Below are 262,537 nucleotides of genomic sequence, written 5' to 3' on the forward strand. Positions count from 1 at the left end.
GGATAAAAACCAGATTGACTTGCTTGACATTAAAATGCTATGGTCAAAAGGTCAGTACAGGAATAAGAATTTCCATAGTGGTGTACCAACACAGAGGTTGTATCAAATGTTTTGCAGCTATATACGGACACAAATTTAACTGTTTAAACAAAAGAAGAGAATTGTGTCTGGATTACACATAGATCATCAGGGATCGTATAGGTGCAAACATAGAATGAAGTAGCTTAGCTGGAACTGTTCTAGGAAGAGACTCTTTGAAATATGCAAGTTAAGCGTGTTGTGCAAGGAAAATGCATCCAATGCAATAAAAGATTGTGATGGCAGATCCAATTCATAGCATGTTAATATAGCACTCTAGGTGTCTAAATGTAACATGTGATTTCTACACTTCATTTTCCCTATAAAAATGACCATTTGGATTGGCATTAAGTAGAACTGCTTTCTGATGCATCTTTTATGCCATAGTCATGTTCCCCGACCAAACACCTGATCTCAAACACACAGCTGCTTTCTGAAAGCCTGCATCCATGTAAGCGTGCACGTGTGATTAAAATGTGATTTGGAGGTTAAGAAACTAGGTTTAGCACAAGCATTTCATCAACATGATCTTAAAGGTTCTTTTTCATCATTAAGGGGAATGCAAAGAAGTAGTGCAAAGAAGTTCCCATAAGGACTTAAATTTATTTTCTTTTATTCTAGGGCAAACTCCGAAAGTTTTATTATTATTATTATTTTTTAGCAAATTCTATCATGTAAATGTTAACATAAAAACATCTGTACATTTGCCATGATACACTCAAAGTGAAACAAATAAGATATAAATACAGATATGGATGTAACATGACAAAGCGCAAAAAAATGAAAAAAAATAAAACAACCAACCCAAAATCAAAATTAAATACACGCGCATGAACACTGTGCCAAGAAACTTTTTCTGATGGCTGACTGGTTTGATAAGCTTTGTCACCCTGCCCTTCCCATTTATAACATTATTATTGTTAGCAAACGTTTTCTGCATTCTACAAATATTTCTTTGTTGTCTTTTAATGTGAACCATTACACTTGATAAATAAAGGGGTGGAGAGGGTGGTAGAAAGAAGATTTATGTGACAGGTTGCATGGTACATTATGTATACGGGTTACCGAGAGCTAACAGGAGGTGATAGAAAAGCCTTGTGTTGTATTGTAATCCAGCAAGCACACATAGTGTACCTTTTCAAAGGAAAGCCACAATGCCTCGGATAATTCAGCACTACATTAAGGAATGGACAGGATTTAGATGGTGAAAGGGATTGCACGGATTTGTATACTCCTGCCCTGGATACACTGATGTGCCCTGTGAAAACAGAGGCATCCCCATCTAAGCAAACCAGTATCAGGCAGGTTGATTTGTGTGAATTTTCAGATATAATGGCCTGAAAGGGGAAGAGGAATGGGTCAATGGAGAAGACCCTGAAGGAAATCACATCAGTTTTTCTCAAAAAGTTAAAGCCCTGTCTAAGAAGGCAGCAAGAGACAAAGCAACTGAGCACACTTGGACCGTGCTGGGGAAAGAGGGAGCCCTCTCTATTCTGGCTCTTGCTTTTTGTGTGCCAGCAGCATGCAGATCTACTTCCATCAGCATGGACAGAGTAGTAGCTAAAGAATCCTTTTGCCCAGAGCACTTAAATACATCTTACATTCCCCAGTTGTACAGCTTTAAAAGAAAGCAAATTGTTGCAGATTAAGCTAGCCCTTTGAGCACTGCCAAAAAAATCAACATACGTGTATGATCATCTTAAGATGGAAATAATTTGATATGTTAGGCGCAGAAAAACCATTATAAATAATTCAGGCTGACTGGGATGAGGAAGAGGAGGCTATCCTCCTGAAGTACTCAAAGTCTGGAGGACTCCTGATCAGTGAAGGTGAAAATTAAGAGAACAACTGTCACACTAAGGAACGTTGTTGACAAATGAAAGAAGTCTTTTATTAAGGAAGGAAGGCCTGGTTATCTGAGTTGCAGCTCCGGGAAGCCAATCAGAGCTTTGGAAAGAATGTTTTCTCATGGAACATCAAAGCAGCAGAAATAGAATTTCACATATATCTCCTAGGAGACACTTTTCTCTGACAGCAACATTAGGTCTTGACCAGGATACAGGCAATTACAGTGCATCTAGTCTCAGTGCACACTAACAGAGGTCTGTTGTCACAGAAGGAATACCATAAACACTGTAACAAAACAGAGCTCTGTTAAAACAAAGAAACAAACAGTAAAGCTGTGTCAGGTAGGTTAGAACCAATGTAGTTTGCAATTTCAAACATTTTGGAAAAAAAAATATGTTGGAATACACCGAGAAGAAATTGTAAACTGAGTTGTCCATGCAGAGGCACCTCTTGAATCGGTTCTACAAAACTAACCACATTGCCCTGTATAGATTGTACTGTTGCATATTTGCTTGGGGTTTCTTGAATTTTCATAACATTTGCCACACAGGTGATTGTTATTAGTTTTTTCTAGTTAAAAAAAAACACTAATTGATGGGCTTGATTTTATAGCCTGTATAGATTACGTCTGAAAACAAATGCAAATTCATTCCAACTTTTGAGCTCAGTTTTAAAACGATGCTTGAGAAATTGGGGGAACTAGAACAGCTAGTTAAAAGTGTGACTATAATACAAATATAGTCCAATATAAATTCAAGCTCTCCATCAATATCAAAGAAATCTGTTTGATAAAATACGAACGTGTTATGCATCTCTGGGACTACTTCAGATCTTAGCAGAGACAGTATGTAACTGCAATGCATTTAACCACAGTACACTATTACCTTGTTTTTAATGAAAACTGCAATCCAGGCCTTGCTTCCCTTATATTCAATTCCAAGAATCTCCTACAATAAAAAGCTTTAAAAGGACTAAAAATACTGATTGCAATAAATATTTGCATGGCCTCCATCAGCAGATGGAGCGTGCTGATGAGGGGAGGGTTTCTGAGAGGCACAGCTGATTGTTTCTATGTCTACACATATGTCCAAAGATCTCCATTAACTGTGTGTAGAAACATCTGAGGATGAGCTGCTGTTGCTGTTGGTCGTCTGCGCTCTCTTTATATACAAATTCAAGAGCTTCATCTGAAAAAGGACAAAGAAGAGAGAGGTTCACAATTTTTTAGTTATTTCATTTCATTTCATAGCAGGCCATTGTTATTTATTTATTTTTTACTATTTGTATACTGCCACAATCGAGGGAGCACTCACTGAAGTAGCTCTCTCCAAAAAAAAGGAAATTGTGCATTGTTCATGCATGTAGAACAGTATCAGTATTATTTGGGTGGATGGAATTCCAGAGTTGATAAAAATTGTAAAATTATTTTGCAATATTTTTATTGTAGATTTTTTTTTGCCGTTACCAATAAGAAATCCATATGTTAGCTTCAACTGTTCATTTCTGAAGTTCAAAAATGGAAAGCTTGCCAGCTGATCAAATCCAGATGCCTTTCATTAGTTTTGGTTTATGATACTTCTCATATTAAGAAAAGTGTAAATGATCCATCAGATTTCCATTACAATTGTGTTCTCAGATTTCAGCGTATCTTTCCTGAGCGAGGTGTTTCTACAGAATGAATGTCGTAAGTAGATTCAGGATCAGGATCACATAATCAAATACATAAGGAACTGGGTACTTTCCTTCAAACTTTGGCACTCATAACATGATGAGTTTTAATTTAGTTTTTTAATTACTTTGAGGATCAGCAGACTTAACACTTATGAGCATCACTGCAGCCAGCTCCTTGTTTATTTGCTAACATCTATAGAAACAGGGAGGCTGTTGGAATTCTGAGACGATATGTTTTTCAAGGTGCTTAATCTCCATGCTGATTCTCAATTCTCCTTTTCACATCTCCTGGCATACCGGGTACTGTTTTTGAATGTCCTAGGGACTGCAAAGGAATTTGGTCTCTTGCTATGGCTGGCATTATTTTATAGGAAAGTAAGAATGAGTGGTCTTCAAAGTTTGAAAGAAACCTTTGAGCACTGTCTTCTTCTGCCATCAATAGAATCTTGTCAGTGCCCAAATTTCAAAATAGGTTTCACAACAAATTGTTTAAAACGAATTAAAGGTTATTTGAACACCACTAATCCTACATTCCTAATTTGTTCAGCTCTACATCTATTCAGCTTTAATGTTATTTTCAGCTGTTCTTATCACTGGATTCAAAATGAGTTTTGGCAGTAAGAAAAAAAGCAAGCATTTTTAAAGAACATACATTGCATTAGAGAGTACTAACATATGCAGAGAACATTCTTCTAATTCTAATTAAGTGTGTGGAGCAGGTTATGAAGAAACTTTGATTTCCTGTATATTTTCTCTGGGATAAAATATTATTCTAATCCTTCTGCTTGGGTAATATTTCAATGTGGAGTCATTTAAACAGCTATTATTTGGCTTCTTTAAAATCCTTACAAGTGCTTGATTATATTGGAAAACACAGGATGAAAATAGATACTCTTAATCATCTATGAACAACCTTCCAAAAAACTTTGAAAGAATACAAAAGGGAACCCAATTCATAAAAAACAGCAAAATGACAAAAATCTGGATAAAAGTTTGTTTTATAATTATTTGTATGCTTTCTGATCTTTTATTTTTTGCAAACATTTCATTCCCAAAGTAGGTAACATCTTCAGAGCACTTCAGTTTATAAATCCAAATATGATCAACACATATTTTTTTAAAATATCAAAATAAATTTGGATAATATATAAGAAATTTGGACTAGAATATCCTACATTAAATAAGTCAATGGTTTCAGGTTTTAAGAAATGCCACGTATGCTTCTTATGATTTAAAAAGGAGTTAAGTAAACTTTTTTTCCAGTTTGGTTTTCCAATTGTTCCTTGCTATTTTGGATAAGTCTCAGTCCTGTATGTGTAAATTTGTCCAAAGTGTGACAAACTGAAGTCACTTGTTTTAGCTGATTCAAAGATGTATCTGTAAAGGAGATATTTTGCCATTCATAAAACTAGCAACCCACCAAATCAGTGACTGAGATAAGCATCTCTTTCATGTCATTTGGGAGGGGAACCTCAGCTATTAATTTCAACACTTGCTCCCTTCATTCTATGAATACAGTTTGAAGCAGCGGGGCACATACCTTGCTCCCAGTCAATTGTGCAAGATGAGGCTTCAGTTCTTCGCCAATCACTGAATAGATGGCCACGAGGCAAAACACACTGGCTTTGCGAACACTGCTTTCGGTGTTGTCATAACCCTAGATGAAAGACATCAACTGTATGAGAATCAAAAACACTTTCCTTTCAGTTTTAGAAACTCAGAGGATGAATGAGATGGATACATGGCATCCCCCACCCCCCACCCCAGGAGATATATTAAATATAACCCTCCTCAAAGCTGCTGTACCACTGTCCATATATGCCTGTGCTTTTTTAAAAGAAGTGTAGAGTATTTATTGCATCACTGCAAACAGACTCTACTGCAGTTTAAAAGTGACAAGAAGTTTACTGATACATACGTAATACATCAAATACACACATATATGGTTGATATATGTTCTGGGTTTGTTTATTTGATTAGTGTTGTTTTAGTGCTGATTGATATAGATATATTATTATTCTGTATAGGATATGGGGTTGCCTATTATTTTAATAATAATAATAATAATAATAATAATAATTTTATTTGATTAGCCGCAACCCTCTCCCGAAGGACTCGGGGCGGCATACAATCAAAACAGATAAAATACAGATAAAGACAAACATATATACATAAAGAACAAAGACATATACATGTGCATGGAGGAGGTAGACTCATAAGTGAAAGACAATTAAAAAACACAATTTAAAATCCCATTAAATAAAATTACTGAATTAAAAAACCCATCAGGAGCGTTATGAAGTTATGATTGAGCCAGGCCGGCTATTTGGAATAGGTGGGTCTTGAGCTTTATACGGAAGGAGCGGAGGTCAGTAGTGGTCCTAATATCCGGGGGGAGGTCATTCCACAGGGCTGGGCCCGCCACAGAGAAGGCTCTGCTCCTAGGCGCCGCCCCATGGCACTGTCTGGTGGAAGGCACCTGGAGAAGTCCCTCTCTGTGCGAGCGGATGGGTCGTAGGGATGTATGGGGCAGAATAGTAAATAATCCTATTTACATATTTTAAGTACAGAAGCCACTCAGGGTTGGTAGTGACTGGAGTGCCATATGAGCCCAGTTAATTAAATACAGGTAATCCTCTACTTAAAACAGTCCATTTAGTCACTATTTGAAGTTACAACATCACTGAAAAAAGTGACTTAAGATCATTTTTCACACTTACTACCATTGCAGATTCCCCAAGATCATGTGATCAAAATTTGGATGCTTGGCAACTGACTCATATTTATGACAGTTAACATTTTTTAGTTGTAGACTGTTAGTTTCTAGCAGACAAACAGAAACTCATTTAGCTTTATAATGCAACATTGTGGCTAATTAATTCCAGAATACCAAATCAACCTTATGTTGTAAAGAACTCCTATGCTTGCAGTTTTCAAAACTTAAATAAAACTGTGATTCTAATTTTGCTGTAATAACGCATCTTTTAAAGCACAATATTAATAGTAGAATGGCCTGCCAAAGGTTAGAAAAATGGAGATTAAGGTAGTACTAGGACCAAATATTAAGCGCAATACTTCAGTCCAGTAACATTTCAGCCCTTTTCAAACAGATACAGTTCCATACTTTTTCTATGGGTTTTTCATTCTGTTTCTCCAAAACAAACTCAAAATCTGTGGTTATTAAATGTATTGAGGTCCCGCTGATTACGGTAAGTTTGATTACTTGTCTTTTAGGTTTCGGATTTTCATCTTCTTCCCTACCCTAGTTTTCTCAGGGGATCTATTTGAATATTCTTCTTTTTGTATTTACCAGCTCAGATCACAATTAGGAATGATCAAAATATAATGGTTGCACATTAGATTTATGTCTGAAAAAAGCTAACGATTCAAAGTAATTTATTGGTCCAGTTCAAAATGCAGACCTAATTCAGCAGTATTTGGGAAATAACTTTATCTGGAATCTTATTTGTAATTAAATGAACCATTACTATTGAAAGGCAAATGTTTCTAATTTATCATATAGGTTGTTAGCCTACTTTAATTTTATAATAAAATGTAGGAACTGTGGTATGGGAGGAGAAGAAATCACAACATGTAGGTCTATTGCTTGCTATTTGGAGAGACTTCTGTCAAATAAAATACAGCACATAAACACACACATATAAGTATATTGTCCCATTGCTTGGTTTTATGCAACCCCCTAGCCTAATTTTATATGACTTTTACAATGAATCAGTTCAGATCCCTGGAAAAGTGATCTACCTTTCCTTGACTGTGTGGAAAGAAAAGAAGGTTTGAAATAAACAGAATATGGTAACCTCTTTTTTTTTAACCAATTGCATGTGGTTTGATTCATGACAGATTTTATGTAGTATTATGACAAAAAGTAAGTTGTCCACAACTGATTTAAGTTACGAGAAAGGTTATATTCCTTCAGTTGAAGCAGAGCTTCACCAAAAAGCACCTAAGCTCTTAAATAATCATTGTAAAAATATTCTACTAAATCACTATTTGAAAATATAATAATAAAACAGAAAGAGGCATGCTGAGCTTATGTTTTGCTTATACCTTGGACTCAGAGTGACCTCTGTTGGGAGAAGGATTTTCAGCCCATACATTTAGTGGGCGTTTTTTTTCACTCTTATCAGATACTAGGACAGCCCTTGCTGGGGAACAGTATTAATAAGGCAAGATCAGATTAGGTTTCCTCTTTGCAAATGAAGCAGGAGGTTAAACACTGTAGCCATGTTTTACATTTCTAGACATCTGAATGCATAAAATATCCTATTCCAGTTTGACAAGATGATTTGCTGTCCTAACTTACACAACACCATGCTTCTTACATAGTTTTTATGGTTTCTATTAATTCCATGAACTATGACAAACCAACTGAAAAAGGAGGGGGGGATCATGCTGGTCACATAGCCAAAGTGTAACCCATTCCTCATCCTTGTGGCCTTGGTTTGACTTAGTCTCTGCTTAAGGAATTTAGTAAAAAGCATTTTTTAAAAAGTTCAGGTGCTGCTCCTCCATCCCCTCCTCCAAGCTGATTTACCCTGATGGAATGCTTTATCTTCTGATTTATTTTGCTGTTTGACAAAACTGCCATTTCAACAATATTCACCTTTCGGTGTCCTTAGAATTAAATACTGTCTCCCTAAATAACCAGGCAGTATACATTGTCAATTAGTATCTCAGTGAAAAGAAAAGAAAAGTTCAGCATTATGTGAGACCTTACAAAGGATATTCTCTCATAGGGCATACAGGAAAGATTTCATTTCTTTCTAAAGCAAATACATGTTCCTCAACAAAACCAGACAGATCAATAAGGTAACTTGTACAGTATTTTGTTAGCCACCCTTCTAAATGGATAAAATCACTACGTACCATTATGTAATATATCTAGAAGCTATTAAACTCATAGACTATTTCATGCTACTTTCATGCTGAATGATTAAAAGACATAAAATGAACTGTTTTAATACAATAATACAATAGCAGAGTTGGAAGGAACCTTGGAGGTCTTCTAGTCCAACCCCCTGCCTAGGCAGGAAACCCTATACTGTTTCAGACAAATGGCTATCCAACATCTTCTTAAAGACTTCCAGCGTTGGGGCATTCACAACTTCTGGAGGCAAGCTGTTCCACTGATTAATTGTTCTAAATGTCAGGAAATTTCTCCTCAGTTCTAAGTTGCTTCTCTCCTTGATTAGTTTCCACCCATTGCTTCTTGTTCTACCCTCAGGTGCTTTGGAGAATAGTTTGACTCCCTCTTCTTTGTGGCAACCCCTGAGACATTGGAACAATGCTATCATGTCTTTCCTAGTCCTCCTTTTAATTAAACTAGACATACCCAGTTCCTACAATCGTTCTTCATATGTTTTAGTCTCCAGTCCCCTAATCATCTTTGTTGTTCTTCTCTGCACTCTTTCTAGAGTCTCCACATCTTTCAAACATGCAACCTAAAACATGCAGTCAAAAGATCTGACACAGAGAGCAAGGAAGGGCTAATAAGAACAACTGAACAAGTAGTTCAGAGCTAAACTATATAATACAATATATCCCTATACAGTATAATACAAGCTAACCTATGTAAAAACCTACTGGTACTTCGTTTTTAAAACATGAAAATGGTCTTTGGAGTCTACAACAGAATAAAGGAACTCGGATTTTTTTTAACCAATGATCATTTTTCTGCCCCCCAAAATGACAGCTCTTCATACGTTTAATAACTTGTGCTGTATAATCTCTCCTTACATATCCTTTGGAACAAGAACTGTAAATTCTAAAAAGGCATCAATACCTGCTTATGAAATCTAAGGATTGGGCAAGAACAGCTACCATTTTTAAGTTTAAACAAACACATAGATTAATGTGTTATTAATGTGTAATAATGCTATTAATGTGTTAACCTATCATTGTAGTGTCTAAACCATGCGCAGCAATTTTGCATTATGCAAGTATCAGATCACAATGTTCAACAATCTCTGGTTAAAACTAATATTAATTCAGTCTCATTGTTATAATTAGCATATTAATATTATGTATTAGCAATATGTTAATATGAATGCTACCACTAATTATAATAACTCATTATTATAATTAGTATATTAATTCACTCTTATTGTTATCATTCATTACATCTGACCCCAAAGATGTGGAACTTATTTGGTTTTGTTTTATACATGTACTGTATGTATTCCACTTATATCCTGCCTTTCTCCAAGGAGCTTAAAACAATCTGCCCATCCAATCTCTTTGTCAACCCAATGAATATATAAGTGAACCAGCCCTCTGGGTTAGGGGACAGTAATGTTCAAAAAAATAGAAAAATAAAACATAATTTTCCCCAAAAATAGCATCCAATGTGGGTTGTACTACAACCCACAATTCACAAAAGACAGGAAAAACACTTAACACCCCGCCCCCCCAAAACATATAGTATGCACATACATACAGAGAAAATGTACAACACACACAGAGAGAGAAACCATCCTTTGAAATAATTGAGAAATCTCACATTTATATCACTTTCCTGTCCATACTCTTTATAAACACACATGGTGCTAAGCTGTTCTTTGCTAGCATACTTGATATAGACATTACAGGTAGTGCTTGACTTATGATCAAAATTGAACCCAAATTTTCTGTTGCTTAGACAGTTGTTAATTGAGTTTTGCTCCATTTTACGACTTTTCTTGCCACAGTTGTTAAGTGAATCACTGTAGTTGTTAAATTAACAACATGGTTGTTAAGGTAATCTGGCTTCCCCATTGACTCCACTTGTCAGAAGGTCTCAAAAGGTGATCACATGACCACTGGACACTGCAATTGGTTATGTGCAGTAGTAGATTTCTACTGGTTTTACTACCGGTTCGCTCATGCACAGAAGGGTCTGGTTGGGTGGGCGGAGCCTCCCGTCGCTGCCACTACTGGTTCAGTTGAACCAGGAGCAACGCACCTCTGGTTATATGTCAAGGATTACCTGTAGTTTCACAAGTAATTTGACCCATGCTATGTAAGGCTTTAAAAGAAATAAGCAGTACCTTTAGTGCTTTAAGATTGTTTTTTAAAAAGCCACTGAACACAGACATTTTATAAACAAAGATGATATCTGATTCCCAACTTTATTCCATTCTTTGCAAAGCCTTTTGAGAGACAAGAATTCCCTTTGGCCATTCTGACAAACACTACACAATCTAATATTGTCAATCCTAAGTGTCAGGGTTCCAATGGATGCCCTAATTAATTCAAGAGCCTTGAGCCAAGTTTCAAAATAAATCTTTCAAGAACTTTGATGAGAAGGATATCAGAATAAGTCTGATATTTAAAAATATTGTGAGAACATATGATGTAGGCTTCTTTAGATGACCAAGAACAACACCAAAATAGGCCTGGCTTAATTCCTTGATTACTTTGTATTATTTTTATTTCAGAATGCCTGAAAGGTACTTTCTTCCTCCAACTGCCATTTTAGAGCTACTACAGAATCTGCTCACCCCAGGAGATAGAAGACAGAAAGAAGACAGAAGAACCTGTCCTTAAGCAAACTGGTTCAGAGGAAACACTACAATAAATCAGGTGAGATATTTCGACCTTCAACTAGCTTGTAAGAGGCAAGAAAGACAATGACTGCAAATAAATGACTTCTTTGGAACCTGATCAACAATGTCTATATTCTCAGAGTTTATATTAACTTTACCATCCACTGTTTCAAGCCTTTTATTGGAGAGGTGATTCATAAGCCCTCAGTTAAAAGCAGAAAGAAACTTATCAGATGCTAAGATTTACTGTAAAAAGCCTTATGCCTCAGAGGAAGGGGGAGGAAGGGGGGAAGAGAGAGAGAGAAGCATACTCCAAGAAATCTACTTGAATACTGTCACAGGATTAGAGTTTACTTAATCTGTCTGTAACCCCTTAGCAGAAACTGACCTTTCTTCATCAAACAACTAGGGAGATTCAGAATGACTCTTCTGATTGTACTTTTGAGAGTTTCCAGAAGGAATTTCTCTAAACAAACAAAAACTTGACAGAATGAAATATTTAGTAAAGCTGGTAAAAGAAACTCAACCATTCTCTGACTGCCGTCTGTCTGAAAATAGCAAAAATAGCCTGAAAAAAGAGAGTAAGAGTTGGAGGTCTTACTGGTTGCCACATCTAAAGGCTATTAAAGCAGGAACAGGAAAGAAGCAGAGAGACTGGTTCAATAAACAGTTTTTAAATTTAGAACAGGGATGTGTGTAGGAGGATTGGATAGGAATCCTCCTCTGGCCCTGAAGCCTATGGTGATTCTCAGTCCTCCAGCTCACAGTTGTCCATGGTTGTTTTTCTCTCAAGACATTTCGCTTCTCATTCAAGAAGCGAAACGTCTTCAAAGAAAGTCCAGTTGCCTCTTGAAAAAGCACCTTTGGGACTGGTCCTTGAAGCCATCCATTTTTTTCTGCACAAAGACTTTTTCCATAAAAAAAAAAGAGCATGATTTTTCAAACCAAGAGAAATTGCGTGCGGAGCCCCAGAAAGGATACAGGTGGATCATAGCTGATTCCACTGACACCTGTTTCTACCATCTCTGTTCCCCAACTTGCTTTTCCACTCAACAAGATGCAACATGGCTGGCAATGATAGAAAGAGTGGTGTTGGCTTTGGATGGACTTAAGGTTGAAACAGGTCCTTAGCCCAAAGGTTTCTCATTTACAATGAAAATGCATTACGTTCTAATTTCCTACTATTATTTCCTTCAATTTAGTAAGTCTTATCAACATAAAATAAATACATTTAAAAAATGATATTTGCTGCTTGGAGCAACTGAGCAATTCCATACATAGACGCATACCTGCAACAATCCAGGGATGATGTCTTGTAGGAGCTGATGCAATGACTCCTTTGAGATTCTTTCAATGACTTTAGTTTGCATTTTAATAGCAGCCAGATTAATTGGATAGTCAGCTGTTTGAATGATGGGACAAAGCACTTTGATGCACTGTTCTGGATGGATGGAACTAGCCAGAGTGGAAGCAGCTTCCTCGGCAGCTCTCACAACCTATAGTGAGAAAGACAAGCATGGAAAATTGTCAAAGTTGCAGCATTACAAAAAATAGTACATTTCCATCCTTAAGAACCATGAGTAGAGGCAACTACAAACTTATTACATTATATTGATTGTCTCAGTGACTGAATATTTCTGAATAATTTTTCTATCAGAACACTATAAAATGTTGCCATTACCGTCAACAGTGGTGAGCATGGGAAACTTAGTTCTGCATTTACAAAACATGTCAGAAGAACTAATTATTGCAGATTAACATACTATTGAAGGAAACATTAAGCAGAAAATAGGCATGACCATACTTTGATTCCAATGACTTTTCTTAAACGTGTATATTCTGCATTTTAGGGTATGATGGTAACTATGAAGATCTTCCTTGTAATAGGTGGAGAGAAAATACAGTTAATGTATTTGTCAAAATTCTTTGTTTGCTCTGAATGTATTCAGATCTCCATCATAAATAAAAGGTGACTTTTCTACCCAGAATTCATTCTGGTTAGCATATTCTACATGCATATGTAAAAACTGCAGAAGGAACTGTACACCACAGGATAGATTTTTGCATAGCTGCCTATTCTAATGTTATTCAGATGTGAATCAATGTCTTCAATATTTTTATTCACTTAGTTGTTCAACATATTAAATACATTAGTATCAACACATTTTCTTTCACTGGCATTCTAAATCATCCATAACATAAATATATATGCATACAGCCTCCATATATGTATACCCATATAGATTGTGTTTGTTTATTTTTATTTCATTCATTTCACTCATAATAACTGGTACAAACATATTATGAAGAAGAAAATACAGTCTGGCTACTGTACACTCATGAGAATGAAGGCTGCTTGAGGGATAATTAAGCACAAAAATGTAGAATATACATAATGTTAACCTATTTTGATAATTCTGCATTATAAAATTATAATAAAATTATCAAATAAAAAAATTGGAAAAACCCAGTTAGATCATCAAGTCCAACTTTGTTATCAGTACATCTCTATCCAGCCTTTGCTTAAAGATCTCCAGCAAAGAGAAATTCTACTGTTTAGGTAGTCTTAGTAGGAAAGTTGTTTTTGTGTCCTAACTTACCCTTGAATGTAACTTCCTGTAATTTAATCATTATTCTATGTCCTGCACTTTGGAACAACAAAGAACAAGTTAGGATTTTCTTCTGAACTTTCAGGTACCTGAAGAATGCTATCCTTCTTCCAGTTGACTTTTTGAAAAGTTAAAGATTCTGCCCTAAAATTTAAGCTCCCAATGCCCTGATCATTCTGATCCTTTTTTTGGGGGGGGGGGGGGGTAGTTTCAGGTTGTGTGAAGTCATATTAAGTGTGGTATTCTGACCTGGAAACAGTGTTCAAGCAGGGGTGAAATGCTATGGGTCTGGACCAGTTTGCACGAACTGGTAGTAAAAAAAATGCTTTTAAAAAGTTTTTAAAAAGGTTTCGAGGATCGCCAGGCACAGTTGATCGTCAGAATCTTTTTTTTTTAAGCATTTTTTTTACTACCGGTTCGGGCGAATAGGTAGTAAAAAAATGCTTTCAAAAAGGGAAAAGGGGTTCTGATGATCAGTTGTGACACACGATTGCCTGAACCTTTTTTGAGCATTTTTTTACTACCTATTTGCCCGAACCAGTAATAAAAAAATGCTAATAAAAAGTTCCGATGATCGCGCAGCACAAGTGATTGTCACAGCTGATCATGTGAAATTGTGTGTGAGTCAGTTGTGTAGCTTTTGTTATTTTTGTGTAAATATGAGCTCTCTGTAAGGTTCCTATTTGTTGCACCAAGCTATGCCCACCCAGTCACATGACCACCAAGCCACGCCCACGGAATCGGTAGGGAAAATTTTTGAATTTCACCACTGTGTTCAAGGCAAGGTCTTGACCAATGTGGAATAAAATAGAACAGTCATCCTTCTGAATAGGATTTCTAGACATATGCTGCAGAGAAATGGTTAATTCTTAAATGAATTTCAAAATATTTGGAAGAGAATGTACTGAATTAAAATTTTAGCGTATTTCCTTTTAGCTCAATGTAAGCCGAAGTAAAAGCTCACAATCCATGAGTATTTAAATAAGAACAAGACAAAGCAAGGGAGTGGTTTTCATTTCTTTCCCAGAATAATAACCCAAATTAGAATAAACATTAAAAAAAAAAGAACCCAGCCTTTGGCCAGACAAACAATATCTATCCTGGGTCCAAGGTTATGCCTTATTTCCTTGCCTTCATTACTACAACATAATAGAATAGTAGAATGGACAGTTTATGCTAGAAAGATATTGTAGCCAAGGCTTCCTTAAGAAATGGAAATCCTTCTAAAATGAAAACAAAAAAGAATACTTCTGCTATAGAAAAGCAAGCAAATAAAAACACAAAAAGTGTTGTGTTGCTAATAATAAACAATAAAAATATTTAAATATGTCAAAAGGAGGAAAGGATAAAAGGAGGCAATTGAATGGCAATAAAAGAAAAGGAAGAATAAAAGAGAACAAGCAGAATTATAACAATTGTTTGTGTCTGTTTTCAATGCAAAAGATAAAGGACAGTACTAATGCTAATTTAGCTATTTTTAGGAAATTAGTCCAAAGACTTGAGACAAAATGTGGTAAATAAAGAAAGTTGTAGGAAAACAAGCAAATCACTGAGTCCTGATGACATCCACACAAATTATTAAAGCAAGCTTATTTAAAATGGCAGAACTTTACAACATTTTTACGATCAACTGCTTTGAGTATTGAAAAGTATATGACAATATTATAAAAAGGATGTTGGAGATCCATGAAATTACAGGCTAATTGCTTTAATTTATATATTCTGGATTAACTGTAAAAACCTTTCTTAAATTTAAAAAAATTAAGCAAACAAATGAAATTTTATTTTGAAGAAGATTTCAGCACGGCTTCCTTAAGTTAAAACATGTCTTACTACCAGTTTTCTTTGAGAATATGTAGACAGTGCTGGTTCATTAGACATTGTTCAAAATATTTTCAACAATGTTTGCCATTAAAATACAATGCAAACTTGTCAGTCATTAAAAGACAGGCCCTTTTATCAGTGGATGATTTATTTTAAAAAAGGAGGAAGAAAGTACTGTAGAAATAAATGCTAAGTTCTCACAAAGAAGTACTATGGAGTTTCTTAAATATTTTTATTAGAATCTGGCCTTTTCATTATTATAAATAAATTGCTCCAGTAAGGATATTACGTATATCTCTGAATGTAGCAAAGTCAGGCTCAGAGATATATGGAATAGGACCCACCACTTTTCCTTCCTTCCTTCCTTCCTTCCTTCCTTCCTTCCTTCCTTCCTTCCTTCCTTCCTTCCTTCCTTCCTTCCTTCCTTCCTTCCTTCCCTCCCTCCCTCCCTCCCTCCCTCCTTCCTCTACATTCAATTACATTACAAGCTACCAACTGCAAGTGCAAAATGCCCATGTACAAATTTAACCAAAATAAAAGTCGCTGGATATCGCAAGCTTTCTCAATTATTTTCACAGGTAATTCACAAAGAAAAGGACAAGGGCACAAAGTGAAGGTGAGACAATAAGAATGCACAGTAGGGAGAAGCTTGCCAACAAAGGCACTCCTTAAGAACAAAATGTTTTGTCCAAGTGCTTTATCGCAAAATCTGTTACAACTGTTGCTAATTGTGGCTACACATACACAGAAAGCTGTTGTATGAAGACTCTGATTCCAAGAAAACATAATAAAGACTTGCTGATTTATTAAAAGGATTAAATATTTCCTGGCTTTTCACAACAATACTTATGCCTTTTGTTCCCATGTTGCGTATTTAACTGGGTAAGTCATTATGTATTTAAAACACAATCCTATAAACAACTAAATGGATGCATAGTGCAGCTTATTCTGTTATTCCTATTCTAGGGCCAAAAGCTCTCTCTATTTCTTTTTGTTTCTGTATTTAAGTTTTCATTATTCTATACAGAACTGCATACCCTTAACTCAGTTGCCTTCAATTAGAAAGATTACAGTCCTGTAATGAATCTGGAGAGTCACGATGTAAACGTGAAAAAATATATACCAAGACTAAAGCTAGTTTATTTATTTTTTAAATCACCGTAAGAAAATCTGGTGTTGGTTAAACATAAAATATAAGGTATTGAAATAGGTTGAATGTTTTCATATTCTTTATTTCATTTTATTTGTCACCGGAGTTCTGGCAAGAAATGGCAACCTTTTTTTTGTGTTGGGGAAATGACAATACTGCTTGAGGAATATCTGCAAAGTAGGTGGATCTGAAATTTTTGGACTCATGGACATTTTTTTTTTATTTTTCATTTGGGAAAACTTGGGGTAAACTAAATCGAAATGGCTGCCTTAATTTTGGTTATTAAACCCTGAAACACATACCCATTAAGATGGTTTGGTAGGTCCTAGAAGCTGCAGACAGAATGCTGTAGGGCCATATATGGCTAAAAGGAGGGTCCCGAGCTTAAATCATTCACATGAGATAACTAGGGAAATTCTTTAAATCGGGGCTGTCAAATTCGCAGTGTCACGGTGGCATCACATGACGTATTGGGACTTTCCCTCCCTTCCCTAAACCGCACGGGGGTGTGCCCAGAGCATGACGCATCCGGCCCACGGGCCGCAAGCTTGACATCCCTGCATTAAATGCAGACTCACAAGAAAAGTAAACTTAGGACTATATATATGAAACTAGGTCAGAACTATAGGTTAGAAATTCCATTAAGGTATGATTTACTTTTCTCTTCATTCCATTTAAACTTACTGGATCAATCTAGTGCTATTGGAATTAATAGTAAGGCATGACCTATAGACACATTGATTCTTAAAGTATGGTTTATAGTGTGATACTCAAGACTTACCTCTTTATGAGAATCTTTATGCGCTTCTAGGGTCTTCATGATAGTTAGTTCAGCATAGTTCTTAAATCTTGCTGGTTGGTTCCTCAGAATTTCTCGCAACACTCTCAATGCCAAGGCTCGTATTGAATGCTAAATCAAAAGAAGTAGCACATCTTTATTTATTAAAATTTACATGACTCCCATCTCATTAACAAGCGACTCTGGGTGGCTTGAAGACCTCATTTCACTCTTCAAAATCATTAATAGAAGGAATGCATTGCCTGACTGGAATGGATACACATTTTATAAAATCAAATTTCTAAGAAGAAAAATTTACAATGCTCAGAAGAGAACACCAGAGGTAGCCTTGCATCACTGGCTCAAGTTCGTTAGCAAAACTGAATCACTTTCTTTGCATGAGAACTAAGTATCTGCTAATAAATATCGGGAGCTTTTATATTATGTCAATGTATAAAATAAGCCACCCATTGAACTGCGTATCAAAGAGAATAGCAAACAGATTTTTTACATAACCATTTCTAATTCAGTCTCTTTTTAAAATACATAAAAAATCCAAAAACTCAATTAAATTTCATTTCCTTGGTTCTTATTTGGTAATGAAGACTAATACTATATTATTAGTAACACAGGAAGCTAAAACAGCCCTGTTTTGCACAAATACATCTATTTTACATTTCTTTTGGAGATCAGTATTAGTTTTTTCATTCAGTCTGCTGCCATGACAGTCCTACTCCTCCCTAGTCACTGGCATCTTTATCCAAGAAGATCATTATTAGTGAGAATATTAAAATAACATCTCAGGTTATATAATTGTTGGGATAGGTTTTTGGATGAGAGCCATTTCAACCATTGACTAGCTTCAACCCAGAAGCATATGGTTTAGCTTCCTCAGACTGAACAGTTAAGTATGTCATCATGCTTTGCAATTCCCAAGCTAACATTTGATTTGTTCAGATTTTAATCTTTGAACATCGAATGACAAGAAGTACTGATAGAAACAAACGGCAAAAAATAACAGGTGCAAATTTTATTACCTGCTTTCAGCAAGTTATTCCGAAAGTACTTAACTTTCTATGAACATGGTTTTTATTCTGTTTTAATTTATTTACTTATCAAATTTAGGTACCATCCATCTCATTCTTATTTTTTAGGAACTCTGCCTTTATTAAAAAGATGGATAAGAAAATAAATTATAATCATATAATATCAATAGGGTAGATGTTATCTATCCTACAGCACAGCGGTACCCAACCTTTCAGGCTCCACGGACCAGCAATGGCTGTGGTGGCAGGGGGATGGTTTCATGTGCACAAACTAGATCACCCGCTTAAGTGGCCCATTTCTCAACAGGCTGCAGACAGGTTCCGCTCCACAGAACGGGGATTGGGGACCCCTGCTATAGCAGGAGAAGTTAATTAAATTACAATTTGTTTATTTGAATTTAAGAAGGATGAAATAATTCAGACTATATCCACAATTGCAGAAAACTTGAGTCTGGCTGAGTGGCAAATTGTTTATTGGCTCTGCTTGCTTTTGATGTGGTTTTCAGTTATCTAAAAGCCACTGAAAAGATACCACCGTGATGCTCCATGTAAGAGCTTCAGAAGTGAAAATATCTACTTCCTTACAAAAAAAAAAGAAGAAACACGGTTTCTTTTTTAAATATTTCAAATACGAAATTAAAATTTTGACACATATGTGTAATCTCATAGCCACTGCAATAACAATTCTGTTTACTCAAATGAAAAAAAAAATAGTCTAATTAAGCCACAAAAGTTTATAGCTACTCAGAATCACTGTGAGTTAGGAGGCATACACGTTTACATAAAATAACATTCATAATAATAATAATAATAACTTTCTGAAATCTCTCAGCATGGGCATCCAACTTGGGCAAGACTAATTTCTGCAATAAGAAATGTATTAGCTTTTTAAGTGTCATCTTGCTATTAAATGGCACAGCTGCAACTTTGGGAGGCTTAAGGACTACATAACCTTTATATACCAAAGGCAATGCTCTAAAAAATAGGCAGGGCTAGAACAAAAAGAAACTTTAATTTCAAGCCAATTACATTTGATTAAGCTAAATTAAAGTGAATATAACATTTTAGAGGGCCTCTGCATATAACATTTGGTTCCCAGACTATGTGTTGCTGGTAGAATTATTCTTTGGCAGCAGCATCCATCTCCAAATCCATACGGATGCCCCTATCCTGTCAGGGCCAGCTTTTGAAGGCATCTTGAATAAAGTACTATGCGATGGGCATCCTCCTCAACTGGAGATGTTTGGTAGAGGAAGTGAGTAGCACAGCGAGTGTGTTCCAACATGCACCACACATTTGAGGAATACAAATTTCAAGTGTCACAGTATCAGAGTGATGACCCTTTTGGAGAAACTGGAGGTAGGGTTAGATAACTAAGATAATTACATTGGGTGGCATTTCTGAGACTGTGGAAGCCAGATTAAACTAAAGAAAACAGAGAACACCATCTAAACATTAACCACGTAGGATTCAATGTCAGTGCGGGCGGTAAGTATCTATGAGGCACAGCAAAGCCAATGGCATTATCTTACATCTTTATCTCCAAGTGTTTCAAGTAATAAGAGCAAAATTGTCTTAAAATGTTCCTCCCAAACTCCCAGATTATCTTCTCTTGTAATTTTCAATAACTCAAGAAGGGCTCCTTTCCGTTCTTCTACCCGTTCATTATGATTGGATAATTCTTTTAAAAGATCAGCCACCAAGTCAGAATGATCAATGGGCACTGAAAAGAAAAAAAGTGGAAAAGTCATTTCACAGCAAAGAAAATTAAGCAAGCACTTTCAACAGGTGACGGCAGGACATATTCACAATATTTCTAACTAGACTATAAACATAATATGTCTTGAGTCCTTTAAGTATAAAGATTTTATCTATAATCTAAATATATTCAGTCTCTAACAATTGATTCTCAGTGTTACCACTTGTCACTATGTGCTCATAAAGCAATTCTGAGCAGGCAAGGGAGCCAAATGAAAACATAAGAAGGTTCGGTTCCCACGGCTTTTCCTTTAACCAGATATAGCTTTCAGTTCACAAAGAAATGACTTTTGGAGCTTGGCCTCTTTACTAATGTGAATGTGGAAGACCGCTTACAGAATGTCAGGGCTCAAGTCTCACTATTAGAATTGAAAGATGAGCCTGTGGCTGCTGTACCACCTAGCTGAATCTCTTGCCCAGGAGTGAGATACTTTTACTTATTCCAGCAAGGCTGATTAAGAAATGAAGTAAACTGGGTGAAGCTAGTGTCAGCATGATATCCTGCAACAGTTTAACATCAATGGGTACATGCTAAGGAAACAATAAGAGCGATACTGATTTTTTTTTTTAAATGAAAACCAACCATCCCGAATCTGATCCATATCATCATCAAATACGGCTTCCTTAAGAGCAGTTTTATCGTAGGCGCTGATAGTATCAGAGTAGGGGTAAGGGTTGTACTCTCGAGCTCGGGGTCCAGAAAAGGCACGTGGGGGCTGGGTGTTGAGCAGGGAAGTCTTGTTATCCAGAGCCATCCTTCCTCCTTCCACCACATCACTGCTTCCACGCATATCAGTGGCTGGTGAGGCTATGCCATCATCTCTGGAAACCTATAACAATTGATCAAAGACAACTTTATTGGGACCAGTTTCCATTAAGCTAGAAAGGGCAACTCTATTGTAACTCTGATAGGTTACACTGCAAACAGCAGTCTTTTTCCACTTTGATTAATAGGGCTAAATAAATTATAACTTTGTTTGCACCAAACCCTAATTTCAAACTGGCAGTTTCTAAACATAAGTTTTCTTCATCATCAACTGCAGTCATTCCAATAAGTTGTTATTCTTCCTTTCTGCGGCTGCTAAATAATATTGAACAACACTATGAACTGGATTTATTGCCAATGTTGAGGAGAGGAAGAAAACTGTAAAATTTTTGAATCCAAGATATGATAATTGGCATGGTTTCAATTAGCACTGTGGATTTCATTCACGTAGATGTTTCTGTGCACAAATCCAACTGCTTGATTTGAGTACAAGAAAATGTATGTGTGAGCAAATATTCAAAAGACGGCCTCCAATACAAACATACATACCTCCCTTTCCTTCTCCCCACCCCTTTTTCTGAGCACAGAACTACTATATATCAAGCATTTGATTATAGTGACAAGAGTTAGATCATATAATTTTACAACTCAGTACAAAAAATGTATATATTTTAGTTCATATATGGCCGTGATGGCGAACCTATGGCACGCGTGCCACAAGTGGCACGCGGAGCCATTTGTCAGCTGAGTTCACCTTTTTAAAAGCTATTTTTCGCCTTCCCCAGGCTCCAGAGGCTTTATAGGAGTCTGGGGAGGGCGAAAAGAGCCTCCCCCGCCACCCCGGAGGCTTCAGGGACGGTCCCTGAAGCCTTCGGAACGCGTAAAACCACCCTCCGAGCAACCCGGAAGTCACTTCCTGTTTGCTCGGAGGGTGGTTTTAAGCGCTCCGAAGGCTTCAGGGACCGTCCGAGGCTTCCCTGACGCCTTTGGAGCGCTTAAAACGACCCTCCGAGCAACCCGGAAGTCACTTCTGGTTTGCTCAGAGGGTGGTTTTAAGCGCTCCAAAGGCGTCAGGGAAGCCTCCGGACAGTCCCTGTAACCTCCGGAGGGCCGGGGGAGGCTCTTTTCGCCCTCCCCAGGCTCCTATAAAGCCCCTGGAGCCTAGGGAGGGCAAAAAAAATGTAAAAATGGGGGGGTGTCAGGCGTTATGCGCGCATGCGCACTGGGGGGGTGTCACGCGTTGCATTATGGGTGCGGCACGCCCGCACTCGACCCCCCCTGCGCTCCCCCCACTTGTGGCACGCGAGTCAAAAAAGGTTCGCCATCACTGATATATGGAGTGGACCCATCATGTTCTCCATTGCAGGGATGGAAATATCTGTGCGTCCTATAGAGCAAATATTGCGGCATGGAGAGAGGGATTGGTGCAGCGGCGGCATTTGCCACCGCTTGTCAGCACCACCACCCATCACCATTGCCTTTATTCGCCGCCAACAAAGAATGCTGCAGCCTTCACTACTGAGCAGCTGATTGGTGGTTGGATTGGCCTCCCGGGATTGCCACCGATCGCCACCACCGAATGGCAGTGATTGGCTTCGGCAGCAATCCCTCCCACCTAGAACAGCTGATTGGTTGTATTCCGGGAGGCTGATCCAACCAAGAATAAGCTGCTCGGCAGCGAACGGTCCAGTGTTCCCCGCTGGTGGCAGCAGCTCACCTCAGTTGACTGCAGAGTAGAGCCCTGATGAGCCATCTGCTGGGGCTGCGATGACATGCTGAAGCTTGCTGTTTACTGCAAGGACGCAAGCCTAGTGGATAGATGCTGGGAGGCAGAGGCAGATCCCCCCCCCTTTTTTTTTCCTCCTTAAAGCTAATGTGCATCTTATGGTACGATCCATCTTACAGTGCAAAAAATATGGTACTTCCAGTCAAGCTAATTTATTGCTCAAACCTATACACAAGAATCTAATCAACTATGGTCAGCACTAAATTGGTGCTAGATAGGAGTTAACAGAATTCAAGGGGAGCTGAACATGGCTCACTTTTGGGAATATAATGATTCCAGACTGATTCCTCTTTTGACTCTGCCCCCAGGGCTCTTCTTCTCCCACACAGTCCAGCAGATCTGGTTAAATTATTATATATAAAAAATGCCTAGTTGATAAACTCAACACCTATGTGTTGTTTGCTTGAAATTGAACAATGTAGGAGATGTTGAAAATAGCAAACTATTTTATCTAAATATTAATGATCACTGCTGTTAATAAATCACACAAAAATTACATATGCTTTGAATGTCTACTTACAATATCACTGTCCTTCTTTCCATCACGTTTGATTGGCTCATTTAGATCCTCTTGGCTACGAAAACTAAATTTTTCTATAGCCTCTGTGACTCCACGAAGAGAACTATAAATTTCATCAGAATTTAGGTTTTCCGTGTCATAATCCAGCATGCTGAACAACGAACATAGATAGAATGTTAAAATTAAAGAATGGTTCCTTTGAGATTGAATTAGACATTTTCTCATTTGGAAAGACAAAAAATTTGAAATCCAATTTTAAAACATGCAACTTTCAAAATGTTTTTCATCCTGAGCAGCAGGAACTCAAGATGTTAACTTCCAGGATGTACAAAAATTACTGAAACTAAACCTATAATTGGACAGCAATCGTGTTGGGCCTCATCAATTTACCAAGGGAGTAGGGATGTATATTTATTATTCAGACATGAAACAACTTGCCCTGAATTAGATATAAATGGTAACTTAGAAGTCATACCATTCCTTTGTGCTTTTGAATTGATCTCTCTAACCCTTCTTCTATCTAGTGAGATAAAAATATTAAGTAACGAGAAAACGGACTGACTGTGCTGCCACAGTTCCATGATGAACATGAACATCCCAGCATGTCTTTAACGGAATAAATACTATATTTAATGTTTCCCAAGATGTTAAATATATTCCCCTATGTAAAAATCCAAAGGCATATTAAAATGGACTATTTCCCCATGGAATAAGGAAGTTCTCATATTATTTTTCCTGAAACGTAGCTGAAAATATATGATAATAACTAAAATATTAGCAATAAAACTGATCATCAGTGATGCTAGAAATTAAACCTATGATACTGCAGACTCAAGATAAGAAGTACTTAAACTAATTTTTGGATTTAAATTTGATTCTGCAAGAAATCCAGATCAAAGAATCTACTCTATTACACCTTAATTATTTTTAAATAAAAATCTGTCAGCAATGTCTCATTTTCCTCTAATAGATTTTTTCTTGTGCTTGCTGGAAGGAGTATTTCCTCTATATCCGTGATGGCGAACCTATGGCATGCGTGCCACAAGTGGCACGCGGAGCCATTTGTCAGGGCAGTTTGCTCGGAGGGTGGTTTTAAGCGCTCCGAAGGCTTCAGGGAAGCCTCCGGACAGTCCCTGAAGCCTCCGGAGGGCCTCCGGGGGGTCGGGGGATGCTCTTTTCGCCCTCCCCAGGCTCCTATAAAGCCCCTGGAGCCTGGGGAGGGCAAAAAAAATGTAAAAATGGGGGGGTCGCGCGTTGTGCGCGCATGCGCACTGAGGGCCACACGTTGCATTATGGGTGCGCCATGCCCACACTCGACCCCCCTGCGCTCCCCCCACTTGTGGCATGCGAGCCAAAAAAGGTTCGCCATCACTGCTCTATATGATTTTTTTCCGCCCTAGGAAACTACCATAAAAGAATCTAGAATTACAAAAAATACTAATATAATTTAATTCCTTTCTTCCTCAATATAAGATGTGGTTTCTCAAATACCAGAATTAAGACTAAATTTTATTTGGTTGATCACTGGTGTTTTAACTAGATCAATCACTACTACTTCAGCAAACTAGGTGAAATATGAAACACTAAGCAAAACCTGAGGATTCTACTAAAAAAATATTGGAAGGTGGGAATGAAGGACTGTCTACTCTTTTTAGGCTAAAGTTCAAGACTATTATTTAAAAATCCAGGTAACTGATAAGCAAAAAGTTAAAACCTAAATACAGATAGTACTTGATCTGGATTTGACTAGTCTAAAGAAAAAAAGAATTAGGGGTGACATGATACAGTATTCCAGTATTTGAGGGGCTGCCACAAATAAGAGGAGGTCAAATTATTCTCCAAAGCACCAGAGGGCAGGTCAAAAAACAATAGTTGGAAACCAATCAATGAGAAAAGCCACCTGGAATTAAGCAGAAACTTCCTAACAGGGAGGACAATTAACCAGTGGAACAGCTTGCCTTCAGAAATCATGGGCGCTCCATCACTGGAGGTTTTTAAGAAGAGACTAGATGGTCACTTATTTAAAATGGTATAGGTTCTCCTGCTTGAGCAGGGGGATGGTCTAGCAGACCTCCAAGGTCCCTTCCAGCTCTATTCTATTCTGAATACAACCATTTGTTTAATGATGGTTCAACATTTTAGTGGCTCCAGAAAAAATGAATCCCGACCCGTCTTCAAAGTTGCGACCATCAGACTACTCCCAGAGTTATGGGATTGGTTGAAATTGAAATTTGGGTGCTTGGCAACCGGTTCGCATTTATAACAGTTGCAGCATCTTGCAGTCATATGATCACAATTTGCGACCTTCCCAGCCGGCTTCCAACAAGCAAAGTCAATTGGGGAAACCAGATTCACTTTAACAACTATGGGGAAATAATAATAAAACTAAATATTGCTCTCTGTTCTGTAGCTGATGAATTGCTGTATACTGTATAAAGGGTAGGTCGTCTGTGAATAACACAGAAAGCTTTCCTCTGGATCCAGAGAAACAGGCCTACAATTAAAGAGTTCCTCCTATATTACAACAGGATTAAAACTCTGCTCTGCTAAAAGTGTATTTCACAAAACGATAATCTATTTTGAATGGTGCCTCCCAAAACTAGCATTTTATTATTTAAAACTACCGTACTTGCCAAAAACAAGATTTATACCGCATGGAAACAGTTTCGGTCCCTGACTTTCTTTCAGTGTACTCTTTCAGCAGCACAGCCCAAGTAAGCCTGGCAGGACTGAATGTACATCTGATGTTTTGGCAAAGCAATAATATGACACATCCTAAAATCTCAGCATGTGACAGCGTGCTGTGCTATATACAACCCTTTCAAGTTAGAGTAGCAACTATTATTCTTTAAAAAGAAGCATTCATAGATTCTACATGATAAATCGTTTTCCGTAAAAAAAGGAAGTTTTATAATTCCTTTATAGACATTGGTTAATATTATGACAATTCTTCCTTAACAATATTTTGTGCTCTTAGTTCTCAACAATATTTTTCTACATAATAATAGTACTTTTCCCTATTGAGGGAGCAGATGAATACAGAGAGGTAGACACACACCTTATTATTAACGTTCCTTAAACTACAAGCGTGGCTCGGAGAATTTGAATCAATATATTTAAGATTCATAAAGTCAAATAATAAAAGAAGCAAAATAACCCCATTCAAATCAATCATCAATACTTTTTAGCTACGAAGTGAATTCATTTTCAACAAATCCTTTCAGCATTGCTTTCAAACCCACCATTAGTTTATTATCACTCTACCTGATGTTTAATTTTTCCACTGTTAAGTTTCTCAAAGTAAGGAACTGAACACTGTATAGTATAGAACTATGACACATTAATTGACAGCGAAATGATAGATCCACCAGAAACTCAATTTACATCAAATTGCTAAATTTGCAATTTGTTTATTAGTATGCCAAGGAGAAAAAAAGGTCATATTTTGAATGAGAGACCTTGTTTTCCACTAAAAAAAGAAAAAAAAACCCAAACTTTTCCTTACAAAGCAATCTGGAGTGGATTCAAACAGTATGCATTAAATAGTAATTGGGACTATTGTTATGCAAATATATGGATTATTCCCTATTAGTTGTTACATGGAATAGATTTCATTAAAAACCTTCAAATATCAGTGGCATCCAAAGTCTACAAGGGAAGAGCCTATTTTTTTAACCTGAGAATAAGACATTATAAAATATCTCACAAAAGAAAGAACAACAATTTTGGTGTATTATTTCTTTTTTAAAAAAACTAATTACACGAACAAGCAAATACATTTAGCCAGTTTAAGAATGGTATGAAATATTGTATAGATGTGAAATTAAAAGAAAAAAAATTAAAAATGGAAGATCAATTTACACTGAATAAATTAAATACATCCTATCAGTTATTTACAATAGAAAACAGTGATTCATGCATACAATTGGAGAAGTTACAAGAACAAAGAAGAGATGAGAAAAATGTGTGACTTTTAATTGATGTCACAATATTATTTTCCAATGCCATAGTTTCCAACAAATACAGCCTTCAGGATTCAGTATTAGCCAATGTCTGGGACTCTACATACATGCCCTACCGTGTTTCCCCAAAAATATGACATGTCCTAATAATAAGGCCATGCCACATTTTTCTGGTGAGCAAAAATATAAGCCCTCCCCTGCAAATAAGCCCCTTGGACAACCCCCCACCTCCGACCAGGCAGAGCGCCGCTCACCAACCTAGCGGTATCCTGAAGGTGCCAAGTCGCAGGAACCCGGGGGGGGGAGGTGATCATGTTGCTTGGTGCCTTCGGGATACCTCTAGGTTGGTGAGCGGTGCTCTGCCTGGTCGGAGGTGGGGGGTTGTCCAGGGGGCTGCTCTCTTGCAAGCGGGCTCCCAAAGAGCCGGGCACAGCAGCAACCCGGCAAACCTCCTTTCCAGCCAGGCACAGCACCATTCACTGACCTAGGGGTATCGCCAAGCCGCATGAGTGCCTGTTCACTGCCGCCCTGCTCTCACGGCTTGGCGCATTCTAAATGCCAGTGAATGGTGTTCTGCACGGCTGGAGAAGGTGGTTGCGCGAGTGGCTGTTCCGGTCCCTCTCGCGCACCTCCCAACCTCATGATGCCCTGGCCCAGCTCTCCCTGCAGAGCTAGGGCACCTCTGTTGCTGCCGCCGCCATCCCAGCATGGCTTTTTCGACAGCTTCCAAACTGAGTCTTCTGGCAGTGGCCACTCTGGGCGTATGCTCTATGGTTGTGGGCTGGCTGTCGGCAGAGCGTACAACCATAGAGTGTACACCCAGAGTGGCCACTGCCAGAAGACTTGGTTTGGAAGCCGCCAAAGAAGCCATGCTGGAATGGCAGTGGTGCTGGCGGCGGCAGCGGAGGTGCTCTGGCTCTGCAGGGAGACTGGGCCAGGGCATCGTGATGCTGGGAGGAGCGAGAGCGGACCAGCCGCTCGCACAACCCCCCTCTCCAGCCGTGCAGAGCGCCATTCACTGGCATTTTGAAGGTGCCAAGACGCAGGAGCCAGGCAGCGGCAAACAGGCACTCACGTGGCTTGGCAATACCCCTAGATCAGTGAATGGCGCTGTGCCCAGCAGGAAAGGTGGTTTGCCGGGTGACTGCTCATGAGCGTGGTCGCTTCATGGCTGTTGTGTTGCGCTGCTGCGACAGCGCAACACAGCCATTCGCCCATGAGGCTGTGCCCGGCTCTTTGGGAGCCCACTCGCAAGAGAGCAGCCGCCTGGCAACCCAAAACAATAAACCCTCCCCTCATAATAAGGCCCAGGCCATATTTTGTGTGTAAAAAGAAAATAAGACCCTGTCTTATTTTCGGGGAAACACGGTAAGTGTAAAACCAGAATTGGTCTATAAAACAAAGGAAATTGCTTTTAAATATCAATAAACTTCTTCACATTTGGTTGAAGGGCAAAAATCTAAATTTATATCATAAATCACTCATTTTCGTTTATTGATGTCATAATTTTATTTTCACACAGAGTAATGTAGATAGAATAACATTGTAGATTTCTATCTGTGCTATAATTAAGAATAGTTGTGTGTCCCTTTCAATGTTCTCATTGTTCTGTTCTTGCGCAGCTACTCATCACTGCAAGCAATGATATATTCACACTTTTCCAGGCACTGATGTTGTAATTACATCCTTAAGCTTTGCTAACAAATATGAAGATTAAGATCCATTGAATCTTCATATTGATAGCAGTACAAATAAGTGTTTTAATACAAACAAGAGTAATAATGGAAATATGCCAGGAAATCTCAACTTAGCCAATAACACATCTCCATAGTATGCATCTAAACACTGTTTAAAACAGATTTCTACTTTCATATGGCTATTTGCAACTTGAAATACTATTATGTAATAGGCAATCTCTTTTGTTGCAAATAGTATAATTTTGTCATAGTTGACAATTGTAATTAATGATTAAATTTCTTAACTAAAGGGTGTGGGGTTTCCTAGGTAGATCCCAGGACTTCAATGTGTCCACAGACACTTTCCTTGATATACCATCAGTTTCCTGCCCCTGTTGCCTTTTTAAAATATAATTTTCATTAGTAATGGGAAGGTGTCATACTGCAAAGATTCAACTTCAATGTCACCTTTATTTACAAGAATAGAAAAGATGGATGGCTATACTTCATTGAGAAATGTTCTTTGCTTGCTTAACATGGCAACTATAAACATGAAAATACAAAAGAAGGAAGCAGCAAGTAGTATTCTAAGAAATTGATGATAGGTTGGTTATGTTCCCAATATATCAATTTTATAAATGGGCAAGCAGTTCTATCAATAATGTTTCCAAGAGATAAAAATTCTACAATTTCCCACCAATCCCAAAGGGCTGGATCTTAAAACAGAGGCTGGGCACAAATGCAAAGACCAGTCTTATGCATGTGAAGTTCATCAAATAAAACTGGAATTTCACCACATGGCAAGTGGGGTGAGTAGGGTTGAAAGTGACAAAAAAAATGAATAAGTCTAGTTCTATATTTCTCCAAACGAGTGCTTTGACTGGGAAGTTGTATAAGGAAGGTATTCCCTACATACAGCCAATAGGTATGAATATAAAATGTCAACTAAATCCTAGTGGTTGACTATTCATCTCAGCTGCTATGACAGTTGTAGTGTTATTCTAATTGTTTGCAACCTGGTGTCTTCCTGCGTGACACTCAAATTGCTTTTTTCCAGTCGGCGTGTCCATCAATCTTGCAATTAGAGATCATGGGAATTGCAGACAAGCACATCTGGAAGGTGTAGTTTCAGTGTCTAACTAAAAGTTGAATATAACTTCTCTGGGTCCTGTTGTTATCTATCACTTGACATTGCCTGATTTCTAGGTTTTAGCTTCATACATCTAAAAGATTGGTTTGGAATACTTCATTGCATAAAGCAAGCTTCTGCTTTGCTTTGACTCTTTCCAGCAGAAGAATGGAGAGAAAGAGAGAGAGAGAAAGGAAGAGAAAGAGAGAGAAACATTCATACTCAGTTACATTTCTCTGGGTGCTTGAATAGGTGCTTTGGAAACAACGTAACTGATGGGATTCCTTCACAGGTAAAAATTACAAAGGCAGAAAATGCTGCCTCTTTCCACATCCCCTGGATCTGCCTCTTTGAAAGCACTCATCTGAGCCAAAAGGTAAATAACATTGTGACACCTCTGACAGGTTGGAATAACAGGTGGCTTGTTACCTGGGAGAGTAAGAGCGCCTGAAAGTCTTGTGAGAAGGAGCAGCGGGGATGGAGTTAGGCTGAAAAAGGGGAGGGGGGTGCTTCGACAGCCCGTCTGCACTCCAACCCCAGAAACGACTGCAGTGATCACAGGAAGAAAAAAGAGAAAAGGAGGGAAGAAACAGAAAAAGGGAAAAAGAAAACTACAATCTGAGTGCTGTGTTTTTTTTTTTTCATGCTTTCTCAACTAGAGAAGAACTTAATAGAAACAGATTGGACAGGAATACTCCATTGATTTGCTTCAGGTAAATACATGCTATTCATTAATACTTGCAATATTAATGGGAATCACTAAAGAATTTTAGGGCATATCTTGTCTAGATCCATTTGCCTATTTCACAATACAGAGTCAGAAAATGTTTTACAGCAAAAAAAAATGTTTTTCCTAATAAGTCAAGGTGAGCAGAATATGCGCTGCAGCAATTATCTCAGATTAAATGCGATTTCAAGATACAACACAAATAGACAAATGCTGATGACCAAAAGGATCTGGATAAACACATGCATAAGCTGAAAATATATCCCACAGTCTGTTTTTTAATAAATCTTTCTGTAAGAGTTCTCCTTAGCCTTATATTTTGATTTCTTGCCATATACTCAATATCAACAACAACCAAATACTCAGAAACAGCACTAAATATTAAATACTACAATTTCTTCTTGTAATCACACCTATAGGCATATGATTCCACTACTTTATACCATACTTAACCTTTAAAACCCATTCATCTTTAGCAGCCCAACTGTCAAGCAAACAAACTGATTGTACAGTTTTTAAATCTCCTGATAGGAAACTGAAAGCAGAAAAACCCAAGGCAGCTAGCATTCAGACTTGTAATTTATATCCATAGTTTAAAACAGGGTTGCTTATTTCTCTCCATTTATTAATTCATTTTTCTTAACAATCACTTTCCAGAACTCAGAAATAATCTTTCTTTTTCCTTTAGCCCACATTCTGTTGACTAGTTTTATCCAATACTACTCTAATGGCTAAATCAGATAAATAAAGATAAACCCTTACAAAAGCTCTCATACTGAATCTATTTTGGGGACATATCAAATCCAATTCCAATTCTGAGTTGCCTACTTCTGGAAATACACAAACCATTATTGAAAGATACATCCTGGAAGGAAAATTAAACAGTGCAGATCTGACTCTCCAATGTAAAACAGTTTGGGCATCCATGTTAGCTTTTTAGCCTATCTCCATGCCAGATATTCATTAGCAATTGTAAAGATTTGCCAAGACGAAAAAGGCCAGATTTGGGATTTTCATCATTGCAGTTCTATAAGATGAGCCATGTCATATATTGGGATTTATTTCTAGAACTGCTGGAGTATTCAATTGGTCGTTTTGTTTCTATTGAGCTTCCGATATTGTCATTATAGCAAAAGATCACATTGGTGTGGAAATAAATGAAAATACACTGCAAGTCATGAAATGAGACATCAGAATAATTTTGCAGTACTTTAGAGCTGTGCAAAGACCTGTGGATTCCAAGGGCAAAATTTAAAATTCAAAGTGAGCATAGGCACATATACAGCACCAGTTGAATACATTTTAAATCAATCATATGTTTCCCTGGAAGAGTTATTAAGAAGAGGGTTCCAATAGATGTTGCATAGATGCCTATATTTTTACTCTGAATCTAGGTCTCTGCAAAACCCTACCGGTATTGTTTTACAGAATGCTTCTTCAGCTGTTTCTCATGGAAGTCTTTCAGAGGAAAAAAAAAGGCTAAAAATAAGTTACTTTACATAATTTTGCATTTGGAGAGAGAAAGCTAACATTACAAATGTGATCCTGTGGGGCAAGCAACCAAAGACAGACAACCTGAATTTTTAACGAACAAAGTATAACCAATTCTCCCTTACTATCTTAGTATAGCCAAACAAATTCCAAAGTACAACATTCTGACCCCCCAAAAAAGAGACAGCATTTTAGCATTTCAAACTAAAGAAATACAATTTGCTGGTTAATTCTTTCAAAATGTTAGTTTAAACTCCAAATGCATCTCAGATGCAATGGAAGACATTTGTTTCATCACTATGTTTCATTGAGTAAAAACATTACAACTCATATTTGGAAATAGTTTAAATTCTGAAGGATAGTTTTTTTTTTGTTCCAACATTTCTGAAAAGCAGGAACAAAAAATTAGAGTGCAAAATAAAAAAGGCAGATCAAAGAAAAATGTAAAAATCACAGCGAAGCATTTCTCAAATATTATAGGCTAAAGCTTGAAAAAGAAAGTAATTTAATAAAAACAGCAAAATATGTTTGAAAACTAAAAATATTGACAATGAATAAAAATATAATAAATGAATAGCTTGGAGCAAGAAGCTTGTTCAGAAACAGAATATAAAATCAAATATATATGCAATTTTTTTCCCTTAAGGAACAGAAACCCAAGGGTATAATATATCTATGTATGTGTCTTTATGTGTATATTACAATGCATGTCCATATGTATACAAACAGATATACACATTTATTTTAAATATACTGTATATAATCATTTTTTTCTGAAAATCTCTATAGAGATTCAATTTTCTTGATTTGTGGAAAGCTGACCCTATTATTAGAACAAAACTCTCCTGATTTTGTCAAAGAATAAGTTCAGTAGAACAAAAATAACCTAAAATAGCTGAACAGAATAGGTTGTATGATATACACAGAACTGGAAAACACTATAGAGAAGAAAATGTCAAGACATTTTAAAAATCTTCAAAAAGGGGGGGGGGAATGCCACCAAGGTCATATTTGTACAGGATAAAGAATACTTTTTGCATTTTTCGTATCTGTTATGCACAGGTTGGTAAACTTAAATTAACTAAAGCATGCCTTGTATTTAAAACCTGTATCTGGATAATTATAAGATATACTTAAGGAAATTTGGACTGTACTCCCACATATATATGCCAGAAGTCTTCAACCTTTCATTTGGAATAGTGACAGTATGCAAATACTAATAATAGGGAAATTGAATGTTAAGGACATTTGTCCTTTGTTTATAAATATTGTTTATAAACAACTGCAAATAATGTTCTCAGTCAATAATATTCAGTAGAGACTTTTAGTATGGACTGCATTTCAGAACAAATGTTTAATCAACAGAATACAATAAAGCCTGATATGCTAAGTAGCAGGATAAATAGAAAACCGTTACTTCAAAATTGATAGTATGTGGACAGGATCCTAATAGTCAAATAATTTCACAATGAAATATCAGTAACATTCTTGTAATATTGCCATCAGTACAAAAATGTTACTAAACAGGGGCAGATATCTCAATTTATATTTATGAGACAAAATAGTTGAAAGGGCCACTTCCTTCTCTGGTGTATACCTCCCCCAAAGAAGTTCTGGGAACAGACATGTAGTTACTCCCTTTAGTAAGTCTATTCACACTATCTTTTGGAAGAAAATGATTCTATCTCAAATGTTATTGTCACCATCCTTTCAAAATATTTTATATTATCTGTGTAGTTAATACATCCAGACTCATCTCCTACCAGAAGCCGGAAAACAACTTGGGCATGTTAATCAACTATCTTTTTCATATTATATCACCACAACCATTATACAGTCATTTTATGTAGAACATTATTTTTCTTGATTTTCCTGGCAGCACATTTTAAGAACACTACAAATAAGTGAAATGAAAATCATATTTTCCAGTTTATCGATAAAGCATTTTCAAGTTCCTTCTCTCCTTTTTTAGATCTTGAAATACGATTGTCAAGGAAATGAGAACAAATGTAAAAGTAATTTCTTTAAATGAATAGAATACATATTCACTTGAATATATTTACATCTATATGTGTGCAGGACAAAAGGGCAGATACAAATGTCATAGCTTTTTGACATTCTCTGTAAAATTTAGTTTCTCTTCAAAGACTATTATTAAAGAAAGTGCAGGTTTTTTTCCCTTAAGCGAAGCAAAATTTTTCTTCCCCTATTTTCAGAATTGAACGTCTATTATATATGCATCTATATTGAGTTTTTAGCCATATTTTAAATAGAAAGCTTTTACACATTGGACTCATACTTTAATTATGCTACAATGTTACCTGGGTGATAATCCTCCATGAGAACAATTGGTAGGTGAAGTTAAAGGGCTGGTTCTGCTGCTAGGATGACGTGAAGGGGTCCGGCCAACAGTATTACTAGGGGAACCCTAATACACAAGAAAGAGAAGAAATGACATAATGTAACATACATTACAGGGAAAAGTAAAATGAAATATGGGACTTTTACTTCAGTTAATTTAAATTATGACTTAAGCAGTAGCTATCAACATTTTAACTCTGATGATTAACCAAGTATCAATTGCTTCCTAGCTTTAACTTTAACTTTTATTTGATTTCTAAACCGCACCCTCTCCCAGAAGGGACTCGGGCGGTGTACAGTCATATTAAAAAACACAATAAATATACATCAATATAAATATAAAAATAGATATAGGTGTGGCTAGAGGAGGTAACATATAATTTGCTGTACAGTCATAGTTAAAGTTCAAATTTAAAATTTAAGAATTTAAAAATGGATTAAAAAACTACCCCTAAAAACTATCCCGGGATAAAATGTTTGCCAGGAGGTATAAATGGGACTATAAGTGGGCCAGGCCAGCTAATTGGAACAGGTGGGTCTTAAGTTTCTGTTGGAAGGAGTGGAGGTCGGTAGTAGTTCTGATATCGGGGGGGGGGAGGTCATTCCAGAGGGTTGGGCCCATCACAGAGAAGGCTCTACTCCTGGGCGCCGCCCGTTGGCATTGCTTAGTGGACGGCACCCGGAGGAGTCCCTCCCTGTGGGAGCGAATTGGTTGCAGGGATGTATGAGGTAGGATGCGATCCCGCAGGTAACTAAGTCCTGTGCCATGGAGCGCTTTGAAGATGGTAATCAACACCTTGAAACGCACCCGAAAAACCACAGGCAGCCAGTGCAGCTCGCGCAGGAGAGGTGTTATGTGGGAGTACCTGGTACTCCCCATGATAGCCCGCGCGGCTGCATTCTGAACTAGCTGCAGTCTTCGGGTGCATCTCAAGGGGAGCCCCATGTAGAGAGCGTTGCAGTAGTTCAGGCGGGACGTCACCAGCACATGAGTGACTGTGCGTAGGGCGTCCCGGTCCAATAGGGGGAGCAATTGGCGAACCTGGTGGAACGCCCCCCTTGCCACGGCTGCCACATGGTCATCCATCGACAGCCGGGCATCTAGGAGGACACCCAAATTGCGCGCCCGTTCCACAGGGGGCAGTTGCTCGCCCCCTATGGCCAGCGATGGAGTCCACTGGTTGAACCGAGGCGCCAGTAGCCACAGCCACTCTGTCTTGGAGGGGTTGAGCCTGAGTCTGTTGTCCCCCATCCAGACCCGAACGGCTTCCAAACACTGGGACATCATTTCGACGGCCTCGTTGGGGTGGTTTGGGGTGGAAATGTACAGCTGTGTATCATCAGCGTACAGGTGGTATCCAACCCCAAAACCATGGATGATCTCACCCAGCGGCTTCACATATGTGTTGAACAGAAGGGGCGAAAGGACCAACCCCTGCGGCACCCCACAGGTGAGCGACCTCAGGGTCGACCTCTGCTCCCCTGCCAACACACATTGCGTCCGGTCGGAGGCAATGAAAACTATTCAATAAGAATTTTCTAGAGTTGGAAGTTGCCCACTATTGCCTTATTTATATTATAAGGTAAATAAGACAAGGTGCTTATCAATATTGACATTAGCTATCTGACAGAAGCAAAAGAGTTACTATAGGGAGGACTGATTTTTTTTTCTTCCTCTCTTCACATTGATGCCTCAGCAATATTCTAGAATGAAAGGCTTTGGGGCTTCTTGAAAACACATATTTCCAAGAAATGCAGCAAAGTAAGAGCTGTTGGCTGGATATGTTAGGCCTTTGTCTATGTATTAAGAGCTCTCAGGTTCAGCAGGAAGGGGAAGGGGAGATCTCCCTTCTCCTTCCATGCAGCTGGACCTACTTTCTACTGTTCTTTCCAGCTGCAGCTTCAAAAGTGTTTGGTTTTAGAATTTTCTGGTTTGGATTTCTTCTGAATATTTTGTAAATTGGTTCCCAATGGTCCCCCCTTCCTAGTTGTCCACAGGAGGGCAAAAGGTGATACATGCATCACAGTGATGGGATGCAGGCACGGGCGTACCGGAGCCTGCTCAGAGCACCGGATACCGTTCCGGTACAGTACTCCGGAGGGCCCGCCCGAGCTCCTTACCAGTCTTTTAAGTCTTCAGCGCACACAGCGCCTGCGCGATGCTCTGCTGAGCAGCTGGAGCGTCGCGGAAGTTTGCAGAGGTGCTAAGATGCATGCGCACGCCCATGTGGACGCCGCCAGGCCCGCTCCAACCGTACCAGTTGGAACGGGATCTGGAAACCACCACTGATGCATCATGACATCACATAATATCACCCTATTAAATTGCATCAGATACAAACATGAAAACTTGTAGTAATGGCATTTGCATGATGACATAATTGAGTAAGTCATCATTTTGGCATCACCATGGTGTGCGACAGACACTATTGAACCACTTCACTGGAAACAGGGTATTTTATTTTATTTATTTTCCACCTTTATTATTTTTTGAAATAAATTAAGACAGCAAGCATATCCAGCACATCTTCCTCCTCCTATTTTTAGCTCTTATCTGAGCTTAATAAACAAACGATCATATTTTCTTAACTTTAAGCCACAGGACCTCTACTTTCTGATCTTTCCTTTTCCCTCTTCTTTTGCCAAGACCCACACTTTACATCATGGCATCTTAGCTAATATGCAGATAAAGCAAACTATGCAGGGTAATGGCACAATTATTTTAAAGCATAATTTCTTGAAAGTCCTCAAAGCAGTTAAACATATTTTTTAAAAACACCTTTACAATTGCAGCAAAAAATGCCCCTAGAATTTGGCAGCATAATGAGAGTCCAAGGTGAACTTTACGTGTACAATGGGCATACAATCCACCACATTCAAGGCAATGCCAAATTTTATATGAAAGTACAGAATTCTTGAACTTAAGAGTGGAGGATAATAAAAAGACATACACCTTTTGGATCCATTCAGAACAATGGCACCTATTTTATTAAACTCTGTGTCTCTTCCGCCCTGTAAAGCCAAAACTGCAGATTTGTACGACTCTGCTGAAATTAACTGGTGATCAAGAAATGACTATCTTTAGAAATTGTTGTTTTTGCTGTTTATTTCTTACAGAAAAATAATCTTATCTTACCACACTAGTGTTGCTGGAGTTCTTGAGGTGGTTATGTAATAATCTGGTAGCACCATCCTGGAATGTTTTTGGCAAGGCACCAAGTAACATGGTAAACTCGGGAGTATTCAATTCGAACAGAGAGATCAGGACTATTTGTGCTGCCTAGGAAGTAAATGAAGAAAAAAGTCACAATCACAGCGGGGTTGTTTTTTTTAAAATTGTTAAGTGTTACTGGGACATATCACAATATCCAGATTGCAGTTATGTACATTCATTTTACCCGTAATATCACACACTCCAAATACACGACAGGCAAGTACTGCTGAAATCAATCCATTACAGTAAAAAAAGAAAAAAGAAACAAAGCAAAATACTTCTCACATCTAATGAAATGTCCCATTGCATTTTCTGTAAGCTGCAAATTAAGAATACACACCTACATATAAGAGTCCAACAAAAAGTACATATAATTCATTGTCCTGTATCAAACAACTACCAATAAGTACAAATTCAAAAAGGTTTTGTACAAATATAGACACACACTGCACTAACACAGCTTTGAAAATTAAATTACTCAGTTAACAAGCTGATTCCAGACTTCCACATCATATACTTCATACTTCAACAGAACTGGTGATACATGATTCATTAATAATGTGCATTCAACTTAAATAACTGATCTCAACTATTCAGTAAGTCAATTTATTTTTATGAATCCATTAGCTATTCCAGTTCAAGCTAGTACCTGCAGAAAATGCTCCCTCCCTTCGCGTGTATGTGTCTATCACAGTCTCCTGACTTCTAGTCTGCTAACTTAATCACTACACCAGACTGGTTCTTAATAAACACATATAGGGGTGCATTATTAACTTCTAATTTCAACTAATAAACCCGTACTTGTAAGATAGATAGATAAATAGATAAATAGATAAATAGATAGATAGATAGATAGATAGATAGATAGATAGATAGATAGATAGATAGATAGATAACATTTGCGTAATAATAAACTTTGGCAGGATAAGAAAAAGTCACTAAGAAAAAGTGCAACTAAGTTTCATTCAGTTTCTGTGTGCTTTCTTGCAATGTTTGCCTTGAAAAAAATATCTATTATGACTTGTTAGAGGTTAAAGAGGCTGCGTGAGGTTTAAGCTATCAATTATGACTGAAATTCAGTGTTTGAATTATTATCTTTCCCATTAGAATAAGCACTGTTCTTTCAAAATTAAATATTGTAAGTGAAGAACATTATATAGTTCCAGCTGGCCTCTCCTTTCTCAAATCAGTGTACTTCTAACTAGATGGGAAATCTGTTTGCGCAGAACTCAGAAAGAGAAAAATAAGCCACATATGGTCGTACTCATCCTGCCCTACAGAAATGTGGGAACATTCATTAAAAGAACATTCTTTGAACAGAAAATATTATTTCAAGTCAAGTCCAAGAAAAGAATGGATAACAAAATGAAGAAAAATAGCTATATGAACAATCAGAAAAATCATGCGAATCCAAGCATGTGAATTTTAGTTTAGTTAGGGACATCTACATGCAAGTCAATACAGCAACCAAGCAAAAGATCCAAATCTGTGTATCTAGTTCCATTTTCTATCTTCCCAATTCAGGAGGGTTCAATTTGGGCTACAGTGCAACCATAATTCCTTTATACTTTTTATACTATCCTTTGTACTTTTTCAGCTGCCTTATTAGTTCTTAAACTGATTCTGCCCGCTGTTGTTACAATTTTATTTCCCTCAGAAATTTTCCAATAACAGCTATTAAAATCCAAAAATGTATCAACAAAAGGGGTGACTGTAAATGATTCTAAATGACTTGCCAAAGGAAAAGGGCCTATAAGCACTTCAGTACAACCCAAGTTGTCATTGTGTATAAATAAGGGTCCTTTGCCTTTGTGTCCTGTAATAGGGAAGAGCTGTATTAAGCAAGAACCTAAAGCACAGGCTTGTTGCATGTTAATGGAACAGCAGGCATGCAAATATTGAATTGAAAGCTTTCAATCATTTTCCATCCACCTTAGGATGTGAACTCAAAAGAGACTGCAACTAGCTGCAGACACCTGAGATAATACTCATTTAATCTAATTCAAACCAGAGTGAAAGAAACACACGTGAGGTTATCACACGTCACTGAATTTTTAAAGAAAATCTCCCCCCCCCCAACCTTCCCCCCCCCCCAAATCTAAACTAGATTAGAATTTTGGACTGCAAACACAGACTAATATCTTATGATTAGTGTATGCTACTTTTAGTCTACCTGTTTACACTTTTCTTCCAAGTTTCCTTCACCAGGACCTGACGAGGCTGCTGCTGGTTTAGCTGGCATATCCTCACCTACCCAACTATGCATGGTCTGAGTTCAACAAATAGGAAATGGAATATTATTTATTAGAACCAAGCACAAGATTTTCACTGACTGTTGCAGAAACATTTATAATGTTTAGTTTCTTGCACAAGTTGCGCTTATAAAGCAGAGGTGCTTTTCCAACGTGGAACTAAGGTCACAAAAAATGGAAGTGGATGGCCATTACTAAGTTTTGTAACTCTTTATTTTTCCCCCCCAACCTGTACTATAATGCCTTTTACAATTTGTAGTTGTTTTTTTACAATTTCTCTGTTACTCATATAGCATTCAATAGCTGCAACGTTATTTTTAGTTATTTATTTCCTTACTCAGCCTTTTTGAAAACAGATAAAGAAAACTTACAACCTGAGGTCAGCCAGTTCTACCTCCAACACTGTACTAATGATACAGGTGCTACTGTGTCTTAGGTCAGGGGTGTCAAACTCACGGCCCGGATGCGTCACATGCTGGCCATGCCCACCCTGGGTTTAGTGAAGGGGAAATGTTGTGATACGTCATGTGACAACAATGTGACGACACAAGTTTGACACCCCTGGTCTAAGTAAACCATCATCCTTTTGCTATCACCTGCTTCTAAACATAAATGTGCATATGGTTAAAGCCTGATGCAGTCAAATAACAGCAAATCTGCAAAGCAGCAAATTAGGAAGCCTTTCACTGCAATAGCACTAACAATGATGCATTGTACGCAAGAGTATTCTTTGTCTCTTTACTGTTGAGCAACATTCAACCTATTTTTGTAAACTCTACTCTGAGAAATTAAAAATGGTTTTTAAAATGACTTGTGAACAAAGATTAAAATTCTAAGTGACATTGGCATGTTAAAATAACAAAGAGAATGTTTTAATTTTGGGGTGGTACTAGTGATGATAGTGTTTTAAAAGTGGGCTCTTAACAGTCACCAGCACAGTAGGCATTTGCTTACCTAACAATGAGGAAAACACCTAGCTGTGTGATTTAAAAGATGTTTGTATACTGTTTTTCTATGTAACAAGCAGTGGAAGTTCTTTTGACAGAATCTCTTGTTTTGGAACCTGGAATAAAGGTTTAGAGAAAAGATCTTTTCCCTTGCTAACTAAGGTTTCCCATAGTCTCTATCAATATGGTGGAAAGGGACAGAATTAGCCTCTGGTTTACTGTTTACAATAAAGGCTTTCTCTGACTACTATCACTATCATGAAAGAAACATTAGTTTAAGGATCCAATGTATACAGTAGTGGTGGAAAACGTGCAGCTCATAGATCATACTTTTGCCCTCCAGCATTAGATGAATAATGAGTAATTTCTTTTTTTATATATATATTGTTAATGCTTCTGCAAATTTCTATCATATTTTTACCATGAAAAGAAGAAACCATACAAATCCTTTTAAATGTGTCCTCTTGTTGATTGCTTGAGTTAATTCGAGTCTATCTCCAGATCTAAACTGTCTTTAAATCATAATAGGACTGTTCAAATAATCTGGCTAAGAAGTAGCTTTATAAAATATATTCACAAGACAACTATATCAGCAATATCCACTGCAAGAATATTGTATGCATCCTTCTGCATCATGGTTAGCATAAAGACAATTTGTAGAAAAGAAGAAATAAATGAAGAGCAATTAAACTCCAATATTAATTATTTCTCTTTCTTTTTGCACTAAACCCATTAGTCATATTGTTACATTGAAGAAGTATCGAACTTCTTACTGTCTAATTAATGGTGCTTTGTTTCACGGTAAACAATTGTTAAAGTTATGACTTTACTCTCAACAAATTCAATGCAGTAGCTCCCATTCCAAAATGGACATTCAGAATGCTATATAATTAATCCCCTACCATTTAATCATTATGAGTTGTTGCCCGTTGGCAAGATTCATTTCATTTCTACCTATTTTTCTGATCAGCTTCATCTTTCAATTTGAATGGGCTTCCTATGATCTGTCTTCTCCTCTTCAACATAACAAGCTCATATTTCCATCTACATACTAGTTTAACCTTACTCTAAAAATCTGTAGAGATTCTCAGTCATCCAGGTCTTAGTTGTCGCAAGGGTGTTTTTTCAGGAGGCAACTAGAGTGTCTCGTTTTTCTTTGAAGACATTTTGCTTCTCATCCAAGAAGCTTCTTCAGCTCTGACAGGACAGTGGGGAAAGGAAGGATTTATACTCCTTGCAGACAGTTGGTCATTTGCATCCTTTTAGAGCAGGGGTGTCAAACTCAATTTCATTGAGGGCCGTATCAGGGCTGTGATTAACCTTGGGGGGCCGGGCAGGTGTGGCCGACTGGGTGGGCATGACCAGCTTGACACCACTCCCCAAACTGCTGCCATGTTTCCTCTTCGCATTGGGTAGACTTGGCCAAAGCCATGCTGACTCGATGTTTCCTCTTCACACTGGGTAGAATGGGCCGAAGCCACGCTGGCCCAATGTTTCCTCTTCGCATTGAATAGACCAAGGAAGCCATGTGGGCCAGCCCCATACATTTTCCAGGATGGCCCTCTGCGACGGATCCGACTATATTGCAGGAAAGATGCAGCCCATGGGCCTTGTGTTTGACACCCCTATTTTAGAGGGTCGTTGACTTACTGTAAAAAGTTTCCAATGTTCTTTTTGACATGCATGTCAAAGATGGCACCTCATGGCATAGCTGAGAACTTCACGGACCACATTAACATGAATGTTGATGGCAAGAAAGCAAATTTGAAACTTGATACTGATATTATTAACTTTTTGTCACAGAGGAACTAGTAAGTAAGCTGAAAAACTGACTGAGGAACTCACGGGTAACTGATTTCTCTACTTCTCACTGTGTATATGTATGTATAATTGTGGAAGATTTGCTCTGACGAGATACATACTTTGCTTCACAGAGATTTATTGCACAGTCTCAGCACTGTGAATAACTTCACAGTCACTCAGTGCTCTACCTCAGAGTTGAGGCAGGTCAATTAGCAGAAACTACTGTTACCAAACAAAATAATGGCACGAGTGCTTCACTGAATAGAAGTGGAGTGGTGCAGTACTGCATGTTTTTGTGAAAGTGTTTTGAGGTGTATTTTAATATCTGCACAGGGTTACTACCGCCACATCCACAGAATTCTTACCTTGTTATATTTTAAGAATAGGAAAAGTTTTTCTTGGTCTACAAAACATTTCATTTATTTAAGCCATTAGTTGGAATTTGTGGCCAGCAAATCCTCTCCATCCTACTACTACTCATCTGAAAACTTGCTCCCTACATGTTCTAGTAAAGTGTGTGGATGGGGAAGTACATAAAGATGCATGTGAATACATACATGGGTAAACATGAAAGAAATTTCCTTTTTGTGTGTGCTTGAAATGCCCTCTCTTGAAAGAATGATATACATTTCTACTTTCATGAGAGCATCTGCGTGCACACTTGGAATACATGCAAAATTTCAGAGATTAAAATAATATCTTTCAATTGTGATTATGATAAAGGGAAGAGAAAGAGAAACAAGGTTTGCTTTGTCCAGATTTTATTTTCAGCCAAAACATAATTTGGCTCCTGATTATTTTCCTGAACAAGGCTTTGCCCACAAAAGTTATCCATCTCTAATTTCATTTCAGAGAATGAATCTTCTCTGAGTTCCACTCAAATCAACCAATTGAAAGTCTCACTGCATTCTTTAGCATGCCCTTCCACACTATGTGGAAATTTACCCAATGCTCCCCCCAAAAGGGGAAAAGAAGACTAGACTACAGAGAGGGGAATCAATGTAAGTTATTACACTAATGTAACTGAAATATTTGATTTCAAATGGCTTCTTCTATCAAAGGAAGGAATATTTTCATCCAGCAAAAGCACATTTTGAATACAACTGAATGAATTTATCGATCTGATATAATCTTAATTTTTCAATGAGTTTATAAAAGTTCCACCAATTATTGCCTCCCATTGCTTTGACTCACCTTTCTTACATCTGAGCTCTTTGGTTCTGTTGTCCAGGTAATAATCCTAGAAACAGCAAGTTTAGCCTCACTGGAGTTTACAAAATCTATAGGATCCATTTGTCTAGCCAAGGATTCAATGTATTTTAATATTGCCACTTTTACCTGAAGTAAATAGAATGCATTTTGTAAATAAAGATAACACAACAAATTCCAAAGCACAAAACCTTTTCTCAAGCCCAATCTTTTTATGAACCATTGTTTGCTGCAAAAGAGCCATCTCTAGACCTTCTGAAAACCCTTACAATATAAGCAAGGAAAAATTTATTAGCCCCAGTTATCTATACTTAAGCATTATGCTCGACTTTACTCTCAGACATAATCATTTCCCAATAGAAGTGCAAGCACCTTAACCTACCTTAAGGTTTGGTGTTTGGGTCTGATCTACGATAAACCTCATCAAAATATTAAATTGTTGGTCAAATGGAAAAGAATCTCTACAATGAAAAGGGAAAAGAGAGCATAAGAACAAAATCCAAGATTTAAATAGTAGTTTTTTCCTCAGACAGGAAAAATGAAATATATAACAGCTGCATGCCACAGTCTAAGAAATAAAAATAAACAAACACACTCCCAGTTTTCAGTTGACTTTCTGAATGATTATGTATCTTCTTAAGCCAAGAGGAGGGCAGATAAATTTTGATGTAGGGTTTAAATGAGGAAATAAATTCTTCCAATTTCCCTCAGGACAGTTGTATCAGATGAGAGGCTCATGGTTGTGGTTTAACAGATTCAATTTATGAGACAGTAAATAATAGTTATTCTATCAGGAGATGATGAACATTGCAATCCATCGTATCTGCAGGGCACTAAGTTTGAGAACGCTGGTCTTGCATTTTGAAAAAAAAAACATGTCAGCAATTTATCCCCAGTTACTTGGCAGATAGATTACCTTGTTACATCCAGAGCTTTCTGCACTTTGGCCTGCACTGATCCCAGCAGGTCAGCACCCATCTTCTTCAGTAACTGTGTCAGAAGAACAAAGAGCCAGTCCTGCAAATCATCCTTGTGAATAATGATGAAGTCTACCAAAGTTTCAAGAAACATGCTGAAAACCTTTAAGTTAAAAGAGATAAGAGAGGAAATCATGATCTACATCATGATTAACACAAAAATAATGAAAAGCAAAAGCAAAAAACCCTGCATTAATAGGGATGATTTTGACATCCATGTTAATATTGTGAAGTACAAGGATGTACTGGATGATTCATATTAAATAGATAAAAGAGGTGAGATTAAGTGGTGGGAGTGAGGAGGAAGGAAAATACACTTACTCTCTGTTGTGAATTCCACCGCAAAACAGGCCATGCAACAAAACAAACCATTCATTAGTAAACTGATATTAAAAAAAATCAAAGCAAATTGCTTTAAGGCAGTTTCCCTTGCATTCAGATCAACTGCATCACAGAAAGTTTAAGATAATTTATGAAAGAATATTTTTATAATAAGCAAGGTCAACTGTTAAGTTCTTGAGGCAATAAATATTTTTGAAATAATCTATTTTCTTACATTTCAAGGAAATGTTCTGCTCTAGATAATATCCTACTTGAATGACTTACTTATGAAATTTAAAAATATCTCAGTAATTCACCACAGATAACTGCAAAGACTCAACAACTATTTAGCACAAAAATTGAAATATTATGATTATCATTTCCATTCAATCATTTATTTATAACCCAATCCCCAACATTTAGGGATTGTTCATAAAAGGTGCATATATTTTAAATGTTACCTTGCTGTGGGGGTCTGCAAACATACGTGTGAAGATTTCACATAACCTTTTCAACTCCACACGGCTAAACCCGAACAAAAAACCCCACAAAATATTGTCGAAATTAGAAACGGGTAAAATGTAGCAACAAAAATTTACATACAAAAACCATCATTTATTTCCAAAGCAGCAAATGAGTATAGATAAGAAAACCCCATTCTAATCTCAACAGATGAGGGGACTTCAATATAAAGTCAAGAGACTATATTTTAGGTTTCTAATTTGTGATATAATATAAATCAGGCATGACCAATCCGCAGCCCGCATCTCACCCCAAACAGCTAGTAATGTGATTCCACAAGATCATAAACTTTTAACATTATTATGTGATTTATATATATTAACTGTATTGTATATTTTATGTACACTCCAAGACAATTCATCTTCACTCAATGCAGCCTAGGCAAGCCAAAAGGTTGGTTCCTCTATCTTTAAATATTTTGCTTTCTTGCCAAAATGTACTTTAATTAATGTAAAGAACTTAACTGCCTTACAGTATGTTCTCCTTATAGGTATATATCCTTTTCTTTATTTAAAGTAAAAATCTTATGTTCAATCTTTTTTTCTAGAAACACACAGCTGAAGGATTGTCCCCTTGAAGTCTTAAACAGAGAGTTCTAGAGAACTAAAATGTTATCCTACTGATTTTTGGATAGTGCACCTCTGGTGTCCAACTCACTCATATGGCATATATTCAACCGTGCTCAATGGCAATACAAAAGAACAAATGGACACAAAACAAGAAATTTCAGTTCTCTTGGACATTCTGTCTTGGACTTCAAATATACTTAACCTGAGCCAAAGAAATTATAAGTGGTAGTTCCATTAGGAATAACAGAACTGGAATTCATTGAACATTTTACATCATTTCTCATAAATCTCTTCAAACCTCTTAAACTGTTTACTTAAATGTCAAAGAGTATTTAATCAACAATTCAGCTTTTTCTAAACTGGGGGCCCACCAAGGAAGTTTGAACAGCGTCACATAATTCTCTATGCATACTGTTTCATATGTATAATCTACATATTTGTTGGGCTTTCTTTAACCCATTTTCATTTAGATATCCTGACTCTAGACACACATTTTGCTCCCTTGTTTATTTTTCATTACAGAGGGATGCTGATGACATCTCCAAAGGGAGAATGCAAAACACTCAAAATATTTTTGCTTTCTCTGGTTTTTATTTTTATTTAGTTATTCGTTTTTTAATCCCACCTTGGAGTAACTCAAGGCCGTAAACCTATTTAATACTCCTTCCTCCTCAAATTTTTTCCTGCAAGCAATAACCTTGTGAGGTGTGTTGGGCTGAACTAAGAGATGTGACTAGCCCAAAGTCAACCAATCAGCTCTCATGCCTAAGGTGGGATAAGAACTCACAATCTCCTGGTTTTTAGGTCAGAACCTTACACCAAACTCTACAGTAAAATAAATATCTTTAGTAGCATGATGCCCGTATGTCAACATCTATGTGTGATATGTTTCTGGAATAAAAATAATAATAATGGTTATGCAAGGCTGCCAACCATAGTTGCTCAATTCTGTACAGGTAGTCTTCAAAATACGTCCACAATTGACCCCCTAAGTTGCTAAGTGAGAAATTTGTTAAGGGAGTTCTGCCCCATTTTATGACTTTCCTTGCCACATTTGTTTAGTGAACCACTGCGGTTGTTAATTTAGTAACATGATTGTTAAGTGAATCTGGTTTCCCCATTGATTGTGCTGATCAGAAGATTGCAGAATGTGATCACATGATCCTGGGATGCTCCAACTGTTATAAATGTGAGTCAGTTGTCAAGCATGTGAATGTAAATCATGTGACCATGGGCATGCTGCAACGGTCATGTGAAAAATGGTTATAAATCCCTTTTTTCAGTGCTGTTGTAACTTTGAAAGGTCACTAAATGAAACTGTTGCAGATCGAGGACTATCTGTATTAAATAAAGAGGATAGAATTACAGCATTAAAAAGCATGTTCTAAGTCACTGTTCAACTTTTTCAAAATCTTAATTTATTCAATGTAAAAAGATAAGAAGACTCCTAATTATACCGTGTTTCCCCGAAAATATGACAGGGCCTTATTTTCTTTTTACTTACAAAATATGGCCTTGGGCTTATTATAGGGGAGGGCTTGGCACATTAGGGATACCCCCTAGGTCAGTGCACGGAGCTCTGCCTGGCTGGAGAAGGGGGTTGCGCGAGCGCCTGTTCCGCCCCCAGCAGGCATGCCTCCGAGCTTCAACATGTCCGGGCCCAGCTCTCTCTGCAGCAGCAGCCGCTGCGCTACGAGCATAACGTCTTCTCTGATTCCAAACTCCAAAACTTGGCTGCCGAGTCTTCCAGCAGTGGCCACTCTAGGAGTGTGCTCTATGGCTGTGGGCTGGCTGCTGGAAGACTCTCTGTCCGGAAGACTCTCTTACCTCATGGCTGCTTCACCCCTGAGGCTGTGCCTGGCTCTTCGGGAGCCAGTTCGCAAGGGAGCAGCCTCCCAGCAACTCCCCCCTCCGGCCAGGCAGAATGCCATTCCCCAACCTAGCGGTATCCCAAAGGCACCAAGCAATGTGAGCGCCTTTCCCCCCGGGCTCCTGCGGCTTGGCGCCTTCAGGATACTACTATGTCGGTGAGCGGTGCTCTGCCTGGCCGGAAGGTGGGTTGTCCAGGGGGTTTATTTTTGGGGGGTGGGCTTATATTTTTGCCCATGCAAAAAATGTGGCAAAGCTTTAGTTTCAGGACAGGTTGTATTTTCAGGGAAACACGGTATGAACAGCTTTGAATACTTACAGTACCTCTATCACTAAATAGAAAATCTATTCAGCAATGATATTGATTCCAATTGTTCATCATAATTATAAGTTGAATTCAAAAATAACAAAAACACAGTCCCATCATTAAAATACTGGTTATCTAAAATATACCTTATAAGATTATTAAACAAAACATTGATAATTTAGAAGAAGCATAAACACTTCATAATTTACAGAACTCTTTTAAAGACTTGATAAAGAACAGGTACAAAATATACGAAGTTACTAATGTAATATGCACTTACCTTAATGTCCTCTGGCTCTTCAATAGGTTTTGCAGGCCAATTAACCCCTCTTTCCTTTCAGACCAGTTGGAACTAGCACAGTGGTTTAATACCTCCGCTACATCTTCTGTCTGTCGCAGGTAGTGTGGGATGCCTCCATTGCGGGAACCATAGGACCGCTCTGAGCAAGCACTGGAGGCGTCACTGTTTGCATCATCATCAGAATACATCCCATATGGTTCATACCTTCTTCTCACTGGTTTTTTCTGATCGGAAGGGGGGGGATAAATATTGGATTTAGAAGTTTTGAATAATTGCACTAAAGTATAGGTACACCTTGCTCAATAACCATTCATTCAGTGACCAATTCGAATTATGATAGTGCTCAACAAAAGGACATACCCAAAGATGCAGCCGTTGCCCCCGCAATGAAAATGTAAGTGCTTGGCAATCTGCCCAGTCTAAGCAATAGCACTTAAGACTTATATACCGCTTCACAGTGCTTTACAGTCCTCTCTAAGCGGTTTACAATGTCAGCTTGTTGCCCCCAACAATCTGGGTCCTCATTTTACTGACCTCAGAAGGATGGAAGGCTGAGTCAACCTTGAGCCGGTGGGACTCAAACTGCTGACAGCCGGTAGTCAACAGAAGTAGCATGTAGTGCTGCATTCTAATCATTGAGCCACCACAGCTCTTGGATTAACCATACGGGTTCCCTATGTTAGCTGCCCACCAGGTCCATCAGTGTGCACAAATCTACTCCAGGCTTAAAGGCTGGGCCTGCTTGCCATCCTACTATGCGCAGGAGACCTCAATTTATTACAGGGATAGCAGCAAATGTAATTTTTCCCACTCATCTTTTAGTTTTCTGCAGTTTATGTCAAGAACATCCAGTTGATGCAACATGCAGCCTTCCCAGAGAGATAGTCTCATGATATTCTGCAAGCAGATGCCAAATTGTGTGATTTGGAGAAGCAGCCTTCTGAGCTAATGCGATAACGGCACCAGCTCTGGTGATCATTCAGAAAGCTAGAAAGAGGCTCTTTCTAGCTGTCCAAATAATCATGTTCACTAGCTTTCTAAACTAGGGTAGAAAGAGAATGGCATCACCTCATGTGATTGTGTAGAAGACTAAAAAGAACCTCTTTATAAATGCATTAGTGTAATAAATGCATTCACTAGCACAATCATTTGGGAGGCTAGAGAGAGACTCTTTCTAGCCTTCTGAATGATTGTGAGAGCTGCTGCTCACTTGCAGAATGGCATGAGGTGGCCAGAAAGGCTGCATGTCACATTGGGTGGATGCACCTATCTACTGAAGAAAAATACAAAGGTAAGTAGAGCAATTTATGTGCATTGGTGGGCCTTTTCCAGGTATACAGACAGGGGACCAGGCCTAGGCCTCCTGGGTACAGTAGGGCAGGGAGGAAGACTGTGCATTATGAGGTGTGGAGAAGGCTGAGATCTCCCAGCCTCCCACAGGTTCTGTAAACTAGTGGGTTCTCTAGCTGGCTGAGACTTCTGACCCATGCACGACCTGGGTCCCCAGGGCCTTCCCTAGCCCCTTGAAGCATCCCACATCTGCAAAAGAAACAATTCAGCTACAATTGTTCTGATCATGTTAAATTACTGTTCATTTTGAACAAAAATCCAGGTCAGTCCCAGAAAAGATGCCCACGCCCTCAAAGCATGTTTTAAGTGATGGGGAACTATGTAAATTCTTCAAAAGAGGTACTTTATAGTATGAAAGAGCAGATTTAAAAAACCCCTTTTCAAATCGGTACAATAGCCATGCTCTTTTTCAGGTTTACACAACTGTTTAATAAGTTGCTCCCAGCTATCTTAAATGTATAGCCACATTGCTTCATGTATAGCTCTCTTAAATGTATAGCCACATTGCTCCCACCACTTAGGCAGCTCCTCTCTTGAAGGCTTTGCATGGTCCTAATGAGAACTTCAGTCTTATTATCAAATATTTTTCTATGGCTACCAGAAATTATATTAGCCACCTAAGCCTATTTCCATATCTTTTCTATCCCCCTGTATATTTTCTGTATACTTTTCAGAAAGTCTGTAACAGGCATGTCCAACCTGTGGCCCTGGGCAGCTTAGTAATGCGGCACCACAAGATAATAAAAATAATTTTTTTTAAAAAAAGGAATTGTTATTTATTTATATATCAACTAAATCATATATTTTATATGTGACCAAAGCCAATTCCTTTTCATTCAATGCAGCTCAGGCAAGCCAAAAGGTTGGAATGAATATACAGATATACTAGACATGTTGAAGGCACCAAAGTTCTGCAGTTTGATAGGATGCAAGGTTTGAACATTAAGGTATCAACATAATTATAGCCCTATACAATATTTGTAACAGGGGAAGTAAAAAAAAAAGGAGAGGGAGGGAGGGAAGGAAGGAAAGAAAGAAAGAGGCAGGGAGGAAAAAAAAATGTCAGGATGGCACTAGTACCTTGCTTCTGGAGTCTCCTAAGAGCTGTATGCAGGAAAATATTGAACGGTGGGGAAAAAGCATAGAGAATTATGTCAGAAGCTTCTGCAGGCATTTTTTTTTTGCAACAAATATACAAGCAAATGAGCCCTAGCAAATTAAAAATACAAATTCAGCCAGTTTCTTTTAAGAAATATAAAATGAGTTCAGACAGAGGTATCAAATTGTGCATTCTTCTGTTCTCATCTTGCTGCAGCCAGGGACTTTAAAAAAAAATGAACACAAGTAATATGCATTTAGAATTCTGGCTTTCCAAAGGCAACACTAACACGCCAAAAATGGGCTATATTTGAAGAGGGGGGCTGGGGGAGTACTTAATATTCCTGAGGATAAAGTTCACAGTGGATAGGGTTAGGATGGAGTTATGCACTGTATATCAGTAAAAGCTAGGATTCCCTCCCCCACGAGTTTTGTGTTTTGTACGAAGCCTATTTTAGGGTTTGCACCACACCTGCATGTTTCTGGCCTCAAATCATTGACAAACTGTTTTGTTAGTTTCCAGCAACTGCTGTGTCTAAATTGATGACTTACTTTCTCAGCTATACTTTGTGTCTGTTTCATGTCATGCTGATGTCCATAAAGTACTCTCAGGGCGAAAAGAAATCTATCTTAGTTATTATTTACCTACTAGGTGCCAATTGAGGACAGTTTACTGTAATAGATAACAATTCCCAAGACTGGACATATTCCCTTTCACCTCCTGGAATTAAAATCCAAGAGCTCTTTTGTCACTAAAGATGATCAAATAGACCTGAGGGTCAAGAGTTCAGTTCTTATAGCTTACTCTCTTCTACTACTGAATAAATTCCCTTCATCTCAAAGTTTATCTGGTTTCCCTGTCAAGAGGTCTTTCTCTGCAGTGATCTAGGAATAAAAGAACTCTTCCTTGGACCAGGCTCAGTTGATCTCTTTTTACAGGCACAACAATCAGCCTTGGCCAGGGCAGAGAATTTGATCTGAATAGACTTGTTTTGCATCTTTTTTTTAAATGGAAATAAAGCTTTTACTGTGCAGCAAAGCATCTTGAATCCAAAGATGGAGAACAAAAGAGAAATATTCTTTTAAGGCTATTAGAACATTTATACAAAAAGTGAAGATGAATAGGCAAGAGAACAGCTGAAGAAAGTTAAAGGACTGTTGATGATGATCGTCAACAACACAGAGCCGCCCCAGGCGCCTGATGGAACCAGATAGGTTCCAGATGGAGCTTGGGCCACCTCCTGCAACCCTGACCCGCCCCCGGGTAGAGGACCTGGTGGTCGCATGGAATAATGCGACTACCGGGGCCTTGAACCGGGTGGCGCCTTTGCGGCCTCTCTGGCGGCAACGATCCACCCTGGCCCCTTGGTTTACCGAGGAGCTAAGGGTGATGAAACGCCGCAAGAGATGCCTAGAGAGTCGTTGGAGATCCTCCCGTTCCGAATTTGACCGAACACAGGTACGAGCCCATTTAAGGACGTACCTTGTGGCATTGAGAGCGGCCAAACGTCAATATTGTGCCGCTCTCATTGCATCCGCAGAGAACCGCCCTGCCGCCCTGTTTCGGGTGTCCCGCTCCCTCTTGTTTCAGAGGCCATGGGAGGCCCCTTTACAGGGTAGGGCAGAGGAGTTTGGGAAATACCTGCAGGATAAAATCGCTCAAATCCGGAAGGATTGGGTCCCTGTCAGTGGTCCTATGGAGACGTCCGTGGCGAGTCTTGAGACACCGATCTGGGAGGAGTTTGACTTGGTTGCCATCGAGGATTTGGACAGAATGCGTGGACGACTGCGACCCACCACATGTTTATTGGACCCGTGCCCCTCCTGGCTTGTACTGGCATCCTGGGAGGTTACACGTGACTGGCTCCTGGGCCTAGTGAACGCTTCGCTGAGTGAGGGGTCTCTCCCGGCCTCTTTGAAAGAGGCGGTGGTGAGACCCTTGCTCAAGAAGCCTTCCCTGGACCCTATGGAGCTGGACAATTATCGTCCTGTCTCCAACCTTCCCTTCTTGGCGAAGGTTGTAGAGAGTGTGGTGGCTTATCAGTTTCCACGACATCTGGAGGAAGATGATTATCTAGATCCGCGCCAGTCCGGCTTCCGTCCCGGGCACAGCACGGAGACGGCCTTGGTTGCGTTGGTAGATGATCTCTGGAGGGCTAGAGATAGGGGTTGTTCCTCTATCCTGGTCCTATTAGACCTCTCGGCGGCTTTTGATACCATCGACCATGGTATCCTGTTGCGCCGACTGGAGGAGTTGGGGGTCCGGGGCACCGTTTTGCGGTGGTTCGGCTCCTACCTTTCCGGTCGGACGCAACGTGTGTTGGCAGGAGAGCAGAGGTCGACCCTAAGCCCCCTTACGTGTAGGGTGCCACAGGGGTCGGTCCTCTCGCCACTCCTGTTCAACACATATATGAAGCCGTTGGGTGAGATCATCCGTGGTTTTGGGGTGGGATATCATCTGTACGCTGATGATACTCAGCTGTACATTTCCACCCCGAACCACCCCAACGAGGCCGTCGAAGTGATGTCCCGGTGTGTGGAAGCCGTACGGGTCTGGATGGATGACAACCGACTCAAACTCAACCCCTCCAAGACGGAGTGGCTGTGGGTACCGGCTCCCCGGTTCAGCCAATTAATTCCATCCTTGGCCATCGGGGGCGTTCAACTTGCCCCCGTGGAGCGGGCGCGCAATTTGGGCGTCCTCCTGGATGCCCGGCTGTCCATGGATGACCATGTGACAGCCGTGGCAAGGGGGGCGTTCCACCAGGTTCGCCTGGTGCGCCAATTGCGCCCCCTACTGGACCGGGACGCCTTACGCACAGTCACTCATGCACTGGTGACGTCTCGCCTGGACTACTGTAACGCTCTCTACATGGGGCTTCCCTTGAAATGCACCCGGAGGCTAAAGTTGGTCCAGAACACAGCCGCGCAGGTAATTATGGGGAGTACTAGGTACTCCCATGTGACACCTTTCCTGCGCGAGCTGCACTGGCTTCCTGTGGTCTATCGGGTGCGTTTCAAGGTTTTGATAACTATCTTTAAAGCGCTCCATGGCTCAGGACCTAGTTACTTGCGGGATCGTATTCTGCCCCATACATCCCTGCGACCAATTCGCTCGCACAGAGAGGGACTCCTCCAGGTGCCGTCCACCAGACAGTGTCGAGGGGCGGCGCCTAGGAGTAGAGCCTTCTCCCAGCCCTGTGGAATGACCTCCCTCCGGATATTAGGACTACGTCTGACCTCCGCTCCTTCCGAGTTAAGCTCAAGACCCACCTATTCCAAGTAGCTGGCCTGGCTCAACCATGATCTAACTATATCGCTCCTGGCGGGTTTTTATTAGTGTAATTTAATTGAATTTATTTATTGGGGTTTTTAAATATTGTGATTTTAATTGTTTTTAGCTATCAGCCTACCTCCTCCTTGTATACGTCTTATACACGTCTTTGTTACATGTATGTCCTGTCCAGATATGTATTTTATATGTTTTATTGTACGCCGCCCCGAGTCCTTCGGGAGAGGGTGCGGCTAAGAAATAAATATTCTATTCTATTCTATTCTATAGCAAAAGAAGCTAAGTTCTGAAAAGACAGAGATGGACATTTTTTTTACGTATCACATTTTTAAAACTTGTGCATTTTTAAGAGGGTTTCTAAAAAATGATAAAGTAACAAAATATCATTAACTCTTAACCACAGACCTGAGGTCATAGTGACCGCAACAGTTTTCCAAAATGTCCGGAACACCCCTATTTTTAGAAATGGACCAGAAATGGATTCTGGTTGCGAATAGAATTCATAAAATTTGTTAATTTGATCAATCAATGAAAATTATAACTATACAAAGTAAATTTAACAACATATCCCACCTATTATTTTCATAGATTAACAAAAATGTATGAGGGGTCATTATGACCTAATGTCTGTAATAGCGTAGCCGAAATAGTATGTCTGTGGTTAAGGATTAAGTATATCCTTTCATGAATTTCTCAACCATAGTTTGCCTCTTTGTAAGTAAAATTAACCAAATATGCTCATCACACTAGTTAAAATTTGATTAAAATAAGACAAATACTACAAATTAAAATGATCACTATCATTTCAATCAGGAGTCCCGAGCCCTCAGCCTATTACTGGGCTGTGGCCTATTTGCAACCGGGCTGGGAGAGTGGTGGACCAGTGTGCACATATGCACAGCTCGACTTAGCTCCCCAATCTACCATCTCATTCCCAAAATTCCACATGTAAATTCTATGGCAGTTTTGATGAAGAAGAAATGGAACTGGCGTTGTTTGGAATATTGCTTCACATGACTATGAATGGGATCTTCATCATTATGTAATTTATGTAAGTAACTACATTAATCATATATACCTAGACAACCTTATCTTATATTTAATAAAATCCTGGGCATCATCCTATAATTAAGAGAATTTTATCCAATAAACCTCATTTTATCAAATCAGAAACTAAACATTTATCAGTCAAGTGGCTCCAATTTTAACATTTGATTACGTTTTAGTTCTTAGTTTGCAAATCCATTACATATTACCGTATTTATCGGCGTATAACACGCACTTTCCCCCCCGAAAAATAGGGGGCAAATGATGTATGCGTGTTATACGCCGATATACGCCAGGCGATATACGCCAGGTGCACAGAAAAGGATCACGGAGCGCTTCGCCACAAAAGGAGGTGCTTTTCTGTGCGCCTGGCGTTTAAAACATCCGGCTATCTATCTAAACGCCAGGCGCACAGAAAAGGATCGCGGAGCGCTTCGCCCCAAAAGCAGCCGTTTAGATAGATAGCCGGATGTTTTAAACGCCAGGTGCACAGAAAAGCAGCTGCTGTTGGGGCGAAGTGCTCCGCGATCCTTTTCTGTGCGCCTGGCGTTTAGATAGATAGCCGGATGTTTTAAACGCCAGGCGCACAGAAAAGCAGCTGCTGTTGGGGCGAAGTGCTCCGCGATCCTTTTCTGTGCGCCTGGCGTTTAGATAGATAGCCGGATGTTTTAAACATGTAGCATATGCTTCCTAGTAATTTATAAAAGTCCAGATTCATAGAGAATTTATAGATCATCCAGTGGATGAGAATGCGGGTGTCAATTGCATTGTGTTATACATATTTAGAGAAAATATACGCTGTTCATGCATTATCTTGTAACTCATAGTTCATAGCGCTAAAAGCCTTCCAAATATTTTCTGCCACTCTGGATCTCTAGCATTTGGGAGTAACAACAAAATGTCAAAAGTAGCTTTAAGTAAATATGACCTTAACCACCTATTTCATAGAATTACTTGCAGTCAGAGATGTAGTGATGCAGTCTGTTATATTTATTCATAAAATTATTTATATATATTTGATTTTAAGTAGACTCTTAATTTCAAGAATACTAGAGAATTTGAAAATATTAAAGTACATAGATTTAATGAAGTTTAAATCCAGGGACATGTTTTAGTTCATCTTATTTATTTTTTACATAAATCTTTGTTACCTTAAACCTTCTTATATTTAATAGAATTTCTGAACTGAAAAGAGATGGCTGAAATAGTACTGCTACATAACTAAGAATCAGAAATGTGTATTATTACTGCAAATTATCCAAAGACCAACCAACAGGTGCAGGTCCATCAACCGATAATCTAATTATTATTAATTATTGTTAATGGTAATTAATAATTAAGTGACCCTGATCAGAAATCTCTAGAATTAGCCTCAGAAGCTTTGTCAAAGTAACCCGTACAAATTTTCCCTACGGTAGGACAAGGCAATTTATTCTCAACAGACATTTCAACTATAAATTTTAACTCTCAAAAATGGACAAATGAATAAAAATAAAGTACATTTGTGGAATACGAAGCAAATATATTGCACACACTAACACATTCAGTGTAAGTATTATTCACAACTTATACTAGGAAACTATTCCATTCACTTCATAAGATAAACTATAATGTCATTCAAAAGTATTTGACACAGATGGTTTCACTATTATAATGCATTTACTTGAAAGATAATGAATACCAACAGTTAAGATTTATTTCCACAAATAAAAGATTAGGATCAGACTGTGAAACTCATCTTCTACATTTCACTGCACTAATATCAACAATTTAACTCTTCACAACGCAATTATGCATTAAAAACCCCTTTCCTCACATCTTCCCAAACCCTAAAGAAAGATTTAGGCAGAGTCACATGTACACATATAGGCTCATTTAATAGGAACACACATAAAATTAAGAAGAGGAAAATGTACATACAGAAAGCAACTTCAAATAACTTTCTGGAGTTGGTAACATGTTGTGCTTTCCCTCTTACCAATGCATCTGCCACAGCAGTCTCCAGATCTGTGCTTGTACTCAGAACTCGCATTGCATTCATAGAGGCAGGCAACCTGCCTGGCTGGCCAAGCCCAAACCGTTCTAAACAAAAGACAAGAGTGAAAGTCATCATTACATAAGTTCACAGCCCTTTGGAATATTAATAAGGCGATTGGCTGCTTTAATTGCTATTGGGTCCAGGTTTTAGGAGTTACTATGAGGTATAATATAAAGTCAAACAAATTCTGTGTATACGGTTAGAAAAGAGGGACAGAAGGGAGACTGTTATTTAAACTCTTTTATAATAATGGTTAAATGTAACTACTTTTACATATTCTCAATTTTTCAAAGGAGGTAGTGTTAAGCACTATGGTGAAGTTCTTCAGCTTAGTAAGAAACTTGCAGTAATGTATAGTTAATTCCTTAACTTACTTCTAAGTCTTGCAATAGTATTTTTATGTTTATTCAAGTCTTGTTTTATGCTTATTCAAGTCTTAATCTGAATAGTTCCAATTATTCTGATTGCTGTGTATTTGTATACTTCCTGGTTGAGGTTTAGTGAAAACAGAACCAAGAATCAAAAATAAGGTTAAAGTAATTTGTACAACTGATCAACAAAAAAATAAAAATGAGGTTTTTTAAAAAATACTTCATGCCCTATTCCCATTGTATTTGGAAGATGAATAAATCTTCATAGACCATCAAATAATTTTAAGATTTCTCCACTCCAATCTCTTAATGTAGATACAGATAACTGTTATACTTTTAAAAAAATTATTTTTTTAGCCCATTAAAATTGTTTCAGACATACTAATTTGTGTTTTTGAAGATTATTTTATTTTCTTAAATCTAAAGATTAAATTGTAATTTTTTGTAAATATACTACATGAAAGCATTTCCCAACCTTGGCAACTTTAAGACACGTTGACCAACTGCCAGAATCCCCTAGCAGTCTGTGTATTCTAAAGTTACCAAGATTGGAAAATACTATTATATTGGAGAAGTAATGCAGAATTAGAATAAATGTGCATTTTTCAATATTACAACAACAGATAGATTTACCAATAATCTTTTTTTTAAAAAATTGTCCTGACCAGTGTTGCTTAAACTGTACACAACTGCCATATTTCCTTCCTCATCAATGAACTCCCAAAGGCTTAATTTTGGGAGATTTAAAATAGTCATTCCAATGAAGGCAATTAGCTGCATATAACTGACGTAAAGGGAAATATGCTTCCCATGCACTTCAAAAGAACTGTTCAATGGTGTCCAATTAATATTGTGTATATAATAAAGAATTAGATTATTCCATATATTTATTTATTTATTTATTTACCAAATCCCTTCCATTTGTAGCCCCATTAAATTGGACTTCACTCATAGTATGGCATCCAGCTATGTTAGAGGATGAATGTATAATTTATCATTTGTTGCTACCAGCAAATACACTTTTTTATGTTAAGAAAGTGAATGTAACTATTTAAAGGACACTCTAATTAAAAAATAACATTTGTTTAAGCAGTATCATTTCAACCCTAATGCATAGAAATGTCTTTCAATATCAATAGGAGAAAATGACAACAATAATCGATATAAAAACCTAGAAACAGAAAAATATCACTGGGAAATATTATTTATGAACCAATTTTAAGCCTTCACAGACAAAGTTTCCATTTATTTATTGTATTTGTTAAGTTTCCACTAAGGGGAACAAGATCAGATCAACATTGTGAACAATTACTGCTGCTAATGTGAAGAAAGCAAAATTAAACACATTTGGGCACTGTGGTAATGCCACTTAAAAGAGTTTGATATTTTTCAAATTTTACTAAGATCAGACAATTTACAACAAGCACATTTTCTAAAAAAAAAATAAAAGATACATTACATGCGAAAATTAAATGTCTTTAATGAAAACCTGTTTTGAAAAGGAATTGATGAAGTTTACTGAGAAAGAAAAACTATATGTATTACTATCTCCTTTTTTAATGCGTGTAGTTGCTGAAGCAGCACAGATGCTTGTTTCAAACATCAGCTTTGCTCCAAGCAGGAAGATTTGGTGAAATAATGATAATGAATATGAGAATCCAAATATTTTGCCATGTCATTTTGTTCATTCAGCATAGTATCTTAAGGCCCAGTAAGAATGTGTACATTATGGAAATATATTGCAGTTCTCTACGGAACAAACTGAGCAGGTTATTTCAAAGATGCAATCAATCATAGGATAACTCGATTTTTCAGTCCTTTAGTTCCAATCTCAACTGAAATTGAATTTCACTCATTTAAATCTTGCAGAATTATCACTAATAATATTTTTGAAAATAATTTATGATAGGTATGACTGGATTTCTACCATTTGGGGGGGGGGGTGTATACACCTACATATTCATCATACATGTACATATACAAACTGCAATGTTGTTCCACTAAAAACATGTGAGCATGTTAGACTAGAGGTTTTGCTCACAGACATTGCAAGTCAGTGTTATCACTGTATTAAGAACCTAGTCATACTTCCTAGGACGACATCTCATGAATATTACTTGACTAGTTTCGGGACATGAGAAATTAGTAATTTTTGGAACAATGGGAAAGGAATCTATCATGAATATGCAGTTATTGTTTTTTTAAAAAAAACAATGTTTTTTTGAAAAATCAATAAACTTGACTAGATTACATCTTGATTTGATACTGTACAGAATAATCTTTTGACAAGTCCAAATGTAAGTAAAAGTATATTTGCATCCCAGTTTGACTATTGATAGCCCCTCTCCAAAAGAATATTTTTCTGAGAAATAAATTTGGTAGCAAAAACAAAACCCCAACGTTCTTATATAAAGAGTGAAAATCTTATTCCAACTTACTCTAACTAAATTGAAATACTCAAATTTCCGGAAGAACCAGTCCTAAACCTGGCTTCATGTAAAAATAATTTTTTTAAAATAAAAATTGTCATTGCATTAGAAAAGGAAAGATAGTTTTTAAAAGACATGGATAATCAAAATGGCAAAGTAAAGTTGCAAGCCTTTAAAATATTCAATAGAAACAACTAAATTAAATCACATTAAGTATATCTGACATGCAACTTTATGTCCCAATTTTTAGCATATGAACAGCAACAAAGATGATGATGGTGGTGGAGGTGGTAGTGGGGTGATGAAGGAATGGACTTCACTGGATTTTATTCTGTATTTTTCAGTTCCTGTCTTGATTATAACGGAAATTTACCTCAGGAGCATGAGCAGAAATCCTCACTAAATCCCAGAAGGCTCTAAAGCTATTATACTGACAGAGAATGGCACATAGGTAGTCCTCGCTTAATGACCATTTGTTCAGCAACCATTTGAAGTTACGATGGTGCTGAAGGAATTGCAGACTTGCAGTGACCCTCCTGTCACAATCAAAATTCAGGCAAAAATGCTAGCACTTTACAGTTGCAGTGTGTACTTTAAATCTTCCACCTGTCTATCTTCCCTTATCTGTATCTTTTTAGCCACCCTGCACTCCGTTGTTGCTGCTCCTGCTGACCATCACTATCTTCTCCTCCCACTGCTAACAAGGCATGCCTGGCTAAGGCAGCTGCTGTCCTTTGTGAGGCTTCGGGAATCCTTCCCGAAGGCTCCATGCAATGCTCGGATGCCTTACAAAAGGGCCAGCAGATGCCTCAACCAGATGTTCCTCATCAGCAGTGAGAGGAAGATCAGCTGGGGGGAGTGGGCAGTGGAGTGTAGGGTGGCCAAAAAGAAAGACATGGGTGGGATGACAGGCAGGGGGAGTTGAAATGGAGGCAAGCATAACAAGGCAGAAGCACGAAGCCCTTGCCGAATAACCACAACCAGAACTACCAGAACAACTAAACTGTTGCTAAGGTCAAGTGATGTTTTGCTTAATGACTGTTTTACTTAGGGATGGAAATTCCAGCCTCAATTGGTGTCATTCTTGTATTCTATTCAGGTACTAAGGCAGCGGGGCTTGAGTCTTGGTGATAGCCTCTAAAATCTCAATGGAAAATTTTTAAAAAAATTTTGTGGGCACCTCTGTTACACAGAAAGATTGGTGGTACTATGTTATGTTATTTTACTTTTGTTAATAACTGATCTAACACTGAAGAAACTATTTTAAGAGAAGCTTGTGAAATGGTATTAATGGTTATTAACTAACTGCATGGAAAGAAATATTGTTCCAAGGTAATTCAACAATAGCTGAAGCACATAAGCATTATATACCGCTTTACAGGGCTTTACAGCCCACTCTAAGTGGCTTATAAATCAGCATATTGCTGCCAACAATCTGGGTCCTCATTTTACCGACCTTAGAATGATGGAAGGCTGAGTCAACAACCTTGAGCCTGGTGAGATTCGAACTGCCAAACTGTTGGCAATCAACAGTCAGCAGAAGTAGCCTGCAGTACTGCATTTCATTAACCACAGCACCACCACAGCCCTTCAGACTGTACTAATAAACATCAGTAGCATATAAAGCTAGTTATGCGCAACAATTAAATTCACATCCCCAAATTATATGTTTTATCAGTGATGGCCAGGTGTAAGACAGCATACATTTGTAGCAGGCTGCATTTTTGGAATAATAAGCCTTATCACCAACAAGCCATGCATTCAAGAAGTGGAGAGACAGAGTCAGCAGAAAAGAGAGTTGGACAAGAAAGTAGGAGAGAAAGAGCAATTGTTTCATGTGTCACTGGCCAGTATATGGGTAGTAATGGGGAGGGCTGAGTGAGCTGGAATTTAGCCATCAAAGTCTTGGCAATGGCCTCTACTCTGTGATACACTAGGACTTTTGTTATAAGCTAGCTTTGATGAAGTCACATACATGACTGGGCCTCACTTAAGTTAAAGAACAACAATCTCTTACAGCAAAAGGGACTTCTGTAAATATTTTACATATGAAGCTTTGATGTAAAAATATATTTTAAAAACACTATTTTCATTCAGTGGGGCCTTTTAATTTACATTAATATAAAGCAAGGAACATTAAGGGGCTGATTTTTGTGGTCCACATAGTGTCAAAACTATTAGGTAAATAGAGGGAGGTTTTAGATATACATCTGGAATTTACTTGATAGTAAGTGGTTTACATTATCAGTATTTAAAACTTGTATCAAACAGGTGTAGATCCTGTTTCTAGAGTTTTTTTCTTTCAATATTTATATATTCCACATCCCAGATAACATCATAATGATCTTCTTTTCAACTTTAATTTTATATAATTTTCTGTCATCAAAGAAGTAGCATAGTTTTCAAGAGACCTAAGCAATGTGTCCATTAAACTGAAATTCTATTGTACTGTTTTATTTTTGTCTCAGAACTATAAATTTTGAGGTTGATGGGCAAAGTTTTGCCACTTTGATGACCATGTACCTATAGCATTACATGAACTAGCAGTAAAGATCCTTGGTAAAACCCCAGACTTGGATGGCCATTCTTCTAAATGCCAGCCAGGAGGAGGAGAGTAAAGAAAAATTTGATTTCATTATTCCAATTTTCACTATATAGAAACCAAATATAATAATTTAAAATCAATTGAAACTAGCATTAAACTAACCATCATAAACTTAATTTAACAAACTACTTACTGGCTTATCTATAAAATCATGCCAAGGACTAGCTGATACAGTTTTCTCCAACTGGTATTGTGAAGATTTTTGTATTATGAGTCCACCAAACATGTTGAGTGGCTATAATGGTTTAGAATGGTGAGAACTATAGCCAAAACATCTGGAATTTCCTGAGGCCAGGAAATGTTTATGTAAAGTAAAATGAGATTGTGGCTTATTTCTTCTCCCAACCGCTTTTATGGAAAGGGGAAATAAAATATTTGTGTTCTTGTTGTCCATACAAGGTCTTTTTATGCATTATGTGTGATCCTAATCAGCAAGGTATTAAAAACTCAAAGCTATGGCTGAATGCTGACCCTCTTCCTTAGTTGCCTTAATCTCATTAGCTAGTTGTTGGATGTTAGAAATATTACTCACTAATGAACAATTGCTATGGTTGCTTTTCATAGATATAAAGAGGAGGAAATTGCTGTGTCCTTCCTTAGTACTTCCTGAGAGGTACATGGGAAATACATGACAATATTCTATTGGCCGGTGTAATACTGTTTGATTTCCAGAAATAACATTAAGCAAAAGAATAAAAATTAGCAAAAATAAAAAAACAACATTCAAAAATAGAAAATGACAAAAGCATGTTAAATAATGATAATCTCATGATGATCCCACATGCTAAGTGCTGAATGACATTTGTGAGAGCAAATGTTTCAAAGGTAATAAAAAAGAGACAATATTAAGAAGCAGATTCATGCAGTTAGCACTTGTTCACCTGACTGCCCAACAGAATCAGCAGTGGAGAGAGCACTAGTGGATCTGGAATGACGTCGAGAGGCTGCAAGTAAAAGGAATGGCAACACCCACAGAATTAACACACAAGTACTTCAGACAAAAACAATGCCACAATCCAAAGGAGATGCACATGATTCACTACCAACACTGGGATTACACAGGGGAAAGAAATGGCATTGTGTATGAATGGACTTGAAAACCAATTGCGAGTCCCATGGTAGGTCTGACAGAGAGTTTCTTGCATACACTCCCGCCACCCTCAACTATGGAACATATGATACATGGAAAACAAAAGGAATAACCTCTAAGCCTTCCAGCTTATATGAAGTCCAGCAGAGATCGGTAACAATAATAACCTGTTGACTACCGGTGAATCATCCTGTTAACATGAAATGACTAACTCAGCAATAATAGGATTTAGATGTAAGCAATCCAAATCCTAAGGTGAGAGGCACAATGAATACTTAGAAAGTGTGCTTGCAATTATAAAAGTTTAGGTTTTTTTCATTCAAATATGTAAAACCCCACAATCAATAAAAAGACAATTTACAGTCATGGACAAAGTAAATTAGTGCAGGAAAACAATAGTCAACAGGAGGTAACCTTCAATTAACATAGTGACAATATGAATTATACTTAAGTATTTATTATTCAAGCACTTATTAATTGGATTGCAAAGCTATTTTAGACTCAGTTCATTGATACATCTCTTCCAAATCGTATTCGGTCTAACTGTTAATGGCTTTCCCATGGTTCACAAAAAGAAAGTCTTTTTGAAAAGTTCCTATCTGGAACTATTATATGTACAGTCAGAAATTGGGACTTCCTTAATGAAAAGCTTAATCTTTCCCAAAATCTAATACAACAGGACTCCCCAAATCCACATGGCATCGTCCATGTACAAACTCAGGTACAATACTAAATATGTGAATTTTGACTAACAAACAAAACTAGAAAAATGGGATAGCTGAAATACTATTAATTAGGTTACAGGTGGATAGAACGGATTACCTGAGAAGAAAAGGTGTAATAGCAACAGTTATTTTAACCACATTTACAGTGTTAATAGCTCTAAACTGAAAAAGTTTCTGGTATATGGAACTTTAAAATCCCATCAAAACTTAATTAAAATCAGAATGTATACTCATCTATGTCTTTACATAAATAAAATTACATGCAATGTGGAACAAGGCATGTGAATAATTCCAAGACTAAACTAGACATAAGAGCTTGGAAATTGCTAATTGCTTGAATAGGTTTCTACCATGTTGCTGGAGAATAAAATCGTTCAATCTGTAGAATCACTATATGTTCCGACAGGTAGAAAATGTATTAATAGAATGTAGCATATAATTAAGGAAAAGAAAAAATAACTTGTTCAACAGAAAACCTCATGAGATGCATTCTATAATTGCATTTAGAATGTTATTTTAATTCTGGAATTGAACTAAAGAACTATAAAGAAGATATTTCCAATGACCCTAAGATATGAAGCACAAATTGCTCCTTAAAAAGACTCAATTGTATTCTTGAAGTCACACAGATTGCAACATTTGCAAGTTGAGGACAAGCAAATCATGCTGAAACTCTAGAAGGGTATTCAAACACCTATGCAACGTAGATAATTCTATACTTTATGGTTTTCTTTGGGTGAATTGGGCACAGCCAATCAATACATACACATGCAGGGAGAAGCTAATAAAAAGGCATCAGCAAAAAAAAACCTTGCTAATAAAAAAAAGCATCAGCAAAAAAGCCTGAAGATGCAGCTGAGAGATGAGAAGTTGTGTTCCAGCTCCATTATTTTTGAACCATCTCTTTGTTCAACAGATCCATGGTTCTCAAACTTTTGTTTCCTACAAATCATTTTAAAATTGCTAGTATTTTAAAAGAATTATTTAATGATTTTTTTTGTCCTGGAAATCAAAAGTATTATTTCAGTAACCATAGCCATGCTATCCCAGGGTGCAGAATACATATGCTTTGATTTGGTTTACCCTCACTATAATTTCATTTTTTCTTTATTTCTGAAAAATAAAGAAATTATTTTAATTTTTTTGAACTGGCGCTGTTCTATATATACCAGTCTTACAAGCTTAGGTGATATCATCTGACTTTGCTCATAGCAGCCTTTATCTCAATTATCAAGATAGCAAATTAGGTGCTGGGATTAGTGCGGTTATTGTTAACTAAAGCATTTAGAATTTGCCTCAATGGAGTTTGCAGACTACCACAGTTTCATGGCCACAGTTTGCATGGAACCATCCAGAGTTAAAAAGAAAAGGAGCTAGAAATTGTTTAAAAATAAAACAATCTGCAATTTATTGAATTATATAATAAAATGCTAGCTAATGACAGTGAAGCTGGAATAATGCAAATTAGCAGTGGATTCTGAGAGGTTATTGACAATTGGGAGAGTAAGTTTGTGAATCACTCTATTAATATTAGTAGTTTTGATTAATACATGTTGGCTATTTGTAATAATCAGCTATTAAAACTGAAGGAGATGGGAAACAAACTGCTGCTTCTCCTTAGGTGGTAATTTAGTCAGAGCTGTAGCTGCAGCTGACCTATTGATCAGTACATACTTTCTAACCAAAGAAGAAACATACAAAATACTTAAGATTTTTAAATATCCAGGTAAATTTGGTAAATATTCTTCAATATTTCTCAGTAATCCAATAATAGAGAACATCCCTATTGAAACTAAATTAATCTTCCTAAAATCTGGGGGGGTTTTCCCCCAAGGACTACAACATTTACAATTTTAAGTGTCCTGAAATGATTGCATTACAATTTTGAAATACAAAATCCATATTACAGATTTTCTTTGTTTCTTGGATTTATGCTCTACTACAATCAAGAAGACTCTTGACACCTTTGTTACACAAATTGTTCAGATTTTATGAGGTAGATCCAATTCATAAAATTTAGCCAAAAAAATTGAAGTCAAAATAAATAATTTACTATTATTTAATAATAAATAAAATAATAAAGCTGAAACCTCAGCCAAGTATTCCATTAGTGCCACACATTTTTAGGATGACTTAAAAACTTTAAAATTAATACTTTCAATAATCAAGTGTCAGTAAAACAGAAATAGGGAATCTGCATCTCAAGATGTTCTTGAACTATATCTTTCAGTGGTTGTAGTGAGCATGCTCAAAGGTGAAACATCTTATATTTATTTGGGCAAAGGTTCTTCATTCTAGCTTTAGTTTCTGGATCACAATAGCAGCACTTTGCTCTATGCAAATGTTTGCGATTCAGATTATTCTATTAGAAAATAGTAAGAAGCCTTTATCCTTTCTTTTACAACAGCAAGGAAAAGTGACAGATTCCTTTGCATTCTGTAACGGATTTTAAAATAATCCTCTGTAGCCCTTAGTTAACTCAAGTTTTTATAATTTTTATTTATTTATTCACATTGAAATTGTTGGCTTAGATGCAGTCCCAAATCACCTGCTTTGCAGCATCTAGAACTATCTCCATCCATTTTCAGGTAAGAAACACAAAAAAATATAGCAGAACCCCAAATTACACATAATTCAGTTAAATAAAATATGTCTGTGTATGTGTAGATGTGTGTGTGTGGGGGGGGGGAGAGGAATGCCAAATGCCAAAAAATCCTAACCCATTAACAAGTAAAACAAATCACACACTTTATATCCCATTAAAACATTAATGTCCAGGCTTGATCCCATGAACTGCCCATCTATGACTTGGGGGGGGGGGGGACACACTCCAAATATGCACTCTTTTGCTTTGTAAATTTCCAAAAATACTTCTGTGATCATGTGGCCAGCATGATTATATGCCAAGCACATAGAACACTACCTTCCCACTGAAGCAATGCCTATTTACCTATTCACATTTGCATGCTTTTGAACTGCAAGGTGGGCAGGAGCTGGAGCAAGTAACGGGAGCTCACCCCATCACTTAGAGCTCAGGTCTTTCCAGCTGACAAGCTCAGCATCTTTAACTTCTGAGTCACTGTGCCCACCTATGTAGAATTCAGTTATTTTGTTATTTTGTCCATTTTGTTCTGTCTGGTCTTCTAGCTAAATATGTGTATACCTAAAACAATTCTGTATGGGACGTTATCGGGACTCTAGCTCTCTAACAGGAAAAAATGGAAAAACAAAGAAATAAATAATCATTCAGAAGCCTCAGAGCATTTTTCTCTTCTGCTCTAGCTCTGGTTTCTCCATCTTGCAAATTAATGTCTTAATTCTTTCCCATAGAATTATTTCATCAGTAATGGCCTTAAAACTTGGTTCTGCTGATTGGCCTGGGGCCTGGACAGAGGCATGTCATCCTGGAGGGAGTTACTGGATTAGAAGAGCCCACCTTCTATTCTATTGTGTAATCCCCCCCCCATTATCTTAGCTATTTCCTCATTGATTTTAATGTATTTATCAAGTTATAATCTTTTATAATATAAATTTATTGTAAACTGCCCAGAGTCACAGGACAGCAAGATGGATGGTGAATAATTTTAATTAATTAATTAATTAATCACTAAATAATTAAATGTTAAAACTAGGCCCTATGACCTTCATGAACAGTAAGCTAAGATTCACGTCTGTAACATCTTTTTTCCTACATCTCAAGTGCGCTCTCTCGCTCTCGCTCTCTCTTTCTCTCCCTCCCCCCCTCCCCTCCCCCCTCTCTCTATAAATACAATGTGGGCAAACTAGAAATATAATTGAACTGAAGCACTCACACAGATGCATATACAATTTTCAAGATTTCAGGTTGCCCCAAATGTAAAAATATTTTCTTCAAAATATGCAACTGTTTTAACAATTATGCATAAAAAATATTATATACAGAGAAACAAGACTTCATATTTCTGATGTGAAAAGATGGGTCTCTGTGAACTACAGGACTGGATCATAAATTTAAAAACCAAGAGAGATGGTAAGTTTCTCTAGTGCAGAAATAGAAATTGAGCTCTGTGAATTAAGGAACAAGCTTTTTATGCATAAAATGAATTCTCAGTATACCTGGGGCTTAGAAAAAGTTATCCTTGATATAGCATGCACTCAGGCCCAAGAATACAGTGCCAATTGTATATGATGAGCATATTTTCTAAATTTTCTCCAAACGATGCCCATTTTGCATTGGATCAAAAAAGGCAGGTCATGCTTTCCAGTAGCATCAACTTTCCCTGCAACGATGTAGCCTTTGCAATAGCTGCATTTGTCAAGACCAATGGCGCCTAAGTGCATGTCCCAAAAAATCTGGAGATTATCAAAAGCATTTCAAACTACGGGTTTTCCTAGTAAAGAAAAGCAGGATTTAAGCATGCAGAAATAAACAGAATAAACAAGAAGATCAGAAAGGGGAAAGGTTAAGGGTTCAAAAAAATGAAGAGAATAACAAGCCCATTCCACTCAGAGGTACATCAACTAGCCAGCAAGAAAGAGGAGGGGTGGCCCTTAGAAGCTCTAGTGCCTACAGGTACTCACCAAGTGGAGGAAAGCCCCGAGCAGGGCTTGTATCTCGGCTGCTCTCACGGCTGGTATCGCGGCTGCACCCCTGACTCACGCTGGGTCGGGGGATACGGCTGCTCCGTGCTAGCATGCAGCATGGAGAGTTTCAGAGAAGGTGAACACAAGTTTAACGAAGATACAACGCTCAGACAATAAATTAACAGTTTTGGTCATTACTGACATTAGTAAATATCCCGGACAGCTGCTAATCTGATTTGTTATGTATAAACTGTGATACATGCTAAACTTGTCAAAGAACATCTCAGATGTTCTGACCCTCCTGAGAGCCTTGATCTATTTATAACAAGCCAGAAAAAACTTATTTGGGAAAACAGGGTTACAATAATATTAGATTTACTTAGAGATTCCACTTAAGGGGAGGAGAGAGGGAAGGAAGGAGGAGAGAAAAAATATGAGGAAAGAAAAGTTGACTCTGTTTTAGAGGGATAAATAAATGATTCTAATGGGGAATGAGCAATGCAAATCTAACACATTTATGTAATTTTTATATAGACTCATCATAATAATTAGATGACAAAAGGAAATAAATAGGGTATTTAACTCTGCAGAATGTCAAAGCGAACATAAATTTGTATTCAACTTATTTTATATTCTTCTTTGGTTCATCGTGTTATTATGACTGTTTTAAATTCTTCTTCTCTATTGCAGCCCTAATTGGGTTTAGCCTTAGAGGTTCTCTTTCTAAGAAAGACAGTCAAAACCAGGTTCAGGGAGTCGACTTTTAAAAATACATGTTGAATTTTCCCATAAAATTTGCTAATCCGCATGAGCACATAACAGATGTTATTTTTAAACAATTTTTATTCCCATTTGGGTTTTCTGTCTCTCCTACTCCTTCCTATATTTCTCCTGCCCACTGACAAAAATTTAGGACTGCAGACTCCTTGAGGCATGAATCCACTCTTTGTTCAATAGGTTATAATGATGGCAAATACATAAATATTAAAAATTAAAAGAATTGCATTTTAAAAGGCCATAACCCTGGAAAAGAAACATAATTTTTCAGGTAGCACTTGTTCTGAAATAGTGATGAATACCCCTAGTGTGTATTCATGTTCCTGTCTGAAAGCAATTATATACCATGGTATGAAGATTTTCAGTAAAAATAAGAAATGTGGTCTGAATAGTGTACAAACTGTTGTTTAATTCACTTTCATAAATCTGTCCCATTAATTACTTCACCCATAAATGAACCAATCATCTAAAAGCTGAATCTGCATGATAATTGGCAAATGAAAAACCAATTGACTGCACCATTAACTTCTTGGAACTCTTAACAGAGATGGGACAGCATTTGTCATATACTGCTGTCATAATGTTGAATATCAAAGTAAAAATAAAATAAGAAATACACAAAGTCCCATCTGTTTGTCCCTGGGAAAGAGTATAAGTTTGTGAATGTGGAGTAGAAAATGTTTCAATCCAGTCACGTTATTCAATGGTCTATATGCTCCCCCATGACCTGTTGGTGGGATCAGCAACATATCATTGAGATATGGCTGGGCAAGAACTGAGGAGTATATCTATTCAAAATCTACAACTAGCTTACTTGCTTTGATTCCAAGGTAGGACAAGGAAGGCAGTGTTAACATTCCATAAGTACCTGGTGGTGACCAGGTCTATTGTTCCTGATATAATGGGAAGAACAGGGAAATTGGAAACCATGGACAAACTATTTTTTTTTCTGGTATGATGCCCCCTCTTATTTCTCAGCCAATTTCCTCTCAAAGCTTTTGTCCTTTACTAGTAATTTCTTGTATACTTTTTTAACCTCCATGACGTAGGCTCAATATCATGAGCTGCCAGGTTTTGATGACTAGACCACATATACGTTATTACAATAAAAAAATAAATGTTTCCACATAGGATTTATTATGGTTAACTGTAAAAAGGCAATATGCTTGAAATATATAGCTTATTTGTTCTTGACTTGTTTCTCTCTTCATGCAGATAGAAAAAAATAACTATGGTAGGTAGGAACAATACAGCATGCTGTCTGGGTCTGAGGTCCTCCTGCCTTACTCTCTACCAAACCAACCAAGTTAGTAAAGCAGTTCCAAGTAATGTTTTCATTCACAGTTTTGATCCCCCTGGAAGCAAGAGATCACTTTCCAACCACAATAAGCTATCCTTTGTTACTTGATATTACTTGGATTACATGTACAGAGGCAAAAAAGCTGCTTGTTCACAATAGATAAAGATAAGTCTGGAATGCCAATCTATGTTACAAATGAATATACATTTATGAATTATGCATGGAAAATATGAGGAGCACAAGAGTCTCTCCAAGAGATGGCTCTAGGTTAACCATTGCAAGCAAATATAAATATAACCATTGCAAGTAAATATAAATATAAATAACCATTGCAAGTAAATATAAATGTAAATCAAAATGATTTTTAGATAAGATGGTCTACGGAATAGAATATATTTAGTTTCATTTGAGTGGTACAACTACATGAATGCATGAATGCATGAATGCATGCATGCATACATACATACATACATATATATGTGTGTGTGCGTGTGCGTGTGTTGCATTTGTGCTGATAAATGTGTGTGTGCGTGTGTGTGTGTGTGCTTATGTATGTATGTATGTATGTATGTATGTATGTATGTATGTATTCCTTTAAAGAAGTCCTTAACCTGGCTAATAAGCTCTATTCCCATACTAATTAAAGGGGAGGGGGAGAAGTCTCAGCCTGTATTTAAATATGTATACTTCCTTTTGCAAGTATTTTTCTTTCTTTCCACATAAAAATGTTTAGCTCAAAAAACAACATAACATGTTTCCGAGTCACGTTAATTAAATTTCTTCTAGTTCACTGAAAATATAGTTTTCTTGGGTCAATCATTATGTCTTAGAGTACTGTGAGAAACTTAAGAGGTTATTCAATTTTTTAAAAAATTCAGACTTGCCCCAACAAAATGAAAGCACCATCAAAACTTACTTTGGGCTTTGCTCCTTGCCAGTTGTGGGCTTGTCTAGACAAAATGGGAATAGGTTTTGACAGGGCAGGCAAAGTAGGAGAATTGTCAGCACTTGCTCCAGGTACTGCTTCTTGATTTGCTTTTGTAAACCAGGCTTGCACGTTCAAAACTAAATCTATGCTTTCTCCCACTTTGCCCACAGAAGCCAGCTTGGTTGAGATTTCATTTGAGACCTTTTGTGCTATTTAGACAAGAATTAATTATTAAAAGTAAACAATACATTAATTTCTTTCCATAGTCTTAAATCCAGTGAAATCATTAGTTATTCACAGAGTTCAGAGCATATAAAATTATTATTAAAGGGGATGTTGTGCCATAAAGGTTGAAAACTCTTTTGAAAACCACAAAGTGGTGAATGACCTCACTGGCCACAATTTGGTGCTATGTCCATTAATCCTTTTCTGAAGCATATCTATGATTTAACTGTCTTATTTTCTCCTCCATGCATTCTGCCATACCTATTTGTGCAAATGTCTGTGAGATTATTCTCTGTTTCCTTCTCTGATGCAAGCTTCAAATCCTTTTTCTTCTCACATCTCCCCTCCCCCGTCCCTTTTTTTTTTTTTGCATGCCTTTTCACACCTTTTCGTTGCAAAAACTGAGAGAACAGATTTTAAAGCTGCTACATTTAAATCTGTCTTGCTTGCTCATTGGAACGCTTCAGTTCCAAATCTGAATTGGCATATCTCAACTGCATTTCCTAATTTCAACCTCTAAAATAAGATTGGAGGTTCTGAGCCAGAGGTGGGTTCCTGCTGATTCGCACCTCTTCGGGCGTACCAGTTCCAGAAATATGCTGTACTTTTGCCTACCGGTTCCACGGAGGCATGGCCACGCCCCCATACCGATACGCTCCCCTGCCCTGCAGCCCATTTGCAAGGCGCTTCTCAAAGAGAAGGAAGCGAGGGCCTTCTTCAGAGGACTCGAGGCAAGAGCAGCATTGAAGCCCTCTCTGAAGCAGCTAGAAAAGGTACATGTGGGTCGGAGGGAGGGGAGGAATTCAAACTTCATCCTCCTGGTGCTGTGCGGGGCTTTGGGTAAAGGCTGGAGGAAAGACTTGCTTACTCATGCTCTCCCTCCCCAAGTGTAGTTTGACTGCAGGCGGAGCCACGTTGCCTTTTCAAACCTGTAATCAGTGAAGCTGAGCTGGATTTTTACATAGTGGATTGTACTGGGGCTGGGGGAAAGTGTGTGTGCTTACAGCATGGCTTTTTGCCTGGCTTCCTGCCTCCTCCTGTGGTCTCCTCAGTGCTCGCTTGTGCTCTCCCTCCCCAAGTGTAGTGACTTCCTCCCCAGGCCCCCATCCATTTCACGCACACACACACACACATAGCTGGATAATGCTATGTAAAAATCCAGCCCAGCTTCACTGATTACAAGTTTGAAAAGGCAATGTGGCTCCGCCTGCAATCAAACTACACTTGGGGAGGGAGAGCACAAGCGAGCCCCGAGACCACAGGAGAAGGCAGGAAGCCAGGCAAAGAGCCATGCTGTAGCACACACACTTTCCCACAGACCCTTTCTTTCGGAAGGCTCAGATCGGCTCCCCTCCGGCTTCTCTACCTCTCCTCTCACCCCAGCCTGGCAGCAGGAGGTGAATGGGTGGGCTTTATTGCATTCCAGGCATTTCCCACCCAGACAGCAGGCTGCATTTGCAATGGGGGGAGGTGTTTGGGGAAGGCAGGGGGGGGAATGGGGGGACGGCAGAGGAGCTGCTTTCAAGCCATTGGAAAAGATATCCAATCCAATCCAATTTGTGTGTGTGTGTGTGTGTGTGTGTGTGTGTTTGTGTGTGTGCCTACGTTTGAGAGTGAGTGAGAGAGGGAAGGGGGTAGGAGAGATAATCCAATCCAACTTCTGTGTGTGTTTATGTTTGAGAGAGGGGGGAGGGAGGGAGAGAGGGAGGAAGGAGGGGAAGGGAGAAGAAAAAGAAAAAAAGGAAACTTCTTTCACAAAGGAGAAAAACAAATGCTGTCGCTTTAAATTGGAACTGAGCATGCCTGGCTGTGAAATTCTGGGAGTTGAAGTCCACAAGTCTTAATAACTTTAAAATGAAAAGGTGCAGGAAAGAAATTGGTTATATGGTTATATGGTTGTATGTTATATGGTTTTATGTTTTTGAAGTTTTGGGGCTTGTGCAATATGAGCATTGTGTTTCTAAAAGGGTTTGGATGATTCCCGGCTTGTGAATGGAGCCAAACTTTCTCTAGGGTCATTATCTCATTATCTCTATCTGGCAGGCATCTGGAATGAGCCTCAGGCAGGTTTCTTTGTTAGCAGAAAGAAAGAAAAATAGCACAGCAATTTAGGGCTAGAAGGCTACTAGGAGGTCATCTACTCCAACCCCCTGCTGCAGCAGGAAACCTTACATTGTATGGGATATTTTGGTGCCTCTAACAGGGAGGAAAATTGCCAGAAAGGAGAAATAGTTTACTAGGACAAGGCTGCCATACAGAGGAAGGCAGAGATAGTCCTTGATTTATGACTACAACTGAGCCCAAAATTTTGGTTGCTAAGCAAGAGCGTTGTTAAGTGAACTTCACCACATTTTACCCAATCCATGCCATCTCCTGATGAGTGACATCAAGTTGGCCACTCCCACCCAGTCACATGACTGCCAAGCCACTCACATAAAACAGGCCAGAATAGCTACAGAATAGGTTCTAAAAAAAATTGAAACCCACCACTGTTCTAAGCTACCATTTTATATTAATAATGTGCAGTTGGGCAGTTGCGCACAATTAATATATCCAAAGATAGAACAGTTCTTTGGGTTCAGTCACATATCTATAGTAATACTAACAAGTTCATTAAAAAATAACCCTACATATAAAGTTTAGTATTTAACCTAAAAGCAATAGGCACACTTTTTGATCAGAGAAAACAACAACAGACTCAAAGGGAGGAGTCTCCTCCTTAAAAGGAGGAGAATCTTCCATTACACCTGTAAGACGATACATTTGGTATCATCAAATGGCACTGAACCATGCCAAGTGAAAATGGAAATAAAACATACCTGAAGAAATGTTTTCTAATTAAAACAACGTTGTTTAATCAGAAAATGATTCCTTTCTAATCAAAACAATAAGCATAAACAATTTATGCTAACCCCACTGGCAACTTCATCTGCTCTCTTGGCCTATGATGCTATTAAGAAACTCAGCAGAAAACCATTACTATGAAATCATTATAGTAAAACTGTAATTTATTTCAGATAGTCTTTTGGCCAATCAGCACGAGAGAAGAAATCAGCCTCTTGGCTCTATATTGCAGCCAAGAAAACTCTTACCTAGAGCTATCCTGCTAGGGCTGGTCTCTCGGCTGCAGCCCTGGCTTCGGGGGACTTTACTGCGTTTGTCAGTAGATGAGGATGGTGTTGCCACTGGGTGTCCTCTAGTTGTTCCACTGCTAAGCCCTCCATATGCACTTCCCAACAGCTTCCCAGGAGAGCTGGATCGACTACCAGCTACAAAAAATAAAGGTAAATGCTCTTAAGTCTTCAGAACATTTCAAACCATTAAACTTATTAAATGTATTTTAAAAATTCAGCTTAATTAATAATAAATTAAAAATAAAACAGGATACAGAAATTCTTCCAGATGAAGATATGTTTAAAAATGGAGTTAACAACATAAATTAACAATAAAAAGCATTGAGGATGATGGATGAATAGAAACACAACCTTGAATGATACTACTCACCTTGAAAATGGTCAAATAGGATCAGTCATACCAGCAAGCTATATTTTATACAGAAGCAACTGATAAACTCTATTGCACGGGTACTCTCTTACACATGCACTTGCTTACACACAATTTCTCTGTCCCATTGTTTGCTTTTTCTCATGCAACTCGCAAGGAAACTTTTTTGAAATTTTCCTTTATCTTCCAACCACAACACTGACTGAGCAATTGCCAAAAAAGAGGCATTCAAATCCAAGAAATTAGGCAAGTGATAGTGAAGTCATCCAGCGGATTTTTTTCCTTTTGTCACAAGACAATTTGTGTTATGAAAACCTATCTTTGGAATTCTATCGTTTCAAAAATAGCGTGCCCGGCTTGTCCCTGCTGGTGTTAACTTACAACATCACCATCAACATTTGAAGACATCTTCAAATCCCTTTTCAGTTCTTCAAATTTACAATCCTAACACCCTGTTACCTAGGAGTGAGTCCCACTGCTCACTGAACTTACACACAGGTACTTTGTCTAAGTACATCATACATATATCTAAACTTTTTCCTAGATAAATTTTCATTTTAAAAATAGTAGGTTTTTTTTAAAGCCTCTGGGAATACTAGACTTTCAGACGTTGAATCAGTTAAAAACAGTAGCATGAGAGACAGTACAGATATGTAAACAGAGTTGAAAACAAAAACGTGTTTCTTACCACCTGCAGGGTTAGCTGATCTGGATCCTGGATTATGACAGCAGACGAAAGGACAGGCAGAAAGTGAAGCAGAGAAAGCGAGACAATACAGAGTTCAAGAAGCATTGTTATTTGCATACAAACTCCTTTTTGACAAGCACATCACTGCTCATATTTTATTATGGATTAGTGTGTGGCAAGAAAACATTTCTGCCAAGTAGTAAATAACTATTTACAGTAGAATAAACTGTAATTCTAGCTTTATGCCTGCTATCCATGAGGCTGGCAGGGCACGGGACAAACAAGTAACATTACTATCCTGGGAATAGCAATCCTATCAATGCAATGTTACAGAATAGGCAATGATATCACAGGAAAAACAAGACAAATATTACAAGGGTTGTGCTTATAATGCAGAATGACCGGATAGTATAGAGGTTAGTAACAAAACAAAACAAAACAAAACAAAACATCTGTCACCTTAAACCTAGCATTCTATCTATTAAATAGTTCCTGTTCCTGGCTATGATTTATTACTTTATTTTTTAAAGATAAAATAAGCATCAGAAATGTTACTCAGTAGCAACCATTTCAGTTGGCACAAATAACATACCTAGCACATATGCAGAGCAATCAACGGCACGTAACATTTGGGGATTGAGAAAACAAATTCATCACTTCTAACAACAAAGTCAGCCCTACCAAGCATTTCAATCTTTTGTTACAGTGCATTGTAGAAACAAGTGAAATATTTGTTTCAATGTTAATGTACAAAGTTCAGCATTTTTATTTGTGTTTAAAGCAAGAATATGGAATGCTGAAAATGAAAGTCAGAGATGGGAAGAATCTTTGACTGGCTTCATTTCAAAATATCGTTCTTGATTTTGCAGTTTTAGCAGCATCTAAAAAGACTTTATCTGACTCAAACATTTAATATGTGAAGTGCCTCTTAGATTAAAAGCAAATGAAAAATACTAGTCTCTTGATATTTTTTTCCTTTCTCTTGCAAAGATTCAAAATTCTCAAACTAGATCTTTTTGTGCTTAGCCATCCTGATGTTCCCTAAAGTAATGGCATATTGACAGCATTTCTCTTTAAAACAAGAGAAAAAAATATTATATACTATTTTTAGGATTAGAATCACAACATGTATAATATAGTTCCTTCCTATACCTAACATGTAAGTATGTTTACAGTACTTGAAACACCAAAGACTTTAATCAATAGAGTGCCATGATTTTTTGAAGGCCTACAGCCATGATGGCGAACCTGTGGTACGTGTGCCACAAATGGCACGCAGAGCCCTCTCTGCAGGCATGCAAGCCGTCACTGCAGGTCAGCTCCACTACATATGTGCGCACAACTCCTGCTGGCCAGCTGATTGTTGAGTCTCTACTGCGCATGCGGGAGACGCGCACACATGTGTGTAGAGTAGGTACATTCACAGAAGTGTGGGGAGTGCAGCGTGCCCCCATGCCCCATTTTTGGTCCCAGGAGACTTCAGGGAGGCCTGCTACTCCCAAAATGGGCTACAGGTGGGTGCCACTGGCTAGCTGATTGTTGGGTCTCTACCGCGTATGCGTGGGGAGTGGAGAGGACACTCGCGCATTCACGGGGAAAGTGTGGGGGGGTATGGTGTGCCCCCCACGACCCATTTTTGGTCCCAGGAGGCTTCAGGGAGGCCTGCTAAGCACAAAACGGGGCTTGGGAGGGTCATGAACACATGTTCAGGGGGCAGGAGCAAGGTGGAGGGTCACACACACGTGTGCAAGGGAAGGTGTGTGTGGGCATGCACGTGCATGCTGTCAACCGTGGGCGCTGTTGCTCGTGTGCGTTTTCAGCACACGAGGACAAAAAGGTTAGCCATCACTGGCCTACAGATTACTGCTGTTTGAAAACCTAACACAGGAAAAATTCAGACATTTCTCTGTTGTGACAAAGATTGAAAATCAATTCAGTTAAATAGAATACTAACACTCTCTTTATGTGTATGTGTGTGCGCATGTGTGTGCAGGTACTACAGGTCATCCTCAGCTTACAACCATTCATTTAATGATAATTCAAAATTATGATGGCGTTGGAAAAAAAATGACTTATAACCCATCCTTGAAATTACAACCGTTCCAGCACCTCACAGTCACATGATTGCAATCTGGGTACTTGGCAACTGATTTGCAATTATGAGAGTTGCAGCAGCTTGTGTTCATGTGATCATGATTTGTGACCTCAGCTAGCTTCCAACAAAGTAAATTAGGAAAGCCAAATTTGTTTAATGACCATGTAATTTACTTAACTATCATTTGATTCACTTAATGACCATGATAAAATTGGTTGTAAAATCAGGGCCACTCACTTTAGGACTATACTAATTTATTATGAAAATTCTGGTCCCAATTGTGGTCGTAAGTCAAGGATTACCTGTATCCATAGAAGTCGGAGTACGATGGGGAAAAAATCAGGGGGGGAAATTATCCACAACCAGTGGACATGTTTATGCCATATAAATTAGCAGCCTTGCCACAGAATATACAGTTTTATACAGGCATTTACACTAAGCTGTCAAGCAGCAATTTTAGATGAATACTTTTTATGTTTACTACCCTCTACTCAATTTTTTATAGATGTGAAGAGAACATCTAACTTATTTACTTTATATTTTATGTCCTTTCCTCAGTAATTGGTGAACACATAGAGACAGACAGCCAATTCTGAAGAGCATGAAGAGGTTTTTTCCCCTCTTCTAATGGTCATTATGAATGAAAATCTTTCTGCAAATTCACTGTCTATTCACAATTCACAAACAGGGCCTTGGAACTGAGTGTGTATTCACCCCATGTTTGGGAAAATATACTGCCATGATTCAGGATAAATTAATGATCCTGGTTCTCGATAAACATTGTACAACAGGCAGTCAGAATGTATGTTTTTCCAAATAGTATGTAGTTTTGGGGGCATTACTAGTTTTTCACTGTAATTTAACATATGAAAGTCTGTTCTATATATTACCACGTGCTGAAGAAGAAAAAGAATGGGGAAAGAAAAATGTTGCCAGAGAAAGAGAGAAAAAAAGATATTGGAAAGAAAACCTCATCTTGGTTTGAGAGCAGTAACTTTCCAGCTGCTCTTATCTTGTACCACTGGATTAGTCAGAAGCTTGGGAGAAACGCAAAAATAAACCAGGAATAAACCACCTAGTCTATCAGTGGTTAGACTTACTGACTACACATAGTGAAAAGAAAAGAAAATTAATAAAGCAAGCCATAGTTTTATATTATGCTTTGTTGACCCTAAATTAGTCATATTTTACCTTAACTCAAATAAGGCACAAATTGGCATTATAATTCTTGGCTTAAGTATCCTATGTGGTATGAGCCAAGCCTCTGTATGCAGGAGTTCATGTTTACGTGAAACACTTTTATTGACATCACTAACAAGATGCTGAATGGCTCCATGTGGGGATCGAGTGCTTACAGAGATTCTGTCTACTATTTCCTGAATTCTCTGCCCCACTGATATTTTGTTTAAGTATTTTTTAATTAAAAAAAAAGAAATCAAGAAGAGGCATGTTGCAAAACATAGTGCCGATCTCTAGCGTCTTCATTCCCAGACCATCCCATCTTTGCAAATCATTCTTAGAGAAATGAATATTCCGAGGAGTTAAGTCCCAACTGAATTTTTTTTAAAAAAATCTGCATATCATACCTAATTTATCAAGACCTAACTATAGAAATTAACTTTTAAAACTGCATTTGAAGAATGTTCATAGCACTGAATGGAAACACTGGTGTATATGAAAATAAGGTAGGCAAAAAAACAAACTTGGAAAATACACTGTCTCCTCCACAATAGCACACTAAATGGTTCCTTACGCTGAGATTGCGAAACTACTTTAGCCCGACTGCGGCCTCGGGTGTCAGCAGGTGTTGAAGTGATACTACTGGTGCTTCCAGAGCTTTGCCTCCTTGTGCGAATTCGACCTGAGGAAAGAAAAAAAGAACAGAAAAGTGACGGTTAAACTTTAATGTGATTGTGGTTAATATTTTCTTTCGCTCGCACCTCAGTTAATAGTTCTGCAATCTGACTAAAATGAGAAAATTATAATAAGAGGCTGAAACTGGATTCCCCAAATTAGGAATCTGATGTTATTCCCTTATTTATATACATTAATTAGAATGGAAGCTAACTACTTAGTGCAAAATATACCAATCACTAAAGCTGAGCATGGTTCTAAAATGATTCTGAAGAAGTAGATGGGCATTCGTACAAGCTCATTAAAGCACTTCTATCTTATTCAGACTTCTGAAAAAATATGACAAAAGATATGGCTGCCTCAATGAGTAGCAGAGAGACCCTGTGTTCATATGACTTCTAAAGAATATTTTCCAAACCAGTTTAGAATCATGCTCAACCTTACAAATTATTTATCTTTTTAATGCATTCAGAACTCCAGACTCAACACACCAGGAAAGAATTATATAATAGAATTGTTTTTAAAGCATACTGCAAACAAAATTTCCACCAGAACTAACAGGAAAAGGAAAAAAAGAAGAAGTATAGTCCTGTAACTTGCATAATGCTTAAATTATCAAGGCAAATACAAAACTAGAAGACAAAGTTGGGATTAAAGAGACAGAAATAGGTGCGAATGTAAAAAGGAAAGAACCACAGTAATATATGCTAAGAAAAAATGAATGGCAGTATCTTCAAATTAATATTAAATAGGATTAAGCAACATGACTCTTATTTTCCTGACGAGAAAAAGAGCTTCCTTTCCCTCCAGATCACATACTAGTATTTATTATAATTAATTTATATGAATCTCTCTGGTGCTTCCACAGACCTAATGTCATCCATCAAATAGGTTTCCTAGTAATCACTTTTGAGGGCATCATAATAAAGAGGTCCTATATATGTAGAGACTAATCAGAGTTCCAGCTAACATGGAGAAAGACCAATGTGTATTACATTTCTACCTGCATAAGGCCACTTCATATTGATACCAATTGTGCAGCTACTAAGACCAGATTATAAGAGTTTCCCTTGTTTTTAGAAAAAAGTCTTTTATTGGCCATCACTATCAGGAAATACAGTGGTGCTTAAAAGTTTGTGAACCCTTCTGAATGTTCACATTTGCTATTATTTAAAACCACATGGAGCTTAGCCACACGATTAGATCTATTCCACAATAAAATGGACATTACTTTTATGCAGAATGCTATCCAATTCAATTCAATCCATTCATGAATATATGACAAGGCAATTAAAAACATCAGTATAGTACAGTTATTTAATTAGCTGAATTAGCTTCTTTCAGGGACTGCCACATAAATTAAAAAATTTCTAGGAAGATTACATTTCTACTTTTTTTTAGTACTTTGACAATTATCTGTCTAAAACAGTTTGGAGTTGGTATTGTGAATGATATCATATTAATGATGTAAATTGGTTTAGGAAAGGACACTTGAAGATTATAATAAAAACAAAGAACAATAAAATATACTGGCCAATTTCCCCCTTCAGAGTCAAAAAAGCAACTTCAATTATTATATTAAATATCATTAGTTAGCCTGCTTATCCAAAAGGCCTCTCTAGCATCCACTATCTTTTGCATAGAGTTCGACGCAAGCAAAAATACCATTCACAGCCTGATTCTGCAAAGTATTTATTTATTGTCAAATTTCTAAGACACTCCTCAGATTTATTAGAAGTAGGAATTCAGATACTTAAACAAGTAAAAAAGAAAAAAGAAAAACTCATTTTATACTTTGGGGGCCAAATAGCTTTAACTAAGAGCCAAATATGAAAGGTGTATAAGAATGTTTGAATTGTTAATAAAATGGTCCTTTGGAAAGTTGAAAAAAAAGATAAAGTTGATAAAGATAAGGCTGAGTTATGAATGGGCCTATGGACGATAGGAGTAAGAAAAATTTATTATCAGTCTCTTTACGTTTTCTCATCCCCAAATTATTCTGCATTATAATAGTTTAGGCAGGATCTGTAGTAAGCTTTTATTACAGTGATTTTATCTGCATACTATTATCTAAACTGGATATGAGCTTTTCATCTAAAAGAAAAGAGGAATAAAGAAGTAAAGAATACAATGTCCAATAATACTTTATCCAGTATAGTTTAATAGTGGTATGTACCTCTAACTCTGTTACTCTCTGTTAAAATAATGGGCATGCTAACACAAATATTCTCTCTAGATATACTCAGACCAGTCATCACCCATTTTTCTTTATCTGCCACAGCACGATTTCAGATAAATACTGTATAAATAAAGTTAATATCTTTCAGTAGATAGGTCCCTTCAGTTGGATGCAACTAGTATTTACCTTGAACCTAGGTTTTCCAATTAGGAAAGGAATATGAAGTCACATGTCTCTTTCCACTATCATTCTTATTGATTTCTTCTGATCATTATAACCAGATACATGCTCAGATTCTGAGCATAGGTTTTGGGAATCTATTTATAATTTATAAATATCAATCTGAGTGGAGTAAAATAACCAGTTTTATTCCAAAACAGTTTATAATAGTATCCATATATGTGTTTCAATATATTGCACACATCCTTCTTGGATGGTTAAATTCACAGCTATATGTTGGCCGACATAATACGCTGTAGATTAAGAGATTTTAGCTTGCATAGCATAATGTTAACATGCTTGGGGGAAAACTGATGCTTCATTGAACTTGTGGTACATTAATCAAAATATGCCAAAACTACCATTAGTAAGGAATGATGCATGTGACATGGGTTGAATTGATGATGATAACTCAGTCTATATATTTCTATTTTATCAAGAAGTATTATGTAAAGGTTTTGATTGACTAAAGCCAGAATAGCAATAGGGAAAACATGTGGGCTTCTTTGATGATAATTGTAATAAGGAGGGTCATATCTTAAGGAATGGGGTTGCTAAATACATGTCATAAAGTGAAAGCATACGTTTATGAACAAAAAGATTTAATTGTATGTCAGAATGTACAAAATCCAGAAAGTTGTTGGATGTGGGGGAGTGGTGTATAAAAGCAGAAATCCATAGGGAGGTTACAGCTACATATTATGTCCAATAGATGGGAATTGTGGGAGAATTAGGGATGAATTTTGTTTAAACACTGAAACCTTAAGAAGGAATGCAATCTAAGGGGAAATATGGGTCGTTGTCAACTTATAACAGCTTGTTTAGTGACCTTTCAAAGTTACAGCGCCACTGAAAAAGATTTATGACCATTTTTCACATTTACAACTACTGCAGCATCCCCTATGGCCATGTGATCAAAATTAAGATGCTTGGCATAACTTGCTTACTTATGATAGTTGCAGTGTCCTGGGGTCATGTGATCACCTTTTGCAACCTTCTGATAAGCAAAAATAGGGAAGCCAGATTCACTTAATAACTGACTTAACAACTTCAGTGATTCATTTAACAATGGTGGCAAGAAAGGTCATTAAATGGAGAAAAACTCACTTAACAAATGTCCCACTTAGCAACATACATTTGGGGCTCAGTTGTGATCCTAGGTCAAGAACTACCTGTATTGAACTAGGAGACATGAATAGGGTGGGAATGAGATGAGATAATTCAGAAAAAGAGACTGAATGAATCAGAATGGTGACTGTTTGGCAAATATTTCCTTAGAAAAGGGACTATTTGTAATATATGGTTTAAGAATACGCATCTATTAGTTTATACATACAACATAGGAATGAATAAGGAAACATCTACCATATTTTTCGGAGTATAAGACGCACCAAGATTTGGAAGAGGCAAATTTTAAAAATAGTAGGTAGGTAGATAGATAGAGGGAGATAGAGGGAAAAGAAAAACTGGACAACTTCCTCACACATCTCAACAGCCTACACCCCAAAATACAATTCACCATGGAAATAGAAGCAAACAACCAACTTCCCTTTCTGGATGTCCTAATCTACAAAAAACCTAATGGCTCCCTAGGACACACCATCTACCAGAAAAAAACACACACCAACCGCTACTTAAATGCACAATCCCATCACCACCCTGCACAGATCAACTCTGTAGCCAAGACCCTCATCTCCAGAACCAAATGCCTAGCCGACAAAGACCACCTGAAAACTGAATTACACAAACTCACAAATGTATTAATCTCCAATGGATTCCAAAGAAAAACAATCACCAACCTAATCCAAAAGGAGACCCCCCAAAAAAACCAAGACACAGAACAGGACAAGGGCATCGCCCTCCTCCCTTACATCAAAGGCACCACAGATAAAATCAGCAAAATTCTCCACAAGCACAATATCAGGACAGCCTTCACCACTGACCAAAAAATAGCCAACATCTTAAGAAACCCCAAAGACAAAATCCAGCTAGAAAACCAAGGAATCTACAAAATACCATGCAAAATCTGCCTAGCAATATACATAGGACAAACAAACAGAAGGATAAATGCACGCATCACAGAACACAAGAACGCAGTAAGAAAAAAAGAAAAAAACTTCCTCCCTTTTCCAGCACCTTAAAGCTACAGGACATGAAATCAACTTTGAAGGAGCCAAGTTAATCTCCAAAACAGAACACCTCCATAAGAGAATAATCATGGAAGCCATCGAAATAGAGAAACACCCCCACAACATGAACAAACGTGATGATACCTCCCGCCTACCAAACATCTGGAAACCAGCCCTAGCCAACAAACGAACACCACCCACCACCCAAGCCGTTACAATACAAAACAACAATGCACACACAGCCTGCACCAATCAGCACCAATCTACCAATCATGATACAACCACACAACCAATCATTCCACTTACTGAAATAAAGCCAGCACCCCATCCCCTCCCACCAAGACTTACAGAAAGACGGCAGCTCCGATCACATTTTAAGCCCACAGCTTGAAGATGGCAGGTGAGATCCTGCCGAAACGTTGCAAAGACAATCTCAACCTTACACAGGAAAAGACCCGAATACAACAAAACCAGCATACCTACACCCGTGAAAATCTACGAAAACATATATATATATATATATATATATATATGTATGTATGTATGTATGTATGTATGTATGTATGTATGTATGTATGCATGCATGCATGCGTGTTACAACCCCTGGTATGCCCAAATATGGGAGGGAGCTCACTACTCCCCCTTTCTGTCCTTCGGCTCATTACAGAAGACCATCCAGGCAGAAAACCATATTTTGATTTTTAATGTTGCCTTTGCTATGTTTGTGTTGTATTTGTGCTGATAAATAAATAAAGGGAGACTAGTATAGATCTATTTCAAGCTATTTAGCTCTCATCAGCTAGCCATACCCTTACTGGGATTTGAACCTGGGCCTTTATTTATTTATCAGTACAAATACAACACACACACACACACACACAGAGAGAGAGAGAGAGAGAGAGAGAGAGAGAGAGAGAGAGAGAGAGAGAGAGAATACGGTAGGTAGGTAGGGAGAAAAAGAGAGTAGGTAGGTAGGTAGATATTTCCAGGTGTATTTATCCTTGTGCTGGAAAAAGAAATTGCTGACAATCTGCAGCACCTAAGACTTTGTTTCTGCTGGCACAGCACTTGATCAATGTAATTCTCATCAATTAGTTAAAGAGCTTTCCGAAAGGAAAAAAAAAGTTTTCGCACTCTACAAACCTCCCCAAAACAGCCAGTTTTTCGCAAAAATGGACCCAGTTCTTTTTAAAGGCATGAATGGCCTTGGGGGGGGGGGGGGGCTTGCAGAGTGCTCCTGGGGGTTGGGGGTGGGCAAAAACAAGCAGAAAACGGGCCTGTTTTTTGTCAAAATAATTGCATGCATAGCCTTATGGAGGCTTATAGAGTGCTGCTGGGGGGGGGGGCAAAAAACAGCCCATTTTTTGCTCATTTCTGCCCTCCTCAGCCCCCAGGAGCTCTCTGAAAGCCTCCATAAGGCTATGCACAGCCATTTTGGTGAAGGGGCGGTGCTTCGGGAAGCAAAAAATGCTGTATTTGATGTATAAGACGCACCCAGATTTTCAGCCTCTTTTTGAGGAAAAAAGGTGCGTCTTATACTTCAAAAAATACAGTAATTTGATTTATGAACAAACACAGAAAAATAAGTGAGATATACAAATTGTAAGAGAATTATATGTGAGGGACAGACTATTATTTAGTAATGTCTAAAGTGGATCCTGGGGAAGAACTTTACATGAAATATATGAAAGAAGTAATGCAAAACTAGAACCATGGCCAGAAAAGGAAGTATGAGTTTTGTATGAAGAAAGTATTAGAAGATAAACACATACACAATATCTCCCAATATAATTTATAATGTAAAATATTTTACATTTAAATAATGCAAATAAGAATAATGTAGAAACTTCTTGGAATAGAGTAACATAGAAATGTGTGCAGTTACTCTAATGGGAAGTATAAAAAAGCATGCTTAAGTGGAATGATGAAATAATAAAGGCCATGGAGGAGAAAAAGATGATTGTAAGAGAATAACTGCTGCAAAAAAAATAAGGATATGAGGAACCAACTGAATTGGGTATATACAGTGAATATTCACGAATTGAAGGAAAGGTATTCGATTATGCATAGCGAGAAAAAGATAAGATGCAAAAATTATCGAAGAAACAAGGAAACATTAAGGTTATAGGAGGTAGATAAAATACAGTACAGTTTTGATGGAATCAGATTATTTTAGAAGTAGGTGAAAAAAGTTCCACCAGAGTGAATGGGATTCAATATTAAAAATCATCAAAGGATTTGTGAGTAAACCAAGGAAATTCTGGAAGAAATTCTAGCAGCAGTATTTTAGAAATCTGAATGTGAAATCATTACTGTAAATGTTGTGTCGAAGAAAAAGCAATAATGAAAAGGAAACAATAAATTATTCAATGATACTGAAAAATAGTAAAGCTGCAGGTGAAAGAGAGTGCAACTGGAAACATGGGTATGTTTTGCTTATGGCATCGTTGTGCAACTTCTTGATTCTTCTCTATTCAAAGGGAAGCATAATAAGAATAGAAACATCAGGGAATGCATTGAAGATAATTCTGATTGAAAACATACAGAAAGAAAATTTGATAAGTGCAGTGTGGCTTTATTGTTCAGCAAGGCTGTGCAGATCAGATTTTTGTTCTTTAGCAAGTCACTAGGAAAAAGGAAGGGGGGGGGACTGTGTATTAGTGGATTTAGATAAAAGTTTTATTTATTTATCCAATTTTGAGGCTGCCTGACTCCATAGCAACTCTGGGCAGCTTATAAGTAAAAAAAGATATGTGTAAAAAGAAATAATTGTCAACCGGAAGATAAAATTAATGCCAGCACTATCCTAGTGGATTACACTAAGAAACAGACACCATACAAATCTAAAACTACTTTTATTAGAGCAGCTGTAGTTACAGAATGTTGCAGATCTAAATGGGTTACAATTCCTCCTTTTATTTTCATGATAATTGGGGATGGGTGGGAAGACTGTCTGATGCATTTTCATAAACTATGCTCAAGTTTAATTTATATGATTGTTGCCTTGGTAATAGATCATCCCACTGTCTTTCAAGGCCATCCTTTTTTATTTACTATGATTAATAGCACTGAATTATGGAACGGTTTGTATGAATACACAGAGAAGGTTAATTGCTAAATGCCATAAGAGTGATATATGATGGAAGCAAAGCATGTATAAGAATAGATGGAATATTAGTTGAATGGTTCCACACTAACAAAGAGTAAGACAATGATGTGAGATACGTCCTATATTATTAATTTGTTTCCAGATTCTACTGTATAATTGAATAAATAATGTTTAGGATGACATCTGAGATATGTTGGAGACATGAAGGTGTGAACAGTAGTGGCCAAAATTGTGGAAACCTTTTGGGAAAAGTGTATTTTCTAAAACTTTTTTTGGAGTAGTACCATAAAATTAAATATCAATAGAGAGATATTTAATCAAGAATGTAATGCAATAACTTTTATGAAGGATTTCCTATTAGAATAGCAGTTGTAAAAAAGAAAAGTGAAACAAGATATACAAAAATTATCACCATAGAAACAACAAGATATACAAAAATTATCACCATGTCAGTTAATACTTAGTTAGGTAATCTTTAGCATGAATTATGGTCTTACAATGTCTTCCCATGGAGTGAACCAAGTCTTTTAGTTGTGCAGCTGTTATAATGTGAAACCAAGATTGAATTATTGCTTCTATTAAATGGATTTTATTGCTGGGTCACTTCTGACTAACAAGTTTCTTTAGTCGGCTCCATAGATTTTCAATTGGGTTAAGGTCTGGGCTATTCCCAGGCCATTCCAGCAGTGGAATATGATTATCTTGAAAGTCCAAAAGAAAGTGATGTTATTAGCCATCAAACCTCAGAAATATATTTTTCCCAAAATGTTTCCACAATTTTGGCCACTACTGTATCAGTGGTGGGTTCCTACCGGTTTGCATGAACCGATAGTAGTTTGGCAGCCTGGGTCACTGGAACTGGCAGTGACCCAGGTCTGCCACACCCCCGAATCGATCCCCCGATTGGCGGTGCCATCTTGTTTTTCAATTCTGTGCATGCACAGAACAATTTTAATTGCACTGTCCATGTGTGCACAGCACACATCAAGCGCACGTGCACAAAGTGCACACATGAGCGAACCAGCAGTAGTGCCAGGCGGAACCCACCCCTGTACTGTATGATTTTGTATGGAGACAATATTATGCTGTTGGCTGAAAATCCCATCGATCTGTAGTAAATGTTGGACTATACAATGAAACAACTATGGATCTGAAAATGAGGTACCTGTTAATTTTTGATCCTATAGTGGTGCTTGCATATCCCTTTTGGAATATGACCTAAAGATTATTTGTTCTTCACATTAAGTCCTAAAATCAGATAAAGGGAATCCAATTTAAAAAATGATACAAAAATATCTTATGTAGAGGTTATACGTTACGTACAGGCATGCACAGCATACTGCCATATCTTAGTAACCGATTACCTTAACTATCTATGAGCTCACCTAATTAGTAGAACCATGGACTACCAGGAACTATTGTGTTATGTGAGATTCAACCCTGGCTGGGGTGGTCTTAGAGATTGACAAGGGAAATAAGAGGGAATAAGCCAATGATAATGCTGTTGCTATATATCCTATTTGCTGCTTGTTAAAACTGTATAAAAGCCAAATAAACTCTGCGCAGGCAGGCAGACATTTTGGAAACCTGCTATGATGGTTTCCTGAGTCCTTCAATCTTATTTATTCATTTATTCATTGAAGAAAATAATCCAAAGCTACTTATTTGGGGGGGGGGGGGGAATTGTGAATCTTTGTCTTCAGTAATTGGGGTGCTCCTCTTGAACAGGAGATGTTGATGTTCACCAGTTGGAAAAGTTACAAAATTATTTCCAAAGAGTTTGACTCTACCAGTTCACTATCAGGTAGACTGATAATGGAGGGTATTCAACACCATTGTCAATCCCCCTGCCTCCCTCGATGAGTAGTCAATTAACTAAGATGACATTAAGAGCAAGACATGTTACTCCAGGAGGAGTATTCCTTTTGACTCTTTGTTTAATTGGGTTTTCTTTATTTACTTTTAGGACCTGTGAAGAGAATAGACCATGTTTCAGGTCATATTTATATAGAAATACTGAAAATTCCAAAAGGTGCACAAGCATTACTGTAGAGTCAAGAATAAACAGGTGCTAAGTGGATATTGATTGAATATACTAGAAATGAGAGTGATCAGTATACAGAAAAATACAATGAGGTGAAGGCAAATAAAGATTCAATTGCCAAATAAATAAATGAGTGAGAAATTTGATAAGATCCTCAAAAGAAAGAGGAAATAACTTCAAAAAGCAAAATGTGATATATAAACTAGTGTATGAACATGATGGAATAAATGTGGCTTGCAAGGATGGATAATAAAGATGAGGTGTAAAGTTTGGTGTAAATGAGATATTTATTTTTATTGTCTCATGCTTTAATTTCCTTGGCTTACTGTCTCTTATTCTCTTCTGCACTTAACATAAAGTTACTTACCCCCAAAAGGAGTAATATAATGAATGTATATGGGTAGATTCGGGCGAGTCAACGGGAATGAATCTTGTGGAGACAATCTGGGATGAGTTTGACCCTGTGACCCCCGAGGGCATAGACAGGATTATGGGGAAACTCAGTGCTGCCACTTGTGTGCTGGACCCGTGTCCCTCTTGGTTAGTTTCGGCTTCCCGGGAGGTGACACGAGGCTGGCTCCAGGCGATTACCAACGCTTCATTGAGAGAGGGGTTCTTTCCCACCGCCTTGAAGGAGGCGGTGGTGAGGCCCCTCCTCAAGAAGCCTTCCCTGGACCCAGCTTCTTTAGCCAACTATCATCCGGTCTCCAACCTTCGCTTTGTAGCAAAGGTTGTCGAAAGTGTGGTAGGACGTCAGCTTCCCCAGTACCTGGATGAAGCTGTCCACCTGGATCCGTTTCAGTCGGGTTTCAGACCCGGGTACAGCACGGAGACGGCATTGGTCGCGTTGATCGATGATCTCTGGCGGGCCCGGGACAGGGGCTGCTCCTCTATCCTGGTCCTATCAGACCTCTCGGCGGCTTTCGATACCATCGACCATGGTATCCTACTGCGACGACTCAGGGGGTTGGGAGTGGGGGTCACCGTTTTATGGTGGTTCTCCTCCTACCTGTCGGATCAGTTGCAGTTCCTGTTGACTGGAGGGCAGGGATCGATCCTGAGGCGCGTCACTTGTGGGGTGCCCCAGGGGTCAGTTCTCTCACCCCTCCTGTTCAACATATATATGAAACCGCTGGGCGAGATCATCCGTGGTTTTGGGGTACGGTCTCATCAATATGCTGATGATACCCAACTTTTTATCTCTAACCCAAACCACCCAAACGATGCCCTCGACGTGATGTCCCAATGCCTGGAGGCTGTGCAGATCTGGATGGGGAGGAACAGGCTCAAGCTCAATCCCTCCAAGACTGAGTGGCTATGGTTTCCATCATCCTGATTTGTGCATCTTGTTCCATCTTTGATGATAGGGGGAGAAATTTTAGCCCCTTCAGAGAGGGCCTGCAATCTAGGAGTCCTCCTGGACACACAGCTTAGTTTCGAAGATCACCTGACGGCCATGACCAGGGGGGCCTTTTACCAAATTCGCCTGGTACATCAGTTGCGCCCCTTCCTGGATCGGGATGCTCTATGCACAATCACTCATGCCCTCATCCTTTCTCGCCTGGACTACTGCAACACTCTCTACATGGGGCTGCCCTTGAAGAGCACCTGGAGGCTTCAGCTGGTCCAGAATGCGGCCGCACGGGTTATCATGGGGGTACCTAGGTGCTCCCATGTTACACCCCTTTTAGGCGGCCTGCACTGGTTGCCGGTTGTTTTCCGGGTGCGATTCAAGGTACTAATTATGCCCTTTAAAGCGCTCCATGGCTTAGGCTCAGGGTACCTGCGAGACCACCTACTGCCACCAGTAGCCTCCCACCGTCCAGTGCGATCCCACAGAGTTGGCCTCCTCAGGGTGCTGTCGGCCAGACAGTGTCGGCTGGCGACCCCCAGGGGGAGAGCCTTCTTTGTGGGAGCGCCTTCCCTCTGGAATGAGCTGCCCCCGGAACTTCGCATAATCCCCGACCTCCGGTCCTTTCGACGTGCCCTAAAAAGTTGGCTTTTCCAGCAAGCCGCCCTGGCCTGTTAATTTTATCTAATTTTTTAAATGTTAGTGTTATATTAATTGGGTTTGTTTTTTGGATTGTTTCTAATTTCCTTTTAACTTTTGTAATATGTGTTTTTTAATGTTGTACGCCACCCTGAGTCCTTTGGGAGAAGGGCAGCATATAAATCCAATAAAACAAACAAACAATATATGTCTATAGTGCAGCAGTGGTCTCCAACCTTTCTGGCTTGGCAGACTAGCAGAGGCGGCTGCAGTGACCCGGAGCGGGGTGGGGTGTGTGGGGGAGGGAATGGATGTAAGTGCACACAGCTTTCACAAAAGCAGCTTTCTGCACCCGTGCGAGGTTCTCAACATGCTGTAGCCTTGCACTGGGCTACGGGCTGGAGGTTAGGGACCTCTGCAGTACAGTACTGATGAAATTGGTTAGGGAGGGATGAGAATGAATCTGTGCAGGCATAAATCTGAATACCCCATTTCCAATTTCTAAACAAAAATAATAATTCAGTTTGAATAACATATTGGTTTAAAAAACCCAAATTTAATGCAGCAATGGCCAAGAACCAAAATGAAAACAAAGCCATCTATTTATGACAAAAGTTACTATTTCTGCACAACCAATAAGAGAACTGGAAAAAGTCTCTTGCCAATAAATTTAAATATCTTTTAACATTCTGCACTGAGTACTCTTCTTATAGAAATAAAAAGTCCAACATATTCATTTCTCCACTCCAGATATTCATTGTTACAATATCTGGTTTATAAATTTAAATCTAAGTAAAAATATATGTAAGATGTAAATTTCTTGTTTTATATTTAATGTTATAGTGAATGACATTCATGAATGACTTAAAAGTTACATACTGTCTAAGCCTAATAAACCTATTGGGGAGGGGGGACATATTGTATAATTGTTTTCTCGCTCTTTATCATTCTTCTTCTTAATTTGTTGTTTGTTATTATTCATACACTGTACTTTACTGTTTGTTATATTGTGAGAGCCCAGAGAGTCTGGAGTCACATGTTGCCTAAATTAATAAATTAAATTAAGTTGTGCCTAGGAGCTAGGAGAAAGAGACAATAAAGGGCATACAATAGTTCCAATATGAGGAAAGAGTCCAAACAACATGCAAGAGTCATGCAAGAGGTACCAGCAGACACGGATGAAAACCAGGGAGTACTTGGGTGATAACAGAGACCTGGTAAAGTTGGAGACAGACCTGTTATACAGACAGCTTACCCTCAGCTTTACTGGTAGTACCATCTTTAAGCAAATTAAAAGAATAAGGAGAGTGATAAGAGGGAATAGTTAGTAATATCAGCAGAAGTGGGCAGGGTGTTTTTAGTATCACAAATGAGGGGAAAATCACATAGTCAAACAAAGTAAAATAAATTAGTTAATAGAGCAGAACCACAAAAAGATTTCCTTTGCCTATTTTCTTGTTTTCACACAAGATACATTATGATGCATTTCTTCTAGAATTATATATGCTACTTAGCAGACCCTGCAAACTATAATAAGTATTCATTCTTCTACTAATTTAGCAGATATCTCTTCACCACAGACCAAATCGTAATAGCAGCTCCAATTGACTAAAAATGACCATATAATGCACTGTTAATATAAGCAGCTAACATAATCACTCCTTTTACTGTATTAATGCTGCTGCACATAGTATTTAATGCTCAAGTATGAGTAGGTCTGAACAAGAAACAAACAAGTCCTAAATTAGTTCTGCTTTTTGTTTGTTTGTGCATTTTTTCCATGTATTTTGTTACCATGAATACAAATTTATGGAAACACTGGAGGAGCTGCTTAAGAAAATGAGGTGTCGAAGTGTCCAATGCTATTGTAATATCAGAATAAAATACCACCCAGAGATCTTATATACCTGAACACTGTGAAACAAAACTAGTCATTAGAGATATCTACAGGACAGAAGGTTTTCATCAAAATGACAAAAGCAGCTTCATGTTATAAGCTCTGCCCTTTTCATGTGTGCATGCAACGCAAGTGAAGAAAAATAGCACTTGCAACATGAGAGCATTTTTGTTACCTGTCCTCCCATTTCCCCATGGATGCTTCTGCCAATCAGACACAATTTTAAGCTTTAGGGGACTATCATCTATTTTCTGTGATATCAAGGATCTATCTAAATATTTAAAAAGTATTCTAGTTATCACAAGATGGTGTAAGTAATTTCAAAATATCAAATAGGCAAAAGACAAAGAAAATGAGCACAGTCAAGACCCAGTTTAGATTCCCAGATCGGAAAATTATGAACTGTGGACCACGTCTATCAAAACTTTTGTGAAATTAGGGTATTTCACTGAAAAATCCTGACTTGCTTACATTTTTCTATTAATTAAAAAGGCTTCTTATACATTTTATTAGTAGAAGCTCTCCCTTAGGAAAGTAAATTTTTGTGAATTTTATCTGAATATCTCCGTAACCATATCTGTTCAGTTTCAGATAGGCAGTTGGGAATAGCAATAGCAATAGCACTTAAGACTTTACAGCCCTAAGTAGTTTATAGTCAGCATATTTCCGCCAACAATCTGGGTCCTCATTTTACCGATCTCGGAAGGATAGAAGGCTGAGTCAACTTTGAGCCGGTGACAATCAAACTGCTGAACTGCAGACAACCTGCAGTCAGCAGAAATTGCCTGCAGTATTGCATTCTAACACTGCGCCACCATGGCTCGTAATATATAGACAATTGGCTCCTGTAGAAGGTGATCCTTCTGTCCAGGTGACACTAAAATCAAAATGCTGGCTAAGTAGAGAAACAAAATCTGTAGATGAGCCACTGGTGTTACTAATCCCATGTGGTGCTTGAATTAACTAAAATAGAAAGATCTAATACTAAGAGGGTTGTTATCATAGCAGAATTTCAGTTTCTTTTCTAATCAGGTGATGAAAGTAAGCTTCTTCTAGAAATGCAAAGACTACCAAATACTGTATATTGTCAACAAAACTAACCTTAGTATTTCTCTTTTGTAGCATCTCTCTCCTAGGTACTCTGTGAGCAATCTCAGATCTAGTGTAACCCTTACACCTCCTTTACTTTGGGATATAAATTCCAGATGTGTGGAATTTCACACTTGTTCTGTTGCACTGATTTACAGAAGATGCTGGTAGTCTTAAGAAAATCCTGATATTTTGACACTGTTAAATGGCAATGCTTCTTCCCTATCATATAAATGAATTCTAGTAGTTAGTCAGTAGTCAGCTGATGTTTTCTTCTGACCTCTGGTTTTTTTTGGGGGGGAAGAGCAGAGAATGGATTTACCTGAGGACCTGCATTTTTAGACTATCCAGATCTGGTTACTCCTTTAAACCAGCTGAGCAGATTGGGCAAAAGAATAACATCTATATGTTTAAATTTATCCTTTCCTGAATTAGGAAACCCTTTTATTTTTTGTTTCTACTAAGACAATATCAACAGTTTTCTTAAAGAGATTTTTTAAACTATAAGCTTCCCTACCTCCAAAATTTTAGGATTAGAAGAGATTTTAAACTATTATGAAAAGCTCTGTCTAACATAGTTTCCCTCTTTAAAAACAGCACTTGTGGCATTTATTTTTCTGGCCTTTTTTCTAAGAGAAATTCTCAGGGGAGGGGAAATTCGGGAACCTGTGAGAATTGGAAAGAGGATGAATTTGGAAGGACCACAGGAAGAATTCCTTGATTTATAAACTCCTTTCATACTGTTGTTGGAATCAGAACCTCGTCTCTCCTTTCTTTTGCACTTTTTGACCAGGGATGGGATATGAACCTGCTCTTTTTTTTTTTTGGGGGGGGGGGGCTGCAGAATGTTCACAGCCTCAGAAATCTTTTAAGGTTTTAATTCACTCCCCAAACACCACCCACTTTTGTTGGGAGAATCAGGCGTTGGAGAAGATCAGTCTGAGACACAGGATAATTCTTCCCCTTAGAGTTTTTAATTGAAGATTAGACTCTGCCTGTTTTCTCCACAAGACGTTACCGCCCATAAAGGCAGAATATCACCTGGGGGGGGGGGTTTCCCCCCTCAGGAGAATTATCTATTTGTGCTGAAAATAGCTTTGTATGGTATCTCAAATTTCAGTAAACCTAGGATGTAGTTTTTCATGCTGGTACAACTGATATTTAGAAAATGCCAGTGGTGGAAGAGGCACCATTGCTACATACAGCAGTGATGTCTCATAGATCATTAGTGGTGTTCAAACACCATGTTGCCATTGATAGATTCACCAAGCTATAAGAACAGCTTCTTACAAAAATAGTTATTGTCTTTTAACTAAATTAAGACTTCGTTAATGTCAGACACTAATAGAAATTGTTATCAATAAGGTGGCCATAAACAATAAGCAATACAAATGTGTTGTTGACATATATTCAATTGAATCTATTTGCTTTTTGTAATACATATTTTTATTCTTGGATTAGACAGTGAGTTCAAATGAACTTTTTTCTGAAAATGACAGGATAGGCTATTTCTCATTTTATGCCTACTGCAGTTTTTAAACAAAAGTTTACTTCAGATTATGTTGTTCCTGAATTATTAAAGAATTCTGAAGTCTTGCTAGGGAATTCTAATAAACACCACCAATAATACCTTTCTCCTCAAAATGCATTGGTTACTTTAGAAAACTAAGTTAGTTAGTTATCCAAAAGTTATTAAACAGTGTTTACTGCATTTGTTCCACATGCTATATGCCATCTGATGTCACATAGGGAACAAAACTTTCATTTTGGATTTTTGTACTGGGGGACCCCAACCACTGAGGCTTCTAAATCCTGATTTATGGATGCAGTGCAATATGTGGGCTTAGCCCAGAATTGCTTTTCAAACCACATTCTTCTTTAAAACTACGTTCCTTAAAACAAAAGTTCCCTCCTACTCCTGATTATCTGTGTATCTTCTTTGTAAAAAAACAAAATACACCTACCAAGAGATGCATATGAGCCTGGAGGTAGGGCTGCAGCAGAACTGAAGGGGGAATCTGAACCAGAAGATGTTACTTTGGATTTGGCACTGGCTGCTGCATTCACATCAATGTCACTGCGAGAACGCTGGAGAGACCCTGATGTTGACGCAGATTTCACACTAACTCCAGAAGCTTTAAGGAGAAAAATCATAGTTATAAATAAATCTATCCCAGGAGTCTCTTATCATGATCTCTTCAGAATATTCTTTCAATTCATTCTGAACAAAGAGGAAATATTCTTAACTTATCTTTAAGCACATACATACTTAAGCCTAATAAAAATGTAATTTCAAAATAATAATTTCTGGTGAAGATTTGTAAATGCAATCAAAGGCATTTCCAAAATTCAGCATATTCCAACATCATCTTTCAACAATTTGGAAACTCATAACACCATCATAAATCCTCAGTTTATCATTGTGAAAATGTATTTTATTTGACAGACATACTATATTTGGAGCCTAAGCAGACATTTTATACTTTGCATTGCACAGTTCTCTCTCTACAGCACATTATGAATTTATGGCAGGCAAGGCACTGACCTACTTTATGTCCCATATTTTGCTTGATAGGGCTATGCTGAACAAGTACTGGGATTTTTGATCTCTATTGGTTACTATCAGATCCCCTCTGCTGTTTGTGATTGTAGTAACCAGCAAGCATTAGGTAGGGATTAGTACAATCGTGCTGGACACAACTTTTCTAATCAAATGTTGCATTTCTATCTTAAAATAATGTTCACCATACTTATAAAGAATATTTTCAGAATTCATATATACCTTCCATATCTGATCTTAGAATTTGCTTTCAGTATTCTGTCACCATTGTCTATCATTACAGACAAGAACGAAGTTTGCTTAAGAATAAAGTAATTCATGTTTCAATATTTCTTCCCAGTGGTTTAAATGTAAAGTATTCAGCCATCTTATATTTAGAACCATTCTGTTTTAGGTCCCCAGTGTTTAATTTACAAAACTAACGTGCAAAGCTAATAAAGCAATATGAGTAAAAATTACTTTATTTTGCAAGAAGGAGAGAGAGATTATTCTGCCTTACATCTGACCATTTTTTCTCCTGGCTTCTTACCTCGTGAAGTAGTGCTTCCAGTTGGGCTTCTTTTGGTAGACAATGGACGGCTAAAAAGGAATAGAATTAATGGATTTCATTCCAGAATGAATTTTATCTTAACTATTAACTCATTTTTTATCGACATTGATGAATTATTCTATATTATTTGCATTTATACTTTTCTACATTAATACACTTTGAATTTTCCTACAAAAATGCTGTACAGAAAACAAAAATAAATAAGGAAGCAAAATCAGTTTTAGATTATGTGTAAGTGTAAAATACTTAATTTTACATTCACAAAAATAACAATTCCCAAAATGCAAAGGCTCTAATTTATAGATGAGGAAGGGATAACTTGAAGGTATTAAGTTCATCAATAGCAATACATTAGTGGAAGGGAAGGCTTACTTGAGGCTCTCCTGAGAACTAGAAGAGGAGCGATCCGACTGAGGCAGAGACACTATGCTATCAGAATTCTTCAAGTGAGATTGCAGGGCTTTCTGGTATGAGGATTCCAGTGAATTAAACAAATGTTCCGCTTCTCGGCTAAAATGATTGTGGAAGCTCCAGTAACACCTGAAAATAAAAGTTCAAACTGATCATTGAACAGTATACTAGTGTGTCAGATTATAACTGTTCAGAGAGTCCTAATAAATTTTAAGAAAAAAATTGGAAAACATAGCAGAAAAAAATCAATTGTATAATAGTGACAAGCCTATTTATTTTCATATATACTATTTGGATTTCCAAACATTGTTTAAAGGAATTTAACATTTTGGTAGGAAAGTGACTGCAGGAACTGAAAAATTAGGGGTCAGTGCATTTCCCATTACAAAATAAACAAATAAAGAAGTGAACACATTACAAGCTTAAATAAGTTTCCACTTTGCCATTAGTTATCGATATTTTGAACGCAGAAAGAGGTGGGTTTCTCTTCTATGTTAAATTAAACCAAGTTCTAAATTCCAAAGTGGGAACAGAATATCAAAAACCCTATAGAATGCAAAAGCCTGAACTTCCAGGAGTACTAAGCAATGAAAATGTTGAAATCAAGATTTTTCTTTCCAAATTCCCACATTAATGTTCTGAACAAACCATATTAAATAGAGCCAAAACAATGACTAGTTTTAGTTGGCTTATGCAGAAAAAAGTTCCAATGAATCTGATGGCATTTACTTTGAAGTACTTCAGTAAAACGCTTAGAATCACCATTAAGCATAGCATGGTCCATTTCCTGAGTTCTTAATGGTCTGGTCCTGTTCTTTCCTTGGAATATCAGTTACTGGATAAATTTTCAGCTGAACAGCATTATAAAACCTGTGATTATTGATGCACTGAACAATTAAAGCAAAAAGATGCCCACTTACTTTCTGGCTTTTATCCGTGCTTCGGAGTCAGCATCATGGATTCCTTTCTTGATGGTTTCAGCCAATACTGATACATGCCTGAAATTAGAACACATCACTATTTACCTTGTCAGAGGAAGGAGAGAAGAAACAATCTTCCAACATTACATTTGGAATTCAAAGGACGTTTATCCACTCGCCCAGAATTTGAAAGAACTGGATACACAATATCCTTTTGGAAGGTGTGGGTGTTTGTTTGTACCAGTGAGCTTTACTGCATTTCATTCTCTTTTATAAAAAATACCAAGAGACATTCCTTGGAGGTCATTGTTTTGTATGTGGAAACCACAGAAGCATGGAGACACTGAAGCACATTAAGATGCTGAAGCCATACAAGAACGTAATCGAGTGGCTATAAACCAAATGTTTGATCTATACAGAAGGGTTTCTGCAACAACAACTTGCTAAGCTTATGTGGGTCAACAAAAATATTCATATATTCCCATTTGAGGCCACTTTCTGTAACTACTTCCTTACACCCTGAATGTCTTTGCCTTTTGCTTACACAAGACAATCACTATTTTTCCCCCAGTGGCCAGAGTGATATCACTCAAGGGTTTTTAAGTAGAAAGGTAAGACAAACATTCTTTAAGTAAATACCTATACAAACAAAAAGGTTTATTTAAAATTTTACCCCCAAAAAGTTTGTTTTAAAGAGAGACTTTTAAAAATAAAAAGATTAAAAATTATTTCCATCTCCTCTGCTCATCTTTCCTGCACATGCATTTATTTAAGCATTTTACCCCATTCTTTGGCTTGAGAAGTCTTCAAGGGCAGCTTATTAAAATCCACAAAAACAAAAGAGAGCCTGCCCATAGGCTGCAAAAGCTCAGATGTGGCCCGAATGAAGGATGAAAGAAGGGGGAAACTAAGCAATCAAAATAAAAGCACTAATTGTGCAAGTCACATAGCAGTTCTTATATGGAGCAGTTGGGCTGGAAACAGTTCAAGCACTAGTCAGGCAAAAGAAATTGGGGGTCGTCGCCCCCCCCCCGGTGTCGCTATTTATTGCTCTGCTGGAGTCAGAGGGAATGTCTGTCTGTCTTTGCAAGGGCAGGAGAGAAAGGAGCCACATTAAACTCATATTCCAGATCTCCTCAATTCCACGCAACAGAATCTACCCCCCCCCGACCCCAACCACCCCAATGCAGCCAGAGGAGCAGTATGTGACATATCATACTGTTTGTATCTTACCTTTCCAGGGAGTGTGTCTGCCATTCCTGCAAAAGTAAATCTAAAAATTCAAAACACCGCCTGAGAGAGAGAGAGAAAAAAGGTAATTGTCATTAATATTGTCCCAGAGGCTATCCCAATGACAACTTGCTTAACATCAAAGAAGTAGTTAGACATGAAACAGTGATTTCAAAAGTATCTTGAGGAATCCTGTATTCAGGCTACTAAATAAAAACTTTAAAGAAAATCATGTGCTTCTAGTCAGGCTTAGGTCTTACGACATTGACATGAGCAGAGAGGGAGTGGGTGTCAGAAATGTTCAAACGATGGCTGTGACCATGCAATTGAGGGACCACTCTTTTTGACTTATGCCACATGACATACATAAAAGGGCCGAGGCTTCAATTATACTGTTACGGCCATCTTTTTGTTTTATTTTATCTGAACGCCCACCAGCCTCCCTCAGAGCTTTGCAAAATTTCTGACTATTGTTAAGTTTCATGGCTGTAGTCAGGAAATCCAGTATTCTGTGTGTCGGCATAGTACAGATAGCTTCAACCTGTGTCAGACATGGGGCCACAATGTTCATTGCTAAGCAGTGTGGTCATCAACCATGACTGCATCATTTAATGATGGCAATTCCCCGAAATCACGATCGTCGTCCTAACCAAATCCCATGGCATTAGGCGAAGCAACTTCCAAGGCCAGCAGGGAGGCAAGTGGCTGCTCCTGGGTGGGAGTCAGAGAAAGGGGGCGGGGGGGGTAGGGGATGGGTGCTAGGGGTGCCTAAGAGATAGGGAATGGGTTGGAGAAGATGAGTGATGGTAGAAGAGGGTCAGGAGGGTGTGCCGGGGTGCAGATGCAGCCAGTGCAAGACAAACGGAGGTGGGAAGTGTGCAGTTGGGAGAAACATTTGCCAGTGATTTGCTATCTTCCCTGACAGCTTTTCCACTAACTTTTTAGGGAAGTAAGGAGGGGAAATTGCAAATAGCAATCACATAATTGTGGGGCACTACAACTGGCTGTCAAGTATCCAGATTGCAATTGTGTGACTGCAGGGACTCTGGGATAGCTGGAACTAAAGGCTGGTCATAACCACTATTTATTCAGCTCCCCTGTCAGTTCAAACACTTAATGAATGGTCATATATGAAAGAATGCCTGTATTAAATTATTGTCTTAATGTCAGAAGCTCTTTGTAATTGCTCAGAATTTTTTTTATCATGTTACTCTTTTTAATCTTCATTACTTTCCAGTATTCCAACAGGAAAAACATTTTTTGTAATTTCTGTTTAGTTACAATTAAAGATTTCTCAAGAGATAATCACAATTGAACATGGTTATTGCTCAATTATTTAGTATGCAATCATTTACTAAAAGGTCAATGAGGACTGAATTCCTTTCTTCACAAATAATTTAGTTTATCTGTTAGTAAATTTCATATTTAAGTAAATCAGGCTCTGTTTCCTGGTAAGTATTTACTTATAAATAGTTGCCTTTTAAAAAAAAATGAAATTCATTGACTGAATGAGAGGTGACAGCAGATATCATAACACACAACTTTGGAATTTTAGTCTGGAACTAAATATTTCTAATGCTACATAACCTGGCACTTTTCTACTTTAATGTGCTTTTTGGTACAAACGTGTTACAAACTTGGGTGACAAAGAATAACAACTAGCAGGTTTTACCCCATCCCCCAAGAACATCCTGAATCAGTAGGGGAGTATCTAAAAATTCCACAAATTTCCTGGACAATTCAGTGCTCAGTAAGAAACTAAAAAGCATAACAAATGAAATTAGACCTATTTTAGGGTAAAAGCAGAGGATGCACCAAAACAACCCCAGTAGGAAGTCTGAGAACTGCAAAACAACAGTAAATAGGATATGTGTCAGGTTCCGAAGGGATAATGAAAACAGCCAAACACAGAAACGGTTTGTAAATGCAGTTTGTATTCTTCCTCCGGCACGAACTGACCAACAAAGCACTAAGGCAATTGATAAATTGTCAGAGCTACCACCCAGTGCTCCCCACCATCTTTTATAGTTACTCAGTAATTAAGATAACCTGTATCCCGCGCATACGCACACCCATCCCCTCGTAACCAGAACAAAAAACACCCGGCAATTAACCATGGATTGTTGTTAGTCAGTTATCACTAGCTTTGTAGATTTACTCAGCTGCTTGTGGAGGAGTGAAGTCTGGTGAGTCTTGGCAGCTGGTTTCTCCCCTAAATGGCAGCTCCAGGCCTCTGGGCTGGCTGGAGCTGACATGCGGCCCCTACCATTGAGACAGCTTTTGGGGAGCTACAAATTACAGTCAGTTAGGAGTCGAACGACCCCTTCCCCCCGGTTTTGTGGGATATCTGCGGTGGAATCTCGCTATCAGGTGGGGCGTCCTACAGTCCTTGTTATGAACCCACAATGCCCCCGACAGGGGATAACCTTTCCATAAAACAAGGTATTGTAACTGTCCCCTGTCCCACCTGGTATCTAGTATATCTTGTACTACATAGTGCTGTTCCCCATCTACAGTAACCGGGGCTGGCGGCCGTAGCGGGTCTCCTCTGATATCAGATGCCTGAACTGATCGGAGCAGGTTGCAGTGGAAGACTGGATGTGTTTTCCCCAGTAGAGGGGGAGTCTTAGCTGCACTGTGACTGGGTTAATAACTCACACGATTGGGAAAGGCCCAATGAATTTAGGCCTGAATTTCTTACATGACAACGGCAGCCTGATATATTTAGTGGCCTACGTGGAAAGGTCCTTGCGCCTTCCACTCTTTTTATATGTGGCAAAAGAGTGACATAACGCATCCCTCACCACTTTCCAAACTTTTTGCATCCGGGCTATCCACTCCTGCGAGGTCGTGCCATCTGGGCACACCTGAGGACACTCCGGAATTGGGACGAACTTCTGCCCTATAGCCACTTAAAATAAGGTAAACCCCGTACTTTTGTGCACTGCATTGTTATGTGCAACCTCTGCAAAGGGAAGGAGTTCAGCCCAATCGGTCTGTTGGTACTGGACATAATATCTTAAGTAGCGCTCCCCCATCATGTTTACTCTCTCTGCAGCACAATTGGTTGTGGGGTGGAAGGCTGTACTAAGTCCCTGTGAAGACCCCACCATTGCCACGAATCTGCGCCAGAACTGGGCACTGAATTGCACTCCCCTGTCTGAAATTATCCTTTTGGGGATGCCATGGATTCTATAGACATGGGTAATGTTGTGGCCCAACAACGGCCGGCTGAGCTGTTGGTGGAATCTGACAGCGATAAACACTATGGAACTGTCCTGGAGGCTGAGGAAGACTCTGGGGGGTGTTTGGAATCAGAGCAGGGACTAGAGAGGCCTGTTGGTCACCAAATGGCATCTGAGTCAGGGAGCAGTGAGGAAGAACAGAGGGAGGCTGTCCCTGACGTGCGTATGCGTAGGGCTGAGAAGAGGAGGGAGTAGCTTTGGAAAAAAGCTCACAGAAGGAAATAGGAACAGGTGGCTACTGATTGGTCCCTTCTGGAGAGCTTATAAGTAGGGCAACGGGAGGGGAATTTTGCAGCAAACAGCAGTTTACTCAATCCAGGTGTAGTGAAAGATTGAATTTCGTGAGTTCAAGCCTTGTTTTCATAGAGATAATTTTCTGGGCTCCTAGCTAAGGGGTTGCTTATCTCCCTCCTTAGTTGTGGCAGACAGCCAAGTCTGCTTCAGTATATATTAGAGGCTTGGGACAGAACAGGTAATGAACAGTTTGGCCAGCTTCCTAGCAGATAGGCGGCCAGTATGTGCTACAAAATGAGTCTGCTTGGAGAACAGGTCTATTATTGTCCAAATGACCTTGTTCCCTTGGCTGTCCGGTAAATCCACAATGAAGTCCTTGGCTATCGGTTCCCATGGCCAAATTGGATCTGCCACCTGCTGTAAAAGTCCAGGAGGCCGGCCAGGCCGGGCTTCATGGTAGTGCAAACAACACAACTCCTTACATATTCCTCTATGTCCCTCTTCATGTGGGGCCACCAGAACTGGCGATTTACTAAATGCAGAGTCTTGAGGAACCCAAAATGTCCAGCCAAGCGGACATCGTGGCAGCGCCTTGGTACATATAACTTCGACCCCTTCCAGGCAAAGCCCTTTCGCTGTGTTAATAAAGTTTAATTTTCTTGAAACCACTGGTCCATTGGGAGTGCTGCTTTGATTGCTCTGGAGAGCTTCCCCCTGGGCATACAAGCTTGGTGCCGGTGGGGCCTGTTGAGTGGCTAACACCCTAGGCTGTGAGGTCGGGATAATAGCCTGCACTAAATCCTCCCTTTTATTATGATACTATGGTTTGCGGGAGAGGGCATCGGCTAAGAAGTTCTTGGCCCCTGATATATATTTTAATTGGAAGTTGAATCGCTGAAAATACAAGGGTCCTCTAACTTGTTTTGGCGACAATCTTGGTGGAGTTTGAAGGGCCTCCAAATTCTTGTGGTCTGTCCAGGCCTTGAAGGGTATCCCTCCCCCTTCTAGTAAATGCTGCCATGTCAACAAGGCCCACCGGACCACAAACGTCTCCTTCTCCCAAATGGGCCAGTTGCTTTCGGTCCCTGTCGGTCCCTGTCAACTGGGAATTATCTAGTGTTGCATGCATAGTTTTTCTGGGGGGAAACAGCCTGTAGCCAACAGCCAACTTTGTGCAAGATTTACAGATGACAATTTTGAAATATTGTTACAAGAGGTGGTATGATTAATACAAATACTAAAGAGGAGCATTAAAGAAAAGAAAAACCCACAGTAGAGAAGAACAACAATGATAATTTGGGGACTGGAGGCTAAAAAATGGAGAATGGTTGCAAGAACTGGGCATGGCTAATCTAGTGAAGAGAAGGACCAGGGATGACATGATAGAATCTTCCAGTGTTTGAGGGGTTGCCACAGAGAGGAGAGGGTCAACCTATTGGCCAAGGCACCCGAAGGCCAGACAAGGAACAATGAATGGAAAATAATCTAAAAGAGATTTAACCTAGAAATAAAGAGAAATCTTTTGACAGTGAGAATAATCAACCAACGGAACAGTTTGCCTTGGGAAGTTGTGGGTACTTCATCATTGGAAGCTTTCAAGAAGACACTGGACAGCCATCTGTCAGAAATGGTGTAGGGTCTCCTGCTTGAGCAGGGGGTTGGACTAGATGACCTACAAGGTTCCTTCCAACTGTTATTCTATAACCTGTAGTATTTCTATTTTTCTATTAGCATTGGTAGACAGAGCTGAGTAAATAGAATGGGGCATGGAGGTCAGATATAGCAGATAATTTTATGAGTTGTGAGAATCATACTTTGCTTTGCAGTTACCTGATGTTCCCGAGAGCCAGTTTGGTGACAGTTAAAGGCAGCAGGCTAAAAAGCAGGAGACTATGAAGCCTAGTCCTGCCTTATGTACAAAGCCAACTGGGTAACCTTGGGCCAATTGCTCTCCTTCAACCCTAGGAAGAAGGCAAGGGCAAGCCAAAAATGTTGCCAAGAAAACAGCAGGCTGATTAGAGTCCAAAATGACTTAAAAGAAATCAAACTAGAAGGAAAATTTTTTATTTCCAAATAGGTTGATCTGAAAATGGTCTCCTACCCCCATCAGGGGAAAAGAGACATTTATTTAAATGTGTGTGAATCAAATACTATTGAGGATTACACTTGTCTGGTCTGCTTAAATCTGCAAGAGTACAGGAAGCAAAAAAGATTGATATTGACAGCTTTTAGTCATTAGGAGCAGCTCCCAATATTTGCATTGTCCAGCTCAGTAATGACAAAGACATGAATTAGAGGATTCTTCACTAAATGGAGGTTACAAAAAGGTCCTCTTCCACCACATCTGTTCCTGCTGGTCAGAACAGGATGATTGCAAAGTTCAAAAACTAATTAACATTAGCAATCTTTCCATCAATAACTGTAAGGCCAAAGAAAAGAAAAGAAAAGAAATCCTTATAACTAAATAGTCTTAAAACCAGGCCGTTTTCATAATTAATTATTCCATAAAAACATAATTGTTTAAGTAAGTTATAAAGAAGACCATAGATGCCAATCTGCATAACTCACCTTCTCACTGCAACTGATTTGGAGAAACAGTTACTGGTGATGATGGGAATTAGTCTAGGGATGTGTGTATGCTAGGGAATAAAATAAAATAAAATGTAAAAAGCAATAGCTTAAACAAATTGATTATCAAATTGAAAATGCTGAACAGGGCTTGAAGAGTTCACAAAGATCTGTGGTAGCAGAGCTGATCTTATCACTCTTTTCTACGGCTATCAAGATCCATTTTTCAAAACAAGCAAATCAATATATTTTTAACGTCCCTGCTATATTGCTAGAAGGAGCAGAAAGTTCAATTTTTTAAAAAAGCAAATGGTCTTGGAATATAGTTCTATTTTCATGGCTTCTACATTTTGTTAAATTTGTTTTTCAAATCTGAGGTTAATTCTGATATCAAAGCATACTTCCATATAATTTCCAGGGAACAGCATAAAAAGTTATTGCAGTTTTACCATGTACAAAGCTAATTCAGCATATTTCATGAAAATATAAGTCTTGATAATATTTAATTAAAAGCTGAAGGACTACAGTAAATAATCCTTTAAAATGTGTTTCATGCTGTTACAAATTAATTTCCAGAGTTGGCATTTACAACAGTCACCAAATATGAAAAAATAATCAACCTTCTTATTGAATTTCCAACACTTTTTAAGAGAACCAATTTTCTATTTTAGTAATCAGTACTGATCTTATACTAAATTTTCTAAGTATAAATCTTAATGTACGATTTATATTTTTCTTCCACTATTTAGATTGTTGCACATTGATTGTTCTATTTAAATTCTGTGCCTACTAAATCACTCAGACTTGCTCACTTTCTGAAGCACACTTTACCAACAATTTATAAATAAGCCCAGCTTGGTTATCCAAAAAAGATTCTGACTGAATGTTATATCAAACTAGAATTTTGCCTTACCATAAACATACTTTATGCTTAATGCTCTTTGTTGACTATTACTGTCAATGAGATCCATTAAACAACAAATACATGTAGGGTCCTGATCTCTATTTGGACTCCAAAACTTAGGATGCAGTTTACAGACATCCTCCCAAAATGGAACTCAAATTGTAATTTTGAATGTGGTAGAAATGAAGTTACTAGATACTAAAGAAATACTTGCTTTAATATAATGATGGGATATTAAAGCCATACATTAAAAAAAGAAGCAATTTATATATCAGCTAAATCCATCAAATCTACTTTAGATTTTTCTCTTGGCACATCGCTAAAAGAATAGTGCAGTTATGACCAGTAAAAGGATACTAGCATTCTACTAGATCAATGGAAAATTTTAGAAGAATTTTTCACATGCTGTGATTTGCAGGTAAGGCCAAAGGGCTTTTTAATACTGTTTCCTTGGAACGGAACACATATTTGCTTCTACTTCACATCAAGAAATGTTAAACTAAATAGCAGCACTGGTAAAATCAAACCTCAATTTAAAACATCTGAATGCAAATTGAAGGTTTGTTTTTAATGCCGAGACAGGCTTTCCATTAAAAATACATAATTCTTCAGCAGGTGTGTTCTATTCTTCATTTGTATTTAACATGTAACAAATGTAGAATATAGCACTGTCAGACTATTAAAAAACAGTCCAGAGAACACAATTTAATTTCAGCTTTTTGAATTGCCAGTCTGGTAATGTTTACACAAACACAGATGCAAGACAAACAGTTAAGTGAATCTCTCATGCTGACTACAAGGCCTATTTAAAATTCTGGGCAAGAGCTTGCTAATTGGACTGATTTTCATGTTTATTATATCCTCTGCTGCTTTCATCAGGAGTACATGGGAGAACAATTTGTATCTGAATTGAGCAGTACTCACTCGAATAATTAATCTCACAGCTACTACGCCAGAAGTGGCCATGATTTTGGCACTGTTGGGAATGAGATTAAAGATTGTTGGCATGATGGCTTCTGCCCCATGGTCAAACTTGTTACCCAATACCGATGACAAATGTCTGAAATACAACAAGAAAACAGATTGCAATAATGAAAGAGCAGGGTAGGCCAAGATGCAGTTAGGCAAGGCTATTATATTCAATTAACAATAAATTATAAACACAGTATGTGTGTTAACAAAGTATTCTCACTTTTCTTTCCAACACATGATATGATGGTCAGTTTTCACAAGAAATCAGTCTGGAGTAGATCACTGTGAAGTTATTAGAGAAAATCTAAATGATACTATTAAACTGCTTGATCAGTTGGTCAGACCTTCTCTTCTGCTTTCCACCTCGCCTGTCATTTGTAAATTTTAGAGCTGCTATTAGCAAGCCCTCTTGCCCTCTGCTTAAAATCAGTCCTTCCAGCAAACTGCAGTACAGAATGAAAGTGCCAGGGAAAATGAAATACCTGAACTTTCACCCTGAACTCTGATTGAACCTAGACAAAGTATTTAATCCTATAAAATAAGATTTAAGGTACGTTTTCAGACATTTAAGGCAGAAACTACCATTGAATTATTGAAACAATGGTTATAGAAATACCAGTAATGGTGAAATTTTTCGAAGTTTCAATACACATTTCTCAATTATAACAATGAGAGGAGGACAGAGAAGAGAATGTTTGGTTTATCTGAAAATACTTGTGATTAAATTGTTTTTCATCTTCCCATTTCTATAGAAATGCAAGCTATCATATTATTTAAATATATATATATTTGTTGTGGCATCTATCCATAGGTTTTTCTTTAACAACCAAGTTAACCATTCACAAATAAAAACTGCTGAAAATAATTAACAAGCAATTACAATCCCATATTCCCTAACTGAAGAACAATGAGAGTAGCTTCTGAATAAATATGCCGGGCAACTGCAAAATGTTACCTGCAGTCCTTTTTTCATAGATGTGTGATACAGGTTATTTATACTATCAGTATCAGGGTAGACAATCACTGTAGCGCAAAGGACATATCTGACATGAAGCCAGAGTCACTGACATGCTTAGTTGTAAATATATTCATAAACTAGCAGTATTTAAGAACAGCAGAGATGGATTTCTCTCCCCCAGCAATCCTACTACTTATCTGAGGCAGGGAAATAGCTTTTCCACTACTAAAATACTCAAGAGTTACCAATTAGGGATTTATGACCTAATAATTCTTTCTGTAAGAATTTTTTTTTCAGTTTCATGATTAAGATAAGCAGATACAGAAATGCCAAGTTGTCCAGAAATGAGAATGATATAAAGACATGGTTTACACTGAAAATGAGAAGTTCTTAGTAACAACTTCCTCCACTGATCCTCAATTCGCAAATATTTGCTCTATTGGTTTTCTGCCTGCTATTTGTTTACTAGTTCTTTTCCCGGGGGTTGACTGAAGGCAGGTAAGAAAAATATGCCCCACCCATGAAGTGTGTGTTGGAGATCAGCTACTGAGGAAAAGGCAAGAAAATTGCCATTTGTCTCCTCCCTCAAAAGTAATCCAGGCAGAAATAATTTCTCTAGGATAAATTGACTGCTGGCAGTGCCATCAAAGAGGCTATCCTCAGGAATATGAGAGAGTACATGGGTTTGTGGGTGAAGGATTTAGAGACCACTTCGTGGAAGTCAAAAGACCCAATCTAACCCATCCTATCAATGTTCAAGAGTGCCCCATTATATGGTATTAACACAAATCATATGGGCTTATACCACAGGAACTAAGCATAAGGGTTTCCGTTTTCACATAAAAGGACAGGTTCCAGTCTCCCCTTTGTCAGAAAAAGCAGAAACCAAACTCTGTCATTCTCATAAATCAGAGTGACAAAGATTTACAGCAAGGAGTGACCCTTTAGTAATTTAACAAAGTGTCCTTTCACTCTCCTACCTCAGAAGAAGTTGATCAGAGGAAAAATATGTTGTAGTTTCACTCAATTTAGAATACATAGATTGTGTTCCTTACCCTAATGTGATACAAGCTTCTCGCACTACCTGGGACCTCAAGTCTTTAGCAGATAATTTGAAGGCTCCATCAAGCAAGCGTAGATGTTGGAAGAAGGTATCATACTCAGCAGCTCCAGCCAATAATAAAGACCGGATTTTTTTCAGCTGTAGAATTTAGAAAGGAAAATTAACTATTTTATCAGTTATCATCTGCAGAGTACAGATATGTCAGTGTGACAAAATTATATTATTTGCATTTTCCATTTCAGTTAAGCCTCCAAACAGGGGACAGTAGTAAGCTAAAATCCAAGCATGTTAAAACCCTAACATACATATTTAAAACAACTTAAAAAAATAAAATTGAGTTCTAGGTTGATTTAAACAATTTTGAAGCACTCTTAAGGAGAAAGGCAAGTTCTTATAACATGAGGCCTACCATAGAGAAAGTGAACTTGTTCAAAGTTCCCTCGACAGCTCTGAAAACTAAGCATTCACAATTCTTGCTTAGTTTTTATTATTTTCAACAGGAAATAAGAATTTTCAGGATGTCTTGAACATAAGAAACTTCCAATTTGCAGAAATATACAGACACAGTAGGGATTATCCAATCTTCTACCCTATCACACAATGCAAAGTTCCATGCCAGGTAGGTTACATTACATAAACAGTTCATATAGAATCAAATGCTTACTGCAGCTACTCTCTGTTCCCAATCATGTTTATCATCTGACAGGATTTCTCTGATTTTGTTTATGGATTCTTCAAAGTCTCGGCTAGAATAAATCTGTAAAGAAAACATAAAAACTATTTTACTAAGCTAGAAGAATTCACTGAACTATAAGAAATTATCTCTGCCTCAGCACAAATCTTCTGTATACCCCCAAATATGTATTAGATGGTTAGGAGGATAGGATGCTAGGCCTGGCAAGAGTGTGCCAGAAACAGAGACAGAACCTCTCTGGTTCAGGTGATCCACCGGCTGTAGGCCGAAGTTAAGGGGCCTCTTGCACCTCAAAAATAATAAGACCGCCCCAAAAATAAGGCCAAGCGCTTATTTCGGGGGTCAAAAGAAAATAAGACCCCCGTCTTATTTTCGGGGAAACACAGTAGGAACTTCTTTTATTTACCAATGACAGGTTTTTAGTGTTTTTAATATTTTAAATGGTTTGGTTTTATACTTTTAAATATAATTTTATGTTTCTTTTGTTGTTCGATTGGGAACTGCCTAGTTGAATAGTGGGCGTCTCTATAAATGTTTTAAATAAATAAAGAAAATGTCCCCTTTTTACTGCAGCATCCTGTTTACCTTTCATATAGTCCAAAGGGAACTCCTCTAGTGCAGATGGAGATAGGATGGAATTACAAAGAAAAGAAGGGATCCAAGAAAAACAACTCTCCATTTGCTGCTTAGGGATGTCTCCACTAGATCAACTCAGTTTCCATTAACAAAAGAAACATACCTCAATGTTATATTCTGTGTATTTTATGCCTCTTGTGAAACGATACGATTACTGTTAAAATCATCCATTACTTAAGATGGTTTGAGATTTAAAGAGTATTCCTCATTATACAAGTTTCCTCATCATTTCATTCTGTTAATTTACCAAACTTCTCATGGCATGTTCTGCTTTACAGTCTCAAACTATTCTGCTGTCCCACTGGCAATATTGAAAAAGAAATGATTTGCCAATCCAATCAACTTTAGTATCTTGTCTTTGTCCTTCTTCGTGATGCAAGCAAAAGTTCCAAATAGTATCTTTCTAAAAAATGCATTCTACCTCCACCCTGATGTTCTAGTGTTTTATTTCTAACCACACTATGAACCATTTACCTGAACGGTTGGGACATCTTCAAAAGCTTTAATGAAATCCTCCTCATCAATGGCACCAGCTCCTTCTTTAGTTGCTAGAAAATGCAAGAGGGAGGCAATAATAACAGCGATAAAATAAATTTATATAAACTATATGTAAAATAGGTCTTATTGTAGTAAGAGTAAAGAAAAGAAATGGTGAAGCATGCAATGTCTTCAGGAAAAGACTTTCTTAACGAAAAGATTGAAACAATCACGAAAAGAGAATATTGTCTGAAAGTGATGAAATTTGTTTTTTCTAAAATGGCGAAGTTTAGAAAAGTTAATATATTTCTACAAATTATTTAATTATAAGTAAAGTATGTGTATTAATGTATTGATGTATATGTGTAGACATTGTATATACATTCATGTATAATTAATGTAAATGTGATATATTTGATTGGGCTATAAGAATGAATCAGGCAGTTTACGTTAGTTAGATTGGACTCCCTATTTTTGAAAGCTTTCTGAAAGTACTACTGTAAAGTACCACTAGTCCTCGACTTACAACACTTCGTTTAGTGACTGTTCAAAGATACAACAGCACTGAAAAAAGTGACTTATGACCATTTTTCACACAACCATTGCCGCATCCCCATGATCATGTGATCAAAATTTAGATGCTTAGCAACTGTCTCAAAATAAGTGCACCAAGGGAGTTGTTATGTTCTACTGTTCGAATCATGCATTAAAAAAATGGAAGGACGAAAAAAATAAAAAGATTGAAGGAAGTAATGTTTAGGTGTTTACAAGAGCTTGGCCTACCTGGAGTTTTTGCGACTAAAGCTACTGCTCCTACCCTTCGAGCAGTGCCCGTCCCACATTTTCGAGATAATGAGGGAGCCTTTGAAGAGGTTGAGGAACTGGCTGAGGATGGTCGGTTCCCATCCACCGAGTCATCATCATCAAAATGTTTATCTACAAAGCAAGCACAACATAAAATTCAGAGAATTACTTATAATTCTCATAATGCCCATTTTGAAGCATGTTTGCTCTGCAAATGTGAACAAAAGAAATTCATATATTACAGGAAGACACAACTTGTTATTCAGTTATATGAACATGGAGATATGTGCCTGCCTGTACCCTGTCACTTAAAACTAACCATACATTATTTTGCTTTTTAATGTCCATTGGAAGACAGGGGGCTTCAGAAGATAACTAAGTAAAAACCGATTTAACTCCATGTGTCTATTATAAATGTAATGTGTAACCACCTTTATGCCTTTGCTCCTTATGTACATTTCCAAATTAGTTTGGTAATTTTCCTTTTTCAAACAAAATAATTGTGGATTTCTATTAAGCATTTTAGTATTTCTGTGTTTTGATTTTTTTTTAAAAAAACCCATCTATTTGATTAATGGTTTATACTAATACTGAATATTACCATATTTTTCAGACTATAAGACACACCAAGATTTTGAAGATGTAAATTTTTTAAAAGTTTTTGCACACTGCAGGCCTCCCAAAACCTCTGCATGCCTTGTTTTTTGTGAAAAACGGGGCATGCACAGAGTTTGAGAGGCCTGCAAAGTGCTCCTGGGGGCTAGGGGAACTGAACAAAAAATGGCACCTTTTCATGAAAATGGGCCTTTTTTTGCAAAAAAACAAAACAAAACACAGGGCATGCATAGGTTTTGGGAGGCTTGTAGAATGCTCCTAAGAGCCGGGGGGGGGGGAGATGGGACGTGCAAAGAACTACCTGTTTTTCGCTCTTTTTTGCGCTTCCCAGCCCCCAGGAGCACTTTGCAGGCCTCCCAAAGCCTATCCACATCCATTTTTGCGAAGGGGCGGGGTTTCGGGAGGCCAAAAATGCTGTATTAGTACATAAGATGCACCCAGATTATCACCCTCTTTTTTGGCGGGGGGAAAGGTGCGTTTTATACTCGGAAAAATGTGGTACTTATCTGGATGTTCCTCTGTTAAGTAGTTGTTTATACTCAAGTGTGGGCCCTTTGTGGAATACTTTTATTCTGATGGCTAATGCTCATAATCTTATCACAACCTAGTTTGGAAGACTCCCCAGTGTCAAAAGCGTAAGGCTACAGGGTTCACAAAACTAATTTCCCAGTTCTTTGGAGTCTGACCACTGGGAATTAATGTCTGTGTGATATCTAACAAATGCATCAAATTTTAAAATTTATTGCTGATAGTGATACAATACCAAATGCCTTTGTTTAAGTCTGTTTCTACTCAACAACATATTCAACACACAACTCCCTTCTTACACAAGTGAAACATGTGGGAGATAGAGGCCTAGATTTAATACCACACCCTCTGATTTTTTTAAAGTGCCTCTGTGAACTATTAGTAATAAGAAGATCCATGCTCTTCATACTGTATTTCAATGCAAGTCATCAGCAATGAAATCACTGAACCATGCACTCATAAAAGGGTGCAGACTAACACCTCTAGAGCTTCAATAAAGCTATCTGCTCATCTTAGTCTAATTTTGTTATTGGCACTTGTGGAGAAGATGTATCTTCTTATCCTTAGGACCATGATAAATTTTTACACGCAAAAGGAAGCATTCAAATACTGTACAAACTAGGTCTTTATCAAAGCAAAAAGAGTTTTAATTTGAAGCTTTAATTAATTGAATTAATTAGTTCAAAATCTTGTTGCTGAGCAGATCAGAAGTAAAACAAATAACATAAACAGATGAACGGAAGATTGTTCTCTGTCTCATACACTCCTCAGGGGTGTGGCTTCCTATATTGAAGTGTTAACTAAAGAAAGTACAATTTTCAATAGTTTCTTTTGAGAAGCACATTTTGCTTTCCATAATGATTCAAAGAAAAAAAAAAAATCCTTGCAACAATACTCCAGGAAAACTCATTGCTCTTTAAAGATGAGATATAAACACCCAGAATTACACAGAGTTTAAAAAGACATTTAAATATCTGTTATTTTTTTAATCAATCTAAGTAACAGTTTGAATAACATTACATTTCCACACTTAATTTTCACTAACAATCTAAGCTATTCACTTCCAGACATCAGGTTTTTGAGAGCACATGTGCAGAGCAGAAAGAGAAACAAAGAGCAGGTTAAAAATCTGAACGTGGACTTCAGGAAATGGGAATCTAACAGTCAGATCTATACTATAAAGAATAAAATCCACTCCTTATGACAGCTGAGTGCTACATAATAGTTCACATAGAAGGATGCGGTTTGCAAGTCAAACAACACATTTGATAAAGCTATATCCAAACCTGCTTTGCCTTCCACTGGTTTTAATGGACTTTAAACCAGACAGTACACAATTCCCTACATTTAGCCATTATCCATCCATCACTGCTGTTCCTTCCGCTTCTACAAAGCTCATTTATGAATGACCGTCTAGCTTTACATAGATACATGCCTTGTTTAAAGAGGCCTTTGTCTGTCCCTATTAACAGTTAAACATTTTTTTAAAAAAATACATCTTTTTTTTTTATTCCTCACTGAAGGGAGAAAATTTCACATACACATGCACAGAGAGAGAGAGAGAGAGAGAGAGAGAGAGAGAGAGAGAGAGAGAGAATTGCTTACAGGAGCATATCCTTTTGCAAATAAGCTTCTTCAACATTCCTTCATATTTTCCATAGCGAGCTTAAAGGTAGCACTGTTTCACAGGCAGCTGCGGCTTCCAAGTCCAAGGCATAATCAATCCTTGCCCCCTGTGTTCATTAAGCATGCAGCTTCACACCCAGCGTTCGACAACCCAGGCTTGAGCACTGTTTAGAGGCTTGTGTTTGGAGAGTTGCAGCAGCCGATGCACCCTTCCCAAGCTTTTGAGTGGCAAAAATGGAAGGTTATTAAAGGAAGAGAATCTCTTCAGGAGCTGCTTTGACCAGCAAGAAAAAAAGAGCTGAAGTTCATCCCTCCGGGAAGTCTAAAGGGAGCATCCTAACAGCTTGTCATCATTTCTCCATGACAAATGCGTTTGCGTATATTTGTCATGATGTTGCTTTAAAAGTTCACTTCCTAACATCAGTCTACCAGGTATAAAATTACAAGAAACGAGAGGTGATGCCAGGAAGTCAGAAAAATGCATGGGGAGGAAGAGACAAAAATAATGCCCCACCCTCAGCTGTACAAATTCTCTACAAAAGTTGCAAAAATGCTTCTATAATACCAAACAAAGCTGTCACCTTCAGCATTCACAATTCTGTTCCTAAATCTGTTGCTCTTGATTAAACTCACAATTGTGTTTCATTCCTCCTTTCCTTTCAAGGAGAGCTTTTAAGGGATTGAAGTGTTTTTGTAGCTCTTCATTTAATTCATTTATTTAGCTTGTTATATCATCAACATCTTTTCCAGAGTACATTTTTAGAAGCAGCTAGATGGGCTATGTTCCCACGTTACAGATATCCTTGCTTAACCATCCTAATTGGGACCCGAATTTCTGATGCTAAACTATGCAGACATTAGGCAAAACATCAAGTGACTGTACTGGTTCAAAATGGCAGTTCTGGTAGTTACGGTAGCAGTCGTTAGGCCAGAATTTCATACTCCTGTCCTGCCATGTTCTCCCCTGCTTATACTCCTCTGCCTCGCTCCCCTTATCTCTGCTCTTTTGACCACGTACATTACACTGCCTACTCCCACCGTCCACTCCAACCTCACCTGACTTTCAGCGTGCAGGGTAGCCTAAAGGACAGAGATGTCCTCTCTAAGCAGTTTACAGAGTCAACATATTGCCCCGATAATTTGGGTCTTCATTTTACTGACCTCGGAAGGAGGGGGTGCTGAATCAACCTTGAGCCTTGTGAGATTCAAACTGACAAAATTGCAGTCAGCTGGCAGTCAGCAGGAGTAGACTGCAGTACTGTATTCTAACCACTGTGCCACCACAGTTATAATCTGGCTAATGTCATGCTGCCTGGATTTCTAATAAAGAGTTCATGACATCAGAATTCATTTTCGTGCTCTGAATTAATTACATGTTTTCCCTCTGTTCATTTCCCTCTTGTACTAATATAATCTAGGCCAATAAAAATGAACACATCTCTAGTCTAAAGGCAAGCACTTCTAAAGATTTCTAGGTTCCCATACAACTAAAAAGATCATGAAGTGGTAAATTAAATCTTTCATTATTTCAGCTGAAGGCAATTTACTTCTTGCCTTATTGCCAGATTTCAGTATTCACAAAATACTGTTGGCCCCCACCGTATTGCTTTTCCAAAAGACCAAAAACAGTTTTGTCAGCAGGCCTGGGGAGCATGAATGGAGAAGAAGCCAATCAAGCGGTTGATTTGATTGTGTTGTTGCTGGCTTGGGTGGGATGGGGTGGAGTTTTTATGTGATGAGTTTTTATGTGATGTTTTAAATGTTGTAAGATGCCTAGAGTTGTATGCATATATACAGTACTGTGTATGCATATATACTGTATATGAATATATGTACTCTGTGTGTGTGTGTGTGTGTGTGTGTGTATATATGTATATATATATATATGTATGTATATATATATATATATATATATATATATATATATATATATATATATATATATATATATATATATATATATATATATATATGTTGTATTTGTACTGATAAATAAACCTGCCTGCATGGTCTTCTGTGATGAAGCCGAAGGACAGAAAGAGGGAGTGTGACCTTCCTCCCATATTTAGGCATACCAGGGGTTGTAACACAAATATATATATATATATATATATATATATATATATATATATATATATATATATATATATATATATATATATATATATATATATATATATATATATATATATATATATATATATATATATATATATATATATATATATATATATATATATATATATATATATATATACACACACCATTTACCATATACCACACACACACACACATATAAATATGGTAAAGGTTCCCCTCACACATACAGTATGTGTTAAACGTTCCCGACTCTAGGGGGCAGTGCTCATCTTCGTTTCAAAGCCGAAGAGCCAGCACTGTCTGAAACATCTCCATGGTCATGTGGCCAGATGACTAAACGCCGAAGACGCACAGAGCGCTGTTACCTTTCCACCAAAGGGGTCCCTATTTTTCTACTTGCATTTTTACATGCTTTTGAACTGCTAGGTTGGCAGAAGCTGGGACAAGTAACAGGAGCTCACTCCATTATGTGGCACTAGGGATTCGAACCGCTGAACTTTCTGACTGCTGTGACTCAGGGGATGCGGTGGCTCAGTGACTAAGACACACTATATACATATACACACACACACACACACACACACACACACACATAAAGGGAAGGGGAGGAGAAAAGGATATTTAGTTTCATATTTCCCCCGTTTTTGTGCATCTGCCCATCATTTCTTCTTAAACCTCTTGCTTCTTTTAAAGCAAACAGAAGCAGAGCATCAATTCCTTCTTTCAGTGCTTCTCTATACTTTACTTTTAGTAACAGAGATAGAAAACAATTGTCATGGGGACAAAAGCAACGAAATGTTTGTTTAGGTTTCAATACTAGAGCTTAAAAACGAACTGTGTTAATCTGTGAAACAACTGTATGTATAACTAGATTTGAGAGAGCGCATTTATCCACAGCATTTATCACATTAAATTCAAGAAAAACTAAGGGCTACATAGGGATAAACCGAATCTCACAGAGGTGAAGTTGCCTGAGTCCCAACTGCAAGAGTAGATGCTTTCACTCATGTTGCTAAGGGAATGTCGCCCCATGTGCTGTGTTTATGTTCTCCCCGTGTGTATGAGACTCAAGGGAACCTAAGGGCAAGAAATTGTAAGGAAAACCAAATATACGTCTTCAGTTCTTAATACACCAAAAAGCTATTATAGCAGCATAAATGAGCTAATGGGCAAATGGGGTCAAAAGTTTGTGTCAAACCTTGTTATTCCGAATACCAGCGGGTGTCACTTGCCTGGTAGTTTCTACCACCTAACTTACAAAGGGTACTTTACTTGAAGTCCTTCCCCTAACTTTAATCTCTAAGAGAGATGGGATGTCCACAACCTGTACTGAAGAAGTAAAAAAGAATCTATAACACTACTTTCTATAATATTGAGGGGTGTAACTTGAGGATTCAATCCTTCTTTCTTCCTTGTCCCAAAGGTTTTTTTTCCCCAAGAGACAACTGGACTTCCTTGTTTTCCTTTGGTGACATTTTGCTTCTCATCCAAGAAGCTCCTTCAGCTCTGATTGGATGGTGGGGAATGGAAGGGTTTATATTCCTTGCAGAGAGCTGTTCATTTGCAACTTCAAAGGGAAAAAAAGGAAGTCCAGTTGCCTCTTGAAAAAGCACCTTTGGGACAACAATGACCTGGATGATTGGCAATTTCCATTTTTGGCAACATAGACCGAATGACTATAGACCCATTGCACTGACGTCTATAGTGATGAAGTGCTTTGAGAGACTGGTCCTACAACACCTCAGGTCTTGTCTTCCACCAAATTTTGATCAACACCAGTTTGCGTATAGAAGCAACAGGTCGACAGGGGACGCCATCACCACTGCTCTACATATTGCACTGAGCCACCTTGAGAAATCTGGGAATTATGTCAGAATGCTTTTTATAGACTATAGCTCGGCCTTTAACACCATCTTACCAGGCATTCTCATTGAACAGTTGACTAACCTGAATTTCCCTCCTCTCACTTGTGAATGGATCATAGACTTCCTGACGGATTGTCCACAAACAGTAAGGGTTGGGTCCTTTACAACTTCCACGCTGAAGCTCAGCACAGGCTCCCCTCAGGGCTGTGTGCTCAGCCCATACCTGTACTCGCTGTATACATATGACTGCATATCCTCTGATCCATCCAATATCATAATAAAGTTTGCAGACAACACAACAGTGCTGGGTCTCATAACTGGAGGGGACGAATCAGCATACAGGGAAGAAGTCCAGAAGGTATCCACATGGTGCTCAAGAAACAACTTACAACTAAATACTAGTAAGACAAAGGACATGGTGCTAGATTTCCGGAAGCACAGAGAGGAGCCTGCCCCATTGTATATCGAGGGAGGCTGTGTGGAGAGGGTTTGCTCTTTTAAATTCTTGGGAGTGCTTATTAGTCAAGATCTCACCTGGAAAAACAACACGTCTCTGGTGATTGGAAAGGCCCAACAGAGACTTCATTTCCTTAGAGTCCTGCAAAAAAATCAGGTGGAACAACGGCTGATGACCTCTTTCTATCAGTCCACCATAGAAAGTGTCCTCACATATTGCGTTACAGTATAGTATGCTGGTTTAACAGCTGCGGACAGGAAGGCACTACAGAGAGTGATCAATTCGGCACAAGAAACCATTGGTTGCCCTCTGACACCACTGGATGACATCGCCAGATCTCGCTGTTTTAGCAGAGTAAGAAAGATACTCAGAGATGATTCACATCCTGGTCAGTGTCTCTTTGCACTTCTACCATCAAGCAGAAGACATCAAAGTATAGCCAGCTGAACAAATAGGTTTAAAGATCCTTGGGCTGTCAGAATTTTAAATACAACCACAATCACTCCATGCACACGCTAGTTTTCTTTCTTTTTCTTATTTCTGCTATAATTTTGCACCAGTGAGGTTAAAACCAATTTTGTTGTATTTAAGTACAATGACAATAAAGATTATACTTATTTTCACAAAGACTGGACAAATTTGGTGCTTGTGGAGAGAGGGGTCTAAATTAAAGTGCAATGCTCCAGTCAGAACACAAGGTAGTGCTGCTGTTCCTCAAACTGCTGGTTACAACCAGGCTCAGGATCTTACAGAACTTACCAAAGAAAACTGATGATTTCAAAACTATAAATCTATATTCAGGAACATAATCCAAAATGTGTGTGTGAATTGTGCAGCATGTACTGTATACATGGAGACCCATATTCAAAGGTATAAGCACAGGTGGCAGAAAAAAGTATAAATTCTAACATAAACTCAGGAAAATAAGCCAAATACAGATTCTTAGCTAAAAGTAAATATACCTGTTTATGGGCAATATATAGCCTATTTGTTTCCATTCAGTTGGCAAGAGTGACTTTGTGCTAAATGAAGAGAACCAAGAGGAATCAAGTGGTACAAAGACTAATGCAATCTTCAGCTGTCCACAAGAAAACCAACACTTCCAGTGGAGAGGAAGAGAGAAAGAGAAGCTATAAAGCAAACACTGATACTAGCTAAATACTATAAATAGAATTCGATAATACTTGCCTCTTGCAAGAACAAACAACAGCATATTCTTTAGAACCATTTTTTTTTGCCTTTCATTATTGTTTAAAGCAGGGATCCCCAAACCCCAGACCGTGGTCAAGTGTCAGGCTACAACCCATCGGCAACTGGGCCACACAAGCAGTGGGAGAGCAGGTGAGCGCGCAAAGCTGTATTTGTGCAGGCAGCGCATGCGCAAAACCATCCCCTCCCGACACCGCTGATCCGCAGAGCCAGAAAGGTTGGGGATCGCTGGTTTAAAGGTTATATTTCAAAGCAATATGTGTATTACTCATTGATTCCTAATTTTGTTTTATTATTATTTTTTCTCCAGCTGTTTTTTGGCATTTAGCCAAATGAAATTGTATAGTGTTGAGATAGTACTTTGTTTTGCCCACTTTTCAATATCATTTGTACCTTAAAATTGTGCATCCACTGCTACTCAGTAGTGGACAAGTTATCTGTCAGAAGCAAAAATGTCCTGTCTCAAAGTATTTCAACCAAGTCTGCAGTGCCAAATTTGGGAACTCAAAGGACATGGTGAAGAGGAAACAGCTAGATTAGCCCAAATTCAATCTGGGTTTAAAACCACGATAGTAAAACCAGAGATTCAAGGAAGCAGACAAAGAATAGTCAAGAAGCATACCAAAGTGTAAGTTAACAACACAGAACAAGGCTGAGATTTAGCAAGCATCCAAGCAGTGAGTGATAGTAAATTCTACCTCATGCAGACCATTAAAAAAAACAATTATAGGAAAAGAAAAAGAAGCAAAACCTCCAGACATGTTGCTAGGAGAGATGGAACAGAGAGGGCTCCTGGGAATATTTTCCCCCACTCATCTTTTAAAAAGACATTAGTATCAAGCAAGAGAATAAGAAAGTGGAGATTAGCACTTCCGTTTTCATTTATCAGAGGCCAAGACTGGGAATACTATTGAATAATTGGACAGGCCATGATTAAGATTCATGACAAATCCCCCTTTAAAGAAGGCAGAGCTACATCTGTTTTTAATGTAGCTTGACACCTCTGCAAAAATGATGAGTTATTTACTGGATTAAAGGCAAGTAAACAAGTACAATAAAGAAAAACAAATGCACACAAAGAAACTGAGAACAAAAAAAAAATCCTAGGATGGAACTTGACTATAGTTTCTTTAGTTACTTTCTTCTTCTCTGAAAAATATTTTTTATAATAATTCAACTTTCTATGAATTGTGTTATTAGAATGTCAATTGATCTGATTTAAATTTTTATTTCCATATTATCAATTTTAATCATTTTTTCTGAGACACAATTAAAGCAAACAGAATAGAATAGAAGGAGCCAGGTTTTAACCACATATGAGCGGCCAGTAATTTGGGGTTTCCTCATACACTGAGAAAACAAGTACAATCTTGGGCAGAGTTATGAGGGAAGATGGCAAAGATCACTTCACTTACTGTTCCTGACACCGATGAGCAACATTGCTGTTTCTCTACTACGGCTAAACAGCAAAGAAACATCTACTTGGTTTACAGGGTGGGAAGAGGAGAAGAAAGGCTTTCAACCACACCACTCCAAGTGATGCTAATCAATGATTATGCTCCTGAGGTAAAAGAGACTAAGATACAAAGAAAGAGAATGGTTAATGGATATGCATGAGTGGAGAGGCTTGAGTGAGCAGAGAGATGGTGGGGAGGGGCAATCAATTTCCACAAGCAGCAGCCAACTACAGGTAGTTTTCAATTTACAACCACAATTAGGACAGGAATCTCAGTCACTGAGTGAAGCAGTCCTTAAGCAAATTGCCCAGGTGACTGCTTTGCTCAACCACTGTAATCCTGGCACTCCATGTTAGGGTTGTTAAGTGGAATCTGGGCTCATTAAATGGACAAAGCAGAAAGATCTGCCTGTCAAGTTCAGCTCCCCTCTTATTTGTGGAAGAATACTGTTCCAACAGGCTACAGGAATGGAGGATGGATCTTTGGGATCTGAGTTCCATTTCTCTACCTTGCCAAATGAGTTGATGAACTCCTTTGGCCAGGTAAGCAGTTTCTTTAGCCAGCCCTCAAAGATAAGAGGGAATCCCCACAGCAGGCAGCAGCAGCTTGCAACTTTTCCTGATGGCTTGCCCACTGACTTTCTGGGGAAGCTGGTGGAGAAGATTGCAAATGGTGATCACGTGTAAGTGGTTGCAAGTAATCTGTGATTGTGTGATTTTAGGGAGGGAGAGGGACGTGGCATAGTGTTTTACAATAGGTGGAAGTTTTTAATGGCCATAAAGCAACCTTATCAAGTGGGTCAAATGGTTATTATACAACCAGTCATAAGTTAAGAACTACCTGTGCTCTACCGTTTAAATCATACTAGCATGAGGAAGAACTCTACAGCTTCTGGAAAATGTTAAATAAACACTTGGCAAAGTTAAAATCCTCTCAATAGTTGTTTTCTACACTTAAAAACATATATGGAAATGAACTTTATTTTAGATGAAGACCAACACAATTTATTGCAAAATTATAGGTTGCCTAAGAATCTGTAAAAGTATTTCTCTGTTAGTAACATAACAACAAAAACTGCAGTCATATGCTACATTGCATCAAATTCATCACTGATACATCCAGAAGGTTAGCATTCTGGAGATGGGCACCATTAAGGTTGGTACCTGGGAATAAGCAATTTTCAGGTTATAGATAGCATTACATCAGGGATGTCAAACTTGATTTCATTGAGGGCCGCATCAGGGTTGTGTTTGACCTCAGGGGGCTGGGATGGGCGTGGCCAGGGTAGGTATGGCCAGCTCAATGTCACTTGTGTTGGGGGCACTCTGCCAGCGAAAATGGGCTCCCAAGTTCCATTTTCAGCTGCAACCCTCTGCCAGCAAAAGTGGAGGAGGGGAGGGGGGCACGGGCAGCCCTCACGAGTTCCATTTTCGGTGACAGAGACACCGTGAGCCAGTCCTTCACTGTTTCCAGGGTGGCCCCGCAGCCTACATCTAAACATCCAGCCCCTGGACCTTGAGTTTGACATCCTTTGTTCTTTCCAAGAGCATGAAGCAAATTCCTCGTCCCAACAAAAACCCCTTTTATTAATTTACTGTGAATTATTCACATCCAACGAAGTCTTTCAAGGGAGGATTTACACTCACAGACATTATCTGGCTTGGAGAGCTGCCAGGCCAATATCTTCAAACTTGGCAAGAAGTCTTGAACCAATTAAGCGAACTAATTGTGTCCTATTCCCCTTTCGATCCACTTTTATTTCCTCTGTGAGGGGCCATTCACCATCTACCACTGTTCTTTAGCTGTTCCCTTTGTCTGTCAACTCTGTACATGCGCACACTGGGAACAGGCTCCAGCTGTTCGTCTGCCTCACTGATGTCTGACTCCGAAGGCAGCTGATAACTTGCATATGCCCCTGGCCCCCTCTCTGCCTCCAACAAAGAGCCCTTATCAGAGCCTCCTCTGACTCCAGGACTGGCCCATGTTCCTCTCCAACCTCCTCACTGTCCGAATCTGCTGCCAGCTCTGCTGGGGCCACAACACTCCTGCATTATATAAACATATCTCAGCTTGCCAAATATCTGCTAATTCGGAAGGGTGAAAGGAAACAACCTTATACATATATATAACTATACAAAAAATACAACTTACGGATGTCTTTGCTCCATACTGGGCAATTAACTTCTGAGTTTGAGGCTTTAAACATAGTTGAGTGGTATTTGGAAGTACTCCTCCAAATCTAGCAATGAGCAGAATTAAGGATAAGGATCTGTAGACTTACAATTTACTGCTAAGACTGAGCATGATACTGATAAAACACTAAGATCTACATCTAAAGAGAAGCTAATGCTGTTCATGGAAATTTTTTAAACCTTATTCCCTGCAGCTTATAGCATGTTTAAAAAATACTGTATAAACGCTATCATTTGCATGCACAAAATGAGTAAAGGAAAGCAAACTACAACAACAATATTGTGTAATAGCCTTGCTCCTTTTATACCTGTGTTGTGATGTCACAGGGACATATGAAAGGCTGCAGAGTTTGCAGTGCAAAAAGGGTAGGGCAAAGGACCCAGAGGGAGTTGCATCATACAGCACAGAGGGATGGCTGATGTAGATCTGAAAATGCATGGACAGCCAAACATGTTAAGCAAACTCAGCCAATTATCTTCCTCTCTTTTTCTCCCTCTCCCTGTAAAATCACTGATGGGGGAAGGAAGGTTGAAAGAGGGAGTTGGTAGCTAAGCAACGGGTGAAGAGCCCTGGGAGAGAGAAGGGAGAGAAAGTGTGAAACTGAAAAGTTTGGACATTATTAGTTGTTCCCCTAATTTCTGTAAATAGATTGGTAGACAGTAAAATAAACAAATAAACAAACAAAAAACCCTAGGGCGTATCTATCTCTGGGAAGCAACTTCAAAAGCAGAGACACATTCTGCTGTCAAAGAACCTATGATCAAACTATGACAGATGGGAAGGAAAGCTCAGAGCATATCTGACAGGGTTTGCCCTTTGCATGCACAGTAAAAGCTATTACCCTGACAGACAGCTTTCCAGATACCCAGCTTCCTCTGGCAGAATGGGAATTTACATCTTCTCTCTCTCAACTGTATTGAAAATATTGGAATTACCGTAAGCACCTAATTAATACTTTCACTTCAAGTAAAAGAAAGCCTTTTAACCAGGGTGGATTTGATTTAAATCAAGTCCATTTAAATCTTGATTTAAATCATTTTAAATCACTAGTAAGAAGGCTTGATTTAAATTGATTTAAATTATAATTTTTAAAGAGTAACTTTCATCTCTATCCTGCAGCAGCTCCTTCTGACCTGCTGTTGACTCACCAACAGTCCTAATATTGTAGAACATACAGCCTTATGCTACATAACTAAGCTCCATTTCATGCTGAATAAACTAAGTTATTAATGTATCTTAAATAGAAAACTATCTTTAGACAGATTTTTACTCCAAAAGCATTTTATTAAAATAAATTTGGTAAAAATAAAAATAAATCCAATTTAATTTTTTTTAATCTTTCTTTATTCTTTTTTAATCATAGATTTTTATCCACCCTGCTTTTAACAGAACTTAGTGAGTGAAGGGGACTCCCCAATAAACTTTCAAGTTAAATACCTCCAACATGCCTTTGGGATACTCAAGTTTCCCCCCCAAAACTGGGATTCCTCTCAGTCTTTTCTTGTAGTGCCAAGACAACCTTGAGAAGAACACTGAACCAGAGCAAAGTGAAGCAATGTGGTTGCTCTGCTTTGAACTAAAAAGCAAAAAGACTACTGTTACTTTGCAAATCAAATGTAATGGAGTTCTTTCTTAGAAGCATCAGTGAACTGAAGCATTATTTCAAAGTTTTGCAAGCCCTATTATTCACATCTATCTTTAGACCAGTAAAGAAGGTACAGATTCACATGGCACAATGCAACAAATGAATATGTATAAGGATATAGACAGCTATAATTAATTCTTTCAGTAGCCAAACATGCCAGGCGTAGAAAGCACTTGTTGTGTAACTCTTAAAAACACAAAACAGTACTCTACTATTTATTACAGAATGGAGATCTGCTCCAAATCTCAATATAGAGCCACAGAGTAAAGAAACACCAAATACTGTAAAAACAGTTTTATTCTGTAGATATACTATAATGGACATAGGAAACCCAAAGATATATAGTTTTATTCAAAATATTAGGAATGTATAAATCCACAAATAGTGAGAAGAACAATAAATTGATCTTTCCTTAATTGACAGAGCAGGATATCTACTATAGCTAAACTGCAATATTCAGCAAAATGTACACTAATTAGAAAATGTTAAGATAAAAACTCTATACAGAAGAGGAGCATCACATAAAGATGAAAGGAAGCCTCATGTTCTGAAACGCAAGAAACCCAGGAAGTCTTAAATCCCATTTTAACTTAGAATTGTTTCAGCACAAATGTACATTCCTAAAATGTTATTAAGCCATTTTCATTGTGGGCATGAATTGGTGTGCGTATGTAAGTGAAATGTCACTGAAAATTCCTGCAGGCAAATATTGATTAAATCAAGTAGTGAGGTATAACAATATTTTTCACTTTTCTTCCCACTTACTATTCCCCTATCTATGGAAAAACAAATATAACTGTTAGCTTCAAGCCACTCTAATAAAGAGACCTACTTTCCAACCCTTCCATGAAAATGAAGGACCTTAAGCACAAATAAACTTAAGGCTGCCACCTATCTGTATCTGGAATGTCCTAGTGCAGGACTTAAAAAAGCGGAAGCACAACTGGGACACACCTAAGTCCAAAGAGCTTTCCATACATATAATCTTGATCACTGAGGGGGGTACCCTACCCATGCTTATTGCTTGAATGCTCACCTACATCATTCTATATGTCTCTAGACAGCAAAACTAGTGTTATTATTCCTCCATTGTCCTCTTAATTTCCTGCAGAAAGACACTGGTAGACACTACCACAAAGTAGTCTTCCTCCCTCCCTTTCACTTTTTATTAGCTTAAAGTCATCTTTTATGTGTTTTGTAAAATTTTAATTAAAGCATTTGGAATAAGTGGAAGAAATTAGTCGATGTTGAACTGTGTACAAGTAATCTTTGACTTACGACCACAATTGAGCCCCAACATTTCTGCTGCTAAGTAAGACAATAAGTTTTGCCTTATTTTATGACCTTTCCTGCCACACTAGTTAAGTGAATCACTGCAGTTGTTCAGTTAGTAACACAGTTGTTAAGTGAATCTAGTTTCCCCATTGATTTTGCTTGTCAGAAGGTTGCAAAAAGGTGATCACATGATCCTATAAATGAACCTATAACAGAAGCCCTGTTCTAGTTAGTATCTAATATTGTGGATGTGTAGCATTTTAAGTTATTTGGTTGAGGTACTGCAGAATGGTGCTACATTTGTATACCACATGCTCTGTCTTAAGTACTTTTTTTGCCTTTGAAACTCAAGCACTGTTCAGCTTAAATATGAAACTGTACCTAAGATCATCTTAAGAGTTAGTTCTCAGTGATAAAGATTCAAACAACTATTATATAAATAGTCAGATTTGCCATTACCAACTAAGAAAAATCTCCTCATTAATTGTAATACTGTGAGAAAGAAGAGGTTTCTGCCCAAATGAAAAATATATTGGCTCCAACAGGAAAAATTAATTTCTTTGCTGAAGTTCTGGTACCTTTACTCCTTTCAGCTCAATAAATCTTGCGTGAGCATTGCCCTTAAAAAAAAATTCAGATCAGGAAGCTGCCAAAAGCCCTGATAATAATAATTAGCACCTGTAAGTACAAGGAACTTGATAAAATCACTGTGGGAGTAATATATCAAGTATTTTCATTGTTAATTATACTTAGTATTTATAATCTGACAAGTCCAAGATGATTATTTAAATGCATACAGCTGCCATCATTAAACCAATAAAACATTATTGCACTAAATTGTAAATAGTACAAGTTGATTGCAATGATTATCAATTATCAAGAACTGAAATTAAATTGAAAGTTGAAATTTACATCTTATCATATGCAAGAGAAGGTTTCTGTAAGAGAATTCAAAGGAAAGTAACTGATAGACAGTGATGCATTTATTAACCAAAGCGCATACAATCCCCTCTTCTGTTTCATCTGTTAAAAACAACTGAATCATGATTGGCAAACATGAACAGGACTACAGTGAAACCATTTCAACAAACAAGCAATCCTTAAAGACAAATAGGTAGGCATTGCAGTCAGCAGAGATGTAGTGTTATTATGATAATGGTGGGCATCATAAATAGATTCCATAAAATGTAATATATATATATATCCAGAAAGAACAGGAAGATTAGGCAATAAATCTCCTCCTATGTGTAAGTAAATTCTTAATTATCTTATATCTCTGCAGTTTCATTTTACATGTTTCCTTTACCTTCCTGTTTTTCTTAATAAAAAGAAAAAAAGCATGACTTGAAATACACAGAACAGTCAATGTTTCCTTTTTTTGCATGCTGCTGTCACAGTTTCCATATATTCTGCACCCCTAAAAATGCAGCTAGAATTGTGTCTTAGGAAAGCATCATTAAAGATCTCTTCTCTCAAACACATTTCATATTAAGTATTCAGATAAATACACCAGCAACAGTCTTATTCAATTCAATTTTTAATTATTAAATTACAAGTTTCTAACCTTCAGATTTTTTAAAATTTCAGAACAGTTTCTCTCTATTAGATTAATACTATGAATAGCATTGCTATTCATATTTTAATATCCTTTCTGTATCTGCTTCAAAGCTACTGCTTGCCTAAACTTCTCTCCTTCATATTAATGGTACTAATGAAATTGTTAAAATATCAAGAGAAAAACATTGTTTGCTCATGCTCAGATTACAGATACAGTCATCTGTCAAATAACATGCATTTTGTACAATTTATTAAGCAAAACCCCTACCATTGCTGGCAGTCATGATCTGCGGCAGTCCAGTGATGCTCCCTAATCTGAAAGTGACTGCACAACACACGCCTGTGTGCAGTCTCTCATCAACTTAAAAACCAGTTCACCCTCCTCCCCTGAAGTCCTACTGCAAGAAGCTAGTGCTACACAGTTCCAAAATGAAAGCTGCTTATGCCGATAAAGAAGAAAGACTTGCTCTGTACTGCACAATCATCCCCCTCTCTGGTATAAGAAAGAAGGCGGTAGAAATATAGCATTTCTACACAAACTCTGATTTGAAAACCTTTATCCAAAAAGCTGCCTTTACCAAACTAAAGGATCTCCATTTTGAATTAGTACATGTACTTCAGCAGAGTATTTAATGCAAAGCCTGCTTAATGCAAGCGGACACGATCATTCAGAAGCAGTATCTTTTTGTGTCCCATTTCTGTTTTCCTTTAAGTAGAATGGGATGACTTTGGTAATTTTTGGATTGAAATGTATCGTTCACAACGAATTCAGTAACTTGTGTTTTTGTCAGTATCAATTGTTTTTCTCTCAAAATAGGAATGTTTCTATCGACTTTTATGCCCCTTGCACTGTTCATCTCTCAGAACTTGAAGTAAGCACTCTATTGATTTTTGACAAGATCCAAATAAAGTGCATAAACTCCCTCAGTTTAATAATGCCAAATCCCAATAATTTTTGCCTTAAGATTCCTTATAATATTATTAACTGTTATTATCTAATTCATTCTGGATGGAGATGATAGTAGTCTAATGCGAAAGCATCTATTTGGAAACCCTGCTTTTGTTTTGGTGTTTAAAAAAAAAAACCTGGTGGGAATCATCTTCTCGGATATCTGACAGACTTGTATAATCTAATTTCTTTTTCATATTAGTTGCCAAGAGTTGCCATGGTGAAGAAACTAGCTATAACTGTCGTATTTATTTATACTTTTATTTGTTTATCATCCCTCCTCTTCTTAAATACGTACCTGTGTATGGCTCACAATAAATCACAAAAGTACATTTTAAAAACTTGTAAAACATAAGCACAATACATTAATCAAAGTAATTATGATACAATGCCAACGCAATTACACCTTTATTGGGCTGAACAGATAGACCAGCATCTGGGGTTACAGCCAGGCATCACAATTGTCTGACAGGCTATTATAGGGAGGCTTTTCACACACATCTTAAAAAGCACAAATTCTGCTTGTTCTTTTCAAAAATGAGCTATGGTCAATCTGCACAGCTGCCTCAAAATATAATCTTTGATGGACCAGCCACACAGATATTTCCATGTTTATCTAAATAGCTCAATACAGAGATAAAGACCTGATTGAGATGATCACTCGTGAGTTAAAAAATTCAGTAAACTAAACTGTTTTGCTCCTGTTAGCTATAATGCTTCTGCTGACTGGTTAGCCAAGTCATAATAAACCATATACAGAGGAATATTCATATACAGAGGAAAACTGATTTTTCCCAAGTAGTTAAAAAAATCACACACACTAAGGAATGCTATATGGACACAACACTTCATCCAAATACTCATTTTCAGTTTTACAATCCAGGCTATGAAGTTGGAATGATCCGGAATATAGTAGTCCTTTCAAGGCTGATTTGAGAAAAGTATTTCATACTTCATACTACTCCATATGTGGAATTGCAGTTTTAAAAAGTACAATTTATTGATATTAGAGAAAATATGAACTACTGTTTCCAGATTTGGGAAGCATGAACAGGAATGACCACAATGCGTTCTTGTTAATTTGCATGCCTATTGATATAGCTTTTCTTATACTAACCCCTGAAAGAAATGCTATAAAAGAATGGTCACATTTGAGTATTAAAAATCAAAACCAGAAAAATAAATCTTGACTTAAATACCATCCGATACACTAGAAAATGGAACAAATAAACACTTGTTTGGCATAGTTATCAGATTGCAACATTCTGTAGCACACTGCTGTAAATAGCAGAGAGCAAAGTGAGTCTCATCTGAGTGGCTGAAGTATAGCAGATTTCTCAATCCTCAAAAAGCAGGGGGGGGGGAGCTTCCTTGGAAAGTAAAGCTTTAAAGGTGGAGCCATAGAACCAGGAATTCATCTCTACATTAATTCTAAAATCTTGTTTTAGACAATTAATATACCTTCACTTTTATTAGAAAAGAATCAACACTAGCTGAAATTATTTTTTAGAAAAGAATTGGTTCTAAAGGATAACATGCAAAAGTTTCCATCACCTCATTTCACATCCAGAAATAGATTTCTACTGAAACTACAAAAAAGGCTGTTAACAGAAAAATAATTAGCTGAGACCCCGAATCCAACAATTTGCAGATCTCTCTCTCTCACACAGTCACATAAACACATATGTGCATAGACAGAATATTAAGAATCAGTGAGAAATCCAGCTTGCAGCTTAGCACCATTTTCTGCTATAAAAAACTGAAAAACCTTCCTGTAACCTAGCAACTATGGCATATCAGCAAGATGAAATCCTTCTTCCTGTTACATAAAGTAAAGCCTGGTTCACATCACCATTTGTATCTAACAACTGGCATTTTATTTCTACTGCTATAAAAAAAGTAAAGCCATTCTTCATAACAATCATAAAGCTGGTATCTTATTTTCTATTTACCATCCCCTACAATAAAGAAGAAAAGAAATCTCATACTTAAAAACTGGTCAGTTCATCTAATCAAAGAGCAAACAATGATTTAAAGTATCATCTTTAATATATGAAGGTCAATAATGTCATTTACATGAAACAAATATGAGAATTCCAAAGAGGAACAAAGATCAAGCTTTTCCACTTTCAAATGCTATTTATCAGAAACTTTTTCAATACTATATAACCCATTGGAGGGGGGGGGGGGGATTCAACAGTCAAAATTTAAAATCCCTAAATGAGAACAAAGATTTTAGCAGCATGATTTTAAAGGCAAATGAAAGCTCTTTCCTTTAATGAAATGAAGATGATTGTTGTTAGCCATCCTAGCTATGGGCAATGGGCAATGCTGTACTGAAGGATGTTTTCCCTACTCCTGTTTTAAGACTTATAGCATGATTTAGCCAGAGAAAATCCAGGTGGGATTCAACAAAGTCTAAAGAAATGCACTAAAAGCTACATTTAAAACACTAATGCATCAAAGCTCCCATTCAAATAACCTAGAGAGCAGGCAGTCACTGAAGCTATTTTCTTTAAAATGCTGTTCCTTGGATCTAGCTGTTCTATTAGGCATTTCAGCCTTTAAAAGAATGAGAAGGCCCAAATTCTGACTAGCACTTTGAAAGTCCCCTTGGACCGTTATTTGCTCATTATTGCCCTCCCCAGCCCCCAGGAGCACTCTGGAAGCCTCCTAAAGGCTATGCATGGCCATTTTTGCAAAGGGACGGGGTTTCGGGAGGCCAAAAATGCTGTATTCAGAGTATAAAATGCACCCACATTTTCACCCTCTTTTTTGAGGGAAAAAGGTGCATCTTATATTCCGAAAATACGGTATCTATTTCCTGAAGTGATGATATAATTTCCACTGTGCCTTTGCTTCCACAAAAACTATTATTTCTCAACCAACAATTTCTTCGTAAGATGATCCTCACTGTTATCTCACAGATCCCAGATGAACTTATACATTTCCAGAGTAGATAAGTGTATCTGACCTATTTCTCCAATGAATAAGTCATTTCAAGTTAAACACTTATTTATTGATTGCACATGACATCAAATCCAGCATGAATCGCTTATATCTAGCACTGTATTCTGGAATACATTTACAGTTGCAATGAATGCCTGTTAAATTCTAAACTAATCCTCAAAATCCAACATCTCTGTTCAATGGCAAACATATCCCTTTGTCAAACAAAAGCATCTTAATATTTGTTATTTAATGTTAAGCAACACACTGAAGTTTAGAAAGTCATGTCCAGCATATTCATAGTATGTCATTTTTCAAAACAGGATTCAAGCAGAACTGCTGCTCTGACAATGAAAGTTTGACCCTTAAAATATTCCATTTTAGTCACTATCTAGCTACACAAGAACAATTCCCCCAATCTGGTATTCTCCAGAAGTTGGATAGGATACATAGGAATTACAATCCAAAACATCTGAACGATAACATGCTGGGGAGGTTGATCTAGATAATCTTCTAACTGTCATAGCTCATTATTTTTACCAACACTTTACAGACTTTAAATAAGGTAGTGAAGTATTTTGTTTACATTAAAATTGAGTCCCCCTCAAACTATTAAATAATTTAGCATGCAGAGGTAGCAGAAATCACATGAGCATAAAACATACTTGTATAATTCTGGAAATATTCTAATATTGCATATGGACTAGTTCATTGGATTTCAGCCAGATTTATTTACAAATCACCATATATTAATAAAAATGTATATATATAAATAAATAATGAAATGTCCCCTCCAAAAGTAATATGCCAATGTAAAAAAAGCATGATGTTCATGGATTAAGCAATAAAAGAAAATTTTAAACAATTTTAAAGACACTAAATCATTGATTTAATCTTATTTAAAGAAAACACTACTTACCACCAGCTCCCTGAATCATGGTGCCTGATTTCTGGACTTCATCAAATTTTGTAAAAATGATGTTCAGCCTGGTTTGAAAAAAATGAAAAATAATGAATTTGGCAGTACTTAAATGACATCCAAATAAGGTACATTTGTACCTCTAATTTTAAGTCCTTTTTTTCTTCTTTTAATTAAATGTAAATGTTAAATGAAAACAAAAAAAGAGACTACATTTTTTAAAGAATATGGAATTTCAAACTTGTACATAAATTGAACTGTATTCCTAACCCTAACAGAAAATTTAGTCCATTCTTTAATCTTAGTTTAATTTACTGAAACAAAAGATACAGCTAGTCCTCAACTTATGGATGATTGTTTAGCGATGGACAATGAAACCCCCCAAAAGCTATTTAGGACACAAAACTCCAATATCTGGAAACCCCTCTCTGTTGTCACATGACCACATTTTGAGCTCACATTCACAGCAGCAATTTATGACATTTTTGTGGAAATTGGTATTTACTTTTGATTTCCAGCAAAAAATATCCTACAGTGAACAATGGTTTCACTTTATGACTGTTATTTTTGCTTAAAGACTGCCACAATAAGTTTATAAAATTGAGTCTAGTCGAGTGGTGACCTCCCTTAAAATCATCACAACTTAGGACCAAAATTGTGGATTCAATTGTACACTGAAGACTACCTATACATCATTTTCCAGGAACATACACAAATAAAATGCCACTACTTCAGGATATGTTGCGTTTTAATCTCATTATTTTCAACATAGTATCGTAACTGAGAGTAATAATCAGATTACAATAATCTGATCTTTTTTTAAAAAACATAATTGGACTTCAAAAGCTAACAAATGAACAAAAGCTCAGAAAGAGAAGCTTTTCACTCACCGAGACTGTGGTAATCCCTTTTTGCTGAGATCAGCTCTTACACGTTCACCTACATGTCTGTAGATTTCTACAAGGCTATTTATTGCTGCATCACGAACCTAATCATTAAAGAATAACAAAGGAAAGTATTTTTATATGTTTCAGTTTATGATCAATTTATGATTAAAAAATCATAATAGTTAATTTTAAGACATTGGCTTTAGAAATCACAATAGGTTCATCTTTTAGTTTCCTTGAAATGATCGTAGTTAGCGTAAATCAGTATTCCCAATGACAACCAGGCAGCAAATCATAATTAAACAAAAGCACAAATTTTCAAAATTCTGAAGGAACCCAAGATTCTTAAAAGCTTAATGTAATTCATGCTAATAGCCTATCTTTAGCAAGATAAGAAATAATATTTATACAGGTACGGTAGTTCATGACTAATGACAGTCACTTATATTGCTGTTCGAAATTACAATAGACCTATCAGGGGTCTACTTATGATCCAGATTTGAAATTCTGACAGTTGAACCCCGTTTGTTGTCACCTGACAAAACTTTGTGGGCCAGGCAAAATGCTGCATTTCTCTCTGTTTGCAGCATTCTGTAGTCATGTGGTCATGTTTTATGGCAGCTTTGCTGAAAATGGCATTTACTTCTGGTTTTCAGAAAAAGCATACCCATAGCAAACAACTGTATTGTTTGCTTAAGCACCAGATGCGTTACAGCTACTATGGTCACTTAATGACCACTGCAAAAAAAGTCATAAAATCAGGTTGGTCATATAATCAGCCTACTTTATGACCATTATAACTTATGACCATGATAGACAGACTCCATTACAGTTTAAGTTGAGGACCACAAAGCCTAGAATATTTTGTAAGAAATTCTACTTGTAAGGCATGAATATATCACAATTCTTGCACTTTTAGGGGTAATGTAGAGTTATGTTTCCTTCTGAATAAGCCATTTCAAGCACACCATGGTGCATATTCAAAGTATGTAATGATACAGGTCTCACGCACATCGTCATTTTCTATAAGAGTTGTGATGATAGAAATAGCACTTAATTGAGAGGTCCTTGGGAGAGGATCAAGGACCTCTCATTTCAACCCAAGCGATAAATACTTTTCTTTATTGCTAGCACTTAATTATTTATACTAAAGGACAGAGATCAAAGTAAATGTTATAGAACTATTTCTATATCTATCTATTGATCTCAGCTCTTATGGATAGCTTACACAAAGACCCACTTTTCATATTACCTTAAACTGATACTTAAAATTACTTCTACAAGCAGAACCAAATTCCTATACAGGTAGTCCTCGACTTATAACAGTTCATTTAGTGATCGTTCAACGTTACAATGGCATTGAAAAAAGTGACAACCTTTGTAGCATCCCCAATGATCATGTGATTAAAATTCAGATGCTTAGCAATTGACCATTGCTGTGTCCTAAGGTCATGTGATCACCTTTTGCAACACTTTTGACAAGCAAAGTCAACGGAGAGGCCAGATTCACTTAACAACCAGATTTCTAATTTATCAACTGCAGTGATTCACTTAACAACTGTGGCAAGAAAGGTTGTAAAATGGGGCAAAACTCACTTAACAAATGTCTCACTTAACAACAGAAATGTTGGGTTCAATTCTGGTCGTAAGTCAAGGACTACCTGTAGTCCCCTCTCCTCCTCCACTTCTTCCTTCCTCTTGGTAGTAAGGTTCTTCTTGACTTCAACCTTACATAAAAGCAGGTTTATTCATACAACTGAACTAGAAACAATATTTTAAAACCATTTGCAACCAATTTGAAACAATTACTACTATTTTACTATTACTATTACTATTTTTTAAATTACTATTTTCAATTATTACCAATTTGAAACTACTCCGGGTGCCGTCCTCCAGAGAGTGCCAGAGGGCGACGCCCAGGAGTAGGGCCTTCTCTGTAGTGGGCCCCACCCTTTGGAATGACCTCCCCCCCAGACATCAGGACAACAACCGACCTTCGCTCCTTCCGTATGAAGCTGAAAACCTACCTGTTTCGACTAGCTGACCTGGCATAATACTACAATCTCTCCAGCCCAGGGCATTTTTAATTGGTAATTTTAGTTTTTAAGGGTTAATTTCACTGGGGTTTTAACTTTTTTAGGTATTGTAACTTATTTATTTATTCTTACCTCCTCTGTACGCTATATAATACTTTTGTACGTCGCCCCGAGTCCCTGTGGGGAGAGGGGGCGACTAATAAGTTCAAAAAATAAATAAATAAATAAATAAATAAATTATAAACCTGGATAAGTCTGCATATTTAGACAGCCAAGGTTTGCTTTGAATTCCAGTCTCAAGCATAACAAACAGGTTGTAAACTGTGTACATATTTTGCATAGAGTTAAACTGGAAATAAAAAGGGAGGGGAATGGTCATGACTTGAATTTTTACTGGAATTTATTTCTGCATGTACATTTCCTGCTTACCTGAGAACCAGGTTTATAGTGGTTCTTCCCACACCATTTCCCCACATCATCTATCCTGTCTACAAGGGCACTGTTCAGAAAGCAGATTATGTTTTGATGCTGTGGTGAAACAATACAAAGCTAACAACTGCACTTCTTAGAGAAAACAACAATTGCTGAAACGAGCCAATTAGCTTCAGACACCATGGCCAGTTATCCAATTAAAGAAACTTTCACTGAGTAATTGATGTGTTTGTATGCTTCAATAGGTCTTGGTAGGAAAATAAATTAAATCCTTGTCTTTCAATAATGTCCATTCATAAAGGTCATTATTTTAACCAAGTATTAAGTCAATCACAACTGGATGGGTTCACACAACACAGAAAATCACAATCTACCATGTAGCCATCCATCCATGGATTATTTTACCTTCCACTTAAATGAGTAGGCAAAGCAGCTAACAATAATTAAAACGGAAAGTACATAAAGTTCCAAAATGAAAGTTAAAATCGAAGTAAAATTAATCAACAAATAAAAGAGCCAGTCTGATAGTGGTAGAATATAAGTGGAAAAATGAATGAGTGAACAAGTAGGAAACTGAGTGATTGGTGAAAAAGATAGCCTTTTACAATTTTCTAAATCTAATGATAATAGCCACCAAATGCAACTCCCAAAAATAGTTCATTCCATAGCAGAAGGACTTCTCCGTTGTGGTAGATAAACTAATCTATGACTGGAAGTACCTGGCAAAGCATCTTTTTTCACAACTTAATGTGAAAACAAAAAACCTAAAAGTGTCAAAGAGGATGTCATCATTATTCATCCAATTACGGAGACATTTTCTGAAGGCTTTGAGAAATAATATCAGAGCAGATTAATAGACAAGCTGGAACTTCCTAAGATCACAATCCATGGAAGTGTCTGTAGTAATAAATATATGGCATATATAAGGTGCCACAAGACATTTTGCAATGTGTTGCTGCAGAAAACTCATCTGGCTAACTCTATGGTAATTTGTATATGCATATAATTAACTATCCAACTTTCAGTACAGCTCTAGCACAATCGCACATTTCAATCCTTGCAGCCTTATACCGATTTGCTAACAATAAACAACAACAACAAATGCAGAGATTAGTACATTAATAAAAAGGGACCTCATTTTCCCTTAGCATTAACATGGAATCAAAGTATATTCTTAGAGAAGGAAAATGTCCTCTTTCAAAAACCAGCATACCACTGCAGCAGATTGTTATTAGAGGAATCAAACTCCATTTCTCTTGTATGTGCAGATTGCTAAATTTTGTCAATATATTTACAATACACCTGCAAGATAAATGAAACATGTTTCTTGCCACCATGCTTAACGGAAGAAGCTGTTAAACAATCTTTTAAAATTTCATACTAAAAAGAAAATCTGACTTTTCAAAATTTTACAGACAGTTTTGGATTTCCTACCTTTTGTAGATATAAGATAAATCAGTATTACTTGGGGTTTTTTTTAAATAGAGGGAATGAGAATTGAGTGAAAGCAAAACAAGGCCAAAGCAAAGTAATTTCTCATGCTGAACAGCAATAGGCTTGGCTTTTGATTTTATCTTCATATGATGTGTGAAACCAGCCATAGTGGTATATTAACTAAACTATAGTTGTTAAGTGTGAAGGAGGCCAATATATTCAGCCAATGGTTAAAACCAATTTGATTTTATTATTAGATCAATTTAGTCTATACTATCCATCTTATTTAATGTTTTTAGCTGGTTTTATATTTTTTCCTAGTTTTGTATACTTCTCAGATTCCATTGGAGTTAGGCTTCCAATACATTTAAATAAATAAGATAAATAAAATCAAAAGACGTGAACTATTCATAGGAGCAATCTCGGTCACATACACTGCATCACATTTGGCATCCACTTCAGACTGAAGGCCTGAGTCTAAAGCATCTCACTCTTTTAAAAAAAACTTTTAAAAGGGTACAATAAGTTTGCTTAAGCTGAACTTTTGAATTCTGCACCACAAGAATCTCTAATATACTAGAAGGTCACAGAGGTGAGATGGGTGGTGTAGAAATTTGATGGACGGACGGACGGACAGACAGACAGACAGACAGACAGATGTAGATAAGAGGGTTATAATGAAAATATAATTTGAATGGCCTTATAAACGATGTCATAATAGGTCAATGTGGCTACCTGTCTTTGATCAGCACCAAAGACTGATTCTGAAGGGAAGTTCTAGTTCAAAAAGAAGTTAAAATTCAAAATTGATCTAGGCACAACAAGCATACACATCCAAACATTAACAATAGCATTTCTAGAAAATACTTCCCTCTTCTGTATTTTTCTCTCACAGAGCTGCAAACTTTTCTAATTAATCCACCATTCTTCTTTCCCACAAATCATACTCATCCTGCCAGCCATCTTCACTAGGCCTCTATCCTCATTCCAAAAGGTCCTTCCACGCTGCTCTTCCACCTTTCTGGCCTATCATGGCTGAAAGCTCTCTTTGTCTCCATGGTAACCACAGGTAAGCCACTGTGTTGCAAGACTAGAGGGAAGTAAGACTTTGCCAACAGACTGCCCAAGGTCTTAACATCTTGAGGAAAAGAATGACCATAGGAGGGCCAAACATACCTATTAATGGATATTTTTGTGCATTCTTCCACCATATTATTTACATATACATGTATATATTTTTCTGAACTGTCACTGTTCAAGGCTATGCAACTGCTGATAGTCAACTGCATAGTTCCGAAACTTGGACTTCGACTACTGGCCTTACGTATTTCACACATGCCCTGGGACAGGAAGAATCAACTTCAAGATCCCTAGGCAATTTCAATACCTTGCAAGTAGTGCATCTCATACCCCAAAAGAAATGAATAAAAAGGTAGACAAATAGGCAGTCATTTTTGTGTGTGTATAGGTGAATAGAATGTATTTAAGAGGACTACTGAAGAATAGGGCCATGCTATTGGCGCTATCTCCACAGACCCAAGTATTAGTGAAGAATTACCCATGAAAGATGGTTATCTGCATTTAGAAGATTAGCACTACAGAACAGATTGAAGGAGAAAACTAAAATGTATGTTTTTGTCACAATCACTAGCATTTCCTTTGAACAACCCAGCAACTCATTTGCCTTACAGCAAGAACATGAGACACTTGGTTTATTCCCTCTCCTGCAAGAAAATTGGAGGAAAAAGGATAATGATTTAAAATATTAATTTAAGTCAGTTTCTTCCAACTTGGTGTCTTCCTGATTGGTTTGAGCTACAGTTTCTAAAATTATCTGCCATCTTAGCTAATACATATATAGAGTACCAAGCTGGACGAAGCAGTTCTAAATAAATGTTGAGTTATCACACATAAACAGGAAACTATGCCTTTAATAAAATAATCAAATACTTAATGTTTAGTTAATCATGATAAATTTCATGACAGATTGGGGGGGAAAAAATTAAAACAGCCATATAATTTTATTTCTTACCTTCTTTCCAATTAAATATCAATAAAGTAAGCCACACATGCAAAACAATGATTTTATGGATTTAGGAGGAACTATTCGTTGGTGCACTTATCAAAAGCTTTTTTACAATGCCAATTCCAAATTTCTGGGTAGGATACAATAATATAGAACAGTATAAAAAAGGCATCCCAATTAGCTCATTTCATACAAATAAAATTCAATAATAAAATATTTGATGGCCCCAAAAGAAAGCTTAGGCACTTTTGCTAAGAGCCAGATCAATATACAAAAACATGTCCAAGGCTATACTTGGCTGGAATTTTTAACAGTGGCTTTCATGACATGTAATAAAGTTTATGATGTGGCATTTATTTTTTAGTCCAACATTATGCTTTCTGCTCAAATGAATTATCTGAACAACATGGAAGTCTTTGCAGAAAGAAATTAGAAACTCAAAGGCATTGGCGCTCTTGCCCATAATATTTAAATCCTGGCATCTATTCCAAAGGTAGTGAATGAAGATAACTGCATTTTTTTCTTACAACACAATTAAATGCTATAATTATTGTATGAAGGAGGAAAGAAGCAGAAAGAGAAAAATCATAATAAAAATTAGGATTTGGAAGAATCCAGCAAATACATTAAATATCGAAGTGTTTAATACTAGGTATGATTCGTTTAAAAGAACAAAAGGGGAAAAAACCAAATAAAACCCCAATTATTCAAAAGCAAACCAATCTAAAAATCAATGGTCTTTTCTACTTTGTTTCAACTAGAAATAAGAATACTGTTATCCTTTCAGAATACCCAATTTCCTCCCAAACTATATCACTCCAAGGCTGTCTAGCAGTTTCTAAGATTAACCCACAAATCCAGAAGCAGTGTGAAGTGTCCCAGGTATAGGGTTGAACACACTGTTCCCAAAATGATGGATTGGGTGACTGACAGATTAACAGGACAATGCTGATTCACTGGCGTTACAGCAACAAGTGAAAGATAGATTACGTTCTGATATTTGAATTATCTATCCTTTTCAGTAAACTCCAATTATTAAATTGACTGAGTTATTTTTAGACTTGTTCATATCCATTAATAATTAGGTTCATTACTAATTGTATCTGGATGGGAACTGGTATAATTCTAGCTTGGTTTACTGGCCTAATCAAGAAAATAACAAGATTTTTGCAAAGAATATGGCTTAAAGTACCATGTGTAACTCATGCTCAAAAGGATTCAGATGAGGAGCAATTAGGAAATGTCTAGATTTTGGGGAACAATTACAGTAATACCTGTAAAACAATGGAAACCTTCCTCTTTACACTCTAGCAACAGTTGCTCTCCAGTGTTTGTTAGGACAGTAGCTGATTTCAAAATGATTTAGAAGAAATACTTATACCTAGAGCAGGGATGGGATTCTACCAGTTCGAACTGATTCGAGCGAACCGGTAGCTCCGACGATCAGCTGGGAGCGAACTGGTTCCCTCTGACAATCAGGTGGGTCTGCCCGCCTGCAACTGTGCTTTACTGACCTATATCTTCTCAGCTGATTCACGCGGCAGAGCAGATTGCCGCTCCTCAGCTATGTTACTCCCCAGCAGTAATGCGGAAGGAAAGTTTCTTAAAACTGCGCACCTGCACACATGCCTGCATCACCTGCGCATGTGCCTCATCATCCTCATGGGTCCACGCCAGGCGCTTTGTGGGTAGGGCAGCTACATGCTCCACATTAACCTCTGCCGGGTGGCAGTGCGATTGGTGTTTGCCAAGGCCCCATTTAGTCTTAAAACGGGAACCACAGAAGCACAGGAAGCTGGGATTTTCCGTTCTGTTCTGGGTTCCTGTTTCCTTGGCATTCCCATCTCTACTGCTGGAGTCCGAAAGTCCAAGAGGACCATGACTGAATACTATATGCATATTAGTCAACAGCAACAAACCCTCTACAAGGTGATTGGTCTCGCAGGAGATTGGCTTGGTTGTTAAACAGGCAGGATCCCACCACTGACCTAAAGTGTGCGGAGAATCTCTCTGCTATTCATTATTGACCCTCTGTTATTTGTTAAAGTATTCAGGCTTTTTCAGGCTTCCAAATTAGGCTGAAAAAACATTATTTTGCTTTAAGAGTCACATTAGCGACACTGTTTTAATAATTTGGTTAATTAAAGCATAGGATTTAGTAAATAGGAAATGAAAATAGGATGGAAGAAGAGACCCAACAAATTCAACCATTCTTTATATTCTCTGTTCACACATAAGCTTTCATGCAAAGCAGTTTTCATTCTATTGGTCAGCTGCAGGAGCCAAAATATGTATTGCAAATGCCTCAGCATTCTTTTGAAAGTGACCGAAATATATGGAATATGGATAAATATGAAACTGATATGGGAAGGTTGTAAAGCAGAGGTTTGTGTTTCACTTTTATACATGATAATTAAACTGAGTTGCGAATTGACTGAAAATGATAACAGAAGGATAACTAAACATGGGTTAAAATATATGAACCATGGATATATATAGAACTTTTAAGATGATGAATAAAGTGAGATGTTTACTGTTTGTCATTTTACATAAGGGAATTAAGGGAATTATAATGAACATTGAACAGTGACGTTTGTCATTTATAGACAATTTAAACGTAATCTAATCCAAGATATGGAAAAATGGAGGGAGAACATAGAATATATCAACAATGGGAAATTACTGAGATTTAAAGACAGAATCACAAATTGGGGCACGTAAGGATGTATAATTATATAAAGATAATGATGAGAATATCTGGGAATTGTAACCAGTCTTCATCTCGACCAAAATTAGGCCGGGGGGGGGGGGGGGGGGTAATAGTACAATGACTATATATGTATACTTTTTTTTTTTTTTTTAAGAAAGGAGGAGAATATATGTTAGAATTAAATATGTATATCGAAAAGGAACTATAAATACCATCAACCTAAAATGGAGCTTGCTCAGAAGCTGAAATACACCAAATAAATGAGATGAAGAGTGGGAAGAAAAGGAGAGAGGTAAGGGAAGAAGAGAGGAATATGAGAGAGGGGAAGGAGGGGGAAGAGGAGGAGAGAAATGAGGAGTGGAAAGAGGAGAGAAGAGGAGGAGAGAGGAAGGAGAAGTAGAGTAGGGAAGAATAACAGAGGGAAGAAAAGAGGTAGGGAGGGGGAGGAGAGAGGGAGAAGAAAGTGATGGATAAGGACAAATATCGTGTATGGAGAGAAGAGGAGCTAATAATTGTGTTTTGGGAGTTGATGGTAAGATGAATTGATGTAAGCATTTAATAATACAAAACGATGCTGGCTATGTAATAGTATACATATGATTATATGTTATGAAAATGAAAAAATAAAAAATTATTAAAAAAAAGAAAAGAAAAGCTGGTCTGTTCTAAAAAGAAAAGGGGGTTAACTTAAGCGTACAATTTCAGTGCAATATACCGTATTTTTCAGTGTATAAGACGCACCAAGGTTTTGAAGAGGCAATTTTTTTAAAAAAGTAGGTAGATAGATAGAGGGGATAGAGAGGGAGAGAAAGAGAGAGAAATACAGTAGGTAGGTAGGGAGAGTGAGTGAGTAGTTAGATAGGTAGGTAGATAAAGGGAGGGAGAGAGAGAGAAAGAGAGAAAGAGAGAAATACAGTAAGTAGGGGGAGAGAAAGAGGGTAGGTAGGTAGGTAGGTAGGTAGGTAGGTAGGTAGGTAGAGGGATAGAGAAATAGAAAGAGAAATACAGTAGATAGGTAGGGGGAGAGAGAGAGTAGGTAGGTTGGTAGGGAGAGAGAGAGAAATAGAGGTAGAGAAATACAGTAGGTAAGTAGGAAGATAGAGTAGGTAGGTTAAGTATGTAGGTAGAGAGAGAGAGAGAGAGAGAGAGAGAGAGAGAGAGAGAGAGAGAGAGAGAGAGAGAGAGAGAGAGAGAGAGAGAAATACAGTAGGTAGGTAGGGAGAGGGATAGAGAGAGAGAAATAAAAAGAAATAGAGAAATACAGTAGATTGGTAGGGGGAGAGAGAGTAGGTAGGTTGGTAGAGAGAGGGATAGAGAGAAATAGAGGGAGAAATACAGCAGGTAGTAGAGGGAGAGAGGGAGAGTAGGTAAGTAGATGTTTCCAGGTGTATTTATCCATGTGCTGGAAAAAGAAATCGTTGGAGCACCTAAGACTTTGTTTCTGCTGGCACAGCACTTGATCAATGTAATTCTCATCAATCAGTTAAAGAGCTTTCCAAAAGGGAAAAAACCCTTTTTGCACTCTGTAAACCTCCCCAAAATGTTCCGTTTTTCGCAAAAATGGGCCCGTTTTTTTTTTCAAATAAAAGGCATGAATAGCCTTGTGGGGGCTTGCAGAGTGCTCCTGAGGGGTGAGGGGGGCAAAAACTAGCAAAAAAAGGCCCATCTTTCATGAAACCAGGCCCGTTTTTTGTCAAAAAAATTGCATGCATAGCCTTATGGAGGCTTATAGAGTGCTGCTGGGGGCTGGGGGGGGGCACAAAAAGGCCAATTGTTTGCTCATTTCTGCCCTCCCCTGTTGTGCTTGTTCCTGTCAGTTCTGTTCTAGCTAAATAAATACTTGTAATCAGCTGTCTCCATCTCCTCAGTACAAGCTACAACACCTCTGCTGGCCGGGCTCGCCAGTACACAACATCCCCAGCCCCCAGGAGCTCTCTGAAAGCCTTCGTAAGGTTAAGCACGGCCATTTTGGTGAAGGGGCGGGGCTTCGGGAGGCAAAAAAAATGCTGTATTCAGTGTATAAGCACCCAGATTTTCAGCCTCTTTTCTGAGGACAAAATGTGTGTCTTATACTCCAAAAAATGCAGTAGGTAGCCCTTGAGATATGATAGATGACTTAACCAACATTCAAAGTTACAGCAGACACTCCAAAATTATAAATGACCCTGAAAATTACAAATGGCCCCTTGAGATCACTCACCCTTATGACTCACCACAAAAAGGCTCACTCACTTAAAGATAAGTATACGGACCCTGTCAGACTACCGTCAGTTGAACAACAAAGTAAATTTGTGGAAAATTTTGAAAAATTAGAACAATATAAGTGGAATAGAAATATATTTGATCAATGAAAAAAGTATGCGCTGTCATTAAAACATGGGATACTTCTCTGCACAATCATGAATTCTCCTTTATCAAGGCCACCAAACTGCTTGGTCAAGGCTAACATGGACCAATAAATATGGATAGAATTCATTTTACAAGCTACGGTTGAAATTGAGAATGAAGAAGCAAGAATTAATCTTAATCATGAGATCAAAGCATCAATCTAGATTCAACAAGAAAAAAAAGCTTATGATTTGACAAAATGACAGATATTATGCTTTTGCATAACATCTATCAACCTATTTTAAATTAATTGCATCTTTTCCTGGGATTGTGGAGTAGTAATGTGAATCCCAGAAAAAAGAGGTTCTTTAAGGAGTTACTGCTTAAAGATGATGATACGTATTTTAAAATGCATAGGTATCTGCAATCAATAACAGAAGTTAAAACTTTCCTGGTGACATGAAATGTTAATGTGCTAAAGCTTTGAAAATAAAATAAAATACAAATACATATAAAGCCTCTAGAACAGTTATTCTTCTCCAGGAAGGCAAATGTAGAGCATTAAAGACTCACCTGGCTGTTTGGATCACCAAGTAAGTTACATATATGGGGCACAATCTTGCTCAAGGTTAAACTCTGAGCTCCAGATCTAAAACAGAGGAAGGAGAGAAAAAGCAAGCAAGCAACATATCAGCTAAATATTTTTCAAAGCAATTGAATGCAGGTATAAATTAGGCATAATAGTCCAACTTACGCATTAAGAGTTGCAATAAGGCAGAGGCAAATTCCTTCTCTTGTCCGGAAATTCTTGTGTTTGAATCCTCCCAAAATTCTGTCCCATACATACTGTCACAAAGATATAAAAAAGTAAGGGGCAGGAAAACACCCTAAATCAAGATCAGTTGCATTTGCTTGATCCTGAATATCCTATTGTCACAAGTGTGATGGGGTTGGACACATAAGGTGCATGTGTGGATGCATAAATGAATGAAGACAGTGTAGGCAAGTGGAACTAAATTAACTATTGAAAAATATTTTAGAACTTTATTTTTATTGGGTGGGAATATACTGATATGGCCTCTTTATATTATTTTGGCTGGCTTCTTATCATATCCACTATAAAGACTCTAAAAAGTTATATTTTGAACATCAAAGCAAGGTAATTAAAATATCTTGTATAAGAGTCTACTGCTCTGAAGGAATGCTAAACAACATTATATTATTTATAAATAAAATACTTCATAATCTATATATAATTTTATTCAGAAGTTTTAAAGCACAGATAGCCAATCTATTGTTACAATCCTCAAGTACATTCTAACAACCCCTATTTTGTAGATACAGAATATTCCCAGATCATGGTACAGCTTTTTTGTCGCAAATGGCTGAATTTCATTAGCACCTTTTTATATTATATTAAAGCAAATATAAAACCTTATCTATTAGACCATTTAAAGGAATAGGCACTTAGCCTGAGGAACTAATAAATACTAATGAGCAAAAAGCAAAGATAACCTGTTTTAAATGAAAAAGTCACCTGCTATTTTAAAAATGATCAGTTTGATTGGTTTGCTTAATGACTGAGGTGTTCACTTAATGACCAGTACAGAAAAGGTAATAAAATCAGGTCAAGTGATGATCCACTTAACAACTAGCACAACTTACAACCATAATTCTGGCCTCTAATTGGGTCGTAAGTCGAGGACTACCTGTAGTTATGGAATTATAGCAGCTAAATTATTGGATTTTTCTCAGAGATCTCAAAATATATTTAATGTTGTTTCTGGTATTGATTGGTTTAATATAATACAAAGTAGACTTTTGAACATAAAGGGTTATGGTTGGGAATATTCTTAAATATTGCTATGCAAAGATAAATTATAAATAGAAGCTTTATATTCAAGCACTAAGATAAGGCTGATCAGCATCTCCCTATCTCCACTCCTCTGTGCCTGGTTCTGTATACTACAAAAGAATGCTTCAACTGTGGCTTACTTTGATTACAAAAGGAGCACAAATACTCTGATCAAATACACAGGTTAGCTATATGCTCTAGCTTTATCATATCATAAAAAGATTCCTGATTGTAAGGCTTTTGGTCACCTCAATTAAGGATATGTTCTGCACTGATATAAATCCTGGTACTGTTCTGCTAACTTCGCCCATACTACCTGTTTAAGTACTAAGGACAATTTTGCTGCTACAGTACTTGTTCAACCTGTATGCCTTTGATAGATACATAGCACCCATCCTATTTGAACAATAGAGTTTATTAGGCATAATAAAAATGTTCAATACAAATTGAACCCACTTGTGAATGGTTTTCTTGGAGCAGGTACCATAAGTTTGTACCTGATCATTGTACATTTCCAAGAACTCACCTGGGGACTAGCAGCTTGCTCCATGATTTTTAACAGCAGGGCCTGGTCCTGCTCTCGCACAGAGTCTTTTGAATCTCCCAGTCTGTCAATTAGACTAGGTAACACTGGAGACAAAAAGAAAGGTGGATCACAAAGGAGGATTAAAAAAAAAAACAGAGTTGGTATTTCAGATCAACACTAAAATATGTCCACTTTCCCAAGTGCCTTGTGTTGTAAGCTGCTCGTGTGGAAGAAATAGACACTTGCTTCAGACGACAGGTTGTAAAAAAGGATGCCCTGTCATGTTGTTTGCATATGCTGCAAGCTTTTCAAGTATGTCCAATCGTATTTATTTTCATGCACTGTATTAATGGCTGCTGCCTATAATTACCCCATACAGGTAATCTTTGCTTAATGTCCAGTCACTTAACAATCATTTTGAACCCCCGCAAAAGTTACTTAAAACCTATCCTCAAAGTTAGTTGCCATACATACACCTGCAGTTATGTGATTGCATTATAGGCACTTGGCAATCAGATCACATTTACATTGTTAATTAGTGATTTGAGGCTCTTTGGGACTCATGGGTCCTGCTACAGCAGCAGTTGGAGGCTGAGGTTCATGTGTGTGTGTGTGTGTTTTTGTGTGTGTGTGTGTGTGTGTGTGTGTTTCCAGCTTCTGCTGGTGCATCAATTATGACCTTAGCTGGGGTGGTAAGATTTTGCTACAATGGCTGAGATCTTCATTATTGCCACTTGCTCTGAAACACACTCTAAATGGGGCTGTCTTTGAAGATCACCCAGAAGAATGCAGTTAGTTCAGGGTGAAGCAGTCTGCATGCTGACCAGTGTTTGCCAGTGGGAACACATTATACCAATGTTGTGGGAATCTGCATTGGTTGATAATAGGTACCTGGGTACAATTTTAAAGTGCCGGTATTAACTTTTAAAACTGCTAGTTATCTGCATGAGTAGATTCACTCATTTGAATTGCCATGGCCAGCTCAGCCTACCTGGGAAGAAACTATTAGTAATGTCTGCTTTAAGGAACATAAGGGAAAATGCTACTTTTTTGTGCCCCTCTGGCTGCTTTCTGGGAACTGGGCTTTTTCAGAGGGGATCTTGATTAATTTAGTTTTATTCCATGCTTTCATTTGTTTCTGAACACTTATTTTACACTTTTACTTGACTGTATATTGTTTTTTATGTGTTAGAATCCTTAAGGATTCAGCAATTTACACTGTAAATGTAAATAATTAATTAACAATTTAAGAACAAGCTAGCCCACACATATGATCTTTGTTTCATCATCAAATAAATTTTGTGGAAAGTTACCAAGGCCAGTACACCCTGTTTAATACAGCAGCCTATCCCTTGGCTCTGATTACCTCACCTGTGCCAATTTGAGCTTTAAATCTATCTTGGAGCCGTGTCACCAGTGCAGATAAGATGTCCAAACCCAGCAGGACAACCTGAAAGCAACAAAAACAACAAGGTTAAAAAAAAGATGCAACCTCTGGATGTGGAAAAGGAACATGAATATGAAAACAATGCATATGCAATCAAAGCATTAAAAGGATATTAAAGGAATGGGCTCTCAAAATTCTCAAACAGGAGGACATTGAAAGTTGCACAAACTTCATTTTGATTTTTAAAGGGATCTGGCATCTTCTAGGTAACCAACGTTGTAGATAGGACTGTGCAATTAGGCAACTACTATTGAAATAAATGATCCCAATTCAACAACTAAGATGGACGAAACCAATGTCCCTACTGATGCTATGCACCTTTATTGGAGTACATCCTTCTATTCAGTAATCTAACTTTGCTCAGGACAGTAAATGTTCTATTGCTTATTCTGTGTTTAGTTCCCATATACTTAAATGGCAGGTTGAAGATCTGTATTACAGAGTGATATTAAAGTTTTAAGCTTGGTCATTTATTATGGATTAACTAACATACTGTAGGACCTGACAGAAGAGTGGAGGAATGATGTCAGGTTATGTAGTGTTGTATTTTGTTTGCGGTTTCTTAGCTGTGATTCAGGAAACCTAGCCAACATCTATGCAACGGCTCAGGAAAATGCAAACAAGTAGAACAGCTGCGGGTCTAAAGATTACTTTCCATAAACGTTATCAATACTGGTTTAAGATAAGCGAGGATAAAGAAACATTATTTGAAATAATACATAAAATGGCAAATCAAACTATACTGAAGATGTACCACTTTGTAACCTAGAAGTTATTAATAAGCAAATTAACATTAACTGAATTACAAAAAAAAATATCCTGGGCCAAATATTGTATAAGTTGAAGTTGTTGACATGTTTACCAAGCTTAATTATTGTTTTTTGAAAATATTGTATACTATATCATGTGGCAGCACAACAGCAATAAAACAATGTGCTCATATTCAATGAGATGTTATTTAAAATATCCAGTTAACACTTTTTATTAATACTAAATCTTTGAAAAAGTTATAAAGCCATAGGGGGGGGGGATTCAAATCCTTATGTGGGCAGTATATTTATGGCTAACCAAAGGATTAGTGTCATTGAGAATTGGGCAGCATAATTTTAATAAATGGATTATGGATTTTGAATACATGCTGTTCTAAATCCAAATACATTTTGAATTCATAAAATTATAGATTTTGCATACATATTACAAATTCATACTTCAAACATGTAAGGCGGAGGAGAGACCATTATACAGTATTTGCTTTTAACTTATTCCGACACCTTTAATGCAATTACTATGAATGTATTGGCTTACATGTAATAAATTTAAATAAGGGGAAATAACTTATGCTACACATGAAGTGTAAGATGTAAACTTTTTTCCAAAATTTCTTTTTAAAAATACTAAGTTAAATGCAAAAAAGCCACCTCTAAATTCCACAAGGCTATACTTTTAAAACAGGCTTTATCCCCGCAAATGTTCTAACTACAAAGCTAGGCATTATTGGATTTGCAGCCACAACATATCTGCAAAGAACCAGACTGGAGAAGTGTTTGCAGGAAGCATCCTGAAAGGAAGCAAACCTGATATATATTTTAGAACTCCATTAAGTACCAAATTTATGTAGTTCCCAGAATGTTCTTGCTGCAGAATTCAGAGATAAATAAGCCTCCAACTGCAGACTAAACTCCAAACACAGAAGGAATTTACATGCAGAGCTCTTCTGTTACAGGAAGCTTACCCAAATAGGGCAGCCTTTCTCATGCCTGTGCCTTTGAAGGGCACTGGACTACATCTCCCATCCTCCTCCTTTGTGGAAGCTGCAGTCTAATGCAATGAGTTTGCGCCCGTTTGGAGAAAGCTGGTCTGTAACATTATTAAGGGCGTCAACTAGAAAGAAAAAAAAAAGATCAACCAAACTGTAAACCCAACGAGGACACGTACAGGAATGTAGGCTAAGCAGCCCTAAAGAGGATGTGAAGGATGAATTTCCCCCAACGATAGGCAGGCGCGCCATATCAAGATCTTCACAAGCGGAAGAAGGTATTGCTTCGAAGCTTTAAGACCGCCTCCCCGCTACGCTTAGTCGTAGCACCGCCCACTATGCAAAGCGACTGCTGCAAGGCATTTTGGGTAACCTCCAAACTCGCGAAGAGAGGACCCGGAAAGCTGATTGCTTTGCAAATACTTCAGAAACAGCATTCATCAATACGCGGGCCGCCGCAAAGCAGTCTAAGCAAGCAAACGCGGGTCGCGCCTCACTATGATCTCGATGGGTTTCCCATTTAGTCCCGCAGACCGCCGCCTGCTTGGTCTCTCTCAACCATCCTTGTCTTGGGGTTGCGCTACTGTTCAATGAACGTCTAGTGAGGACAGTACTGCTAACACCTACACAACACATTGGCATCCTTGGGGGGCTTGCTCCCCACATGAGGTGCAATTTTTGGAACCTTATTTTAAATTTACCCCCCAGTGGGGTACAAATCCAGGAAGTAATGTTAATATATGTTGCTTCCTTGTTTTGTGTTAAGTGTAACAAATACTCAGGCAACTGTACTTTTGATGTCCTTGCAGAAACTGACGCTGGCTCCGTTTGTCAGTTGCCACTAGGTGGTGCTACAGCAATCGCAGTTAATCTGCTTATTTCTATAGGTACCATTTATTCGCCAAGGTTTGAATCTTACAACATCTGTATCCTTAAGCAATCACAGGTAACCTGCTTATTCCCACAGGTACCATTTATTCAACAACAAAAACTCCAAACAGAGCCAAGAGCGTAGAGGTATTTGAATCACATACAAAGCCCCCTTCAAAACTACTCCAAACACCAAAGGCATCTAACAATTTTTTAAAGTTAAAAGCTGCCTGTAAAACATTAATAGATTGTTAAGGAAGGCAAGTGGTTTCTTCCCCAATCCTTCACTGTGTTAACATTTGTAGGGGACAGGAAGATCAGGAGAGCTAAAGCAGCAGTGTACTCGCTTTTAACTGTTTTATCAGCCTTGGACCGATCATCCTTCTTTAGGTAAAAAGGTGGGGAGAATCCCCCTGAGTCAGTGTTGGCTGGTGAGCGCCTGGAAAAGTCCCTGAGATTTTCTTGGCAGGGTTTTTCAGCCTTGCCCTTGCCTCCTACCCAGGGCTGAAAGAGAATGACTGGCCCAAGGTCACCCAACAGGCTTTAGGCCTAAGGGAGGAGCTGGAATGCATGGTCTCCCAGTTTCTAGTCTGGTGCCTGACACCACGCCCAACTGGCTCAAACTCAAACTAGCAAAGTGGAAAATTTAGGACTCTCCCTCCCCCCTATAAATAGCAATATAAGAGGAAATGTGTTGGATGTTTCTAACCAGGTGCTTTTAACTACTGTAACCAAAGTGGCTGTCTTTTTCCGTAAAAACTCCCCTTAAGTCAAATTGAATTCCTGGCAACATGGAAGTGTTCAATTCAGCCACCTTCTGAGACTTTTTTTTTTTCATTTCCAGTCCAGCTCAATCTTCTGAATCTCGTAGCGCTCTCTTATCCAAATGATAACCAGGTCCAATCCCGCTTAGCTTTTCTGAGAACATCCCACTTTTGACATGGGGCAGCCACCTGCTGTGAACTCCGCATTTCTACAAAGAGGAATCAAGGATGCTCCACTTTGCAAGGAAGCAGAGTAGAATGTATGCTGCCCAGAGTCACTTGTTGAGATAGCAACTATAGAAATAAAATGTAATACGTAGGTAGGTACATACATACACCACCTTGCTCTTTCAGGCAAGTGACTTACACCCATCTTAAGAACCCGACAGCTGTCCAGTCTATGCATTTAAGGAAATACAGTAATGCCTACATTTTAAACATTAATTGATGAGCCCCTTGTTCTTTACATTATTAATTCTATATGTTTCCATTTTCAAATCTGGACATTGAGTAGATCCACTGTCTGGATTACCCTGAGAGATGAGTTTTTGGATGCTCTCCTGTAATCTTGCTAGCTCCCTCACTATTAATGGGGTTTAGTTGGGGCAATTTTGAGGGTTGGGGATTCAAAGTCCTGTAGTGCTCAGGTCACTACTACAAATCTGCAGAGGTGAGTGAATGTGTTTGGTTCCCTGACATCAGGAATGCCACAGCATCCAAGTCTCTTCAATGAGCCTGCCCTAATAATTGCAAAGAACGGCCATTTTGAGGCACTCTCCATGTCTCATCTTTGAAACAGTCTCAAAGCCTCAACTGGAAAATGCTGTGGCCAAGTTGGTAAGCTAGGTCACATTGCACCAACCCTAATGCATCTTTTACCAGCTACTGGGAATCAATTGTCTTTTTCTAAGGCTCAAAAAAAACCTTCAGAGTTTCCCCATTTGAGGATTTTCTGTTGGTTTTCTCTCCAAATAATCACCAGATCTGGTCCTGTTCAGCTTTTCAGGATCAGTCGAGGTCAGCTGCAATATGTGCTACTTCAGGTGGTGTTTCGTACTTGTGGTTAAGGCCCTACATGTCACAATACCAAAATAACTGCTCGACTGTTGTCACGTTGCAACTATTACTGCAAAGTGATTCTGCTTGACTGAACTAGGTCTATGCAATTTGCACCATCAAAATTCACGTAGCAAATTATGAGATATCTAAGCATATATTAAAAATCAAATTATCACTGCACGTTCTAAGGTGGCATTGCTTTAAAAATATATAGCTTTACTAGGGAAAGTCAACTCCCTAATAAAGCACCAGGCAGGGCAGGAGAAGAAACAATGGAGGGAAACTAAACAAGGAGAGAAGCAGCCTGGAATTAAGGATAAACTTCCTGACAGTGAGGACAATAAACCAGTGGAATAGCTTGCCTTCAGAAGCCGTGGGTGCTTCATCACGGGAAGTTTTTAAGAAGAGGCTGGACAGTCAGCCAGGGTCTGCTGCTTGAGCAGCGGGTTGGACTAGAAGGCCTCCAAGATCCCATTCAGCTCTATTCTGATTATTCTCTTTCCACGTTATCAGAAATGTCATATGCTAGAGTTGCTTGATAGTGAGATGGGCGGCATATACATTTAATAAACAAATAATAAATAAATTCAAGGGAAAGGGGAAATCATTCTTCATTCTATTTTTACGTAGTTGAATACATAAGAGTCACCTTTAGGTGAGATGATTGATTGAAAAGTAGCAGTAGCCTCGATACCAATGAATCAGGGTGGACCTCATATTTGAAAATCTATCCTTTGATTTGCCCCTGGCAAAGGAGAGCAACAGTACAACTTAAGACTCTTTAGTGTTAACAAAGGATGTCTAAGGAGATCAGGATATTCAGTCTTTCCAAATGAGAGTATTTCTTCCTGACAAGCCAGATAGGAATGTTGTATTGCACGTATTTATTCACAAAAGATTAAATATACTCCCCACCCTTAGGAGAGTATTAAAGTGCAAAGATCAACAGATAGAAAAACCAGAAATTTAGTGTAACAGAAGCACAACAGTAAATATCACTCAGCTATGTGGCAGTAGGACTTAGCCAATCGTAGCTTCTTCTGGAAAAGTTGAGCACAGTTGGGGAGTTTAATGCTAGTTAGGACTGGAAGCCAGTACAAAACTGTAGTGCTGAAGACTACTGTGGGAAGTGGCAAAACATGCTAGAAGCAAGCAAGAGCAAACCTGATTTCCATTAGCTAAGAAAACTATATGGGCATCGTGTGTCCATGAAGGCACCAGGTGTTGATCTCAAACAGGGGCTTAACCTAAAGAATTAATTAAACTCACAGCATTTGATGGAACATACAAGCCTCGGTGGTGCAGTGGTTAGAGTGCACTACAGCAGGCTACTTCTGCTGACGGCTGCCTGTAATTTGGCAGTTCGAATCTCATCAGGCTCAAGGTTGACTCAGCCTTCCATCCTTCCGAGGTGGGTAAAATGAGGACACCAAATTGCTGGGGGCAATATGCTGATTCTGTAAACCGCTTAGAGAGGGCTGTAAAGCATTGTAAAGCGGTATATAAGTCTGAGTGCTATTGCTATATACCCGCGATGGCGAACCTTTGACACACATGCCACAGGTTGCATGTGGAACCATATTTGTTGGCCAGCCGTCAGCTTTGACGCACATGCGCGCACCAGCCAGCTGATTTTTCGCCCTTCCGGAGGGTCAGGGGAGGCCATTTTTGCCCTCCCCAGGCCTCCAAGAAAGCCTCAGGAGGCTGGGGAGGGTGAAAAACGGCCCCAACGGCCCAACCGGAAGTTTGGAAACAATCCGTTTCCGGAGGGCCTCCGGGGGTGGGGGGCGGAGAGAGGCCGTTTTCGCCTTCCCCAGGCTTCAGGAAAGCCTCCAGAGCCTGGGGAGGGGTCCTGCATGCATGCACATGAAGGGGGGTTCATGTGTGCACAATTTCGGCATGCCATAAGAAAAAGGTTCACCATCACTGCTATATACTGTATTTTGGAAAGTCTGCACCAATGAAAAAGGCTCCATTAGGCACCAGAATGATATATTTATCTATCAAAGTCAGGTCCATGAAAATGTTCTTAAAGTGTTCCAAAACCAATGCAGTCAAAAAGAAATCACCAGTCGTTTTACGTCAAGTGGCAGGGTGCTTTAAGATGATACATTCTGATAAAATGACCATTGGCTTACTACAATTCCCACTAATATCTGCCAGCATGGACAATGTATCTGGAGATGCTATGCTTGCTGTAATGGTCTAAACAGCCAATACCAGCTTAGGTTTAAGACCATGAAGCATGGGGGGAATGCAGAGGAACACAGAAAATGGTTGAAGAAGAAGCCAGGGGCATACCTATAAGAAGGGAATTGTGTCTTTTCACAGACAAAGGACAAATCAAACATGCAATGTTGCTTCACTCAGGTTTTCCAATACAATTTCTTATCTATCCGCATCACATCACGTGTCTTGAGAAATTTTAGCCATGTCCGAGCCTAAGTGGACAAAGTAAATTGCCCCATTTTAGGACCTTTCCTGCCACTGTTGTTAAGTGAATCACTGCCGTTGTTAATTTAGTAACACGGTTAAGTCAATCTGGCTTCCCCATTGATTTTGCTTGTCAAAAAGTTGCAAAAGGGCCTTGGGACACAGCAATGGTCATAAAGATGAACCAGTTGCCAAGCACCTGAATTTTGATCACATGATTGCGGGGATGCTGCAATGGTGATAACCGGTGAAAACGGTCATGTGGTGAGTTAAGCCATGCCGTGTTCCTCCCTCTCACAGTGCCTGGAGGTTGTTAGGAGCTGGATGGGGAATAACAGGTTGAAACTAAACCCTGGCAAGACCGAGTGGCTCTGGGTTTGGGATTCGTTGGCTCAGGGAAAATGGCCACGGCTGGTCTTGGATGGGGTGGCATTACCCCAAAACAGACCCTGGTCGTAATCTGGAGGTGGGGGAGTTCTCCTGGACTCATGACTCCTGCTTAAAGAGCAGGTGGTGGTCATGGCCAGGATGGCCTTCGTGCAACTGCAGGTTGTGCACCAGTTACACCCTTTTCTGGACCAACAATCCCTATTCACAGTCATGTCACTTCCCATCTTGACTACTGCAACATGCCCTTGGGTCTGCCCTTGGAGAGCATCCAGAAGCTCCAGTTGGTGCAAAATGCAGTGGCCCGCATGGTTTTGTGCAGACCCCAGTGTGCACATGTATCACCTCTCCTATAGCCTGCCAATTTGCTCCCGGGTCCAATTCAAGGTGTTGGTCCAATTTTTCTAGTGGAGTTGTTCTGAAGGAAGGTAGGAGCAACTGCTATGTACACAACCTTGAAAACTGGATTGTTGTATCCTGCCCAGAGTCAAAGTGATGCTGGCAAAACATGGGTTTTCCATTCGCACAACTCTCGCGTTTACAGATTAAAAACTGATGCAACCCAACTGTAAGAATGGGACTGTCTCACGAACAGGTTCTACAATTGGGTGATCAATTTAACCAGCAATTAAACTCATTTGTAGGAAATAAGTACCACCTAACCATGTACAAAATCCATAGGGAGGAAATATGAAACTCAAAACAGAAGTAGCAGGATTACTTCCACTGACAAATCCTGCGTTACCAATCCAGTACAGCAAAGCGTGAAACCTGCAAGGTTCTAAATATAAAAGAAACTGAATTCCCCAACATCCCTCTCCCTGTTCCTGGGTTTAGACAAATGAGAAACAGCTAAGCCCTCTAAGATCTTTTTAATCTATGTCAAATCAGTATTTAAAATTAGCTAAGAGGTCAAACTATTGCAGAGTATTCTTTCACAGGGAGAAATTGGGGGGGGGGGGAATCCAGTGCTGTTAGAATGGTATTTCACCAATGTGCCCTTTGCCAGTATTGTCAGATCATTAGCAGAGCTGTCCCAGGGCTTATAGGGATAAAAAAATTTTGGTTGGCTTGGAAAACTTTGCTGGATTTTACTTCAAGGGACTTTACTCTTCAAAATGGCTGCCTTGACTTGGCTAGCCAAGAACTACAGCACAAAAAGGAAATGCCTTGACAAAAACAAAGGAAGTAGCCTTATCCTGAACCAGACCCAGGTCCGTCTAGCGTGGTGATGGCGAACTTTTGGTTTGCGTGCCAAAAGCGGGGGAAGCACGGGGGGGGGGTCATGCACGGCATGCCACACATGCACACGCTTTCCCCCTCTGTGTGCATATGCGTGCAACCAGCACTCACCCCCTTTTTTTTCCCCATGCTTTTTTCACCCTCCCCAGGCTCCAGAGGCTTTTTAGGAGCCTGCGGAGGGCAAAAATAGCCTGCCTCCCCCCCGCCCCTGGCCCTCCAGAGGCTTCAGGAGCTTCCCTGAAGCCTCCGGAGTGCAAAAAAACGGCCCTACGGCCAAACCGGAAGTGACTTTTGATTTGGGTGTAAGGCTGTTTTTAGCGCTCTGGAGGCTTCAGAGAAACCTCCTGAAGGCTCCAGCGGGCGAAAAACAGCCCTATGAACAAACTGGAAGTCCATTCCCAAATTTCCTGTTTGCCTGTAGGGCTGGAAACAGCCTCAAAAGAAAGCTGAAGTCAGCTAGCCAGTGAGCACAAGCGCCTTGGAGCTGACATGGCAACGCCCCGCATACCCTAACAAATGGCTCCGCATGCCATAGGTTCGCCATCGCGGGTCTAGTGTCTATTATTATTCAAACCAGGGGCAGGCAAGCTAGTGACTTTTTAAAGTGCAGCCCCCACATTTTCTTGCTACTCATCCTGTTGATTGGAGTTGAGGGGAATTAAAAATTCAAAACATTTGGAAGGCTCTAGGTCCGTCATGGTCAACCTGTGGAAGGTATGCAAAATTCACAGGTGGCATGCACAGCCTCTCTGCAGGCACGTGAGCAGTCACTCAGCTCAGCTCCACCACGCATGCTCATGCACCTCCCACCAGCCAGCTGATTTTCAGGTCTCTGATGCGTTTGTGCGGGGTGCATGGTGCAGACACGTTTGCATGCACGGCGGGGTGCAATAGCAAGTGCGGGAGTGGGGGGAGCACAGGGGGTGCGGCGTGGGCCCCCCAACAGCAAATCTTTGCTCCCAGGAGGCTGTACAGAGGCCTAAAATGGGGTGTGGGGGTCACGTGTGCGCATTCAGGGGTTACACATGCATGGGGTGGGGCATGTGGGGAGGTTTCCACACATGCATTGCATTATGGGTGCGGGCGGGCAGGCGCTGTTGGGCGCAGGCGCGCTTTCAGCACATGACGACAAAAAGGTTAGCCATAACTGCTCCAGGTTGATCTACAAGGGTGGTTAGTTTCTCCTCAAATTGTTCAAAGATGCTTGGGACTAACATAGACTTTTACATGCAAAGTAGTTGTGCTACCACTGAACTATGATCTTTCCATTTATTGCACCTAAAGATATTACGGTAGATGGCATGTAACAATATGGAATGTGTCACATCAAGTCTGAAATGAAAATACCACACAGTTTTCACCCATGTGGATATTTGTGATTCTTCCTGTCTTATGAATTCTGCTCCTTTACACATCTCTTTTTTGAAACTCAGACTAACATGGGATCTAGAGAATCTTGCTGAGCTACCTACTCTCAAAATACTGGTATTTTAATATGCTTCCCCCACTTTAAATATATGCATGGTTTTACCAAGCTCAGAATCTTTCCAAACAATCACAAAATAACCCTCCACAAACCTGGAGAAGCCATCTGAACATCCTAGAAGATAATAATAGATGAAACTATGTTATCTCTCCATTTGTGACAGTGTAATGCTTTGTTCGACCTAAATTGCAAAAACGAAAACAAAAAAACCCTCTTTCTGATATCAATAACAACTTTTTAGAAACCTAAAAGCCAACAGACCCAGGGAACTCCAAATCACAGAAGGTGAATTATGATATTTCTTTTCTCCTGACCATGGAGAGGAACACTTGGACCACAGCAATAGCCTTCAGATGCTGCTGGAACTCCCTCTCTCATCGGCTTTCCTTAGTAGGCTGGTGGTCAAGGATAATGAAACTGAAATTTAACATTTAAGTGGTCAAAGCTCCCCACTGCTAGAATACACCAGCATCTGATTTTTCAGATAGAAATTTTTTTTTTCATCCTTCGGGGAAATAGAGGGAATGGACATAGATCTCCTATATTCAAGCAGGAAGGAAAAAAAGTTGCTTTTTGAATTATAATCTTCTGCACACATAGTACTTTATTAAATACTGCTGCATGATTGATGATACAAATGTCTATTTCTTTGAACAGATTATGTAAGTATGACTTATTGGTTGCACATGCATCGATATATAAATGCACCTCCACAAATCTCTGTTGCCACCCTAGATGTAAGAATATGAGTATTTATTTGTATCATCAATCATGCAATTTTAAATCACATCTAAAGCTGAACTTATGAGGATATGCACGCCCTGCAGTCATGAAACAAAGGCATGTGCCAGCCTGTTGTTTTTCCCCCTAAGGGACATCATTCAGTGTACAGAAATGGGATATATACATTTTTTGCTTACATTGGTGGCAGCTGCATTTTCTCAAGCTTTTATTTAAAAAAAAAACCCTGAAAAACTACAGTGGTCTCCTTTTAGGCAAGTATATAGAATAATGAATTCTGCTCAAATGGGACTGATTGATTTAAAAACAGAAATTGAAATAGGAATCTTAAATAAATGATCTGACAAGCCCTATCCTATTTCTTCAAGCAGCATGAACTTCGTCTTCTAGGATTCCTCTAAAATTTTCTGCCTAGTTAAATAAAAAGGCTGGTCAGTTTGCAAGCCCATACATTATTTGTCTGCAAAGGTTTGCCTTGCTTGGACACTTCCACTGTCAGGTCCCAAGTAATGCCCTGTAAGTAAATGTGGCAGGCCTGAAAATTCAATGCCCAAGATGGTTTCCAGGCCTGACACCACATGTCCTCAAATCTACTCTTGAGGTTTACAGTGGTTCCCTGTTCCCTCCCCACCCTCACAATCTGCTCCTCATCTGTCACATCAAGATGCAGCACTGGGTGACTTCTGTGGTCAACTAAATCATGAGATCCAAGGCTCACGTAAGAGTGTGACGTGAGAGGACCAGGGAACCTGGAAGAGGCAGCAGGGAGTGGAATCCGATCTTTCAAAGGTGACTGTTCATCTGGAGAACAGATACAGCCTAAGTTGACAATACAGGCAAGGTTTATCCCTTGCCATGACCCCATTAAATGTCAAGAAACTGTACAGAAAAAGCAAATCAATTCCTAAAAAAGGCCCCCAAATCGCTCCATTATTAGCATCAGAAATAATATAATCAGATTTATTGGCCAATTGGGAATAGACCCATCTCATCCTCAAGGTTGCTTATTTGGCTGTCTTGCTCTGTTCTGATTCTATTGTTTGCAAATAGCATGTTCCATCAAACAATCTATATCTTTTCATCTTGGAAGATTGAGGCCCAAATGGCTGCAAATATTCTCAAAGCATTACTGCCATTCTACCAAGCAGAAATAAATACCTCCTATTGATTTCTTTTTTTTTTAAAAAGGAAGCATCTCTTTAAAAAAAAAAAAAGCATTTCCCACAATCACTATTTGCAAATTGATCTCCAACTTGTTCCTTCCTTGAATCGTGTCCAGATTTTTTAAAAGATTCATGGGAAATTGAGCGAGGGAGTATACGGAAAGAAGAAGGAACACTGCTTGTTCTACCCAGTTCTGAGGAGATGGCAAATTGGTTGTTCATTGGGGGCGCCCAATTATAAGAAAAAGTAACAGTGACAAAAGCATATTAATTTAGGGTCCCTACCAAAGCATCAGAATAAGAAATAGAAGGAAAAAATGACCTGCACATTATTAACTTCCACCGTTTGCTTGTACTTCCAAGTCTTGCAATGTTTGAGCTTTTTCTGAAACCAGTGTGCTTGTTGAGTGTTAAAGATATGACTGGAATATGTGTGACTATGGAAAGAAGCTCCTGGTATCTTTCAGGCCCAGAACCAGGGGTGGGGCAAGGGGAATTGACTTAATTGAGAATCAGTAAACAAATAAGAAGGCCTTTTTAAAATACCCTTTCCCTTCAAGCACATATTGGAGAAAGTAAGGGAGAGAAGCTCACCTTTTGAGAATAGCAGTGATTTCCAAAATCTTTGGGAAAGAAGGCCATATTCTCACTTCACACCAATTGTTTCCCCCAAATATCTCAGCAAGTCCTCAGGCTTAATCACTAGGCTATTATTTATTCAGTAAGACATCTTACCACCAGAGGTGGATAACCTGCCCTTGAATGTTTTTATCCATGCAGGAAAGATCGTAGAGCTTTTTTGGATCAATATCTGAGTGAAAGAAACCTTAAATAGCCCGAGTCAAAGCTGCATCCATTTTAAAGGACTGTACCTTGAGCTTGACAGGCAAACAACCAACCCCGTACAAACGTTTTCTTATATAGTACTGGAGTACACAAGACGTTCTAAGCCCGTGATGGAGAACCTATGACATGCATGCCACAGGTGCCACGCAAAGCCATATTTGCCGGCACGCGAGCCATCAGCTCCAGAGCACATGTACGTGCTGACCAGCTGATTGTCAGCCTTCTGGAGCATCAGGGAAGGCCCTTTTCACTCTCCCCGGGCTTCAGGAAAGCCTCTGGAGCCTGGGGAGGGTGAAAAATGGGCCCGATGGGCCTACTGGAAGTTTGGAAACAATCTGTTTCCAGCTTCCGGAGGGCTTCTGGTAGACCAGGGGAGGCCGTTTTTTGCTCTCCCCAGGATTTAGGAAAGCCCCCTATGTGGTGGTGGTGGTGGTCATGCTCGCATTCATCGGAGGGTGGCGTGCATGCTCAGTTTGGCGGGGAACATTGCATTGTGGGTGTAGGCACAATTTTGGCACGCCGTTAACAAAAGGTTTCGCCATTACTGTTCTAAGCCAAAAAAAAAGAGTTCACTAGCGAGTTATATAACTCGACTTTCACTCCAGTTACTGAAGTTCTCTTCAAAATGTCTGAGTCCTCTCCGATTTCTGCGTATTTTCATATCTAGGATATAAACTGCGGATAAGCCGACAGTTCACTTGCATTTCTTAATAAATAGGACGGTTATCAACTATGGGAAAGTATAAAAATGCAGAGATGAAGCAAAGCTTCTTTCAGTCCTCATTTTGGAGAAGTCTGATTTGTCTGATGAATGCTTCAACCAAACCGGTGCCTGTCTACTTAAAACAGGAACCCAGGGAAGATTTTATGCCACCAGACTTAAAGATTAGGAAGAGTCAGAGCAACGTATTATCTTCGGCAAGAGAGACTCGGGTTACGACGCTAATTCCGTTCAAGATACAACATTTGGAAGCGATAAAAGATATGAAGCTCTGTGCCCTTCCACACCTGCTCATCTACACGTCCAGATGAGCTATATTAAAACTCCCACCATCTCCAGCTAACTTCGCTTTTGATCAGCCTGACTGGAGTCAGACCCACCCGAAGGGCTGAACAGATTCCTTTGCTTGACCCCAAGACTGAGATAGCTGGCTTAAGACAAACCCTGGCTTATGTTACAGCAGAATGCAGACACCCATATCATCAGTCCAATTTCTCTCTCTCTTTTTTCCCCCAACCCGCTTTCCTTTCTGTCTTTTGGTCACTTCGCTTTTCTTTGTTTACCCATCAAAAACCTGCTGCTTCACTAAGAAACCTCTGCAGAGAATCAGTTACCCCCCAAATGGTCAGGTGGAAAGTCAAGGAGGAAAACAGGGACAAGTGCAGCTAAAATGACTTTCCCATAAAAAAACATATGCCATCAGACTGGAAAAAAAAACACTATATTCTAATCAAGCATATTTCCTGCATACCATAGGACAGGGGTCCTCAAACCTTTTAAACAGGGAGCCAATTCACTATCCGTGAGACTGTTGGGGGGGGGGTAGATCAGGTGGGTGGACGTGTCTAAGTGTCATGTGACTGGGTGGGCATGGCCAATTTAATAGTCCATTGAACAATGCACACAAATTAAACTCTAATTTGTTTTGCTCCTGGGGGTGTTTTATTTGTTTGCATGTTGTCCTTTTGGTTGCCTTTTCTTTTTACTAGATCATTTTTCAATTGTTTAGGAGTCTAGTGGTCCACTTCAGGAAACTCAGTTTTGCAGCAATTTCTCTCAGCCCCAAGGAGCTTGAGAAATATCTCTCTCCCTCTCTCTCTCTTCCCCCCCCCCTCTCTCTCTTTCTTTCTCTCTCTCTCTCTCCCTCCCTCCCCCTCTTTCTCATGCTCTTTCTCTGTCTCTCTCTGTCTCTGTCTCTCTCTCTCTCTCTCCCTTTTCATCTATCTTCCAGAGGTGGGGGAGGTTAGAGTGACAAACCCTAACCCGTTTTTTTGTCCTGGGTGTCTGTGTGCTCCGTTTTTCACACACACACACCCCTCCAGAAGCATTCTGCAGGCCAAAACCAGTACATTTTTTTGGGCAAAAATGGGCTGTTTTCACCTGTTTTTTTGGCCTCCTAGAGCGTCTGTGTGCCCCGTTTTTCACCTCCCCCACCTCCAGAACGCCTCTGCAGGCCAAAATTGTTGGCCTTACTTTTTAGTTCCACCCTGCAGGGCTTGCAAAGGTAAGTCCTGCACTTGGCCGAAGAGTGGGCGGGGCAGCCTCGTGGTCCTGCATGGGCCGGATTAATGGCTTCAGCGGGCCACATGCGGCCCACGGGTTGTAGTTTGAGGGCCCATGCCATAGGATATTGCACCACTAGTCAATACAGAGATGAAAACCTGGATATCTTTTCCCCTCCTTCCTTCTGTAGACCCACATACAAATTTTTCAGAGGAATAGTTTCACAATATGCCGCATCGTAAATGGAAAATCAAATCAGGACACCCCTCCCACCCCCTGCCATTTTGGATTGTTACACACAACACTAATAGAATGTCCTGTGGAAATAGTTACCTTTTTTCAAAAATGAACACTGCTGCTAGAAAATGCAATAATTGTGTACCCACGAAGGTAAAATATTTAAGAAATTAAAGAGGTTGCAAGCAAGAAATAGAAAATAAAAAGATGGAATTGAACCATGCAGAAAAGCTAACTTGCATTTTAAAAGGTAAATTCTTGCGGCATCATACTGCTTTCTATAGCTGTACTTAGGTTTTACTTTTCCAATCTGATTACAACTATTTTTAACTGCCTTGGTCTTTTTACAGCAGAGTTGGAAGAAAAATTAATGTCCTTCACTAAAGTCAAAACCCTGCATGCACACTTTTGAACCTTTTTAATGGATTATAATTGGAGTAAATCACACACATAACTAGGCATTTGACTGTGGACGAAGAAGAGTGAATAAAATAAGAGGCATGGAAAATAAAACAACTACTGCTGGAATCAAGACTTGTGCAAAAATTCCATAGTCCTATTCAAACTTGAGGAGTGTATTTGGAAAACCATAGAATTTTTTTTTCATCCTGACATTATCTTACAGTAGCAGGAAACAAGGTTCTAATGAAGCTTAATGATTCAATAGTGATTTGAAGGTCACTGTGCAAGTGAGCTATCAGAAAGTTAGACATATTACATGCTGAATTAACAGAATCTCACTTTTTCTAATGGCAGTGACCGATGCTGTTCCTCTTGGCCTACCGGTTTTCAAATGGAGATAAGTAACCCATCTGTATCACTTTTCCATTAAAAAGATATTTATAAAGCAATGCCAGACAATTATATCACATAATCCCCTCCCACATATGCTACAACACTAGAAGAGTATCAATAAAATGAAGCTCTAATCAAAGGAAGATTATTTTCCTCAGCATCTCAACCGACAGTTTTCAAAACACCGTAAGATTCTAGCCCTCATAGTCATCAAGACTTGTAACCATGATGGCGAAGCATGATAGCGAACAGGTGGCCCATGGAGCCCTCTCTGTGGGCACGTGAATTGTTGCCCAGCTCAGCTTCACCGTGCATGTGTGCGCGCCTCCTGTCGGCCAGTTAATTTTCGGATCTCTGCCGTGCATGCGAGACATACACATGCATGCGCAGGGGGCAGGGATTAGGACCCCCCACACCCCATTTTTTGTTTCAGGAGGCTTCAGGGAAGCCTGCTAGGCCCAAAGCAGGGCATGGTGTGTGTGTGTGGTGCCCCCCAGTGGCCCGTTTTTGGTCCCAGGAGGCTTTAAGGAGACCTGCTAGCCTTAAAACGGGCCACAGGGGGGTCGTGCACATGCAGGGGGAGCATGAGGAAGGTTGCGTGCATGCGCAAGGGAAGCACAGGGGTTATGTGCGCATACACAGGGGTGCATTGCATTATGGGTGTGCTGTCGTGCATGCAATCCCAGCACACGAGGAGAAAAAGGTTAGCCATCCCTGACCTATACATTGATAATGCCTGACAGAAAGTCAGAAGATAGAAAAATGGTTCTGCAATGCTAGCAAGAGCAAAAACAACAACAACCCATTATTTACCTGAAAGGAAGATAAGCCTGAATTTAAAATGACCTCTTCCTAAAAGAAACCTTAAGACTAAATGCTTAAGACAAAAACTCATTTCCAGCTTCTGCTATTTTCTCACATCACATCACAGAGAACCTTATTTTAAAGATAAATTATTTGAGGGTGAAACAAGACCTCTCTTCCTTTTGGAGTCAATATGAAATGAATTATAGGAATCAAAGCAAATGTGATTTTTCTCCAAAATTTGTACAAACTAGGGATAGATTTTGAGTGTTGAACTTCAATCTTTCCCAATAGGGAGTGTCACCCTGTTGTATGTCACTGAATATAAATAATAAAATTTGGTAACAGAGAGCAAACAGATATAATGCTTAATTTCCTAAGTTCATTATCTAGCAAAGCTAAAGCTACCAAATATAGTTTTTGCTCTACCAAAAATAGCTTTTTAAAGTGAAATTCCAATTACCTTTGATCTAGCATCAAAAGAACTTGAAATAAAACTGGTCCTCAAAATTAATTAGAATGTCTGCCACTAATGTGGGTTAAGTAGGTCAAACTTACTTTTATGACTTTTTTTGCCATGGTGGTTAAGCGAATCATGTGGTCGTTAAGCAAACTGATTTTGCTTGTCAGAAGTCAATTGGGAACATCACAAATGGCAATCATGTGACACACAGCCCAGGATGCTGCAATCATCGTAAATACATGCCAATGTCAAATGCCCAAACTGCAATCATGTGACCATGTTGTGGTCATAAGTATGAGGACTTATGTCACTTTCTTTCAGACAGTGGCTGAGCAAATTACCCATGTTTCCCTGAAAATAAGACCCTATCTTATATCTTTTTGCCAGAAAAAAGGCACCAGGTCTTATTTTCAGGGGGGGGGGTTGTCCACTGATTCATCTCACTTGCACACATGGCCACTTTTTCGCTATCAGGGACCTTCAGAAATTTCTTCTTGCGGCAAGGCCAGCAAGGCCTTTAGGAAGCCAATAACTGTAGCCAATAACAGAGCTCTGGATTGATCCAAAACTCTATTATCAGCTATGGAGGCCTTCAGGAAAGCCTTGCCAGCAGAAGAAATGGGCCAAGGTATGCCAGGCCTGGCTGAAACTACCCAAAAGTAAGTAATGGGGCAGCTCCACCCCCATCCCCATCTTAGCTTAATTGCACCCTGGAGTGGGCAGGGTCTTAATTAGAGCTTACTTTGGGGGGGGGGGGCTTATATTGGGCGCACATGTAAAAATCAAGCTAGGACTTACTTTCTGAGTAGGTCGTATTTTCGTGGAAACATAGTATTTTAAAGTCAGAAACTATCTGTAGAATTTATGATGTAAGCTAGTTAAGAAGTCGCTTACACTAGAGCTAAAGGGTAATTTTTTTAATACAGTAAGAAAATGATTTTTTAAAAAATCTTATTTAAATGTCAAACTAAAATTTGAAATTCTATCCTGGCTTCTAACATTTAGGCTTCAATTCACCCCCTTTTTTTTTTCTTTTGTCGTATCCAAGGAGACTGTAGCTCATTCAGACCATGCAGTTTTCATACATACTATAACTTGCTTGATCTCTAGCATCTCCACTAGATAAAGGGGGAGGAGGGGGGGGAAGGACTCCTCGTCATACAGATGAAAGGCAAGCAAGATGGGGCTTTACAGATGTTTTAGACAATTTCTATCAACCTTAATCAGCCTGGTCAGTGATCAGAGATGAAATGAATAGTAGCCCCAAACATCTGGATAGCATCAGGTTGTGTTTCTCTGCGATAGACAATATAAAATTAAAATAGAAAACTAGAATAATTAGAATAATAAGAATAATGATCTATGGCATTAATCAGTGGAGCAGCTTGCTTCCAGAAGCTGTGGGTTATGCTCCATCACTGGAGATTTAAAAAAGAGATTAGGCAGCCATTTTTCCAGAATGGTATAGTTTCTCCAGCTTGAGCAAGGGGTTGGACTAAAAGACCTCCAAGGTCCCTTCCAACTCTTATTCTGTATTCTTCATAAGGCAATGTCTTATGTCATTCAAAACAAAGATAGAACTCTCTAGTTCTTTAATGTTCCAACTTTTTTTTGGTATTGGCAGATACCTGTCAGTCAAATCACTGTGCAGGATTTGATAAATCAGAATTGGAATCCGGAAATACTTCTTTTGAAAGCCAAACTTACCAAGGCATTCACTGCAGTCTGGTTAGAAAAACAGAAAAGAAAAGATACCTTCCTCTACGCTGCCTAGAAGTTAAGTTTGGCTTGTATTGTCAGCAGTAGAAAAACACCCTTATGCATCAAATCTTGTGCTTAGTTCTCAACATTGCTAGTTAATCTGACGGAGGTGGGACATCTGTCCATCAGGACAAATATTGAGTTTTTTGTCATTCCATCGAATACATTTGTTACCTATTATTTAAAAAAAAGAATGTTCTAATTTATTCTGCACTATTCCAACATCTTGATGTAAACAAGTTCCCAATTCCATGATTTGCTCTGAAAACGCCTAGAAGAAAAATGGCAGACAGAACCCTAGAGAAGTTACACACCTATAACGTGGCCTCTGATCAGAGGTGTAATCCTCTGAAGTCTGCTACCGGTTCGGTAAGTCTGCTAATGAGTGTGCCTACGCAGTGCTAAAAAAGGAACATTTTGAAGCCTTCCAAGCCTGGAAAAGTAAGTATAACAGTGCCGGGGGAGGGGGGGTGAAATCTGCTGTGCCACATGATTTAGATTATCTAGAAAGTAGGAAATCCAATGATTCTAGCTAATAAAAATTGTGCATCACAGCTGATCATCGCCCAGCTGATGTCGGAAATATTGGTTCACCCGAACGAACCGGTAGTATTTTTTACTACCAATTTGGATGAACTGTTCCGAACCGGTAGCATTTCACCCCTGCCTCTGATCAAAGATTTGAGGTTGATAACTAGAATTACACTTAATCACCAGTTACTTCAACTCCAGTCTGTTGGCTTTATCTAACGGTTTTGAAGCTGGGAAATGCCATTAAAGCATTGATATTTTTTAACAGTACTGTTTTTTTAAAAAAAAAACTCAAAATGTTTTCTGAATCTTATGTAATAAATGCATAAATTACCTTTTAGAACAATTATCCTCATGAGTACCAACCAGAGCTTGCAGTTTCTCAGGTGGCAATCATACTTGGCCTTCAGTTACAAGCCAGTGACTGCTCTTCAAATTCTAGTGAAGGAATCAAGTCAGAAGTAGGTAGCTTTTCATTTCGAACTGAAATTAAATATGATTCCTTTATAATTATGAATTAAACTATTTCCTCTTTTGTCACATTAAACATGAGCCTCATAACCATTTTGGGCTGGACCCTGGAGCTGGGCCCAAGACTTCCAAGGCTTTACATCTGGGAGCTTTTCAAAGCTGCTTGATCAATCTACTTAAGACAGGAACCAAGCGAGGTGTTATGGCACCAAACGTGAAGATCAGGAAGAGTCAGAGCAATGCTTTATCTTCAGCAAGAGAGACTCGAGTTACTATGCTAATTCCTTTCAAGATGCAACATTTGGAAGCAATAAAAGATCTGATAAAAAACTTCCACAACAGCTCATCTACAAGCCCAGATGAACTGCATTACAACTCCCGCTATCTGTCCTAAGTCTGATACGCACACACATAAACATAGAAACACACACAATTAATCACAAGCCACTTCCATAAAAACCACTTGAAAAATCACTCTTCTGGGCTTCTGGAGAAGAAACGGAAAACTTAAGATAGCTCTATAAAAACTGCCCAGGGCAGAATAAAGAGGAATGGACCACATTCCTCTCCAGACAAGGAAAGGTTTGGATTCATCCACAGGACAAATAAAACAAATAAACAAATAAAACCCGAACGAATAAAAACTGAAAAGATGTGATGGGGTAAATGTTAGAGATTATTAAAAGTAAAAAAGGAATTTAAAGTTGGTTTATTTGGCCAAAGTTAAATTAGATATGTAATATAGATAGGTTAAATTAGATATATAATATAAATAGATCTCTGGTAACCTTTAATGGGTTTTGGTTGATCAGGATTGAACAGTGAAGAGCTTTTTAAAAGCAACTAAATTAAAAAAAAATAAAAAGATAAAATACAAAATAACAGAAAAAAGGGAAAGGGAATCTAAAGGGGGGGGAATCAAAAAGAAAAAAAAAAGCATAATAAAAATAAAGATTTCTGATATTGCCTCAGTACAAAAAGAAATATATAATCAAGTAATCTCCTAGACCAGTGATGGCGAATCTATGGCACGCAAGCCACAGGTGGCACGCGGAGCCATTTGTCAGGGCACGCGAGGCGCTGCCCTGTCAGCTGGCCAGCGCGCATGGACGCGCTGGCCAGCTGGGTTTACCCTTTTTAAAAGCCATTTTTCGCCCTCCCCAGGCTCCAGAGGCTTTATAGGAGCCTGGGGAGGGTGAAAAGAGCCTCCCCCGCCCACCCTGAGGCCCTCCGGAGGCTTCATGAGTTTCTGTGAAGCCTCCGGAGTGCAAAAATCCGGCCCTACGGGCAAACCGGAAGTTCAGAAACTGACTTCCAGTTTGCTCGGAAGATCGTTTTAACTGCTCCGGAGGCTTCAGGTTTGCTCAGAGGATTGTTTTAAGCACCCCGAAGGCGTCAGGGAAGCCTCCTGATAGTCCCTGAAGCCTTTGGAGGGCTTAAAACTACCTTCCGAGCAAACCGGAAGTGACTCCCGGTTTGTTCGGAGGGTCATTTTGAGCGCTCCTAAGGCGTCAGGGAAGCCTCCTGATAGTCCCTGAAGCCTTCGGAGCGCTTAAAACGACCCTCTGAGCAAACCTGAAGTCACTTCCGGTTTGCTCGGAGGGTCGTTTTGAGCGCTCCGAAGGCGTCAGGGAAGCCTCCAGACGGTCCCTGAAGCCTTCGGAGCGCTCAAAACACCTTCCGAGCAAACCGGAAGTCACTTCCGGTTTGCTTGGAGGGTCATTTTGAGCACTCTGAAGGCGTCAGGGAAGCCTCCTGAAGGTCCCAAAAGCCTCCGGAGGGCATCCAGGGGGCACGGGGGAGGCTGTTTTCACCCTCCCCAGGTTCCTATAAAGCCTCTGGAGCCTGGGGAGGGCGAAAAAAGCATGTAAAAATGGGGGGAGTGCCTGTGGTGTGCGCATGCGCACTGGGGGGGTTGCGCATTGCATTATGGGTGCAGCATGTCCACACACGACCCTCCTGCGCTCCTACCACTTATGTCACGCGCGCCAAAAAAAGGTTCGCCATCGCTGTCCTAGACTAAATTAACAATAATCATACCAACCAAAACTCTAAATTTAACAATTCTAACTTTAAAATGATTAGATTTAAAGACTTGTTGATAGGTAAGAGAAAAGATATAGAAAGAATATATCATTTATTGTATTTTAAGAGAAGGCGATAAGTTATTAAAAGTGTTTCTACATGATGAAAGGAGATTCATTTCTTTATATCTTTCTTTTCTTTACTATATTCCTCTTTTTGCTTTCATCCATATTTTCTTTCTTCTTTTCATTCTTTTATTTTTAATCACTGATGTCTGACTCTGAAAGCAGCTGATAACTGGCATATGGCCCTGGCCCCCTCTCTGCGTCTGACACAGAGCTCTTATCAGAGCCTTCCCCAGACTCCAGAACTGGCCCATGTTCCTCCCCAACTTCCTCAGTGTCCGAATCTGCTGCCAGCTCCACTGGCCGGCCACAACACAAATTATAATATTATATCCTTCAGTTAAATTGATGCAAAAGAGGAATACTTTATCATATAGTTCATATATATAAAGAACCCTAGCCCACCCCCACCCAGAACAAATAGCAAGTGACAAAACCTATGCCAGCGATGGCAAACCTTTTTTGGCTCGCGTGCCATAAGTGGGGGGGAGCGCAGGGGGGTAGTGTGTGGGCATGCCACACCCATAATGTAATGTGTGACACCCCCCCAGGTGCAACCCCCCATTTTTTGCATGTTTTTTGCCCTCCCCAGGCTCCAGAGGCTTTATAGGAGCCTGGGGCGGGCGAAAACAGCCTCCCCCGCCCCTCCCGGAAGCCCTCCGGAGATTGAGCGACCTTCAGGATACTTCTCTGAAGCCTCCGGAGCAGTCAAAATGAACCTCCGAGCAAACCGGAAATCACTTCCAGTTTGCTTGGAGGGTCGTTATGAGCGCTCCGGAGGCTTCAGGGAAGTATCCTGAAGGTCCCTCAAGCTCCAGAGCAGTCAAAATGACCCTCGAAGCAACTTTCAGTTTGCTCGGAGGGTCATTTTGAGCGCTCCGAAGGCTTCAGGGAAGCTCATGAAGCCTCTGGAGGGGGGCAGGGTAGGCTCTTTTCGCCCTCCCCAGGCTCCTATAAAGGCTCTGGAGCTTGGGGAGGGCGAAAAATGGATTTTAAAAAGAGTGAACTCAGCTGGCCAAGTACGCACATGCACACTGGCCAGCTGACAGGGCAGCGCCTCGCGTGCCCTGACAAATGGCTCCGCGTGCCACCTGTGGCACACGTGCCATAGGTTCGCCATCACTGACGTATGCTGTGACATTAGTTCCTATTTTTCCTATTTATATTGCAATATTGGATGCAACTGCATGAAGGCCAGAACTTGAATCATGTCATGATATGTGTTTCAATATTTTGGGGAAATTTCAAATTGCTGCACATGCCCCTAAATAAGGCACATGTTCCTTCAGCATATTAACATTATTTGAAAAGTACAGAAATATTAGTATACACAGTTCGGCACACTCTATTGAATTCAGATGATCACAACAGACCAAAGGCCTCTTTCGCAAAGCCGTGTTCATTTTTCTGAGTCCCTTAAGAGTTATTCCTGAATTCTGATAATAAGCATTCTATTTCTCATAATAATTACAAAAACAAGAATCACATTGGCTTTCCAAACTCTCGAAAACATTTGTTGTTGTAAGGGAATAACGTATTTATATCATGTGTCAAATCCAGTTTTATGTTGAAGGTAGCATTTCCCAGAAATTATGTTGATTATATAGGAATGATCTAATATAAAAAGTTCGTTTGGGATGAAGATGAGCAAGGGAATACATTAAAATTCACATTGTACTTCAAAACCAACGGAGGCAAAAACTTTGCAGAAATAAGGTAATACGTTTGCAAAGCCCTTTTTCCTGTGACTCAAATAACTTGAGAACACTGAGATTTCTATTCCCTTTATCTTCTTCCATAAACAAAGATAAAGTCTTATACTTCACCCACATACAGCTTCAGTAATCATTAAAAATGGCAGATAAAGGTCATGTTTTACTCTTTGGGCACAAGGACCTCCTCTTTCTTTCATAACTTTCCCTGAGAAATAGTCTGTAAACTAAATAAATATTCATAACGCATTGCCCTTGAATGTTGATCCAGTTACTATGGGGGCACTTGAACAGCCATAACTTCAGAGCCCAGGCACAAGTAAATGTTTGTTCAGCGCCGCTTTAACTTTAAATGGTCACTGAATGAATGGCCATAAGTCGAGGACTACTTGTAATCCTTTAAAAAAGCCTAAATGAAGCTATAGTATTTTTTAAATATAAACTCCACTGATGTTTTCAAGCTTTTAGGACAAGTTGCTTTGCAGTTGTCTAGTTGGCTCCTTCTTAGAAGCCAAGTGCTTGTGTTCCTGCATATTTCAAACTGTCAATAGGTAATTTTCCCACCCTGTCTCTCCTCCACACCCTTCCACAAGCTGCTACTAAAATACAGCCATTTTCTACATTGTTTTGCACCTCTCATAGGTAAAGCATAACAGCCTACTTTCTTAAATAGCTTAATAAATTTGTAAGAGGGGCTTCAAATTAATATTGACTCTGACAGAGTCCAGCTGCTACAGCTCCACTTGAATGCCAATTACCCTTCCCATGACACTCCTCATATTGATAATACCAGTCTAACCTCAGGAAGATTAAGTTACTGGATATTACATATATAGCAAAGCAAGTCAAAAAGCACAGAAAAGGGTGTGGAGTCACAGATTTCCGGCATCCCAAAGCTATATACTCACCTTGGCAACTTCAGAAAACATTTGCCCCTGAAGCCAAAATGTCAAAATGATAGCATCACAATGGCACCCATCCTAAAGTCTATTGCCTAAAGCAACAATTTCTCATTACTTCACAACAGAGGTGCCCCTGGTCTGGTATAGAAAATGAAGAAAATTGAGGGAGGGGAAGGAAGTATTTAGTGAAAAACTTTTATGGATTTAAAGCAATTTGGGACTGCTGTTAATGCTTTGTCCTCCTAATCACAAACTGATGAATGAACAAGAGCAAAGGAGAAATATTCTTAAAAACTATACTATACTATATTGTGTTGGTGACATGGACAGAGTTTGTCTTTTACTTTTTAAAGCAAGTACTGAGAAATTAGGTCAGGAACTCCGGAAAAAAAATGCACCCAATGCAAATGGCACCAGCAAATTGTGCTTCATGCAAATGCACATTAAAATCACAACAGCTGCATTAACGTCTTTAGAGAAGTGCTACTTTAGATAGAGAGGCTTTAAAACCTTCCATAGGGGATAATTTTTCACTTAGAATGAGAATGAGTTATAAATAGAAGTGCACCCTACTTAATAAAACGCTGTGCAGACTTTACTTATGTGTTTCAACATGGTTCCAACTTAATTTAAGGTGTCTGACCTCAAAATCCCCATATTTCAAAGTAAGAAACCTTTCTATTTTGTAGGATCACTTCCAGAGAGGTCAAGGCAGCTTATTTTGAATTAAAACTCAAAATATTCCACCAAGCAGGTTTGTTTACCATTCATTTTTAATGAACCTATGTAATTTCTGCATTTGTATAAACTTGTATTTCTAATCTGAAGTCTAGCATAACTTTGAATCACCTATCATTTGTTATATGACTGTATTTATGACATCTCATAGCTTGCCGAGCTGCATCATCAACACAGCTACTCTGCTTTGTCAATTATGGCTTATGCCCTAGCTTTAATGTGAATCAATCATGCAGATAATCAGAAAAGCAGTGGTCAAAACAAAACATGATCTAGCACAATGTTTAAATGTAATTGAGAACTTCAGATCAAGTTATCCCATGAGTCATATTGCTAAGGGCGTAGTCTAAGGACATTCAATTTAGGGGACCACTGTGTTGTATGACTGTAACACTCAGTAATAAATGTTTTTTTTTTAGGATAACTAAGATCACAATATTACATCAACTGAAATCAGAATGTGTGCATTACTTCTCTAAAGCAGTTTCCTTCTTTCTCCATACTTCACAACTTGCTTTCTCAGGGGAAAAAACCTATGAAAAGAGTTCAATAAAACACTGCCTGTTTCCTATTATTGCTTCTAACAATGTTTTGTTCACTGGACTTCCACAGAGTGAAAAGCCTGCTTCAGAAAGTGGACTTCTTAAACTGCCAAATGATTGTTATCAGCTTATTTTAATAGACCCTGCACTTTAAAATAAGCTTAAACCATCTGCTTCTTCTCTAGTTACAGAAGGCAGAATCAACCTCCAGCCATGCAGAAGAATATAGACTGCCAATCTCTGTTTACTTTACTCTGCATTTCATGCAACTCTCACTGCCAATGGTCTTTAGAAGCCTCTCGCATGGCAAAGAACAAACCAGCATCAGACTCCGCATTTACATGGTACAGGCGGGTTTCTTCTTCTCACTTGATGCAGCCCGTCAAAGGCAGTACGGCCATGGTACATTTTTACAGACATGAAGGAATGTGTGGCTCCTTACACAATCGCCCTCAGCAATAAAGGTGCAACTACATGTTTGAATTCCCCTGCAAAAAGTGATTTATAGCAAGCTACTGGTTCAGGTACCAAGTTAGAAACCAGGAGACTGTGAGTTCTAATTCTGCTTTTAGACATGAAAGCAGCTGGGTGAGACTTTGGGTTAGTCACTCTCCCTCAGACCAACTCATGTCGCAGGACTGTTGTAGGGAAAAATGACCGTTGGCTTACCTGAATAGTCGTTCTCTGGGCGCTGCAGGAGAGTCCAAGCATTAGTTAAATTCAGTCTATTTGCCCAAGGACTGAGTCAATTTTTTTTAGAAGCACCCTGGACTCTCGCACAGCACTCAGAGAACGACAGTTCAGGTAAACCAACGGTCATTCTCCTGTGCGCTGCTTGGAGAGTCCAAGCAGGAAGTCTACCCAAGCTATGAAGTCGCAGGGAGGAAAGAAGAACGATCGGTCAGGGTGTGCAAGGTTGCTACGACCCTTTGTAACACTCTTCTTCCAAAGGAAGCTTCAGCTGTGGCAAAGGAGTCAATACGGTAATGTTTAATGAATGGTGTAGGTGACGACCAAGTCGCCACCCTACAGATCTCCTCCACAGGAGCGTGAGTCGCCCAAGCTGCTGTTGTCGCAGCGCTCCTCGTGGACTGTGCTGTGATACGCGATGGAACTGTTTTGCCCTGGTGTTGGTAGGCTAACTGGATACAAGCTCTCAACCACTGCCCAATAGTGCAAGGTGAAACCTTGCGACCCATAGATTCCGGCTGGAAGGCCACGAAGAGCGCCTCAGACCGACGAAAGGTCGCTGTCCTCTTGATGTATCTGCAAACCGTTCTACGAACATCCAAGTGTGCTCCCTGGGGTGCTGTGGATGAGGAAAAAAGTTGGGAAGTATCACCTCCTGTGCCCTGTGGAACAGAGTTAATTTTCAGTAAGACTAGATCCAGACGGAGGATGACCCGGTCATTATGAAATATACACAGGTCCTCTCTGATCGAGAGGGCTGCCAGCTCCGACACCCTCCTGGCTGACATGATGACTATACGAAAAACAGTTTTTAGAGTTAGGTGTCGAAGACTGACTGACCGGATGGGCTCAAAAAGAGTCTTAGTCAGAGCCTGTAAAACAAGTGGAAGGTCCCAAGTAGGAAACCGATGGATTATGGGTGGATGTAGATTCGAAGCACCCTTCAGGAAGCTTCTCACTTGAGGGTGTTGCGACAAGAATTGTGATGAGTGCCTAGACAAGATGGTAGATAGGGTAGATAGGTAGATAGATAACTTGTCGGGGAAAAGTGTTGGGAGACAGGCCTTTGTCCAACCCCTTCTGTAGGAAGTCAAGAAGTTGTGGAACAGTTGAAGAAAATGTGTCGATGTGATGTGCTCGGCACCAGTGCAACCCGTCTGGGAGAGCTGCTCGCCCGTGCTCTTTGGAAGGGCAGAAAAACCACTGGAGCTCCCTCACGTAAAGGCGCGCCCAGAGGACCACCTTTATGCATGATGTCATGAGCCCCAACAGTTGCGATAAGGCGACTATGGTGGAATACTTGGTCACACTCGCCTTCAGCGCCCGGGCCATGAGGTTGCGCAGACGGTCTGGTGAGAGGAACACACGACAACGGTCAGAATTTATCAGAGCGCCGAGGTGCAGGATGAGGGTGGAAGGCAACTCTTTCCCTGGTTCACCGAGAACCCGTAGTGTTGCAGAGTGTGAACGATGGTCTGAACGTCCCTGAGGCTTTGGGTGGTGGACTGCAATAGGATCAAAATGTCGTCCAAATAACAGAGGAGGTGTATTGGGCGAGAATGAAGATGCACTGCTAGGATCGCCAATATCTTTGTGAAGATCCTCGGTGCATATGAAAGTCCGAACGGCAGGACTTTGTATTGGTAATGCCTGCCATCGTAATGGAACCTGAGGAACCTTCTGTGTGACCTGTGGATGGGAATGTGCAGGTATGCCTCCTTCAAATCTATCGAGGTTAGCTTGTCTCTCCCCCCCCCCCCCCGTCTGATGCAACCTAAGATCGTCTGCAAGGATTGCATCTTGAAGCGCTTGTAGGCCAGATGACTATTTAGATTTTTTAAGTCCAATATGGCCCTCCACCCCCCCACCCCCCGGAGCTCTTTGGTACGAGAAAGAGGATAGAGTAAAGCCCTCTTTTCTCCTGGTCTACGGGGACTGGCCCAATCACACTTATTTCTAGGACATGCTGTATCTCTGCCTGCATGTGTTGCCTCTTTAGGGGAGATGCGGGAATGGGACAGCGAACAAAGGTCCGAGGAGGGAAGGAGAGGAACTCCAGGGTCAGTCCCTGCCTGACCGTGTTGAGAACCCAGGCATCGGTTGTTACTGACTTGCATCGGGTGGTGTATAGTTGGAGACGACCGCCTATGGGAGGACCCGGCTGGTGGTCACTTATTTGTACGGGACGGGTGGCTGTTGGAGCCACCACGAAAGGGGTGACGGAAGGGCTGTTGTTGTCTACCCTTATCTCTGAAGGATTGGCTGTCCTGGGCACAGTCACTGCCCTGGGGGCAGGACCTCTGGAAGGAGGAACCAGAGCCAGAGGAATCAGTCCCACGAAAGGACTACTTCCAAAAGAAAGTGTTACGCTTCCTGTCTGGCTTCCTGGTGGTGGATGGAAGAACCTTCTGTTTATCCTTTGTTTCGATCAAGACCTTGTGTAGCGTCTCTCAAAATAGTTGTCCCCTCTGAAGGGGGCAGAAGTCAACTTCCATTTGGACTTCATGTCCGCCTGCCAGTGGCGAAGCCACAGGAGATGGCGTGAAGTTACATTGGAAGATAATGCCCGGGAAGAGAATTTCGCAGCGTTGAGAGACGCATCAGCTAAATACTCCACAGCAGCAATGATCTTGCTAAGATCATGCTTCCATCTGGACCCTTCCGTAGGGGGGTTAGATCTCAACTGTCGTAACCAAAGTAACAACACCCTGGGGAAAAAGGAGTCTGAGGTAGAAGCCCTAATGGACCAGGCAGCTGCCTGGTGCGTCTTACGGCAGGCTTTCTCTGCCTTCTTGTCCTCTGCCTTTAGGCCTTTTAAGAGGTCAGCTGGAAGGACAGAATTGGACGTGAGTGAGATAATGGGGGCATCTACCTGCGGAAGTTGCAATATATCCTCTAGATTACTCTCTACCGAATAGAGGTTTTTGTCTGCCCCACTGGGATTGGTTAATGAACCTGGTTGCTCCCACTGGCTCTGAATGATGTTTATAAAAAGATCCCAGACTGGAACCAGATCTTGCGCTGTGGCGTTCTCTTTAAATAAGCTCTCCTTCGGATCCTGGGATCCAGAGGCAGTTGCCACACCCTGATTGGAGTTGCCCAATTCGGTTGAGGCCTTGGCCTTACGTAATATTGCTTTGAAAAGGGAAGGCTTGAATAACCCAGTAAATGCAGGTTTATCAGGAGGAGGATTCTCATCCTCCAATAGCACCTGCTCCCCTATGTTGTCCTCCTCTAGAACGGACACCTCTGTGGCAAAGGATCCCTGAAGACAGATTGCTGGCTAGACCTGGCGGTGGTACACTTGGAAGACTGGCGCTCCCTGCGGAGGCCAGCATTAATGCCTCTCTCAATAGCTCGCTCTATAACCTGCTACATTTCTACTGACAGATTAGGCCCTTGGTCTTCAGCAAGCTGGTTCCCCTTGCTACGGGCCTGTCTGCGTGTGTTGATGGCCCAGGTTCCTCCTCTGCAATAGCGCAGTCAAAGGGGCTTAATTCCTCAGCCATGGGTGAAACCAAGGACTCAGGATAGTCAATTGATGCTTCAGGGGAACCCTCCCTAGAGCCCTCCTCCTCCAGTGAGGGTGAGACAACCCTCTGATGATATGGGTGGGAGGGGGTCTCTGCTACGTCTGGCAGGGGACTAGGGCAAAGGGAATGGTGGCTAGAGAACAGAGATACCCGACAGCCTTCACCCAGCATCTCTTAAAGAGACAGCAAGGGAATAAAAGCCTTGCTAACTAATTACGACGAAAAAATGAAACACTAGATAAAAATAAGAAATCCTAACTATCTAAAGGAGAGTCCCAGTTTATTCGCTCAAGAACTGAGGTGCTCCCCAAAAACGTGTCTGAACTGGGCTGGACTTGGTTTTTAAACTGACCTCAATGAGGAGGAAGAGGCATGTCTAAGAAAAGTTGACTCAGTCCTTGTGTGAATAGACTGAATTTAACCCATGCTTGGATTCTCCAAGCAGCGCACAGGAGAATGGGAGGAAGAAGTAGTATTAGGTATGTCTGCCACCTTAAGTTATTTATAAAACTGATAAAGGAGGGATAAAAAATTAGAATTAATTATAGAAATGTGTATGATGTTTTCAAAAGGTTTTGCTCTAAAAATCTGTAAGATGCAATGTGCTTATCCAAAGACACTGTCCTACTCTTTTGCAGCCATAACTTGTGGCAGGACACTATTAATCCAAGGAATTCCAATTTTATTCCCCTTTGTATCAGACAAGGAACATTTTACTCAAGGATAAGCCGAGCTTTGAATTTTTAATTCAAATAACATACAAACTGTGCCAACCACAAATATGCCGACCCACATTTTTCATTATATTTTGGTTTAAAATGTGAGGGTCTGTTTATCCACACTTGGGAGTATATACAATATTTCCTTACTTTGTATGCATGAGTCGTAAAAATAGGCTTCCCTTGATTTCTTAAAGAAAGTACATTTTCATTATATTTTCCAACAATTGTTTTTCAGAAAGCAGTTTGTGGCAGTGGAAATAAAAGATACATAGAGGTGTTTTTTACATTCAAAATACAAGATCTGAAAAAAAAATTCCAGCAACATCCACCTTGTTTTGTGTCAATTTTCATTCTCACTGTACAGATTTCCCAACCCCTATAATCTTCCCACATCCAAGATTCAGAATGCTACAATTCAAACCCACTTAGGGGACAGTAGATCAGCGAAGGTGACATTAATGTATCTACAACCTCACAACCTACAATGTCTACAACACTTTTGAACCTTTGGGATTTAACTTACTTAAAAGACCTTCTTTTTTCACATAGCATCCATAAGATAAATTCTGTGCTCTTCTTATTGTGAGAGAAACTAACTTCTCTGCATTCTAAAGGAGTTGCATCTTCATAACACTTAATTTACAGCAGTGTTGATACCACTACCATGAAAAAAAATGTGTTAACAACTGTAGCATTTGCCACAAAGAATTTGATAACTAAGTAGTTATAAATAGGGCCCATATGGCAGTGACCAATGCTTAAAGATCCCATGCTGTTATCTTTCCATGGAAAGAACTGTGTGCTTCAAATTGATCTAAAGCTGCAGTATTTTTTTTTCCTTTCTGTGACAGTCTTCCTGAAATTCTATTAGGGCTATTATACATCTGCTGGCCCCCCCTGCTTTTGAACTCACCTTAAATGGTCATTTTCATCTCAAATATCAGCAGGGGAGAATCAAATAAGAGGTCTGTCACATTATTTATTTATAAGGACATTTGTAGTCTGGGATTGTGAGGCAGATACACCAAACACATCACAAATGTGTAACAACAGAATCTGTTTCATTTGGCATTGCATAGGATGCGCATAAAATTCAAAGCTGGCATTTAGACGCTGAATTAACATTAAAAGATGACCAGCAGTACTAGGTGTGGTTAAAATGTAGAAAGTCCTTGATGGAGTTTCAACATTCTTTTTAAATAAAAAATAAAAATAAAATCAGCTGGGATGGGAATAACTACCTAAAACTGTTGTTGCTGTTCCCACTCCCAAGAAGAAATACAAGACTAGATAAAATATGAGTCTGACTCAATGGCTTTTATGACAATTTAATGATGCTAACAGAGCAACTGTAAAATATTATGAGCATGACAAATATCAGGTTTAAGTTTCAAAACAGCCACAACCCAATTCTTAGTGCCAGACAGAATTATTTAATATGGCTAGTTCCAGGTGTCTGTCCAAAATTTTGATTTGAGAAGGAACTATTCATTTCATGCTGCCATAAAGAAACCTTTAATTGTAATTTCTTTTCTGTGAATAAAGAGGCTACATCTGAGCATTCTGTTATCAAAGCTGGCTTTGGGATCATAGAACTAGACAGGTCCCTGATCATTCAGTTCAACTTCATGGTCAGCACCCAAATCCAAACTAAAGACAATTGGCTGTTTAATTTCTACTTGGACATACACAGTGCATGGAGGCCCACCAACAACTTGGGCAACCAGCTCTTCTGTCAAAATACTCTCACTGTGAAGAAGTTTTCCTATTCCTCCATTAGCATCTGCCTTCCTATATCTTAACTCCATCACTCTGCAACAAGAGAGAACCAGACTTGATCTTTTATAGGAAAACTTTTCAAATCTTTGAAGAACGCTTTCATGTTCCTGCGCCATTGACTTTCTCAACACTAAATATATACTCAGTTCCTTCCATCTTTCGGCGTGTAAGCCTTAGTTTCTAGATCCTAATCAACAGTTCAAATTCTGACCCCAAAATGCCCCTCTATTGGCGTTCACTTCGCAGAACAAGCCAGCCTTGATGCTTTGTTTTTATATCACTTTTAATGCATATAGAATGCAACAAGAATAGGAATAAATTGTATAATGAAATCCATTTCAGTGGTGGGCTATTATTCAGTTATTTCATGGAGACAAAGCAGGCTCCATATGAAACAGATATAAAAAATTTCTGGAGAATGTCAATAACAGATATGAGAAACAAGTAATTCTGCAGATTTGCATAAATGCAATACTCACCAGCACTAGACAGTATGGACAAATTACAAATCAGTAATATTTGGGAAACTTCAGATTCTTTAGAAAAGGATCTAAGGTCTCCCATCACCCACAGTTATATTAGTTGTGTGTCATTCAGGTAATACTTAGCCCATTACTTATACCATACAATGCAAAATCTCTGTTCTCTTAAAATTATGACTCCTTGATGACAGACATTATCTGACTGGTGACAATGATTTTCCAGAATCATCCCCATTACCCTATAACTTTTCCCGTGGAAATATATTTATCAAACTTATTGTATGCTACAGCAAATGCTACTACAGTTTTTCCTCCTGTAACCAGCAAATAGGACTTAATTGATTGCCCAGCATTACCATATTTAGAGTATTATTTGTAGCAACCAATAAAGTTAGAAGGAAGGAAAACGTACAGCATAATCACTTAAAAAAGAATCATAGGAGGTGACAACACAAGATCAACTTTTGAAGAGCAGCCCAATGTCTTTTAAAATATAACATTCTAATCTTAAATACATACTTCTTTTATACAGGCGGTCTCTTGGCAAAAAAAAAGGAAAGTACTAGTTTGATGTTATACTTAATTCATTAGATTTATAACCAAATTTCTTCTAGGTGCCAAGCATGAAATGTGTTTCTCTCACCAACTGTTCCTACCACAACAATCCTGTGACAATATTGATTAAAGTCAGTCAATTAGACTCCATGACTTTGTAAGAAGTTGAACCTGGGCCCCGAGTCCTGAACAGGGACACACACACAAACGCTATATTTTATCTGTTCAGCTTGGGTCACCATCCCAAGCACCCAGCAAAGATAACCAATAACTTGTCAAATTCAATTACACGGTTCCTTTTTTATTTTGATTGGAAAGTGCCTATGCCCACAAGTTGGTGTGAGAGTTTCTAAGAACAAAGGGGACGGGGAGGAAATACCACAAATCAAGGCTTATGGTGGATCAGTAAGAAATGTGCTGGGCCTCCAGGGATTTGCAATGTGAACTCATTGTTCCAAAACTGACTGAAGAACCTGTGCAAATACACAAGGTCTCCCCCTTCACACTTCTGTCTCGGCAAATCAAGCTTACCTTATAATTGCTGGAATTTACCCAGGAGGTAGCAAGGCCATCAACCATTTTGTCCAGCATGGTCTGATCGTGTTCAAGGTCAGCAGATTTCTGTTTATCTGAGAAATAATCTATCAGTTCTTGGCCAACTTGAAGTCGTTTCCCAACATCTTTCTGCAGGACCTGCATCAAGCAGGACTCCATTGTGGGTTCCATAATGTTCTAGAAAGAAGGCGGAGACAAAAGTGAAGCTAGAGGGCGGCAGGTTTGAAAAGTCCTCCTGTAGATATTATCCTTGAGGTCGCCTCTTTGTTTGAAGAAGGTTACCAAGGTCCTGGATTTCAAGGATGTGATTCTGGGAATGACAACAATGCACCATGTGTGTCTAAAGAGCAGCTGGCAGGTTATTAAAAGTTCAATTCAAAAAACTAGTAACAGATAAATAAAGCAGAAAGCAGACCAGCCAGGCTGTAGGACCAGGTTTTCCAAATCAGCAGTCCATCCTGAAATTTTAAAGAGCAAAAGTTAGTGGCAAATATTAAGCAGAAATCTACATTTCACAAAATCCCAAATTAGCTATCTGACATTTCCATTTAGAAAGAATGAATTTTCCTTGCAGTGCTTTTCCAACGCACCGTTATGACAACTAATTCTGGTTCTAAAAATGGGGACTAAAAACTTGTGTGTTTTTGTATCTTATATAGTACTGAAGTCTGTCTTAAAATTAAAATGTGAAGCTTTAGTGTAATAAGATATCAAGTGTTCAGAAAATGCATGCGCGCGCATAGGCATGCACATCACCCCATTTTTTTCAGTAACAAAAACATGAATCCAAAATGGACTATCAGGAATCATATTTAAATAGAGAAGACACTTTGTTACAGGATCTATGTATCCAAACAGGTACTATATCAAGGGGGCTGCGGGTGGAGGTGGGGGGAGAAATGCATAACCAAGATATAGAACAGCAAGGTTTAGGATAGTCTTAAGGGAAATCAATACTGGATGAAGGTTTCTAAATACTAAAACAAACATCATGTTTAGAATATGGCTCAACTGATACTGTGGGAGATGTTCCACAATCAGGAATGTCAGAATGCTATTCTGAAACCTTCTCTTGCTGCAGGGCAAGCAATACATTGGCATGAATGTTACATCATTCACAACACTCCCAGATAGCATCTACGGAGGGTGTGGGTGTGGGTGGGTGGGTGGGGGTGGGTGTATCTTTTCCCTCTTTGGGATTTTCTGAACTGTACCTGTCTTTCCCATTGAATGTTGTCAGAGCTTCGCAGGATCCTTGCTAGAGACGTGCAGCTATTTGGCTGCAATGAAGGGAAGCTTCTTCTCTAGTTACACTTTGATTCTATTTGTCAGCAGCTTGTTAAAGAAGGCAGGGCTTTCTCAAGGCTTGCCATACTTGCACCCGAAAACATGTGAACTAAGGAGGTGTTAAGGAGAAAGCAAGCAGCCTTACCATATAGCATTGTCAAATATCTCCCTGCTTGACCTGATATAAAGTTCTTATTGTAAAATATAGTGCTTGGTTTCTGCCAGACATAATACCCAAGTAGATTCAAAAGTTACTCATTTGATCTACCTATCCACAGAACATTCCTCCAGGCTATTACATGTTTTTTTGTTTGGTGTGTGTGATTTCTCTCTCTCTCTCTCTCTCTCTCTCTCTCTCTCTCTCTCTCTCTCTCTCTCTCCCTCCCTACCCCCAAACAGGAACGAAGTTTGTGAGATTTCTACAGTGAAGGGCCCAAAGCAACCTATATTGTTTAATGTAGCTAGCTTTGATTATTGGGTTGAAATGATTATATTAAAGGGGCAATTAATACCAGTGGCCCATTGCATGATGATACTGTGCTTGTGAAAGAAATTTCCATGTCATTCATTTACTCAGCCTCTCTTTATAAATCAGCATCAAATGAAGCTTTGACAATATTCAGTAAGAAAAATATTCAAAACGTCAGAAAATCTGAAAGGAGAATCTGCATTTCCCAAATTCTGCATGTGTATGTATAGTTAAAATATTATGATATCACAAAATCTTGCAAAACTTCAGCATTCAAACATGAAATCACATGAGAAACAAACTTTCAGAAAAAGAACACTGAAATCTTGTGAGCTGCCAGAATAAGAATTCTGTAATCTCAATATGTCAATTATTGTCATTTTTTAAAGTATTTTGGTACCTAATACATGAGACAAAATTTTGTCATGGTGTTCTCCTTCTGAAAAAGCTGCTGAATCTACCATATTCATATGTACAGCAAATACAAATTTGCTAATATAAAAGATGGATTATACAATCCAATATGAATGAAGTATAAAAAATGATTGTAGTAACGCATGAAATTTATTTGTAACCAATCGACATGCTTTCTGGAAGATGTAATGAAGAATGTTTTTGTGTGGTTTTTTTTGTTTAATTAAAACAATAAAAAAAAATCAAGAAAAAAAGCTGGATTAATCACATTGGTATTAGAATACTGTAACTGCTCAATTTTACACATGTCCAGTCAAAAGTAACCCTCACTGATTTCAAACTTATTTGGGAACCAGCCACCTTGAATAAATTAAGAGTACAGATTAGTTCTTGACTTATGATCACAATTGAGCCCAAAAGTTTCCAAAAAATGCCTAAGTAAGGCAATTCTGTTTTTCTCATTTTATTAAGCAAATCACTGCATTTGTTAAGTGATAATCCATTCATGTGATCATTAAGCAAATCTGGCTTCCCCATTGACTTTGCTTGACGGAAGTCACCGGGAAGGTTATAAATGGTGATGACATGACCTTGGGATCATATATGCCATAAATACATGCCAGTTGCCAAGCGTCCAAATTTTGATCGTGTGACCATGGGGAATGCTGCAACGGTTGTTAAGTATGAAAACTGATCATAAGTCACTTTTTTCAGTCCTGGTGCAACTCCAACTGGTCACCAAATGAATGGTTGTAAGTTGAGGACTACCTATATAAATTGCAAATGCCAGGTATCATGATACCTACTGGCAAAGTTTTCTAATCTCAGACACCTGGCATCCTCAGGATTTCTTTCTGAAGGCAATCGGGCTCCTAAATTGGCACACTCCTATTTCTAATGCAACCGAAGCCATGAAATTAAATACTAAGGATTATCATAATTCAAATAGAAAAAGCTGGATTTAACTGTCAGTATGCAGACTCCCCTTGTTATGACTGCTAATTTAATGACTTCTCTGAGGTAATAACCAATAAGTGCAGGGGTGCTTTGCTCTATTGCACAGGTTATTATAACAAGTGCAACCATAGGTGCAATCCACATGCTAATTTGAAAGAAATTTACATTGCAATGATTGGTATGTGCATTTGCAGAAACCTGAGTTGACAAAATATGCATTCTTAATCTCTTAACTTGTTTCACCAGCTAAGGGAAGACAACAATACAACTGTTCAAGAGGTAGGACAACAGATTGTTTAGAGTAGTTGCGATTAGCAAAAGGATTGCTTATTAGAACTGAATTCTTGGTTTCTACCACAACCACACAACATGGTACACTAGTAGAAAATGATGTGCTCAAGCAGGAACAGGGACCCCAATTGAGAAACCATGGAAGAAATATTTCCTCAAAACCATCTGAAGCAGCCTTGCCTTTTCAGGCATCCGGTATTACCAGACTCCTACATCAAACAGGTTTGGATATGTTTGTTTTGGCTGCTTGTTAAGAGCAATTTTGGAATGAGTAAGTAAATAAAAAATAACTCCCACTTTACCATGTTAAATAGTGACTTTAAGAATACATTGGATTACACAACCTGAATTTTCAGCAAGATAAGTGGCACCACTGCTAACTTTCAAACTATCAGGGATGAGTGATACACATCTAGGCCCAAGTTTATGGCTCAACAAATGTTTCTTACCAATACTAGTATGCAGTATTCATGTTTCACAGGGCACTGAAACATTTCAAAATTTTGCTTCTGTTTCATTTAGAATTATTTGAGTTCATATAAGTGAGTCTATTCAGACTAAGAGGACTTACATTGGCTAAAGGCTGGATAGCTAATGTTACTGTTTGCAATCACATACTCATCCTCATCACTATATCCTCATCCTCATCATCATTCAGCAGTGCAAGGCTACATAGCTAGCACTTCCTTTTCCCATTACAACACCATGAGGTAGATGATCTGGTGACTTTCCATGATGGAGACTGGCCTCTCCAGCACCCAACCAACACCTTAGCCGTATGAAATACATACATAGAGAATTAATCTGAGTTTAACTTTGTACTCTTCCTACAATCCAAGCCCAAAGCACTACTTGCAAGCAGAACTTCCCATAGACACAAGGGAAATACACACTGCAGGTTCTCCTCATGACAACAGGGCCAGCTCTTCTGTATCACTTTACCAGCAGCTGCAGCCTGGCTCTTCCCTGCCCCCTTATAACAAAATGAATTTCCCTCTTGTGTGTACTCCACTTTATTAAGTCTGACAGATACACAATCTCCTCCTGTCCTCCGGCCATGCTCCATAGTCCTTCAACCTTGCAATCATTACGTGGAATAGAAAACTCCCGCCTGCCTGAAGAGAACAGTCTCTTTACCCTTAAAGTACTCACATCCAGCATGTCTCTTTTCATTTGATAAAAAGAGGGGAGATCTAATAATAATAATTTGACATGCCTCTGGTTCTGCAAAAAAAGAAAAAGTAGGGCACGCTTGAAGGAAAATGGGTCAAGTTCAGCAGTAAAGTGTGTGAATGGAGCAGAGATAGAAATATTTTTAAAAACCCTGATATGTAAACAAGCAGAGCAAAACCTAAAGGCACCATGCCATCCAAAACATTAGACGTCTAGTCTAAGTGACCTTTATCAAATCAAAGGAGATTTCTGCAGATCTGAATCTTCTTTCCCTTATCGGAGGATGTAGGAAGAGAACTCCCTTCATCTGCAGGGCAAAGAATCAACAATTTAAGCTGCCATGAGCTGCAGCTCGCTTATCAGATCTCCAGTTTTTTCCAGGTCATCATTCCTTCCATCCTCTTCTTTAATAAAAAGCAGCCAGATCCCGCAAACCAATTCCTCCAAACCAATTCCTCTAGCAGAACAGCTGCCTGTTGCTGTGCTGAATTCTATTACTGCCTGCTTTTCTATCATTTTAACAAAAACATTTATTGTAAAAGAATAAATATCATGACGAATGTTCAGCCAACTGTAAGATTCCAGCCGAAATCTCAGGCAAGAAATTAGTCCCAGAGTTTTTAATTAAGGAGTTAAAGAACATTGCAAATGTAATCAAAAATATCAAAAAAACTTATCTTTTGCCTACTTTTGTTTTATTTGGTGCTACGGTTCATTTGACTGCCCCTGTACAATTTTTGCTCTCTTCCAAAAAGGGGTATCTTCCCTCTCCTATGTTTTTTTTTTCAAAACAAGAATGAAGTCAATCAGTAGTTCTTTCTCTCTTTTATTTAACATTTACCAATGCCACTGATTTTTTTTTCTGTTTACCTTTGCCCTTGTTTAGTAAGTTCAGATTTTCCCCACCTCTAACTTTTCTTTGCATCCGAGTTGTAAATCAGATTGCAAACCCTAGAGCAGTGATGGCAAACCTTTTTTGGCTCGCGTGCCAAAAGTGGGGGAGTGCGGGGGGGGGTCGTGTGCAGGCTTGCTGCGCCCATAAGGCAATGCGCGACCCCCAGCACGCATGCCTGCATGACAGGCGCTCCTCCCTATTTTTTGCATGCTTTTTTCGCCCTCCCCAGGCTTCAGAGGCTTTATAGGAGCCTGGGGAGGGCGAAAACAGCCTTCCCCCCCCCCGCCCACCCCTCCAGAGGCTTCAGGAGTTTCCCTGAAGGCTCCAGAGTGCAAAAAAACGGCCCTACAGGCAAACTGGAAGTCTGGGAACGGACTTGCGGTTTGCTCATATGGCCAGTTTAAACTCTCCGAAACCTTCAGGGGCCTTCCCTGAAGGTTCCAGAGAACTAAAAATGGCCCAATGAGCAAACAGGAAGTCCATTCCCGAACTTCCAGTTTGCCCATAGGGCCAGTTTTTTGCGCTCCGTAGGCTTCAGGAAAGCTCCTGAAACCTCCAGAGGGCCTCCGGGGGGGGGGGGAGGCTGCTTTCACCCTCCCCAGGCTCCTATAAAGCCTCTGGAGCATGGGGAGGGCAAAAAATGGCCTCAAAAAAGGCTAAAGTCAGCTGACCAGCATGCGCATGCGTGCTGGCCAGCTGATAGGGCAACGACACTGACAAATGTCTCCACGTGCCACCTGTGGTTCGCCATCCCGGCCCTAGAGCCAAATTTATGACTTGTATTTTGCAAAGTATTTACATACGAATCCATCCTACGAAGGGGGTTTCTACTCACAGGATGACTTCCTGGAAAACAGGAGGGAATGTATTAAGAACTATCCTGAACAACAGGACAAGGGTACATGGAGGCTACAAAAGGAACAGGAAATTAGAAAGTAAGCAAGGTTTTAAGATTGGAGGAAGAGGAAACATTACTAACCTGTACTATAGTGACAATACTACACTGATAACTGACAAGGCGAAGTATTTGGAAGATCGAAAAGCCAAGGAAGACAGTGAAAATGGGATTACAATTAAAAATAAAGAAGACCAAATAAATGACCAGTAGAACAAGCAGCCATGGAATTTGACAATAAAGATACTATGAGCCGTGGTGACACAGGAGTTAGAATGCAGTATTGCAGGCTAATTCAACTCACTGCTAGGAGTTTGATCTTAATCAGCTCAAATTTTACTAAGCCTTCCATCTTTCTAGGTCAGTAAAATGAGGACCCAGATTGTTAGGGGCAATATGCTGACTCTGTAACCCGCTTAGAGAGGGCTGTAAAGCACTATGAAACAGTATATAAGCCTAAGAGCTATTGCTACTGAAGTGGTGGAAAGCTTCTGCTTTTTAGGATGAACCATCAAACAGTAAAGGAACAGTCCAGAAAAATTCTAAAAAGTAGCTCCTGATAGAGCAGCCATTAAAATGGAAATGTTGTTCGAACGCTGTGATATCTTTATACCTACAAAGATTAAGAATCATGCAAACCATGATATTCCCTGTCACACTATGAAAGCAAAGGTTTGACTTTAAGGAAGCAGGATAGGCAGAGTATTGAAGTATGGTGTTGGAGAGGATGCCACAGAATCCAATTGACAGCTCAGTAAACAAACCAGTGAGTCACTGAACAAATCAACCTTAATTCAACAAATTATTCTACTTTGTGCTCAAAGGCTTCCTTCCAGAAGCCGCATTCCCTTCCTTAACCTTTCTTTCTCAAACAAAGAATATTCCATTACAAAATATTATGCTCGCATTCTTTCCTAAACAATACCCACTCCACTCACATACCAAAAGCGTTTCATTCAGATCCAAAAAGGATTGTGCTGTGGTATTTGCATCTCAGCTAGTTACAAGTGTAGATCCATTAAAATCCTGTTTTAAGATCTCTAAGAAAAAGGAAGCTGGTTAAATTATCATATATTTCCTAAATAGAAATGCACATCAGAAAGAGAGAGGCTGCGTCTTGGGAAAAAAGCAATTCTTTAACTTAAAATGAAGATTCCTGCAGTAGGTTAAAAATCATTTACTGTGACATATTTTATATGGACTACTTGCAATAAAACTACAAATTGCACACATATAAAGAGACTATATCATGAGAAAATAAGCAGCATTTGTTGCTTCCGGTCCTTCACTGCATAAATTCATATACCCTTTCTATTCCTATTACCTCTAATATACCAATCCACCTAACTGCAGGCAGCAGGTAGTTCTCAACTTACGACTGGTCTCTTTGCAACTGTTCAAAATTATGACGTCTCCAAAGCTATTAATGATCCATAAAACTGGATCAAATTCCAGCATGTCCCCTCCCATAGCATTTTAGGTCACATTTACTGCCATTTGCGAATGTGACCCTGCAATCATATGACCACAATTTCTGTCTAGTTTATGGCAAAAAAAAACACCCAACAGCAAACAACGGATTCACTTAATGACTGCTTCATTTGCTTAACTATAAAATCAAATTCGGTCACCTGGTGTCCCACTGTATGAACATCACAACTTATGACCTTAATTGTCAGGCTCAATTACAGCTGTAACTCAAGTATTACCAGTAAATGTTTCATGATCTAATGAAGTCAAATAGCTAAAGCATATACAGTAATAAAACTGCTGATGTTTCACAAAGCCACACCTGCTTTTGTTGGAGCAGACTGACAGGCAGGTCTTCTGGAAGAAATCCTTCAAGCTTTGCAGATTTAAATAGACAAGGAAGATTTGTGCCGCAAGAATGAAAAAAAGGAAATACCACAAGCAGAGATCCAGGCTTTAACCATGGCTCAATAATATCAAATAAAAACATGGGTATAAATGAACCACGCTGCATGCTTTATTCCAGTGATGGCAAACCTTTTTGTAAAAGTGTGCCAAAATTGTGCGGGCACACGCAATAGCGCGTGCATGTGCCTCACACCCACAATGCAATGTGCCCCACTCACCTGCGCATGTGTGCACAACACCCACACCCACACATGCGCGCATGACCCCCCCCCCCCCATGCATGAATGTACTACCACCCCGGCAAGGGGGGAAGTTTTCATCCTCCCCAGGCTTCAGGAAAGCCTCCAGAGCCTGGGGAGCATAGAAAACAGACCCAATGGGCTAACCGGAAGTTTGGAAATGATCTGTTTCCAGCTTCCGGAGGACCTCCGGAGGGCTGGGGGGAGACAGTCTTTGCCTTCCCCAGGCTTAAGGAAAGCCTCCGGAGCCTCCGGGGAGGGTGAAAATCAGGCCCAACGGGACAACTGGAAGTTCAGACACCATCCATTTCTGGCTTCCAGAGGGCCGGGGGGGGGGGCGTTTTGGCTCTTCCCAGGCTCCAGGAAAGCCTCTAAAGCCTGGGAAGGGTGAAAAACGGTCTCCCCTGGCCCCCCTCCAGAAGACGGAAACGGGCTGTTTCCGAACTTCCGGTTGGTCTGTTGAGCCCGTTGTTTGCCCTCCCCAGGCTCCGGAGGCATTCCTGAAGCCCGGGGGGGGGGGCAAAAACAACCTCCCCGGCCCTCTGGAAGGCCAAAAATGACCTGGCTGGTGTGCGCATGCACACTGGAGCTGACAGCTCACAGGTTCATATGGCTCTACGTGCCACCTGTGCCATAGGTTCACTATCATGACTTTATTCTGTAAGTCTGTTACAACTGAAATGTGAAGTTTCTGCATTTTGCATTGATTGTTGGTATTCACCTCATCCCTGCTGCCCAATTGTTGTCCTGGGAAACTACTGTTAAAAATATAGATATTCAACCTAGATTCAATTAATAAACTGCATGCATATGCTGTATATCTAGTGGTGATAGTAGCCGTAACTAATTAAATGAGGAAGACTGTATGATTTAATGCAGCGGTTCTCTGCTGGTGGTATATATACCATGGTGGGACTCAGAACTAATCTTGAAAGGGCACAGGATTAGAAGCTAAGGATTTTTAAGGATTCATGTACATATTTAAATTACCATTCTTGGAAAAATAAGTCTTTTTGTTTCTGTCATTATGGAATCTAGGTTCCTCAATAAAGTGATTATTGCCGGGACTCAAGTTTCAAAAGGACAAAGTTCCCAATCACCTGGAAAGTCCTTGCTCCAATGAAATGGTAATTCTAAACCTTAACAACCTTAAGATGTGTGAACTCCAACTCCCAGAATTCCTTAGCCAGTGTAGGGAATTCTGGGAACTGAAGTCCATACATCTTAAAGTTGCAAGGTAGAGACACGCTGTCCTAGATTTGGATGGGGAAAAAAGTCTTATGAAATGGATGAACTCAGTGTTTGAGCAGATTTGACATTTGACCTGCACAAATAATAATTATTTCCAGAGAAGGTAATGGTTTTAAAATATGTACAATCTTAAAGAAACATCCTCCTCTTCCCCATACTGTAATTCTTCTGAAGATCTCATGCTAGATAATGAAAGCCTTCTTAGCTACTGAAAATGACCATTGGCTTACCTGAAGGGTCCTTTTCTGTGCACCGCGGGAGAGTCCAAGCAATGGGTTAATTTAGTCTGGTTGCCCTGGATACTGAGGAACTTTTTTTTCTCCCTTTAACCACACCTCCTCGTGTGATTATTGCCAGAATTAATTGCCGAAAAAGTCAATCTGTCGAGAGGATGGAGCGAAGGCGTCCAAGGTGTCTTCAGTCGAAAAGAGGAAAAAATCCCCGGGCCGAAGACCAGGGTGGGTTGGACTCTCCCGCGGTGCACAGAAAAGGACCCTTCAGGTAAGCCAATGGTCATTTTCCTGTGCACCGCTTGGAGAGTCCAAGCAATGGGACATACCCAAGTTATTGTCCAGTTGGGTGGGCAGAATCAGAGTCCCGGGATTCGGTCGAAGACACGACCCCTTGAAGTACCCTCCTGCCAAAGGACGCCTCAGCCGAGGCGTAAACGTCCAGTTTGTAATGACGGATGAAGGGCGACGGGGAGGACCACGTAGCCGCCTTACAAATGTCTAGTATTGATGCCTGGGAGGCCCAGGCCGCCGTGGTAGCCGCGCTGCGAGTGGAGTGCGCAGTGATGCCTTGAGGCACCGATCTGGACTGACTTTCGTAGGCCAGGGCGATGCAGGCGCGCAGCCACCTGCCAACAGTGAAAGAGGAGACTTTCTTGCCCAGGGAACCTGGATGAAATGACACGAATAAGGACTCCGACTTCCGGAAATCGGAGGTGCGGGCGATGTATGTTTTCAGCGCCCTTCTCACGTCTAACATGTGCCACTGTCGTTCCCTGGGATGAGACGGTCTCGGACAGAAATCAGGAATCACAATTTCTTGCGTTCTATGAAACCAAGTATTAACCTTTGGAATAAAGGTAGGGTCCAGTCTCAACACCACCCTGTCTGGGTGGACGGTACATAGGTCCTGGCGAACCGACAGGGCCGCCAGTTCTGAAATACGACGAGCTGACGTCACGGCGATGAGGAATGCCGTCTTGAGTGTAAGATGACGTAGCGACGTAGTGCTGAGAGGCTCGAAGGGTGGAGCGGTGAGCGCCTGCAGAACCACGGACAGCTGCCAGGTGGGGTAACGATGGACCGTGGGAGGTCGTAAGTAACAAGCTCCCTTAGAAAGGAACGGACCCTGGGCACCTTGGTAAGGGGCAAGACCAGGTCACCGGCCCAAACGGTGGAGAGGGCCGCCACCTGTCGTCGAAGGGTATTTGGAGCGAGGCCCTTGGCAAGGCCCCCTTGTAGGAAGTCCAGGACACGGGAGACCGGAGCCGTCACCGGGTCTAAACGTAAGGCGTCGCACCAATTGGCGAAGGAGGCCCACGAGGCATCGTAGATTCGAGTGGTTGACGGTCGCCTAGCTGCCTGAATGGTGTGTATCACCTCCCCTGAGAAGCCCTCGCGCCTCAGCTGGTCCCCCTCAAGTGCCAGACGGCCAATTGGATCCATTGGGGCTCTGGATGAGTTACGGCCCCCTGGCTGAGGGAGACTTGGTCTGGAGGAATCTTCCACGGAGGTGACAGGGAGAGGCTGACCAGGTCGGCGAACCACGAACGTCGGGGCCAGTGTGGGGCCATGAGGAGCACCTCCGCCTCCTCCGCGATGATCTTGTGGATGACTTGTGGAATCAGGGGCAGAGGAGGAAAGGCATAAAGTAGGCCCCGGGGCCAAGGGGAGCGAAGGGCATCCGTCCCTTCTGCCCCCGGGGACTGGAAGCGGGAGAAATAGCGGTGAAGTTGAGCATTTTCCCTGGATGCGAATAGGTCGACCGCGGGAGTGCCGAACCTGCGGGACAGCTGGCGAAACAGAGCCGGATCCAGTTTCCACTCTGCCGGGTCTATGGTGGTCCTGCTCAGCCAGTCCGCCCGGGTGTTGTCGACTCCCGAAATGTGGTCGGAGCGAAGAGATGCCAGATGCCTCTCCGCCCAGCGCCCCAGGGATTCCGCTTCCTTCATCAACGTCTTGGATCTGGTGCCCCCCTGGCGGTTTATGTGGGCCTTGGTGGCCACATTGTCCGTCATCAATAGAACATGTTGATGGTGAATGCCCTGGCGAAAATGCCGGAGTGCTAGGCGGGCCGCATGCAGTTCCAGAAGATTGATGCTGCAGGAGCTCTCTGCGAGTGACCATTTGCCTTGCACCACTAGATGACCCATGTGCGCCCCCCAGCCGGCGAGGCTTGCGTCTGTGGTGACCACTAACCGGTTGGGCTCCTTGAACAGGAGGCCCTTGAGGAGCGCAGGGGACGTCCACCATCGGAGCGATCTCTTCACTGCTGGGGAAACGCTCACCAGTCGATTCGAGTTGCTCCTTGAGGCCCTCTGGTGAGGAAGGAGGAGCCATTGGAGAGCTCTGGAGTGGAGGCGAGCCCATGGGACGATCGAGATGGAAGAGATCATTTTTCCCAACAGCTGTGACAGGAGGACGATCGGTACCTGTCTCGCGAGCATCACCTTGCGGGTCATGGTCACTAAGCTGTCTAGCCTGTCCTGGGATAGGAAGACCCTGCACAGGGAAGTGTCTATGACCGCCCCCAGGTGGACAAGTCTGGTGGAGGGAACCAGGTGGCTTTTCTTCAGATTTAGGGAAAAACCGTGGCTCCTCAGGGTTCTCATTGTGATGCGGAGGTCCCGCAGGGCCTGCTGCCTGGACGACGACTGGATCAGGATGTCGTCCAGGTAGCACTGGAGCCTTATGGGTCTGCGCCTTAGTTGGGCTGCTACAACTGCCAGGACCTTGGTGAAGGTCCTGGGGGCTGACGACAGGCCAAAAGGAAGGGCCCGGTATTGAAAATGCCTGCCGGCATAAAGGAAGCGCAGGAACCTCCTGTGCTGGGGACGGATGGGGATGTGTAGGTAAGCCTCCTTGAGGTCGATAGAGGTAAGGAGGTCTCCCTGACGGATCCCCGACAGGATGGACTGGAGGGACTGCATCTTGAACCTCCGGTAGGCAATGTGCCTGTTGAGGTTCTTTAGGTCCAAGATGGCCCTCCAGCCCCCCGAGTTCTTTGGTACCAGGAAGAGGATGGAGTAGAACCCCCTCCCCTCCTGGTCGGGGGGGACCTGCTCTATCGCGTCTATCTCCAGGAGATGGCGAATCTCCTGGTTCATAAGCTCCCTCTTCAGAGGGCAGGAAGGAGTGGGGCACTGGATGAAGTTCCGGGGAGGGGGGGATAGGAATTCTAGGGATAGGCCCTCCCTCACAATCTGGAGGACCCAGGCGTCCTCCGTGGTCTGGGCCCAATGGTGGGCGAATAGCTGGAGGCGCCCCCCAATGGGTGACGGGCCCGGGCAGTCACTTAGATTTGCGGAAGGGCCTGTTGGAGGCACCTCCGCGGTTGGATTTACGGAAGCCAAATTGTTGTCTACCTCTGTCCTTAAAGGAGGACCTGTCCTGGAACCTGTCCCCTGACTGACCGGCCGGTCGGTAGGGCGGGGAGAAGGAAGTAGAGGTAGAGGGTTCAGAGGCACGAAAGGGCTGCCTCCTGGGGTATGGAGTGGACTTGCGGTCCTGCTTTTTTGTGGTGGAAGGTAAAATCTTTCTTTTATCTTTGGATTCAATGAGGAGAGGCTCAAGCGCCTCCCCAAATAATTTGGCGCCCTTAAAGGGGGCTGAGGCCAGCTTCCACTTATGCTTCTGGTCCGCCTGCCAGTGGCGGAGCCAGATCAGGCGGCGTGAGGTGACGTTGGCCGCCAAGGCTCTAGAAGCAAATTTAGAGGCGTTAAGGGATGCGTCCGCCGCATATTGGGAGGCCGCAATAATTTTTGAAACATCCTGGCGGAGGCGCAAGTCTCCTGCCGGGAGTTTGGCCAACAGTTCCCTTAGCCATATAACGGAAGCCCTGTTAAAAAAGGAGGCGGAAGAGGAGGCTTTGATGGCCCAGGCAGCTGCCAGGTGGGCCTTATGACATACCCTCTCCGCCTTCTTATCTTCCGCCTTGAGCCCATCCAGCAGTTCTGCTGGGAGGGAGGAGTTGGAAGTGAGGGCAGTGATAGGTGGTTCCACGGCTGGGAGAACCAAAAGGTCTTCCAAGGTGGGGTCCATGGAGTAAAGTTTCTTGTCTGCCCCGCTGGGGGAAGACAAGGTGGCTGGTTGGGCCCACTGGCGTTGGATTACGTCCAGGAATAAGCCTGGAACCGGGACCAGTTCTTGTTGGGGGGCCGGGACGTCGAACATGGCCGCATTGGGATTTTCGGGAACAGCATCGGCCGAAGGTTGGACCGGCTTAGGCTTAATCCCTACCCTGGTAGCTAGTTTGGCCTTGCGGAGAATGGACTTAAAGAGAGTGGGTTTGAAAAGTCCGGAAAAGGCAGGGGCGTCCGGGGGGGAGGCCCTCGTCTTTAGATAGCTCCAGGCCGTCCTGGTCAGCGTCCTCGATGGCGGAGGTTTCGCTGACCACGGATGACTCAAGGGACGGATGGCGGGCACGCTTGGCTGGAGGGGGGGCCGGCGGGCCCCGGGAAGTGGTCCCTGGCCCCGAAGGGGGAGGGGAGTGCTTTTGGAGGCCCTCAGCAATGCCTCTGGCGATAGCACGATCGACCAAGGCCTGCACGCGGGGTGACAGCTCGGACTCCTGATCAGAATCTGATTCCGGGTCCCTGGGGTCCTGGTGGAAGTGGGAGCCCGCAGCCGGGGGAGCCCTGGTGTGACCCTCTGGGACTGGGTCCTGTTCATATGACCAGGACGGGGCAGGAGAAGCTGGTTCCGCCAGTGATCTGTCCGGGGACAGATCCTGAGACTCTACCTCCTCATTCAGCAATGCCAAGATATCACCTCTGGATGGGGGAACGGGGGCCACCTCTGGGGAGGACCCTGTCCCAGCCTGGCGCCGGGCCTTCTCAAATTGTTTATCAAGGGCCCGCTGGCGCCTCTCAGCGTCCTTGGTTTCGGCTGCAGACGGGGCCTTGACGGGGTGCCTATGGGTGTCCCCTGAGATGCCCTTGCCCACACTCCCACCCCTACTGGAAGGGGGATCCTTGCTAGGGGCCTGAGATGGGCCGGATCTAGCCTCAAGGGAACCTGATGGAGGGGGCAGCTCCATGCCAATGACTGCACAAGGATGATGCAGAAACAGGTAAGCGGATAGGCTGCAGCGGAATTCGACTGGCTACACTGAAAGGCATAAAGAAAAAAGACAATTATGATTAATAAAACAGCTATAGGAAATTTAATAAATCCATTTCAGCCTAACACTAGTAGCCAAATGGGAGGATGGACACCCAGGAGGCTGAGCTATGAGGTGGGCCCGCAGCTCAGGCTGCAATAACCCCTGCAGGAGAGACAGGGAAGCCAGTAGGCCAGGGAACTAGAGACTTCAAAAAAAGGGCGAAGGCCTGGCCAGATCTAAAGGATAGAGAAAAAATTCTTCCCTGTGCCGGTGCAAAGGACACGTGGTGGCCAAATTACCAGCGCCGCTGATGTCCAGTGAGTGGTGGCCGAGGGCCCACTGGGCGAGCCCGGCTAGGCCCTGTAGCCACCAAGCGGCCTCCTGCATGAGCGTGGCTGAGCGGCAGAGGCCTAAATTTAAGGCGCGAACTTTTCGCGCCTAAAAATGGTCGCCGCAACAGCGAGGAGCTGGGTGGAGAGGAGAGCGGCAGCCAGGATCAATCCGGGCCGCTCGTAGCTCCGCGGCGGCTGGGAGGTGGAAAAAAACGCAGGGGAGTCAAAAAAACGAAAAAACTAGGCCGGAAAATAACAACCGGGGAGGGAACCGAGCCAAAAATAAAAGAAAAAACCCCCTCGCCGCTGTTGCCGCGCTCTGGGAGCAAGCGGCAAGTTTCCAAGCCTGCACGAGTGCGAGGCTGTGGAGAAAAAAACCTCCCCCACACACGCTTACCTCCTGGTCTCCAAGATAGCTGATGTTGATTGCAGAAGAATAAAAGGCAAGGAGAAAAGTTCGTTTTGAAAAGGAAAAGGTTTTCCAAAATTTTTGGAGAGTCCAAGCCAGGGATTAATAGCCTGAACTCAAATATGCATCCGATCTGGGCAGTGAGGAAATTAATTCTGGCAATAATCACACGAGGAGGTGTGGTTAAAGGGAGAAAAAAAAGTTCCTCAGTATCCAGGGCAACCAGACTAAATTAACCCATTGCTTGGACTCTCCAAGCGGTGCACAGGAAAACATGTTTTCATCTTAAATATATAAAATATCATACTTTTTTTAAAATTGGGAGACATTCTGCCATCATTATTTTCGCAAATTAAAAACAAATAAAATGAATTAAAACCTCACAGTCTAGAAATGTCCCAGGTGCTACTTTCATAGCTTTAGTTTTCTTAGCGGATCAGGAATCTGAAGTTTCATTTTTCACAAAATCTTCTCGCTGAAGGAGATTTGTGGCTTTCCAAATACATCATTCCGGGTGTCTCTGCATTCCATTTTACAAATCTACTTTGTTGCTGTTTTTCCCTGGGTATTTTTCCATTTATCTTTATGATCTCACTACATCATCTTTAGCCAAATTCATATTTTGGGATAATGGCTGCACATGCAGGAAATTATAAATAATAATTTCTGGCTAATCAGCAAAGTATACCATGTAGACATACAGCTTGCTCATATAATCACAATTAAGCAGCAAATTTGGCTTATTATTATTCTCTCTCTCTCTCTCTCTCTCTCTCTCCCCCCCCCCTTGTGTGTGTCTGTGTGGATGCACTTTTCCATTGAGAAAACAAAACCCTGAAGGTTGCATCATCACTGAAACAACACAGGGAAACAAAAATTTAAAAAACCCAGAAGGAACCAATATAAAAACATGCAGGTAGTCCTTGTCCTGTTAGCTCAACTGAGCGCAAAACTTATGTTCCTAAGTGAGAGATTTGTTAAGTGACTTTCGCTTCATTTTGCGATGTTTCTTGCCAGAGTTGTTAAGTGAACCACTGCATTTAAGTTGTTAAGTGAATCTGGCTTCCCCACTGACTTTCTTGTCGGAAGATCACAAAAGGTGATCGCATGACCCCGAGAGACTGCAACCGTCATAAATATGAGTCAGTTTGACATTTTGATCACGTTACCATGGAGATGCTGCAACGGTCGTAAGTGTGAAAAATGGTCATAAATCACCTTTTCCAGTGCCGTTGTAACTTCAAATGGTCACTAAATGAACTGTTGTAAGTCGAGGACCATCTGCATAAAGTAAAGTATATATTGCATTAATCTGAGTATATTTCTCAACACTTTGAAGGGTAAATATCAAACTTCAGTTCTCGATTTCCAGAACTTCTGCATTTAGGTTTGTTTTCACTCATGAAGTTTGCTAATGGAACTTAAGCAACATTCAAGAACCCTGATTGCTTCCCTGGAGTTATAGGGAAACATTGCAGCAGAATTGCAGTTGTCATCAGTTAACAGATGGTATCTTACTCCATAACTCCAGATGACTGGCTTCATAGAGATGAATGGAATAAACAATAAGAATAAACTCTATGACACCCTCACAGGTCAACAGCCCCCGGTTGAACTGTCATTTTTATGTGAATATAATTTCACATAAATATATATTATATATTATTTGAAAGGGTAAGGCTGCGTCAGATGGTTTTAAGGAAATATTTCTTCCCCCGTTTCTCAATTATATAGAGAATATATATTATTTCTCAACACAACTGATACTTTGATACACGTCACCTTCTGTACCCAACCCAACAGGAAGCAATGGAACAACTGCCTGCAAACAGAGACCAAAAAGACCAATTCTGTGGATGTTTTAGAAGGGTATCGGACTGCCCTCTCCTCCATCCAGCTTCAGTCAGTAGCTGCTTTGGACATCTCACAATGATTCACAGAGCAGCATTATATGAATTAGCCCAAGGAAATTGAACCTGTGCTCTTCACTGCCATGCATTTGATTTGATTTGATTTAATTTAATTAATAGCAGTTTTGTGAAGCTTCTGGAAATTTCCATGTTTATTAATGATGATTTAATATTACAACTAAGCTCAAATTGTGCTTAACTTAAATTAAGATTGGCTTAATTTTCCATGGTTTGAAATAGATTTGTCTCAAGTAAATGTGAATGTAGATTAAGCACAGTCTGTCACATCTGAAAAATGATAAAATGAAAAAAAAATCAAACAGGAACCATATTTTGAAGCTTCCCCTCTATCATGCTAGAAAAAGGAGGGAGTATGTGCAAGGCTCATACGACCTTGCTCCTATTATGATAAACCAGAGTTTTAGCAGATATCTGAAGATAATGCCGATTCTATATTATGAATGGAATTTCAGACAGTGTATTTGTTTTAACCAAGCAAATCTTCATAGTAAAGGGAATAGCTAGACTTCCGGTTCCGGCGGCTGACAGCGACGGGCAACTCGTTTGCTCGCTCCGGCTCCCCGGTGGGCTTCCCCACTCCTTGGGGGGCACAGGACGCCCCGAAGAGGCGTCCTGCCGGAGGAGCGGCATCGCGGGGGATCCCTGCATCGGCGGCGGCTGGTGGGGGGGGCCCGCCTCGCTCTAGGCACTGGGGAGCAGTATCGGAGGGCGCATAAAGCGTCTTCGCAACAGGCTGATCGGAGAATGAAAAAGCAGAAGGAAGCAGCGGCGGTGTGGTGAGGCGCTACCCCCCTTCACTCCCTTTCTTGATTTGAAGAACTTTTCAGCACTTTAAAACTTTTACTTTCGGCTAACTTTGGAGGCGCGGCTGGAGGAAGGGGGATTTCCCCCCCCCTCGGACAAGCGGCTTGGAACAATTCTGCTCTCAGCCCCAGGGGAAGGAGGAGGGGGGAGAGCCAACCAATGATGCCACACCCTTGCTTAAAGTGACTTTCATTGAACCTAGCTCCATAATTTACTGATGATCTGAGGACTTTGGGAACTTTGAAAACTTTGTTATGCCTCTGAGCCCGAAGCTGGCAGGGCAAGATGGCACACTTCCGTTGTCTTCATGAACTGTGAAACCTGACTCCACCTTTAAAAATTCAGGCTTCCGGTCTTTGTCCCTGTGCTACCCAGAAGAATCTCTTGTGGATTGTTACTCTTTGAACTCTCTGGGGTGGAAAATTTTACTCTATTGCCAGGCTGACTAGAGTAATTCTCTCCTGCTTGAACCTTCTGCCTCCTGGACTCATCTGGCTGCTCTGCTACTCCAGCTGTCCATTCTCTACACTGACTGAACTCTTTATTCTATAAACTATGTCTCCTAAAAGACCACCCCTTGGAAAGCCTGGCTTTGCTACCTCTGCCCCGACATCAGCAACATCCAGTCCTGCTACACAATCAAAGATTACAGACCCGATGCAACCTAAAAGTACAGAGATGGATTTGCAACAAATGCTCCAGCAACTCTTACAGGGACAAGAGGAAATTAAGAAACAATTAGCAGAAATGAAAGAAGAAATTAAAGAGAACCAAGCCCAAATTTATAAGAACTCACAGAGACTGGACCTTGTGGAGGGTGGGGTGGCGGAGATGAGGGGGGAATAGAGGCGGTGCAGAAGGGAAACAAAGAACTTGATACCCAACAAATGAAAACAGAATTTGAGAATGTCCTTTTATCTTAGATTTCAAAATGTGATGGAAGCAGATGATGAAAACATAAGGGACATCATGATAAACATCTTGGCTGAATACATACACAAAGAAAAACAACAGATGGAATGGGAGATAGATCTGGTTTATAGAGTGAATTCAGCCTATGCCAGAACACACAATGTACCCAGGGAGGTACATATTAAATTTCTTAGAAAAAGCACAAGAGACGAAATACTGGGTGTACAAAGGGGGCAAGCCCTGACATACCATGATAGGGAAATAACTATCTTGAAGCAGATCCCCAAGAAAATTAGGGAAAAAAGGAAAAACTATTCGCAATTAGCGAATAAATTATACCAGAAGGGGGTGTGGTTTAGATGGTTGATGCCTGAAGGTATGTTGATATTCTGGGAGGAGACAAGAATTAGAATCAACACACCCATAGAGGCACAGGCCTTTATGGAAAAAAACAAAATACACCTAGAAAAAACAGAAGATCCTACAACGGATATGCAGGATACGGGAGGGGCCGGAGCTCTGCCAGCGGGGGGAGAAGGGGCAATACCAAGAAAGCTCAGATCACAAAAATGAATAAGAAAATCTCATTGATATAAATTGACCGAAAGTAGTAATGGAATTAACATGTGGATCATATATTACTATGTACTAAATTGATTGAAAGTACTAATAAAACTAAAATGCTGATTATATATGACTATGTATTAATGATTTATACTCAGATGTATACTATGAGTTTGGAGGGAGGGGGCGTCTACCACACTTTGCAACTGCCAAAATTTGTACACCTTTCCATTACCCTTTTCCTTGTAAATTTTAAAAAAACCAATAAAACTTTGTATAAAAAAAAAGGGAATAGCTGTTAAAAGTGTAACTGGATTTTTGCAGAATTAAGAGATTTGGGGCCAGATTGATTTTATTTAAGAGCCTGTTTGGTGAGGTGATGAAGATACTAGGATAAAAAATGAAAGAGCCAGCTAAGCAACTTTGGGCCAGTTGCTGTCTCTTAGGAAGGAGGCACAGTCAAGCCACTTCCAAAAATTGCTGCCAAGAAAAATGTAGAGACTAATCCAAGCAATTGTCAGGAGTCAACACTGGTACATACAAATATATAAGATTAAAGAGAGGGAGGGAGGGAGAGACCAAACTCCATTAAAAGTATTAATAGTGATTTAATAAATTTGCAATCCATTTCGGAGACAAAACTATCTGCATTCTGAATGAGAGTGTAATATAATATTACTAATTGGCAAATAAACAAATGCTCATGTTTCAAATAATCACCCAACCCTCCACCCCACAAAAGGTATGCATTAATATGAGTTTTCAATTTGACAAATTGTTCAACCTTGAACTAAGAACAGTACTAAATAATACAATTGCTTTGGAAGCCTGCAGGGCTAAATTCCCTTCACCACATTTCCTGATTCAAAAGACAGCCTTTCCGAGTTTGAATCAAGCCAATGCTTCCACACTTCCCTTTTAGAAATCAAATGAAATACTGATGCCAAAGTAAGAACAATGAGCTCAACAAGCAAGCAGTTACTCACCTTAAAATAAAAAGAAAAGTTAACCTGTCAGAGACACTTGCAAGATGGGGAGGCCCTCTGAGAATCTGGGTAATTATGGAATATTGCTATTTTTTTAAAAAAAAATAAAGTTATCTGAACACTGCTGGGTACCAAAATTCCATAATTGAAAAGGAAAAATGGCTTGAAACAACAACATAACAGAAATAATTTTGGCTTATGGGGATGTACGGATCCATAGGATCTATTTGAATATTTAAAAATCAGAACCCAAAGTATGTGCCCCAAGTACTATTGATTTGACAAAAATAATTTTGGATCCTAAGATCCAATTAGAACCATATTTTTCCTATCACACTAGGAGGCAAAAAAAAATAACTTAATTTTTCATTTACTTACTTACATATACATACACACACACACACACACACACACACACACATTATATATAAAAGAGAGGGGGTCAAAATTAATTCAAAAGCTACAAAAATTGTGTGTGTTTGCTTGCTCTATAGCATTTCAGGTTCAATTTTACAGTATTTTACAAACTATTTTACACTGCCAAAGGCTACCTACATTTATCTCTTATTAAAAAAAGGAATCCTTATTATGGCTCATGCCATTAAAAATGCATTATTCTCTGTGATACCACATGAATTTTAGATATTGCCTGCAAATTTCCTCAACTTGATTAGTGCAGCCAACCCATCCTGGGGCGATCAAAATAGACTCTCTCAGTCTTAAATTTGGAAAGAAGCTTAAAAGAAGCTTCCTGTAACCCCTCAAGCGCTCGGTGAGAAGAAACAGATAATGCCTTTAGCTGACTCTGAAGAAAGAGAGAGAAGTTGATCAGTCACAATTGTACAAAAAGTGCATTCCTACAGTTTTTGCAAGTTTCTCAAAGGTTTAAAGGCCTCAAAGGTTCTTCCCTTCTAAATAAAGAAGAATTGGGAAATGTTCCCTATAATCCTCCGATGACTTGACTGGATAATAGCTGTTTTGTAAGTTCATTTACAAAGTTTAAAAAGATGATTTTAAAAGCTGTTCTCATATTACTTCTCCAAGCATATCCCAAACACCGTAAAATCACCAAGCAACCAAGGTCTTAGTTACCAGCAAGACAGAAATAACAGATGAACTGACTGAACACATGAGAGAGGAAGACTCCTGAATATACTTTTCAGCACTAACAGGCAAGGATGAACCTTCATCTTTGAACAGGTGAATATTATGCCCATGCAAATAACTACATGAAATGTTTTATCATTTGTGTTTCTTTGAAAATGAAATATTCTTCTGATTTTGCTCGTTTTTAAATTAGGTCCATCCTTTTTATAGTTTGAAGGATATGTATATGGTATAAAGTTATTTAATGTTACAACATTTTAGTGTAAAAGTTGCAACTTTAGCCACTTCAACTGATATACAAGGACATATCTACTGTGCCTACATTTAAACAGAGCCGGTTTGTGACTTTCTAAATTTAGCAGAATTTAGTTCACTAGTGACCATCAAGAGCAAAATTCAGTGTAATTCACATTCATGCCGCAAACAAGGAGTTAATGCAGTGCAACTTTAACACTGTTATTTTAAGCAAATGCAGTGTTGAAATGCCTATCGAACCTGTCCTCCCTTTTAAACAAACTGGATAAGGAAGGAAATTGCAAAGCTTAAAAGCTTTTATCTTGCACCGCAATTAATCTTAATAAAAGGATTTTTTTTTACTCAATAGATTTCTACAACAGAGGACTTCGATTTTGATAAGGAAACCCTGCAATCTAATGTTTAAAATCCAGCTCAGCTTCAGGCAGAACAAGGCAAATGTTATTTTATGGAGCCATGCACCTATCAGATGGTGCTAGACAAATCTGATTTTCCCTACTCTGTAGCTTGAGTATGTTTATTCAATATTCACTGTTGTCACGGAGACTTGCTCTCCTGGTACTTCACCCTGAGAGTCCCTCACCTGTAAAGGTGAGAAAATAGCTCCCCATCCCAAAAATTAAATTTCATGAAAAAATACCTGCTCTCCCATTTAGCAAATTCCTATATGTAGCTCTGAGAACTTAGATACATATATTGATTTGTATCCTACAAACAAGGAGTATCTTTTCCCCCAAATTTAGCACAACCAAATTGGAAGGACTGTGTTATCCATCACCCATCCCTGCTGTTTAGAAGAGCTATAGGGCCAATTTGGTTTTGCACAGTCAACTTTCCACATGATCATAAAAAATGCAACAGAGAGATTGTATTTTATGGATTTTTGGCCCTAATATCTTCTTCAATTATGTTCAGTTATAATTAGACCGTCTCTTGCAATTTTTATAATATAATGGGTTGGATTCAAATATTTTTTTCTCTCCATTTGCACTAATGGGCACCCTGGCACCAATTTCTCCCTTGTTCCCACAATACCGCCCTTATCTTTCTCCCAGTACAAGAATAACACAACCTGAAGTAAGTATAAACATAATATTTCTCCCCTTATTCCAATACAATGCAAACTTCTCAAGATACATAAAATCTCCATAGACACATTTCCGGATTGTGTAACGGTATTTCATATGCCAAGCAAGACAGAAACAATGGATGGAAACTAATCAAGGACAGAAGCAACCTGGAACTAAGGAGAAACATCCTAATAGTGAGGACAATTAACCAGTGGAATAGTTTGCCTTCAGAAGTTGTAGATGCTTCATCACTGGAGGATTTTAAGAAGAGACTGGACAGTCACTTGTCTGAAATGGTAAAGGATCTCCTGCTTGAGCAGAGGATTGGATTAGAAGATCTCCAAGGTCCCTTCCAGCTCTATTCTGATTGAAGATTTATTCAGCTGTTTAGGTAGGGAAGAGCAGAATGATAGCAGAAAAGGCTGACTAGAGATGAGAGGTGAAGTAGTGTACCTGGATCAGCCTGAAATACCCAATAAAGTTGTGATCACACCCTTTATAGGTCCTTTCAAGTCACTGCCTAGCAGAGCACAATAGATTCTCAGTCATTCAGGTCATGGTTGCCCCATGGTTGCCTTTCAAGAGGCAACTGGACTTTGTGTTTTTTCTTTGAAGACGTTTCGCTTCTCATCCAAGAAGCTTAGAAGCTTCTTGGATGAGAAGCGAAACGTCTTCAAAGAAAAAACACCAAGTCCAGTTGCCTCTTGAAAAAACAGCTTTGGGACAATCCGGAAATGTGCACTGTTGTTTAGAAGCACTAGAAGATGTTCCATACCTATTGTTACTAGCCCTTCAATACTAAAGGTAAAGGTTTTCCTAGTCTGACCATATCTGACTCTAGGGAGTGGTGCTTCGCTTCCTAGTCATCTTCGCTTCCTAGTCAAGGGAGCCAGTGTTGTCCGAAGATACTTCTGTGGTCAGTTGGCCAGCATCACTATATGTTGAGGCACACAGAACAGTTACCTTCCCACTGAAGTGGTACTTATTTATCTACTTGCAGTTGCATGCTTTCCAATTGGTAAGTGGGCAGAAGCTGGAGCAAGTAATGGAAGTTCACCCCATCATGCGACGCTTGGGTCTCGAACCTGGGCAGTCATCTTTTCAGTTGACAGTGTCTTTAACCGCTGAGCCATCACGTTTTCTCCCGTCACCATTCAGAGGAACTCCCACCCACCCACCCAAATAGCTCAGGGAATCTGTATTCCTGATGCCCCAAACAGAAATGCATCCTCCAATAAGCCACAGGCTACTTTCTTAACCTCTGCCAAATATATGCTGGTATTTGGAACAAGGGCTGCTATTAGCAGACTGTCAAGCTTGCACAGCTAGATTAGAATGTTCACTACACTGCTGTGATTTTTAAGCATGGGAGGGGGGGGAGCTTCCTTTGTATTCCTCACAACCTTGGCATCTGAATGGCTTCCCTCCACCAGCTGCTGGGCCCATGTACAACACAGCGTGACATATGGATGCTAACATGTTACTACCTTAATCTGGCTCTTCTCCTGCGCAAGCAACAAATTTAAATGGCCAATCAGCATTGTAGAGTAATGTTCGACCACTCCAGCTTTATTTATATGGTAAGCATTTTCAATTTTCTTTTAATTCTGTCAAGTTTCCCAATCTACTTAAGGTGGTTTCGGATCATGAGATCAGCATTACATTACTAAGTTTAAATGTCCTTGCCTGTGGCATTCTCCTTGGGCTGGCTTGGCTTTCATTGTCTGCCTCCATGCAATATCTAGTGCTCTTTCTTTCACATCAGTGCTCCATACAATTACATTTTTGGGAAAGATGAGCCAGCAGAGGAAATCCTCAGAAGTGCAGAAGCAACTCCCATTTGCTAACAGATCTTTGCTCTGCTCAACAACCAATCACTTTGACCTGATCAGAGAAGATTTATAGCAGCATTAGCTGGATACCCGTGCTTGATAAATCAACACTTACAGCTTGAAAATTAGTTAGGCCTCTCCTATCCCCTTCTCTCCCTCATACTTGCCCCACAGAGGCCTCTCCTATCCTCTCCCTCAGGCTTGCTCCAGAGGCCTCTCCTATCTTATCCCCTTTTCTCCCTCAGTCTATCTGCTTAACATCAGAGCGTTTTTCAGACAGGGAGGGGGAGTAGCATCAGGGTGTGCTAATAATAATATAAAAAATACTAATGATCTGATGGTCATTGGCCTTTCTTAGCGAGCACATAGAAGCCAAGGGGAACATGTGTGCCAAATTTCAAGTCTGTAGGCTTTACGGTTCTGGAGATTTCGTGATGATGCGTGAGTGATATTTCACTTTTATATATACCGTGTTTCCCCGAAAATACGACATGTCCTCATAATACAGCCATGCCACATTTTTCTGGTGGGCAAAAATATAATCCCCCACAATCCCCCACCTCCGGCCAGGCATAGCGCCGCTCACCAACCTAGCAGTATCCCGAAGGTGCCAAGCCGTGAGAACCTGGAAGGTGGCAAAGGTGATTGCGTTGTTTGGTGCCTTTGGGATACCGTTAGGTTGGTGAGCAACGCTGGGCCCAGCTGAAGAGGGGGGTTGCCGGGCGGTTGCTCTCTTGTGAGCGGGCTCCTAAAGAGCCGGGCACAGCCTCATGGGCGAATGGCTGTGTTGGGCTGTCGCAGCAGCGCAACACAACAGCCATGAAGCAACCACGCTCACAAGCAGCCACCCAACAAACCACCTTTGCAGCCGGGCACAAAACCATTCACTGACCTAGGGGTATCGCCAAGTCGCATGAGCACCTGTTCACCGCCGCCCAGCTCCCATGGCTTGGCGCCTTCCAAATGCCAGTGAATGGCGCTCTGACAGCTAGAGGGGGGGGTTGCGCGCTGTTCCGCTCTCGCTCACCCACTTCTTCAACCCGAATCTTTTGGCAGTAGCCGCTCTGGGCGCACACTCTATGGTTGTATGCTCTGCAGGCAGCTGGCCTACAACCATAGGGCATGCGCCCAGAGCAGCCATTGCCAAAGACTCGGATTCGAAGACTCGGGTGGCTGCTCGTGAGCGTGGCCGCTTCATGGCTGTGAGCAGCCATTCACCCATGAGGCTGTGCCCGGCTCTTTGGGAGTCCACTCACAAGAGAGCATCCGCCCGGCAACCGCAAAACAATAAACCCTCACCCCATAATAAAGCCCAAGCCATATTTTGTAGGTAAAAAGAAAATAAGACCCTGTTGTATTTTCGGCGAAACACGGTATAGATTAGCTATCAAGTATATTTCCACCGTTTCTTTGACAAGCCAGTTTCTCTCCATGTTTTCCACCACTCCAATAAAGAGGTTCCTAGTACTGTATTATGCTGGGATGGAAAAGGCAAACAGCACTGTGCAGAGTTGAGGTAGTGGAATTGTGCAATCACAAACCAACATCACACAGAGAAATCCTGAGGCTGGCATTTGTTGATCACAGATGTGAACATGTCTGTGCATGTGCCTGCTTGCTTGCATGCATGCATGCAAAAGAGGCTGGCATTCACAGGGGCAGATAAACAGGAAGAGGAGGGAAGGGAAGGGCCTAATTAAAATTGTACTGCTCTGTACCACTACTATGGACTCAACTTCTTTTATTATTCCTTTATGCTTCTTGCTTACACTTTTATTCAATTTGTGATATCACAGAATTGGAGGCAGAAGGGCAGCATGCAAAGCAGCCTAGATAAGCACAGTCAGAATAACTACATTTCATTTGACCTCAACACATTTTTGCTTAGGTGCTGTTACTGCAGGAAGTATTCCTGGCTGGCCAGTGACATGATGAAAGGGAATGGCAGTAAAGCAAGGAAGGGAAACTAATCCATCTTGCCCGTAATGAGTGGCATTCTTCCTGATTGGAACACCATCATTTGGCAGCCTTCCAGAATAGACATAATATAAGCAGGTTAGGGATCAGAAATAGGGATAGCAAAGCATTATGCCAATATTGTTTCCTGCTAATACAAGTTGTATAGAATTTCAACACAGCAGTAATGTGAAAGCAATCCCACTCTTCTTCTTCTTCCTTCTTCTTCTTCTTCTTTTGAATTATAGTGAAAAGAGTGATTATGGTGCTAGATCAGGTGGTCTAGTTAAAGTTTACCTTCAGCTATGCACTCATGCCTTGGTCACGTTCCATTTGGATTACGGCACTGCACTCTATATGAGGGTTGAAGATCACCCAGAAACTTCCAATTGGTCCAGAACGCAGCAATGCACACAGTAATAGGGACCTCTAGGTTTTCCCATGTACCACCTTTATTGCACGAACTGCACTGGTTTTGTCAGCCCGAAAGATGATATCCACGCATGAATAAACTGATCTATTGCTAATCATGCTTTGCACAGGAATCTTCGCAACTGACGATCAGCACTTGCATGGAGATAGAGAAGGGTCACCAGAATTCAAGGGAGGCTGCATTTATTTTTCTCATAGCTCTGTAGGGATCTAAGCCGATTCCTCTTTTAACTCCGCCTCCACGTTCTGCCACTCCTACTCCTACAGGCTTTTAGTTTCTTTCTGAGTTTAATTCAAGTTGCTAGTCATGATTTTTAAACCCCTACGTGGCACAGCATGGATTATGTATGGGACTGCCTTTCCTTAAAGATATATACTTGTCCTACTATGTTAGATAAGGTCAGTGGCGGGATTCTGCCAGTTTAACAACCGGATCGGTGATCACGCGTGCCTGCGCCTGACACATGCTGTGCATCCGTGCACAGTTTAAAGAAATCTTCACTTCCTTGTTTCTTCAGGAGAGTAACACAGCTGAGGCACGGCAATCCACTCTGCTGCGCAAATCAGCTGTGGGCGGGTGGGCCCTTCTGATTGTCAGAGAGAACCGGTTCACTCCCATTTGATTGTCGAACCAGTCGAATTCCAACCCTGGATAAGGTGGGTACGCTTCTTGTCCCTTCCCTAAATATTGCCATCTGATGTGAACTGGGAAGGGTGCCTTTTCCATGCCAGCCCCTAACCTTTGGAAACACTCTGCCCCCTAAGGTTTGGCCGGCCTCCATCCTCCTATAGCCTTCTGTAAAGCTTTAAAGGCCTGGCTTTTCCCACAAGCACTAGGATAAGATCGGATAATTGCACATTCTAGAAGTTTGATTTGGCGCCAGGTCTTTGTTGTTTTTAATATTTTAATCTGTTTAGCTTTATGGTTTTAATATGATTTTATATGTTGTTTTAACTTTTGATTGGAAGCCGCCCAGAGTTGGTTAGACATTGGGCAACTATATAAAGGTTTTAAAAAATAAATACGTAAATAATCCCGGTCATACACACTCAGTGGCGTATATATAATCAAACAACATATATCATGTAGTTATTGGCATGGGGTGAAATGACGCAAGGAGCGCTTGTATGCCATTCTAAGCTTCTTGAGGAAAAATCAGAGGGGCCTCAAACAAACAGAGAAAATCAGTCTTTGTAGATGCCATTTTTAAAGTAATAGATCTACCACCATGCAAAAGAAGTGCCAACCTGCAAATGCTGGATGTCCAATTTATAGATAATAAATTTGATTGCTTCACAGTATCTGTTTTGGTGCAAGTTTATTGGCCCCACTAGGGAGGTAATAAACGTACACCAAGACAGATCCTGCCTCTCCCACCTCATGTGTCATCTTCTATTAGGTGAAATTAAACTTCTTATGTTTCCCTGGTCTGCTTAAAAATGAAAAGGTAAATAAATAACTACCTCCTCACATCATGATAAATGTCTTAATAAGTAATAAGTGGACACAGACTCTATTGTTTGTTTTGCACCAATACTACTACAATCCTAAACAAGTCTAGACAGATTTAAGTAACAATCAACTCAATAGATCTTAAATTTCTGTAAGCAGGTACAAACTTGCAGCAACTTTTAAAAACTCAGCATAGATTATGAAAAAAACTTGTTGCCTATGTTGGAAAGTACCAGCCTTTTAAAATTAGGTGAATAATTCAGATCTTTTCCCAAAAGTGGTGAGAAGGAGAAATGTAACGAAATTGCCTTGTGTGGGTTTACCATTGTGTCTAACTAAGATTAGGTACAATATTTTGGAAAAGAATGTGTCTTTTATGGCGGGAAAGTCTGAGTTGATTGATATCTAAGGAAAGCTAAAACATGTAAAATGCTAATCCAGTTCTAATCATGTTTCTTGAGTATTACTGTCACAGATTTTAAATTACAACTTTGACAGCTAATTATATTTCAGTAAATTTTCAAAAGGCACTCCTTTACATTGCTTAGAATTGATTGACCCAAGTAATCTACAGATACATACATAAATAAACTTTTAGGGCATACCATATATTTCCAGCATTCCACTTCAATTCATCCCCCATGATCAATTCTATTTCTTTGTAAAATATGGCTATATTACATTCACTAAATGAAAGTGGAACAAAATTAGGATACTAAAAATAGAGAGCACAAATGATTTTAATGTCAAATTATTGAGATGACATATCAGAAGCACAGCAAAAGGGGCAAAATACTGAAAACAAACTCAACATTTAGGTTTTCTTGAATATCAGAAGCAAAAGATAAAAACAATTCTATTTTAAATAAGAATGGGCATATTATCTTTTTTCAAATGTTGCCTTGTTTATGTTAACACAGCTACCTATTACAAATAAGATTACATTTTTCTAGCTTGCATATTCAAAAACAACTAGTGGGTGCGGTTTCAAATTGCTTCCTCAATTTAATTGTTTTTCCAAAGAATCTGGATCACAGTAGCAGGAATATGGAGATTGTTTGATTTATAACTGTACTTTGCCTTGAACTGTCAGGAAAAATCACAGTATAAATCTATTAATTAGAAGCATTTAAAATATATTTCACACAGCAAGACAGGTTCGTGATATTTTGCTAATGTTGCTAAAAATATATATAGTCTTCTCATTTACTACCCAGACAGTCTAGCTCAATAGGTAAAGGTAAAGGTTACCCTGCATATGTGTGCTAGTCGCTTCCGGCTCTAGGGGGCAATGCTCATCTCCATTTCTAAACCAAAGAGCCAACGCTGTCCAAAGACGTCTCCGTGGTCATGTGGCCGGCATGACTAAACACCAATGGTGCACGGAACGGTGTTACCTCCCCACCAAAGGTGGTCTCTATTTTTATACTTGCATTTTTACATGCTTTCGAACTGCTAGGTTGGCAGAAGCTGGGACAAGTAACAGGAGCTCAGGGATTCGAACCGCTGAACTGCCGACCTTCTGATTGATAAACTCAGCAACTTAGCCACTGAGCCACGACGTCTGGCTCAATAGAACTAGTTAAATAACAGCTTTCTAGGGTACTATTTTGCCAGACAATTTTAATTTCATTAACATTACATTTGTAACTTCCCAAAATACAATAATGGGAAATAATCACAAACTACATCTTAAAAAGCTGATTAACTGCAATCACTTAGATTGGGGGGGGGGGGGGGGGGGGAGGTCTGTGCATTTAAGTAGAGAATCCTAAAAATTGTAGTGGCACCATATATAACAGCCACCAGATTGGGAAAGGCTGGTTTAAAGTTAACTACCTTCGTTTTATATATATTTCTTTTTTTATCCTGATTAAGCAAAATTGGGTAAGTAGAAGAAGAACTGATCATTGTTCCAAGTGAATGCACTTTTAGTTACAGTAATTTATAAATGATGATGGAGGGGGGGGGGATCTACAGCCAACTACAGTTGCCCCATCCATTTGGTAGGAGATGACAACCTGTAGCACTGAAGGAGAAAAAGGGATTATCTTTTCTGATCTCCTTTATTTCTGGGAACTGTCTCACAATCCCTCTCCCACAGAATGCTTCATTCTAGGGAGTCTGGTCCTCAAAGCAATCCCATGTGACAGTGACTTCCACGGGGACCTCACAGAGCATGCCAAACCAAGATTTCGTTAACTGGAAGAATTGACTAATCTACACAGAATGGCTGGATTAGTGTTTCCGTATTGTGCCAGGGTTTAGCAGTTTATCTATAAAGTATCATTTACAGATTACAAGTGCTTTGCTTAAATAATATTCTAAGCCAGTAGTCCCTTAACCGCACATTGTGGCATCCTAGGGCCCCACAGCAAAATCAAAATATCCCAAATGCTGGGATATTTGACTATTGAAAACGGGCGTTGGTACTTACCTGATACGCCTCTTCTCATAGTGGGGGAGGAGTATCCAGGATGGGTTGACCTTGTCCTCTCATTGATTGGGCTGAGTTAGATAAGCTCTTTGGGCCACGCCCTGGTCACCAGGTACCACCCAGTTATCGGCGAAGAACCTTATCCGACTCGCTGTGTCATCCACTCCAGACTTTATCTTAATTTCAACTTTTATTTATTTTTTCAAACATAACGCTCATGTTACATAACCATATCAGGGAGGGGCTGGATACTCCTCCCCCACTATGAGAAGAAGCGTATCAGGTAAGTACCAACGCCCTTTCTCCATAGTGAGGGGGAGGAGTATCCAGGATGGGACGTACCAAAGCTTACACATCCCTAGGAAGGGTTACCCATGTTAAGAGCTCACACAAACCTCATGCCTGGTGAGGCGTCACCTCCGCCCTGTGCACAGCCTGCAACACCCTACGCCCGAATGAAGCCTCTGCAGAGGCAAAGGAGTCCAGTTTGTAGTTCCTCACGAATGTTTAGGGGGAAGACCATGTAGCTGCCCTACAGATCTCAGTCAATGAGGCCTGGGTGGCCCTGGCTGTTGAGGTGGCTGAGCTTCGTGTGGAATGTGCTGTAATAGAGCTCGGTGTTTGCAGGCCCCGTGCTTGGTAGGCGGTAACAATACAGGTTCGTAACCACCTGCCTATGGTGGTGGATGTCACCTTGTTCCCCAGGGATCCCACCTGGAAAGAGACAAACGGGGCATCAGACTTCCTGTTCGGCCGGGTTCTTCTGAGGTAAATTGTCAGAGCCCTCCTTACGTCTAGGGTGTGCCACTTCCTCTCTAATGGGTGAGAAGGGTCCGGGCAGAAATAGGGCAATATCAATTCCTGCGAGCGATGGAAGCAGGAGCACACCTTAGGGATGAAGGAGGGGTCCAACCTTAGTACCATCGTGTCCTGGTGGAACACGCAGAGATCCTCCCTGGCCGACAGAGCCTGTAGTTCGGATATCTGCCTGGCTGAGGTGATGGCCACCAGAAAGGCCACTTTAAGAGTCAAAAGCCTAAGAGACACAGTTCGCAAGGATTCAAAAGGGGGGCATCAACATCTTATGGAAGTCCCAGGAGGGGTACCTGTATACTGTAGGTGGCTTAAGATTGGATGCCCCCTTGAGGAATCACCTGACCAAGGGGTGGTGAGTCAAGGTCTGAGACCTACCGCACAGAAGTACCAATGAGATGGCCGAGATCTGTCTTCTAATCGTGTTGGCAGCTAACCCTCTGTCCAGGCCCGCCTGAAGGAAGTCCAGAACCTGTGGGATCGTGGCTCGAACCGCATTGTATCCCCTGGAGCTGCACCATGTTGAAAAGGCATGCCATGTAGCGCCGGAAATGCGCTCCATTGAAGGTCTGTGAGCCGCCTGAATAGTCTGTATCACCCTGGGGGAGAAGTGGCCTTCCCTCCGTATGCTCCGCTCAAGCGCCAAGCGGTCAACTGAAGCTACTGAGGGTCCAGGTGTTCCAGCGATCCCTGGCTGAGGGAGATCCTCTCCTGGGGGATCCTCCAGGCCCTTTCCACTGAGAGACATTGGAGAGCATCAAACCAAGGCCTCCAGGGCCAGTGTGGGGCAATCGCCACCACCTCCGGCCCCTCCCGCAGGATTTTCTGTATGACCTTGGGAATCAGAGGTAATGGTGGATAGGCATAGAGGAGACCCCGAGGCCATGGACATCGGAGAGCATCCACCCCCTCCGCCCCCTGTGTCTGATACCTGGAATAAAACCTCGGGAGCTAGGTGTTGAGAGGGGTGGCGAATAGGTCAACCTCCGGGTGTCCGAAGTGCCTTGCCACTTCCTCGAATATCGCCGGCTGCAGCCTCCACTCTGAATTGTCCACCTCAGTCCGGCTGAGCCAGTCGGCTCTGATGTTGTCCATTACCGCTATATGTTCCGCAGTCAATGACAGAAGGTTCCTTTCGGCCCACTGCCCCAGTCGTTTGGCCTCCGTCATGAGGGGCTTCGATCTGGGCTGTTTATATGAGCCTTGGTAGTGATGTTGTCTGTGAGGACTAAGATGTGGCTGCCCCTGACAAGGTGACAAAATTGAAGGAGGGCCCGGCGGACTGCCGTGAGCTCCAAACAGTTTATGTTGTGAGTCAGTTCCGCCTGGTTCCATTGTCTTTGCACCATCTGAGCCCACAGATGGGCGCCCCATCCAAACAGGCTTGCCTTTGTTGTTACCCTCACCCTGTCTGGCGTTCTGAAGATCTCACCCTGGGAGATTGCCGGGGACGTCCACCAAGTCATTGAGCGGTATACTTCTGTGGGCAGAAGAACCTTGGTCTGGGAGCAGCTCATGAGACTTTGCTGGAAAGGGAAAAGGAACCATTGGAGGTCTCTGGTGTGGAACCGAGCCCAAGAGACAATGCCAATGGCAGACATCATGGTGCCAAGCAGCTTGGACAGTGTGGCTAAGGATACCCTACACCCCCTGGCTACCTGAGCAGCTAGCTGCCTAAGAAAGAGCTGTCTTTCTAATGACAGAGAAACTGTGCCTGCCTCTGTATCTATCAGGGCTCCTAGGTGGACCAGACTAGTGGAGGGGTGAAGGTGGCTTTTGGTCAGGTTTACTGAAAACCCGTGGCCTCTCAGGACTGCCATAGTAGTGTCTAGATCCTGTAGCGCACCCTTGAAGGAGGACGACTGCAACAGCAGGTCATCTAAATAACATTGAATTCGAACAGGAACCTGCCTCAGGTGAGCTGCCAATGCTGTCATTACCTTCGTGAAAACTCGAGGAGCAAACGACAACCCAATAGGCAGGGCTCGATACTGGAAGTGGTGCCATAGGTAGCAGAACCTGAAATGTTTACGGTGTTCCGGGGCTATGGGTATATGCAGGTAGGCCTCTGTGAGGTCTATGGAGGCGAGAAAATCTCCCTGCCTAATCCCTTCCAGGATGGAATGCAGTGATTGCATCTTAAACCTCCGATAGCTGATGAAACGGTTCAGGCGTTTCAAGTCAAGAATCGCTCTCCAGCCGCCCGACGCCTTAGGAATTACAAAGAGAATAGAGTAATACCCCTGGCCTTGCTGCTCTAGAGGCAGTGGCTGGATGTTGGGTGGCCTCTTGCATCAGCAACCTCCGGATCGGGTTGCTTGAGGCAGGGCAGCTCCGAAAGGAATTTGGGGGTTTGGAGAGGAACTTGAGTGAGAGACCATACTGAATGGTGTTCTGGACCCACTTGTCGGAGGAGGTTAAGTCCCAGCGGTCGGTGAAGTATGCCAAGCACCCCCCCAATGGGAGGTGAGCTAGGTCTAGGTCTAGTTCTTGTGGAAGGAGCACTCACCGCCTCTCCACCCCCTCTAAAGGGCCTCTTCTGCTGCCTGACCCTCTGCTGTCTATCTGGGTATCTCTGCGTGGATGAAAAACCTCCCTGGTACTGCCTAGGGCCCGAGTACCCAAACTCCGACCCCTGGAAGGAATCCTGACCCCGGAAGGAGGACCCAAAATCCTGCTCCAGGGAGTTGGGGTGTCTAGGGTATGGAGCCGCCCTGAAGTTGGACTTCTTGTAAATGGTGGGGAGTACCTTCCGCTTGTCCTTGTTCTCTACCAGGAATGGGTAGAGGGCTGCTCCAAAGAGGGATTCTCCCATGAGGGGGGCCGATGCCAGGCGCCATTTGTGGCGTACTTCCGCTTGCCACTGCTTCAACCAAAGCAGCCTGCGAGATGCCACATATGAGGCAATCGCCCTGGAGGCAAACCTGGCTGCAGCTAAGGTAGCACCTGAGGAGAATTGGGTGGCGGCCACCAGCTTGTTGATGTCTTGGTGGGCCTTGCCATCCGAAATGGGGATTCACTGCTGCAGGTCTTACAGCCACAGCAGAGAAGACTGGTTGAAGAAGGAGGCGGTGGTGGCTGTTCTCACTGCCCAGGCCGCTGCTTGATGCATCCTCTGTAAGGTGAAGTCAGCTTTTTTGTCTTCCGCCTTCAGGGCATCCTCTGGTTCCCCAGGCATGTTAGTAGGCGTATGCAGGGCCGTGACAGGTGCGTCGATGGTGGGTTGCGAAAGCACCTGAGCCATGTTCCTATCCAGGTTGAAGAAAGTCTTGTCCGTGGAAGTGGGCATGGGGCCTGCTGTGGGAGAGGCTCATTGCCGCTTGATCATGTCTAGGAAAGACTTGGGTGTGGGCACCGTGTCTGCCTTGATGGCCTGCTCCTTGAAAATGTTTTCCGCTGAAAACCCCTGGGATTGTACCAGGGCTTCTGTTGGTCTGTTGCCAAGCTTGGCAGATGTCTTGGCCTTGAACAGAAGGGATTTGTACAAAGAGGACTGGAACAATCCGGAGAAGGTAGGTTTGGGAGGAGGCATGCCTTCGTCCTCAGAGAGTCTATCCTCTCTGATTTCGCCCTCTTCGGAATCCGAATTGCAGTCCCCCTGGGAGGAAGCAGGGGATTCTGGAAAATCTTCCTCCTGAGTCTCTAGCCCTTCCGAGACCCTAGGGACGGGGGCTACCTGGGGCTGCATCTGTGGCTGCTGAAAGGTTGCTGCCATGCACTGCTGGAAGGCCCGCATCATCATACCCTGGAAGTTGGGCATCCCTGATGTGGGTGGTATTCCCGCCACTGTGCCAGCAGGTGTAGACGGGAAGGGCTGTGGCGAGGGTCTGCTGCTGTGGGGCGTGGAGGTGATTGCCATCCTTGTGCAGCCCCCCCCCCCGATGCCCGAAGTATAAAAGGGAATCCTCCCCTGTGGGGGGCGTTTCCCATCTGCAGTCCTGCCAGAAGAAAGAATCCCTGGAAATCCTTCCCCAAGTACCTGGCCAGGGGTAGCCCTCTTGCTGCTGGCCTTGTGGCAAATGTGCTCCAAGGCTCGGTGCCTCCGCCTTTTGTATTTGGAGCCAGGCTTTGGGGGCTTGGAGCTGCAGCCTGCCTCTTTGGCCCCCCTAGAGGAGACGTGCTTTCTCTTTGCCTTTGCCTTGCCTCCTCCTTTTCCCTTAGCAGCCTCTGTAGCAGGCTATGTCCTGTTTAGCTGCTCCTCTGCTCCTCTGGTGGGGCTGCTGGCTGCTGGGCTGGAGTCTTGAGTCTTGCCGGTATCCTCTGTGCTGCTGGACACCACCATCTTGGATCACGTGGTTCCAAAATGGCCACCAGCTCCAAATTCAAAAAGTTCCTCTCTCTGGGAACATGTGGAAGCGGCTTGTGCCTTTGGGGCTGCCGCGCGGCTTCCACTGCCACTGGAGAGCTCTCTCTCTTGCTTCCTCCGCTCTCTTCCGAGCTTTGCGAGCTCCTGTGGGCCGCTATCTCTCTCCGGCACTTGCAGGCAGGTGCGGGCGCTCCGCTGCGTTTAAAAATGCAGCGGTTCGCCACTTGACCCCCTGGGAGGGAGCGGCGGAACGCTCCGGCGCCAACTGAGCCTCTCCAACATGACTGCCTTCCCGGGGCTTCCAGGGGGGGTACCCTCGTCCGCAGTCTCAATTAGTGCCCTAGGTCTCTTTTTATGACCTGGGCTGCGCGTTGCCCTGAAGGGCTTGCTGTGCGTGCTCTCTCTCTTTCCGGCCAGGGAATCAGCCAAGAGCCAGTTACTCACTCAGGCACGGAGGCAGCGAATGCAATCAAGTTAACAGTGAGTTCAATCCTTTCTTTAAAATTTTCCAGGAGCTTGGGATGATCACAGCCGCCCGTTGAGGGGCTGAGTCGATAATTGTACCTGGTGACCAGGGCGTGGCCCAAAGAGCTTATCTGACTCAGTCCAATCAATGAGAGGACAAGGTCAACCCGTCCTGGATACTCCTCCCCCTCACTATGGAGAAGTAGTGAGTTTTCTGTGGCATTTGCCTGCTGCAGCTCATAAACAGTTATAACATTACAGGTATGACTGCATGGGATGTATATAGCAACTTGGGTGGGGGGGACCTTTCAGAATAAGGCATGAGTCTTCCATTGGGCCCATTTTGAAACATGCTGAGAAAGGAGACTTTTTCCAGTTCATTGTTGCCTTATTGTGGTCTCTAACATAACAGGCAGTAGCTAGAAATGATTCTCCATCCCTGGTCCACAGTGATCCAAAGGAATCTGAAAAAAGTAGTTCTAAGGAAAAACCTAAAAGTAAATGGTTGCATTAAAATGTTCCACAATCCAGTTCCTAGCATAAGAAATAGCAAGGAAAAAGTATAACAGAATCAGGAATCTTTGGGAAATTAAGGATAATAAAGTTCACAGTACAGCTACAATCCTTCTTTTAAAAAAAAAACAAAGTTAGTTAAATAACTCTTGGGTTATCTAAACCTAATCACTTGTTCCTTTCTGGGTCAGGATCATGCTTTCACCAAAAATCCCAAGTATCAAAGCTTTAAAAGAGAGGGTTAACCTGAGGTTAACATTTCTTTCCAGCCTCTGAAAACATAAGAGACTTAGAGATAGTCTAGAGCAGCCACTGACTGCTGCAGGCATTTGATTATTATGGCATATTTTCAGTTTTCACATCTACCCAATGAAATTTCCCATTGCCTCTGACCCTGAATGACCCTCCATTTGCTCCAAACCTGATCAAGCTGCCATGCATTTTAATGTTGTCTGAATTCTGAAGTGAGAGAAGTTGTCAAATCAAAAGGAAGCTGGAACACTACTTTGGACAATTACTCTGTATTTAACAAGGACAGATTCAGATTTCATCAGTTGTCTGTCACTGGGTAAGTCCATGGTCCTTGAGAATGGTGATAGACTCAGTTACTGTAGTTGTGTTGTGCTAATGCAACCAATGTGTTTCATCACTGTTATTTTCCGTTGTATAATTAAGCATCCTCGCCATTTAGGTCTCAAGATGCTCCTCTGTCACAATATCAAGGCAAGCAAGTTATACACAGCCACTGATTAGTTTCCTGAGAATTTCCCTGTTAACTGGACATAAAAACTTTGGCTCAACTGGTGGTGATAATTTAATCAGACTGATTGAAGACTCCAAAACAGAATGTTCTAACTGATGTCTATTAGTCCTGGAGAAGAGTTGAAAAACGTCTCATCGGGCTAAGACTGAGTTAAGAACTGAGATCCAGTCAAGCCAAAGAGGCGTGTCCAAACATTTCAACTCAGTCTCGGGGCTAAGTTATAACCCATGCACAGAGTCTCCAATCAGTGCACAGGAGAACATGCATGCTCTAAATCAATGGAGCTCTTGTTGTTGCTGTTTTGCTAAATCACTTATGGAAACAAAATGTAATTTTTTCTGACAATCATTAATGAAATTAACCATTGCTGACTGAAGACCAAATAATCTTTATGGAACAGTTAGACAATTCTAATCCCCGAGACTGATTTTTATTTACTCAGGTGATTTATATCACTAACAAAACTAAAAAGAAAATGAAAATCCACACACATACATTTTAATACGTACCTGTATAAGACTGTAACACTTTGCATAACAACTGAACCTTCCTTTCCTAATCTGTTATAGCATGTACATGGGGAGATGGGACATTAAGTGCAACATTTCCAGTGAGGATTGTGTTCAGGAAAAACATCTTTAAAAATGCATTTATCTAAATGGATTCAATGAGAGTGAAATATATATTTTCTGTTTAGCATTCTCTAAACCAAATAGCAAAAGCAGAGACATCACCCTGCCAACAAAAGTCCGTATAGTCAAGGCTGTGGCTTTCCTAGTTGCAATGTATGGCTCTGAAAGTTGGACCATAAGAAAGGCTGAGTGCCAAAGAATTGAGGCCTTTGAATTATGGTGCTGGAGAAGACTCCTGCGAGTCACTTGGACTGCAAGACGATCAAACCGGTCAGTCTTAGAGGAGATCAACCCTGACTGCTCTTTAGAAGGCCAGATCCTGAAGATGAAACTCAAATACTTTTGCCACCAAATGAGAAGGACTCACTGGAGAAGAGCCTAATGCTGGGAAAGATTAAGAGCAAAAGAAGAACAGGACGACAGAGAATGAAGTGGCTGGATGGAGTCATTGAAGCAGTAAGTGTGAGCTTAAATGGACTCCAGAGGATGGTAGAGGACAGGAAGGCCTGGAGGAACGTTATCCATGGGGTCGCAATGGGTCGGACACTACTTTGCGACTAACAACAACAACAACAAAACCAAATACAGAATTGAAGCTACTATGCCACATCAAACAGTTGATCCATTTCACTCAATAATCAAAACACATAACAGCCTGTTTCCTAAATTTCAAAAGGAGTTCTTCTCAGCAGCACTATATATTTTATGTCTTAAAATATAGCCTCCACTATCAAGGTACAAACCCTTCCACACATGCCTTATCTCTACTCCTTATAGAGCCTAGCAACTATCAGGAATGATGTGAATGAAACTAGCAAAAGTACAGTACAGAATTATAATTCAATCCTATGGATGATCCAGTTTACGCAGGAAGAGCTATAGAGAAGGTAACTCTGACTTTTCCCCCAAAAGTCCAACATTTCAAGCAAGTAAAAAAAAACCAATCTAAACCTACTTTAGAATAATATGCTATCCAATCAAAATGTACTAGAGGACAAGGAATGCCTTACATTTCTTCTAGAATTCAGAGAAAGGCTTACTATGGGGAAACTATAAAATAGATTCAGACATTCTTGTATTCAGTAGGTTATTACAATCAACATTACTTAATTTAGTCATGGCTAATCAGGCAACATTTTTAAATATACATATCTAAAGTATGGATCCAATTCATGCTTATATTTCTAAAACATAAAGGTAGGATATCTGTATAGGATAAAAATAATGAAATGATTATTTTATTAAAAAATCAAAACATTCATTTAAATCAAAGTATGTGTCATCATCTATTATTTCAATAATAAATGAAAGCATTCTTCCAAGAAGCAATAAGAAGTCTATAAGATGCACCCAGATTTTCACTATCTTTTTTGAGGGAAGGTGTGCCTTATACTCCGAAAAATACGGTATGCCTCTTTTTTTTGATAATGACAAAAACAAATCTTCAAACATGTCCACAACTCATAAAATAACTTTTATCATATACTACTGACAAAGTCTCACTTATAGCTGATTTTAATTTACTATTTATCTTCAAATAGATTCTTGCTATAATTTACTAGATTTTTATGACTTAGAAGGTCGTGGTCTTGAAAGATAGCTAAGATATGAATTTCATCTTCAAATAAATGCTGTTGAAAAAACATACAAAGAATGAATTTCATTATTTTGAGATAACGTGGTTTAAGAAGATATGAAAAGTAAGAAATGACCATTTCAAAAAGTGACATGCTAGATAGTATGAGAGGCTATCTCATGCCTTCAGATTTTTAGACTAGATTTCCAGAAGACCAGACCACATATTCAGCGATCAAGGAATGTGAGAGTTACGATACAAATACTTGGAAGACGTCAACTTAAGAGATCATCAGAGATCCCTCATGTAGAGCTACTACTTGAAAATACAAATATTGTTGATGCAGAGATGTGTTATAATTGTCCAACTGCAGATATGCTGCCTCATCATTGCAGACTATTGTTCCTGGGAAGGATGAGGGGAAAACAACAGCAAAGGTATCATTTTATCCTACACAGGAGAAGGAGGCAATGGTAAAACACACCGAGGTTTTATCAAGAAAACTACGGGCAAGATACAATGATTGATAGTATACTGCTAGCCCCTCCAGTTGGATGCCCCTCAATTTGCTATAGAGCTGAAGATCTTTCATAGTATCAATGTTTATGATGTGGCTGGATTAAATCCTTGGAATATCTAGTTGCTGGTACTGCTATGCAGGAAAAGAAAATCTGAAGCTGCAAAAACACAACTGTAGTGGGAACATAGTATATAAGAAGCATGAACAGGGCAAAGCCCAACATAGTGAAATATTATATTTATTAATTATACATTGATATCATAGGCATTGATGAATTGAAATGCTGGAATGGGACAATTTTAGTCAGTGCTAGTACTGTTTAATACTGGTGATGTGAAAAACAATGAATATGTTGCTTTCATAGTGGGGGGGGGCAGCAAAGACAATGCAATCAGTGATTGAATAATATCAATTAGATTGATGGGCAACTTTTCTGTATAATGGTTATCCAAATTTATGTTTCAACCACTGATGCAGAAGAAAGTTCAATCTGAAATAGAGAGAACATGCAAGCAAGATGTATTGGCTATGGTTGCAAGCTGAGATTTCAAAATTGAAAATAGTAAGAAAAATGTAGTTTGACTGTATCGTCTAAAAAAAAGAAGTGAAGCATGAGAATAATGTATCAATCGCTGTCAATCTGTCAATGATGTCTTTGTTGCTAACAACCTTCTGAAAATCAAAATAATGCCTATATACATAGTTATCACCAGAGTACACAGAAATCAAGTTGCTTATATTTTTGATACAACAAGGTAGAAGAGCTCAATTATAGTGTCAGAAACATGGCCAGGTGATCTGTGGAACAGATCACAAACTGTTCCTGTGCATCTTCCAAGTTAAAAAAGGAAGTCAATGAGTTTCCATCATATGATCTTGAGCATATATCCACCATTTTCAAGGAGAACATCAGCAATTGCTTTGAAGTCCTGAATTTAATATACAGAGAATATATACCAGAGAAACTATTGAATGGAGTCCAACGTAGTAGCTCAGATTAACTGTGAATCTAGACTCCCAAAAACCAAGGCACCGTTAAAAGAAACAAAAAACTAGAAATTACCAAGAAGAGAGGAGAAACCAAAGCCAAAAAGACCTCAGAAAAGAATTTGAAACAATAGCAGGGATTTGATAAAAGAGACAAGAAGCAATATTACAGTGAATTATATTCTGTAAAAACCTCAAAGATGAAAACAGAAACCAAAAAACAAGGAAAGTTTTTTTTTTGAATTGAGGAAGAGGTGTCAACCTTGAACTGATGTCATAAAAGATATCAGCGAACTGATTCAAAGACTAAACAAAGATGGAAGGAGACTACTGAAATTCTATATAGCACACACAAGTTCCAAAATACTGTAAAATAGTAGAAAATTTCTCTTAAGAAATACAAGAATTATTTAAAAAAATAAGAAACATTTATAAGAATTGCAATACCAGAAAGTTATTACCAAATTGAAAGTTTACAGAAATTGGAACATCTACAGAAAAATGGCAAGTAACAAAAGAATCAATAAATATTCTAACTTAATTATGTCAGCAAATCTGGAGAACTGTACAGTAATGATTGATTGGAAGAGGTCAGTCTACATACAATATCAAAGAAATTCAAAACAATGTGGAAACGATGGTATGATATCCTTAATTTCACACACTAGGAAAATAGTACCTAGGATCATCTGATGCAGGTTACAGCCGTACATGCCTGATGTTTGAACTGGTTGTAGAAAAGGCTGAAGAGCAAGAGGTATCAACAAGGATTTTAGAATTTCTTAAGAAAATAATAATCCTAAAACGATTTCATTTGTCTTTTTGCAAAATTTATACACAAGACAGGAAGCCATGGTCCAGATGGAAAATAGCAAAACAGAGTGGTTCCAGATCAGCAAAGGATGTATTCTCTCTATTGATTTAATCTGTATGCTAAGTATATATTGAAGGGGGCTGGATTTAAAGATGAGCATGTTTTTAAAATGAAGAAGAAAAATCAATAAGCTACGTTATGGCAATAATGCTATTTTGACAAATGAAAATATTATAGTAAGAAAAGCCAAAGCCACAGTGAAAAGATTGTTGGGACTATAAAGAAGACCAAGCTAATGACCACAGATAGTCCAACCACCCTTAAAAACTGAAAGTGATCGTACAGAGGTCATAACTTCTTTTATGAGGATGTACAAACAATAATGGAACCAATAATCAAGAATTATTCTGCAAACTGGCAATGGAAAGATATTCAGATGCCATGATGTGTATATATTTACAAAGGTTAGGATTGAGCAGGCATTGGTTTTCCATGTCACACTCTACGGAAGCAGAAGTTCAATTCTGAAGATGCAGAATGGAAAGAATGTTGATGCTTTCAAACTCTATTGGAGAAGATTCCAGAGAATACCACGGATAGCCAAGAGAGCAAACAGGTCAAGAGAAAAAAAATCTCACTTAAGACACAAAGCATCAGACTCAAATTTATTTTTCGATGAGAGACCTGCCTCTTTTGACAAATCTGGAATGCTGAGAAAGGTAGAAGGAAAGAGTTGAGAATGACAACCAAAAAAATGGATCAACTTGATCGCAATGATGATAAGTATTGGAAGACGTGAAGGGCCCAGTTGGGAACAGATCATCCTCTATCTGTGTGTTCTCTAAAAATCAACACTGATTTGATGGCATATAATCAACTACAGTACTTGAGACACTTACTACCAAATAAATCCACCAACTGGAAAGGGCAGATGAAATAATGATACCACTTATGTTTAAGAGAAATGGTGCAAATCCAACAATCGGTAAATTATTTAGGCGAACACAAACTAAATTCTTTACAAATTGTTTTCCTCCAGCATTTCAGTATATTTAAGCACTACTCATAACCTCACATCATTTAAACTTCTGAGACCCAAGTGTAGTGAAATAACTCCCAAGAAATACTATATATCGACTGATTGTGTACATACAGATGCACAAAAAGAGGTCATTTTAAAGAGACTGTTACAGAAACGCGACATCTTTTAGAGGGAGGGACACTGACATCAAAACCCGGAATGTCCAAAAGAAAGAAAGAAAGAAAATCACTTAAGAGATCCGGTAGGAAGAATGAAATAATACAATTTATATAGTTGTATATGGCCGTGGCGTCAGAATCTCCGATATGAAGACATTTATAATAGGGAGTGGCGGAGATAAAACAAAAAGCTGCACTTTTCCGGCAACACACTCTCTCTCTCTCTTAATGTAGATCGAAGGCGGAAAAACACACATACAGAAAAAGGAGAAAGGGACAGTCACCCAACCCACTTTCCGCCGGCCTGGAGATATGCAGTGAGACTGAACGGGCTTTGGCTTTGTTCTCGCATTTAAATCATCCCTCCCCCACCCAAGGAAAGGAGGATCGGCAGGAAAATCCCCCCACCCACCCAGATCACTTTCTGAAAGGAGTTTTTTCTGCCCCTGCCCGCCTATTGTGTGTGTGTGTGTGTGTGTTTGTGTGTCGGTGTGTGTGTGTGTTTGCAGGCGCTTCCGATCTCTCTCCCCACTCCCGCATCTGAAGCAAAATAAAAAATAAGTATCAAACGGTGACCTTCGCCAGACGAAAGGAGGCCGGCGAGACAAGAGGCGACGATCGCCCGCACTTCTTGCCTGCCTGGCTCCACCGTATTCACCTAAACCAGATCTCCCTTCCTCCCTGCTTCATCAGCCCCGCCAGCCTTGCACACAAGCACATCCAAACAATGCACAGCTCCTCGATCTCCAACACCCCCCATCCCCACCGTCCGCCGATTCCCCCTCCCCCAAGTCCTCCACCCACCCATGCAGAAAGTCCATGCAACATGACAGTGCAAGCGCCGGGAAGGGAGGGAGGGAGGGAGGGTCGACTACCTGGCTGTGGTGGCGGCGGCGGCGGCGCTAACACTGGAGGTGGGTGCAAAGGTATCTGGAGCCCAGCACGTCCTGGAAGAGACATTCAGACAGAACCGGGAGCAACAGACGTGTTTAATCCGCGCTGCTCCCGCCGCCGCTGCTGCTACTGCCACCGCAATGCATGGTTGATGCTTTTCTCCGCCCCTGTTAGTTGCCGAGAAAACTGCAGCTTGGGCTTGGTAAGAATGGAAGCGCTGCTACGCAGGCGCACTTCGCGTTTGGCTGGAGAGACGGAGCGGACCGGTGACGGGCATGCGCAATAGGACCAGGGTGCCCCCCCATAATACAAACCTTCAAGTGAGCATGCGCTTCATAGTCCTGGCGCGTCTACTGATCATCACGCATGTGCCGGTCTGGCTTCGCTTAGTGCGCTCGCCCCTCGCGGACTAGAAGGGCTCGATTGCAAGTCTCCCGGCGAGCGTTAGGTGGCAGCAGAGGGGCGGGGTTTTTTTCCGATTTTTCCCGCTTCCCAAGGGTCGCGTGGGCTTTTTTTTTCTCCGTCAAGATTTCCTAGCCCCAAATTCCCGACGTCAAAAGATAAAAGTCTTTTTACGGAAGGCTAAAAGAGAACGAGCGAACCTATCTACGGTGACGGAATCCGATCAGAACGATAAGGGAGGGGGGAAATCCTGAAGGACGGCCAGAGCGATGATCTCAGCGCGCGGAGTGCGCATGCGCCCGTGAGGCGTGTGCCGTAATGGTGTATAGGCGCAACAGGGGCTGCTGCATACCTTCATTAGTACACTTACGCGGGCGGAGTGGGGGGAGACATGTTTGCGTGAAGGCGGAAGGGTACTTAGCAAATGAGCGTGGTTGGAGTTTTCCTTCCGGGGTTAAAAGTTGTGAAAAAAGGCACTAAGGAGGCGGGGCACGTTTATCGTCGTCCGTATTTTAGATTATCGTACGTTCATTTTATAAACCGCCTGATGGTTTGAAATTTGATTTCTGGGCAAGGCTTGATTTCAACGTCAGAGTCAGACCCATTTTACCCACATGTGCCTGAAAAATATTCGAGAAATTAAAAGAGTTGTAGCATGCAGCTCCTTTTTTTTTTGCCCATCCATAAATTCCATAATCACAAGGGTATCTTGGAATGCAGAGTTAACAGAGTTGGAAGGGATCTTAGAGGCCTTCTAGTCCAACCCCCTGCTCAAGCAAGAAGCCCTTATTGCATTTCAGACGAATGATTGTCCAATCTCTTCTTAAAAACCTGTGCTGGAGCACCCACAACTTCCAGAAGCAAGCTGTTCCACTGATCAATTGTTCTTACTGTCAGAAAAAAATTCTCCTTAGTTCTAGGTTGGATAAGAAATAAAATCATTAAAGAGAAATCTTTTTTAAAAAGAAAACAGCTAGATGCAGCAGAAAGATTGATAATTCAAATAATTCTGCCACTACAAAAAAGAGAATGTAAGTTACATTAAGGTTATACTGTTTGTGGAAATTTTAGATTAGGAAAATATGAAATTATAGAAACATTTAAGTTTGAAAAGGAGAAAAAAAAACATGATATCCAATCCCTTATGAACTATCCAGACTCTTACATGACACACACACTTCTATTTAGGATCTGTTTTTATGCCAAGAAGGTTCCTTCAAGTGAATAAAATCAGACTTGCCACATTATATAATTCCGTAATGTTCATGTAACTTTCTTGATTAACATTAATTAGCTTTCCCATCAGGCCAAAACTTTTGGAACATGGGATTTTATTACTAGATTATAACAAAAGGAACAAGAGAATCTGACCTATCAAGAAGGAAAAACGCATGACCTTCCAAAAGCTGTTGAATTCCAATTCCCTTCAGAGAGCCAGTTTGGTATAGTGGTTCAGGTGATTCAGTTTGGTATAGTGGTTCAGGCGGGATTCAAAAAATTTCACTATTGGTTCGGTGGGTGTGGCTAGGTGGGGGGAACCATGTGACTAAGTGGGCATGGCCAACCTGAGGTCACTCAAGCCCACTCAGTCACATGCCCACCTCACCAATCCATGCCCTCAGGAAAAGATAGGAATTTTTTTTAGGGTTTCTCCCTATGTACCCCTGCCCTCCCTTCGCCAGTTGTCTGTTTCCCCTCTTTAGTGGCCCCGGACCTAGCACCACCTCCTCCCCCCCCACCACCGCTTCTTTGGTTGCTTACCTTCTATGGTGGCTGGTCCAGAGTCCGGAAGGCAAGCTGACCAGACTTTTCAGCGGCCCCCAACCAGCCGCCACTGCTGGGAGGCGGCTGACTGGCAAAAAAGCCTCCCAACCTCTGCCTCGTTGAGAGCTGCTTTGCAAACCAACTGTTAAAGAGGCAGCGGCTGGCCAAGGCCACAGAAAAGTCCTCTGGTTGGCGAAAAAGCTGCTGCTGTCGCCATTTTCTTTGCGCATGCACATCCCATTGCCTTGCAAGCCGGTATGCAAAGCATCAGAGTGAGTGAGTGGAGACAGAGGGATCGGTTGAGGGCCGTTGCCAGTCAGCCATCACTACCAGTTCGCTGAACAGGGCTAAATTTCTGCCACCGGTTCGGGTGCGAACCAGCTGAATACCACCTCTGGGTGATGGCCTAGAAAGCAGGAGAAGGCAAGAAAGCTGACTGGGTCAATGAGGTAGCCGGCAAGGAAGGTTGCAAAAAAGAAAGTGTAGAAAATTAGCACCCAACCCTCCTAGAAGAATGAAATATTTTAAGAAATATTAAAAAGGCAGAATATTATATTTTCCCTAAAAGAGAAATAGAAACCTTAAGGGACACAGAAACTCAGTGCTTCAGCCCATTGAGGACTGGGCCAGCCTATCTACAAAACAAAAGCTCCAGGGTGATGGGATTAAGACATGACCCTCTAGGACAGTGGAGGGATTCACTTACCTTTGCTACTGGCTCGCAAATGTGAGCACACTCGCACGCATGCTCACACCGCCTGCACACATGTGTGCTCACACCACCTGCACATGCACACTGCATGCAAAGGTCGCACATTACGTTGGGGTGGGTGGGCGGAACCTCCAGCGCCCAAACCAGTAAGAACCGGCTAAATACCACCTCTGCTCCAGGACATAATAGGATTGTCTAGCAGCAGGGCTCACTGTATTGAAAAATCACCTGGAGACATTGCATCACCCTCCAGGCTTCAACTAAACTTGATCCAGACAAACATGACCTCACATGGCCCCATGGGAGTCTGACTACAGCCAATAGACTACATTTCTTGCACAAGAACAGGAAGCTCAAGGGCAAGGCCCAAAAGAGGGTATAAATAATCCTCATTCTCCACTCCATGTGGTCAGCTGCACCAGGACCAGGTGCTTGATGGATCTGCTCCATTAGACCATCTTTCCAATCAGCCTCCATGTTCCCAGTGTCTTTCTCCCCACTTGGAACTGAACCAGGTGGATATTTCTTCCAAAAGTAGGATATTGGATTTGAGATTTGGAGGATTTCCATGCAGGGAGGGGAAATCCTGCATGCTGAAGGAATGGACTTCAAATCTAGCAAATCACTAGCAAATGCCAGCATTTTGTAAAGTTCAAGACACTGGGATTTAAGGGGAGGAGCCGAAGTCGTGAGGAGACGATGTGCGATCTCAATACTCTGAGATCGTAGTCGATACTTTTGCCACTGGGTGGTCGAAATGGACCTGAACCGTCCCTCAGAGACAGTGAACAGGAAGAATACGTCTTGCTGATCTCAGGGACATCGCAAAGAGAAGTTCTTCAAGCCAGTGACAAAAAATCCAGCCATTTGGCTGATGAAGTCGGGGAGGCTCGAAAACGGAAGGATATGGAAAGAGAAAGTGTTTCCAGCTGGTGAGGAATTTTTACTGTTTTAAAAGTGACTGCTTATAAAAAACTTAAAATTAATTTAAATTGGAGAACAGAAGAAATAAGCAGCGGAATTAAATTTGGAATGGTTTTGGACAGTGGGCTATCTGACTTTTTAAATGCTATCTTCACGGATGGAATTTATGCAAGCCTTTTAAAACAAATGGATTAAGTTTCCTTCTATTTTTTTTTCTTTTACTATTCTTTGTAATCTATGGACTAAAATTCTCTTCTTTCATTACTGTGGGTGATTTTCTAACTCATTTAAGAATCGGACTTTTTTTAAAACTAGAAATGCAAAAAAGATACAAAAAGAAACAAAGAAAATTGCAACATTAACACTGCTACTCAGAGGCTGGAGGTTTGTGTATTGGAAACTAAACACTTTTATTTATTTTTTCACTGATTATCCTGGCTTGGCACTTCAAGGTCTTACAGCTTGTTTATAGAGAATGATAAGAAGAAAACCACACAGATGTTCCTTTGAAGTATATTTTTAACCAGAGAAAGGTGAAATGTTGTGAATCTATGCCTAATCCTGTTATAACCTTCTAAGCTAGAGCAGCAGTGTTTGTTAGCTGGAGATAATGGCACAATTTCAGCAGCAGAAAGAAGTTTTAAGTCTGCAAAAGATATTCTCAGAAATACAGAAATTATCAGATAAACGTGAGAGGATAGAGAAGAAGTTGGAAGACTTAGTGCACCTAACAGCAACATATGATGAAGAAGTTGAAGATGTTAATCAAATGGAAAAAGTGGCAGTTAAAATCCTAAAAATTGAAGAGGAAAATGAATATAAAGAAATTAAAATTGCTGATATTTATGGTGATTGGTTTGTCACTGAAAAGGGAAAGAGTGGAATAATGAAAGAGGAATTAAATGGAGGGGAAATCTACCCCAGGTGGCAAGATACAGAAGAAGAGAAAACAAAAGAATTTATGGATTTAAAGAGAGAAATTTTATTAGCAATATCATTGATAACACTGACAATCAAAGATAAGATGATTAAGGAAACAGAAGAAGGGCATCGAAATTACATGAGATATTTTATAAGCAAAGAGTTGCTAAGAGGAGTCCATACAAAGTTGATTAAGGAGATGATTAGAGGACTGACACCACAAATGGCAGAAGATATGAGACTGTTTTGCTACTGGAAATATACAGGTTGATAGATGGCAGAGTATAATTTAAAACTAGTTAAACTTAGTGAAATTTAGTGACAATAGATATAGTTAAATAAATAATTGATAATGATAGTAATGTATACAATCTGTAGTGTTATGATAAGTAATAACTGGATATGAATATTGAATGGTACCCATGAAAGGAAGATTAGAAACCCTTTTGGCTTATATATAAAGGTTAATTAAAAAAAGAATGAAGTTAGATTCAGTTAAGTTGATTATTAGGGGGAAAATGATATGATACAGGATATAGTCAAATGATAATGATAATGCATGTATGTGTATGTATGTATGTGTATGTATGTATGTATGTATGTATGTATAGGTGCAACATAAGGAAATGGGATGTAAATTGTAAATAGTGATTTGGAAAGAAGGATTAGAAAACTTTGTTATTAAATATTATGGATGTTTAGCTAGAATAGGACATAAGGATTTAGTGTTATTAGAGGATTTTAAAAATAGTAAATGAAATGCCAGTAGGTGGTTATGTATTAAATTTTGGTATATTTTATGATGGACGTTTAAACAATTATAATCAAATGAAAATGGAGGTATGATGATGGTAACATGTATAAATATCTGAGTTAAAATATTTAAGTTAATATGAATTACGTTTGTTGACTGTGGAAGAGATGCACGTAAGCCTTTTTGTAACCAACTGATACACTTTCTACAGTATGTAAAGGAGGATGTGTTGTGTTTGTTTTGAAAATAAAAAAAAAACTTTTATTTAAAAAAACACTGGGATTTACTTGCATTTTCCCCTCTGTTAAATTAAGCATTATTAGAATGTTTGAACTGAGTCCCAGGGCAAAAGAGTGGTTTGGTTGAGTAGAAAGAGAAGTTTTGCTGAATTCATCCAAGCAGTTTGATGAATGAAGAACATGCAAGATTGGACTCCATGGCCTTATGAGATGGCAATTGTATTGACTTCCTTTAAAATTACATAATGGTGCGTAGTTGTTTGGAGAAGGGGGACTTTAGATTTACTCTTTCTAAATCCTGCCTTGATATTGCGCTAACTTCAGATAGTGAGCATGACTTCCTTTGTATGCAAAATTAATTTAGCACTGGTAATAGTTCCAGACTGCACCTGAAGGCAGCAGGCTGCCTGAGAAGGTACAAATCAAAAGGGAGAGCATATACAGGTGAAACTCGAAAAATGAGACTATCGTGCAAAAGTTCATTTATTTCAGTAATGCAACTTAAAAGGTGAAACTAATATATGAGATAAGACTCATTACATGCAAAGCAAGATAGTTCAAGCCGTGATTTGTCATAATTGTGATGATTATGGCATACAGCTCATGAAAACCCCAAATCCACCATCTCAGAAAATTAGAATATTATATGCAATCAATAAAACAAGGATTGTACATAGAACAATGTCAGACCTCTGAAAAGTATAAGCATGCATATGTACTCAGTACTTCCTTTGGGCCCCTTTTTCAACAATTACTGCCTCAATGCGGTGTGGCATGGAAGCTATCAGCCTGTGGCACTGCTGAGGGGTTAAGGAAGACCAGGATGCTTCAATAGCGGCCTTCGGCTCTTCTGCATTGCTCGCCCTCATGTCTCTCTTCTTTCTCTTGGCAATGTCCCATAGATTCTCTATGGGGTTCAAGTCAGGCAAGTTTGCTGGCCAATCAAGCACAGTAATCCCATGGTAATTGAACCAGGTTTTGGTGCTTTTGGCAGTGTGGGCAGCTGGAAAATGAATTCAGCATCCCCACAAATCTCGTCTGCAGAAGGAAGCATGAAGCATGAGGCAACTTTTGCATCTCATTTGGAAACCAAGGACCCAGAGTATGGAGGAAGAATGGAGAGGCCAATCAAGCACAGTAATCCCACAGTCATTGAACCAGTTTTTGGTGCTTTTGGCAAAAGTTGCTCTCATCAGAAAAGAGGACTTCGGACCACTGAGCAACAGGACTTTGGACCACTGTGCTTCATTAAGACCAGGGTCAATGCAGCCGTCTACCAGGAGATTTTGGAGCACTTCATGCTTCCTTCCACAGACTAGTTTTATGGGGATGCTGACTTCATTTTCCAGCTGCCCACACTGCCAAAAGCACCAAAACCAGCAAACTCGCCTGACCTGAACCCCATAGAGAATCTATGGGGCATTGCCAAGAGAAAGATGAGAGACATGAGACCGAACAATGCAGAAGAGCTGAAGGCCGCTATTGAAGCATCCTGGTCTTCCATAACACCTCAGCAGTGCCACAGGCTGATAGCTTCCATGCCACGCCACATTGAGACAGTAATTGGCCCAAACCAAGTACTGAGTACATATGCATGCTTATACTTTTCAGAGGTCCGTTATTGTTCTATGTACAATCCTTGTTTTATTGATTGCATGTAATATTCTAATTTTCTGAGATGGTGGATTTGGGGTTTTCATGAGCTATATGCCATAATCATCACAATTATGACAAATCACGGCTTGAACTATCTTGCTTTGCTTTGAATGTAATGAGTCTTATCTCATATATCAGTTTCATCTTTTAAGTTGCATTATTGAAATAAATGAACTTTTGCATAATACTCTAATTTTTCGAGTTTCACCTGTACATACCTCTGCTTGCCAACGCCTCCTCACTGCTTCCTGATGAAATCTCATCCATCTCCCTTTATCTAATGCTACAGTTGGTCTGGAACTTTTCACACAAATAGCTTGTACATAGAGATGTTTCATTCTCTCTATGGATATTATTTGCCTAAATTATTTTCATACTTTTTCTCATTTAAGTGGCATCTACTTTGACTTCCCAAAATTGTAGCTAAAACTGAAATTGTTTTTTCTTTCTTTCTCTTTCTTTTTCTTTCCTCTTTCTTTCTCTTTGCATCTTTATGGGAATTTTCATACAGCAACCAGTTTCACATACCTGTTCTCAAACACAGAGTCATCTTCAAATGTCCTTGCTCACTCTCCATGAGGCAAACAGAGCTCCTGTCAGCTGACCAGTGGGAGAGCACAAAAACCAGCAGCCAGTTAGCATTCTATCACCTCCCCTTCCTCCTTGCAGCAGGAGGAAAGCTGAGTAGTAACTGTAAAACCCTTCCATATGAAGTATCTCCTGTCATCGTGATACCTTTTTATTATGGCAGTTTCTAGTTGCCAAGTGCAAGCAACTGATTATTGCATTAGGCAACACAGGAGTGGATTTCAGTTTACATTAAAGACTAGGACTGGATCCTACAACAGATAGCAGCTGTAGGACTATAATTCATTTCAATTCCTAAGACTTGGGAGTTTTTCCTTCTTTTCAAATTCTTGAAGGAGAAAGTGGGGGGTTTATAACCTTCGGGGATTGAATAACTACAGCTTTCTTTCACTCAGCTGGATACACATTGTGCTTAAAACAAGAACAGGACCAAAGAAAATTTTCTCTCCCCCCCTCCCCCAGCTAGAATATTTAGGTTACTGGTGAGAAAATGTTGCTGTGTCTTCAACTGCTCTGGAGAAATATTTAGGAAATCTGTTTTTTACACTGCTATGTAAGAAGATGCAAAGTTTTCCCTTCTGAGCTTACAGCAGTGCAGCTGTATAGAAGTTTTATCTTCTCCAAAAATTAAAAGATTATACAGCTTCATCTGTAGAGTCCTTGGTGTATAATTTGTTCCAAATGCAACATTTGGACACAGTTTGGTCCAAGTACACTTTTTCAAGGACTTCATTTTATCCTGAGTTTTTATAACTGGTATAATACAGGTAGTCCTCAACTTACAACCATTTGTTTAAGTGATGTTCAAAGAAACATCATTAATAAAAGTGACCGTTTTCTCATGACCGTCTCATGACCACCCCCTGGTCACATGATCATAATTCAGACTCTTGGCAGCTGACTCATACTTAGGATGGTTGCAGTGTCCGGGATCATGTGATTACCTTTTGCAACCTTCTGACAAGCAAAGTCAATGGAGAAGCCAGAATCACTTAACAACCATGTTACTAGTTTAGCAACTGCGGTGATTCACCTAACCACTATGGCAAGAACAATAATAAAATAGGGCAGAACTGTATTGTGGTTGTAAGTCAAGGACTATCTTTAATATGGCTGAAAAATATAACCACTGTGAATTATGAGATGTGGCAAAATATGTAGATATAATTAAGCTGTGTCTTTAAATATTTTTGTAGCTCAAAATACCTACATAGTTTATTTGCTTATGTTTAACCAACCCTTTTCCTTCTATGAAGTGTCAAGAAAGCTTCCAGCTTGCTGGAATTGTGCATCTAGCTCATACGTACATATCATTATTACAGTCACTTCACCAGAATCCAACAGTGGGATGAAACAAAGTAAAACAGTTTGTGACTAAGTCACTGATATGATCGAAGTTGTCTGCTTTCCCAGACAGTGGAAACAGAACTTCCATTGTTCATAGAAATGGAATCAAACTGGCTTGATAATAACAACTATGCATAAAACAAATCAGAATTGCCTGAGTATTTTGTCAAATAGAGAATAATATTATAATATTCTTGCTCATAAAAATACAGTCAGGCATGAACTCCCATCTAGCTCACTGGCTTCTTGTTCAAGTTCCATCCTTTTCAGTAGACTTCTCAATATTGCCTCAGACCTGCATCCCATCCCCAGGTTCAGGACCCACCTACCTATATCAAAAGCCAAAAGGTCTTATTTACTGTATTCATACAAAGAAGTCACAATTGGCTTAGCTTGTTGGATGAACATAACCCTTCTGTTTTTTATACTTGCAATTTAGTGCAGTGCTTCCCAACCTTAGCCATTTTAAAATGATGTGGTTGGGTTATCTTAACAGTTGAAATCCACACATCTTGGCTAAGGTTGGGAAACACTAGTTTAGTGGATTGCATAAATGTAGAATCTAGACAAGTACAGTTCATTCAACAATGTGATTAACAACAATGAACCCAGTTATTATCTCCTGTCAGCAGCTAACTAGATTTAAAAACTCTCCCTGGCTTCAGGCAAGTCTTTAAATAGTAAGTAGAAGCTGTTTTACAAGCTCCATGTATTTATGGGAGGGGAGGAATGGATGGGAAGGAAAGGAATAATGCTTCTCTCACCAATCTAATTCTTCCCTGGAAAAAAAAAGCCGTCTTCTTGTTGCATCAGAAATAGCTTCAAGTGATTCCTTTAGAAATTATCCTCAAGCTCTGCCAATGAATAGGAATGTGAGGAGAGTGTGGCTGAATTTGCACATTATTATCAGTTTGGATATTTAACCATAATTAACTAAATAAGACATAATTGAGAGGGTTAATAAACCATGCTAAAGCCAAGCAATCTATTTAGAGCATGACATAACCTATGAACCCAAATGCTGCCTTGGCAAGCTCATTATAGCGATTTCCCTGCTTATTTTTGGTGTATCTGTTATATAGTGTTCTGTGGCCTTCAACATGCTTACTTACCTGAACTCTTGGGCCCAAAGAGATTTTCCATCATAGGTTTTCAAAAATGTCCAGTTTTAATAGTTTGAAAGCTCCTTATATATCATACCTAGGATACCAAGTGTTGTTGGTTTTTTGCCTAATAAAATTGGTGAAATTTTACCCTACATCGCTATGCCAAGAAAATATTACACATGGGGTGTCTGCCTATCAGGTATTCTTACAAGTTCATAATACGCTAATAAAGTTGGAAGACCCAAACGGTGGTAAAAATGGAGGGGGGAGTCATTATCTATTCAATTTCTGTGTGCCACGTACTGTATCTATTAAGAATACTAAAGCCTCCATAAGATTTGTGACCTTATTCTAAATATATTTCTTCATCGTTCTCCCAGTCTTAACAACTGTGCTACTTATACCTATTCTAAAAATGTTTTTTTGGGGAAAGAAGTGATTCCTATGAAATCTTACGAATGTATTTTTTTGCCAGTTAGGACTTTGCACATCTTCTAGTTCAATGAGCAGAATCATCAACATGCACTCTCCCTACCAGAAGCGGAAGAACAAATAATGACACTACATCCCATCCATTTGCTATGGAAACTATGTTTGGTTAAGTATCAATTGTCTGGCTTTTATTCATGCGCTTAGCCGGCAAGCTCTATGTATTTATAACCTCGGCAGCCCTAAAGACTAAAACAGCAAAACAATTTCTTTTCAAGCCTTGAAGTTTATTTCAAAATCTGGCTTGAGCAATGATTATTGTTGGTTTTACAATGGACAGAAGAATGCAATTTTTCCAGACAAGTATGTGCCCAATAAGATTAATATTCTACATTAGATACAACAGAACAAAGAGTGATTAAGCAAAGCAGGAAACCAATGTCAATGCTTAAGCAATCCAGTTCTGTATCAGCATCTTGGCATTGTGAAAAAAATGAGATGACTTGAGAATAGATCACGGTTTGGGAGCCTGTGGCCTTTATTTTTATTTATTTATACAATGTAAAACAGTTGTATAGTCACCTATCTTAAAACCAATTCTGGGCCATTTAAACTAATAAAACAATATATATATAACCATAAAGCAATTCAACCTCCTAAAAAATAGTACAATCTGGTACCACAACACTCTTTTCTGTTGGAAACCCGCATTCTCACTTCACTTCACCCTGACTTCATCCTATCTCAGTGCTTGGGGGAAGAATATTCTCCTGAAGGATAAAAAGATGCGGGCCTGAACACACAGAATATAAAACCACATTTAAAACAATAAAAACTAACAAAAATAATCAAATAAATTAATGTAGTACAATATAACAAAATCACCCCCCAGTTCCCCTGGTTACAGCAGATCAAACAAGCCATTTAATGGGCTCCATCCCACTCTGGGTTGCCCAGGCCTGCTGGCAGAACCAGAACCAGAACCTTCTGGAAGAGCATTAGAGTAGGGGCCATTCTAATCTCTGGAGGAATGATGTTACAGAGGGAGGGAGCCACCACGGAAAAGACCCTTCTTCTGGGTCCCACCATGTGTATCTCCCTCGGGGATGGGACCTGCAACATTCCCTGCCTCCCCACTCTGATGGGTCGGGTAGATGTGACCAGCAAGGGACGATCCCTCAAAAAACCTGGTCCCAAGCCATCAAGGGCTTTAAAGGTGACAACCAGCACCTTGAATTGCACCCGGAAGCAAATTGGCAGTCAGTGCAGCTCCCACAGGAGAGGTGATACATGTGCACACCGGGGTCTGCACACAACCATGCGAGCTGCTGCATTTTGCATCAACTGGAGCTTCCGGATGCTCTTCAAGGACAGCCCCATGAAGAGCGTGTTTCATGTATTGCCCCCAAAATACAAATGAGTATCACCCTGTTGGACTTTGAAAATTTGGATGTTCCACAGGGATCTGGACCAGGAGGTTAAGTAAGCCCCGCTGTCAAATTGCATTGAATTGAAGGACACGTGTTTTTTTTTTATCCCAGGCACGTTATTGTTTTTACATATTGTTTTTATGAATTTTATTGAATTATTTTAGCTCTGTACGCTGCCCAAAGTCACCTTTATGAGATGTGTGGCTATTCAAAGGCTGGATTCAGAAATGATGTTTTAGAGCTGACAGGCTCCATTCATACCCAAAGGGATCTAGAAGGAGTGAGAAAAGAACAGGTAGGTGGTGAATAATTTTCACCATTTTTCCCTTTAGCCCCTTAGAATAGCACCCCAGAGGCACAACACTGTGAAACAGCATGATAGATGAAGTCTTTGGTTTGCAAAGGGAAAGAGCAATAGACAGAAAAAAAATATGTTCTTTTTTTTCCTCTCCAGTAAGCATCTTGTGAGTGCAGTTTAACTTTAGATTAAGCCGTTATCCGAAAGTTGGCAAAATCCTGACACATAGGGGTCATTGTTCATCATTGTTCATCATAAAGGACCACTGGTATTCTTACTCTTAAAATCTACACTGCAATTATAAACTACATTTCATATCATAGAATGTGTTATTATACTGAGAAAAGGCAAATATTTTGATGGTAAAGATTTGCTTGTGCAAAATGTGCTGCAAATGAAAAGAAAACCTCTATACTGGTATAAAATAAATGAAATATTGGTGGAAAATGAAGTCTTACTTAAGCAAATGAAATTTGCTGCCCCCTGGTGTATCATCATGTTAAAGAATGGGGACTAGTTTTCCCTCCTACAGATCTTCATACTTTGTTTAGATTAGTACATTTTATAACTATGTACATAGAAAAAATATTTGACATACAGGCCACTGAATTCTATTAAAAGTTAACCAGAGAATATATAGACACAAATACACATGCGCGCGCACACACACACACACACACAGAGGCCCTCAGACTAATTTATATTTGCACCTTCAGGTTTTTTTTTCACATATCCCATCCCCCATTTATAAATTTTCCAATCAAAATCCTTTGATACTTTCTCAGGCATATTGATGTGATTGCTTTTAAAAGGGGCTTTAACAGAAGTCCTGCATCTATAGGCGAATGTATAGATGAAAGGATTTCTCATTTCTGATTATGCAAATGTATTTAGCATTCTGTGTTTGTGAGATGAAATAAAATCTGATAAGTACAGTGTAGCAGCTGCAAGTCAGATAAAAAGATTAGGTAACATTGCCCCATCTAAGCTAAAATGCTGTAATGATCACAACAGATATCAAACAAAATAGTATGTCATATGCAAGTGAACCTAATAACTTACAGATAATGCTAAAACATTTACAGATTCCCTAATGCTACTCATTACAAAACTGTAATAGTGTGGGTGGCTTTAAGGATGCATTGTCATCATAGTTGGTTGTGAAGTAAGAATTCCTAAATGTTCAACTGGATGGGTGGGATGAATTTTCCTGTTGGCCACGTACACTGGGAAGTCTGAACTGTGCCCTGTATCAAAAGATAGGGATATTTACCATTAAGAGACTCCTAAAAATAAACAATAATGAATTGCCAAGTGGGATAATGGTGGGCAAATAATGATGCAATTGTCAATGATTAAAACAAATCTTGGAGTCATGCTTGATAAAAATGTCTATCATTAAAAAAAGACAGTGAAAGTAAAACCACCCATGTTCACTTATATAAATCTGTGGTGTGAAAACATTTGGAATACTATCTATTTCTGATTTCCACACTTCAGTAATTATTGTTGAACAGGAAAAGAGCAAGCAAAGAACAATTCCTATAGAAGGAAAAAAATTATAGCTGGAACGAAGGCAGGTAAGAAGTTTTGCAACAGAGATATGTAATGGAATTTTACATATAAGCAAAAGCAAAGATTGATAATGATAGTTTTGAACTTCAACTCTAATCAGGTCTAGTCCAAAGTCAATGGATTATGAAAATTGCAAATCAAACTCTCAAAGATTAGTCTATTTTCTTCTCAACCTATATTCATTCTTAAATCATCACCAAGAATCAGAACTTGGGAAAAGACTCTCCTTAGTGACTAATTTTTAATAGATAATATTACTAAAATCAGCTCAAGACCAGACGTGGGCTGCTTCCGGCTAGCACCGGTTCAGGCAAACCAGTAGTTAAGATTCCATGTAGTTCAGTGAACCAGCAAATCCTACCACTGGCTAGCCCCACCCTCGCTCATTTTTCGGGCTGTTTTCAGACAGTGTTTCGGGCCGTTTTCAGGCCGTTTTCCAAGCCAAAAACAGCTTGGAAAATGGCTCAGAAATGGCGCCAAAACCAACCAAAAAGGGCCCAAAAATGGCCCCCAAAATGGCCAAAAATAAGGCCAAAAAATGGGCGTGGGCGTGGCTATTTGCCAGCTGAATCCTATCTCTGCCTTTGAGGCGAGTGGCTGGGAGGCAGGGCTGGGTGTGATAAGTGATGTCACCCACCTAGTCACATGACCAACTGGCCATGCTTACCCAGCCAGAGAACGCTTGTTAAGTTATTCAATTTCCACCACTGCTCAAGACCCCCTTAAGTCTCAACTGTGTTACAAAATACAGGTAGTCCTCGATTTACAAAACTTCATTTAGTGACTGTTCAGTTACAACAGCACTGAAAGTGACTTATGATCATTTTTCACAGTTATGACTAGTGCAACCAGTGTCATGTGGTCAAAATTTGGATATCATATTTATGATAGTTGCAGTGTCACGTGATCACCTTTTGTAAACTTCTGCCAAGCAAAGTCAATGGGGAAGACAGATTCACTTAACAACCATGCTATTAATTTAACTACAGTGATTCACTTACCAACGGTGGCAAGAAAAGTCGCAAAATGGAGCAAACTCACTTAACAAACATCTCAACTTAGCAACAGAAATTTTGAGCTCAGCTGGGGTCATAAGTCGAGGACACACAGCTTATTCCAAATAGGGAGGGGAAAGCACAGAACCTGGGAATAATACAGTAAAACATTTCTCATCCTGGAGGTTCACCCAAAGCGAATGCAAAGTTCAATGGGAGGTGATGGGATTCCTGGTAGCTCTGCTGCCATTCCCTTTTCAACAACCATAACTGAAGCTGAAAAGAAAAATCCAGATGACCGCGAGACAGCAGCTAAGGCAGTCTGCAGTGGCAGTTTTTTTGCTACTCCGACATGGTGACCCACTCGCCACTCTGGCTGCTATGGACCGGAGGGAGCGGGAGTCAAAATCCACCATATCACTGTATATCATTCTACTGCAAACCAGGGGATACAAAACCTTTGCCAGACCAATTCTCGAATACAGCTCATCTGCTTGGAATCCACACTGTATAATTGGCATTAATACAATTGAGTGGGTCCAGAAGTATTTCACCAGAAGAGTCCTCCACTCCTCTGCTCACAATAGAATCCCTTACGCCACCAGGCTCGAAATTTTGGACCTGGACAACCTAGACCTATGTCGACTAAGGTCTGACCAAAGCGTAGTACATAAAACTATCTGCTACAATATCCTACCTGTCAATGACTACTTCGGCTTCAACCACAATAATACACGAGCAAACAGATACAAACTTAAGGTAAACCGCTCCAAACTCGACTGCAGAAAACACGACTTCAGCAACAGTGGTCAATATCTGGGAACTCTGTGGCTTCATCCCCAAACCCCCACAATTTTCACCTTAGACCAGGGGTGTCCAAACTTGGGAACTTTAAGACTTGTGGACTTTAACTCCCAGAATTCCCCAGCCAGCATGGCTGGCTGGGGAATTCTGGGAGTTGAAGTCCACAAGTCTTAAAGTTCCCAAGTTTGGACACCCCTGCCTTAGACTGTCTCCTGTCGACCTCACCCCATTCCTAAGAGGTCTGTAAGGGGCGTGCATAAGCGCACCAGCGTGCCTACCGTCCCTGTCCCAATGTCCCATCTATTTGTACTCATTTCTTATGTATACACTTATACCTGCTCATACTTTTATGTGTATATGTTATATTCATATTTCTACTTGTTTTCTCATACAGGCTTGACAAATAAAATAAAATAAAAAATATCGTCCGCCCCGCTTTTGCGATCAGCCCAGGCCGACCTAGAAGCGAGACGCTCAGTCCGCCAGTCGAGGAAGCCAATGGCCATCCCGGGTTTCGTTTCCATGCCAACCACTCGCGGGAGCGTCTCAGCCTTCTTCTCTCTCCTCCCCCCACCTCGCCCCCAGCAAGAGAGCAAATCGCGCCGAAACCGAGAAAGGTCCCCCCGCTGGGTCGAGCGCACAGGAAATAACGCACAAAGCTCGACGAGACCCTTTTCTCAGCCGTATTAATTTCCCGGGCCTGCCGCTCTGGGATCTTTTCTCTCTGGTTGGAGCCAAAACTGAGGCGTGGAAGCGAGGGACGATGTTCGGGCTGGGATTTGCCTTTCTCGAAGGGCTTTCTTGCACGTTCCCGGACAGCGCAGAAGACTTCTGCCTAGGGGAGGACGGCAGCAAAGCAACCAATCAGTGAGAAAAACGAGCCAGCCTTTTCTGGTTCACGGCAGCGGCAGCAATAACCTGCTCCTTCACGCCGCAGTCTTTTTAGGGAGGCAGCCAGGCGGACAGCCTTATGCGACGGCGGCCAAGAAGGACCATTTTCTGCGCTGAATGTAACAGGGAGCGCGTGGCCAGCCCGTCGGTTTTTGCGCACGATCCCAGGAGGCGCGAATCTTTGTCCCGGTGGTCGAGCCATGTCCGTCAGCGAGATGTTTATCTCCTTGCAGGGGGTGCTCACCGCCGACCAGGATATCCGCGAGGTAAGAGCAGTGAGGAGGGGAGGCCCTGGGACTGTAACTCCCAGGATTCCCGGCTATGGCTGGGAATTTTGGGGATTGTACTCCGGAGAGGGGACGTAAAACGGGTAATGGGTGTAATACTGGTTGAAAGATAAAAAGGGAAAAGGGCTTTTATTGCCCTTCCTGCACGCACACACGCACCTACCAACCCCGTATCTACCTACCTACCTATATTGCATGAATTTGCTCCGTAGTGAATAATCATGGTCTAAACCAGTATATCCTAAACTGTGGTCCGGGGGCCCTTTGGGAGTTCCTCAAATGCATCTCGGGAATCTACAAAATCAAAACGATTTGCCAGATATTGAAGTTAATTTGCAAACATTTAAAATGTTTTCATTCTAAAACAAAACAAAAACACGATTTTTTTCCATGAAAATATTGTTTAGGTGTAATATTGTTCTTTTTTACATGATGCAACGAACAAATATTCTGCAAATGCATCCATTTTAATTTTTAGTATAGTAAATATTGATAGGGTCCTCCATAATTTTTAGAAGTCGGAAGGGGTCTTGAGAACAAAAAAAAACTTGTAAGAAACACTAAAAATATATCTGCATTTATATTACAGTCTTGACTTATAACCATAGTGTATATTACATTACCATAATTGAACCCAGTTGTAAGTTGTGGTGATTGTACATTGAGGCATCATGTGATTTGGCCTGCTTTTATGACATATTTGCAGCAATCCTTAAGTGAATCTATTTCCCAAATAGGAAATAGATTTTCTGGCTTTTTTTTGCCAGAAACCGGCAAAAAAAAATCAGTCACATTGGGAACAGGTAAAGAACCCCTTACCTGAAGAGTATAGGAGCCCCCAGACTCCTTCATATAAAAGGCTCAATTAAGTCTGCATATTAAAAGGACTTCTGTAGCTTGCTTAGGAAGTATTACAAATCGTACTGAAACATAAGTTGCAACATGCTTCATGAGTTGGGCACAGAAGGAAACAGATGGGGTAAGATATGAAACTGCCATTTAGCGTATTAATAAACCTTGATACTGAGAGATTGCTAATGCTAACTTTTTCACTTCTCTTTCTGTAACTTTCCAAAATGTATTTCCAACATATTACTGTAAACTGTGCAATAATGATGAATCCGATATGTAAACTCCCCTCGCACCTCCTTTTCCTTAGAAGAACACGCCTGTGTAAACCCCCTGAATCCAGGTGGGTATAAAACCCCTGTCCTGGGCCTACCCAGGGCAGTTCAGACTTTGCTGTATTAACGCTCTGAACTCTGATGCATCAATAAACCTGTTTTCTCTCGCACCTTGTGGTCTCACGTCCCATCTCTGGCTGACTGAGGTTCATTGCCCCAGTTTGCCGCAACAACATGACCTCAGGTTACTGCAAATGGCCATAAAGGTGAGCTAGTTGACAAATATCCAAAATACGATCACATGACCTGGGAAGGTGCAGCTGTCATAACTTTAAAAATGGAGTATAAGTAGCTCTGGGGATGCCCCTTATAATTTTGAAGAGTCTTTTGTTACCTGTCATGAATCAAAAACTACTTGTCAAAGGAAGGGAAAGCAGAGGAGAACAGATGATTTAATGAAGAGGAAAATCTGGTGTATTCTACACCTGTCATTCAACATAACTGTTAACAATAAGGGTCTTGTTTGCTTTGGGTTGCCTTCTCATTTTAGGGTTTTTTTTCCCTTCAAAGAAAGTGATGATGTAACTGATATAACTCATCTTCAAGTCAATCTACTTGCAAATTTTAATCAAGCAGATAAAGAATTATAAATGTTTCTGATCTCTTTGCAGGGCTCCCAGTTTCATTAGCTCAGTTATTCTAAAAGCATTATGGCTTTGCTTTTTCCTGTCAGCGCCATATAATAATATTTGTATTTGTATTATAATACAAATGCTGTTAAGAGATTCCAAATTACTCTAGCTTGTGGATAAACAGGAAATTACACCTAATATGTTGAAGCTAATCTGTACATAACAACATCTGACTCAAGTAACTGCAGCTCCCATTTCTTTGATAACATGTTACACCCACTTGGAATTTTTAAGTGGTCTTAGATCACAAGTGAGTGTACTACATAGTATTCATTAGGCAAAATTTTACAAAAAGTAGTGGGAAAGAAGCAAGAAAGTTAAAACACAGTTTGAAGACTTTTTTCCACAGACATTTTTTACGAAAAGTGTTTTCTCTCGGTAAAAAAATCATAAAGCCCATGAACCCCAACCTTATGTTTTCTAGTAGACAGTGTACATAGGCATCCTAAACTTAGCAAATAGCAAAAATACAGAACCTCAACAATGAAGATAGAAAGTAGTATTGCAGTGTTGGTTGATGCAATAGATACAAAGATAGATTGTATCATATTACAGATAGTCCTCACTGACCAACTGCTTCATTGGGCAACTGTTTGAAGTTACATCTATAAAAATAGCTTTGCAACTAATCCACACATTTATAATACAGCATCCTGCAATGACATAATTGCCATTCAGGCATTTTGCAACCAGCATGCATTTAGGACCATCACAGCGTCGCATGAACGCCATTCGTGTACGTCGCAAGTAACTTGTAACAAGTAGAGTTAAATAAAGAAGACAGAAGTAAAATTGTAAGCCACAGTAACGTGATATTTTGCTTAACAACCAAATGGGAAATGGGATTGTAATCAATGTTCCCTCTAAGGTGCACGGCTGCGCGGCTGCGCACATGGCAAGAAAACACCGTGCGGCAGTTCTCAACTGCCGCGCAGTGATTTCTACTGCCAGAGGCTCCGGAAGCTGGGGAGGTCCTTTGCAGGCGGCTAGAACTGGCCGTCCGCAAAGGACCTCCCCGGACTAGTTTTGATGAGCACAGGGCGACTGACGGTAGTTGTGAAGCCCCAAAGTCCCCGCCGCCACCAGAATAACTGCTGCCACCTCCTCCTCTAACAGCACTGTTGGATTTGCCGCCTGGCACTGCGGCTGAGGTGAAGCCGCCAAAGCTCCAGCCGGCATCCCCGCGCGTGGCAGCAGCGCCTTCCCCTCCGCTCAGAGCACCTGAGCTGAGCCCCGCATCACTCCTGCCCCCTCCTCCTCCGCCGTGCTTTTGAGGAGCCATGAGGCTGCGGGAGCCAGTAGGAAGGCGGTGGGGGGGGAGGTGGGAGCTGGGGGAAAAAAGGCCTCATGGCTCCTCAAAAGCATGACAGAGGAGGAGGGGGCAGGGTAATGCGGGGCTGAGCTTAGGTGCTCCGAGCGGAGGGGGAGGCGCCGCTGACACAGGTGGGGGCACCAGCGGGAGCTTTGCCAGCTTCACCTTAGCCGCAGCGCTGGGCACCAAATGTGGTGGTGCTGTTGGAGGAGGAGGTGGCAGCAGTTATTCTGGTGGTGGCGGGGGCTCGTCGGCATCTTCAGCGGCAGCCCTGCCCACGATGAAGAAACCAAAGATGGAGCAGATCCATGCAGATGACCTCGCTGCAACATGACTGGAGGAGGAATTCTGGGAGTTGAAGTCCACAAGTCTTAAAGCTGTCAGGTTTGAAGACCCCTGCGTTTTTTTTTCTGAAGGGTTAGGGGTGCAAGGATCTTGTAACTTGACAGCTTTAAGACTTGCGTGCTTCAATGCCAGAGTTCCTGAGCCAACATGACTGGAGGAGGAATTCTGGGAGTTGAAGTCCACAAGTCTTAAAGCTGTCAGGTTTGAAGACCCCTGGGTTTTTTTTCTAAAGGGTTAGGGGTGCAAGGGTCTTGTAACTTGACAGCTTTAAGACTTGCGTGCTTCAAATGCCAGAATTTCTGAGCCAACATTTTGGTTGCTAAGCAGGAGCGTTGTTAAGTGATACTGATATTATATAACACTTAATTAAGCAGGTACCTTGAAGAAACATAACTTTGAGTTTCAAATAATACTGATTTCGTTGTTGTCTTAGGTGACATCTGAAGAAAGTTCAGGTGCTCAGGCATGAAAATGTGCCACTCAAACACTATACTTTTCTGCTCACATTGGAAAAAAATTAGAGGGAACATTGATTGTAATCCCATTGCAGTCATGTAATTTTTTGCTTAGTGGTTGCAGCACTTAGGGTGGAGTTGCTGGTCACTAAGCAAGGACTGCCTGTACCAGTATTGAAGGCAAGTGGATCCTCAGAATGTATTAGGCCTCTAAAAGTAAATCCTTTTCCTGTTGGAATAAGAAAATCAGATAATTTCTTAATAGATTTTGAAGGCACCCAGAATTGGAGAAGGGGGGGGGGGTCTTAGATGTCTAAATTCCCATATGCAGATGCAGATGGATACTTCCATTTTTCTGTCAGCCGAGGTCTTTTATAACAAGATTAGAAGTATAAGCCAAAATGTAATTTATGTATGTACTCATCTGGAAATCTCAAGTCCAAGAATTTGTGTTGTATCTTCAAAGTGATTGGATTGCTTATGGTAAACCAGGTTTGGCCGTAATATTAGGAAAAAAAGTCAAAATGACATTAGTCTTGTTTGAAAATGTTTTTGTTTTTAATAATCTTGCTCAGAGAGATTTTTTAAATCAAATACAGGAAATTAGGAAAGTTGTTCAAACTCTGGAGCAAACTGCCCGGGAAATTTTGACTGTACTTCAAGGAGTCCACCAGGGTTCTGGATTTCAAGAAAGTAAGTCCAGCTTTGTTTGTTGTATTCCGTATATCACACTGTTGGGAAACAATTGAAAATGTATCGATCCTACAAAAGCAGTTACTGCCAGGTAAGGTGGGGAATATATTTTCTTACTCGGAATGATATATGCATTTGTTTGTCAGAAATATGAGGATCTATCTAAAGTAATCCAGTTTAGGTATTTAGCCAGTCAATAGTTACTTTTTTTTTTTTAGCCGAGAGTTGAATACCTGATACATCATTTTTGAATGGTGTGGTAGCAAAATGTTTCTTAAGCCTTGAAAATTTAGGACAAGAATGGGTAGGCTGCATTTGGTTCCCAATCCTCTCTTGTAGTGTCCCGAATTGTGTAGCTGAATTTCAGTGGCCAATCCCCAAGAAACAAAAGTATGATTTTTTTTCCTGATCATTTTTGGCAAAAAAATCTTTTCAAGGTGTGTTAAAGTTCTTTTAGAATGAATATACCAATGTGCATATGAACAAAGTGAATACATCTTAAAAGCTCCTCCTTCAGAAATCCTACTCGGCCACTTTGGTGTGCCCGCATGTGCCTGCTGTGGTCCTTAGCCACTAAAAAGAGACAGAAAGAGAAAAAAAATAGGCTGCCTGTTGCAGAAGTTTATTTTCCCAGCTTAAGACATTAAACGGCTAGATCAAAATTATAGTCATCACACATTTGTTTTGTTTATTTGGGAATGGCTACTTTAATCTGAACAATTTCTTTTAATTCTGAATTTGTTTTGTTTTTTTCACAGCTCATAGTTTATACTTGAAGCCACAACAATTTCAGTACCTTTTTTTAACTTGCCATTTTCTTTTAATTTCAGTACCAAAGAAATGTCAGAAGGCTCGAGAACACTTTAATACTGTTAAAATACATCTGGATTCTCTGAAAACAAAGTTTCCTGCAGAACAATATTACAGGTTAGTGAATTCCTCCCTTCCCTCAGTGCACATTTGACACAATAGATTTCAAAAGGGGAAAAAAATGATCTGGTAAAAGATAGAATTATTGTTAGAGGAGCTAATTCTAAACAATTTTTTGCTGTATTAATCCTTAGTGGTTTGTTTGTTTGTTTGTTTTTTATTGGATTTATATGCCGCCCTTCTTCCAAAGGACTCAGGGCAGCATACAACATTAAAAAACAGACATCCCAAAAGTTAAAAAGAAATTAAAAAGATATCCAAAAAAACCAAACCAAATTTATAAGACAATACATTTAAAAATGAGTTAAAATTAACAGGCCAGGCCGGCTTGCTGGAAAAGCCAACTTTTTAGGGCGCGTCGGAAGGACCGGAGGTCAGGGATTATGCGAAGCTCCGGGGGCAGCTCATTCCAGAGGGAAGGCGCTCCCACAGAGAAGGCTCGCCCCCTGGGGGTCACCAGCCGACTCTGTCTGGCCGACGGCATCCCTGAGGAGGCCAGCTCTGTGGGATCGTACTGGACGGTGGGAGGCTACTGGTGGCAGTAGGTGGTCTCGCAGGTACCCTGGGCCTAAGCCATGGAGCGCTTTAAAGGTCATAATTAATACCTTGAATCGCACCCGGAAAACAACCAGCAACCAGGGCAAGCCGCCTAAAAGGGGTGTAACATGGGAGCACCTAGGTACCCCAATGACAACCCGCGCGGCTGCATTCTGGACCAGAAGCCTCTGGGTGCTCTTCAAGGGCAGCCCCATGTAGAGAGCGTTGCAGAGTCCAGGCGAGAAAGGACGAGGGCATGAGTGACTGTGCACAGAGCATCCCGATCCAGGAAGGGGCGCAACTGACATACCAGGCGAACCTGGTAAAAGGCCCCCCTGGTCACGGCCGTCAGGTGTTCTTCTAAACTAAGCCACGTATCCAGGAAGACTCCCAGATTGCGAGCCTTCTCTGAGGGGGCTAAAATTTCTCCCCCTATCGTCAAAGATGGAACAAGATGTACAAATCAGGATGACGGAAGCCACAGCCACTCAGTCTTGAAGGGATTGAGCTTGAGCCTGTTTCTCCCCATCCAGATCCACACAGCCTCCAGGCATCGGGATATCACGTCAAGGGCATTGTTTGGGTTGTTTGGGGTAGAGATGAAAAGTTGGGTATCAGCATATTGATGATACTGTACCCTGAAACCACGGATGATCTCGCCCAGCGGTTTCATGTATATGTTGAACAGGAGGGGTGAGAGAACCGACCCCTGGGGCACCCCACAAGTGACACGCCTGGGGGTCGATCTCTGCCCTCCAGTCAACACAAACTGCAACCGATCCGACAGGTAGGAGGAGAACCACCGTAAAATGGTGCCCCCCACTTCCAACCCCCCGAGTCGTTGCAGTAGGATACCATGGTCGATGGTATCGAAAGCCGCCGAGAGGTCTAATAGGACCAGGACAGAGGAGCAGCCCCTGTCCCGAGCCCGCCAGAGATCATCGACCAACACGACCAATGCCGTCTCCGTGCTGTACCCAGGTCTGAAACCCGACTGAAACGGATCCAGGTAGACAGCTTCATCCAGGTACTGGGGAAGCTGACGTGCTACCACACTCTTGACAACCTTTGCTACAAAGCGAAGGTTGGAGACCGGACGATAGTTGGCTAAAGAAGCTGGGTCCAGGGAAGGCTTCTTGAGGAGGGGCCTCACCACCGCCTCCTTCAAGGTGGTGGGAAAGAACCCCTCTCTCAATGAAGCGTTGGTAATCGCCTGGAGCCAGCCTCGTGTCACCTCCCGGGAAGCCCAAACTAACCAAGAGGGACACGGGTCCAGCACACAAGTGGCAGCACTGAGTGGGTTTTTTGTTTGTTTGTTAAATAATTAATGACTTGTGCAAGTAGTAGTATTTGAGAAATTGTTGGAGGGTTTTTGGATAACTAGAATAATTTGGCATTCTGGAGCCAATCATTATACTGTCTAACTTGTTGCATCACAAAGTGTGTTGACCTTCAATAGAAGAGCAAGATACACATATTTTTCTATTGATGTTGGTTATACAACCATTGAAACGTTGTAAACATGACCCTGGTTATCATTAAAAATGCTCATAAAATGCCTATATTTCAATCAGGTATTTTTCCATACAGATTTCATGAACATTGGAGGTTTGTGCTCCAACGACTGGTGTTCTTAGCAGCATTTGTTGTCTATCTGGAAACAGAAACCTTGGTGACACGGGAAGCTGTTACTGAAATTCTTGGAAGTAAGTTAATAAGAAGGCTTGGAGAAAGGCTTGACTTGTTTGTTAATTGCCAAAATAGTTTGCCTAATTATTTTTGAATTCATGTACATTCCTTTTCTTTTCAGTTGAAGCTGATAGAGAAAAAGGCTTTCATCTGGACATTGAGGATTATCTTTCTGGAGTATTGACTCTTGCAAGTGAGCTGGTATGTAGAATATCATACAGCTAAATTTCTCATCTAATTGAATAGAAGGAAATGGCAAGTTAATGCATGGATAAAGTTAGTACGGTTTCTTCTGACCGGGTGTTCTCGTTGGATGAGGCAATCTCAGATGTTCGTTAAAAAGTTCTGGGAAGTGTAAAATCTCTATTTATTTGGAGGACAGCATTGTGAAGATTGTGCACCTAAATGGCATTATTTATTTCTTTGTTGGCTGAGTGATTAAAGTTTCTTGTTAGCCTTTCCTATTGTCTGATGGGCAAGATTTTAATTAGTATAGGTTTTTAAATAAAAGGCTTTTGAGATTAGGGATTCATCTAAGGCTATGTCACCCAACGTAGGTACTTTCCAAACATCTGGATTTCAAGTTCATCTTTCTGAAAATAATCAGGTTGTATTTGTATCCTAGTAATATATAGGCATTATAATGGAACACCAGTCAGTCGTAACAGGATTCATTCTGTGTTTTATTTAATAGTCTAGGTTAGCCGTGAACAGTGTGACATCTGGGGACTATTCTCGGCCACTTCGCATCTCTGTTTTCATCAATGAGTTGGATTCAGGATTCCGCCTGCTCAATTTGAAAAATGATTCCCTGAGGAAACGCTACGATGGCCTCAAGTATGACGTCAAGAAAATAGAAGAGGTGGTTTACGACTTGTCAATCAGAGGACTCAGCAAAACAGCAACCGGAGGTGCTGGTGAGGAGAAATAGAAAAGGCCCCACTGAACTCGATTCATGATTACCTTAGTAATGTGGCCAATGAAAGAGAAGCTTTAACTGAGCTCTCTAGCAGTAATGTAGAAGAACCACAAGCTTCAAACTATGTTTTCCCCCATCTGAACGCTTAGTATACGTCTGACTTGAAAACCTTCTAAACCGTTCTGTAAATCCCCCATTCGTGGACTGCGTCTGCAGTATAAGTTACTATGATATAAACTCTATTTGTGAATTATGACCTTTATTGTCTGCAGTCCCAAACATGGTAATCCTTTGTTACTGACTCTTAGTATCAGGCTGAGCTGATTCTTTCTGGACCTCTCCATAATTCACACTTAGTACAACGAATGCTCATTTTAAAAGGAGCACTTGTGTAAATATGTTTATCATTAGAATAAAACCAGAATGCTTCATTTTCTATTCTTGTTAGATTGTGAGATTTCAGATGTAATGTAGTCGGTTGAATAAGTAAACATGTTAGGAATTTATTTTTAAATGATCATTATATAATGCAGAGAGTCTGTATTCTGAAATAAGCCGATTCTTAAACTTTGGAAAGAACTGTGAATCATTCATAATACATTACATGCATATTCTTAGTCTATATATCCAGTTTTTCTTTTTTTTAAAAGTTGAGAACATGAAAATGTGTTTGTGTTTTAGTGAAGGGCAAAGGGGGGGGGGGATATGCAATTACATTACTTGGAATCTGCACTTGAGTCAGTTAGTGATCCATTCAATTTAAAATAAAGTTCTAAGTAGATCTTTAGCAAATAGTAGTGTAGAGAACAATGTCAGCTAAATCCTAATTACCTGAATGCAGGTTGTTTTCATTCAACCCATTTCCAGCAAACATAAGATCACAGCCTTAGAATAGTAAGATGCAGAGAAAACTGGCTTTTTAGGACCACTTATTGTTTCCTCTCCTATGTTAATATTTGATTGTCATCTTCCCTGTCATTCAGGCAAAAACTACATTCTGTTTCTGAAATGTATAATGACATGTTTATGTTTGATCATTTTGCATACACAATGTTTTATCTCATTCTTTTTCCATTGTTTGTGGTTTTTTTTAGAAAGATTATTTTCCAAAGAATAAAAAACATGTACTTTATGATAATTCGTATAAGCATCCTTGTTTATAATTTTTTTCCTTGTTCTGGTTGCTGTTTTTGAAATGTTCAATGGGAAGCAGATATTTCCTTTGTTAAAGTTGTTAAATAAAAATAAAAAGACATTTTTAAAACATCGCTTGTGCTATGATTTACACTTCATCCAAGATAATGCCAGTAAAAGTCAATGGTTTGATAATTTGTTTAATTAGAGTGAAATTAGGAATTTGCTAAACTTCCTAAATTTCTAAATCCTAAATTCAGGATTCTGCGTGTCATTAATCACCCCTTCAGTTAGGTTAATAAAATTGGCTAGAAAAGGTGCTCCTTGATTTTTACTATCTAATACAGCTTTCCCCAATTATAAGTTCATTAGACTAGCAAGTGGGCTCCTAAATAATAGATGAGAGATAGTTCAGTCTAAGGGGATATCACAGCAGAAAGTGATACACAATGTTAACATATCTCTCAGAACATGAGATGTCTCTCCAGTGATAAATTTAGTGATTTATTTAAAAGAAATATTCCTATCTTTCCCAGCCCTTTCTTCAGATGGGCTAAAAATACCATGAAAAATTGACTTTTTTAAAATTAACATTTGTTAATTGTTTCTGGATTTGATAAGTAAACATCTGTTCATAAAGGAATCACTAGAATGTTAACTTCCATGATCAGAATCACAAATTCAAGTGTCAGGCACTAAAACGGGTGCCAAATTCATGTCATGGTGTCACATGACATATCGTGACTTCTCCGCTAAACGGGATGGGAGTGGCCAGCGCATGACAGGCCGCAAGTTTGACAGCCCTGCATTAAAAACAATCCTTCAAATTTATATAATGTTGGACAAAAGAGTTACAACATACATCGTAGAAGGGCTGTATTAGTCTATGAGACAAAGTTTGGTAGTACCTTTTCCAACTAACAGGTTTTATTAAACTATAAAAACTTTATTAAAAAAACATTACAATTACTAATTGAGGTATTTGCAATCTGACTCGCATGTAATAATATGAACACCCTCTTTAAATCCTACATCAGTTTAGCACTCCATGCATCTGTTGAGGTGTACCATAGCTCATTCATGTGTATGGTTTTCAATAGAATTCGTTAGTCAGAAAACTCTTTATCAAACTCCTTCTGAATTTATTTTGAGAAATTGAAAAAAGATGGTTTGTTCTTTTTCACTAGGATCCATTTAAGAACTTTGAGTAAAAAATGTTTATGCAGTTGGTGTCACAAAGACCCAAACATGATTATTTATTTATATGCAGAGAGAAAACCGAGACGGAGACAGATGAATTCACATATCACACTAAACTTCAATGTGTATGATTTGGCTTAATACTTTGTATTCAAGAAGCCACTTGATCATGTGAAAATCCAATGCAACTAAATTTCTTTTTGAACTTCTATAATCATCCCCAGTGCTTATGCACTCCAGTTCTTTGCTTTCAACAAGAACTTGTTACTAAAGACAAAACCTATAAATGTGATCTGTATGTTGCCAACAAACCTCAACTGCAGACTTGTTTTAATTCTGTAGTTTTAGCCTAGCGCCAACAGAGCATTGTCTGAAAAGAAGCAACTGAAAAGGTGAAAAATAAGTTTGAGACATTATAACAATGGCTAAACAGAAATCCCTCAGAGAATGTTCTTACCCTAAGCATAATTAGGGTTTATGAAGACTGCTATTACTAATAACAGTGCAATGGGTTTCCAGATAGATTAGAAAGATGTGAAAGAAATCTGAAAGGATCATTGCCATAAAATGACTTAACACAAATGTATTAATCATCTTACGACATGAAACTACAGAATTTGAGAATGTTTGGTTTAAATAAAAAGGATGTATAAATAGTCCTCTTTTAGCAACCATTTGCAGTTACAACATTGAGGAAAAGAAAACTCTGCAAGCAATCATATCTCTGACTTTTCAGGTCTGAAAAGCAAAGGAAAGTTAAACTAGGATTGTATGCACAGTTGCGTTTTCAGTTAGCCATCACTTTGCTTAACAACCAAGTTGCTAGGCCCAACTGTGATTACAAAATGGGGACTTTTTTCCCCTTATGCAATCGGCCCAATTCTTGGAGACTGCCTGGACTGTTCTCTACAGTTTTCTTGAGAAGATTTTTCAGAAGTGATTTGCCATTGCTTCCTTCTGAGGGCTGAGACAAAGTGACTGGCCCAAGGTCACCAAACTGGTTTGGTGCCTAAGGCTGGACTAGAATTCAAGGTTCTCCCAGGTGTTAACCTGATGTCGTAACCACTATTAATTTAGTGTGTGCCATATCATATCTGGACTAGCAATATAAACATTTCATCTAGATTAGTAATACTCAGTAAAATATAAATGTTAAAAAGATATGAGTTCAAATACCAAAGTCTATCATCTAATCACTGGAACACAGCATAATTTATATTTTAAAAAATCAGATACTGGACCAATATATGCTCTCAGCTTACAGCTGGTCACAATGTGATCTACAGTTTAATGTGGAACCCCACAGTCACACTGAGGAGAGGATACCATTTACCATATTTTTGGAGTATAAGATGCACCTTTCCCCTCCCTAAAAGTTTGGAAATGTTGGTGCATCTTATATACCAAATACAGCCATTTTTGGCCTCCTGAAGCCCTGCCTCTGCATCCCATTTTTGCAAAAAAATGAGTCGTTTTTACAAAACTGGAGGATTTTTTTTGCCTTCCCTCAGTCCCAGCCCTGCTGAAGCCTGCAGAGTGCTGCTGGGGGTTGAGGGAAGGCAAAAACTTATTTTTTCTTACTTACCGGTACCTCTTTGAAATCCTGGTGCATCTTATACACCGGTGCATCTTATAGTCTGAAAAATACGGTATACAGAGAGTCTTGGCAGAAGGCATGTGAGATGTGAATCCTATTCAGGATTGTCCATTGCTGACACGGTTGTTCAAAGCCTGGCACCTTTTTTGTGGGATCATTTATATCAGGGGTGTCCAAACTTGGCAACTTTAAGACTTGTGGACTTCAACTCCCAGAAGTTGCCAAGTTTGGACACCCCTGATTTATATGTTGTCCTTTGAGTGGGTGTTCAGCCACCTAGTTGGCTTTCCATCAGGAAGCGTTGTTAGAAGTTGTTAGGCAGATGTTGTGCAAGTGCCAAGGGGGGGGCTTCCTCGATTTGAGTCTTCCTGCTGATAAATGAGGAAGACCACTATACCAAACTGGTTCTCAAATGAAGTTTATTGGTAGTTAATTGAAACTTTTGTAATCAGCCCTTGATACGCCTTGCAAAGGCCAATACCTCCAATTAAAACAAGGTTATGAATTCCGGACTTAAGAGGATATATGAATTCTGCTATTATGGTTCTACATAATAGGGTGCAATGAGTCTCTCAACAATCCATAGTTACTAATAAAAGAGAATATATGAAACTCATGGTTAAACTGTGCAGCCTTTGGTTGTTTCCACACAACCAAACTCAGAGAGCACCAAGGATTCCACAATCCACAATTAAAATTCCCGACTTAGCATTATGTATTATCTCAATCATTATTTCCACTTGGAATATTTTGTTATATATAACAAGGATGCTTAGATCTGGCCTGTGGGGTTGCCATGGAAACAGAGAAGGACCGACCTACAGTGCCTCTGCCAGCAGAAATGGAGCCCTTGGCCCTCCGGAATTCTGTTTTCACTGGCAGAGGGTTGCAGGAAGCCGTTGCAGATGAAAATAGAGCCCAGGAGGCGGTTTTCACTGGCAGAATCTTTGGGCCACCACAAGCACACCCAACGCAAGTGACATCAAGCTGGCCATACTGCCTGGCCCTCCTGAGGTGAAACACAACCCTAATGTGGCCATCAATGAAATTGAATTTGACACCCCATATATATATACTGGCGTGATTTTGCCTATTCCAGTTGTGCTCACTTGAGTAACCTGTTCATCACCAGCATACACTTATAAGTCGGAGAAGATGAGCTGCTGTAGTCCATTGGGATTCCATCTTCTTCTCCAGGTTCCCTCTCCACTTGAGTATTAAGATTGAATTTGCAGAAATACTAAGGGCAGATTGGGGATTGTGTTGGGTGTACTGCCTGCCATGCTGTCCATTAATCTCCCTCGCTGAACTGACAAGAGTGTAATGCAGTGGGGGGTTTCCGATTATTTTACTGGTTTGCTCATGCGTGCGCTCGCACTTGCATGCACGCATGTGCAACAGTTCTGCGCATGTGCAGCTTCTGTACATGTGCAGAAATGTCTGGGTAGGTGGGCGGAGCCTCCTGCCACTGCTACTACTGGTTCCAGTGACGTGCGGTGAGGTTTATGGCTGGTGAGGCTGGTGACTTCATCAGGGAGGCGGGGAATGGGAACACGTGTGCAGGAGGCTGAGGCTGCCTCAGCCTCCTGCACACATGGTCCCATTCCCCTCCTTCCTGAGTCAACATGAAGGGGACTGTGCCTTTTCCCTTTTCCTCTTTTCTTTTCATGATGAGAGCGGTGAGGCTCTGCCTCCCCTGCCTCCCCTGACCGCACGTCCCTGACTGGTTCACCTGATCCAAGCCGAGGTGGGAGCAACCCACCTCTGGTGTAATGGTATGTAGGGATGATCTTGAGAAACAGGGCAAAGAGATTTAGCCAAGGGAATGGTCAGATAAAAGGCAGCTGAGCCCAAAGCAAGACTGTGGGTGGGGGGAAAAGAATCCCTAGTTTGGGGGCTGTAAGGAGGATGGGAGGAGGGAGACAGAAGTACTTTCAGACTTGCAAGATTCTTTAATGTAGCTTTACAATAAAGTAGAATTCGCTTATTTGGTTGGGTTTCCTGTCTGGCGCACCTCATAAGGCTGGCAATCTTGCAAGTCTCCTTTTCCCAAAGAGAGGAATTTTAAGAATGGCCTTTGATTCCCCAGGGAGCCCTGCAATCTGCCAAGCATCCAGCAGCAGGGTTGTTGCAATAGCAGCAGCAGCAGACAGAGGCACAGATGATCAACTTGCAGAATGCCACGACACAATTAATACAACAGCTGGGGCAGAATTTGCCTCAATTCGCAGCAGCATAATTTGTGGCTCAGCCAATGTTCCTGTATGCCCATGGGAGCTTTGTAGGGAAATTCAGAGGGGACCAGCAATAATTCTGGACATTCAGTGTGTGTATTATGTTTATGGGAGGAGGCAAGCTAGTGGAGTTTTCTACTGAATGCACCAGAGTGACTTCTGCTAAGTTTGCTGAAGGAGGCAGCAGCTAAGTGGACCATACTGTTCAAACTGT

General features: G+C 40.0%; 2 protein-coding genes across 7 annotated transcripts; one reads left to right on the plus strand and one right to left on the minus strand.

Annotated features, from left to right (window-relative positions):
- Nucleotides 1–661: 661 nt before the first annotated feature.
- On the minus strand, nt 662–230,552 carry CLASP1 (cytoplasmic linker associated protein 1). Of its 6 annotated transcripts, XM_081934022.1 has the most exons (38): nt 185,271–185,752; nt 150,826–150,904; nt 149,455–149,558; nt 147,828–147,919; nt 147,647–147,722; nt 136,111–136,208; nt 135,221–135,288; nt 113,856–114,008; nt 113,070–113,143; nt 111,930–112,022; nt 111,258–111,403; nt 109,197–109,332; nt 107,369–107,439; nt 101,325–101,384; nt 100,092–100,169; nt 99,133–99,300; nt 98,740–98,789; nt 97,615–97,785; nt 80,894–81,001; nt 75,946–76,122; nt 69,621–69,728; nt 64,127–64,189; nt 57,781–57,884; nt 51,446–51,469; nt 48,995–49,239; nt 45,909–45,972; nt 45,066–45,229; nt 44,532–44,610; nt 44,135–44,278; nt 37,861–38,004; nt 34,685–34,791; nt 23,379–23,529; nt 20,890–21,136; nt 20,081–20,271; nt 17,506–17,634; nt 12,431–12,637; nt 5,138–5,254; nt 662–3,113 (listed from the first exon to the last, which is right to left on the minus strand). In XM_081934022.1, exons 1-38 carry the CDS (start codon nt 185,463–185,465, stop codon nt 3,027–3,029), a joined length of 4,572 nt encoding a protein of 1,523 aa, XP_081790148.1. In that variant the 5' UTR covers nt 185,466–185,752; the 3' UTR covers nt 662–3,026. The 6 variants fall into 6 exon arrangements, with proteins under 6 accessions (XP_081790148.1, XP_081790144.1, XP_081790143.1 ...); XM_081934018.1 differs by lacking the exons at nt 64,127–64,189; nt 69,621–69,728 and adding an exon at nt 230,322–230,552 and having other exon boundaries at nt 185,271–185,471; XM_081934017.1 differs by lacking the exons at nt 64,127–64,189; nt 69,621–69,728 and adding an exon at nt 230,322–230,552.
- Nucleotides 230,553–246,947: 16,395 nt separating this feature from the next.
- Nucleotides 246,948–257,409, plus strand: TSN (translin). The gene is made up of 6 exons (XM_081938799.1): nt 246,948–247,441; nt 251,990–252,083; nt 252,914–253,010; nt 255,141–255,256; nt 255,361–255,440; nt 255,934–257,409. The coding sequence occupies exons 1-6, from the start codon at nt 247,376–247,378 to the stop codon at nt 256,168–256,170; spliced, it is 690 nt and encodes a 229-aa protein (XP_081794925.1). The 5' UTR covers nt 246,948–247,375; the 3' UTR covers nt 256,171–257,409.
- The last annotated feature ends 5,128 nt before the right edge of the window (nt 257,410–262,537 follow it).

This window comes from Natrix helvetica (genome assembly GCF_964273705.1).
Source record: "Natrix helvetica genome assembly, chromosome: 1".
NCBI classification, from domain to species: domain Eukaryota; kingdom Metazoa; phylum Chordata; class Lepidosauria; order Squamata; family Natricidae; genus Natrix; species Natrix helvetica.

Coding starts and splice junctions, on each gene's coding strand:
- TSN (XM_081938799.1), top strand. CDS start 247,376: ATGTCCGTCAGCGAGATGTTTATCTCCTTGCAGGGGGTGCTCACCGCC. Junction 247,442..251,989: donor CCGACCAGGATATCCGCGAG/GTAAGAGCAGTG, acceptor AATCAAATACAG/GAAATTAGGAAAGTTGTTCA. Junction 252,084..252,913: donor GGGTTCTGGATTTCAAGAAA/GTAAGTCCAGCT, acceptor TTTTAATTTCAG/TACCAAAGAAATGTCAGAAG.
- CLASP1 (XM_081934022.1), bottom strand. CDS start 185,465: ATGGAACCCACAATGGAGTCCTGCTTGATGCAGGTCCTGCAGAAAGAT. Junction 136,209..147,646: donor TTGGTGATCCAAACAGCCAG/GTGAGTCTTTAA, acceptor TTTAATGATTAG/GTTCGTGATGCAGCAATAAA. Junction 44,611..45,065: donor AAAGCTCTGGATGTAACAAG/GTAATCTATCTG, acceptor TTTTCATTGTAG/AGATTCTTTTCCATTTGACC.